The sequence below is a fragment of the Podarcis vaucheri genome (genome assembly GCF_965113315.1).
Source record: "Podarcis vaucheri genome assembly, chromosome: 9".
In the NCBI taxonomy this organism is placed as follows: Eukaryota; Metazoa; Chordata; class Lepidosauria; order Squamata; family Lacertidae; genus Podarcis; species Podarcis vaucheri.
Genome location: NC_138767.1, coordinates 12,571,534 through 12,859,891, shown reverse-complemented (window position 1 = coordinate 12,859,891; position 288,358 = coordinate 12,571,534). Strand labels below are relative to the sequence as shown.

The 288,358-nt window shown below is 44.6% G+C and overlaps 1 protein-coding gene and 1 long non-coding RNA gene across 2 annotated transcripts; both read left to right on the top strand.

The window, feature by feature from the left end:
• Positions 1 to 67,785: 67,785 nt before the first annotated feature.
• Positions 67,786 to 221,549, top strand: ANTXR2 (ANTXR cell adhesion molecule 2). The gene is made up of 17 exons (XM_082236513.1): positions 67,786 to 68,262; positions 77,061 to 77,132; positions 81,593 to 81,664; positions 87,238 to 87,319; positions 87,802 to 87,909; positions 88,885 to 88,953; positions 90,740 to 90,820; positions 110,993 to 111,050; positions 119,037 to 119,126; positions 123,494 to 123,563; positions 144,335 to 144,413; positions 147,115 to 147,210; positions 151,978 to 152,022; positions 156,377 to 156,472; positions 159,270 to 159,437; positions 163,358 to 163,438; positions 218,154 to 221,549. The coding sequence occupies exons 1-17, from the start codon at positions 68,072 to 68,074 to the stop codon at positions 218,190 to 218,192; spliced, it is 1,497 nt and encodes a 498-aa protein (XP_082092639.1). The 5' UTR covers positions 67,786 to 68,071; the 3' UTR covers positions 218,193 to 221,549.
• A 3,632-nt stretch (positions 221,550 to 225,181) lies between these two features.
• Positions 225,182 to 228,583, top strand: LOC309540198. Its single transcript, XR_014223123.1, has 3 exons — positions 225,182 to 225,289; positions 226,171 to 226,389; positions 228,469 to 228,583. It is a non-coding gene; the product is annotated as an uncharacterized lncRNA (long non-coding RNA).
• The last annotated feature ends 59,775 nt before the right edge of the window (positions 228,584 to 288,358 follow it).

Below are 288,358 nucleotides of genomic sequence, written 5' to 3'. Positions count from 1 at the left end.
ATGATTGGCCTGATCCAGGGCCGGATTTAGGTTTGATGGGGCCCTAAGCTACTGAAGGTAATGGGGCCCTTTTTATGTCCACCTGTCCTTTGTCAACAACAAATTGTCCCTGATTTTTTGTGTTGAATATATGCTATATGGTCATTTATGGTCCTCATAGGTATCTAGAGCCATTTGCACATAAGAAAATATGTATTTTATCAAAGTAATTGTGGAACTAAAATACAATTAAGAAGAAGTATATTAATAGTGAAATTGGGGGGGGGCAAGAGAGTGGCGCCCTACGCTATAGCTTGCTTAGTTTATACGTAAATCCGGCACCGGCCTTATCCAACAGGTTCTTCTGATGGTCAGATATGCTGGGAGAAGCTTCATCTGTTGAGCATGAGACCGTCTCTCTCTCTCCTAGCACCACAGGAAGCTGCCCTATACCGAGGCAGTACAGTGTGCCACGTGGGTCCCTATATGGCCCGTACAACCAACAATAGTACCCACAACTGTATGAATGTACTATATGCTGCAATAATGTTGGTTGGGCATGTTATATTGAGTCAGACCATTGGTCCAGCTAGTCCAGAATTGTCTAATGGACTAGTAATAGCTCTGCAGGGGTGTAGACAGGAGTCGCATCCCCACAGTTGGAGATTCTGGGGGTTGAACCTGAGATCTTCTGCATGGAAAGCAGTTGCTCTGTCACAGAGCTTTCCTTCAGACCTCCCCCTTCAAGGCTAGCGAGACTTTCCCGGTGGAAAGAAAGATGGGGCGGGAAGGACGGACTCCCTCCACCAGCAGGGACCTCCATCTCAACAGGGGCAGGCTGGAATCTCTGGCGTTAGACTGAGATGACGAAAGAGGGAGAGGGGATGGGAAGAAGAGATTCTGGAATCTAGATTCGAGTTCTGCAGCAGCAGAATGGATGAAAGCCGGAGGAGACTTCCCCAAGCAGCTAGTCTCTATACAGGCGACCCGCAAGCTGGCTGGCGGGGCTGCCATTGGCGCGTCCCTTCCCTGACGTTGACGCGGGAGGTGTAGTCTAAAACATCTGGAAGGCATTGGGGTTGGCCAAGCGGGCCTGCTGCAGCACAGATGGAGGGTGACCTTTGAGCAGGGGTGATGGGTGAAGGCCAGGACCTCGCCAGGATCCTTGGCAACAAACAGTTCTGCTTTACGCACGCATCCTTAAAAGGGGCGGTGACTCTCTGGGGTGGGGTGGGGTGTCACGAAGTTCTCAGGTGATTTCTGCACCCGACGCTTCACTTTCCCTTTTCTTCCATCGGAGGTCTTGGTGTATTCCCTGCAAGACAGCAAAGGGGCAAGCCTCGTGGAAGTTCTCTTGCGCAAGCCTCATTGAGGGTGGGGAACTTCCTGGAGGAATGTGCCTAAATGCTACTTGTTTAAAAAAAATATCAAAGCGATTTACAGCATTAAAACATACATTCCTAACCCCAGTTACTTGGAAGTAAGCCTCGTTGAATTTAGTAGGACTTACTTCAGAGTAGACATGGTTACGGTTGGGCTGTAAAATACTAGTGCTGTTTTAATTTAGTCTGCACTCAGGGAATTCTGGAAGGATTTCAAAAACCACTCATCTTTCCCTATAAATGCGATTCCCTCCCTGCATTAGGATTAAGGACCCCATAATATGCTATCAGCATTTATCTCATTAAATGCACAAAACCCATTGTCTTTTAATTTTGTTAAGAGAAAGGTATGTTCGTGTCTGTTTACACACACACGCGCGCTCCAAATAACTCCTGCCTTTATTTTCCTGGTATGTTTAATGATGCGAGATTTGTTACTCGCACCCAATGAATTCACATGGTGTGTAGTTACCTAGGTACAAATCCCCACTCACCCAGTTCACTGGATAACATTAGCACAGTCACTCTCCCTTAGCCTAAGCTCCCTCGGAGGGTTGTTGTGACTGTGAGAAAAGTCAGGAAAATAAATATTACGCACAGGCAAATCTTGCTGGAGGAGACCGATGTGGGAACTTCTCCATAGCAATTGCATCCGCCCAGATTTTAGACGCAACTGCTTTGGAGAGCGTTGGCACCCCAAATCCCTAAGCACCATTGTACTGCTGAGACTATTTCTATCCATTGCGTTTAGCCTCAGAAGTGGGCAGAAAAAAGACACATTTTTTTCTCTGGCTGCCTCGAGAGGCTAATCGTTTCATTTCTACAGGTGAGTGATTCAGTCAAAGTTTAGCACTGGCAAACCCTACGTAACTTTCAACGGGAGGATTAAGCAGGCGATTAAAAGCAGCAACAGGTCGGTAATAGACACGCTTAAGTGAGTCTTGCCTTTTAAGCAAAGCTGCAGATCAAGCTGACTCCCTCTTATTGAAATAAATGAACGGCAAGAAACCAGATTTTTTGGTGGGGACATAGATCTAGATCACCATGTACCAGAGAAAAAGTATCGTATACTGGATGGAGTGTCAGAGGACAAACGTGGAGTTCTGTGTTCAAATCTTCCATCAGCCAGGCTGCTGACTGGGTGAGCCAATCAGGAGCCCTGTCTCAGCCAGACCTACTTCAGAGGGTTGTTCTGAGGATGGGGGGGGGAGGGAGGTAGGAAAGGAAAACAACGCATATTGCCCTGATCTCCTTGCAAGAAGGGTGGGATAAAAATGGGATAGATGAGCACTAGAAACTTGGGCCCACCCAATTATATTAAATTGTTCTGAGATTTGGGGCTGACGCAAGGAAGTGCTTATTCACCAGTCACATAACTAACTCACATCACGGAATTCACTGTCAGGAGTTGTGGTCTTGGCTACTGGCTTAAGTGAAGTTTTAAAGTATTAGACAAACTTGGTTATTAGGCATGGTGTGTAACAGAACCTCCATGTGCAAGGGCAGTATATCTCAGGCTCGTAGGGACCAACAAAGGTGGAGTGTGGACTTCATATCCCACTTGTGAGCTTCTCAGAGGCACACATTTGGTTGCTGAGGGAAACAGGATGTTAGATGACTTATCCAGTCATCTGGGGATTTGGAGTTTATCACCATCAGATTCTTTCCTTCTGTGCCTTCTGCATCAGGTGAGGCTGTGGAAGTCTGAACTGGTGTCTTGGTTCAGTAATGGGCCAGTTCAGATGAGGGCCAATAAACTGATGATGAAGCCAAACAAGGTGGAGATGATGTGAGTAGTTGGTTGTTGATCCCAGAGAGACGGTCTTCAACCTATTTTGGATCGGGTTGCACTTCCCATCAGAGAACAGGCTCACTGCTTGGGGTGCCTGTAGATTCAGCATTGTTGCTAGAGGCCCATGGGGTGCTTTTTACCAGCTATCTCTAGTTCATCAGCTGTGGCCGCTTCTGGACGGAAATGCTCTTGTAACCTCCCCGTTAGATTGCTGCAATGTGCTATATGTGGGGCTACCCTCAATGCTATATTCAAAAGCTGATTGGGTGGGCATTTGAATCTTACTCCAACATTGGCAATGGGGTGATGTCATTGGCAGCAGGCTAGCTTAAGGGGCACAGGGCAGGCTGCATGGCACACACAGTTCTGTCCTCCAACACCACACAGCATGGCCACTCCTGAGTTTGCCACCTGAAGCAGCTTCTTCCCTCTGCCTAATGGTAGGGTTAGCCTTGAACTGGTCATAAGCCTCTGTTGGAACAGCCGTCTCAGAGTTGACCTTGAAGCACGTGGAGATTGAAAGGCACCAGTAAGGTTATGGAGGCAGGATGATGGAGAGCTCCTGTGTAGGCATGACAGGGGGTTGAGGTGTGCAGTGTGGGGAATAGCAGGAAAGGAGGCTGGGGTGAAAGAAGGCCAAATGAGCACTCAGCAGTACAGACAGCCAGGTGGGTTGAGGGAGGAGACGCTGAGATAAGAACATAAGAAGGCCCTGTTGGATCATAACCAAGTCCTATCTGGTCCAGCACCCTGTTCTCACAGTGGTCACCCAGATGCCTCAAGCAAGATCTGACCACACAAGCCCTCTCCCCTCCTCTGGTCTCCAGTTGTTGTTGTTGTTTAGTCGTTTAGTCGTGTCCGACTCTTCGTGACCCCATGGACCAGAGCACGCCAGGCACTCCTGTCTCCCACTGCCTCCCGCAGTTTGGTCAAACTCATGCTGGTAGCTTCGAACTGTTCTGGTATTTCCCCCTCATTCCCTCATAAAAGATAAGGCACGACACAGTCTTCTATAAAAGTATAAAAGAGTTTACTCACATTCTGTTCACAATCGGATCCCAGAAGGCAGACTTAGCTTAGAAAAGTAACATACATCTGGAAACTATCTCATAAGGAGACAGTCCCTCGGTCCTCTCTTGGCTGGAGGCCAAGAGAGCATCTTTGGCTAAGCAGATGTTGCTTCTCTGATGAAAGAGCCATAGAGAGAGAGATGGCTGTCTGCCCTGTGCTTTTGTCGTTACCTGCACAGGTGAGGCCACGCCCATCTCTAGTCACATGCAGAGGAAGTCTGTCCCAGCCCAGAAGGAAACAGGAAGTTTACCTGCTGGCTGGACAAACATTCCTCCCCATGTGTAAACATGTTCACTCTAGGAATGTTGTACTTGACTGCTCTTGTGTTTCACATCCCACATGCATGCACCTTGTCTTGCGGTTGATTATTCAGGGCAGGATTTACCTGGGCCTCCTCAATATTTTATTCAAGTTGGCACCCCTGCCCCTCTCCTATCCTCCATCCAGACAAGCAAAGAGCATCATCACAGTTCAAGGACATTTTCTTTGGGGTGCAAAGAAAGACCCATTTGGATCCAAACTACAAGAAAGAAGATTCCACCTAAACATTAGGAAGAACTTCCTGACAGTAAGAGCTGTTCGACAGTGGAATTTGCTGCCAAGGAGTGTGGTGGAGTCTCCTTCTTTGGAGGTCTTTAAGCAGAGGCTTGACAACCATATGTCAGGAGTGCTCTGATGGTGTTTCCTGCTTGGCAGGGGGTTGGACTCGATGGCCCTTGTGGTCTCTTCCAACTCTATGATTCTATGATTCTATGACTGTAGCCTGGGGAGAGCACTGATGATCAGACAGAGAGGCCTTTGGGCTGCATTTGTCTCCCAGGACCAGAGATTCCTGGCCCCTGCTGTAGGCCCATTCACTTTGGGAGAACCAGGCCCCCCTCCAATATTTTATTGGGGTGGCAAAAGGGACCTCACCTCCTAGGAGTTGGCTCCTATGGAGAGGGGTCAGTGTATGTAGAAATGAGCCCAGCTGAAATTGTACAGTTGTTGTTCAACCCTCTTCTGCCTTGGACCCCACTTGCACAGGGGGTGCCAAGAATGGAATGTGGCCCTAGGGGCTGAAAAGCATTCTCCAGCATTCTCTATAAGGAAAGCTGGTACCCAACTGGGAAAAGAGTTGCCATGATGGAATAACTTTTTTGTTTTGTTTTTTGAATAAGAAAATGGTTTATTGACTGACAATTATTAGCAGTAAGACATAACGATACTACAAAATAGAGTCTAATAAGCTCTACAACATACAGTGGTACCTCGGGTTACATACGCTTCAGGTTACATAGGCACAGACTCCGCTAACCTAGAAATAGTACCTCGTGTTAAGAACTTTGCTTCATGATGAGAACAGAAATCATGCTCCGGCAGTGCAGCAACAGCAGGAGGCCCCATTAGCTAAAGTGGTACTTCAGGTTAAGAACAGTTTCAGGTTAAGAACAGACCTCCGGAACCGAGGTACCATTGTAAAGACTTACAATAAGCAAAGACGTAACACTAAATAGCAGTTAAGATAAGCAAAAAAGGCACTAGAGGATATTTAGGGAGATAACTGCAAAAGGGAAGTTCATGGTTCATCTCATTTGCCTCCAGGAGCATCAGATCCTTCCCTCAGTTTCTTTTCTTTTTATTAATAAAGATTTTCTTGATTTACAAAAGTGTGTGCAATGTCTCTCTCTCGTATATTCCCCCCTCCCCCATGTAACATTTTATGAAGAGTAACTTATGAAAGGAGGTGGTGGACTCTCCTTCCTTGGAGGTTTTTAAGCAGGGGTTGGATGGCCACCTGTCATGGATGCTTTAGATGAGATTCCTGCATTGCAGGGGGTTGGAATAGATGATTCTAGGGGTCCCTTCCAGCTCTTTGTTGTTGTTTCGTCATTTAGTCGTGTCCGACTCTTCTACAATTCCATGGTTCTACAATGGAAGCATTCTTAAGGCTTTGTATGTAAAGGCCTTTGGCTACTTCTTCCCTGGATAAATGTTGTTTTTATATAGTTGCATAAAAGTTGTTTATAGTTAGGCAGGTTGGCGTGTGCCTAAAATCAGGTATTTGGTATGCAGCGCAGCGGTAGAAAAGTACCCTGCACATGCTCAGAGACACCACCACCTCCCTTGCTGCACATGGAAAGAGGGGTCTCTGAAAGCTGGCAGCCCCCAGCCCCTGATTCATTCAAACCCCTCTGCCACCGAGGCTGGCATGAATGCTGGCATTTCCGCCCCAGCAGCTGTTTGGCTAGGCGCCCATCCCTGCCCCCACCCTCGACCAGGGAGAGCCCAGAGCGAGGCGAATTCCTTAATGGGAACTTTGTTCCGGATTGTGGGAGAGGCGACGCTTCCCGGGGAAGCGCCATTAGCAACGCTTCGGAGGAGGGAGGGGCCGGATCCGGCTGGTCCTGGAGTTCAGCAGGAGAGGAGGGAAAGGAGGGTGCAGCCGGGAGCTGATCTCCATCCCTTGGGGGTGCTCTCTGCGCGCCCCTCTTTCTGCGTGGAGAAGAGCTGATTTGCTGGAGAGAGCAGAAAGGAAACGCAGCCCCGGGGGAGGGAGAGCGAGCCGGGGCCACGTGGATGGCCGGGGAGCTGCTGGAACCAGCACTGGCTCATTATGGCCGGAGCTAATTGCCCTGAGCATTTAATCCAACCTCTCGGCACGCGCTGGGAATGGGTGGGATGTGTGTGGCTGGCTGATGACGCGCGCACAGGCGCACCAGGACTGCCAGAACAAATACTTCTGTGGAGAGGGATAGAGGAATATAGGAAACATACCAAGACAGACTCTTGGCCTATCTAGATCAGGGTAGCCCACTATACTGACTGACAGAGGCTTCCTGGGATTGCAGAGAGAGAACTACTAAAGTGGTTCTCCGCACAGCACAAAGCTAGACTATGAAAGTCTCTGCCACCCGCTTGGATGGCTTCCAAGGAGGGTTGGAAAAATCCATGGCAGATGTGGTTATCAGTGGCTACTGGCTATGATGGCTATAGAATCACAGAACCGTAGAGTTGGGACACCAAGGGTCATCTAGTCCAACCCCCTGCAACGCAGGAATAATAATAATAAAAAGCTCTCTCTCCACTGCCGGAGGCAGTGATGCTGCTTCTGAATATCAGCTGCTGGAACTGCAGGAGGGGTCCTGCTTGCAGATTGGACAATGTAAGAACAGGTTGCTGGACTAGATGGCCTTATTAACGGGCCCAGACTTACCTGGAGATGCTGGGAGTTTGTTCTGATGTTTAAAGCCCTCAATGGCCTTGGCTCTGTATATCTGAAGGAGCGTCTCCACCCCCATTATTCAGCCCCGATGCTGAGGTCCAGCTCCGAGGGCCTTCTGGCGGTTCCTACACTGTGAGAAGTGAAGCTACAGGAAAGCAGGCAGAGGGTCTTGTGTTAGGAAGTTTTCAGTGCTTGATGTGTTTTTATATTGTGTTGGAAGCTGATCAGATTAACTGGGGCAACCCATCCAGATAGGCAGGGTAATAATAATAATAATAATAATAATAATAATAATAATAATAATAAAATTTATTTATACCCCGCCCTCCCCAGCCAAGACTGGGCTCAGAGCGGCTAACACCAAATATAAAGACAATTGATTGAAATACAGCTTAAAAAACAAGATTAAAACACAACATTAAAACATAAAAACGCAGCCTCATTTCAGTGGAAACTCAGTCAAAAACTTTTTTGGGGGATGAAAACGTCAAGTCTTCACCAAGGCTAGCTATCCAGACTGGTCCTACATGGGTCAGAAAAAGCCAGGGAAGTCCCCAAATAAGAGTTCCAACACAGAAGGAGAAAGGAAAAAGAAAGAGGGGGAGGGAATCAAATTGATTCCAAGCCAAAGGCCAGGCGGAACAACTCTGTCTTATAGGCCCTGTGAAAAGAAATCGGATCCTGCAGGGCCCTGGTCTCATGAGACAGAGCGTTCCACTAGGCTCGAAGCAGTGTTGAAAAAGCCCTGGCTCTGGTTGAGGCTAATCTGACTTTCTTAGGAGCATTCATCACACTGATACCTAAAGTGGAAACTGAAAAGACTCAACTTAAGAACTACCGCCCCATCTCACTCCTAAACGTGGATTACAAAATATTTGCAGATGTTTTGGCTAATAGATTTAAAAAAGTACTAAATGAAGTAATCCATAAGGACCAAGCAGGCTTTCTTCCAGGTAGACATTTGTTTGATAACACCAGGAATATCATCGACATTCTGGAACTTTTACAAACAAATATTAACACCAAAGCAGTGTTAATTTTTATTGATGCGGAGAAGGCCTTTGACAACATTTCTTGGAAATTTATGAAGAAAAACTTGGAAGGGATGGGAGTGGGAAGGGGGTTTGAGAATGGAATAGAGGCAATCTATTCAGAACAAAAAGCTAAGTTGATAGTGAACAATGTGGTGACAGAAGAACTTCATATTGAAAAAGGAACACGCCAGGGGTGCCCCCTATCCCCTCTGTTGTTTATTTCAGTCCTGGAGGTTTTGCTGAATATGATAAGGGAGGATCGGCAGGTACAAGGAATACGGGTCGGAGCGAAACAATATAAACTGAAAGCATTTGCAGATGACTTGGTTTTAACATTACAGGAGCCAGAACCTAGTACAAAAAGAGTTTTGGAATTGATTCAGAAATTTGGTCGGGTGGCGGGTTTTAAGCTGAATAAACAAAAAACTAAGGTGTTAGGGAAAAACTTGACGGCTACTGAAACAGAGGGGTTCCAGAAGGAAACAGAACTAAACATTGTTAAAAAAGTGAAATACCTGGGGGTCAATCTGTCTTCTAAGAATTTGAATCTATTTAAAGATAACTATGAAAAATGTTGGTCAGAAGTCAAAAAAGATCTAGAAATTTGGTCAAGATTGAAATTATCCTTGTTAGGCCGAATTGCAGCTATAAAAATGAACGTTTTGCCAAAAATGTTGTTTTTGTTTCAAGCCTTGCAGGTCGTGGACAGAGTGGAATGTTTTGGAAAGTGGCAGAGGGATATTTCTAGGTTTGTCTGGCAGGGCAAAAAGCCCCGAATAAAGTTTAAAATACTAACTGATGCAAAGGAGAGAGGGGGGTTTGCCCTGCCGGACTTAAGGTTATATTATGAAGCTGCGGCCTTCTGCTGGATGAAAGATTGGATCTTATTGGAAAACACTGATGTCCTAGATCTGGAAGGCTTCAACAATTCGTTAGGTTGGCATGCGTATTTGTGGTATGACAAGGGGAAAACACATGGAATGTTCAAAAATCATATTGTCAGAAAAGCAATTTTTATGGTCTGGAAAAAGTACAAAGACTTATTGGAAAGTAAAACTCCGAGGTGGATTTCACCAATAGAGGCCAAAGCTCGGAAAACATCCAATATGGAGGCATATTGGCCGAAATATTGGGAAATAATAGAAAACATTGGAGGTAATTGGAGGTTGCAGAGCTTTGAAAAATTAAAGGACAAGGTGCAAAATTGGCTACACTATGCCCAAATTAATGAGGTTTTTAAGCTAGATAAAAAAATAGGATTCCAGGTGGAAAAATCGAAACTTGAGACAGAGTTGTTAGAACCAAAGACCAAGGTATTATCGAGAATGTACAACTTGCTGCTTAAATGGAATACTCAGGATGAGACAGTTAAATCAGCCATGATAAAATGGGCTCAAGACATTGGTTACAATATTATGTCTGAGGACTGGGAAAGGTTATGGACCACCGGTATGAAATTTACGGCATGTAATGCCTTGAAAGAAAACATTATGAAAATGGTATACAGGTGGTACATGACCCCAGTCAAGCTCGCTAAGATATACCATTTGTCTGACAATAAATGTTGGAAATGCAAGGAGGCTGAAGGGACATTCTTTCACCTCTGGTGGACTTGTCCAAGATTGAAGGCCTTTTGGGAAATGATCTATAACGAGTTAAAAAAGGTGTTCAAGTACACCTTCCCCAAGAAACCAGAGGCCTTCCTTCTGGGCATTGTCGGCCAGAAGGTGTTAAAAAAGGATAGAACTTTTTTTATGTATGCTACAACAGCAGCAAGAATCCTTATCGCTAAGCATTGGAAGACCCAAGATTTGCCCACACTGGAGGATTGGCAGACGCAATTGATGAACTACATGGAACTGGCCGAGATGACTGCAAGGATCCGAGACTTGGGAGAAGAGGCAATGGAGGAGGACTGGAAAAAATTTAAAGACTATTTGCAAAAGTATTATAAGTTGTATGAAACATAAGACGCCGTATGATTTGGAACGTTAGCCCCAGCAATGAAATTTAATTATCTATGAAATTGATAACATTCATGAAAGAATCAAAGTTTAAATGGGTAAAAATGACATTATGTTATATCTTTAGAGTAAATGGAGAATAAGAGATTTAAACTTAAATTGCAACTGAAAATATAAAGAAACACATGAAATAAGGGTATAATTTGCTGATAACTTTATTATCAAGAATGCATTATGTGGGAGATGTGGGGAAGTCCAATGGAAACTTGAAATAAGTTGTTGAAATGGTGATTTTCTGTTCTTTTTTCTTTTTTTCTTTTATTCTGCTTTTCCTTTTGTTCTTTCTGTAATTTGGAAAAAATGTAATAAAAATTATTATAAAAAAAATAATAATCTGACTTTCTTAGGGCCCGGGACCTCTAGGGTATGAATAATAGATGATGGTGGTGATATTCAGTCCTTGGCATCTCCAGGAAGAGCTGGGAGTGAATCCTGCCTAGAGAGTCTCTGCTAGTCAGTGCAGACAGTATTGAACTAAATGGACCAATGAGCTTGCGGGATGTGAAACACATAGCAGTCAAGTACCACATTCCTAGAGTGGACATAAAGAGGGATGTTTGCACCAGCCAGTAGATAAACTTCCTGTTTCCTCCTGGGCTGGGACAAACTTCCTCTACAAGTGACCAGAGGTGGGTGTGACCTTACCTGCCCAGGTAACAAAAGGGCCAAGGCAGGCAGCACACCTCCCCTTCTCCATCTTGATTTCGTTGAAGAAGCAACAGCTCTTCAGCTAAGAGATGCCCTGTTAGCTATCAGCCAACAGGCGACAGAGGAACTATCTCCTTATGAGATAGATTCCACATGTATATACTTTTGTAACCTAATGCAGGTTTTGGTGTCTTCGGGTGTCTTCCCGTGTAAGAGTCGGGGTGTCTGTGCGACGTTTCGACGAGGTCTCACTCGTCATCTTCAGGCTGGTGCTTTCGGCTTTTGTAACCTAAGTCTGCCTTCAGGGATTCAATTGTGAACTGATGATACTGTGAGTAAACTTCTTTTTACTGACTTTAAATAAGATTGTCGTGTCTATTCTTTTTAAGAGGGACAAAAGGGAAATACCAGGAATCTTATATTGAAAGGCTAAAACTAGCTTGCAACAAGCAAACCGCTGCGCATTTAAGAGGGGGATGTTAAAACTCTGCTAAGTTATAGAACTTGCTAGCACAAGTTAGGAAGGATATTATTAAACAATATATCCTCTACTGCCTCCCTGAACATTCCCACAGAGCTGAATCAGGGTATAGTAGCTTCATAAGTTCTATAGGACATGTCTAACCTAGGTCTATTGATTTCTGCTTTGAATAACACTAAGTTGGTTGGACAAAGCCCCTTGTTTTGATTGTTGTGTCGTACTTATTGCATTTCTACTGTATATATTTAGGTTTTTACTGCTTGTACAGTGGTGCCTCACAAGACGAAAATAATTCGTTCCGTGAGTCTTTTCGTCTTGCGATGTTTTTTGTCTTGCGAAGCACGGTCCGTCGCAACTGCGCCTCTTCAAGCGGCTTTAAAAAAAAAGCGCAAGACGTTTTCGTCTTGCAAAGCAAGCCCATAGGGAAATTCGTCTAGCGAAGCAACGCAAAATCAAAAAACCCTTTCGTCTAGCGAGTTTTTCGTCTTGCAGGCATTCGTCTTGCGGGGCACCACTGTATTTAGTTTAATTTTTGTATACTCGGTTGGTAAGTTGCTTTGGGTAGCATTTGTGAGTGAAGCCATTCCTAAATCTTATCCATCATCACCAGCATATTTCTCTTGCAGTATATGCTATTCAATGCCTTGGAAGTTTTGGGCCCCCAAAAGTGGTATATAAATAAACTATAATGTACAAAAAAAAAAAACCCTATGCCATACTATCAGACCCTCCAGGGGTCCCCATTTCCCAGAGACAGTCCCAGATTTATAGAAGCTGTCCCAGTTTCTGATTTGATCCTGGAATGCCCCACGTTTCCTTAGGACATCCCAATTTCATCAGAGAAATGTTGGAGGGTTTGGAATTATGCAACTTCTGAGCCAAGGAGATAAGTAGCTATATAACTTTTAGAAGACATCTGAAGGCAACCCTGTATAGGGAAGGGTTTTTTATTTTCTAAAAAAAGTTTAATGTTTTATTATGTTTTTATATATCTTGGAAGCTTCCCTGAGTGGCTGGCTCAACCCATTCAGATGGGTAGAGTATAAATAATAAAATTACAGTGGTACCTCGGGTTAAGTACTTAATTCATTCTGGAGGTCCGTTCTTAACCTGAAACTGTTCTTAACTTGAGGTACCACTTTAGCTAATGGGGCCTCCTGCTGCCACCGTGCTGCCAGAGCACGATTTCTGTTCTCATCCTGAAGCGAAGTTCTTAACCCGAGGTACTATTTACGGTGCTGGAGGAGACTCTTGAGACTCCCACGGACTGCAAGGAGATCAAACCTATACATTCTGAAGGAAATCAGCCCTGAGTGCTCACTAGAAGGACAGATCGTGAAGCTGAGGTTCCAATACTTTGGCCACCTCATGAGAAGAGAAGACTCCCTGGAAAAGACCCTGATGTTGGGAAAGATGGAGGTCAGAAGGAGAAGGGGACGACAGAGGATGAGATGGGTGGACAGTGTTCTCGAAGCTACCAGCATGAGTTTGACCAAACTGCGGGAGGCAGTGGAAGACAGGAGTGCCTAGCGTGCTCTGGTCCAGGGGGTCACAAAGAGTCGGACATGACTAAATGACTAAACAACATCAACAACTATTTCTGGGTTAGCAGAGTCTGTAACCTGAAGCATGTGTAACCTGAAGCATATGTAACCCGAGGTGTATGTAACCCGAGGTACCACTGTACTGTTATTATGGAATAGGAACATGGGAGAAATGTTGGAGGGTATATACTACGCATCATTTTATAAACCACTTTCCTGCCTCCGTTTAGTCTTCTCCCCCCGTCCACTCCTCTAAACTCAACCCCCCAAATGCTGTAGTTTTTCCTTGCTTTTCACCACGACAGAGCAGCTTATGTTGCTGGCATGGCCTCTCCACAGCAGCCCGGAGGACCCAGACAGCTGCAAGTAGAGGAAGCTTGTTGGCAAGCCCTAAAAATGTCCAGACCTTTCCCTCCCCGTGTTAGAAAGAGAAGGGGAAGGTGGTGAAGGAAGGAGGAAAGGAGAGGAGGACAGAAGGAAGAGGATTTGAGATGTGGCCTTGCTAGGGAAAAGTGGAAGGCACTTGCTTGAAACTTCTTTTCCTTAAAAAAAGAGAAGGATTTATTTTCTCCAGTCGTAAATCTTGTCTCTTTGTTCCTCTGCCCAACGAAGCATGATAAAGTCCTTTTCCATAAAGTATTCAGTATTAAAGCCACAAAGCTCACCCAATCAGGAGCCATCTGCTTCTACCGTAACAGCAGCTCCCAAAGCAGGAGGGGGAAAGGAGCCCAGAGAGAAAGGACACTACTGTGTTTGGGGCTGGGAGGGGGGACACACACAAACGAGGAAGCTCTGAATAGCGGTGGAAGCCCTTTAGATTTCCTTGTAAATCTGTATCTATAGAGACAGAGGAAGAAAGGAAGCATTATATTGATACAACAATTGTAAAACAAAAAAAACAAAAAGGGCCGAGACATCGAAAGGGCAAGGGGAGCGCGCATCAGAGGTCCCCGCGTGAAAGGGGGGGCTAACAGATTTATAGAAACCTTTAATTGGTTTTCAATCGCAAGATAAAGAGGTTGAAGCAAAACAGAGGAGAGTGGCAAAATGTTTCACATTCGTCAGCCCAGTGCGAGCTCCATTCAAGCGGCAGCCAGTAATTTCTCTCCCTCCTTCCTTTTTTTTTTTGTGACTAAGTGCCACTTGTCTGGTTTGGAGTGGGGCTCCCATTCTCTCCACCCCAATCTCTCTCATCCAAAATTCACGCAAGTTCCAAGAGGATATGAAACAGAAGAAGAAAGAAACCAAGAGCCTGATGCTACCTGGGAGACTAATATATGTCTTGTGTGACAATGAAGTTCATCAGGCAATAGCCTACTTTGTGAGATGCACAAACTGGAATGCAAAGATCTCAAATGTATGTATGTATACATTAACGGCTGGACCCCTGCTTGCTCCACTTGCCATTCCCCTTACATTACACCCTCCCAGTAGTTCTCAAACTTTTTTTCATTGGGCCACACTTTCAGAATAATAATTTACATGTGCCACACCAGATTTTTTTTATGTACAGTGGATGCTTGGGTTGCGAATGTGATCCGTGCAGGAGGCATGTTCACAACCCGCCGCGGCACATCTGTGCATGCATGGGTTGTGATTCAGCACTTCTGCGCATGCGCAAAGTGCGATTTAGCACTTCTGCACATGTGTGATCACCGAAACCCAGAAGTAACCTGTTCCGGTACTTCCGGGTTTCAGCAGTCCGCAACCCGAAGAAACGCAACCTGAAGCAGCTGTAACCTGAGGTATGACTGTATAAGAAATATCTCAAGAGGGCAGACAACTCCTAGCAGTGCTTGATTTATAACACAGAACACAACTACTTTATAATATGATCACGAGACATCCAAGAAGTATAAAATGATGCAGCTACATAAGAACACGAATCATTCCCAGAATTGTTTTTGCTGGGTAATCTCATTTATGTTAGGTCTAATTTGACCCACAAAAGACATCTCATCTCCACATCAACACAAATATTAGCCTTTCTCTTTTCTGATCTTTCAGGTTTGTCAGAGTTGAAAATCCCTCTTCACAATAATGTCATGGAGAACTTTAGAAGAACAGCCAATGCTCTTGAAGAGAGGCATGGATACTGTTTCTGGTTGTATATCCACACTACACTGAAATGTTTAAATGTTTCCTTGATTGTTCTTAAACCTTCCCACCATAGTTGCCATGCTGTCCTGCCACACCAGTGAGGGGCATCACCCCCTTTGAGAACCACTGCCTTAGAGCTTTTGTACTGAAACCTCTCCCATTGTTCAAAACTGCCATTAAAAATGGACCATATAAATATGGCTGTGAGAATGTTGAGGGTGGCAGGAGAGGATATATTGTTTATTAATATCCTTCCTAACTTGCGCTAGCAAGTTTGTTCACTTAGCAGACTGCATTCCCCTTCTTAAACACAGCAGAAAGCTGGTTGCATGCTCGTTACAACCTCTTAAAGGTAAAGGGTAAAGGGAACCCTGACAGTTCAGTTGTGAATGACTCTGGGGTTGCGATGCTCATCTTGCTTTACAGGCCGAAGGAGCTGGCGCTTGTCCACTCCGCAGACAGTTTTTCCCGGGTCATGTGGCCAACATGACTAAGCCACTTCTGGCACAACAGAACACCGACACCAGAGCAGCGCACAGAAATGCTGTATACCTTCCCTCCGGAGCGGTACCTATTAATCTACTTGCACTTTTTGGAGTGCTTTTGAACTGCTAGGTTGGCAGGAGCAGGGACTGAGCAATGGGAGCTCACCCCGTAGCGGGGATTCAAACCACCAACCTTTTGATTGGCAAGCCCAAGGCTCAGTAGTTTAGACCACAGCGTCCCATTACTATTAGGCAATTCAATCTGCCTCATTACATTCCTGGTAAGTTCCCCTGAATCCCTCTTAAAAGAATAAAGACACCACAATCCTATTCATAGTCAACAAAAAGTAAGTTTATTCACATTCAGGCAGTACACAGTATCAATCCTGAAGGCAGGCTTAAAAACTTATAGTTACAAATATGGGGGACAATCCAAGTGCTACTGTTGGCTAAAAGCCAACAGAGCAGTCCTAGCTGGAAGCAGGCAAAAGGAGAAAGAGGAAAAAAGGGAGGGCGTGCTGTGTGACTCATCCTTTTGTTACCTGGGCAGGTAAGGTCACGCCCACCTGTGGTCACATGCAAGAGGAAGGATGCTCCAGGCCAGGAGGAACAGGAAGTTTTGACTGGCTGGACCACAGAGCTACAGTCAGGCAGTGCATGAGCAAGTTCAATTGAAGGGCTTTTTCATACCTCTTCAGACAAGCATTCTCCTGAACCTGAACTTTCTGATCTAATTGTTTTAGTTGTTCTTTTAGCTGTTTTCATTCTTATGCTTTTTAACAGGCTTGCTTCATCACGTTTCAACTGCGGATGTTTTTAATGTTGTGATGGAGTTGTTTCATTGAACACCTTTATGACATGTGGATATTTTAGACTTGATTTTATACTTGTAAACCACTTGGAAGCCAATTTTGTGCATGTAAGTGGTATATTTTTTAAATAACAATCATAACACTCAGTTCCCTCTATCTCCCAGGTTCTACCATTAGTTTAAACTACCACCTTTCTCCCTCCTCACTCCCAGGTCATGGTCACCCTTCTCTTTTGCTCCCCTATCCCACCCTGAGTCCATGTAAATCCAGCACTGTGATGCAGTACTAAAATCCTCCAATGGGGGCTGCACAGCGACAGCCTTACATTTTTATGTATATAGGAAGATAGAGAGAAAGCACATGGGAGGTGGAAGTCTGTTCTAAAAGGTGAGGTTAAAAGAAAGAGCAGGAAGGGATGCTCTACATCAAGGGTAGCCAGCATGGCACCCCACCATCCCTGGTCAACAAGATCTGGAGGTCATCACATTGGCTACCTATGGTCTAGGACAGCAATGTCCAACCGGTCGATCGTGATCTCCAGGTAGATCTCCAGGGTTCTCCAGGTCGATCATGGGAGTAAAGAAAGAGTTTGCCCGCTACTTCCTGAGTGATCTTGACATGCCCCAATGCTCTGCCCCATTTCCTCCGCTGGTGCTCCTGCATTTTTGCGTTTTCTCTCCCTACAAAACGTTTCTCCTCTTCCTAAAAAAGGCTCAACAACTCTGGTCTTTTCCCCTAAAAAAGGCGCAATAACTCTGGTCACTGCCCCCTAAAAAAAAGCTCAACAACTATGGGCAATGACAATGGGTAAATCACTGCCAGTTTGATTATACTGGGAGTAGATCACAGTCCGTATAGAGTTGGACATGCCTGCTCTACATGAATCAATCAGTTGAAGTTAACAAGAGGCAAGGGTTGAATGAGGGCTACCAGAGGGCTATTTGGAGATAGACGTATTCCCAGATCCCACCCCATCCTAGCTGGGACCCTGGGTATCTGCTGGGAAAGGACCAGTCTTGGAATGGAATGAGAGCTGCTGGGTTGGGAACAGATTCTCGGCCTGGAAGACTTCAACATGATGAGCAGGCTGCGCTTTCCTGCGCTTACACACCAGAACCAAAACTTGAACCACGTGAGATGGCATCCTGAAGATATCCTGTAGTCACTTGTGGATGCCATTTTGCTTGCTCCTAACCACAAAGTGATGAGCAGCTGGTGAAAGTACCGTTAACACTTCGTGTCAGATGCTCAGGCTAAAACAATATATAAAGATAATATATGCAGACCGGGGAGATCTGGTTTATTTTTAGGAGAGTTTGTGGATGGGCTTATTAGAATAATAGAGTTGGAAGAGACATTCTGGTTCATTGGATGCCCACGAGTTCCAGCGTTAATCATTTCTAATTAATAAGTAAACTATTACTAATCAATATTTGTTGTGTGCATTTGTATTTTCTCTTGTCCGTCCTGAGTTAGCCATGTGAGTTGGCTCGCTTGCATGAAGCCAACTTGGTGAAAATCTCTTGGGTGCACACTCAGTTTGTGTGCCCAGATCCCCTTGCAAAGAAGCCCAATGATTTCATATTCCTTCCTCTCCACCACTATTCAAAACCCAGAGGCCACCCTACTTTCACTCCAAAGCAGCCTCTGCCAATCTGGGTCCCTCCAAAAGTCCGTTGGACTACAACTCCCATCAGTTTGAGCCAAGACAAGTGTTGTCCGGCACCTCTTGAGGGCACCAGGCTGACAAAAACTTCCCATGACCACCATACCCAACAACCCAAGGCACACAAAGACACCCTCCCAAAGACAATGCAAGCCATACTCTCAATTTCGCTCTAGTGTAATTATACAGGATTAAGTGTTGAGCTATCCATTTCCATAAGAGGGAAAGGGGTTTTGGTAGAAAACACAGAGCATCAGATTATGTTAATGGTCCTCCTTTGCTTCCCCTCCCCCTTCTTATTTTGCATATGGGCATTTCCCTAACAACTGGGCAGACTTTAAAGACCTGCTAACATAAATGTAGTAGGTCAGAAAAAGGCATTTGCTCGTGTAAGGGATTAATGGAGGCATTGTATAATGCTGCTTTTCAGAATTACTCTTGAGATTAAGAAGCAGATATAGCAAAGGACATATTTTGTATTCACTATCCATTTTGATTAATGTTTACTGGAGGATTTGGGGGGTGGGGGATGAAAAACTAGTGAACTAGCTTCAGGAGCTCCATTTAGGGAAGATGGATGTGCGCTCTCTCTCTCTCTCTCTCTCTCTCTCTCTCTCTCACACACACACACTGGGAGACCATCTGCTTTGCATGCAGAATGGCCCAAGTTCAATCCCTGGCATCTCCTGCTGGGTTTCGGAGAGACACTTGCCTGAAATCCCGGAGAACTGCTGCCAGCCAGTGTAGACAATACTGAGCTAGATGGGCCAATAGTCTGACTCTGTATAAGGCAGCTTCCTATGTTTTAGACACTCATATAGGAACATAGGTAAAGGTAAAGGGACCCCTGACCATTAAGTCCAGTTGTGGCCGACTCTGGAGTTGCGGTGCTCATCTCGCTTTACTGGCTGAGGGAGCTGGCAAACAGCTTCCGGGTCATGTGGCCAGCATGACTAAGCCGCTTCTGGCGAACCAGAGCAGCGCACGGAAACGCTGTTTACCTTCCCGCTGGAGCGGTACCTATTTATCTACTTACACTTTGACATGCTTTCGAACTGCTAGGTTGGCAGGAGCAGGGACCGAGCAATGGGAGTTCACTCCGTCATGGGGATTCGAACTGCTGACCTTCTGATCGGCAAGTCCTAGGCTCTGTGGTTTAACCCACAGCGCCACCCGCGTCCCATATAGGAACATAGAGTCATTGAATTGTAGAGCTGGAAGGAACTACAAGGATCATCTGCTCCGACCCCCTGCAATGCGGGAGTTTTTACCCAATGTGGAACTTGAACCCATGACCCTGAGATTAAGAGTCTTGTGCTCTACTGGCTTAATCATCCCAGCTGGCCTTAGGAAGCAGACTTATTCTGAGCAAGATGAGGTTACCAGATGTCCCTGTTTCCTGGGGACAGTCCCCGGATTTACAAATCAGTCTCCATTGAAGTTGAAAAGTGTCTGGTAACCTTAGTTAAAGCTATGGTTTTCCCAGTCGTGATGTATGGAAGTGAGAGCTGGACCATAAAGAAGGCTGATCGCCGAAGAATTGATGCTTTTGAATTATGGTGCTGGAGGAGACTCTTGAGAGTCCTATAGATAGCAAGAAGATCAAACCTCTCCATTCTGAAGGAAATCAGCCCTGAGTGCTCACTGGAAGGACAGATCCTGAAGCTGAGGCTCCAGTACTTTGGCTACCTCATGAGAAGAGAAGACTCCCTGGAAAAGACCCTGATGTTGGGAAAGATGGAGGGCACAAGGAGAAGGGGACGACAGAGGACGAGATGGTTGGACAGTGTTCTCGAAGCTACCAGCATGAGTTTGACCAAACTGTGGGAGGCAGTGGAAGACAGGAGTGCCTGGCGTGCTCTAGTCCATGGGGTTACGAAGAGTCACACACGACTAAACGACTAAACAACAACAACAACCTTAGGACTACTGGCTCAATCTGTGAAGCTCAGTATTGTTCACACTCACTGACAGCAGCTGTCAAGATTTTCCAACAGCGTTCTCTCCTAACCCTACTTGGAGATGCTAAGAAGTGAACCTGGGACGAACAAAAACTGAGCTAAGGCCCTTCTCCAGTCTTTCAGGCTATACATCAAGAATAGCTGTATGTCTTGCCAGCCCAATGATTGATTCTACACACTGCCTGCACCCACATGCTACAGTAAGCCAAGGTTTGGTTGGGCTGCATTAGAATGTAGCTCATGTACGGTACAGTTTATTAAGCCAAGAACTTTGGCTTTCCATTGCATGTGGATGAGTGTTCTAATGAATCAAAAAGTCCCATTAGCAAAAGGGGGGAAAGTCCCATAGAGTTCAGTGAATCCTGTTCCCCGGTGAACAGATGTAGGATTGCAGGCTAAATTCTATGGTTGCCTCTGCGGTTGAGGTTGTTATTTTAAAAATACTTCCATGGTTTTAGTTATACTGAGTCAAGCCACACATCCTTCTTGTTGGAAGGTGCAGGACAGGCGAAAGAAAGTACTTGATCACCAAAGTTAAACTATGGAATTTGGTCCCACATTTCACAGAGGAGGAGGCTATCTATGGCCACTAGCCATAGTTATAGCTCTGCTCTGAATGGAGGCTCACAGGTTACGTACACTCAGAGAGCCACTGCTGTTCAGAGAAGTCAGAAATAACTGTAGGACCATAGATAGGAAGAGCCCAGTTGGGTAGAGCCAAAGACCCATCTGGTTCAACACCCTGTTCTCACAGTGGTCAACCAGAAACCCACAAGCTTTTCGCTGATCTGTAAAACTGTTCTGGATCATCAGGTCAAGGTTCTCAGGATTCTCTGTAAGCTCTGCATCTTCTCCAGGCCACACCTAACAAATGCCATGTTTTGCACTCTCCACGAGTCTTTTCACCTGGATGGAATGTGTCCTTGCATTGCGACAACTTCTCTTGCTTGCCTGGAGGAAAATAATGTAATTTTTCTTTTTTTAATGTCCAGTATCACCTTAGACACCAAATAAGTTTGTTCTGGCTACAGTGGTACCTCGGGTTAAGAACTTACCGTATTTTTCACCCTATAGGACGCACTTCCCCCCTCCAAAAATGAAGGGAAAATGTGTGTGCGTCCTATGGGGCGAATGCAGGCTTTTGCTGAAGCCTGGAGAGCGAGAGGCATCGGTGCGCACCAACCCCTCTCACTCTCCAGGCTTCAGGAAGCTCTCCGCAAGCCTTGGGAGCCCTGCGGGAGTGCCCGCCGGGCTCGCAAGGCTTGCGGATAGCAGCCTGTTCTGGGGGCTGGGGTCGGGGGAAGCTTGGGCTTCCCCCTCCCCAGCCCCGCTGCTGGGGGGAAAAATATTTATTTATTTATTTCCCCCCCCCAAAACCCCGAGGTGCGCCCTATGGGCCAGTGCACCCTATAGGGCGAAAAATACGGTAATTCGTTCCATAGGTCTGTACTTAGCCTGAAACTGTTCTTAACCTGAAGCACCATTTTAGCTAATGGGGCCTCCTGCTGCCACCGCTGCACAATTTCTGTTCTCATCCTGAAGCAAAGCTCTTAACCATACTATTTCTGGGTTAGCGGAGTCTGTAACCTGAAGCTTCTGTAACTTGAGGTACCACTGCATAAGCTTTCGTGTGCATGCACACTTCTTCAGATACACTGAAACAGAAGAAAAAGCATGGAATACAGGAAAAGGCATGGAATAGTATTCAGATAACCAAAAATAGCTTTAGCATATGCAATGAGACAAGAATTCAATATCTCTATTCAGACCAGGTCTCTCCATAGTTTTTAGTTTAATAATAAGTTGTGATTCAGCAACTTGCCTGAAGGAAGTATTCATGAGCGCACATCCATGCAAAACATCAAAAGGGGAAATATTCCTACTGGCAAGGAAGCTACTGGTAGGAGTTGCTCCAGAAGAGGCGGTGTGTTAGGCCAGTTTTGCAAGCGTGTTGCTATTCTACGTTTCTTGCTTTGTGGGGTTGGAGGGAGTCTATTGGTATGTGTGGTGGCGATGCTAATCTGATTTATGCAGAGCATGAAGTTATGGGTGGGAGGGTGCGAGAGCTATTGCTTTATTCCTGCTCCCCGTGCCTTTGCTCTGTACATCCCTTATCCCCATCCCACCTGCAATGAGTTTTGAGCTCCATTAAAACCGGGTGGAAGACTGCCATGCTTTCCTAGATCTGCCTGTTGTCCAGCTGTGCTCTAGTGTGTCAAAGATTTGGAATGTCAGATGGTGGCACATCTGCGAGGTGCAGAGAGTGTTCATTAGCCAGGGTTTTTTGACTCGCGAAGAAGCCAGAGTCCTGACAGCCATTGTCCCCGATGCCAATCACCCATTTTCTGCCAATCCAGAGGCTTCCATTCCATTTGGGGATGGCATCTTGCCACACCTTGGCTCAGGGCGCATCAGGATTAGCTGAGCATATTCTATGCTGGGCATTTCCCCTGTTTTAAGGTCCCGGCAGGGGGCAGAAATGGGTCCTGTGAAGGACAGTTTGTTGGACATTGTCATTCAAATAGTGTACATGCAGCACATCTGGTGATTGATCATGTGGGGCAGGGCTTACCTGACCCATCCAATATTTTATCCAAGTTGGCACACCTGCTCATCAGCATTTTGTGCTGAGATATGCACATATTTGTATGCAATTTTTGACTAATTTTTGTATGCAATTTTTGACTAATTTTTGCAAAGCAATTTCCCAAAATTTAACACACTTTTGTTTGTTCTCTCTCTCTCTCTCTCTCTCTCTCTCTCTCTCTATATATATATATATATATATATATATCTAACTGATTTTCAAGAACACTTCAGCCTAAAGTTTACAATCTTGTGCACTTTAGTTGGCTGGAGAATTGCATTACAAAATTTGGAGAAGTGTGAATTTTGAAGGATGGCTGTGTTTCGGACAGAGTTTGCCTATAAATGTGAGCGGAACCAAAATTCTCCCCCATTCCTAGAGTAATACATGGGTACTAATCAACTTTAGTACTCCTATTCATACCAATTTGGCACGCAAATTCCCTCCCATTCCCTCCCCTGTTCTCAACACTTGGTTACTGTATGTTTGATAACAGGCAGCTAAATATCTCAGCTAACTCCATTCAAAAGCCTGCAACAATGCAAGTCCTGTCCCTGTGGCATGATGCCTTGGTCACGAAGAGAGGAACATGCACTTATTTAACAGCTCCCAGACACTGAATATGGTGATGGAGAAATCCCAGGCATGGCTGTTGCCAGGAGTGCAAAGTGGGGGTTTTGGGGGGGAGCAGAGGTAATGCTGCAGGAAGGTTCTACAGAACAGGGGCAATACAGTGGTACCTTGGGTTAAGAACTTAATTCGTTCTGGAGGTCCGTTCTTAACCTGAAACTGTTCTTAACCTGAGGTACCACTTTAGCTGATGGGGCCTCCCGCTGCCACTGCCGCGTGATTTCTGTTCTCATCCTGAAGCAAAGTTCCTAACCCGTGGTACTATTTCTGGGTTAGCAGAGTCTGTAACCTGAAGTGTCTGTAACCTGAAGCGTCTGTAACCCAAGGAAGCACTGTACACAATGGCACATATTTAAACTATGGACTTTGAAATATACTCAGAGTCGAGTGTGGATTTCATGCTCTTTATTTAGCTCATAGTGGTGAGGAGGAATGGAAGTTCCCCCAGAATGTCTGCTTCATATACATTATTTACACAATGGGCCCCACGTGATTGGCTAATTCCGGGATTCTCCTGTAGGCCAATCAGGTTGCAGATTCACTTCCACCTGGAGTTGGATTGGGTGGCTCCTGCAGACCAATCAGACTGCTGCATTCTGGATCCTATTGTTCTAGGACCAATCAGACTGCTGCAGTTTGGATCCTCAGAACATAACAGACTTTCATTCACAGGATGCAGCGATGGCTTCCAAACTGGGTGGTGTTAAAAGAGAATTAGACAAATTTGTGGAGGTTAAGGCTAGCAATAGATACTGGCCATCATGGCTGTGTGCTCACTTCACTGTTGGAGGCAATGTGCATCTCAGTCCCAGTTGCTGGGAATCACAGGTGAGTCAAATGCTGTTGCGCTCGGGTCCTGCCTGCAGACTTCCTGTGGACAGGATGTTGAGCCTTTGACATGACCCAGCAGGTCTCTTCTCAGTGCTGGATTTATGTATAAGCTAAACAAGCTGTAGCTTAGGGCCCCACTCTCTTGGCCCCCCCAAAAAAAACATTTAAAGCGGGGCGGGAAACCGAGGTGTACATTTCCGAAATATAAGATAAAAAAACAAATAAAATAAAACCTACATACAGCAACAGTGTTTTGTGTTGTGTAGGCTCCTGTGATGTAAGTAATGGGCCCCGCCTGCTAGCCTGCTCCCTAAAATATCACTGGTTTGCTCATTTCTATATATAGGGTGCCTACATTCTGCATGGACTGGTTGCAGGGCAACATGCGCAAATGGCTTTAGATACCTATTAGGTCCATAAATTACCATATAGCATATATTCAAGGCAAAAAACAAGCAACAATTTGTTGTTGACAAAGGACAGGTGGACATACGAAGGGCCCCATTACCTTCAGTAGCTTAGGGCCTCATCAAACCTAAATCTGGCCCTGTCTCTTCTTATGTTCTTAAAAACTGAATTAGGCTGTGCTTCTCTACTCACTTACCTGGTAGTAACCCCCATTAAATGCAATGATTTTATTTATTTATTTATGGCCTTTTAAGCGGTATGCATGTGGGGTTATCAATTTTGTTTGTCCCTATGATATGTATTTTTGTGTTTTTATATTGTAAACCACCCTGTGATCCTCAGATGAATGTCTGTATAGAAATTTTCATCATCACCATGGCTTTTTTTCAGCTGAAACTTGCTGAAACTCCACTCTGGAACTTCTCAGGTGGGCGCCATTGCTATTACAGTGGACGCTCGGATTGCGAACATGATCCGTTTGGGATGCATGTTCGCAACCCGCAGCATTCGCAACCTGCGTCTGCGCATCTGCGCACGCGCAGGTTGCAATTCAGTGCTTCTGCGCATGCGTGACTGCTGAAATCCGGAAGTAACCCATTCCAGTATTTCTGGGTTTCGGCGGTCCGTAACCCCAAAAAATGCAACCTGAAGTGGCTGTAACCCAAGATATGACTGTATAAGAGAACAAGGGAGGCATTCATAGTGAGTTCCAGCATCTCTTTTTCTAGAAACAACAACAAACAACAACAACAACAACTTACTTCTGGGTAGATATGGATAGTGTTGTGCTCCAAATCATAGGAAATGAGCAAGCATTTGGCTGTGCAAGTAACAGCATTATTCTCCCCTTGACATACATATTAGGACAGAACACAGATCTGGAACCCCATGGGGGTAAAAGCAGCTCAGGGAGGGAGAGCTTCAGGGCAAGTGTATTAGCATGGAAGGGGTTAAGACCCCCCCCTTTCCCCTTTGCAGATCATCTCATTTGCAAAGGAGAGGGTGCTGTGTACCCAGCTGCAGTGTTATGAGTGGCCGGACTCCACAGCTGAGTTTCTGCAGGATTTTGAATGTATGTTCCCCTTGTTTCATTTTTGCATGTGGCATTTCTGATGCCAGGCAGAGAGCCATCTCGGCCATCTTTGCAATGGCAGTGATCTGTTCTGCTTAGCATGGAGCTCTTAGCATCTAACACGACGAATGTCACTCGTGCAACCTAATTCATATATCTAAAAAACACATCCTGCTTTTCCGATGCCTTCTGAGTATGCAGATAATACTTTGGCTCTTTTGCTGCCTGCTCAGGGATATTCTTTGTTCGGAAACGGCAAATGCAAATCTAAATAAAGACTGTGGCCTGCTGCAGCCCCCAGCAGCAGCAGCATTAGGCATCAGCTAACATTTTCCAGGGCATATGGTACTTCAGAAGCCATATGTAGAGCTGTTTAGCGATTCTGGCAGAGAGGCGTGGATTGGTGAAACCCAACTGCCAGAATTGCTGAAAACAAATATGTAAATGCTCCAGTGATTTTGTTATTCATAACATACCCTAACACAGCACATACAATATGCTGTCCATTCTGTAACCAGTGCAGCTACTAAGCCACATTCGCTTCAATTCTGGGATGTATGTGTGTGTGTTTTTTTTGGGGGGGCACACTTTCTTTTTATGAAGCTTTTGATAGTCGTTTGCATTTCCTTTCCACTCTTTCACAGGCAAATACTCTGAAATAAACAAGCTGGGAGGCGAGAGTGTTCTCATAGGGCCGAGCACCTGTTTTTATGTGCTGTAATCAGCAACAGCTCACCCAGAAACTAGTGGTTCGCAGATGTAGCCTGTGCTATTTAACAATCGGAGAGTGCTTTTGAGTATTCAGAGTGTTTCACGGATGCACCGTTTAGATCAGGAGTCAGCAATCTTCTTTAGACCCATAGGCCCTAAGTCGCTTCTCACACCTTCCCTCATCAGCCACCATGCCTCTCAGAGAGACCACACATGCTTTGCTCTTGCAAGAGATCTGTGTAAGAATCAGATCCAGTATAATTAATCTGAGCCTTGGAGAGCACAAAGAGCTGAAAGAGGAAGTGGGAAAGAGCGTCGCTTTTCCAACTTCCTCCATTCTACTTTTTACGGGAGAAAAGGGGTAACCACTCTTACCATCACATGACTGAAGGGCTGGGCTGGGACCTCAGAAGCTTTGTTGGTGCCAGGCGAAGACCTCAAAGGTGCCATCGTGCCCATGGGTTCCGCATTAGCGACCGATATAATAGTTTCAACAACCCTGTGAAGTTGTTACTGTTATTATCACCACCCTATTGTAGATGGAGGAATAAGGTTGAGAGAATGCAGCTTGTGTAAGGTCACCTGGTGGTCCCATGGCAGGCAATATCCAAGCCAGGGTCTTCTTGAGTCATACCAGTCATGAACAATAACATAGCACCTAGGTGTCCTGATTTAACCGGGACAATACCTGATTGACAGAAGCTGCCTAGGCTTTTGATCCCAGTGTCTCATTTTGGCTCCCGTGCACACTTCTCTGAAGTCTCTCAGCCTCACTCACCTCACAGAGTGTTTGTTGTGGGGGAGGAAGGGAAAGGAGATTGTTAGCTGCTTTGAGACTCCTTCGGGTAGTGATAAAGCTGGATATCAAATCCAAACTCCTCCATTTTGGGGGGTTCTGCTCTGTGGTGTGAGTCAGTTGGCTCACCCCAGAGCACAGGATCAAAAAAACAGAAGGGAAACTTACCTTGACCTGGTGCATTACCACTCCTCCTCCTCCTCCTCCTCCTCCTCCTCCTCCTCATCATCATCATCATCATCATTTAGTATTTATACCCCACCCAACTGGATGGGTTTCCCCAGCCACTGTGGGTGGCTCCCAACAGAATATTAAAAATGCAATAAAACATTAAACATTTAAAAACTTCCCTAAACAGGGCTGCCTTCAGATGTCTTCTAAAAGTCAGATAGTTGTTTATTTCCTTGACACCTGGTGGGAGGGCATTCCACAGGGTGGGCGCCACTACTGAGAAGGTCCTCTGCCTGGTTCCCAGAGCTTCACTTCTGGCAGGAGGGAACGGCCAGAAGGTCCTTGGAGCTGGACCTCAGTGTCCAGGCTGAACGATGGGGGTGGAGACGGTCCTTCAGGAATAGTGGGCCAAGGCTGAGGCACTTCTGGAAGTTCGTCTGCGGTGCTGGAGGAGGAGGAGGAGGTCTGATCCATACAGCATCTCCCAAGACTGGGGAGCAGGAGGTGGAAGGCAGCAAAGCAAGGAGAGGGGAGGGAGGGGAGATCGAGAGCGAGCAGGTTGCAGCGATAAGCAAGCAGGTGAGGAAGGGGTTGGTGGCAGGGAGGAGGAAAATGATGGGGTCAGCGGGATGGAGGGGTGGTGGTGGTGCCCCAAATTTTTGTCCCAAAATGTTCAGGGGTATGGGTCTTACTCCCTAGTAAATGTGTTCAGGATTGCACCCATTGCCACTATCCTACACCACCAGGGCCAGTGAGGGTTGTAGCCTGGGATGGCGTGTGGCTAGAGGGCTCCTGAGGGCTAGAGAGAGGGGTGCTTGTGTGGGAATGTTCGGGGATGCAGGAGAGGATATATTGTTTGATTATAGCCTTTCCAACTTGTGTTAACAAGTTCACAATTTTAGCAGAGTAACATCCCCCTTTTAAAACTCACAGCGGATGCGTTTGCTCAGGCTCGCTAAAGCCTCTATAATAACTGTCCTGGTATTTTCCCCTTATTCCCTCATAAAAGATAAGGCACGACACAGTCTTCTATAAAAGTATAAAAAGAGTTTACTCACATTCTGTTCACAATTGGATCCCAGAAGGCAGACTTAGCTTAGAAAAGTTACATACACCTGGAAACTATCCCATATAGAGACAGTCCCTTTGTCCTCTCTTGGCTGGAGGCCAAGAGAGCATCTTTGGCTAAGCAGATGTTGCTTCTTCGATGCATGTAGTCAAAGAGAGAGAGATGGCTGCCCTGCCCTGTGCTTTTGTCGTTATCTGCACAGGTGAGGCCATGCCCACCTCTAGTCACATGCAGAGGAAGTCTGTTCCAGCCCAGAAGGAAACAGGAAGTTTACCTGCTGGCTGGACAAACATTCCTCTCCATGTGTAAACCTGTTCACTCTAGGAATGTTGTACTTGACTGCTCTTGTGTTTCACATCCCACAGCCTGGAAGCTAGCATTCAAACCCGCAGGCCTGAGACTCCCTAGCCTGCTTTGGAATGGTCATGCAGCTGCTAAGTGCAAATGCTGCAAAGGATGTATCATGTTTAGATACTGAGTTTGGAGGTACCGGCTTGTCAATACCTGCTGTCAGGCAACTGACATCAGAGGGACGGGAGAAGGAGAGGGTCTCTGATTCTGCAGGAGAAGGTCCCAGCGCTAGAGGGAGACTCAGCTGGGAAGAAGGGGAAGAGAATGAGTGTAACACCAGGGATCCAGGAGAACAACGGGACAGGGAGGTGCAGGGGCTCCCGGACTCTTAGTTGGAAGTTAGTGAGGAGAGCCCAAGCACCCCGCTGCCCACGCCCACCCTGCGCAGGAGACTCCCGCGCAGTGAGAGGCGGAGACGATTGGGCGTCAAACAACTCTTATGTTGGCAGCGCTTTAAGAAACGCCCACAGACAGATTCTACGAGTGACTAAGGGCAGCCACGCTGAGATGGGCTGTGCAGTCCGGAGGGTTTAACCAGGCAATCTAATGCTCAAACGGAGCAGGATTACGCACGAGTAACTCCCAACCACTACACCTGCCTTCGGTGTTTTTCAAGAATTCAGGGAAGTGGGTACTCCCTTCTCCTCAGCTGGCCTCATTAAACCCATCTCTCAGACCCAATTTTGTTTTGACACAGAAGGAACAGATTTGCTATTCATTGTCAGCATCCAGATTCATTATCGCTGCAGCTGGAAAGACTTTAACAAGGGTAGATTTGGAGCTGCTGCATTATAAAGTGTGGCAAATGGCTTTATTAGAAAGGGTAACCCAGAAAGAAAAGGGACACTAGCCTGAGGACAAAAGAAACACAATGCTTTTGAATCCATTGGGTCTGATTTTAACCATGTGGATCATGGCCTCTCACTGCCTTCAGCGTTTGCTCACCTGTGGACCTGGTGATGATTTCTTGTTTTTATAGAAATAGTTTTACAGTCAGTATAACAAGGGAACAAGACAATATCAAGATAGTATATAATACAACAGCGTAACTCTGCCATACTTCCCAATTTCTCGATACGGATGTGCTCTGCTCTCTGGATTTATTTGTTTCTTTTTTAAAAAAGATATTTATTAAGGTTTCAGCATATTACAAAAATAAGAGAAAAAAGCAAGAGGGAAAAAAACAAAAGTGAAAATACAAAGTAAAAACAGTTAAAAACAAATCAGTCTTTCCATATCTTATCTTTCATTTACTTGTTTCCCTGACCTCCTCACACCTCCCTTTTTTGTATTCCAGTTCAATTAGTTAATTCAGCAAATCCTTTCCCTCTTTGATTTTACCTTAATCTTTTATCTTAATATATTATAACTTTAGGTTATTACCTGTTAACAATCCATTTTTACATATTCCTTTATAATATTGCTGCTAAAAACCACTTAACTTCAATCCAACATCATTCAAACATTCATTAATTTTGCAATATTTCTGTAGATAATCTTTAAATTTCTTCCAATCTGGATTTATTTGTTTCTAAGGCATCTGTTGTCATTACGGTTGATATGGTCACTGTTGTTTCTTCTGCATTTTATCTTGTGTTGTTCTTTGTATTTGTCTTTTTTCTGCTTCAGCCAATTCACCAACAGCTATGGCCCCTGTTGGATACGCCACTATAGTCTATGCGCTGGTAAGTTCCAGATTGGATCATTGCAATGCACTGTACATGGGGCTGCCCTTAAAGATGACATGGAAACTTTAACTGGTCCAAAATGCAGTGGCCAAGTTGCTGGCTGAGATTTCCTTCCCATCTCATCTAACCCCGCTGCACCAGTTGCCAGTTTGTTCTCAGGCCCAATGCAAAGTGCCCATGTTAGTGTTTAGGGCTAACTCAGACCCCAAAAACTTGACAGACCTCCTCCTTCCCTAAAAACCATCTTGGGTGCTAAGATTGGTGGAGGATGCCCTTTTGGTTGTTCCACCTCTCTCAGAAGCTCAGGGTGTTTGTGTAATGGCCAGGAACAGGGCCTTCTCTGTGGTAGCCCCCAAGTTGTTGAACTGCATTCCCACAGAGATGCACTTGGCACCTTCATTAGACTAATGTGGTGTTTTAATTGCCCTAGGACCTTAGGGTGAAGGGTGGGTGATAAATTGTAGTATTAATAATAATAACAACAATACATTTAAAACACTATATATACAGTGCTTTTTCTCTTTAAAAATGTTTAGGGGTACTCTCATTTTGACTCAAGAAAATACCACTTTATAGTTCAAATCGGGAAAAATTAATACAGTAAATGGACAAAAGGTCACCATTGAGGGTAGCAACGGAACGGACAATTCACCTTGTTAGAGAAGAAACTGATTTATTTTATTTTTTTAAAAAAAGTTTATTCTCCCGTTAGATTCACAAAACATTTAGGGGTATATATATATAATTTCCCTAATCTGTCTGGCACTGAAAAGGTTATCAAGAGTTGTGGTTACCTTAAAGCAGGATGTTGAAGTCAATGGGAGGGAAATTCTTTGCACCAGCTCCGAAGCTGCTGCTATAAAGCTGTGGATATATATTTTATTTAATTTATTTAATTTATTTTATTGTCCGTCATCCGATGATCACAAAGTGGTTTACAGTACGAAAACACAAAATACGTAACACAGCAACAAACGAAACAAAAGCTCAAAACAATATATCTAAACTCTTCCCCTTCCCAACCTGATGATATCAGACATTGAACCTTAGGCATTGAACCTAAGACATTCTAGAGGCAAAGTATGTCTTCTGCCCCACTAAGCCAAAGACCTTCAATTGACCTGTGGATCGTATTAATAACATTTGACTGGGGTTGGGTGTGATATATATTTATACTGCCTTCTACACAGATCCCCCCAAATTAGAAGAACTGGCCTCACTTCATTCATCTAGAAATTGTTCCATGCAGTGTGCACACACAAATGGCAGCAGACTTTCCACGCAGAAAAACAGAGAGATCCGGTCACACGACAGAATTGTCCTTTACATGCAATTCTCTATAAATAGCAGCAGGTGGAGTGAGATGAAAGTTTGAAAGCCAACTCCAAAACACCCGATTGGCTGAAAAATTGTTTCTGTCAGCTGCACGCTGGTATTTAAAAGATGTCTGAGTGCAGCAGGAACTTTTGCTGACACCTGGAGCCAGATGTGTGCGCAGATAGTGCTTGATTTTAAATGCTTTCCCTCGTAAAGTTGCATCCGCTATGCAGGCTACACTGTTGCACAATCTCAGCTTCATTGTCTTGCTTCTGCACCATTCTGGTGAGATACCCAGCAAAGCGAGGAGAGGTCAATAGAGTCCCTGTGGCAGCGGTGGCTCAGCTGTGCATTTGCACACAGCTGTTTATGTATCCTCTGCTTCCAAACTTACGGATACTCTTTGTCCATTTTGTACCCATGCAAATAGGTCTGAGAGGAAGCCTGGGATCTGATGAGATAGCAGCTGCTAGCAATAAGAGAGGTGGCAGAGAGTAGGAATTGGCAATGACAAACACATGGCAGCAAAAAGAGGGAGGCAAACCTCAAAATGGTACTGGAAGGGGTGGGGAAAGATGTAGAAATTTAATAATACGGTAAAATGTCCAATGTGTGGTGAAGCTTTCTTTGCTCCAGACTTAGGCTCCATCTGTACTATACATTGGGACATGGGTGGCACTGTGGTCTAAACCACTGAGCCTCTTGGGCTTGCCGAGCAGAAGGTTGGCGGTTCAAATCCACGCGACGGGGTGTGCTCCCAGCTCCTGTCCCAGCTCCTGCCAACCTAGTAGTTTGAAAGCACACCAGTGCAAGTAGATAAATAGGTACCACTGCAGCGGGAAGGTAAACGGCATTTCCGCTGGCTTCCGTCATGGTGTTCCATTGAGCCAGAAGCGGTTTAGTCATGCTGGCCACATGACCTGGAAAGCTGTTGGTGGACAAACACCGGCTCCCTCGGCTTGAAAGTAAGATGAGCACCGCATCCCATAGTCACCTTTGACTGTACTTAACCATCCAGAGGTCCTTTACCTTTTACATTTAAAGCAGTATCATACCACATTGGACAGTCATGCCTCCAAAGATTTCTGGGAATTGTAGTTTGTTAAGGGTTCTTGTTCAGAGCCCCAGTTTTCCCTCACAGAGCTGCAATTCTCAGAGTGGTTTAACAATCAATCCCTCTTGCCAGGGAACTCTGCAAGTTGTAGCTTGGGGAATACCCTGAGATCATCACCTGATCATCATCCTTGTGTGCTGCCTCCAGTGGAAGCCCACAGGATGCTGATAAGGAAATGGTCCCCATTTATGAAATGTTCCTCCAAGGAAGGCCTGTTTGGCACCAACCTTGCCATCATTTTGGTACCTCACAATACATTTTTGTTTTCCTGGGCAAATGCAGCACCAGTGTTATGCCTTTGTACTGTTGAATCTTCCTTAATACATAAATTTAAGAATACATACATACAATACATAAATGTAAGAAACCTAAGCCTAAATTGCAAGGCTGGATGCTTCATTCTTCCATTCCTGTCTGCAACTATTTGCTCTCATCCAGTATAAATCTTGCAAGAGTTTTACATGCAGGGAAGGTTCCTGTGCTCACGATCTGCATACCAGGAAGAAAGTCAATAGGTAAAGCATTCTGAATCTCCATTGTAGGGAAGCACTTCATCCATTGAATTCCTGCCTGCTGCTGATGAAAGCGCAGGACACCCGCTGCTCTCAAGGTGGCAAACACATTTCCATGCCTTAGTGAAGTCATCACAAGTTTGGCTAGAGTGGCTTGTTGTGTTTTGCTTTGCATTTTTGTGCAATTACACTAATAAGCAGATTTTTTGTGGCAAAGCAGCTTTGTGATTTAGAAGCAGCGTAATTAGTTCGCGCTCCTCGCAAACATCTGCTAACATCCTCTTTTCAAGATAATGTTTACAGATCAGATGCATTCATCATCGTTCAAGAGCTGCATCCTGTGAGATGCTGTATACATTTAAACGAGGAACTCAGAGAAAAGAGAAGATTTAAGAGATTAGGTAGGAGCTGCTGATGTTTGTTCCAGCCAGTCAAAAACTTCCTGTTTCCTCCTGGTCTGGAGCATACTTCCTCTTGCATGTGACTAGAGGTGGGCATGACCTTACCTGTGCAGGTAACGCAAAAGGACAAGGCATGCAGCCATCTCTCTCTTTTCTTTGACTTCCTCTCGTTGTTGGGGCAGTTTTTTTTAGCTAGAGATGCCCTGTTGGCTTTCAGCCAACAGAGGACAAAGAGACTATCTCCATATGGGGTAGACTCACATGTATATATCTGTAACTAAGTCTGCCTTCAGGGATCCAACTGTGAACTGTTGATGCTGTGAGTAAACTACTTTTATATCTTTAAATAAGATTGTTGTGTGTTCATTCTTTTAAGAGGGAAAATAAGGGATCTTACCAGGAATCTATATTGAGAAGCTTAAAGAAGCTTGCAACCAGCTACCCGCTGTGCATTTAAGGGGGAATGTTTAAAACTCTGCTAAGTTATAGAACTTGCTAGCGCAAGTTAGGAAGGATATTAATCACAATATATTCTCTCCTGCCTCCCTGAATATTCCCACATCTGGCATCATCCCGCCTCCGTGTCTGCACCGCAACAACCTCCTCACTGCCTCATCCTTCTTGGCAAGCACAACAACCCTGTTGGCGGGAGCTACAATTCCCATAGTGGTTTAAAACAATTAATCCCTCTTCTCAGGGAACTTTGGGAATTGTAGCTCTGGTGGGGAAGGGTCTCCTAACAAATCTCAGGATTCTTGGGGGGGCATGATGGTCCAGTGCCGGGGGCCTTCTGGCTGTTCCCTCGCTGCGAGAAGCCAAGTAACAGGGAACCAGGCAGAGGGCCTTCTCGGTAGTGGCGCCCACACTGTGGAATGCCCTCCTACCAGATGTCAAAGAGAAAAACAACTAACTGACATTTAGAAGACACCTGAAGGCAGCCCTGTTTAGGGAAGCTTTTAATGTTTAATAGGTTATTGTATTTTAGTGTTTTGTTTGAAGCCGCCCAGAGTGGCTGGGGAAACCCAGCCAGATGAGTGGGGTATAAATAATAAATTATTATTATTATTATTATTATTATTATTATGTGGTATAAAAGTGATTGAAATTTACAGTGTGGATGTGGGGTGTGTGTTACACAACTCCACATCCAGTTCAGCCAAAGGTCTGGGTGAATGATTGTGTTTTATCTGGTACTGAAGGCCCATCAGGACCAGTCAAATCTGTGAGGGAAGGACGTTCCACAACCATGCAGGTATTGAGAAAGCCCTCTCACACCTGCAAGTCCACCTTTCCCCATATATGCCAGCTTGACCACCTCCATCTGTGGAACTAGCAGCGCTAAAGGTGCCCCATGATCCCTGTCCTGTGCTTGTAATAAATAAATATTTTTGTGTGGTGGCATGTACACTTTGGAACGTATCTGCCTATTGACATCATGCAGGCATAATAATAATAATAATAATAATAATAATAATAATAATTTATTTGTACCCTGCCCATCTGGCTGGGTTTCCCCAGCCACTCTGGGCGGCTTCCACAGAAACCAAAAAACACTAAAATATTATACATTAAAAGCTTCCCTGAATAGGGCCACCTTAAGATGTCTTCTGAATGTCAGGTAGTTGTCCATCACCTTGACATCCGATGGGAGGGCATTCCACAGGGCGGGCGCCACCACCGAAAAGGCCCTCTGCCTGGTTCCCTGTAGCTTTGCTTCTCGCAATGAGGGAACCGCCAGAAGGCCCTCGGCGCTAGACCTCAGTGTCCGGGCAGAATGATGGGGGTGGAGACGCTCCTTCAGGTATACTGGGCCGAAGCCGTTTAGGGCTTTAAAGGTCAACACCAGCACTTTGAATTGTGCTCGGAAACGTACTGGGAGCCAATGTAGGTCTTTCAAGACCGGTGTTATGTGGTCGCGGCGGCTGCCCCCAGCCACCAGTCTAGCTGCCGCATTCTGGATTAGCTGTAGTTTCCGAGTCACCTTCACTCTGGCCAGACAGTCCGCGGGCAGGTAGGGTCTCAACCTGCGTACCAGGTGGAGTTGGTAGACAGCTGCCCTGGATACAGAATTGACCTGCGCCTCCATGGACAGCTGTGAGTCCAAAATGACTCCCAGGCTACGCACCTGGTCCTTCAGGGGCACAGTTACCCTATTCAGGACCAGGGAGTCCTCCACACCAGCCCGCCCCCTGTCACCTAAAAACAGTACTTCTGTCTTGTCAGGATTCAACTTCAATCCATTAGCCGCCATCCATCCTCCAACCACCTCCAGGCACTCACACAGGACCTTCACCGCCCTCACTGGTTCTGATTTGAAAGAGAGGTAGAGCTGGGTATCATCTGCATATTGATGGACACCCAGTCCAAACCCCCTGATGATCTCTCCCAGCGGCTTCATATAGATGTTAAAAAGCATGGGGGAGAGGACGGAACCCTGAGGCACCCCACAAGTGAGGGCCCAGGGGTCTGAACACTCATCCCCCACCACCACTTTCTGAACACGGCCCAGGAGGAAGGAGCGAAACCACTGTATAACAGTGCCCCCAGCTCCCAACCCCTCTAGACGGTCCAGAAGGATGTTATGGTCGATTGTATCAAAGGCCGCTGAGAGATCCAGCAGAACTTTTTGGTGCCTCCTAAAAACATTTTTGTTTTGCCAAGCCTACCCAGAGGCATGTTGTATATTTAATCTATTTTTAGTTTATTGCTGGGATTTTTTAAATGTGTTAAATAGTTGCTTTTAACTGTTTTTACTGATACTTTTATTTTCTTATTCTCCTTGTAAACAACGTTGAGAGTTTTTAAAATAAAAAAACAGCACTTCCGGAGGCGGCGCGAAACAAGTAATGGCGGTCCTCTTTGCGCTGCGAAGAGGGGCTCCGCAGGAAAGGGTCGTTCGCTGCGGCAAAGCGACGACCCATTAAGATAAACCACGAGCAGAGTGAGCTCGTGGCCGTGGGATCCGGCGGGCACCCAGAGCGACCCCCAAAACGAAGAAGGGACCCCGTAAGGGGCTCCGGAAGCGCGGAGGGGAAGCGGTGCTGTGGATTCATCGCTCTTTCTGCGGGAGTGAAGCCGCGCGGCTGTTGCTGATGAGCGCCGACCTTTCTTCCTTAAGTATTGGACTCTAAATCATCTACTCGTGAGTAAGAAGAGTATTAATTCGGGACTGTAAATTGAAAATTTGGCTGAAAGCGGGAGACGAGAAAAAGGAAGTCCGTCTCCCGGTAGTGCTTAGTGATCAAAGGCAAAGGAACTGACAAGCTGGAAGCAATAGGAAGGGATTTTAAAACGGGAAGTATCATGCGTCTGGTGGAGCTAGCAACTGAAGGGAAAGGCAAGCCTTCTTTTTTTTCTCTGCTATTGTGTTGATTTTACTTGGAGACCTTCTCCTTTTGTGGACTTTAAAAACTTTAAAAACCCCAGTCCCGGGCTTGCAGCGGGAAAAGGGCTGTTTTGCGGATACATATACAAAGTCGAAATGGATACATAGAGGCATCATTGGAGGATACAATTAAATAACTGTATCTTGCACCTTCAGATAGACTATTGTGGCAACATTGAAAGGGCTCTGCCAGTGGAAAAAAGTTTTCTTTAAGGACTATTGTTAATTTATTTAACTGCAGGAACTTTAATGGCGATTGAAACCTTGTTTCTTCTTTCCTGAACTGCAACAATACTCCCTCTAGTGGAGTTTGGGATTTACAAATTCCTGAGAACCAACTTTGTTTTGACTCTCTGTGGTTTGGTTATCTACTTTGAGGCCTGTCTTTCCCATGGAACATTTGACAGCCTGACCTTGAATCCAAGGACAGGTGTGGAATGAGTGGCCCACCAAAAACAAGAGCTGCGTCGAAAGCAGGGAAAGGCCAATTTGTACAAACAACTCTGATTTCTCAGGCTCGCAGATCTTCAGTCCCTGCCGTTTTACAGGGAGCTGTACCCTCAACAACAGCTCCATCTAAGGAAGCTGAACAGCCAACAACTGAGGATATGGCAGCAGGGGGATCTGGCACTCTTTTAGAGGAAATGCTACAACAATTTGCAATTTTGAATAAAAAGGTTGATGACCAAACAGCAAAAATTGACTTAGCCACATCTTCAATTACTAAACTTTCTGAACAGGTGGCTAAGCACTCACAAGACATTGGGAATTTAAAAGACGTTACATCTGAAAATCGGAAATTGGCCGAGGCTGCGAATGAAAAAGCAGGTCAAGCAATCCAGAAAGTGGATGAATTGAAAGGAGAGGTAAGGCCGCTACACAAACATATCAGCGACCAGCAGGCCTACCTGTCTATGGTGGAACTGAGAAACAGGGAAAACAATTTAAGATTACGCTCTATCCCAGAGATTGAGAAAGAGGATTTGACCGGCTTTTTGACAGCAGAATTCTCTAAATTCTGGGGTATAAAGGAAGATACAGATTTTAAAATAACAACTGCATTCAGACTGGGAAGAGTTGTCAGGAAAGACAGGCCTAGAGATTGCTTGATTATCTTAAGGACCAAGCAGGAGAGAGACAAACTACTTGACCTACATTTCAATAAAGCACTTGAGATCCAGGACAGAAGAGCACAAATCTACAAGGATATCCCTAAACAACTACTGGATCTCAGATCTAACTACACTGACCTAGCTGGACTTCTGAGAGGCAGCGGAATACCTTACAGGTGGGAGTTTCCACAAGGCCTATCATTCAACTACAAAGGAAAGAAGATTAAAATCAAAACGAAAGAGGATAGCCAGAAGTTTCTACACGATCACGGAGAAGACCTGCAGAAGGGAGTAGCAGCCCTTTGGCCTCCACCAGAGTCTGGAAAAGAGCCAGCACCCTCGGATTTGGATAAAAAAGAAGACGCCCCATAAAGAGCAACAACAGATTGATACAGGATGTCTCTACAGCTGTATAGTTGGAATATTAATGGCGCAAATTCCCCGGAAAAACGTAAAAGGATTTTTCATATTTTGAAGAAAGAACATTTGGACATAATCTGTCTGCAAGAAACTCATGTGACCAGGCTCCATAGGAAAGTGTTAATAAACAAAAGACTAGGCCAAGAATTTATTTCATCAGACAGAGTTAAAAAGAGAGGCGTGGTGATCTACGCAAAGGAGAATTTATCACCAAAATTTTTGTTTAAAGATGAACAAGGAAGAATCCTGGCAATTGAAATACAAATCCAAGGAGAAAAAGTTTTGATATTAGGAATCTACGCACCAAATGAGGGGAAATCAGAATTTTACAAGAAGCTACATGAGACATTACTGGACTATCTGGACTATTCTAATATTATTATGATGGGAGACATGAATGGGGTCGTCTCTACCTATATGGATAAGTCACACAACCAGAACCTGACCAAGGATGGAAGACTACCAAAAACTTTCTTCAAACTAACTGACAATATGGATTTGATTGATTTATGGAGGACGAGAAACCCCCTAGGCAAAGAAGGAACTTTCTTTTCTGAGGCCCACCTGTCATGGACAAGAATCGACCAAATTTGGACAACTAGAGGGCTGGCACCTAAGACTACAAGAGTAGAAATCTGCCCAAAGACTTGCTCCGACCACAACGCTCTGAAAATGGAAATGAGATTTACTACTGCCGATTCCTTCAGATGGAAAATGAATGACAACCTGCTAAGAGATCAAGAGATCGTAAAGAAGGCCCAAAAAGCTTTAAAGGACTATTTCGAAATTAATTTGAATACCTCGGTGGAAAAAAGAATAATCTGGGACGCAAGTAAAGCTGTTATGAGAGGGTTTCTGATACAACAGAATACGATTAAGAAAAAATTCTGGAATGGGAAAAAGGACAAGATATTAGAAAAGATAAGAGATGGAGAGAAAAAATTAAGACTGAATCCAAAATCAAAAGAGACTTTAAGAGAAATTAAATTCCACCAGTCACAATATACGAAATTGATCAACCAAGAAGTGGAATGGAAAATCAAACAAATGAAACAAAGATCTTTTGAATCTGTGAATAAATGTGGGAAACTGCTAGCTTGGCAGTTGAAAAAGAGACAAAAATTAAATTATGTTACCAATCTAGAAGTTGAAGGGAAAAATATTCAGAAACCGGGAGAAATTAGAAAGTGCTTCCAGAAATATTTTAAAAAATTGTATACACAAGGGTCCGAGGAAGAAACTGAGATAGAACAATTCTTGAAAGACAATGGCCTACCAGAACTATCTCAGGAGAAGAGATCAATCTTGAATTGTAAAATAACACAACAGGAAATCGAGGATGCCATTCAGAATATGCAGCTAGGCAAATCTCCAGGCCCTGATGGACTTACCTCCAAGTACTACAGGATGTTAAAAGACTACTTGACACAACCGTTAATGGAGGTTTGCAACCAGATTATGGGGGGAGGGAGGGCACCAGATACGTGGAAAGAAGCATTCATCACACTGATACCTAAAGTGGAAACTGAAAAGACTCAACTTAAGAACTACCGTCCCATCTCACTCCTAAACGTGGATTACAAAATATTTGCAGATATTTTGGCTAATAGATTTAAAAAAGTATTAAATGAAGTAATCCATAAGGACCAAGCTGGCTTTCTCCCAGGTAGACATTTGTTTGATAACACTAGGAATATTATCGATATTCTGGAACTCTTACAAACAAATATTAACACTAAAGCAGTGTTAATTTTTATTGATGCGGAGAAGGCCTTTGACAACATTTCTTGGAAATTTATGAAGAAAAACTTGGAAGGGATGGGAGTGGGAAGGGGGTTTGAGAATGGAATAGAAGCAATCTATTCAGAACAAAAAGCTAAGTTGATAGTGAACAATGTGGTGACAGAAGAACTTCATATTGAAAAAGGAACACGTCAGGGGTGCCCCCTTTCCCCTTTATTGTTTATTTCAGTCCTGGAGGTTTTGCTGAACATGATAAGGAAGGATCGGCAGGTACAAGGAATACGGGTCGGAGCGAAACAATATAAACTGAAAGCATTTGCAGATGACTTGGTTTTAACATTACAGGAGCCAGAATCTAGTACAAAAAGAGTTTTGGAATTGATTCAGAAATTTGGTCGGGTGGCGGGTTTTAAGCTGAACAAACAAAAAACTAAGGTGTTAGGGAAAAACTTGACAGCTACTGAAACAGAGGGGTTTCAGAAGGAAACAGAACTAAATATTGTTAAAAAAGTGAAATACCTGGGGGTCAATCTTTCTTCCAAGAATTTGAATTTATTTAAAGATAATTATGAGAAATGTTGGTCAGAAGTGAAAAAAGATCTAGAAATCTGGTCAAGATTGAAACTATCCTTGTTAGGCCGAATTGCAGCTATAAAAATGAACGTTTTGCCAAAAATGTTGTTTTTGTTTCAAGCCTTGCAGATTGTGGACAGAGTGGATTGTTTTGGAAAGTGGCAGAAGGACATCTCTAAATTTGTCTGGCAGGGCAAAAAGCCCCGAATAAAGTTTAAAATACTAACTGATGCAAAGGAGAGAGGGGGGTTTGCCCTGCCGGACTTAAGGTTATATTATGAAGCTGCGGCCTTCTGCTGGATGAAAGATTGGATTCTGTTAGAAAACACTGATGTCCTAGATCTGGAAGGTTTTAATAACTCGCTAGGTTGGCATGCGTATTTGTGGTATGACAAGGGAAAAACACATGGAATGTTTAAAAACCATATTGTCAGAAAAGCAATATTTATGGTCTGGAAAAAATACAAAGACTTATTGGAAAGCAAAACTCCGAGGTGGATATCACCAATAGAGGCCAAGGCTCGGAAAAAACCCAATATGGAGGCCTGCTGGCCGAAATATTGGGAAATAATAGAAAACATTGGAGGTAATTGGAGGTTGCAGAGCTTTGAAAAACTAAAAGGTAAGGTGCAAAATTGGTTACATTATGCCCAAATTAATGAGGTCTTTAAGCTAGACAAAAAAACAGGATTCCAGGTGGAAAAATCGAAACTTGAGACAGAGTTGTTAGAACCAAAGACCAAGTTATTATCGAGAATGTATAACTTGCTGCTTAAATGGAACACTCAGGATGAGACAGTTAAATCAGCTATGATAAAATGGGCTCAGGACATTGGTTATAATATCATGTCTGAAGACTGGGAGAGGTTATGGACCACCGGTATGAAGTTTACAGCATGCAATGCTTTGAAAGAAAATATTATGAAAATGGTATACAGGTGGTACATGACCCCGGTCAAGCTGGCTAAGATATACCATTTGTCCGATAATAAATGTTGGAAGTGTAAGGAAGCTGAGGGGACATTCTTTCACCTTTGGTGGACTTGTCCAAGATTGAAGGCCTTCTGGGAAATGATTTATAACGAGTTAAAAAAGGTGTTTAAATACACCTTCCCCAAGAAACCGGAGGCCTTCCTTCTGGGCATTGTCGGCCAGAAGGTGTTAAAGAAGGATAGAACTTTTTTCATGTATGCTACTACAGCAGCAAGAATTCTTATTGCTAAGCATTGGAAGACTCAAGATTTGCCCACACTGGAGGACTGGCAGATGCAATTGATGAACTACATGGAACTAGCCGAGATGACTGCAAGGATCCGAGATTTGGGAGAAGAAGCAATGGAGGAGGATTGGAAAAAATTTAAGGACTATTTGCAAAAGTATTATAAGTTATATGAATCTTAAGATGCCGTATGACTTGGAATGTTAGCCCCAGCAAGGAAAGTGGATTATATATGAAATTGGATAATATTTATGAAAAAATCAAGTTTAAATGGGTAAAAAAGACAATATGTTATATTTTTAGAGTAAATGGAAAACATGAGATTTAAACTTAAACTGCAATTGAAAGTACAAAGAAACACATGAAACAAGGTCATAATTTGCTGATAACTTTATTGTCAAGAATGCATTATGTGGGAGATGCGGGGAAGTCCGATAGAAATCTGAAATAAGTTGTTGAAATGGCTGTGATTTTCTGTTTTTTCCTTCTTTCTATTTTTTATGTTCTTTCTTTTTTCTGTTTTATCTGTAATTTGGAAAAAAATGCAATAAAAATTATTATAAAAAACAACAAAAAAAAACAACAGTCACACGGTATATAAATTTTATTGAAATAAATAAAACAAATACATAATGTCACACCCATCACATATATAGCACTGTTAAGAGGGTGCCCCTACTTGACTGTAAAGTCTGGGCAGGTGAATATGGAAACAGGCAATCCATGAAGAAGAAGAGGAGTTTGGATTTGATATCCCGCTTTATCACTACCTGAAGGCGTTTCAAAGCGGCTAACAATCTCCTTTCCCTTCCTCCCCCACAACAAACACTCTGTGAGGTGAGTGGGGCTGAGAGACTTCAGAGAAGTGTGACTGGCCCAAGGTCACCCAGCAGCTGCATGTGGAGGAGCGGAGACGCGAACCCGGTTCCCCAGATTACGAGACTACCGCTTTTAACCACTGCACCACGCTGGCTCTCATGGTTCTGTGGATGTTCTGGTGACATTGGTCCAAGTGGTGGAGCTTCTCCTTCTGTACTCAAGGAGACAAGTAAGGAGGAGGAGCCCTGTCAAGACATCTGGACCACTCCTACACGCTCATGCTCATAACACAAAGGAATACATGCTGCAGAATCAAAATGGATGGGAGGCTAGGACCGCAACAGGCTCTGCATCTAAGATTCGGGGGCAATCTATTTTTTGCAGGCCTTCTCCAGTCTCCCCCACCTCTCCTAAGCCTGCACATTTGCTGTGACTTTAGCACAACACACACTCCTAAACGCCCCCACGCCCCCACACTCCTGTCAGAGTTTCTCTGCTCAGATGGGTGTAGTGCCTGGAAGTGGGGAGTCCTAGGGTGCTGGGGAGAATTAATATGCACTGTCTCCACAAAATGGAAATGAAGGCATAACACGTTTATTTCCATGATATGTGAGACAGACGTTTCTCCATGTGTTAGGTTGTGCTTCTGCAGTATACCCTGGTTATCACTTGCAGAGTTTTCGTTGTTCCCCTTTGCCCCGCCCACTCTCATATCTGATGCCCATTCTCTTTTCTCTTGTCCGCAAGGAGTAGACTCTTGCTTTGTAAAATGAAAGCTGGGGGTCCAAGGAAGCTTAATTTTGCATCCTCTAACCACATCCTGTGCTGTTCTGCGCTTTCTTGGAATTGTGCCATTCACAGAGTTTACATATACCGCATTTGTGTTGAGCCACCTACTTGTTGCATTTATTCCTATATTAGAAGCACACTCTGGGCTTACGTCTCTTGGCTTATGGTGTGCCAACTGGGCCATCTTTGTTAAATATAGTAACTTAGTTCACTGAAATTGTAAATGCTTGTATGCATTGCTATGTGTTTAAATTGGAATGTTGGTAACTGAATTCTAGAGAGTTCTCTAGTGGTTCTCATGTGATTGGCTAATGTTGGTCACCTGGGAGGTGATCTAGTGAAGGAGAGACTCCATTTTATATGAAGCAAGTTGACTGTGTTTTAGAATCCACTCTGAACACCGCTAACTTGAACAGAGCGTTGGAGTGCTTCTTCTCTGCTTGAAAGAAGGAGAATGAAGCTGCAGAAGAAGGTAGAAGTGGAAATCTCCCACAGGAGATGCAAGGCATGGTCTAACTGAGATACAGACGGCTGCGTGCTGAGCTCTGCAAAGAGAGGAATTGATACAGTTGTTTGGAAGTTAGAAGAAGAGACTGTGAGCCCATGCTTGAACAAGCATGTGACTGTAAATATTATGTTTTAATTCACCTGTAGCTATAAATTTCTGCAAATAAAGTTTTTGAATGTTAAAGTCTGGACATTGGTTTAATTTCCAAAGAAGGGTGTCAACTCAAGGTTAGTGTCTACATTGCTTTGTCTACTCAAGAATTCCTATACATCACAGAGTAGTTTGTAGCACATTGTATGCCCAGGATGGCCTATGGTAGTGTGGCCAATGGTCAAGGGGGGTGGGAATTGTACTCCAGCCATGCCTGTGTAGACACACTGTAACTTTAAAGCACATTCAAAACACATTCTTTCCCTCGATTAATTCTGGGCATTGAAGTTTACCCCTTACAAAGTTACAATTTGCAGAAGCCTTTAAGAAACTACAGTGCCCAGAATTCTTTGAGGGAAAGAACGAGCATAAAATGTACTTTAAAGGTATAGTGTATAGTGAAGCCTAAATATGGAGGGCTGCAGAGAGCAATGGACAGTGGAGTGGAGTTATACAGTTCACCTCTGGCTGACTGAGTCATTGCTGCATACCAGAATGGAGAGGGGCTGCCGTTCTACTCTGGTGCTCCTTGTGACGTTAATATATGAGAGTGCTGGAGGTGAAATAGTTAAACAAGTCACCCAATCAGAGCCCGGGGGGTGGAGTCAGAGGGACTATAAAACCAGCTCTGGGAGGGGCGAAGGGAGGATTTTGTTGGGAGTTGGGTGGTTAGTTAGAGTGGGAGTGAATTGGGATAGAGTCTGTGGGCAGGTTGAGTTAGTGTAGAGAAATAAGCTGAGTCAGGAACAGTTAGGAGCTAGGAAGACAAGTCAATATCTGAGAGGTGGTTTAGTGAGGGAGAGCAGGTAGAGGAAGTTATAGGTCTGGATAGGCACCCCATGATTGTAATTGACTGATACATTTTATGAAACTACATGCTTGTTAAACTGCAATAAATAAACAGAAGTTTATATTCCAGTTTAACCCTGACTGGACTCAGTATTGTACCAGGTAGGGTCTGGGTGGTGGAAGCGAGAAATAAAGTGGTGGCACAGGGATCAATAGACTGTGAAATGTCCGGGGACCCTGTGTGATCGCTACACTTCTGCCTGTGTGTTTGCACCATGCTGACTTTGTCTTTCTCCCTCCATGTTCTGGTACAGAGCAGCAACTCAGCTGATGGGAGATCAGGTGAGTCAAGAAGCCCTTGTGGGATATTTACCATGCAGTCAAACCAACAATGCATGTTTGCTAGATAGGCACATGATAGGAGCTGAAGCTCACAGAGGTTTTTCCCCTGTAGTTTTCTAGAGAGAACTCTGAGAGCCATTCCCACTGTGCCCTGACAGGGGGAGGGCATAGCCATATATAATCCCCTCACCGGGCCATGCACTTCCTCTTTGCTCTTTGCTTTTCTGCTTCTTTTCACTCTTCTCCTCACCACCAAGCCAGAAATGTGAAAACAATAGGCTAAGCCTGAGCCACAGCTTAGGCTCCATCTTAAACTCGAGGTAAGCATGCCTTTGCAACTGAATTACCATATTCAGCTTGTCTGTACAAAGCTGCTGTATCTCTAACTCTTCAACAAATGTTACTTTGACCTTTTACAAGGCTGTTCGTGTGATTATTGTTTTAAGGAGAAGAAAAGGGGGAAATACCAGGAGAATCCAGCCTGCCTCAAAGCAATCCTGGATTACTTAAACCAGGGGTCAGCAACCTTTTTCAGCCGTGGGCCGGTCCGCCATCCCTCAGACCATGTGGTGGGCTGCACTATATTTTGAAAAAAATAATGAACAAATTCGTATGCCCCCCAAATAACCCAGAGATGCATTTTAAATAAAAGGACACATTCTACTCATGTAAAAACACGCTGATTCCTGGACCATCTGTGGGCTGGATTTAGAAGGCGATTGGGCCACATCTGGCTCGCGGGCCTTAGGTTGCCTACCCCTAACTTAAACTAAAAGGCTAAAACTAGCCTATCTAAGCTTCCTTTAAGCTGCAGAGGGATGCACTCTGCTGAACTCACAAATGTGAGGAAGGAAGGATAATATCTAATACTGTAAACATATCTTCTCCTAGCATTTATTGCTACACATCCCTACAGACAGACCTACCACGCTGTCAGCTACTGGTTGCATATTCCCCATCCTTTTCCTGCTGCACACAGTCATTCCACACAGAGCTCTAGCTGAGACTCATCGTTCAGCCTCATCGTTGCTGCATGTGAACAGGCGGTGCAACATTGGCACATGCCCAGCATTTCATGTGGCTGCACACTGCAGGGAAGGATCGGTAGTGTTGAGCTGTCTTCTGGGAAGCTTTTCTGACACTTTTCTGAGAAGCCCCCAATAAGTTTCTGAAGAAGCATGGAGGGTCTCCAAAACACAGTTGGAACCAACTGAGCTAAGGGATGACGTCATTGATAGGGCTCGACCTAGGAATGCAAGACTTCCTAGCTAACTGGGCCCTGTCTGCAGCAGCAATGGCCCAAAGTGGAATAAGGTGGGGAGTCACACCAGGAAAAGGACATTGCCACAGCTCTGCTGCAGTTAGGAAGCAGCATAATCAGATACAGGAAATTGGCACATCTGCTTTTCAGGCTGTTGCTCCAACTGTGTTGCTGAATGTGCACCCTGGCAAGACGATGCCACTCGATGTGCTCGGCAAAGATGTCTCTGCATAAATATTTACATAATTTTCTCCAGGCAGCAGCACTAGAAGCAGTTGTTTTTAACACTTCTCTTCCCATGTGCAATTTTCTCCCCCCTCCCCTGTTCCTGAGAAAGAGTAACTTACTTGACATTCCAATGTTTGCCTTCTCTCCTGTTCTCTCACTTTCACTTCTCTCTCTCACTCTCCCCTTCCCTGGAAGAATGCCCTCCCTGTTAATCTAACATTGGTTTATTCTTAACTGGGATACTTTCGGGCAAAACTCGAGGCAGTTCTGCACCGTACGCAGCAAACATGATTTCTGCACATACACCAGTACAGTGGTATCTTGGGTTACAGACACTTCAGGTTACAGACTCTGCTAACCCAGAAATAATACCTCAGGTTAAGAACTTTGCTTCAGGATGAGAACAAAAATCATGCTCCAGTGGCGCAGTGGCAGCAGGAAGCTAAAGTGGTACTTCAGGTTAAGAACAGTTTCAGGTTAAGAACAGACCTCCAGAACGAATTCAGTTCTTAACCTGAGGTACCACTGTATACACTTCAGCAGCAGGGACGAAATTAGGGTTGCCAGAGCCCTGCCTCCTCCTTCCCAAAGCCAGACGCCTCCTTACCTGCCTTTAGGAAGGCAGTCCCAGGTCTGGGAGTAAGGTAAAGGTAAAGGTACCCCTAATCATTAGGTCCAGTCGCGGACAACTCGGGGTTGCGGCACTCATCTCGCTCTATAGGCCGAGGGAGCCAGCGTTTGTCCACAGACAGTTTCTGGGTCATGTGGCCAGCATGACTAAGCCGCTTCTGGCAAACCAGAGCAGCACATGAAAATGCCATTTACCTTCCCGCCAGAGCGTTACCTATTTATCTACTTGCACTTTGACATGCTTTTGAACTGCTAGGTGGGCAGGAGCAGGGACCGAGCCACAGGAGCTCACCCCGTTGAGGGGATTCAAACCGCCGACCTTCTGATCGGCAAGTCCTAGGCTCTGTGGTTTAGACCACAGCCAAATTTTGGCCTCACACAGGGTGCCATAATACCCAAGTCCACCACTGTCAGCTGTGTGCATGACATGTTCCATACTGTTACAAAAGTTGGGGTGCCCCTCTCTCTGCCAAGCGGGAATAAGAATCCATGAGGGTTCCAGGCACTCATCCGAAGTCTGTATTCCTTTGGAGAATCAAAACACAGTGGAGACTGTCGTAGCTTTAATAAATAAGGTTTATTCACCTATTTATGCCTTCAGTCTGCATGGAGGGAGTCAAGATCTTACAGCACCAGATCTTACAGGGATGGGTGTGCAGGATTCCTGAATTTCAGCGGATTGGGCTTGATGACCCTCATCCAGATGACCCACGCAGTTCTATGATTCTATGATTATTTCAGCCTTCTCCATCCTGATGCCCTCTAGATGTTTCGGACAACATTTCCCATCAGGGCATGATAACTGAAGCTGATGGGAGTTGCAACCTCAAAACCTCTGGAGGCACCAGGTGTGGAACAGCTGGATAAGTATATAAGGCGTTGCCAGTATTCCAGGCCATCAGTTTGCACGATCTACAGAATGTTGCTGTCTCGCCCCCCGCAATCCATTTCTTCAAGCAGGCTTTAACATGTAGAGAACTTCCCCATCTACAATATCTGATGAATTAATGAAACGTTCTCTGCATAGATACATTTTTAATCATCCACATAAAGACTGCTTGGTGGGGAAGTTAAAAACTTGCATAAGCCCCACCTGATTTTTCTAGACAGATATTCATTACCTGCCATATTTCTGAAACTCCAGTATGACTTATCTTTCAGTCTCTTATAAGACAAACTCTTTTCATTGGGGCTTGCATTTCCTCTTGGGGGATACAAATATATTTTCTTCCTCTGTAAATTTATTTTCCAGACATTTTGGAATACTGTTTTTTAAAAATAGGTTCTTTTTGTTGTTGTTGGAAGATTGGTGTCTATCTAAAGATTTTAGGCAAAAATTAAAATAATAATAATAATCTAACAGCACAATCCCTAAGGGTGCGTACTCAAAAGTAAATTCTATTGAGATCAACAGGATTTCTCTACTTAGTCACTAGAAGGTGTATGACTACTGCTTTTGCGTAAGACCGCTTTAAGTTGTTTGGTTGCCCCAATAATAAAAAAAGTTTTAATCTGTCATATATTACTCAACTGCTCTGTCATATATTACTCAACATGTCTAACCCTGTTCCCTATCACCTCCAAACGGCAGGATATGCAGGACTGATACCAAAACATGCTGTTGTGGTCCATGACAGCCACGTGGTGGATTAGGGTTGCCAAGTTTTCAAACAGTACTCCGTAGAAATCCCCATATGAACCGACCCAGACCCTCTCCTCACCTGAGGCCTTTTTTCCTGAGAACGGGCCTTTTCTGCGGTGGCTCCCCGCTTGTGGAATGTTCTCCCCAGAGAGGCTCGCCTGGTGCTTTCGTTACATATATTTAGGCACCCGGCAAAAACATTCTTGTTCTCCTAGGCCTTTGGCTAATTAAACAATCTGTATAGCCTGTTAAACTGTGTGTGTAAAGGTAGTGTTTTGCTCATTATCATGGTATATATATATTGAGTGTGTTTATATTGTAAGCTGCCCTGTGATCCTTGGATGAAGTGCAGTATAGAAAATAATAATAATAATAATAATAATAATAATAATAATAATAATAATAATAATAATAATATATTTATACCCTGCCCATCTGGCTGGGTCACCCCAGCCAGTCGGCGTGGTTCCCAACAGAATATTAAAAACACAATGAAACATCAAACATTAAAAACTTCCCTATTCAGGGCTACCTTCAGATGTTGTTTATCTCTTTCACATCTGATGGGAAGGTGTTCCACAGGGCGGGTGCCACTACCAAGAAGGCCCTCTGCCTGGTTCCCTGTAACTCACTTATTGCAGGGAGGCAACTGCCAGAAGGCCCTTGGAGCTGGACCTCAGTGTCTGGGCAGAACGATGGGGGTGGAGACGCTCCTTCAGGTATACTGGGCCGAAGCCATTTAGGGCTTTAAAGGTCAGCACAACACTTTGAATTGTGCTCAGAAACGTACTGGGAGCCAATGTAGGTCTTTCAAGACCAGTGTTAGATGGTCTTGGTGGCCAGTAACTTCTGCTGCTGTATGAGGGCTAGTCTGGCTTGTGTTTTCTTTTCATGGTCAATTGACACCCCAACTGCTGGTGCAGTGTAATGGTTAGAGCAGGAATGGGGAGTCTGAGGCCTGGAGGCCAAATGCAGCTCACTAGGCCTCCAACTGGACCTCCAGATCTTCTTGTCCAAGACTATGTGACTCAATGGCACTGCTTGGCACCTTCCTTGAATGTTTTTGCCTGGCTAGGATATGTCCCCAGATGGTTTTCCAAGTTTTTGGAAGGTTTTCCAGATGTTCCCCATGTGAAGAGGGGTTGATAGTTGAACTATTCTAGGAACTGTAGCTCCAAGAGGGGAACAATGTCCAGCACCCCAGACAAACTGCAGCTCCCAGAATTCTTTGGAGGAAGCCATGAGTGTTCAAAGTGCTTTGGGGCTTCCAAGGTATGCTCTGAATGTGGCCTTATACTCTGGTGTGTACATGCATCTTCAGATGTTTCTAGCATTATAGCGTAGGCTTGCTAATCATTTATTGTCTGTTTTCCTGTAGGGAAATAAGAAAACACTGGTGCTTTTGAATTGCTGGGCACTTTCATGGAACTCATGTCTTTTTTCAGAAGGGCTCTGTTCTGTTCCACAAGAATGTGTCTTGCAGAAATGCAACAGGTGTATTCCCTCCAGCAGTGATGGAGACAGTGATGGAGATCCTTCTCCTTTTGAACTTCTGCCTTTATAAAAAATATTTATATACCACTATTCATAAAAAAACATCGGAGTGGTTTGCAAAAGTCACACATAAAGCCATACAGTAAAAACCATATAAAAATTTAAAATTAGAGGTCAGCTAACTACTGTATTGTTATAGCTCTGTGGTACCAGAGTCTGGGAATGTTGGTGAACGATAGAAATTAATGAATGTCAGCATTTAGCTAATACTTGGGGTATTGAAAATACAGGCTGCAGCAATTCTCCTGAGCTGTGCCAAACACTGGGGAAATTCCTGGATTTAGCTTATGCAAACTAGCTTGGCTGGGCTAGTTAAGTGCAAGCCATTATGAAACAATGGTCATTCAACAGCAAAGAAAGATCCTTAGATCTGTGCAAAACAGGGAATGTCAGGGTTAAGGGGCAGGGGCATGGGGTCATACAGGTAAAATGTGTCCCTTGTAAAACAGAAAGATTTGGAGAAGGGGAGGAGCCAATTAGCAAAGGTTCGAGATGTAATGTTGTGAACTCTCTTCCTCCATGAACTGCCCTTCTCTGCACACATGACAGCTTGTCAACATCCTTTTTAAATTGTGGTGCCCAGAACTGGACACAGTATTCCTGGTGTGGTCTGACCAAAGTAGAGTAGTACTATTACTTCCCTTGATCTGGACACTATGCTTCTGTTGATGCAGCCTAGAATGGCATTAGCTTTTTTGCTGCTGCATCACACACTTTGTAACAGTATTATGGAAAGATGTGTTCTTATTTGCCAGAGTGAATAAAAATATGGTTTCAGCAGGCACTTAAACATTGAAGCAGAAAGTGTTTGCTGACTTTCAATTGGTAGTGAATTCTAGAGAATTCAGCTGATGACACTAAAGTCTCAGTTTCTTGTTGCTGTCCAAAGGGCTTCGATAATTTGGGGTCCAACCAACGATGCTCCTGCAGTTAGGGGACAGGGGTGGCGCTGTGGACTGAACCGCTGAGCTTCTTGGGCTTGCTGATCGGAAGGTCGGCGGTTTGAATCCCCGTGATGGGGTGAGCGCCCGTTGCTCTGTCCCAGCTCCTGCCAACCCAGCAGTTCAAAAGTATGCCAATGCAAGTAGATAAATAGGTACCGTTGTGGCGGGAAGTAAACAGCATTTCCGTGCGCTCTGGTTTCTGTCACCGTGTTCCATTGCGCCAGAAGTGGTTTAGTCATGCTGGCCACATGACTCGGAAAGCTGTTTGTGGACAAACGCCGGCTCCTTTGGCCTGAAAGCGAGATGAGCGCTGCAACCCCATAGTCACCTTTGACTGGACTTAACCGCCCAGGGGTCCTTTACCTTTTACTGCTCCTGTAGATGATCTCAAGGATCTAGCTGGGATATGAGGGTTCAGGCATTCTGCTCTGGAAACCTTGAACCACAGTCGATTGCCAAATTCTCCTGCGCTGTATCTTGTTTCAGAGAACTGAACTGTATCAAAGGATAGGACACCCGCCACCCCCTTTAAAAGCAGTTTGCTAACAACCACACCGAAAACTTCAAACTTCCTGCCTTGTGAACCTCAGTCATCTCTGTAATATTTTTTTATGGTATTTCCTTTGCCTCCATATTTAACATATTAGCCACATGTGGTCAACTGAACCCAGATGTGGTATATCACATCCTTGAGAGCGAAACAAAAATTAAACAACTGTCAAACCTCCAACGTGGTCATGCAGTTTCGGTACTCATTCCTGTGCAGTTGCTGCCATAATGCAGTGACTATGAAAATGAGGTGTAAAAAGTCTCTGCCTCATGATGTGCTCACCTCAGCAAGGAGGCTCTTGGCAATTCATTGGGCTCCAGGCTGCCTGAACACCATACCTTTAAAGCACATTAAAAGGTAAAGGGGCCCCTGACCATTAGGTCCAGTCACGGACGACTCTGGGGTTGCGGCACTCATCTCGCTTTATTGGCCGAGGGAGCCGGCGTACAGCTTCCGGGTCATGTGGCCAGATTGACTAAGCCGCTTCTGGCGAACCAGAGCAGCGCACGGAAATGCTGTTTACCTTCCCGTCAGAGTGGTACCTATTGATCTACTTGCACTTTGACGTGCTTTCGAACTGCTAGGTTGGCAGGAGCAGGGACCGAGCAACGGGAGCTCACCCCGTTGCGGGGATTCGAACTGCCAACCTTCTGATCGGCAAGCCCTAGGCTCTGTGGTTTAACCCACAGCGCCACCCGCGTCTCTTTTAAAGCACATTACTTTCCGCCAAAGAATCATGGGAACTGCAATTTACCCCACACAGTGCTAAAATTGCCAGCACCCTTAACAAACTGCACTTCCCAGGATTCCTTGGGATGCGTGTATCATGCACTTTAAAAGTATGGTATGTATGCAGCCTCAACCCATCATATGGAGATAATAGCAAAGATTTACCTTACAGGTAGGAATGGGAGTATCATTTTGGATTTTCTGTTTCCCACTCCCCCCCCCCCCAAATCTTAGCTTCACATTTCAATATCAGTTTTCATTAAAACAAAAACTAAAACCAGTCCTGAGGGAAATTCACCAACATTTCAGTGTTAATTTAATCCCAATGTGCATATGTCTGCATGAAATTCTCCCCAATCTACACACCTTTTTGCAAAGCAATGCTCCCTGATGTAATGCATTTATGTATGCTATTTTCACTAAAAGATAAACACGAATTGACTGGAGAACTGCATTGCAAAATTTGAAGAAGTGCGAATTTTCGAAAGACGGCTGTGTTTTGGCTTGTTTATAGGCTTGTAATAGGAGTTATTGAGATAATATGCATGAAACACTTCCAGAGCTGCTGCCCTACTCATGGAACAGCTGGTTTGTTTGTTTGTTTCATATCCCACCTTTTCTCTGAGGAGTTCAAGGTGGTGTACAATCCTCACAAAGTGGTCCAATACCCACAACAACCCTGTGAGGTAGGTTAGGCTAAGAGGCAGAGACAGGCTCAAGGTCGCCTGGTCAATTTCATGGAGATATGAACCCTGGAGATTTGAACACCTGGAGATTTGAACCATAGTCCAACTTTCTACAGCACTGCACCACACTGGTGATCCAGCAAAAGCAAGCCCTAATGGAAGAGGAGGAGAAGCAAGATTCTCTGATTTCCCCTCCCCACTGCACCCCCATGCCACCCATGCCACCTTCCACACTGTCTTAACCCAATCCTAGGGTATAGAATTTCAGGGAGCGCAGAGGCACAGAGGACTGCAATGGAAAGGGGGACTGAAGGAAACTGTTTTTCCTCTTATGTTAGTGCATAGTCCTTTGACCTTGGGCCCCAAGATGCTGTTGGACCATAACTCTCTTCGTCCCTGGCCATTGGCTAATCTGGCTGTGGAAGATGGGTGTTGTAGTCTGGGCATCCAAAGTTGAGGTACTGTGTGCTAGCTGATGCCCCAGCTGGATCAAAAGCCATTCTGTGAATGGCACAGCAGGGCTGGATTTCACCCAGGGTATGTTTATTGTTGCCAAAAATTGAAACTAAGCTTGGGAAAAATAGCACCAAATCCTTTCTGACTGCTCACCTTCTCATTCTGTTGTCAGCCAGGAGAAATGGTTTTGAAGGGTCCAAAAGAGTGGAATTTAAAAAGGAGAGTGTTCAAATCAGTGTTACACCCAGAGAGTGCAATACAAAGATGGCCCATTTATATTTTGTTGTTGTTTAGTCATTTAGTCATGTCCGACTCTTCATGACCCCATGGACCAGAGCATGCCAGGCACTCCTGTCTTCCACTGCCTCCTGCAGTTTGGTCAAACTCATGCTGGTAGCTTCGAGAACACTGTCCAACCATCTCGTCCTCTGTCGTCCCCTTCTCCTTGTGCCCTCCATCTTTCCCAACATCAGGGTCTTTTCCAGGGAGTCTTCTCTTCTCATGAGGTGGCCAAAGTATTGGAGCCTCAGCTTCACGATCTGTCCTTCCAGTGATTTCCTTAAAAATGGATAGGTATATTACCGTATTTTTCGCCCCATAAGACACACCGGCCCATAAGACGCACCTAGATTTTTTGGGGGGAAATAAAGGAAAAAAAATTTATTTCCCCCCCAGGTGCGCTGCGCTACACCAGGAGCTTGGGGCGTGCGGAGCTCAGCGCGCCCCAAGCTTCTGCGTGCCGGCAAGCAGTCCGCTAGCCTTGGGAGAGCCGCGGGGCTCTCCGAGGGCTAGCGGATCGCTGCGCTACACCAGGAGCTTGGGGCGTGCTGAGCTCAGCGCGCCCCAAGCTTCTAGGTGTGCGCAAACAGTCCGCTGCCGCCCCAAGCCTCACGCACCCGGTGGGACCTCCTGCCGGGTGCGCGAGGCTTGCAGACACTCGCCCGAAGTAGGGGGAGCCCTCCCGAGGGCTCCCCGTGCTTCGGGCGACAGGCTGCCGCCCCAAGCCTCGTGCACCCGGTGGGACCTCCTGCCGGGCGCGCGAGGCTTGCAGGCATTCGCCCCATAAGACGCACCCCGATTTCCCCTTCATTTTTGGAGGGGAAAAAGTGCGTCTTATGGGGCGAAAAATACGGTATATATTATATATTATATATTATATATTATTCAAATTTCTATACCGCTTTATATTTTAAAGAAAAATCTCAAAGCGGTTTACAGCATATTAAATCAATAAAACATAGATAAAACAATCTGAAGAAAGTAGAGTACACAGTCAAAGCAACATAACAGAAAACTAAAATATTATCTTAAAGATTTTAAAATAAAACATTACAAAGGAGGTCAACTACAGAAGACATATTTACGTAACATAGTAGGGCTGGTGAGTGTGGGCCCTGCTCCCTAGGCCAGGTGGAAAGGGCCTTGCAGGGAGCGGCCTTCACGCCCCACAGCCGGACGATGTTCCTCCAGCCTCCATTTACCTGGACTGTGAATGCTGGCAAAGCAAGATAAAAACCTAGTGTTTCCAGTTGCTTGTTGTGTCTCTGAGATCAATAAGGAGCAGAGTCAAGGTGGCGTGCAAATTTGTGAGTGTGTCAGGAAATGGAGAGGCACTCATTCAACGGCTGCTCTCCCCTCCTTCCTGGAACTGATCTTCTTCACATCCTGGCTCAGTGCAGTTTCCTTTTCGAGTGAGGACTGGCAGAACAATCCCCACATTTTGCAGGTTCAGGGAAGAGCCAGCCAGCATTTTTGTTGTGTGGCCAGGAACGGGAGAGGATGATGCAAACATCACTTCCTCTAGGAGTTCACACTAGGGCGACAAGCTGCAGGGTTTGTGGGGAGCTAAAGATATAAGAAGATAAGAGCCGTGCTGGATCAGGCTAGTGGACCATCTAGGGCCACATCCTAACCTTATGGTGGCCAACCAGATTCCTGTGGGAAGCCCACAAGGTGGACATGAGTGCAATAGCATTCTGCTCAGCAGCTGGCATTCAGTGGAATGGTGGAGGCAGGGTTTCTACAAGACTAGACCGTATGGTGCCTTCTAGATGTTGGTTGACTACAACTCCCAACATCCCTGATTATTGCCCATGCCTGATGGGAGTTGGAGTCCAACAACATCACAGTAGCTACCCCCGGGTTGCTCCATTATGATGCTGTTTTAGGGATATTTTCTATCATTCATCAGATGAAAACAAGTGCAAGAGAAGCTTAAAGGTACCTTTTCATATGGCCAATGTACAGTGGTACCTCGGGTGTCATACGCTTCAGGTTACATACACTTCAGGTTACAGACTCCGCTAACCCAGAAATAGTACCTCGGGTTAAGAACCTTGCTTCAGGATGAGAACAGAAATCATACTCTGGCGGTGCGGCGGCATTAGGAGGCCCCATTAGCTAAAGTGGTGCTTCAGGTTAAGAACAGTTTCAGGTTAAGAACAGACCTCTGGAACGAATTAATTACTTAACCCGAGGTACCACTGTAGCCAGTTTGGTTTTATGGGTAGCATTAGTCTCTGGTCTCAAAAACCTGGGTTCAAACTATCCCCTATTTGTGTACCCATTGGATGGCTTTCATGAAGACACTATCTCCTAGTTTCAGAGCCTGTGAAAGACAGCAGTATTTTTTTTAAAAAAGATCTCAAACCTCAGCCGTTTTCATCAGGATAAACAAGGCAATGATCACTCAGGACATGAAAGCGGCAATAAAAGTGATGTATTGTAAATAACTATAAATGATAAATAAACTCTGACATACCAGATAACACCAGGGTGCAGTGGGGGCAAATGATACATGATGCTTGGCTCATCACTTAAGTTACAAAAACAATGTGCATAAAAGCAGATTTTGAAATCTGTAAAACACAGGAAATGAGTCACTGAGGCTAGTCCTCATGTAATCATTTGATGTACTCAGGCTACAGATAATTCCTTTCAATGTGTTCTGCTATATGGAAGTGGTTTTCAAACTCTATTCTCAAGAACCCTGAAAGTTCACAGAAGCTTTGATGGGTTCTCAGTTAATGGTGGTCAGATTGCAAACAATTTTTCTGCAATGCAAAGCCACATTTATATTCCTTGCATTTATAATTCAAGGTGGCAGACACAGTCCTCTGCACAATAACTATGTAGATAGGTTAGGCTGGGAGTAGATGACTGGCCCATGGCCACCCAAAATGCTCCATTGCTGAGTGGCGATTTGAACTTTGGGCTCCCCAGACTGGATCTGATGTTCTGACCACTACATCACATAGGCAGATGACATAGAATCATAGAATTGCAGATTTGACCTAAGTGAGAGGTAACCAACATGGTCTTCAAAACGACCTTGACAAATTAGAGAACTGGGCCAAAACAAACAAGATTAATTTTAATAGGGAGAAATGTAAAGTATTGCACTTGGGCAAAAAAAATGAGAGGCACAAATACAAGATGGGTGACACCTGGCTTGAGAGCAGTACATGTGAAAAGGATCTAGGAGTCTTGGTTGACCACAAACTTGACATGAGCCAACAGTGTGACGCGGCAGCTAAAAAAGCCAATGCAATTCTGGGCTGTATCAATAGGAGTATAGCATCTAGATCAAGGGAAGTAATAGTGCCACTGTATTCTGCTCTGGTCAGACCTCACCTGGAGTACTGTGTCCAGTTCTGGGCACCACAGTTCAAGAAGGACACTGACAAACTGGAACGTGTCCAGAGGAGGGCAACCAAAATGGTCAAAGGCCTGGAAACGATGCCTTATGAGGAATGGCTAAGAGCACTGGGCATGTTTAGCCTGGAGAAGAGGAGGTTAAGGGGTGATATGATAGCCATGTTCAAATATATAAAAGGATGTCACATAGAGTAGGGAGAAAGGTTGTTTTCTGCTGCTCCAGAGAAGCGGACACGGAGCAATGGATCCAAACTACAAGAAAGAAGATTCCACCTAAACATTAGGAAGAACTTCCTGACAGTAAGAGCTGTTTGACAGTGGAATTTGCTGCCAAGGAGTGTGGTGGAGTCTCCTTTTTTGGAGGTCTTTAAGCAGAGGCTTGACAACCATATGTCAGGAGTGCTCTGATGGTGTTTCCTGCTTGGCAGAGGGTTGGACTCGATGGCCCTTGTGGTCTCTTCCAACTCTATGATTCTATGATTCTCTAGATGTTATTTAACTACAGCTCCCATCATCCCTGACCATTGACCATGATGGCTGGGGCTGATGGGAATTGGAGTCTAACATCTCTAGGGCATCATGTTGACAACCCAATTTAAGTTCTGCTTGTGTGATGGCCTGGGATTCAGACTCGGAGGCTGAACCTGAGGGATCCCAGCCTGCAAAGGAGTCCCTGCTTCCAGAACCAGCTGAGCCGGGGCTGGGGCCTGAGCCTGAAGGGTCCTCACCTGTGCTGAGTCTTCAGGTGCAGGCACCAGCTGAGTCTGCTCTGGCTCCTGAGGTGATTGAGGACCCATTGCCGGCAGGTGCTCCACTCTCAGGCCCGCCAGAGGAAGCTGAGGTTGCCTCTGGGTCCGGTAACCCTCCAGCCTCTCCTGAGCTACAGAGGCTAAGGGCAGAGAGGCGGAGGGAACTAAGTTCTTGCAGGAGGAGTGCTCGCCTCCAGGCCAGGAGAGAAGAGTCACAAGAGGATCAGAGCCGCCCTATACCTCGGGCAGATAAAAGCTGGCTAGCCCCAGTCCCAAGTTGTGGGAGCAACATTGTTGGTTGCTGGTTCTTGCCTGAACCCTGTTCTGCTTACCTGCCTGAGCTCCTGATCTGCCCTGGCTCCCTGCTTGCATGCCTTTCCCTGACTTCACCTGACTCCCTGCCCTGCACCTGTTACGGAAAAGGAGCAATGCGGCAGCAAGCTGCAGCTGGCTGGAAAGCAAAACATGATGGGAATGTTGGGACTGTACCGTGGGAACAAAGGGACAGTCTATTCACAGTGCTGAGCACCGGATTTAGCTCAGAGTGTAATTTGACCTGTACAGGAAGTACAGGAGGTGGAGTTTGTCTCTCTGCTGTTGGAGTTTGAAGAGAGCAGACGCGTTTCTCTGTAACGCTGCAAGGACAGAAATAAAGACATGTAAATACATTTCTGTCTATCTCTTTCCCCTCCCTGGGGGGAGCAGGGAGCAGGGAAGAGTGGTGTGTCCTTCTCACGCTGAGGAGGATCGCCGATCGCGACCTAGCCTGTATCCTGCCGGGAAACGCAGACAGGGAGGTCAACAAGGAGATCAAGCCGGGTGCCTGGAGAGTGGCCAGATTCTCCTGATAAGGCGAGATTTCCTAACAGCACCCAGCTTCAGCCACTACGGACTGCCTTCACGTTGCACCTTTGACCACAGACTGGACTTGGACCTCACCTCTTGAGGAACCCACGCGACCAGCACAGCTTGCCTCCATACTAGGCTTCATTCTCAGCAGATTGCTATTGACTTCCTAAAGATGCGGGAGATCCTCCTACTTCCTCCCCATGTGACAGTGCCCTCAGGTGTGGATTTCCTTGGATGCCTTCTCCAATTTAGGACAGAAGAAGCTTCCCTTTACTGAGTCAGATCACTGGTCCATCTAGCCAAGTACAGTTGACCCTGACTGGTAGCAGGAGTTTAGAGTTTCAGGCTGGAGTCTATTTTAGTCCCACCTGAAGATACCAGGAATTGAGCCTCCTTATATCTTTGCTCTTTAGCATAGCAGATCTGGATGGGCAGACCTTAGCCACACATCAGCTGTTTAAAATCATTTTTTCTCCTAGGACCACCCAAAGAAAGTTTCTGGCAACCCAAACACTTGCTCCAAGCATTCTAAGGGCTCATGGCTCCATTGGAAACTGTATGTTTCTTGCTTAAATGGCTGCTTTTGCTCATAAGGCGACATCAGGGAAAACAGAAATGATGTGTTTGATCTCACAAGATTGGAATGGTGTTGCGATTGAATCTAACAAGCGCATTGTTTAATATTCTGTGTGAAGTCTTACGGTGTGCCTCCCCACTCCTTTTTCTTTTTTACTGTCAATTCAGTTTGGGGAAAGAATTTTGTTAGAAGTGTCAAGGAAATGACGGATGTTAAAGATATTGACTCTGCTAGCTTATCACCGGTGCAACTGCTGCTCAATTCTTCTTGTGTTTTATCATGTACAAACAAGAAAGATCTTAATTCAAAGAGCGGAGGAGGCTTAACAAGGGTAAAAAAAATAAAAAATGTAAAATTAAATTAAACAATTAATCCGTAAAGCAATATATTTGTCCAAAATAATCCATTGGTGACATTCATCTTAGACTGTCGGGATCTTCTTGAGTTATGTCTCAATGTTCGGACATCGAAGCAGATGAAATTCTGCTAAGAAGTCCCTGCCTTTTCATGGAAGCCAAGAAGCTTTGAAAGACGGATTTGCAAAACTTGCAAGAGTATCCTGTAAAAGATGGGCTTCCCTCCCCTTTGGAAATTGTTTTGGCATTCAGAGGCACTGGCTGTCATCCATTACCTTCAGAAAGGTACATTGCTCTTAAGAGACAGTACAGCTGGCCATTGTGGAGGCCTTAGGATATGTTACGGGTTGCAAGTCATTTTGTAGACCTCTGGCCGTTGACTCCATTTGAACAGGGGCCATATTTTCTCCCCCCTCTTCTTCTAAATGTATTTTATTAGTTTTTAGCAGTAACATCATAAACGCAACTGAGAAAACAAAACAAAACTTGGAGTACAGATTACTGGATTGTCAAGTGCTGAGCAAATGCTGGGATAGCTCAGTCAGTAGAGCACAGGACTCTTAATCTCAGGGTCATAGGTTGGAGCTTGGAGCCCCAAGTTGGGCAAAAGATATGCATTGCAGTGGATTGGACTAGATGACCCTCGGGGTCCCTTCCAACTCTACAACTCTTTGATTCTAAGAAGAGCCAACAGCATGTGCTTCACCTACTGATTTGCTCTTGAAAAAAATAGCCCCTCACCAGCCGTAAGGCCATTTATGCTTCTATCTCCCAACCTAACTGAACTCTTCCTTTATCCTTCTTCGTTTATCCTTCTATCTCCCAACCTAACTGGAACTCTTCCTTCTGGCTGCTCACTACTCTTCCTCTTCCTCTTCCTGGCTTGAGTACAGGAGCGAGCAGTTTGTTGTAGCTCGCTGGCAGGAGCCTCAACTTGCAGTTCACACTGGGTGGGAAGAGGTTAAAGAGCCCTTTGGCTGTGCTGCAACATACAAAAGAAATGGTTGAGATCAGGGCCAACCGAAGGCCTATTCCTGCTTGGGGTCAGCATAGTGGTGCAAACAGGGCAGTGTTGCTCTCCCAGATTCCCAGTGTCACTGCTGGTAACTGAGAGGGTGAAGGACAAAATGCAGGGAGCTCAGTGCAGTGTGGCCACGGTGTCAGATTGGTTCTGCTGCTACACTTGCACTGCACTGATCTCCCACTGCCTCCTCAAACCTTAACATTCTCTTTTGGGAAGCCATGATAGTTAAGGTGTTCACCTGATATATGTTGAGTAGGTATGCTGCATGAGATTAGTAGCTTGAGCCTGAATTTGGTGATTTGGAAGTATGTGCCATTCTGTCAAATAGGATTTGCTTCCTGGTAGGCATGCGGGACGCTTGAGATAGGCTTGAGGGACGCGGGTGGTGCTGTGGGTTAAACCACAGAGCCCAGCACTTGCTGGTTAGAAGGTCGGCGGTTCAAATCCCCGCGACGGGGTGAGCTCCCGTTGCTCGGTCCCTGCTCCTGCCAACCTAGCACTTTGAAAGCATGTCAAAGTGCAAGTAGATAAATAGGTACCACTCCGGCGGGAAGGTAAACGGCATTTCCGTGCACTGCTCTGGTTCACCAGAAGCGGCTTAGTTATGCTGGCCACATGACCTGGAAGCTGTACACTGGCTCCTTCGGCCAATAAAGCGAGATGAGCGCCGCAACCCCAGAGTTGGTCATGACTGGACCTAACAGTCAGGGGGCCCTTTACCTTTACCTTAGGCATACTGCAGCCTCAGATGAAGTTCTTGAGCTTGCTTACACAGAAGAAAGTCCCATCACAATCAGGATGTCTCATTATCAAGTTTTTTTTAAATTCAGACTGGGGTACCAAAGCAATAGCTGAATCCAATCGTGCTGAAATTTGACAGGTGGTGGAGGGAAAGGTGCAATAAACTATCACATTCAGCTGATTTTTTGCATCACAGAACATCTGCTGCACGCTCAAGTCACCAAGAGCCATCTAACATGAAGCAATGCCACATTTTTCTTCCATTCCAGAACAGCTGTATTTCTTGACATGACTTGTTGCTTGCCTACATATGCGCAGGGAATTTTAACCGAGGGCTGTTCTCTTAGTGGGCGCTGAATGGCTAAAACAAATGTGATAATAAGACTAACAACAGATGTTGGGGAGTGGAACTGAAGCGCTCAACAGTGGACCTTGGCTGCAATCTTACTCCTGGAAAAAGGATTAAAGAAGGCTGTCATCTTCCTCTACTTACGAGGGATACAGTGGTGGTGGGAGGCTGTATAATTGAGGAATTATGCCTCAGTGGTGCACGGTCACCCCTTTTTCCTCTTCATCAAAATAGTGGTTTGGATAACAATGAATCGGCAGCTACTAGAATGGCAACACTTTCTGTTTCTAACATGCAGCGGGTGATGTATGTCACATCCCCCAAAATGGAGGATGAAAGCAAGGACAAAAAACTCACCTTCTCCAAGTTAGAAGGATATGTATCTGTAATAATATTACAGTGGTACCTTAATCCGCTCCGGAAGTCCGTTCCAAAACCAAAGCGTTCTAAAACCAAGGTGCGCTTTCCCATAGAAAGTAATGCAAAATGGATTAATCCATTCCAGACTTTTAATAACAACCCCCCCAAACAGCAATTTAACATATTTTTTACTACCGAACGAGACCACTGATCCATAAAATGAAAGCAATAAACAATGTACTGCAGTCACACAATCAATCAGTAGCTGAACTGGGTTCCACACAGTCTGTCTCACACACACACAAAAAAGAAAAACACAAAATAAATAGCAAAATGGAAGTGTGGCACTCAAAATGGAAGCTTAACACTCAAAACGGAGCATGTTCAGCTTCCAAAAAAGTTCACAAACCGGAACACTTACTTTTGGGTTTGCAGTGTTTGGGTTCCACATTGTTTGAGAACCAAGGCGTTTGAGAACCAAGGTACCACTGCAGTAGTAGTAATAATAATAATAATAATAATACTTATATTATTTATACCCTGGGTGGCTTATAACACATATAAAAACAGTAAAACGCCAAACATTAAAAACTTCCTGATACAGGGCTGCCTTCAGATGTCTTCTAAAAGTTGTGTAGTTCTTTATCTCCTTGACATCTGATGGGAGGGCGTTCTACAGGGAGGGTGCCACTGCTGAGAAAGCCCTACTGAGATCCCCCCCCAAAAAAAAAGATAAAGAGGAAAAGGACTTTGACATTATGCACAGATGCAGAGGTCTATGTTGCGCACTCTTGAAAATAGCACTTAAAAAAGCAACCAAAAACCTGTCAATCTCATGAGTAAAATAAGATGGTGGGTAATTGTTATTATTTGGACTTATTGGCCACTTGTTAACTAAAAGTTCTCCAAGGTCCCAGACAGCATTTCCTTCAAATGCCACACCCACATGCTTGAGGTCAGAGGTCAAAAGTGGTGTAGGTGTGGCTCATGGGATTGTTGAGTTGGAATTGGGCCCCCAGGATGGTGGGGCGTCAAACAATTTCTGCTACATCAAAGCCATTCCCATCAATACTACATGGCAGGTTTACATGACACTACCAGAGGAAGTACAGTCATACCTCAGGTTACAGACGCTTGAGGTTGCGTTTTTTTCGGGTTATGGACCACCGAAACCCGGAAGTACTGGAACGGGTTACTTCTGGGTTTCGGTGGTAGCGCATGTGCAGAAGCGCCAAATCGCAACCCACGCGTGCGCAGATGCACCGCTGCAGGTTGCGAACTTGCATCTCGCACAGATCACGTTTGAAACCCAAGCGTCCACTGTACAGTGCAATAAGTAAAAAAATGTTGCCATAAATGGAGTCTGGAAAAATCCCCAGAATAAGGGGTCTGAAATTGCACAAGGATGTATGTGTGTGTGTGATGAGCACCACAAGCAACCACAGGGGTTGGTGTAGGAAATGCTTGTGTGCTTTTACACACTCTTAGCTTTTTACAGCAGCAGTGTGATGGGGACAAAATATGATGGCAAATATTAAAAGAGGGACTGTAATGCAACGGCAGAGCATTTGCTTGGCAAGTTCTCAGGACTTTCTATCCTAGGCACTTCTAATTACAGCGCCTCTGACATTTTTTGCTTGGAAATGAGCTGGAGTTGAATTGACAGTTTGTTGACAGTACTAGGCTATGGCTTACCACTGGTTCCCCCCCACTCCCTGCCTCAATATATGTGTTGAGGGGTCTATACTGGCTAGAAATTAGCTTCTGGGCCCAAGTCAAAGTTCTGGCTTCTAACTTTAGAGCCAGGAAAAAAAGAGAGAAGCAAGCCTTTGCTTACAACTCAGTTCAACAATCAATTGTACTTAGAGAATTGGACTAGGCCCAGCAAGACATAGGTTCAATCCCCAGTCTGCCACAAAACTGCCTGGGTGATCTTAGGCTGACACTCTCACCTCTGTCTAATGTGCCCCGCAGGGCTGTTTTGAGCATCAAAAGCTTGGAGGGAGAACCACATATGAGACCCTGAGCATTTTTATATATGATCGCTATTGTTTACAATCACGCTTTTGATACAAAGGTTTCACAAGAAACACAAAACCTGCATTGAAATAAATGCAGGCCTCTACTGATCCCCACTGTCTGGTATCTCATGGGTATATATGGTTGCTTTCCATGAAGATCTCCACCACTTGCCCACCCATAGCTGTGTGGCCTTCCTACCCACCCAAGTATCAGCTTTGGATAGTGTGAAAAGTGCCCAGCCCAGCCATGGTGCTGTGTCTGTCTCGTCTGCTAAATTAAATAGCATCTGTGTTTAGATTTGACTTTGCACAGATGTTTTAAATGAGCGGCATCCTTTGGGACCGAATGAGCTAGGGACGTATCAATAACAACAGCGCTTAACATTTGCGCAGAGCTTACAAGGGTTCAAGTATACATTCCCTCATATCCCTCTGGAGCCATCTCTCCCATTCTGTCTCTTAGGAACATGGGGCCCTTCCTTGGAGTAAGGCATTATGGGTGAGGTGGTGCTAGACTGGGCCTGTTGCTGTCACCAGAGTACAGTAGCAACTACTGTTTCAAGTTTCACAGCAGCAAGGCCAAGCTCTGAGAAAGGGCTGGGGTGGCCTTTCTGTTGCCTAGAGTCTTAGGCAACAACTGCCGGTCTTGTGGCTGGTCGACTGGCTGTGGCAACACGGCTAGCCAGTTGGTCAGCCAGCCAGGTGATGGCATGGTGTACAGTGGTACCTCGGGTTACATACGCTTCAGGTTACAGACTCCGCTAACCCAGAAATATTACTGGGGGTTAAGAACTTTGCTTCAGGATGAGAACAGAAATTGTGTTCCGGCGGTGTGGCGGCAGCAGGAGGCCCCATTAGCTAAAGTGGTGCTTCAGGTTAAGAACAGTTTCAGGTTAAGAACGGACCTCCGGAACGAATTAAGTACTTAACCTGAGGTAGCACTGTAGTTGTGTGAAGGCAGGACTCTGATCTGCTCTCCCTCCGGATCTGCCATCTGAGACAGTGGTCTCAGCTTGGCTAATGGATGGGCTGGTGACCACATCTCTGCAGAACTAGGTTGTGCTCTTGAAGCAATACCTCAGAAGCTGCTTCTCCCCAAATAAACATCCTGCAATCATCATCTGAGGCCCTTCTTCATGTGCCACTTCCACTAGAGGTCTGGTGGCAACACAGGAATGGGCCTTTTCTGCAGTGGCTCCCTATTTTTGTGGAATGCTCTCCCCAGGGAGGCTCACCTGACACTTTCATTATACCCATTTAGGCTCCAGGCCAAAATGTTCCTCTTTTCCCAGACCTTTGGCTGATGCACATTCTATGTTCTTTTAAATGTGTTTGAGGGTGGTGTGGCTTTGTTTTGTTATCATTATGTATTTTTTATTTTGTATTTTCATGTTGCCAACCCACCCTGAGATGTTTGATTGAAGGGTGGTATACAATTTTCATTCAACAAAAATGTTTGGCTCTTTGTTTGCTAACAGGCCTCAAATAACTATTTATTTCAGTCTTGTTTTAGTTCATAAGTCTGGACCATATTTCTAAATGTTTTTGTTCTCCATTCTAAATCATGTTCCAAAAGGAAGCAAGTTTGCATACTTCTCTTTCCCATGGGATCTGGGCAAATGCCAGGTTCAGCAGAATTACAGTGGTGCTTCGGGTTACATACGCTTCAGGTTACATACGCTTCAGGTTACACACTCCGCTAACCCAGAAATAGTACCTTGGGTTAAGAACTTTGCTTCAGGATGAGAACAGAAATCGTGCTCCGGCGGCACGGTGGCAGCGGGAGGCCCCATTAGCTAAAGTGGTGCTTCAGGTTAAGAACAGTTTCAGGTTTAGAACAGACCTCTGGAACGAATTAAGCGCTTAACCCGAGGTACCACTGTACTCTGAATCTTGAAAAGCACAGAGGTGAAGAACTAAGGGTGTGTGGGGGAAGAGTGTTACTCTTCAAACTTCCTGCTCAACTTTTGTATACTTTCCAGGGGCAAAAAAAGGAGGCACACTCCTCTCAGCTCCTCATGTCCCAGGGTCAGGGGAAGTGAGTGGGGCTCAGAGTCCTTGTGGGCACCAGGGCAAGACCCCAAGGTCGCCACTGTGCCCACGGGCAACCACAATGGCAACGCTGAAGAGGTGCGATTGGAGCCTTGAGGCCTTTTGCAGAAACGGATATAGTCGGGCTGGAGTAACCGATGTTTTTTCGCCACCCCTGTAAAAAAACAAAAGCGCGTCTGCTTTTGGGAAATCTGAACGCGCGCGGTGAAACCACACGCTCTGCTTGGTTCTGAAAAAAACGTCCTTTCCCGAAGCAAGACGAGGCGCAGGCAGGATCTGGCCACGCTGGCCAAACCTACTCTCGGCCTCTTGAAAGGGGGCTGAGGAAAAGACCCCGGAAAAGACGCTGGCTTCGGGGTGGGGAGAACCTCTTCTTCCCCTTCTCCTCCTCTGGCAATCATCAATCACAGAAAATTAGTCACAACAACATCTGCATCGCGCCATAAAAGGTCAAGGAAAGGGATTGCAAAAACACAGAGAGAGAGAGAGAGAGAAAAGAGAAGCAGCAGCAGAAGGGAGAGAGGGACGACAGAACCCAGAAAGGAAAGACGTCCAGGCGCGCGCGCGCAAAGTTTTCTCTCCGCGGATCTCCTCTCTCGGCCGCTTTCGGGTCGCCATTGGTAGTTCGGCGTGGCAATCTTTGTAGCGGGGAAGGAAGCAACAAGCGGAGGGGAGGCGCGCCTGCCCGGCACAGAGCGCACGGGGGCTCCTTTTGCGCTTCCTCCAGCCGCCTCTCTCTCTCTCTTTGCAGCCTCTATTGTTTGTCCAGCGGGACTTCAGGGTGGGAGATTTCTCCTCCTCTCGGGATTTGTGCAGAGTTTGCTGCAACTCCCCTTTGTCCTCGGCGCGCTCTCGGCTCTCGGCTCTCCGCCCCGTCCAGCCCTCTCTCCTCCAGGGCGCACTCTCTCTCCGCTTCTGCAAGCCAGGAAACTTCGGCAGTTTGCAAAGAGGGAGAAGAAGGAGGCATGGGGGGCCGGAGGAGGCTGAGCGAGGCCGGGCCGGGCTGCTGCAGGAGCTGGTCCTCGGATCCGTTGGGCCAGGCGGCGCCGGCTTGGCTTGCGCTGCTAGTGCCGTTGTTGCTGTTGCTGCTGGCGGCTCACGGCCAGGAGGAGCCTTCGTGCAAAGGAGCCTACGACCTGTACTTCGTCCTGGACAAGTGAGTAAAGGGGCAGGAGCTTACCTGATTGGGAGGAAGGGATGAGGGGGAGGAGGAGGAGAGGGATCCCCCCCAGTGGCGTTAGCGTGGGGGTGCAGGGGGGGCCGGCCGCACCGGGCGCAACATCTGGGGGTTAGGGTTAGGGGGCGCAAATCCACGGGTTAGGGGGCACAAATTACTTGCCTTGCCCCGGGTGCTGACAACCCACGCTACGCCACTGCCCCCCCTGCCGCCTGCTGACGCCCACCAAACTCCCCCAACCGCATCGCGAAACCTCCCTTAACTTTGTCCGCTGGGAGAGCCGCCCTTGGCAGTGTCGCCAACGGCACGTTGAAAAGAAAAGCCCACCACCGTCGCATCAGAGAGGTTCTGGGGCTCAAGCCGGTTTGGGATCCCACTGGCACCCCAAAGTCTACAGCTGGGCTTTACACTGCTCAGGAATGAAGGAAATGCCCTTTGTGTATGCTCAAAGGATCTCTTTTTTGGGGGGTGGGGAGGGTTGTTAAAAACCTGGGGTTGTCATCAGCTAAGGCCTACTCATAGTAGACTCATTGAAACAAACAAAAAAATTCTTTCCAGTAGCTCCTTAGAGACCAACTAAGTTTGTTATTGGTATGAGCTTTCGTGTGCATGCACACTTCTTCAGATACCCTGAATGCGCATGAAAGCTCATACCAATAACAAACTTAGTTGGTCTCTAAGGTGCTACAGGAAGGATTTTGTTTTGTTTTGTTTTGTTTCAACTACAGCAGACCAACAGGGCTACCTACCTGTAACTAGACTCATTGAAATTAGCGAACCTAAGTTAGTCATGTTTACTAACTGCATTGCTCTAAGTGGGGTAACATGAATATATAAAAATGGGGTTCCAGGGTGAAGCCCCATTGAGACTTCATGAAACCTAGAAAAGTTACCCTTGTTCCTTCCTAGTGCTTTTCCTCAGGAGGAATAAGCAACAGGCGAATAAACACGACTTATAATGGTGATTTTTAAAAAAGCGCTGATAACACAATAAGATATTCAATATATGTTAGTTAAAACTTTGATAGCCATACTTTTTTTTTGAAGCACACACGCACATATACACAGCGCAGAAAAAGATAGACTTAAAAAACACCCCACCCCCACTGAATTCACCTAAAAGATAGCGGAGTAGGAGGTAGCAAGTGAATATTTCTAGGGAGGGTAGTTTGCAGTAGAATCACCATTACAGAAAAGGCCCTGTTCCAATTTGCCACCTTTCTAACCTCTGAACATGGACGTCTTAAGAATGGAACAGGGAACGTATGACTCTCCAGATGTTGATCTCCCATCAGGACCAGTGATCTGGGATGATGGGAGGTGTAGACCAACATCATCAGGGATTCCCCAACCCTGACTTCAGGAATGGGCATGGTCATATCGGAGAAGATGAGTGTTTGGAAACCATGATACTAAGCTCTCCAGAGCTTTTTTTTATGTTGGAACCTGCATTTGAATTGCATTTGGAATGCTAAGAAGAAGCCAGTACAGATTTTTCTTTTTTCTTTTTAACACGGTCAAAAAAATCCACTCTGGCTAAACCAAACTAACCATCTGGCTGCTGAATGGAGTTCCTCAACATTCTTCAGAGATAGCTTCACCCAATGCATTGCAGAAGTCTAGCTTGGATGCCATCGGTGCATGGATAAACATGACAAGGTTATCTGTGTCTAAGGTGGGGTGCAGCTGGCACATCAGCAGAAGCTGATGAATAGTGTTTCATGCCACATGCTACCTCTTGAGGTTGCAACTTCAGGGTTGGAGTCTTATAAGGAGAGCGCAGTCTCTGAACCACAGTGGATGAACTGGAGTCCTTGGCCTTAGAGGGTGGAATTGATATAGTGAGCATAATGGAAACTTTGGGGTGGAAAGTGTCAGTGGGATACAGCTGTATCTAGCTATAAACTTTTATAGGAAGGACAGGGAAGGATATACTGGAGGTGTTGCTGCTCTGAGGGCATTAAGTCCAGCAAGCTAGAATGCCCCAAAGCAGTGTTCAAAATTAGCCAGGTGCCAGGTGCATTTTGCCCCTGGCTTTCGACCACTTGTGACCAAGTGAAGATGCCTTGGGACTAGGATGGTGCCTGACATCTCCACCATCGGGAGATGCATGCCTGGGGATCATTGAATTTGGACTGTTTTCATAAACTAATACCCCATCACGTAGAATTCTAAAACAGTGGTACATCGGTTTAAGAACAGTCCTGTTAACGAACTATTCGGTATACGAATTCTGCAAAACCAGAAGTAGTGTTCCGGTTTGCGAACGTTACCTTGGTCTATGAATGGAAGCCGAATGGTGGAAGGGTTCGCTTCAGGTTACAGACTCCGCTAACCCAGAAATATTACCTTGGGTTAATAACTTTGCTTCAGGATGAGAACAGAAATCGTGCTCTGGCGCCACAGCGGCAGCGGGAAGCCCCGTTAGCTAAAGTGGTGCTTCAGGTTAAGAACAGTTTCAGGTTAAGAACGGACCTCCGGAACGAATTAAGTACGTAACCAGAGGTACCACTGTATATATGTGGACTGTCCCTGAATCAGGGGACTTTTCTCCTTTAAGTTCTCAAAGCTCTTAACCTAGCTCAAGGTTGTCATCTGAACTAGCCAGATGTTTAACTGAGAATCATTCACAGTCAGTCCATCATTTGAAAAATAAGACTTTAGAGCTGTCTTGCCCCCAAATGGCAACTAGACGTTCCATTTTGGAGACTGCAACCTTGGTTTAATGAGCCATTTGGTGCCTAGCTGATATATCTGAGTTTCTAACACTGCCCCAAAGGGGCAGACTCCTTCAGAGAATCATTGTGCATGGTCATATTTAGTTCTGGAGACGTGCTATCATGCTCCCTGCTGAAGGAGATCTTGAGATGAAGAATGAAATTGAGGAAGTGTCCCAAAGAGGAAATGTTGTAATGGGTGACGTCAGCTACCATCACATATACTACGTTTGTATTCCAGTCATAACAAGGAAGTGGTGACTGACCAGGAACGAGACCATGGGGCTGTAGCAGATACCTCAGTGAAGATGTCAATCAAGTGTACAGTGGCTGTGGAAAGGCAAATTCCATGCTAGGGATCATTAGGAAAATAAATCAGCTGATAACATAATGTCTTATGGTGTGACCGCATTTGGAATACAGTTGTACCTTGGTTGTCAAATGCCTTGGTACTCGTACGTTTTGGCTCCCGAACAATTGAAACCTGGAAGTTAGTGTTCCAGTTTTCAAACTTTTTTTGGAAGCCAAACGTCCAGTGCAGCTTCTGCTATTGTTTCTGGTGCGCCTGCGTAATCGGAAGCCACGCCTCGGTTTCCGAACATTTCGGAAGTTGAATGGACTTCCAGAACACATTCTGTTCGAAAACCAAGGTATGACTGTACTGTGTCCCCTTCTGGTTGCTTCACCTCAGAAAGGATCTTGTAGAGTTGGGACAAGTGTGGAAAAGGCAACCAAAATGACCAAGGGGATAGAGTGACTCTTCTTTGAGGAAAGGCTACAACACTTGGGATATTTTAGTTTACAGAAAGGGCAAGTGAGAGGTGATATGGCATATGTTAGGGATAGCTTGGAGAAAACGGACGGAGAAAAGCTTTTCTCCCTCTCTTGTAACACTGGAGCTGATGGAGATCCAGTGAAGCTGGATCATCAACACCCTACCCCACCCTGGCTAATCTGAGGAAAACTCCCTTTGTATAGTTGGACAGTTTCTCCCATTGTGAATCGTTGGAAAGGAGTGTGCCACATTTTGATCGGGAGCCAAGATGGGAGGCAAAGGGTTAAGCTCCCTGCTTTGTTGTCCCGTGGGCGTCCCTTGGTCTGTTTGCCAAAGAAAGCGCAACTGTGTGACCAGCAGCATGTCTTCTTTGGTCCTTAGAGGCCTAATTCATTCAGATTTCTGTATTTAGTAGAGATCCTTTATTGGAGGACAGTCTCCTGCATTCACCTGAGATGTACCTTCTTCTCCCTAACTTGATCAGCAGCAGTGTCCCTTGAAGATATGCTATGGTAGTGCAGCTGATCTGCATGAGCCCAGAAGCGCATGGATCAAGCAGTTCAAATAACTGAGCATGAGGGACTCTCACCATCCAGCTCCCCTAGCGGCCTATCTGACAGGCAGTGGCGTAGCGTGGGGGGTGCAAGGGGGGCCGGCCGCACCGGGCGCAACATCTGGGGGGGGCGCGCTCGCTGCCTCTGGAGTCGCCAAAGAGCCTCGGGCGCAGGCTGTAGCAGAGCCGCATGTCTCGTGGAACCGACGAGCTGTGCGTGCGCCCAGGCTGAAGGCGTCCGGCAGGCAGCGGCTCTCAGCGCTCGCCGCGGTCCCCGCGCCTCAGGGCTGCGGAGGACGCGCCAGGCAGCCCCTCCTCACAGCCCCGCCTCCGCCGCTGCTGCTGCAGCTGCCCTGCCATGTTGCATTTTCCTCGCCTCTCTGCCCCCTCCTCCTCCGGGCAAGCGGCGTCGTTTGGGCGGCAGCGCCAGCGGCAACTGGCCTCAGATCGGCAGGTTAGGGGTTGGGGGGGGGCGCAAATTACTTGCCTTGCCCCGGGTGCTGACAACTCACGCTACGCCGCTGCCGACAGGCCCATCTGCAGTGGTACCTCAGGTTAAGTACTTAATTTGTTCCGGAGGTCTGTACTTAACCTGAAATTGTTCTTAACCTGAAGCACCATTTTAGCTAATGGGGCCTCCCACTGGTGCTGCATCGCCGGAGCACAATTTCTGTTCTCATCCTGAAGCAAAGTTCTTAACCTGAAGCACTATTTCTGGGGTAGCAGAGTCTGTAACCTGAAGCGTATGTAACCTGAAGCGTATGTAACCCGAGGTACCACTGTACTTGCTCTGAGTGGAGAAGCAGCAGCAAGCACTAAACAAACAAGTCACCCTACCCATTGTATTGTAACTTTTGTTGCTGTTGTTGTAATAATGTTAGATAAACCACTTTGTGAGGTCTGCTTAGAAAGCAGTATATAAATATTGTAAAATACAACTACCGGCACAACAAACAATAAATTGAAATTGAAATGCTTTCTTGTCACTTGTACAACTTGAATACAGTGAGATTACATGAGCACCCCCCACTCAGCTCTCTTAGTCTTAATTCCCCTCGTTTACTGACGCACACCCACCAAACCCGAAAGTCAGTTGCCCTGTTGTTATCTTTTCATTCAGCAGCCTAACAGCTCTTGGATAGAAGCTGTTCTTTACCCTGTTGGTGCAACTAATCATGCTTCTATATCTTCTGCCTGAGGGCAGGAGATCAAGAAAGTGCCGGCCAGGGTGTGAATCATCCCTGAGAATTCTCCTCACTCTCCTGAGGCAACGTTCTTCTGCGATGTCATCCAGCGGATTCACGGGACAGCCCATAACATCTTGTGCTGTATTCACCACCCTCTGTAGGCACTTCCTATCAGTTGATGTCAAACCAGCGTACCACACCGTGATGCAGTATGAAAGGACACTTTCTATTGTGGACCAGTAGAAGGAGATCATCAAATGTTGATTGACATCGTTCCTTCGCAATACTCTGAGGAGATGGAGTCTCTGTTGGGCTTTCTTAACCACCTGGGTTGTACTGATTTTCCAAGTAAGGTCTTCACTGAGATAAACTCCTAAGAATTTAAAGGAAGAGACTCTCTCCACACAGCCCTCCCTGATGTACAGCGGGGCTAGTTCTCCTCTCTGTTCAGAGTTGCAGCCTGAATATTACCACTGAGTGCCAGACCTGAAGGGCTGTAGCTCAATCTGTTTTGCATGCAGAAGGCCCAGTCCCGGGTTCAATTCCCAGCATCTCCAAGGAGGGTTGGGAGAGACCCCTGCTTGAAATTCTGGAGAGTAGCTGGCAGTCAGTGTTGGCAGTACTGAGCTGCATGGACCGGTGGTTTAGCTCTGTACAGTGGTACTTTGGTTTACGAACTTAATCCGTTCCGGAAATCCAAAAGCGTTCTTAAACCAAGGCGTGTTTTCCCATAGCAGCGGGGGACTCAATTTACAAATGGAACACACTCAACAGGAAGCGGAACATGTTCTGCTTCCAAGGTAAAGTTCACAAACCAAAACACCTACTTCCGGGTTTGCAGTGTTCTTAAACTAAGCTGTTCTTAAACCAAGGTCCCACTGTGTAAGATCCTGTGTACTTATGAATGGACTGTTAGTTGTGTCAGTTTTGGAAGACAAAGGAGTTTTGGGTGGTACAGTGCTTTCCACACTGGTGTTTCTGCTGTCCAAGTGATGTGTGTTGTGGAAGGGGCATGTTCTGGTGTGCAATCTGTTTACACAAGTGCTGGGAAGGCCTCCTGAGCTCCATGGTGGCTGTGCATGAGTTGAACATGCACCTTGGAAGAAACACAGCCGACTCCTGCCGCTGTACATGGCAGACGACCATTGGTAGTTTTAGGAAGCTTGTTCGTTGGAGAAGCACCATTAATGAGCATCTGTGTGGTACCATAATAGGTTTGTGGAGAATGGGATGCGAGGTTAGTCCATCCTTCGTTGTTGAAGCAGAAAGACGCTTTTGAGGTTGTTGGTCGTGGCAGTTCTTTTGACCTTGGTGTTTGGCGGTACGTGGTAAATAAACAGAGGAAGAAGGGTTTTGTGGATTGCCCTTAGAGAAGGGGGTTCTGTTCCCACAAGTCAGGAGTGCTCTGATGGTGTTTCCTGCTTGGCAGGGGGTTGGACTCGATGGCCCTTGTGGTCTCTTCCAACTCTATGATTCTATGATTCTAGGTCAAATGAGGAAGTTGCTGTGGGGGATGTACCATGACTTGTGACTGTGTCACACAAATGGGGCAATTTCTTGAGATGCTCTCTAAAGAAAAGCACTAGTTCTCTGAGTTGGGAAGCTATTCTAAAGCAAGGAACGGTCTGTTTCAGGCACTGCATTTTCCTGAAATGGGAATATATCTGCTGTGTAAGTCCCTCCTCACAGAGATGTATTTGACACCTCCATTATGTAGTTTTCATTACATGCTGAGAGATGCAACTTTTTACCCTGGCTGAGGCATATATTTTAGGACCCACTCTGGTCTCTTGACTGTAATTTGTTTTGACTGATTTCAATACAGTGGTACCTCAGGTTAAGAACTTAATTCGTTCTGGAGGTCCGTTCTTAACCTGAAACTGTTCTTAACCTGAAGCACCACTTTAGCTAATGGGGCCTCCTGCTGCTTCCGTGCGATTTCTGTTCTCATCCTGAAGCAAAGTTCTTCACCCGAGGTACTATTTCTGGGTTAGCGGAGTCTGTAACCTGAAGCGTCTGTAACCCAAGGTACCACTGTATTGTATTTTTAAAGTTGTGGCAACACACTGTAGAACTGCATGGGGAAGGGGAGTTTAAGAAATCTAAGCATTAATATTATCAGCAGCAGCAGCAGCAACAACAACAACAACAATAATAATAGGAAATACTATATCCCTGTTGTCAGAAAGCTATGTCAGTGTCAAAAATATATCCCCTTAGGATATGTGACACAGAAACATAGGAAGCATACATTAAGGTAGGCTAGAAGTTTTCAAAATTATGCATAGCATGGAGAAAGTGGATAGAGAAAAGTTGTTCTCCCTCCCTCATTACACTGGAACTTGTGGGCATCCAATGAAGCTGAATGTTAGAAAGTACTTTTTCGTGCAACACGTAGTTAATCTGTGGCACTCACCCCGGCAGGAGGCAATTGTAGCCACCCACTAGGATGGCCTTAAAAGAGGATTCGACAAGTTTATGGAAGATAAGACTATCAATGGCTACTATATAAGGTGAACCTACCTAATTCACACTGTCCAAAACAGCATGCAAACCTTTATACAGTGGTAAAGGTAAAGGTACCCCTGCCCGTACGGGCCAGTCTTGACAGACTCTAGGGTTGTGCACTCATCTCACTCTAGAGGCCGGGAGCCAGCGCTGTCAGCAGACACTTCTGGGTCACGTGGCCAGCGTGACATCGCTGCTCTGGCGAACCGGCACCAGAGCAGCACACGGAAACGCCGTTTACCTTCCTGGTATCAAGTGGTACCTATTTATCTACTTGCACTTAAGAGTGCTTTCGAACTGCTAGGTGAGCAGGAGCTGGGACCGAAAGACGGGAGCTCACCCCGCCGCGGGGATTCGAACCGCCGACCATGAGACCGGCAAGTCCTAGGCGCTGAGGTTTTACCCACAGCGCCACCCGCGTCCCTATACAGTGGTACCTTGGGTTAAGTACTTAATTCGTTCCGGAGGTCCGTACTTAACCTGAAACTGTTCTTAACCTGAAGCACCACTTTAGCTAATGGGGCCTCCTGCTGCTGCCGCGCCGCTGGAGCACGATTTCTGTTCTTATCCTGAAGCAAAGTTCTTAACCTGAAGCACTATTTCTGGGTTAGCAGAGTCTGTAACCTGAAGCGTATTTAACCCGAGGTACTTCAAAATTTGCACTTCTCTAAATTTTGCAATGCAGTTCCCCAGCCAACTAATGTGTACAAAAACCACACATACTAATGCAGCGTGTGCATATAAGTGCATATATTCATGAAAGAGCATAGAAAAATGCATTATATTTGGGAAAACTGCTTGCAGAAATTTGTGTAGTCAGAGAAATTCGCACAAAAATGCTGATGGGTTTTCATGAGGACTTTTGTTGTTGTTGTTGTACTGGTATGGAAATAAAGAGAGGAATAATGAGAAACGGAGAGGATCAAAAATTGACAGATTTGCCCATCCCTAGATTTCATGCAATTATTTAAAGCCAGGTGGGTTATTTACTTTGACCCCCTTCATGATTTCCTGTTCATTTTCTTTCTTCTTTACAGGTCACACAGCGTCAAGAACCACTGGTCGGAAATTGTTAACTTCGTGAGGCTGCTGACGGATAGATTTGTGAGGTGGGCTGCTCTCCTTATGGTTTCTAGGTTTAGTTTTGACACGAAAGATTGCAAAACAAATGCTTTGATGCGTAATCTTCGGTTGGAAACCATTCTCAAAAGAATTAGGCACAGACATGCTTTTCGTTCACATAAGGCGCCTTATGACAACATCACATTCCCTCAATATATTCGGAATGCAGTGCAGTGCTGATAAAAAGACATCGTGAAGAGTTCTGAAATTCCTACTTGTTTTTGTTTCGTATGGTTTTTGAATCACATAAAACTCGGGTGCAGAATCTTTTTAAGCCTGAAGCGCACATTCCCTTGTGGGCAGTCTTCCAGTGTTGGAAAGTAGAAAGTCTTGTTTATGTATGGTAGGCTATGTTAAAGCAGAAATTTCTACAAGCACGGCTTTCCATTCATGCAAGCAAGAAGAATGATCACAGTTCAAGGATGTATTCCGGCCAGGGAAACACGCTCAAGCATGGAATGGAACAGGGTCAGCGAGCAGAGTGGCATGAGAAACGGGGTGGCCTGTTGTTGGCTTGTGGAAGTTCATCACACCTCAACCTGTGGGATCTATCAGCAGAGGATTCAGAGCCCCAGCAGAGTTTTCAGAGATTTCCAGCTTCTTCCAGAGTCCCCAGTTAAGGGGAAAACTCCTCTCCCACACAGTTCAAAGTAACAAAGTGTGTGTTAATGATAGAGTGGTGCCCCGCAAGACGAATGCCTCTCAAGACGGAAAACTCGCTAGACGAAAGGGTTTTTTGAGCTGCTTCGCAAGACGATTTTCCCTATGGGCTTGCTTCGCAAGACAGAAATGTCTTGCAAGTTTTTTCCTTTTTCTTAACACCGTTAATACAGTTGCGACTTGACTTCGAGGAGCAACTCATAGAACGCGGTGTGGTAGCCTTTTTTGAGGTTTTTAAAGACTTCGGTGATTTTTGAAGCTTTTCCAAAACTTTCCCGACACCGTGCTTCGCAAGACGGAAAAAATCGCAAGACGACAAAACTCGCGGAACGAATTAATTTCGTCTTGCGAGACACCACTGTATTGAGACAATGTGGACACTGGAGTCAAAGTTATAGAAAGATTCCCCCCATGCTAGATATGGTTTTGGTACCTTTTATTCCACGGTTGCAGTTTCCAGCATGTCTGATTGTACACTGAAGGCAAGGCTGCATGTATTTTATGCACCTCCAGTTGCACTCTGAGCCCCAAAACCCATCCCTCATGGAAATAAAGACACAGTGGAGACAGAATTTAGTTTAAAGGTTAATGGGCAAATTTTGGCCACAACTTTATTGAATACACAAATGTGACTGGTGTTGGCTTAGGCACTGGTATCAAAACTATATCTGGCTTCTGCCGGAAGCCTGGAAGGGTAAAAAACCAGCAGGGGGATCTCTGTCAGTGTATATTGACTGGTGCTCACCCCTGGGGTTCCCGGGGGTCCTGGCATGGCCCTAGCCCCTCTCTGGGCTTCGGATGAGATCCAGACCCCCGAATTCCTTTAACGGAATACCATAATCATTGGAGGGGCAGGTGATGGCCGCACCTCCCCTCTCCACATTCCCCTAAACCAATGCCTAACCGCCAAACCTTGCAAAGCTGTGACGATTGCTAAGAGGTAGGCAAAAACCAAGTGGCCACAGCCAATCTGCCACATTGGGAAAAATTCCTACCCGGGCCCCGTTCCAAAACAGGCAACCAACCAAAGTCCAAAGCAAGGCCAAACACGACCTAATTAATGGGTTGGTGTTGGGCAGCGCAAAGCAAAAGGAGGTCCCTACGTCAGGCTGCCAAATAGATACCCCCAATGCCCAACCCCCAACCTTTGCCACGATGCCGATTGGCTAAATGCCAGTGGCATAACTGTGGCACCACTAGTTTGGAGTGGGGCAAGCCCTGCCCACAAGCCGGTTGGGGAAGAGTTTCAGGGGCTGAGCACAACATGGACCCTCTGTTAGGAGGATCCAACTTGCATTGCATGAGGAGAGAATTTAGTGTCCGACACAGAATTTTGCAACTTTTCTTCTTTTGCTTTCGCAGAACAAAAACACTGCGTTTCTCAACCAGGATAGCTAACATGGTGCCTGCCAGATATTTTTGGATTACAGTTCCCATCATCCCTGACCAGTGACCATGCTGTCTTGGGGCTGTTGGGAGTTTGAGTCCTGCGACATCTCAAGGGTACCGTTTTGGCTGTGCCTGTTCTGGGCTTTGCGTCTGGGGATATGGCTTTGTGAATATGCAGGCGGTGAATATGCAGCTGGAGCTTCTGTCGTTCTTTGTGGCACCTTGTTTTTCTCCATGGCTAGCAGAGGCAGGATCAATTGTGCAATCTAAGCAAATGAATGCAAAATCTGCCTGTTCTACTAATTCTGCTCTTCCTAATACTTTGTGCTGCCTAGAAATAAGAGGCTGATATTAAGAATAAAATATAGACTATTTCCAGTCCTGGTTAGGCATGTCCTGGTTAGGCACTGGGAGCGTGGGAAGTAGCTGCTCAGACCTTGTTGCAGTTAATTGTTTCCTATGGAAAATGCGATACAGAAGGCGATTGTCAGCTGGACCAGCTGGCGAAAAGTCATGTGAACTAGGCAGGCCTTAATTGCATATTGCTAGCATCTATCTTCCTAAAGTCAAAAAATGAGTTTTCGGTAGAACAAGGAACGGAATGCAGTTGAAACACACACACACACACGGTAAGTTAATAAAAAGGATCTAATTGGTTGTTCCAAAGAAGCCATGTGGCTCAGGCTTTCAGTTACTGGCAAAAGAGATGTTTATCTTTTCCAAAAATGATCTGATTGGCCATTCCAAAGCCTTTTGGTCATCCTTTATTCCAGCCAAGAGGCCTCACCCTTCCACTTTGTTTGTTTGTTGCTGAATTGGCTGAAATAGAAGTGATTTGGCTGAATCCTTTGATGAACAGTTCTTAACAGCTTAATAAGATTTCTCCCCTCCCCTCCCCCCCCTTTAAAAGAGAAATGGGACTACTTAATGGTTGATAAATGCTGCTCAGCACAGCATATGGCAAAAACACGGAGCAGGTTTCATTATAAGAATTAGATCATTCCGGTATGAGTTGTACATCTGTTTCCCATTTTGCTGGGCTTGAGAGATGTAGGTCTGCAGTAGCAGCACAACACACGTTTTCTATCTTTTTAAGAGCCTCGAAATTACAGTGAGAATGTTTATTTTTTTAAAGTATTCCTATGCTTCCTATCATGGCAGAACTTCTGGATAGTGGAATTTAAAAATGCAGAAGAAAGAAAAGTATTTGGTAATGAAATTGCGTATCATTTTTGTTAAGCCAAACCCACTGAAGGAGCTACTTAAGACGATGCCTTAAATTTGACAAACGAAAACAAAACCAGTCCCTTACTATTATTCTTAGAGATCAAGGATGAGAGTTGTAGTCCAAAATGTTTGCAGAGAACCACCTTGGCTGCGACAATTATAGACACTTCTAACACCAGATCCTATAACTACCTGTTTATGTATGGAGACAAATTCAGTAGAACCTAGGAGAGGGACTGAGGCTGAGCTGCAACAGAGAACATCATTTGCACAAAGAAGGTCCCAGTTCTGGCCCCAGCATTTGCAGGGAAAGAGCTCTATTGAGTGATGGTTCCAGTCGTTTTGAGCTTAGGGTGGGGTAAGAGAAGACAGAAGGGGGCAAAGTTAGATGGCTTATTACAGCCAACAAGGTGCAGTATCTCCTAGTTGTTCAGACCAAAGAGCAGTCCTGACCTGGGAGTCTTTATAGGGGCCAGAGTGACTGTGTTCAGATGTCACACTAAACCATGGTTTGGTGCAATATGCCTAAGCAGGGACAAGCTGCAGGGAGCCTTGGGCTCACTTTCTCCCTTCCCCTCTGAAGTCAGGAGAAGAAATTCAGAAGCTTTCACTTCCACCGCAGCTGGTTATATTGTCCAGGCGTTCTAAACACAGTGGGGCGTCCCAGAACACAGTTCAACCACTAGCAGGATCCAATTCCATATTAAATTCTCATTTTAACAGAAAAACCATTCTTATAAACTACAGATATGTATAAGATAAGGTTGGCCCTTTGGCAGGACCTCAGAGGCAGTGCCACTCCGGACAGCAGCTGCTGGGACCCATCGGCGGAGAAAACCCTGTTCAGATCCTGCTTTGGGGTTTCCAAAAAGCATCTTGCTGGCCGCCTTGAGAACAGGGCGCTGGTATAGATGAGCTTTTGGTCTGATCCGGCACAGCTCTTAGGATTATGCAGTATGTCAGCTGAAATACAGAACTGCTGAGCAAGGAGGGAGAGATTAGATGTTAGCTATTTCCTGTGTGGGCTTTGTGTTTACTCGGATTCTGTCATAAAGGTTAAGATGGAGAGATCCTCAGAGTCCTGTCTTGACACAGATCCCATTGAAACGCACGTGGGCGCAGCCGTTTGATTTATGTCTCTGAGATGGATGTTTTTCTTTGTCTTTAAAAGCAACCAGATGAGGGTCTCCTTCATCGTGTTTTCCATGCAAGCAACGGTCATTCTTCCATTAACACAAGACAGGTAAGCAAATTGCAACATTCTTTCCCCACCATCCACCCCTAGCTTTTGATGCTAATAAATACTATTTTAAGTGACACTGAATTAAGTTGGCCCTGAATCAGGCCTAAGGCAATTTCCCCACCAGTAATAAAATTGCGGTTCCTTTTTAATCACCTGAAGTGTTTCTTAAATAGTACAGTTTTACCATTGGTGAGGAATTCGCTTTAGGCCCAATTCAGTGCCAGTAGTGGCTCCATGTTATAAGTAATAAGGACACCTTTCAAAGACCCATAGAAGTTTAGAGTTGGAAGAGACTCATACAGTGGTACCTCGGGTTAAGTACTTAATTCATTCCAGAGGTCTGTTCTTAACCTGAAACTGTTCTTAACCTGAAGCACCACTTTAGCTAATGGGGCCTCCTGCTGCTGCTGCGCCGCCGGAGCACAATTTCTGTTCTCATCCTGAAGCAAAGTTCTTAACCCGAGGTACTATTTCTGGGTTAGCAGAGTCTGTAACCTGAAGCGTATGTAACCTGAAGCGTATGTGACCCGAGGTACCACTGTATAGACCAACTGCCTGCAATGCAGGAATCACAAGCAGCCATGATGGGCGGTTGCTTTCAGAATGCAGGATTATTTATTTCCTGTTATTACATCTATACATCCCTTTTCCTCCAAGCTCAGGGTGGTGTAGATGGTTCATCCCATCACATTTTATCCTCACAACAGGTAAGGTTGGCTGAGAGGCAGCACCTGACCCAAGGTCAACTATTGAGCTTGATGACCGAATGGAGATTTGAACCTGGATCTCTCTACATCCCAGTCCAGCACTCTAACCATTGCACCCCGCTGCTCTCAATGCAGCCTTCAAGTATTACAGGCCACTCCATTCTACTGCAGGTGATGCTTCCTACCTTGCAGTGTTAGAATCACAGAGTTGAAAGAGACCCTGAGGATCGTCTAGTCCTGGCTTTCCCAAACTCGGGTTTCCAGCTGTTCTTGGACTACACTTCCCATCATCCCTGACTTCTGGTCCTGCTAGCTAGGGATGATGGGAGTTGTAGTCCAAAAACAGCTGGAGGAGACCCAAGTTGGGGAAACTTATCTAATCCAACCTCCTGCAATGCACGAATATCCAGCTGTCCCTTACGGGGATCGAACCTGCAACCTTGGCATTATCTCAGCTATGTTGCAAGGATTTCCAGGACAAGGTACGTGAGCACTGCAGACACTCTAAAGTGCAGTCTAAATCTGCGTTAGCTGGAGATGGCGGTGGATTAATTGGGACGAAGCCATCTTCTTCCTTGTTCTCGGTTTCAAGTTTGAAAGACTTGTTGAAGCAATTGTTAGGAGGGGTGAGGAACGAAGGGAGCAGGCAGGGTAACTGTTGGGGATATAAATGTGCCTTTTCTGAAAGGCAGAGGTGTGAGATTCATGCACATATGTTGCATTGAGAGGAGACGTTCTATTTGTAACCATTCATCACATGCAGAGCAGCCTCCAAGTTGCCGTCAATGTGATTGTCCTTTCCTTCTTTTGTCTTGAATCTGTAAGACGAGTCTCACAGAACGGGTCTGTTATTGCAAGGTGTCCATCTCTTAGGAATTGGCGTCGTTGGTCTTTTTGTTTTTTTTGTTTCGCCTTTGTTTCAGCAAAGCGTCCCCTATACAATTGTGTAAATCTCAGCTTTTGTTGTTGAAATATGTTTGGGGTGTAGGGCAGTTGGTCCCAGGGACTGAGATGGAATTCAGAATGTGGTTCTTTATATATATATATTTCTGGAAGAAAATCCAGAGTCGGGGGAAAATCATAGAATCATAGAATCATAGAGTTGGAAGAGACCACAAGGGCCATCGAGTCCAACCCCCTGCCAAGCTGGAAACACCATCAGAGCACTCCTGACATATGGTTGTCAAGCCTCTGCTTAAAGACCTCCAAAGGAGGAGACTCCACCACACTCCTTGGCAGCAAATTCCACTGTCGAACAGCTCTTACTGTCAGGAAGTTCTTCCTAATGTTTAGGTGGAATCTTCTTTCTTGTAGTTTGGCTCCATTGCTCCGTGTCCGCTTCTCTGGAGCAGCAGAAAACAACCTTTCTCCCTCCTCTATGTGACATCCTTTTATATATTTGAACATGGCTATCATATCACCCCTTAACCTCCTCTTCTCCAGGCCAAACATGCCCAGCTCCCTTAGCCGTTCCTCATAAGGCATCGTTTCCAGGCCTTTGACCATTTTGGTTGCCCTCCTCTGGACACGTTCCAGTTTGTCAGTGTCCTTCTTGAACTCTGGTGCCCAGAACTGGACACAGTACTCCAGGTGAGGTCTGACCAGAGCAGAATACAGTGGCACTATTACTTCCCTTGATCTAGAATGTGCCTCTGGTTATCAAATGTGCCTCTGGTTATCAGTTTCTGGGAATTGCAGGTGGAGAGACTACAACTGGGATCACAGCCTACTTATGGGCTACTCAGTGGCATCTGTTGGCCACTGTGAGGCTAGGAAGCTGGACTAAATGGACTTTTCTTTGATCCAGCAGGCTATTCTTACGTTCTGTTCCAGAATATTAGTGGACAGATGGCAACCTGCTCCCCCCTCTCTTTCTTGCAGAATCTTATTCTTTCTTAGATTTTCTTTTAAAAACAATATATATATGTTCATTGGGCCCCAGAGCTGAAATAGGTCTGGAGGTGTCAGATTGCTGGGAGGTCTTGGTTGTATGCTGGATAAATAAAACTGAACTGATTGTACGAGAGCTATTTTTTGCGTTGCGAAATCTGTTTCAGAAAGACTGGAACTTGATTTGTCGTTTGTTTCTTGGCAGCAGAAGCGCTGCGGGGCCTGTGGACATGCTGCCACTCATTTCTGGCAAGCACAAAGTGTCTGCTTTGTAATCTGCATTCGTACATAATCATTTTCAAGTTGTTTTCAATAGACACCAAGTGTAAAATATTTTGGATTAAACAGATTGCATTAACTTTTACGTAACTTGCTCAGCTGCCATCTATAGTGCACAGCATGTCTTCCGCCGAAACCAGGACTGCCAGTACGGATATAAATTGCTTTGTGCAAGTTTTCCCTATCTTACCTTTCAGATTTTGGCTTAAGGCTTTTTATGGGCGAGGAGTAGGGAAGGGATCAATGGTGCCTCAAAAATATTGGCTTTTGCAAATGTGGGTGTTCAGTCCCAAGGGTTCAGCATATACAGAGGTACCTCGGGTTAAGTACTTAATTTCTTCTGGAGGTCTGTTCTTAACCTGAAACTGTTCTTAACCTTAAGCACCCCTTTAGCTAATGGGGCCTCCAGCTGCCGCCGCGCCACAGCCGCACGATTTCTGTTCTCATCCTGAAGCAAAGTTCTTAACCCGAGGTACTATTTATGGGTTAGCAGAGTTGTAAACTGAAGCGTATGTAACCTGAAGCATATGTAACCCGAGGTACCACTGTACATGAAAACCCATATACTCAAACTCTTGGAACCATCCTTGCCTGAGCATCCCAGATCATCTTGGAGCTGGTGGGTTGAGCATGCCTTGCCTGGTAAGCAAGACAGAGAGCTTGAAAGCTCTTTTTGCACCAGGAAAACCTTGCATGCATTTACCGTATTTTTTGCACCATAACACTCACTTTTTTCCTCCTAGAAAGTAAGGGGAAACGTCTGTGCGTGTTATGGAGCGAATGCCTACAGATGGCAGGGGGATCTGCTGCAGTCGTGAGCAAAAGATCCATGGTTCCCCTTCCTTCCCTCCTCCGTGGCTCGCTTTGAAACAGCAAAGAGGGAGAAGAGCCGCTGAGTGGGGAGGAGAGAGAGACAGAGAGCCCGCTTGCTTTAAAGGAGCAAAGTGGGAGAGGAGAGGAGTGTAAGCGGCTCCTGTCCGGTTGGCTCCTTTAAAGCAAGCAGGCTCTCTGTCCCTCTCTCCTCCCCACTCAGCTGGCTAAATAGCAGCAAAGTTTTTCAGCGAGCCGGGGAGGAGGAACAGAAGCAGAGCCTGCTTGCTTCTCCTCTTATACCCCTCTTCTGCATTATTAACAGCATCCTTCTCCACCCACCCCACGCGTGTTCCTTGGCCCTTGAGTGCTTTTCCTTCCCTCCCCACTTAAAACGTGGTTACAAAGCATGGATCCACATGGATCCTCAGGATTTTTGCATTGGGCTACCTCAAACTCACCGTCAGATCACATGTCTGTGGCCACAGCATGAACCACAAAAATCATACATCCACTGTTTCGTTTAGAATATTTTTTTTCTTGTTTTCCTCCTCTAAAAACTATGTGCGTGTTATGGTTGGGTGCGTGTTATAGAGCGAAAAATATGGTACCTTGCACAATTTCAACCGTCCGGCTTTCAACCATGCAAGGCTGAAATCGCACAAATTAAATGCACATAAGATTCAATCGAACTGTGTAGAAAAAGAGGCAGTTGTGAATGCCTGCTATCAGGTATTTTTCCAGCGTTGCCTTTTTATGGGCAATATATTTCTGCTTACAAAATTTGGATTTGGGGGTCCACTTTACGCTAGGGCTGGGCGATGCCTGGTTTTCAACATTGTGAGAGACTGATACAGTGGTACCTCAGGTTACAGACGCTTCAGGTTACATACGCTTCAGGTTACAGACTCCGCTAACCCAGAAATAGTACCTCAGGTTAAGAACTTTGCTTCAGGATGAGAACAGAAATCGTGCTCCGGCGGCGCGGCAGCAGCAGGAGGCCCCATCAGCTAAAATGGTGCTTCAGGTTAAGAACAGTTTCGGGTTAAGAACGGACCTCTGGAATGAATTAAGTACTTAACCCGAGGTACCACTGTATATCATGATGTCTGAAATAAGGGTGGAACTATGTAGGGGCATTGGCTGGTTTTACAGTTTTCCCCACATTGTGATTTTTGCATAACACACACACACAAACACCATGATTTGGGATATATTACCATGTCAAAAATTATGAAACCGATATCACAATATGGACTTCAAGTCAGTTTTAGACAAGATATCAATATGTCACCCAGCCCTACTTTATGCAGGTGTTTTCAGTGTCCAGTGGTACCTCGGTTTATGAACTTAATCTGTCCTGGAGGTCTGTTCTTAAACCGAAACCGTTCTTAAACTGAGGCGCGCTTTCCCTAATATAGCCACCTGCCGCTGGTGCCCTTCCACCATTTGGTTTCCGTTCTTAGACCGAGGTAAAGTTCTGGTTTTGCCAAAGTTCATAACCCGAATCGTTGGTAAGCAGGGCTGTTCTTAAACCGAGGTACCACTGTATCTCATTGAATTGATGGTAGCCATTATGGCTGGTACCAAAGGTTGACCTTATGTTGCATCTCCACCATTGGAGACAGTAAGTCTCTGAATACAAGTTTTTGGGAATCACAAGTGTCGGGAGGGTTGTTGCACCCAGGTTCTGCTTGCAAGCTTTGTATCTTGGTTGGTCACTACTGTGAGAACAGAATGATGGACTAAGTGGGCCTTTGGATTGATCTAGCAAAACTCTTCTTCTCTTCTTAAGATATTTCCAGATGGGATCAGGGATGCTTGAAGGATTCAGCAATATTTTCAGTACAATGTTTAATAATCTTTTGCTTTCTTCTTCATTTTCAGGAACGAAATTCAGAGAGGCCTTGAAGAGCTGAGTAATGTTAAGCCAGGAGGTGAAACGTACATACATGAAGGAATAAAAGAAGTAAGTTTTCCTTCCCCTCTCTGTTAAATGATATAGTGGCTCATGGCTTAGTGGGTAGAGTATGAGGGCAAATGAATCCTGCATTGCATTCCAACGCTGCAAACTATAATTCTATGTTTTGTTGCTGTTCAATGTATCTTGCCCTTCTTGGGTCAATTGTGATATGGAATTAGTTACATATTTAGTTCTTGTGTGGCTGTTTCTTTTAAAGCAGGAGGGTGGATTAGATCAGGATCATAGCAGGGGCAATGGGGCAAAGCTCCCCCCCCATGGGTTGTGGGTTCAAGCCCCATGTTCAACAAAAGATTCCTGAATTGACTTTGTCTAACTTGGCCTCAGCTTAATGGGCCCTTAGCTCATTAGTTATTATAACTGTTAATAATTTCAACAGCCCACATCTCCTCATCTGAAATGGCTATATTCCTCTTGTGCCAGTTCTCAGACCCCCAATGACAGTGATAAGCTCACTTTTTTTTTCCCAGGCAAATAAGCAGATCAAGGAGGTTGGAGCCTTGAAGTCAAACAGCATCATCATCGCTCTGACGGATGGACAGTTGCAAGGGTATATACCGCAATATGCAGAAAAAGAGGTGAGTGTTGAATTGAAACTGTGCCTCCTCCTTAGTTCAGTGCTTCCCTTTGTGTTGTTGTTGTTATTTATTAAATTTGTAAAGGAAAAGTTAAAGGACCCTTGGACGGTTAAGTCCAGTCAAAGGCGACTATGGGGTTGTGGCGCTCATCTTGCTTCAGGCTGAGAGAGCCGGCATTTGCCCACAGACAATTTTCTGGGTCATGTGGCCAGCATGACTAAACCGGTACTAGCGCACGGAACACTGTGACAAGTGCCAGAGTGCACAGAAACACCATTTACCTTCCCGCCAGAGCAGTACCTATTTATCTACTTGCACTGGCATGCTTTCAAATTGCTAGGTTGGCAGGAGCCGGGACAGAGCAACAGGAGCTCACCCCCGTCGTGGGGATTTGAACTGCTGATCTTCTGATCTTCTGTGGTTTAGACCACATCGCCTCCCACGTCCCTATACCCTATACCCACAGATCTCAGGGTGGTTCACACGACAAAATCACAAGATAAAAATCACAAAAGACATAATTGAAATGGAAAGAAAAGCAACCCAATAACCCCCCTCCCCAACACATTTTAAAAGGGCATTGGATCAATCAAAGGCCTCGTCAAAGAGGAACGATTTTGTCTGGTGCCTAAAGGTGTATAATGAAGGTGACAGGCAAGCCTCTCTGGGAAGAGCATTCCACAGATGGGGAGCGACTGCAGAAAAGGCCTGTTCTTGTGTTGCCAGCCTCTGGACCTCCTGTGGAGCAGGCACATGAAGAAGGGCCTCAGAAGATGATCCTGGGGTCCTGATAGGTTCATATGGGGAGAGGTGGTCCTTGAGGTATTGCAGCTCTGAGCTGTTTAAGGCTTTATAGGTCAAAACCAGCACTTTGAACTGGGCCCAGAAACTTATTGGTAGCCAGTGCCGTCAGACCAGGACCTTGTTATATTCTACCAAATGCATAAAACTTTTATTGATTTATTTCCATTCAAGGCAGAGCTTGCCAGGGATATGGGAGCAAGAGTCTACTGCGTCGGAGTCCTTGATTTTGACCAAGACCAGGTAGGGGCTATATTACAGGACACCGTGTTGAGATGATAAACAAGTTGCTGGCAATGTTAGAAGGTTTACTCGCTTCCTTGGTACAGTGGTGCCCCGCAAGACGAATGCCTCGCAAGACGGAAAACTCGCTAGATGAAAGAGTTTTCCGTTTTGGAGGTGCTTCGCAAAACGAATTTCCTATGGGCTCGCTTCGCAAGACTACAATGTCTTGCGAGTTCCTGCTGGTTTTTTCCCCTCCCCCCTTTTTCTAAGCCGCTAAGCTGCTTATCAGCTGATCCGATCAGCAGATAAGCCGCTAAAAGCTGCTAATAGCGCTAATCCGCTAATCCGTCAATGGGCTTGCTTCGCAAGACGAAAAAACCGCTAGACGAAGAGAATCACAGAACGGATTCTTTTCATCTTGCGAGGCACCACTGTATTGGATACACCTTCTAGGAGACCTGCCCTGTATATATGCAGCAGAATGAAGGCGCAAAATCCTTAGGTTGTCAGTAGGACATACCTATTTTGAATTGTCCCTCCACTTCCCACCATGTTAAGACACAGAAAAACCTTCCTATTCCATCCAGGCCTATGTAGGCAATTACAAAATGCATCCTTCCACAATGTCTGTTTTTAACTTGTGTAGATGGATTTTATTGTATGGTGTTATGCTTTATTGCTGTAGGGAGAGCATGAAGCTCTTAATCTCAGAGTTGTGGGTTCAAGCCCCACAATGGGCAAAAGATTCCTGCATCGCGGGGGGTTGGACTAGATGACCCTTGTGGTCCTTTCCAACTCTATGATTCTATGAGGAGCAGCAACAGAAAAGGCCTGTTCTCCTGTTGCTGCCCAGGGACCTCCATTGGAGGCAGGGCACAACTCTACAATTCTGCGGTCGATACAGCTACAGCTACAGCTACAGATGTAGATGTAGATGTAGATGTAGATGTAGATGTAGATGTAGATGTATATATGACAAAGCAGTTTGTGTTTGCAGTGAATCTTGCATGTAGGAAAGCATTCAAAACCGTGATCCCCCTCCTGCAGGTTGGTACGGCCCATTCTGTCACCTCCTCATTCTGCTGCATGTAGAGGCCAAGTCTGAAGCTATCATCTGCTGCAGGGATGGGGAACTTGTGGCCATCTAAAGGATGGTGATGGACTACAGCCCCCAGAGTCTGAGCCAGCCTGGTTGATGGCCAGGGATGGTGAGAATCATAGTCCAGCAACAGCTGGAGGGCCCCAGGTTATCCACCCCTGTTACACTGAGCCAGGCCATTGGCCAGTCTAACCCAGTGTTGTCTATTCTCATTGGCGGTTGCTATCTGATGCCTTGGGCAAAGCTCCTCATAGGAAAGAGGAGGCACAGATCTGACTTTTTAAAATAAAAATTAAAAAAGTTGTTGGACCAGGACCCAAGGAACAGATATACAGACAGGAGGAAGAGTTGTACACATGGCCAAAGCTTTGCTGTTTTTCTAGGCAGCTGTTACCCCAGCTAAAAATACAAGTTGCTTTCAAGCAACATCTTTCTTTGACTGAGAACAGCTACAAAGAGCAAAAACAGCCCCATCTTCTTGTGTGGTTCTCCTTCATGCATCCTTCAGTTTGTGACTAGCCATAAGGGCTATGTTCTCCCTCCACTATTGCAGGCAGAAGGCCTCTGAATATCAGTTGCTGTGAACATCTGGTTGGTCACTGTGAAACCAGGATACTGGTCCGTGATGGTTGTTTTTCAAAGGCTGGTTTAGCTGTTCGTATTATTTATTTCTTTTTGCCAATGCATTTGTCCTTACTTCCTTAGCTTGAAAGGATAGCTGGTTTTAAGGAGCAAGTCTTCCCAGTCAAGGAAGGATTCCAAGCCCTCCGGGGGATAATTAATTCGGTAAGTATGCTGGAAAGCACATATTGCCTTAATTTTTCATGTACTAAGGTGGTGAAATCTTGTTTAGTTTTGTGGCATCGTCTTTCATGCGAAATATTAAGCTGCCTGAGCTTTCTCTAGCCTGAGTGCTTCATTGCAGATTGATGTGGCTTCCACAGATCTGATCTCTCAGGCAGGGATGGCTTCCAGATGTTTTTGGACTAACACTCCCCATCGTCCCTAAACATGGACCACAGCGGCTGGGGCAGCCTGGGATTTGAAGTCCAGCAATACACGTCATCTATCCCTGATCTAGGAGCTGCTAGGTACTACATAAGGCCCCAGACTGAATAGAGAGGAGTATTTCTCTCTGGATGGATTGCTCAGCTATGGCTCCAGAGTCCAGTGTGAGAATTTCATCCTGCCCAAGTTGGGAGGGAGGAAAAAAAGGATTGCCATTCCACTGAAACTTGCTGCTTCTGTCTGTTCCATAATCCACTTTGACTATGAGAGATCTCCTCCTTTTTATCTTACACAGGCAGCAATAAAACTGCTGGTGTCAGATGCAACCAGGCAGGACTCCGACCTGTCTTCTACAGGTTATATTGTGCAAACTATTTACAGTGCAGATACACAAGGTTCATGTCTGTCTTAGTCACTTGCAGAATCCAGGAGTGGCCCCTTCCGGTCCCCCCCCAACATAAGAACTTAGACACCCCAAACTTCTACCTCCCCTCCTTGCGTTTCACCCCTCTGCGCAAACTGGGCGACGGAAGTCGTGTGTATGCCTCCTGGCCAACCGGGCTAGGTGAGACGCTTGGGCTCTCAGCAGCATCTTCGAGCCCTCTCCTCACTTGACGGCCCCTTCCCTCTCTTCTCCACTGGAGGTGTGGCTTTTCCCACCACTGGACGAGGAACTGCTCCTCAGAAGTTTCTGCGGCTCCCTGTATCCCAATGGCATCCCTGCCTCCCTCCCCTGTTCCGATGGCAGTCCCCTGACAGCTAGCAGCTTTGCAAAGCTAAGCAGGATCTGGTCTGGTCTCAAACTGGATGGGGTGCTGAGATTCCCGCATTGCATGGGGTAGGACTAGGTCCCTTCCAACTCTGCAATTACACCAATGCTGTGGGATGCACCATAGAAGCACTGGAATAGAGACCCAACTGGTGGCAACCACAAACTATTGCTTGGTAGTCGGGATGCAAGAAGGCTTTTTCATTCCGTTCCGTATCCGTCTTATGCAGCACTGTTTCCACTGTTACAGATAGGTAGCCGTGTTGGTCTGCCATAGTCAAAATAAAAAAAATAAAAATAAAAAAATTCCTTCCAGTAGCACCTTAAAGCCCAACTAAGCTAGTTCTTGGTATGAGCTTTCGTGTGCATGCACACTTCTTCAGATACACTGTGTTTCCACTGTGTTATGCCTTCCATCAAGAACTACATTATTTGTCTTGCTGTTTGCTGTGGTGAAATGATGTAACTTACAAAATTCATGGTGTAAATTACGTTGCCAATATGTTACTCCACTCCATTCATTTCAGTGCAAAGGAAATGCAATGCATTTTAAAGCTGAGGCCATTGTTCTTCAGTGTCTGAGAGCTAGGGTTCTGTAACCAGGGCTTGATTGTCTGTGCAACTTCATGGAATCTACAAGGAAGGTAGAAACTGGCCTGAGAATTTCAGCTTTTGGTGGAAAAGCTTCTGCAACGAATGTAAGGTCATCCAAAGTACAGTCATACCTTGGTTCTCGAACACCTTGGTACTTGTACATTTTGGCTCCTAAATACCGACAACCCAGAAGTGAATGTTCCGGTTTCCAAATGTTTTTTGGAAGCCAAACGTCCAGCGCTGCTTCCACTTGAGTGCGGAAGCTGCTGCAGCCAATCAGAAGCCACACCTTGGTTTTTGAACAGTTTTGGGAGCCGAATGGACATCTGGAATGGATTGCATAAGCAATAATGACTGTATAAGCAACCTTTGCATATGTTTACTCAGTAGATTGTATTTGGCTTCCGCTAGTCATTGGGGGTTGAAGAGATCTGAAGCTGAAGGTGAAGTGGTCTGGGAGCTCACGTTTGACCAGTCAGTCGATACATGAAAACAAATCCATTCCCACCCAAATATGAGCCAATAGTTGGAACTGGTGCTGTTCTCTGCCTCTGCTTTGGAGACAGTATGCCTCTGAATACCCATTGTCATAAATTGCAAGTGAGGAGAGCCTTCTTGTATGGAGGTCTTTCTTCTGGGCTCCCGGCAGGCCACTGGGAGAACAGGGTGTCAGGATTCACAGAATGCTATGTGAGATAGTAAGTCTGCAGGCTTGAGTTTGCTAGCTGATGCAATCAGCCAGCAATACTTTCTATGGAAGTGCTGAGTCAGAAAGACTCAGCAGTAATGTGCTGTCAGTTGATTGGCTGTCCTCGGTTTAAAAGGGAAACCTTTTTTTTTAATAAGATATTTATTGAGATTTTCAAAGTATTGAAAAATAAAAATAAAAAAATAAGAAAATACAAAATAAAAATGGTTAAAAACAACTCATTCTTTCCATTACTTATTTTTCATTAGCTTGTTTCCCGGACCTCCTCACGCCTCCCTTTTTTGTATTCCAGTTCAGGTTGTTGGTTCAGCAAATCCTTACCCTCTTTATTTATCCTAGTCTTTAATCTTAAAATATTGTAACATTAAATTTTTACCTATTAATAATCCATTTTTCATATTCCCTTATAGTATTACAGCTGAAAACCACTTAATTTCTATCCAACATCATTCTAACATTCATTAATTTGGTTTAAAAGGGAAACTTGTCCAGCAGTAAGTGTGGTGGGGTAGAAGAGTGTGGTCAGAGAGAGAGAGAGAGAGAAAGGTTTTCCTATTTGCCTTAAGGTGAAGCCAGGTACTCTGTTTGACTGTATGAACTGCTCGTGTATTATAGCCTGTAGATATGTGTATATATAAAGTACAGGGACCCCTGACCATTAGGTCCAGTCGTGGCCGACCCTGGGGTTGCGGTGCTCATCTCGCTTTATTGGCCGAGGGAGCCGGCGTGCAGCTTCTGGGTCATGTGGCTAGCATGACTAAGCTGCTTCTGGCGAACCAGAGCAGTGCATGGAAATGCCATTTACCTTCCCGCTGGAGTGGTACCTATTTATCTACTTGCACTTTGACGTGCTTTCGAACTGCTAGCTTGGCAGGAGCAGGGACCGAGCAATGGAAGCTTACTCCGTTGTGGGGATTCGAACTGCTGACCTTCTGATCGGCAAGTCCTAGGCTCTGTGGTTTAACCCACAGCGCCACCCGCATCCCTACTGGCCGTAGTAGTGGCATACATAAAGAACCTTTTTTGACACTTGGGAATTTCAGGCTGAATTCTCCCCAACTAGTTTTTCTGGGGAAAGTACTTTTAAACATTTTTCTCAATTCGTTATGGATCATTTCCCAATACTCTTTTACCCTTTTACAAGTCCCCCGCATATGCAACCTCTTTGCATCTCCAGCACTTACCTGATTCAGTCTTATTGCTTTTCTTTTCTTCTTATGACTTACTTCTGAGATGATATGCATGGGATTTGGCTTGCAAATAAAAAAAGAACTGGGACAAAGTTTTAGTGGGTTCCCCCCCTCCCATAATCACACTATATGTGTTAATTAGCATATAGACGCTAGAATTTCTGTGTTATCACTAACTACCGTGGCTGCTGTTCTGCGTATTCTCTGCTTCATTTCCCCCCTGACCTCACTGTTTGCAATCCCCCATTCCCCTCAAGCCATGCACATATAAACGAGTAACTGAGGATAACACTTTATGCGCCAGAGGAAGCGGGGCTGCGCTCTGCAAAAGCTTATGCCATCATGCATTTGTTAGCCTTTTAAAGTGTCGCAAGCCTCTTGTTTGTTTCGGCTGCGACAGCCTAGCAGGGCTGCTCCTCTGGGAATTGTGTAAAGTTAAACAACGTACGAGATCTGTGTGCAATCCTCTTCCGCTATAAGCCTGCCAGTGAACTTTTGCAAGCTTTTCTGGCGCTGTTAACGTCTCCCAACTTTGCAAAGCATCTAAATGAACGAAAGGCTTGTCAGAATCCATCAATCCGAGAGGGAAGTCTAGTGGCTTAAGAAGAAACGCTGAAGGCAACTTAGTTATCCGATCAGTAATGGTTTACTGATCTAGTTTGGCTGATAATTATCTGGAAGTATGGCTTCCTGAGCAAGTGGAATAAATGCTCTGGCAATGTGAAAATTCAGGGCTCACGAGTGTATGAGTTTCCCTTGCTCTTCTGCAGAGCCATCTTTCATTGCAGATACTATGCCCTTCTAAAAAATGTTCTTTGGAAGCAACCTGCTTAGCCTGAAAGAGGAGTGTAGGAATTGCATGTATATCAGATGCATATCATGAGCATGAATTGCGGGAGGCTGCAATCTATTCTCATTTTTGGGATGCATAAGAAGGGGAACAGCCAGTGTGGCATCCTGGGCAGAATGCTGGGCTTTGACTCAGCTGATTTGGGTTCAAATCCCTGTTTGGCCACAAATCTTGTTAGGCAGAAAGATAATAACTGTCCTGCCTGAGAAAAAGGGGTGGTGGAGGAGAAACGATGTGTAGACCTTGTGAGCTGCTCGGAGGAAGAATGCAATTCAAAGCCTTTTTTTGGCATGGCTTTTTCATGAATAGAGGCAAAGGCCAAACAGTAGTGGTTGGGCGTTTTGTGTGTGTTTTGCAATACGTTTGTTTTGAGAGAAGACTCTCCTTCAAGCATGAAATGTGAGTTGGATTTCTAGCTGGGTGGTGGAAGAGCAGGGCTTGCGGCCCTGGGTATTTCTTAGCTCCCGGGACTAGGGAAAGCCAAATAAGCTATGCAAAACATGTGGCATGATCTGCCCTATCCTGTAGGGTGCTACTCTGTGCACATGCAGGTGAAGTATCTCCATAGGGAATACCGTATTTTTCGGCCTATAGGACGCACTTTTCCCCCTCCAAAAATGAAGGGGATAGCAGCCTACCGCCTGGCGCGCAGGGTGCCCTGAAGCAGAGCGCCCCTCGTGCCGGGCAGACATCGGCCAGCCCCACAAGCTCGGGGGACAGCGGGGAGGTGCAGCGCCGCCAGCCTGCTGTTCCTCGACCTGATTTGGAGGCTGGCGCTGGGGAGAAGCATGCTTCTTCCCAGCGCCAGCCCCACAAGCTCAGGGGACAGCGGGGAGGCGGAGCGCTGCCATACCACTGTTCCCTGACATGTTTTTTTTTGGGGGGGAAAATAAAGGAAATTCCCCCCCTTTATTTCCCCCCAAAAAACTAGGTGCGTCCTATGGGATGGAGCATCCTATGGGACGAAAAATACAGTATATATGTATATATGTATACCTTTTATTAGCTTATTATTACAACACAAACACACACAATGAACAGACCTTTTCCCCTCATTTTTCCATATCAGTTTGTGATTTCTCCCCCCCAAAAAAAAAATTCTGCTGAAAATTCAACTGCATTTTAGTGAGAATTTCTCCTCCTGTATACATCTTTATATGCAATTCTACTAGTTACAAGTTTTAAATAGGCTTGTGTGTGTGTGGTTTTAGATAGTGAGTAGTTTTTTGTTTTTTTTAAGGGACGCGGGTGGCGCTGTGGGTTAAACCACAGAGCCTAGGACTTGCTGATCAGAAGGTCGCGGTTCGAATCCCCGCGACGGGGTGAGCTTCTGTTGCTCGGTCCCAGCTCCTGCCCAACTAACAGTTCGAAAGCACGTCAAAGTGCAAGTAGATAAATAGGTATCGCTCAGGCAGGAAGGTAAACGGCGTTTCCGTGTGCTGCTCTGTTTTGCCAGAAGTGGCTTAGTCATGCTGGCCACATGACCCAGAAGCTGTACGCCGGCTCCCTCGGCCAGTAAAGCGAGATGAGTACTGCAACCCCAAAGTCGGTCATGACTGGACCTAATGGTTAGGGGTCCCTTTACCTTTTAGGTGTTTTTTTTTTAAAAAAGTTTATGTCAATTGTATTATCTGTTTTAAATTTTGTTATATTGTCTGGTGTTGCTGTGGTCTAAGGACTAAGGCAAAGAAAGTCGAGTCTGGTCTATGTGCTCAGCTCCATCCAGATCTTGCTTCGTTGTGGGAGAGCATCATGGGGAAAGTGGCTACAGCATGGTGTGTGTGTGTGTGTGTGTGTGTGTGTGTGTGTGGTTTGAAGCAGTTCAGCTCTCTACACCTGTGGTATCTGCACACATCCTGTTACTAGGTAGGAGAGCAATCACAGGAAGTGGCCTTGATGTGGGTTGGTGTGTTTGTCATTTCGATGCTTCTTCCTCTCTCATCATATACCAGAACCTGGGACCATCCAAAGAGGCTGAATATTGGACAATTCGGGACAGGCAGAAGAAAGCACTTGTTCACACAGTGCACAGTTAAAACTATGGAATTTCCTCTCACAAGAGGTTGTGATAGCCACCAACTTGGACGCAGTGTTAGAAACTCAGATATCTAAGTTGGGCACCAAATGGGTCCTTGAACCAGGGTTACAGTCGCCCAAAACAGAATGCCTAGTTGCCATTTCGGGGCCAGATGTCTCAAAAGTAAGATTATTCAACTTTTGGGTTCCTGAAATTTGTTTGGATTGTGCAGATAAAATACAGTGGTACCTCTGGTTGTGGATGGGATCCATTCCATTCACAACATTAAAAGAGCACAACCTGAAGTGCCGTATCTGCGCAGGTGCGTGATTTGGTGCTTGTGCGCAAGTGCGATTTAGCACTTCTGCGCATGCGCAAGCGGTGAAACCCTTTCCGGTACTTCCGGGTCACCACGGGACATAACCTGAAAGAACGTAACATGAAGCAAACGTAACATGAGGTAGGACTGTATCACAGTCAGAATTCTACAGGATGTGTGTGAAAACAGCAAAGGTCCGAGGATCCCCAGGCATGCACCTCCAAATGGTGGAGACATCAGGCGCTATCCTGGCACCTGGGAAACTTCACTCGGTCCCAAGTGGCTGATTGTTGTTGTTGTTTAGTCATTTAGTCGTGTCCAACTCTTCGTGACGCCCTGGACCAGAGCACGCCAGGCACTCCTGTCTTCCACTGCCTCCCGCAGTTCGGTCAGACTCATGCTGGTAGCTTCGAGAAGACTGTCCAACCATCTTGTCCTCTGTCGTCCCCTTCTCCTTGTGCCCTCCATCTTCCTCAACATCAGGGTGTTTTCCAGGGAGTCTTCTCTTCTCATGAGGTGGCCAAAGTCTTGGAGCCTCAGCTTCAGGATCTGTCCTTCCAGTGAGCACTCAGGGCTGATTTCCTTCAGAATGGAGAGGTTTGATCTTCTTGCAGTCCATGGGACTCTCAAGAGTCTCCTTCAGCACCATAATTCAAAAGCATCAATTCTTCGGCGATCAGCCTTCTTTATGGTCCAGCTCTAGTGCAAAATGCGCCTGGCCAATTTTGAACACTGCTTGGATTCCTTTAAAAGAGAATTATACAAAGGAAAAAGGCTGCTATGAACTATTAGCCATGACGGCTATGTTCGCCTCCACTTTCAAAGACAGTATGCCTCTGAATACCAGTTGTTGAGAGTCACGGCTGGGGAAGAGTGCTCTCGCACTCAGGTCCATCTCGTGGGCTTCCCATTGACCGCTATGAGACCAGGAGCCTTGACTAGATTGGCCTTTGTTCTTATGTTCCCATGTTGAGTGTGGAGAGATGCTTGGAGAAGTCAAAGCTCTTGTTGCAGTGCAACCTTTGCTGTTTCAAGAGCGATAGAGGTGAACAGCCAGCAGGAGGTTTGCTCCACATTGCTCCCCATGCTGTGTCAAAACTTTCCTGCCCTGCTGTTTTGTACAATCACCTGCTCTCGGTGCAACTAAGCAGAAAACACAGAGGGGTTTTTTCCGTTTCCTTTGCAAGAGGCTAGAAAAGAGAAGTGCCAGCCAGCCGCCGTGTATCTGAAGCCTGGCCCCGTGCGCCACTTTTTTTTCTTTGCAAGAACAGAATCCATTTACAGGGAGCATCTGATTACCAATTACGAGCCTCCTTAATAGGAACATTTCCTGCAAGAGGAAGAAATATGCTTGGCTTTGTGTGCTGGGGCAGCCAGGAAGCAAGTCATTAAACGCTTAAGTGGAAGAAGAAGAAGAAGAAGTTTGGAGGAGAAGGAAGGGAGGCATGAAGTGAGCACGGAGGAAAATTATTCCGATTATATCACTCTCTCCTCTAATCCACACGGATAGCCCAGCGCTGGAGCCGCACTTGCTGTGAGATTTAGAACAAACATGTTAAGAGGTTTCTGCTCATGCAGCTGAAATGCGAGAGGAGCAGAGAGCTACTGGGGAGGTGAGGGGGTGAATGGCTGTGTGGAGTTGTTAAAGGGGCTCAATGGCCCGGAAGGGGAATATTTCTCTGTCCTCCTACCCTTCACTACAGCACAGGGCTTAATTTGACATCCCCTGACATATTACAAATCGTATAATGTCCTGGTGCACAGAGGGCTGCTTCCTAAGCCGCAACTTAACTGATAAGGTCCCAGGTTCTCTCCCTCCCCACCCCTTCCTCTGCTTTCCTCTGCACGGTTTGCCTTATGATTTCGATTTGACTCGTCAGATACCACTAAACTGCTATTGGTTGCATTACATAACTGATACGGTAAACGCTCTTAACAAACTACAAACTCCAGAACATCGCTTCCAGCCTCCGTTCCCCGCTCTTTTTTTAAATTTTTTTCCCACAATTAAACATTATCATCACATAAGTATAAAACGAATAAACCACAACAAATAAAAAATAGAAAATAAAACATTTTCGCACAATATTAAATCCACGTTTTAGGATTACGCAGATCCCTTGACTTCCCTCCATCCCCTCGCCTGTTATCTTAATTTATACATGTCAATAGTTTCCTTATCTTTATCTCCAAATTTAAACAGTCTCCTTAATATTACAAGTGGTTTCTTAAAAAAGCCTGCCACTGTATTAACTTCCTTACAATGCTTTTGTAGATACGCAATAAACATTTCCCACTCTGTTCCACACTCCTTATCCCAGTCTCGTCTGCTTCCACTTCACCAAGATTCTTTCAAGCTTCATAGAGGATCGTAGAATTGGAAAGGACCCGAGGGTCATTGAGTCCAGCTCCCTGCAATCCAGGAATCTTAGCTAAAGCCTGTGCTGGGCCCAGGGGTTAACCCGAGCTACGCGGTCCAGGTCCGGTCCTGAATCCAAGGATTCCATGAGGAGTCAGTCCAACAGGGCCAAGGCAGGAAACCAGGCAAGGACAGCTACAGGATCTAGCATGCAGCAATGTTGCTCCCGCAACCTGGGCTGGGATCCAACAGCCTTTTCTCTCTGTCGGGGTAACGGCCGGTCCTGATCCCCCGGTGACTCACTTCTCTGAGAGCCAGTGTAGTGGTTAAGAGCGGTAGTCTCGTAATCTGGGGAACCGGGTTCGCGTCTCCGCTCCTCCACATGCAGCTGCTGGGTGACCTTGGGCCAGTCACACTTCTTTGAAGTCTCTCACAGACTGTTTGTTGTGGGGGAGGAAGGGAAAGGAGAATGTTAGCCTCTTTAAGACTCCTGAAGGGGAGTGAAAGGCGGGATATCAAATCCAAACTCCTCCTCCTCCTCCTCCTCTTCTTCTTCTTCTTCTTCTGTCTCGCCCGAAGGTGAGCACTCCTCCTGCGAGTACTCAGGTCTCTCCTTCTCTCAGACCTGAGTCTTTGCAGCTCAGGAGATGTCAGTGGGTTACTAGACCCAGAGGCCACCTCAGCCTCCCCTGACCCAACTGGTAGTGGAACAGCTGTAAGTGGTGGCCCAGCTGAAGGCAACGAGGTAATCCCCCCATCTGGAGCCAGGGCAGGCTCAGGCCCCTGACTCAGCACAGCTGGTGTTTGTTGCAGGGGAACCTGTGCAGACTGGGACTCTTCAGGATCAGGCCCCAGACTTGGTTCAGATGCCGCCTGAGGCAGAGGATCCGATGCGGACCGAGACTCCTTCAGTTCCAAGTCCGAGCCCGAATCCCAGGCCATCACACAAAGCCAGGGCTTCCCAAGGTTTGGCTCTGCCATTCCTTCCTCTTCAATATTAAACAAATACAGTGGTGCCTTGGTTCTTAAACTTAATCCATTCTGGAAGTCCGTTCCAAAACCAAAGCGTTCATAAACCAAGGCACGCTTTCCCTTAGAAAGTAATGCAAAGCGGATTGATCTGTTTCAGACTTTTAAAAACAACCCCTAAAACATGAATTTTGCTATCTTACGAGACCATTGATCCATAAAATGAAAGCAATAAACAATGTACTGTACTATAAAATAAATAAAACAGCATTGTAGATGATGAAAATTAAAATTATTTTTTTCCCCTTACCTGCACTGATAGTCATTGTTTGGATGGGGGGGGGGTTATCCATTTCTGCAGTCACACAATCAATCAATCAATCAATCAATAGCTGAACTGGGATCCACACAATCACAAAAACAAATTAACTGAAAAAGCCTCAAAACAAAAACCACAAAATAAATAGAAAAACAAAAGCACCAAATATAAGCTCCAAATATCACCTCAGAACACTGCAATTGGAAACGGAAGGCTTCAATTACAATGGGAGGACGCAAATTAGCAGTGCAACAGGAAACACAGGGGGATGAAAAATGGAGCATGTTCTGCTTCCAAAAAAACATTTGAAAACCGAAACATCTGGTTTTGCAGTGTTCGGGTTCCAAGTTGTTCATGAACTAAGCTGTTCAAAAACTGAGGTACCACTGTACAACCATCCAGGCTTTAACCCAGGGGTGGGAAATCTGTGACGACTCTTCATTCTGTTGGACCACAGCTACCGTTCTCTCTAACATTGGCTATGATAGCTGGAGCTGATGGGAGTTTGAGTCCAACAATATATGGGGAGTCAAATGTTCCCCACCTTGCTTTAGCTCCTGTGTCGGTGCCCCTCCCCTCTAGCATTTCAGCAGTTAAGCACTGGGTTGCAGCCTTTCCTTGTTTATCCTCCAGGCAAGCCTCTGTCTTAGCTGTGTTCCATAGAGCTTTTCTCTAGACTTATTGATCCAGAGTCAATCCTGCTTGGACTCAGTCCTGCCTGGACCGCATTTCAGCCTGCAAGGAAACCTGCTAACTCTCCTGTCTGTCTTCAGAGTCTTGCCAAAACACACACACACACACACACACACACACACACACACACAAACAGCTCTAAAATTGAGGAATGAAGCTTGCAATCTGATCGGATTGTCATTCTGTACTTTCATATCATGGATTTATCAAGGCAGTGTACAATGTTAAAACATAAAACACCCTTAAAAACCTAAAAAGTGACTGGCAAATTGAAAATGAAACAGCTGCAAAGGCCTGCTAGCCTGTTGGGGGCTGATCCTTAGACCTTTTGCAGATAAAAGCATTCAGTTTACCGCTAGGCTGCAGTTCCATATTCCGCTTAGAAACGTCTTTTTGCAAAAGCTGGCACAGGAAAGTAGCGCCGTAAAGTTATTTTTATTGTTTTTAGTTTGTAAAATCTATATACTGCTTTTTAAAAAATCAAAGTTGTTTACAAAATGAATAAAACAGTAACATTGTCAATGAAAAAAAATGGCTATTTGAAATGTTCAAAATATAAAATTAGCGAGAAGCTAAAACCAGATTAAAGCATGCCAGCATTCTACATATCTGGATTGGCTTGCCCTAAAAAAAAAAAGTATTTAGAAGGCACCAAAAAGAATACAGTGCCAGCTGTCAAGTGGCGGGGAGTTCCAAAGTGCAGATGCTGCCGCACTAAACAATTGATTTTGTACAAATGTGGAACGAGTGGCACCTGTAACAGTTCTAGCTCTGCACCGTCACATATTTTTGCAAAACAGCTCTTTATCAGTTCCTCTTTCCCCCTCCCTTTAAAGCACACTTCTCTTTTAAATTGTTATTTTTTGTGGTTTCCTAAACCGGGTTCTATTGGCCTGCTTTGCACGACATGGTAAGTGAAACCATGTGCAAAATGGCAGGCTCTCAGAGGGGAGCTCACAGACTCTTTGCTCCTTCTTCCCCGGTCAATTTTTGTTGTTTCCCCTTGTGCTGAGTTTTAGATTGTAAGCTCCTCGGAACGGGGACCTCTCCGAAGCACCGTTCTCACGGGATGCATGCTGAATAAACAGCAATAGCGAAAAAAGTTGCTGTGGTTCAAATGTGCGTTGCCGCAACCCCTGAAAAACTAGCCAGGGAGAGTGGAGGGCAGAGAGAGAGAGAGAGAGGGAGGGAGGGAGGGAGAAATAGCTCTCTTTTTAAAATTCTGGCTTCACCAGCAGAAATTCTAGCACCCACCCAGCAGGCGAAAACAACTGCTGGGAGAGTGAGCGCACCAGCCAGCTGGCAAACCCAATAGTGTGATGTTTCTGCTGTTCCTTGTGGTTTGCTTTTTCGTGTGGGCCTTGAGTGACTCCTGGATTGCTTCCTTGTTAAGTGAATAATTGGGTGGGACTTTGTCTTCCTCTCGCCCTCTCTTTTGTTCCACTTCATTAGTGTGCTATTATTGACGTAACCTCAGGAAGCAACTCTGATGGTATTGGCCCCCTCTGAGGCTACAGATGTTTTGGAGGAGGTCAAAGAAGACCCTGAGGGTTATCCTGATCTTGGCTGCTTTCATTTATCGGCCATATTTGCAATCCATTTTCTCCTCGGTGCCGCTGATGCCCCGTTGGAGACTTTGAACGGTGGCCCATTGCCATTATTTTTTTTGGGGGGACAAGCCTTTAGAACCACCTTACCCCAAAATGGCAACTACACGTTCCATTTTGATGATAACCTTGGTTTAAGGAGGCATTTTGCGTCTAGCTTGTACAGTGGTACCTCGGGTTAAGAACTTAATTCGTTCCAGAGGTCCGTTCTTAACTTGAAACTGTTTTTAACCTGAAGACCACTTTAGCTAATGGGGCCTCCCGCTGCCGCCGTGCCGCCATCTTGAAGCAAAATTCTTAACCCAAGGTAATACAGAGTCTGTAACCTGAAGCGTCTGTAACCTGAAGCATCTGTAACCCGAGGTACCACTGTATATATCTGAGTTTCTAACACTGTTTTGGGAGCCCTGAGGTTTGCAAAAGTACCAAAACCAAAGCCCTAGTGGAAGCCCCACCATCCCTGTCCTGTCCCCCACAAACAGCCCAGTGAGAACTGATTATGATCAATATCTGCAGAAAATTGTCAGATAGAAAAGAAAAATGTAAGTGGGAAGGGATGGAATGAGCTAACCTGGAAATACTGTTAGGAGGTGCTACAACATTTTGTTGCATGCCCACCTTGTTTTAAACTGTTCTTTCTCTGAGAACCTCAGAGCAGCTTATATTCTCCCAGGAGGGCTCCCATCCAAGCAATTTCCAGGGTCAAACCTGCTTCGCTTCGTAGAAGTAGAACGGCGTCCCTGATGCATTTGCTCCTGTCACGATCCGCTCTGACCTTCTGAGAAACCTCAAGGCTGTTTCTGTCAATATATAAAGAAAAATGAATGATATAAAGTCTGAATCATCGGCTGTTTCTTGTACTGGTTTCTATCCCATTAATACCCAATGGAATTTTGCATAATGGTGTTCATAGTAACAAATGGGGGGGGGGGGAATAACCACATCTGCATATTATTGGCCTCACACTCCCTTGAAGACATTGCCAGTCCTTGAATCATAGTGTGGAGCGAGAAAACCGTTAATGCAATTTGTGTGTGTGGTTTTGTTTTGCTCTTTTATTGACTCAGGGTTCTGCAAGGTAAATTTTGCAGCCAGTGTGCACAAATTTGGCAAGCATCACAAGAGAAGGCCAAACACTGGGTTTGCTAAGTCTTGTGCGTGGATCGCTGCACTAGAATATAATGGCAAACGGCTTTAATTTTGTTTTAACAACTAACGGCATATACATTTGATTTTATAAATAAAAATAAAGAAACTATTTGTTTTGAGGAATCTTTTACATTTGCTATCCTGTGCACTGTCATGCTTTGGCAGGATTTAAGCAGCCTAGCTGTCAGGAAGGTTGCAGTTAGAAAGAGAGAGAGAACAATACTTTTTCTGGCACCGTGGGAATACTCGATGAAATAATGTCTTTAACTGTAACTCCTTTTAGATGCATCTAACTGTAATTGCTTTTAGAATGCTTTGGCTTTTATAAAATTAAAATAGTTACTGACACGCTTGCAACCCTGGGCTCCTTCAGAAAGAAAGGGTAGGATGTAAATTCTGTTAATTAATCATCATCATCATCATCATCATCCACAGCAAAGAGCAGTGAATGGTGTACATTTAGGAAATGTAAGTGAAATCTTCCTATTGCTTTTAAAGCTGTGACATTCTGTGTATTCCACATGCGCGCTGGATATCGATAGAGAGCTTTTAATCTGGGAATAACTCCAATGCTGCCCTTTCTTTTTACACAAGTAAGCAATTGCCTTGTTGCGTTCATGGTTTCCCTTGGATCGAAATGATCTGAAATCTGACCCTTGAACTTGTTTTTTCTTCCTTTCTGGGGGCGGGGGAGGAGAGATCCAGCTGTTCTGAAGGCCTGCCCAGAATCCTGAACTCTGTTTGCCATTTCACGGGAGGAACAGATGCCAGGAGAGTGATGATTTATGGTAGCAGCGGCTGCCAAAATCCTTTGAACTGTGTGCTAGGGCTAAGCGAAATCAAAGGATGCTGTGAAACGAATTGACGCTTAGCATATTTTGCTAATTGTCAATGTATAGAGTGTGCTGATCAAAAAAATAAATTTAAAAATCCATCCTGGATATGTTCATTTATACCTGGGTCTCCCACGCTTGGTTATGACACTTCAGGTTACAGACTCCGCTAGCCCAGAAATAGTAAAAGGTAAAGGTACCCCTGCCCGAACGGGCCAGTCTTGACAGACTCTGGGGTTTGTGCGCCCATCTCACATCTATAGGCCGGGGGCCAGCGCTGTCCGAAGACACTTCCGGGTCACGTGGCCAGCGTGACAACGCTGCTCTGGCGAGCCAGCGCAGCACACGGAACGCCGTTTACCTTCCCGCTGGTAAGCGGTACCTATTTATCTACTTGCCCCCGGGGGTGCTTTCGAACTGCTAGGTGGGCAGGCGCTGGGACCGAGCAGTGGGAGCGCACCCCGCCGCGGGGATTCGAACTGCCGACCTTTCGATCGGCAAGCCCTAGGCGCTGAGGCTTTAACCCACAGCGCCACCCGCGTCCCTAGCCCAGAAATAGTACCTCGGGTTAAAAACTTTGCTTCAGGATGAGAACAGAAATCGCACAGTGGCAGCGCGGTGGCAGCAGGAGGCCCCACTAGTTAAAGTGGTACCTCAGGTTAAGAACAGTTTCAGGTTAAGAATGGACCTCCGGAACGAATTAAGTTCTTAACCCGAGGTACCACTATACAGTGGATCCTTGGTTCTCAAACTTAATGTGTTTTGGAAGTCTGTTCAACTCCCGAAACGTTCGAAAACCAAGGCGTGGCTTCCGATTGGCGCCGGTGCCCCAGAAATAATAGACAACAGCCGCACTGGATGTTGGATCCTGAGGGTCCTTTTTCAGCCCTACTGAAAGGTTATATTTTCTGAGAATCCTCTGGAAAAATAATCTCTCAAAGGACCTGTTGATGGCATTTTACCATTGTACTGTTGAGAGTGTATTAACTTACGGTCTGTGTGTGTGGTTTGGGAGCTGCACGGTCAGGGGAAAAACAATGCTGTGCAGGGTTGTAAAGACTGCAGAGAGAATAACTGGGTGCACTCTTCCCACCTTGGATCAAATCTACGCTTCCAGGTGCTGTAAGAAAGCTGCAGAGATAGCACAGGATAGTGCGCACCCCGGAAATGATCTCTTTCAGCTTCTGCCTTCTGGAAGAAGGTACAGGGTTATAAAGACTAGGACTAGCCGCCTGAGAAACAGTTTCTATTCAAATGCAATTTGGGTTTTAAATGCAGAATAAGATAGTCTCTATGGGAGTATATTGTATTTAATTATGGGGTATCAGATTTTTTTTAGGGGGCTAACCATGCTGGGATAGCTGGGATAGCAGGCTTGTTGGTTTCTGAATGTCTGGTGTAGATTTTCAGTTTTGTTGTTCTGTATGGGACAATGACAATAAAGATTATTGTATTGTATCTACAATTCTATGATTCCCCAGTGTCAGAAGCGATCCCATATTAGGATCACAGAGTATTGGAAGCTGCCTCATACAGAGTCAGATCAAAGGTCCATTTACTCTGACTGGCAGAAGCTCTCTAGAATTTCTGGCAGGGGTCATTGAGTCTGAGGCCTTCTGCATGCAAGGCAGATGTTCTCCGACTGAGCTACAGCCCTTTCCGATTGCTCACCCCCAGCACCTATCTTGTCCTCCATTTCCACCCCTTCCTATAGTTATGGGAACAGGTGCTTCCTTCTCCTGATGGTCAGAGGACTGGGCTTCACACTGACCTGAGGCCTCTGAAGGGACAATCTTTGGGAGAACATACAAAAAATATCTACATACTGCCCAGGGAACAACTTGCACCTTAATATCAGCAAGACAAAGGAGATGGTGTTGGACTTTCGGAGGAAGAGAGGAGAACTAGCCACACTGTACATCGGGGAGGGCTGTGTGGAGAGAGTCTCTTCCTTTAAATTCCTAGGAGTTTATCTCAGTGAAGACCTTACTTGGAAAATCAATACAACCCAGGTGGTTAAGAAAGCCCAACAGAGACTCCATCTCCTCAGAGTATTGCGAAAGAACGATGTCAATCAACATTTGATGATCTCCTTCTACCAGGCAAGAATAGAAAGTGTCCTTTCATACTGCATCACGGTGTGGTAGGTTGGTTTGACATCAACTGATAGGAAGTGCCTACAGAGGGTGGTCAATACAGCCCAAGATATTATGGGCTGTCCCATGAATCCACTGGATGACATTGTGGAAGAAGGTTGCCTCAGGAGAGTGAGGAGAATTCTCAGGGATGATTCACACCCTGGCCGGCACTTTCTTGATCTCCTGCCCTCAGGCAGAAGATATAGAAGCATGATTAGTGGTACCAACAGGGTAAAGAACAGCTTCTATCCATGGGCTGTTAGGCTGCTGAATGAAAAGATAACAACAGGGCAACTGACTTTCGGGTTTGGTGGGTGTGCATCAGTAAACGAGGGGAATTAAGACTAAGAGAGCTGAGTGGGGGGTGTTAATGTAATCTCACTGTATTCAAGTTGTATAAGTGACAAGAAAGTATTTCAATTTCAATTCAATTCAATTCAAAGAGGTGCTCTCTGGCTAACTGGAACTAACAATGCAAATCCTGTTGCCAATGTAAAAATGACAGACAAAAGGATGTGGTTTCGATCTTTGGTGGCGTGGGAGAAGAACTGTACTTGAAAATTGCAAGAACGGATATGTTTGAGTGAGATAAAACCTTGTCAAACAAATCTGGTTGCCATAGTTGCTAAGCCTTCTTCTAGATGTGCTAAGCTATAATTGGCTTGTGAACTTCGCTTGCTGTCCAAGGTCCTTGAAGTAACCCAACAGTTTTCTGAGTGCAGCCTGCTATAAGTTTTGCAAAGCTGGAGGGGGGAAATGGGTTTTAAGGCCATAATGAAATGTTATAAATCAGAGGTTGAGTGGGGAATTTGAACTCGGATATTCAAGGTTTGCACCCAGGATTCCAGTCCTCCATGCTGGTTCTTGATTTCAAAGCTCCATTCAGTTTTGTCCTTTAGCTTTTTTAAAAAATAAAATAAAAAAGGCTTTTCTTGGGTATCATTTATCGTTGGCAGTCCAGAAACTCTTGGAAAGGGGTGGTGGTGGTCAGCTCTCTGCAAAGACAAAGCAGATCCTATATTTGGTGCAAAACACAGGAAATAAAAAAAAGATGACATCAGTTATTTTGCTCTCTCTACGTTGTTCTGTCAAGGAAGTTAACAACCGTGCTTAGAGTCACAATTCTATGTAAGAGGGTGTTGCTGTCTGGTGGTGGTCTCATCCAGCAATTGTTTTATCATGGCTTCTGGCACCTTATTTTATTTTAACATTGCTTGTGCATTTTTGTTGCTATCTGGCAAGTGTTGGGGATGAAAATTTAGTGGGTATCCACATTGTGCATACAATAAATGTAACGTCTGTTGTTCTGAAACACACTTTCCACTCAGCAACTCAGATAGGCAGAGGAGGTTCACATTGCTTAATCTGCCCCTTTCTTCCAACTACCCCCCCCTACAGAATATCCTGTCCCCCGTGGCTCCTATCTTCCCCACAACTCGTTTTCCAATCCCTGCCCCCACATGATTCCTACTTGCATAGGGCCTGTGTGAGATTTTTGTCCTCGGTAGCTTGCCACAATCCTTTCTCGCAGAAGAAGCATTGCGTTGACATTTTGTTGCTGAGAGTTTTGTTCCCTGAGCTGTTGAGATATTTGTGGACATTCCATAGAACTACAGCCTGTTTTAGAAGCAGGAGGATATAGTTAGCCATTCTAATAAGCAGAATGTATATTCTGCATATACTGCATATACTGGAGTGGGTTTTAAAAACGCATGGAGCTCAATTCCATCCCTTGCTCCTTGATCCTGACAGAAGCACAATTTTATTTTGATGGGATCATGTTATCTCTGGGACACTGTCATTTACTGGATAGTGAAAAGGGGCTGAGAATAGCCTATACTCAGACTAAGACCATTGTGAGTACATTAAAACAAAACCAAACCAAACAAAACAAAACAAAACAGGAAAACCTCAGCAACTTGATATATTTTGCACTGTTGCATGTGTCTGTTAAGCGTTTGCATAGGAAATTGAAATGCAGAAACCTAGAGAGATGGTGTAATTTTGATATGCACCCAGCTTCCTATTGCCGCAACAGGAATTACTGGCAAGCAGAGTGAAGTAAAAGTTTAAAGTGCTTATATTCTGTAACTTTGCTCGTGGGAACTCTGTGTCTGATTCTGGCTTGAAGATCACAGGGCAGTTTGCAACATAACAATACAAAATGAGGACGTGAAATGCATAATAAAACAAAAACAAACGAATAACCCTCTAGCCCACAAACACATTGGGAAAGCCATAGAATTTTTTTTTAAAAAAATGTATTAAAGATTTCTTGGCTTACAAAAGTATGTGCGGTGTCTCTTTTTTCAAGTTACATTTTCTGCAGATCAGTTTCATTTGTTGAGATGTTAGTGCAGGCATAGGCAAATTCTGGCCCTCCAGATGTTTGAGACTACAATTCCCATCATCCCTAGCTAACAGGACCAGTGGTCAGGGATGATGGGAATTGCAGTCCAAAACGTCTGGAGGGGTGGAGTTTGCCTGTGCCTGCATTAGTGTTACATTAGGAAGAAAAGGGGGAAAGAGGTGGAGGGAGGAATGGTGAGTGGGGGTGGGGGTCGGGTGGCGATGTTTCTATTTTGCTTAACGTATGCGTGGAGTTTAATCAACGAGGCCTGGTTACAGAGAAGCATTTTTGCCTGGAGCCTAAAGATATGTAGAGAAGGCACTAGGTGAGACTCCCTTAGGAGAGCGTTCCTCAAACAGGGAGCCAACACAGAAAAGGCCTCTAGACCACACACAAAGAAGGGCCTCAGATGATGAGATTTACACCCATAGAGTTTCCCACTGAGGGCCTGTGGGGTGGGTGTGCTGCAGAGTCCGTCTCTGCCCCATCCTAAACTCTCTCAACGGATTTCCAGTGGGAATTAAAGGTAAAGGGACCCCTAACCGTTAGGTCCTGTCGTGGTCAACTCTGGGGTTGCGGCGCTCATCTCGCTTTATTGGCCGAGGGAGCCGGCGTACAGCTTCAGGGTCATGTGGCCAGCATGACTGAGCCGCTTCTGGCGAAACCAGAGCAGCACACGGAAACGGCGTTTACCTTTCCGCTGGAGCGGTACCTATTTATCTACTTGCACTTTGACATGCTTTCGAACTGCTAGGTTGGCAGGAGCAGGGACCGAGCAACGGGAGCTCACCCCGTCGCAGGGATTCGAACCACTGACCTTCTGACTGGCAAATCCTAGGCTCTGTGGTTTAACCCACAGCGCCACCCACGTCCCCTTGCTCTGAAAGTGATGCAGTTTGGGCATTCCCTCCATTCTGCGTCGTGGGAAATGAACAAGAGGAGTCCATTCAAGGCATAGGCACATCTGAAATCTGCCTTGACGTTTGGATCGGATGACTATAAAGCTCTTGTCTAGGCAAAGTTAGTTACAGTTGCTCCATTTTGCTTTGACAAATCTTATAAGGCTCTCTCACTTTCCCAAACAGATATTGAAGCAGTCGTGCCCAGATATAGATCTGCAGCCATCAAGTGTTTGCGTGGGAGGTGAGTTTGCTACGGCCGGAAAACAGCGTGCAAATATTGACAATCCTGCTGTTTCTTCCTTGGGCAAAATGTGTAACTCGGCGCACCATATGCTTGAGTAGGAAGATGCGAATTAAAGGTGCTTCCCTTCCTTCTCCAGTTTGCCAGTGACGGCATTGCAGATTTAAATTTGTCCCGGTTTCCTTCCAAAAGCACCTCGGGGTGTGTGTGTGTGTGTGTGTAGTGTGTAGACTTGTAACGAGGTTAACTTGATGTCATCCCAAATCATTTCCCCCAGCTACTCTGTGAGATAGATAAGGCCAGAATTAGGCTACATGGTGAACCTGATGGCAGGTGTAGTCCATTAACATCTGGGGCCCCCAGATGTTAATGGACTACACCTGCCATCAGGGAAGCCATCTCACAGTCAGGATTTTGGGTGTCTTCCACCATAAGGCTGACGTGCGACATCACGCACACATGCCTGTATGTAGCACATGTGTAATAATAATAATAATAATAATAATAATAATAATAATAATAGTAATAATATTCCACCAATCTTCCAAGCCAAGTCAATTGTATAGCCTAAGTCCATTAGATTTTTATATCGTAATGTGTGAAATACAAATTTGGTATGATTGCTTATGGAAAGTATTTCTTTTTTCTTTCTTTTCTTTTTTCCTTTTTCTTCTTCTTCTGAAGTCTTTATTTGGTAAATATGTAGATAACTGTGTTTATATTGATATGTATGGAATTTGTTTAGATTTTTTCTTTTTTATTACTATTCTTGTAATATTCAATAAAATTATATATATATATATATATATATATATATATATATATATATATATATATATATATATGCAGGTTTTGGTGTCTTCGGGTGTCTTCCCGTGTAAGAGTCGGGGTGTCTGTGCGACGTTTCGACGAGGTCTCACTCGTCATCTTCAGGCTGGTGCTTTCGGCTTCTTGTTACTGGAACAGAGCTCTGAACACCAGCCTGAAGATGACGAGTGAGACCTCGTCGAAACGTCGCACAGACACCCCGACTCTTACACGGGAAGACACCCGAAGACACCAAAACCTGCATTCCTGTACCCGTGAAAATCTACGAAAGCATATATATATATATATATGCAGGTTTTGGTGTCTTCGGGTGTCTTCCCGTGTAAGAGTCGGGGTGTCTGTGCGACGTTTCGACGAGGTCTCACTCGTCATCTTCAGGCTGGTGTTATCTTCTTGTTACTGGAACAGAGCAGAATCTGGTGTTTGAGTTCCTATAAATACTGTTGAGGGGTGTGGTGTATAGCCTCCAACGTTCTGGGCAGAGAGGAAGTTCCTAGATTAGTGTGCCTCTTCTTCTTTTGTTCCTTAATTACTTGAGGGATATCTTGAGTGATTTCATGAGTGATATTCTGAATACCACTGGGTGGGTCATTAAGTGTAGATTAGTTGCTAAAGCTTTTGTGTCTTGACCTCTTGAGCTTGTGAAGAGTTTTTCTGAGAAGATGGCTGTGCTGCATTTAGTTGTGCTCTGGCTTGGCTTCGTGTATAGGGGCGAGCTGTGGTTTTGTGCCTTGTGCCAGCCAGATCTGTGTAGGGATTGCAGGGGGGTGCAGCATCCGGAGGTGCCACTATAGTTTGGCTACTGGATGGAGTCTGTAATATGTCTGTGGAGAGGGTCTGGGTTTGGGTCTGGTGTGGTTGATTGGTGACGGCGTTCTGTGTGCCTCTGGTTCTGGTGTCGGTTTTTGTGGGGAGGGCTAATTTCCAGATGTCTGGCAGGCGGGACGTGTCGTCACGCTTGTTCATGTTGTGAGGGTGTTTCTCTATCTCGATGGCTTCCATGATTATTCTCTTGTGGTGATGTTCCATGTTAAAGAGCAATTTGGAATCTGCAAAATTAATTTCGTGTCCTGTTTCTTTCATGTGTTGGAAAAGAGAGGAAGTTTTTTCTTCTTTTTTGACGGCATTCTTGTGTTCTGCGATACGTGCATTTATTCGTCTGTTTGTTTGTCCAATGTACGTGGCTGGGCAGACTTTGCAGGGTATTTCATAGACCCCTTGGTTTTCCAGCTGGATTTTGTCTTTTGGGTTTCTGAGGATATTGGCTATTTTTTGGTTGGTGCAGAAGGCTGTTTTGATATTGTGTTTATGGAGGATTTTGCTGATTTTGTCTGTAGTGCCCTTGATATAAGGAAGGAGGGCCATGCCATTGTTTTCTTCTGTGTCTTGGTTTTTGGGGGGTGTTTCTTTTTGGATTAGCTTCGTAACCCTGTTTTTCTGGTATCCATTGGCGATTAACACATTTGAGAGATTCTGTAACTCAGTTGTCAAGTGGTCTTTGTCAGCCAGGCGTTTGGTTCTGGAGATGAGAGTCTTGGCTACGGAGTTTATTTGTGCAGGGTGGTGGTGTGATTGTGCATGTAAGTAGCGGTTGGTGTGTGTTTTTTTCTGGTAGATAGTGTGTCCTAGGGAGCCATCAGGTTTTTTGTAGATTAGGACGTCAAGAAAGGGGAGTTGGTTGTTGTCTTCTATTTCCATAGTGAATTGTATTTTGGGGTGTAGGCTGTTGAGATGTGTGAGGAAGCTATCTAGTTTTTCTTTCCCGTGTGGCCAAATTACAAAGGTGTCGTCAACATATCTGAGCCAAAGTTTGGGTTTGTGTTCTGACTTGTCTAAAGCATTGGTTTCAAAGTGTTGTATCTCTCTTCACTCAAGTGCCCATTAATGAAGCCTTGACAGCCATTCAAAACAAATACAACCCCCCCAAATACATCCTGGACCTGACCAACCACTGCCTAACCAACACGTACTTCATCCACAATGGACAAAGATACAAACAGATAGAAGGAGCACCTATGGGATCACCCCTCTCACCGGTCATCGCAAATTTGTACATGGAACACTTTGAAACCAATGCTTTAGACAAGTCCTCACACATCTCAACAGCCTACACCCCAAAATACAATTCACTATGGAAATAGAAGACAACAACCAACTCCCCTTTCTTGACGTCCTAATCTACAAAAAACCTGATGGCTCCCTAGGACACACTATCTACCAGAAAAAAACACACACCAACCGCTACTTACATGCACAATCACACCACCACCCTGCACAAATAAACTCCGTAGCCAAGACTCTCATCTCCAGAACCAAACGCCTGGCTGACAAAGACCACTTGACAACTGAGTTACAGAATCTCTCAAATGTGTTAATCGCCAATGGATACCAGAAAAACAGGGTTACGAAGCTAATCCAAAAAGAAACACCCCCCAAAAACCAAGACACAGAAGAAAACAATGGCATGGCCCTCCTTCCTTATATCAAGGGCACTACAGACAAAATCAGCAAAATCCTCCATAAACACAATATCAAAACAGCCTTCTGCACCAACCAAAAAATAGCCAATATCCTCAGAAACCCAAAAGACAAAATCCAGCTGGAAAACCAAGGGGTCTATGAAATACCCTGCAAAGTCTGCCCAGCCACGTACATTGGACAAACAAACAGACGAATAAATGCACGTATCGCAGAACACAAGAATGCCGTCAAAAAAGAAGAAAAAACTTCCTCTCTTTTCCAACACATGAAAGAAACAGGACACGAAATTAATTTTGCAGATTCCAAATTGCTCTTTAACATGGAACATCACCACAAGAGAATAATCATGGAAGCCATCGAGATAGAGAAACACCCTCACAACATGAACAAGCGTGACGACACGTCCCGCCTGCCAGACATCTGGAAATTAGCCCTCCCCACAAAAACCGACACCAGAACCAGAGGCACACAGAACGCCGTCACCAATCAACCACACCAGACCCAAACCCAGACCCTCTCCACAGACATATTACAGACTCCATCCAGTAGCCAAACTATAGTGGCACCTCCGGATGCTGCACCCCCCTGCAATCCCTACACAGATCTGGCTGGCACAAGGCACAAAACCACAGCTCGCCCCTATACACGAAGCCAAGCCAGAGCACAACTAAATGCAGCACAGCCATCTTCTCAGAAAAACTCTTCACAAGCTCAAGAGGTCAAGACACAAAAGCTTTAGCAACTAATCTACACTTAATGACCCACCCAGTGGTATTCAGAATATCACTCATGAAATCACTCAAGATATCCCTCAAGTAATTAAGGAACAAAAGAAGAAGAGGCACACTAATCTAGGAACTTCCTCTCTGCCCAGAACGTTGGAGGCTATACACCACACCCCTCAACAGTATTTATAGGAACTCAAACACCAGATTCTGCTCTGTTCCAGTAACAAGAAGCCGAAAGCACCAGCCTGAAGATGACGAGTGAGACCTCGTCGAAACGTCGCACAGACACCCCGACTCTTACACGGGAAGACACCCGAAGACACCAAAACCTGCATTCCTGTACCCGTGAAAATCTACGAAAGCATATATATATATATATATATATATATATATATATATATATATAACAACAACAACAACAACAACAAAATTTTTTTTCTTTATATCCCGCCCTCCCTGGCCAAAGGCAGGCTCAGAGCAGTTAACATCATACAAGTAAGACAATGCATAAAAACAAGCCATTGATAAATTGAGATACACCCCACAATTAATTAAAACAAATTAAAATTAAAATTAAAACTGGACAAGTGGCAATCTTCAGGTTAAAATTGAAGGCGGTTACCAACAGTTTCCACTGACATCACACACACTATGCGCAGGCGTGTGCCTGTGACATCCCACATCTGTGTTGTGGCGGCGGCAGTGGCTTCTCTTCCCCCTCCTCTTCACAGCCAGCAAGGCTCCCTTTTCTGTGGGAAGGGGCTCGGAATTAGAGGCAGAGAGACATTGCCTCCGCATCTGAGTCCCCACCCCCACCCCTGGAAATGGGTGCCACACTCGCTGGCTGCAGAGGGCAGAGCTGAACTTCTGACTCAGAGGCAGCGCCGCTGGCGCTGGCTGACTTTGCTCATTTACGTTGTGGGTGCCCGGCCCCCACAATTACATTATTTTGGGTGTCCAAGCACTCATGGTCCCTTGGAGTTGGCTCCTATGCCTGCCATTATCCCTGTCTCTTGGCCGTGTTGTTATGGACATAAAACATGAATGCTTAGATCTGCCATCAAATGTGCAAGCTCCTAATGAAGCCTTTCCTGCCAGGGGAATTAACACATTCAGTTTTAGAGATGGAAAGCTCATGTCTGTCTCTCTGGTGTCCCTGCTTTCATATATACATATGAATATATATATATATGTGTGTGTATATGTGTGTGTGTGTGTGTGTGTGTGTGTGTGTGTATGTGTGTGTGTATATATATGTGTGTGTGTGTGTGTACACACACACACACACACACACACACACGTGTACACACACACACACACACACACACACACACACTTATACAATGTTTTGGACTTCCATCAATGACATCTGAAGATTTTTCAGTCTTTATCACTTAATCTACATTTCATTAATTTTCTTATTACTTTTAAGAATCCTTAACTAATAAGTCTCTTCTTAATCTTCCCTGCAACATTTCACGTAATCCTCCTTACAAAACTTCTTGCAATCCTACTAGCGTAATCTGTTTATTACAATTGCTTATCAGATAGTTCAAATATTTACTCCAGTCCTCTGAGAAAATCTGGTCCCGCAGGTTTCGAATCCTTCCTGTCATCTTATCTAATTCTGCATAGTCCATTAATTTCGTCTGCCATTTTTCTTTCGTCGGTAATTCTTCTTGTTTCCATTTCTGTACTAATAATACTCTTGCTGCCGTTGTTGCATAGAAAAACAATTTGCTATCCTGTCTGTTAATATCCTCCCCTACAATGCCAAGTAAAAATGCTTCTGTTTTTTTTAATAAATGTATATTTCAACATCTTTTTTTAATAAATTTTTATTAGGTTTTCACAATTTATATAAACACACACAATACAGACATACAAACACAGAAATAAACACGTATAGTTTCAAATCCTTAATTTCTTAACCACTTTCCCTGACTACCCCACACCTCCCCTTCTTGCATCCCAATTCCATAATTAACTCAGCAAGTTCTTATCTCCTACTTTTGCCTTATTAATATTTTACTTAGTTTTTCTTAGTTAACCAAATTTAACTTATAAACCTCAATTAAACAACAATACCCATCGTTTACCTCCTTTTCTAAGGTCGACCCAAGTTCCCTTCCAAAAATTTCCCAATTTTTATATTAATTATAAAACAAAATAACAAAAAAACAACATATAATTATACACCCTTTGGATTCCAAAACTCTCACCCCCCCTTTCCTGGTTTCGATCCCCAAAGAATATCCATCAGTCTATCAGTTCTCAGCCCGGATCCCTCATGTCTGAGGCTCTTAAATCTCTTTCAATCCCTCTCTGCCGGTTTTGTTGGTAGTCCTTTATGGTAAACATCAAATCTCGGAGAAGCTCTGTCCCAATGGGGTCTACATTTCTTCCAACCAGACCTCCGTGTTCAAAAGTGAAGCCCAAATCAAATTTCTTCTTCCTTTTAAGTCCAAATGTCCCAAATGTCCCAAAAGCTCCAACTTCCACCTTGATCAAATTTGTAATCCATAGATCTTCCAATCTCCCCATAGGGGGATCTCTCCAATCATTCTCAAATTCCTGCCAAATTTTCACCATCCAGATCTTGTTTCCTTTGTAATCCATTTTTTCAGGCCTCTGGTTGTCTTCTTTCACCTGCAACGTTTCAGCTTCTCCTTCCCACTCCTCTGGGTCTATCCATATCTCTTCTCGTTCGGCTGCAAGATTTTGTTGAGTAAAGTCCTTGGCACCATCAACAAGATTATTTACTTCAGAATTCAAGGCCATAACATCTGTGGCCAGAGCTTCACTCTGATCTTGTAATTTTCCCAAGAGAAAGAACATTCTATCCAGCTCAGCCTGTAATTTTCCATCTGCAGCCAATGTAATGTCTCAGAACCCCCTCTAGAGGGGTTCTGGTTACTTAGTATTCTTTCTCCAACAGTCTGATTACTTTGTTTTTATTTTTTCTTTATTTTCAAGCGACTAAAGTCAAATGTATCGAAAATAACCAACAGAAGTAACAAAAAGCAAATTTTTCTAACTTTGACAGCTCATTTGACAGCTATCAAAGTCTTTGTATCTCCTCAGCAGGCTCTCTCACGGATCGCTCCCGGCTCCCGGGGGGTTGCACATCAGCTCCTTAAAATCAAATTTTACCCTCCAGCAAAATACTTATAGTGCCAAATCTTGGAATAAAAAAACTGGTCTCACAAAGAGAGAGATGGTCTTTCGACCTTAGTTATCCGATTCTTGCTTTAAATTGTCTACAAGACGGGGGGCGGACTTCCTTTTAACGCATCCCCCGGTCGTGCCGAATTTAAAAATAATGTTTTTAAGTCCAATTTCCATACTACTCACGGGTTGTTACTTTTGCAGTCCAAATGTTCAAAGGAAGAAGTCAGCGCTCTCCGGCCATGGCTCGCGGCTTCACTCCGTAGAAGAAGCGGTCTACTCACAGCCCCACGCCACTCTCCGTCACCCACTCCGAAGCCTTTAAAAAGGCTTCTTCGTGGGTCGGGGAGGGCGCAAATGGTGCCCACTGAGTCACCAAGTCGGTTTCTGAGGGTCCCCGCGTCGCCGTGGCGGCAGGACCCGTCTTCCAAGAAGCCGATTCCCTCCGGAGCTCGGAGGGAATCCGCCATTAGCCGATCGCGCAAACCCGGAAGTCTCATATATTTCAACACCTTTTTCATCTCATCATATATCATTTCCCAGAAGCCTTCCACTTTCTTACATTCCCACCACATGTGATAAAAAGATCCTTCTTTTTCTTTACATTTCCAATGTTTATTACTTGTTTTATACATTTTGGCTAATTTCACTGGTGTAATATACCATCTGTACATAATTTTCATCACATTTTCTTTCAGAGCATTGCATGCTGTCAATTTTAATCCCTCTTCCCACAGTTTTCCCAATCTTTTAATTGTCTCTCTGGTGTCCCTGCTTTCAGAGGAGTTCCAGGTCGTTCTGCGAGGATTCATGTTGGGAAGGAATGTGAACAACGTCTTCTGCTCCTACGAGGTCTATGGCATGAAAATTGGTAAGTATCCCCGAAAAGTGCAAAACAGTGTTACACAAATTGAAACTCTTGTGTCTGCCCCCCAGTTCTCAGGGAAGCTGGTGTAAGCCAGCAGTAATGCGTTTTGAAACTGGTGGGGAAAAATTTGGAACAGAGATAAAGCTGTGAAGCTCTAACTCTCCCACCACTCACATTTCATTGCTCTGAATTTTCTAGCAAGTTTTTGCTCTTGCAAAGCTGGTTTTCACTTAAAGAAATATTTGAGGCTGAAGGCAAAGCGCAGCAAGATGTTTATCCTGTTTTCCTCTACCCCCTACAACGAGTTACCTATTTTTTTTTATTATTAAATAAAGCATGTCAGAGTAAATCATATGATAAACATCTCATCTAGTTTGTCTCCTAGCTATATGTGTTTTCATGTAGTGCATAGTTTTGATATGGGTCGTATCCACACCATGTATTTAAAGTACAGTCGTACCTTGGATCCCTAAAGCCTTACGAGTTGAATGTTTTGGCTCCCGAACGCAGCAAACCCAGAAGGGAGTGTTCCAATTTGCAAACGTTCTTTGGAACCCAAAAGTCCAATGGGCTTCCGCGGCTTCCGATTGGCTGTTTTATTATTCACTGAACTGGTTTCTCCCCACGTTTTTCGCCAAATGTGAACAGCAAACTCAGGGTATATGTGCATGCTCAGAAGGCTAGAGTTGTAGTTTAGCAGTAGGGCACGTGCTTTGCCTTCAGAATGTCCTGGGTTCAATCCCAGCCATAAAAACATCAAGCAGACGCTGACACTCAGGCAATACATACTGGTCTTGATGGGTAATTGGACTGATCAACTATAAGACAGTTTCCAATACCCCTAAGCTTGGCCAAACCTAAGTGGCACCTTATTCCACCCTTCTCTTGCACCTCATATCCCCACGAGGGTTGTCTTATCACATTTTGCGAGATCTGTGTCTTGTTGTTGTTGTTTAGTCATTTAGTCGTGACCGACTCTTTGTGACCCCATGGACCAGAGCACGCCAGGCACTCCTGTCTTCCACTGCCTCCCACAGTTTAGTCAAACTCATGGTGGTAGCTTCAAGAACACTGTCCAACCATCTCGTCCTCCGTCCTCCCCTTCTCCTTGTGCCCTCCATCTTTCCCAACATCAGGGTCTTTTCCAGGGAGTCTTCCCTTCTCATGAGGTGGCCAAAGTACTGGAGCCTCAGCTTCAGGATCTGTCCTTCGAGTGAGCGCTCAGGGCTGATTTCCTTAAGAATGGAAAGGTTTGATCTTCTTGCAGTCCATGGGGCTCTCAGGAGTCTCCTCCAGCACCATAATTCAAAAGCATAAATTCTTCGGCGATCAGCCTTCTTTATGGTCCAGCTCTCACTTCCATATATCACTACTGGGAAAACCATAGCTTTAACTATTCGGACCTTTGTTGGCAAGGTGATGTCTCTGCTTTTTAAGATGCTGTCTAGGTTTGTCATTGCTTTTCTCCCTAGAAGCAGGCGTCTTTTAATTTTGTGACTGCTGTCACCATCTGCAGTGTTCCAATACCCCTAAGCTTGGCCAAACCTAAGTGGCACCTTATTCCACCCTGTTTTTGTGCCTCATATCCCCACAAGAGTTGTCTTATCACATTTTGCGAGATCTGTGTCTAAAGCACAGTAAATTGCACATCATTGAAGGACGACAAAGAATTTTGCCAGGCGGACATACTTTGGTCTGAGAGTAATAATAATAATAATAATAATAATAATAATAATAATAATAATAATAATTTATTATTTATACCCTGCCCATCTGGCTGGGTTTCCCCAGCCACTCTGGGCGGCTTCCAAAAGAATATTAAAATACTGTGATACATCAAACATTAAAAGCTTCCCTAAACAGGGCTGCCTTCAGATGTCTTCTAAAAGTCCGGTAGTTGTTGTTCTCTTTGACATCTGGTGGGAGGGCGTTCCACAGGGAGGGCGCCACTACCAAGAAGGCCCTCTGCCTGGTTCCCTGTAACTTGGCTTCTCGCAGTGAGGGAACCGCCAGAAGGCCCTCGGCGCTGGACCTCAGTGTCCAGGTAGAACGATGGAGGTGGAGACGCTCCTTCAGGTATACTGGACCGAGGCCGTTTAGGGCTTTAAAGGTCAGCACCAACACTTTGAATTGTGCTCGGAAACGTACTGGGAGCCAATGTAGGTCTTTCAAGACCGGTGTTATGTGGTCTCGGCGGCCGCTCCCAGTCACCAGTCTGGCTGCTGCATTCTGGATTAGTTTTAGTTTCCGGGTCACCTTCAAAGGTAGCCCCACTTAGTGGTCCAAGCGGGAGATAACCAGAGCATGCACCACTCTGGCTAAACGTTTGAGAGGTTAAACGTTTGCTCAGTCTGCTGCAGGTTGTAGATTTGTGTGCATGTCTGTGTTTAAAATTTGGCCGGGTTTTCCACGCCTTCTCATTTTTTTTGGGGGGGGGGAGAATTGCCAAATGGTGTAAAGGAACCTTGCCAAAGAGAACAGAAGAAGACCAACCTTCTCTCCCTCAGTACTCTCTGATATGAGGGCATTTAAGACAAAAGCATATGGACATATGCTAACCCACTCTGTTTGTGCTAGTATCCGATCTGGAATTAACTGCTAGTGCAAAATGTTCTGTTCACAAGAAGAAATGCTTCATGAGCCCCTTCTAACACATTCGTAAAGTAGTAATAGTAATAATAATAATAATAATAAAGGAATATTTGTTGCCTTTATTAGTAACTTACTACATAAAATGTCTCAAAGAGATGTAAAAACAACAACCTTGAATAGCACAAAAATACATTAAAAATACATCAAAAAGACTGAAAAACGTTATAGACTAAAAGTGGACATTCTGCCACACACACACAAAGGACAAATGGTACCCAAGCCCTACTTAAAAGCTGAAAACCAAAACAGGCTGGGACATTATCATAGCATAGGACTCCAAATGAGAGCCAAATACTTGAGTGAGCAGGAACGTCTTTGCCTAGCACCTAGAAGCTGACAGTGATGGTGCCGGGTGCATCTTTTTGGGGAAAGCCTTCCACAATCGAGGAGCCACTGAAGATGTGTTCTGCAAATGGAGGAGGCAAAAAAAGAAGGGTCTTAAATGCTGAATATAGGGTCTGGATAGGTTCATGCATGGAGAGGTGGTCCCTAAAGTATTGGGGTTCTAAGCCACATAAGGCATCAGCTGCAAGGTTCCATAAAGCAGGGAAATGGCTGATTTTTTTTGACTTCGTATTTAAGATGTCTGTGATATCTTGTGGGCCGGTGGGTAGAGAGCTGGGTTATCAGGAATTTGTATCTCCTTCCTCCCAGCCCAGGATGGGCGGCAAAGGGAGATCAGCTGGGTGGGTCCCAGCTGGATTTAAATAGCTTCTAAATGGTCCCGTGTTAGACTGACTTGAGACATCTTCAACCAAGCCTTATGAGGATGGGTTGAGGGAGCTGGGTATGTCTGGCCTGGAGAACAGAAGATGGAGAGGTGACAGAATAGCCATCTTCAAATATCTGAAGGGCTGCCACATGGAAGACGGAGCAAGTTTGTTTTCTGCTGCTCTGGAGGGTAGGACTCAAACCAATGGATTCAAATTACAGTGGTACCTCGGGTTAAGAACTTAATTCATTCTGGAGGTCTGTTCTTAACCTGAAACTGTTCTTAACCTGAGGTACCACTTTAGCTATTGGGGGCCTCCTGCCGCCACCACTCAATTTCTGTTCTCATCCTGAAGCAAAGTTCTTAACCCGAGGTGCTATTACTGGGTTAGCGGAGTCCGTAACCTGAAGCATCTGTAACCTGAAGCATCTGTAACCCGAGGTGCCACTGTACATGGAAGGAGATTTTAATTAATCATTAGGAAGAACTTTCTGACAGTAAGAGCTGTTGGACAGTGGAAGGGAGGTGGTGGGTTCACTGGAGGTTTATAAGCAGAGGTTGGAAGGTCATCTGCCATGATTCTTTAGCAGTGATTCCTGCATTGCAGGGGTTGTGTGAATACAGTGGTACCTTGGGTTACATACGCTTCAGGTTACAGACTCCGCTAACCCAGAAATAGTACCTCGGGTTCAGAACTTTGCTTCAGGATGAGAACAGAAATCGTACGGTGGCAGCGGGAGGCCCCATTAGCTAAAGTGGTGCTTCAGGTTAAGAACAGTTTCAGGTTAAGAATTGACCTCCAGAACGAATTAAATACGTAACCAGAAGTATCACTGTATTTGATTCCATGATTCTTGAACAGATATCTCTGCATACTGCTTCTACGTTTAGCTTAGAGCAGAGGAACCTGTGGATCTTTGATTATTGTTGGACCTCAGCTTTTTATCCTGTGAAATTAAGGTTATGTGACACACATAAGGTTATTGTTTTTGTTTTCTCCTCACAGATGAAAAGCCCATAGAGGTGGGAACTGACTATATCCTCTGCCCAGCACCTATTCTCAACGAAACTGGCCAGTAAGTAGTTCACGCTTGTGTGCCATGAGTAATTCATTTAATAGAGAGAAGCTCCAGAGAGGCCAAAGCACCCATATGACAAGGAGGTTGCTCATGTTGTCTCTGTATGAGTGATGGTTGTGGCCATGCCTCTCTTCTATCAGGTCCCACTGAGGGCAGGCAATTTTTCTTTAATTTCTGAAACAAATGTAATTGGATCATTCAGTCACTCCCAGTTTGCTGGTGGTGGGGTGTGTGTGTGTGTGTTAGTGTTAGAGTGACTCTGCATGAGTCATTGTTCATTCAGGAAATGTAGATTATAGGAATATGGAAAAGGGCATCTCTGAGGATGAGTAATTCATCCTCTAAAGTCTCTAAAGTTTGGGAGACATAGACTTGGCTGTAGCTTTGATCTGTGTTTTAGAAAAGAACTGTGTTTTACAAAAGCTGGTTTCCCCCTCTCTCTTTCACTGATCCTTTCCTGTGCGCTAATTCACTAGGGAGATTCACCAGATCTGAAATGAGTTTTAGATAGCTTGCGACCAAACAGATTTGGAGAAGATTGTAAAAATGAACCCACAGCCAGTTCATTTAACTCTGAAAAGGTCTGGCTTGTCAAAAGTTGTGTGCATGCTAGCTCCCTTTAAAAAATAAAATAAAATAGGGCATGTAATATGCTTTCTTCCGGACGATCTTTGGTCTCATGGTTAAACGGCTTACATTACCACTGACACTTACAAGCTATTATTAAAATTGCGCGTCAAGATGTGTAGCAGCACTCAACGTGCGATGATAAAACAAGGCACTAATTTAACATCCACAGCAGAATCTTCAGAGCATTATGGCTGAAACATTGTCCAGGTCTTATTCTAAGTGTCACTGGCCTTGCCTGAAGATCCTGTATGTAGCCTTTAAAGCTAATTCTTCCTTCCATATTCAGATATGCCTTGGGCTTCCGAGATCACATTTGTTTAGGTTTAATTGCTTACATACTTAGGGAAGCTTTTCCTCAGTGCTACCCAAGCTAGTCAGAAAGCAGAACATAATATAGCAATGGGAGCATGCACCCAGGAACTTGCTTTGTAGCTGGAGAAGAACTTCACTGCCATCTGTCCACTGGAGGCACAAAGTAAAGAGTCCATTAAGATGGTCCGTGTAGCATGTAACTATGGGTTTGCCTCTTAGCGTTTTCTTTTTCTGAAGATATTCTGCAAGGCAGCAGAGCATCCCTCTACTCCACTGTTTTTCTATGTGGATTATCCCTTCGGAAAGAAGAGGACTACAATGGTACCTTGGTTCTCAAACTCAATCCGTTCCGGAAATCTGTTCCAAAACCAAAGCGTTCCAAAACCAAAGCGTGCTTTCCCATAGAAAGTAATGCAAAACAGATTAATCCATTCCAAACTTTTAAAAACAACCCCATAAACAGCAATTTAACATGAATTTTACTATCTAACGAGACCATTGATCCATAAAATGAAAGCAATAATCAATGTACTGTACTATAAAAGAAATAAGACAGTATCGCAGATGATAAAAATTAAAATTATTATTTTTTCTTACCTGCACTGATGATAGTCATTGTTTGGATGGCGGGCTTTTATCCATTTCCACAGTCACACAATCAATCAATCAATCAGTAGCTGAACTGGGTTCCACACAGTCACAGGAGGTCCCAGGTTCAAATCCTGCCATCTCCAGGTGAGGCTAGGACAGAACCCGGCCCAAAATATTGGAGAGACGCTGTCAGTCATTGTAGCTGGTACTTAGTCAGATGGACTCAGTATATCTGCATAGGCAAGAATAAGGCCCCAAAATATAAAAGTGCTCTATATTGTATTCAAAGAATAAATGTACAAATGAATGAACAATGCAAATAGGAAAATAAGCGCAGTATTACATATAAAAGAAGATGGAAAACTGCTTGCAATCTATTTTGAATCAGTCTTTTTAATCATGCCCAAATAATTTAGAGTCTTTGGGAAGAATTTTAACAACAAACTTCATTGCTCACCAATAGAAAATACTTTGCCCGATCAGCTGCTTTGCTGACAATGGTTTTCCACTGTAAACTTAACTTAATGTTATCTATCCTGGACTTTTTCCATATAAATGAATAACATACAAATACTTTACTATCCAAAGATGCAAATGGGATATTTCACTCGAATTACAGTCTCTCACAATCCCCAGGGTTGAAACAGAATAAACATTACTTCCACGAAACATAATTTGTATTAGTTGTGAACATCCTTCTTTTAGGTGACTAATTGTTAGCAATCAGAAACTGGGACATTTGTTTATTCCACTGACACAATGCAAGGGAGCTTCCTGTGTGTCTCTGTTTGGACGCCATTCTGCTTGTGAAGGAACAAAGGTTTGAATGCTTCCCCACATAAGCTTTCCTCCACACATTCAAAACTAGCATGTCAGAGAGCTGGGTGGAGGGAGGTTTAGTGTGGTAAACTCGTCTTTATGTTTAGTTGCATGGGAGGAGCTTTAGAGCATCGCTCCATCTTCCCAATTGCCATCTGAAAGCAATTCAGCAACCTGCCAAATGAACGTTGAATGTGCTGGATTTTTTTTACTGCCGTGTGTCTTTTAAACCTTGGTGCAAATGATCAGAACATGTTGTATTTTTATTGTTCTGGGATGTGGCTGTCGGGCGGTAAAGTGTTTCTGCAGTCAGCAAAGCACCAAATTGCAGTGGCAATGCAGGCAAAGTACTTGGTAGCCCGGAGAGGTTCTTTTTGGGGCCGTCTTCATAAAACACTGCTTCTAGACTAGCCTGTTACGGTCAGGTGTAGATGTTACATAATGGTGTTGACTTGCTATTTTTCATCCTGGTATGTGTGTGATGGACTTCAATTTTTTTGCTGTTTTAAAGAAATCTGAAAGAGTTTGGCCTAGGCAGCGTGCGGCCAGTTAGTAAGCCGACAGCTCTGAAAGCAAATGTACATATTTGAACTTCTGACTTTCCATTGGCACAGCTTGTACTGTTGTTGGAGAGCTCCCAGTTATTCCCCTGGAGGGGAGCGAACTTTGGTTGCTAACTTAGCAGCAAGCAATCTGCAAAATGCTACGCTCCCACCTCCCCGCCCGAAAAACACACACAACACAATCCCCACGGGAAGCAGTGTAGATTAAGTTGCATTACCCCCCCTGCCAGTTTTTACAGCCTCCAGGAATTTCCTAAATATATGGAGGAGGCAGATAGGCACAACTACTCCTATTAAACTAAAGGCAGGCCGACAAGTAAAGAGGCCAAAAAACCTAAAATAAATTGGTATGGCTGGCAGGACAGTGGCTTAGCTTGGACTCCAGCCCCAATCTCGTATTTCTGTTGACAACACCGTGTGATCCAGATTGATAAAATGTCATCCAGGTCTTTCCACCCAATAGCAAAGGAATGCAGCCTGCTGTGCCATCAGCAAATCCCATGGGGTTGGATTTTGGTGTCCCAAATTTGAGGCAAGCAGGACAGTAAATTGGGAAGCCTGACCGTGCACATTTTGAGTTAGAATGAACATTCTGCAACCTGTATAAAACGAGATAAACACTTAATTTCTTTTATTTTCATAATCTGCTTTCTTCTGGTTGTGCTGGTTATACTGGAGGGAACTGTGGAGGACACAAAAATGCTCTGCTGCCAAACTATAGAAAATCTTATACATCCACTTTCTGAGATTTTAGCAGGTGTAGCTCATGTGGTTTAAAATGTCTCGCTTCCCTTTCCAGTCTGGCTGGAAGTGACTGCGGCTGGGGATGGGCGGGAGTTACCTTTAGGCATTGAAGCTCAGGGAGGTAAAGTGGTTTGTGCCTTGTTCCGTGTTTAAAAGTAAGCATTCACTAGGAAAGGAACTGAAAATAAAACTGCTGACATAATAATGCCAGTGACATCCAAGGCAACACGATGACCAAATACAATGATACCATATCAATATACACTCTTTATATAATATGAAATATATGAAATCACATAAACAGAAAACTTATGAATCTCTGAAAGTCACAAAATATGCGCTCTTAATGGATTCTCTTGAAAACATAAAACCAAATAAACATAAGTCTTATAAGTCTCTGAAAGTCTTTGAAGACTATGCAAGTCTCTGAAAGAAGACTTATAAGACTTTCAGTGACTTTCAGAGATTCATAAGTTTCTGTTTATGTGATTTCATATATTTCGTATTATATAAAGAATGTATATTGATATTGCATCATTGAATTTGGTCATTGTGTTGCCTTGGATATTACTGACTATTGTTTGCAACACAGGGCTTAAATTGTTTGACATAATAATGCCGTCATACAAATCTATGGCGTGACCACATTTGGCAATAGTTTGTTCAGTTCTGGTCACTTAAAAAAAGATATTGTAGAGTTGGAAAAGGTTCAGGGAAGAGCAACCAAGACGATCAAGGGGATGGAGCAATTTCCGTATGAGGAAAGCTTGCAGCATTTTGAAGTGCCACCTTGCCCCTCTCTATACTGTTAAGCATCAGTGATACCACTACTAGGAAGCTGACGTTGTAGCTGCAGACCACTTGTGCTTGCAAATAGTAAAGATTTCCCTGCATGAACTGCTTGGTAAATTGATAATCCATGTTTATCCTCTGGCTGGAGTAATAAAGGGAACCTCCTTGTTTCCCCCCCAGAAATTGGTGTCTTCTGTATTTACCATGTCCTCCAGCTTAGCAGGAGGTTGTACCTGGAGCTGGAATACCTGGCAGGCTGGGGGGAAGTTCTCCCGAATTGTGCGACTCCCTTTGGCTCGTTCATGGATGGAGGTGTTTTGGCTAAGTAAGGATAGACATCTGAAGAATGCATTTGCTCTTGGTGTATAACAGTGGTACTAGGGATGCGGATGGCTCTGTGGTCTAAACCACAGCCTCTTGGGCTTGCCGATCGGAAGGTCAGCGGTTCGAATCCCTATGACGGAGTGAGCTCCCATTGCTGTGCCCCTGCTCCTGCCAACCTAGCAGTTCAAAAGCACGCCAGTGCAAGTAGATAAATAGGTACCACTACAGCGGGAAGGTAAACGGCGTTTTCATGCGCTCTGGTTTCCGTCACCGTGTTCCTTTGTGCCAGAAGTGATTTAGTCCTGCTGGCCACATGACCTGGAAAACTGTGCATAGACAAATGCCAGCGCCCTCGGCCTGAAAGCGAGATGAGTGCCGCAACCCATTGTCGCCTTTGACTGGACATAACCGTCCAGGGGTCCTTTACCTTTACCTTTTTATCAGTGGTTCTTAGACTCTGGGCCACACTTTCAGAATAAAAATGTTGATTTTTATTTTATTTTATTATTGATAAGAAATACGTTGGAAAACAAAGAAACAACCCCTGACAGTGCTTGATTTATAACAGCATCACTTGATGCTCTTGCTCTCGTTTTGAAAAGATACTTATCCATATTCTGCAAATAATATATTTTTAAAAAATATGCTATACTATATTACACCGAAATGTTTAAGTGTTTCTTTGATTGTCCTTTACACCATGCTTGTAATCCTCTCCCGCCACACCCTATGAGAACCACTGGTGTATATGATTGAATCTATAATAAGGTCCTTGGTGTTGTGAGTGCTACTGAGATGCCTAAAACAGAGATGCCGGCTGCAGTTCAAAAATAACATGCTTACGATAAAATATTATAAGTGTTCTGTTAGCTTTTGGTGCAGTGGATATCTTAGGATGTTTGCAGGAACCTGGGTTCAAATCCTTGCTCTGTCTCGAAAGCTTGGTTGGCCAATGGACATGTCCTTTCTCTCTCACTCTACATAAGGTTGGTAAAGTGTGGAAAGCTAATTTTTTTCTGTCCTGAATCCCTTGGTGGGTGGGTGGGACCCAAATGTCATAACAAAATTTTAACACCCCCTGCTCAGTTCATTCTTTCTATTTGCCTCATGATTGCACCTGTAGTCTGCAAGGGTCTTGCTCCCCTCCCCCATAGGTTTACTTAAGGTGAGACATGGCTTGCAGCCCGTATCACATTGCACAATCCAGTATTTTATGGAACGAAACAAAAGTGGAAAACCCCAAAGCACTAAATTCTGCTTAGTGGCCTCAGAGGTCTCTGTTTCCCCAATCTGTGAGTTGTTTTTTTTATTATGGTGACTCTGTAACAACACACACATTCCTTTTCATGAGGCAATTTGGAGACTGAAGTGGGATCTGTGCTTTTACTACAGCAAAAAAGATTTTGAAATCTTAGCTTTTTTTAATCAGGGCAACAGCAGCATCTGGCCTCAGATGGGAGCGACGGGGGTCTGTTGAATGCACAAAACAGACACAGTTGAGACGTGCTTGGGGGAATGTGATATCATTTGAAGACAAAAATCTATCCTCATGTGAGGTCAGGTGAAACCACCCCCCTCATAAAAGGTTTGGCTGTTGTGCAGTGCTGCAGCGCTGTACACAATTTACTTGGAAGCGTGTCTGATCGAGTTCAATGGGACTGATGAAGTATGTATAGGGCTGGTCTCAGTGGTGCAGCGTTTTTTTTTAATAAAAAAATTGTTTATTTTTTTATTTTTTACCAACAACCAAAACACAAACAGTGAAACCCCCCAGGCGGCTGATACATTGGGTATACATAATCAATAATAACATATTCAAATCAACCATATGTACAGTTTTATATACGTTAACACTCCTCCATCCACAAGGTTTATTTAACTTTTAACATTTTAATTGCCCCAAAGTGTTCAAACCTACCCAAATAATTCATTATCTTCTCAAACCAATCCTCCTCTTTCTCACTGACCTTAAACCCTTTTCATTCTGTGTATAGTGGTTTAGCGATTACCGTATTTTTCGCTCTATAACACGCAGATTTTTTCTCCTAAAAAGGAAGGGGAAATGTCTGTGCGTGTTATGCAGCGAATGTGTGGTCCCTGGAGCCGAAAAATAAGGCAAAAATCAAACCGCGCTTCAGGGAGAAGGGAGCTCCGTGAGACAGGAAGTTGCTGCTTTCCTGCATTCTGCCTCAGGGTCTTACTGCCCGCCCTCTCTGTTTCGTTACTGTGTTTGCTCAAACGGAACAAAGAGCAGGGAAAGCCCCTCCCCTCCAGGCAAGCAGAGGGGAAAAGCAGACTGTCGCTCCTTCCTCTCTGTGCTCCGGTGCTGCTGAAAACATGCAGGTGGGAGAGAGAGAGAGAGAGAGAGAGAGCTGGCTGGCTTGGGTGGGTGCGTGGGGGAAACTTTTGCCTTCCTTTCCTCCCTCCCGTTATACCCCACTCCTGCATTCTTAGCCCTTCTGTGTTTTTCCTTCCCTCCCCACTTAAAATGTGGTTAAAAAGCATGGATCCACATGGATCCTAAGGATTTTTGCACTGGGTCACCCCAAATTCACCATCAGAGCACATAGCATGTCCATGGCTACAGCCTGCCCCCCCCCAAATCATGCACCCACTGTTGCCTGGGGCTGCAATGGTGCAAAAATGTGGTTAAAAAGCATGGATCCACATGGATCTTTGCATTGGGTCACCCCCAAATTCACCACCAGAGAACATAGCATGTCCATGGCTGCAGCCTGCCCCCCCAAATCATGCACCCACTGTTGCCTGGGGCTGCAACGGTGCAAAAATGTGGTTAAAAAGCATGGATCCTCAGGATCTTTGCATTGGGTCACCCCCAAATTCACCACCAGAGAACATAGCATGTCCATGGCTACAGCCTGCCCCCCCCCCCAAATCACGCACCCACTGTTGTCTGGGGCTGCAATGGTGCAAAAACGTGGTTACAAAGCATGGATCCACATGGATCCTCAGGATCTTTGCATTGGGTCAGCCCAAATTCACCATCAGATCACATGTCTGTGGCCACAGCATGAAGCACAAAAATGATACATCCACTGTTTCGTTCAGAATATTTTTTCCCTTGTTTTCCTCCTCTAAAAACGATGTGCGTGTTATGGTCAGGTGCGTGTTATAGAGCGAAAAATACGGTAAACTACTACTGTCCTTGCAAAGCTAAGCAGGATCTGGTATGGTTTCAAATTGGATGGGGGACGACTGTGTTGAGATTCTTGCGCTGGCAGGGGGTTGGACTAGATGACCCTTAGGTCCCTTCCAACTCTACGATTCTACAATTTTCATCTTTCCTTCTTCCTCTCTTTCTACTACCCCTATGATACAGTTTGCCCTTGTTGTCCTCGGCTCCCTGGTTTTTATTATGTCTCAACTCTCACCCAAGGGATTTCGGTTCAGATTGTGCTGTTCGTCTCCTTCGGCAAAAGCAACATAGAATCTTGTGACACCATGAAGCCGAACCTGTTTAGTCTGGCAGAAGCTTTTGTGGACTAGAGTCGTTTGTGGCAAAGTGGGCTGTGGTCCACTAAATCTATTTGTATTTAAGATGCTGCAGAAATGTGGTTTCATTTATTTCCCCTCCCCAAAGCATTTCTAGACCATATCATATCTTTTTTAAAAAATAAAAAAAATCCATAAGCGATAAACAAAAACAACATAAATTATAAAAACAGGAGCACGTAAACAGAAATCTAGAAATAACAGGGTCTGAGCAAATCTGTCAGGGGCAGCTTGGGCAAAAAAGACACCTCAAGCGATGAATAGATTATGCTTCATATATTTGCAGAGGGAGGAAATTTCCACAGTGCAAGGGCAATGGCAGAAAATGCCAATTTTTGGGTCAGCGCCCTGTGGCATTTTGTGGACTGCAGTGCCACAAATACAATCTCCCCATATGCCCTGAGTGATCTTACATGCCTGTACTGGGCAGGCTGTCTTTCAGATAACCCAGTCCCCAGATGTTCGGGGGTTAATACGTTATAAGAGGCTGGATGAGTCTCAGTAGCCGGATCGGCAGCCAGCGATTATTATTCAGGCAGAACTGACTCTTGAGAAGTTTGCATTCAGATATCACAAACAATGCAAGGAGCACATCTTTAAGCATCATGCAGTGAGGTGTGTGCACCTATTTCCCTGACCCCCTCGATCGTACCATTCCCTGAATCGTAGCCCCTGAATAATTTCTCTGAAACTTCAGTACTCCCCAGAATATTTAAAAAAAGAATTTAAAAGACCCTCACACTCCTCTTTTTTCTTTTTCAAAAGATATTTATTAAAGTTTTTTTTAAAATATAACAATGAAAAAATAAAAAGAAACAAAAAGAAACAAAATACAACATAAAAACAGTTAAAAAACAAATAATTTTCCATACCATATCTTCCTTACGCTTATTTCCCCAGACCTCCTCATACCTCCTTTCTTTGTATTCCACTTCAATTTGTTAGTTCAGCAAATCCTTACCATTAAGCTTTTACCCATTTATAAACCTTTTTTTCCCCGTATCTCCTAAAGCATTACAGCTGGAAACCCCTTAGTTTCTATCCAACATCCTTCTAGCATTCATTAATTTTACAATATTTCTGTAAATAGTCTTTAAATTTCTTCCATTCTTCTTCCACCAACTCTTCTCCCTGGTCTCGGATTCTGCTAGTCATTTCTGCCAATTCCATGTAGTCGATCACACTCCTCTTTTTTCTGGTTTGGGCTCAGGATGGAGAAATCTTCCAATTCCACTTCCTCATTTTTTCCAATCTTCCAATTTTCCACATCAGCTGAAGAATTTTTTTTTTTTTATCCTCATGAAAATTCACCAGCATTTTAGTGTGACTTTCTCCTAAAGTATGTAATCTTGCCTGATATACATGTTTCCATGCAGGTTCCCCCCATAATATGCATGCCAGTTTCACCAGTATCTACATCGCTATGGATGTTTTGCCCTAATATTGGTATTTTTGTACACGTTACATGGCAGGAGAACTGTTCTGCAAACTTTGGAGAAGTGCGTATTTCAAAGGATAGCCGTGTTTCGGTTTCTGTATTGTTTTGAAAAGTGTTAGCAAAGCTTGCCTTGAAATGAAAAATGGAAGCAAAATTCTCCCCTAACCCTGTTTAAAATATAGCTGCTGTATTTTTCTTCTTTAAAAATTCTGCATCTCTATGCTCCTGCCAGCATGTCTGTTGAAATTAGCTATAGCCTATTAACAATTTTTCTGGTTTTCGGGGCGCAATAGAACCCTCTGTTTTTGCTTCAAGGGGCAAATAATAATAATAATAATAATAATAATAATAATAATAATAATAATAATAAAAAAAAAATGTTCCTATCCCTCTGGAACTTGTGATAGCTAATGATCCTGTTGAGTTAAAAGACCAGAACTTGAGTTATTGACAGCCCAATTTCTCCTATCTCTCTATTTCTCTTATCATTATACAACCTTCTGTAGACCTCTGAAGGCAGTCCTTTATTGGGATGTTTTTAATGTATGATATTGTTGTTGTTGTTGTTGTTGTTGTTGTTGTTGTTGTTGTTGTTATGTTTCTGTATATTATGTTGGAAGCTGCCCAGAGTGGCTGGGGCAACGTAGTCAGATCAGTGGGGTGCAAACCCCCCCCAAATTGTTATTTTATTTGTTGATGTCGCTATCTGTCTCTGATAGATAAATGCACTGCAGCCGGGTGACTTCAGTTCCCCCAATTTGGTGTTTTCCAGTTGGTATGAGAAATTGTGCGTGAGAACTGATCAAAGTTTTGTTTTGTTATCCACCCCACAAAAAAAGGCAGGCAGGAAAAAGGGCTGCCATGCAAGGTGACGGATGTTCGGCGTGTTTGCCTAATTAACTTTTGGCTAAGGATTCGGAACCATTAAGGAGCTAGTTAGTGTACGTCCCAAATAAACACATCTGGTCCCGCGAACAGTGGCAGTCCTGCCTGGATGCGGGTAACAGATGTGACGATCGTTCCCTCTGCCCTCTCCTTTAAATAATTAACAGTGTGCTGGTGGACGAGCCCTCAAAGCCAGCTGTATAGTCTCTGAGCTGTTATCTGCGGACATGTGCCCCAATCCCCATTAGTCTGCTCCATCTAACGCAGTCTCTCCTCGCTTGCTGTCGCAACAATGGCATTCTTTGAAATAACTCCGGAGATCTCTGCTTTCCCCCCTCCCGGGTTTGAAAAGGCACTTGGATGGAGGGAGGAATATAGAGCAGACCACACATGTGGGAAAGATCGCCAAGTGCCCATTAGCTCAGGAGATTGATTCCTTCTCTCAAACAAAGGGCATTTCAGCTAGTCCCACCCAGATGTTTCATTATCTGTTGGTGCTGGGACGAGCCTGGAAACATCCCTCTTTTGAAAGCGGTGGCATCTTATCTTAAGACTTGTTTCTTCGGTTGATGTATGGCTGCCCAGCTTGGAACAGCTGGGAAATTGCTGTTAATGGGAGCAAGTTGGTGGTTTGGGAGGCGGGGGGCCGAAGGAGAGAAGAAGAACAACAAATCTCACGACAGAAAACCGGCAAAGGGGTTATCGCCTGCTCTATATCAGAGAGTTATTTTTCTCCTTTGGATGTTCTGTCCCGAAGGCTGGAGATAGAGCAATGTGAGATGGGAAATGTGGCTGGACAGTTTATTTAAGTCTTCGTTTGCACTTTTTTCTTTTTACAACAAAGCTCAAATTCATGCAACTCCCTCTGCCCTCAAAGGCCAAAAATATCTCCTTTTTTCCTTTCGAGGTTCTCAGAGCCCTGGTTGTTCCGTAGAATGTAATGACCAACAGAGGCAGCTGTCACTGACTTCTTCTGGTGAGCTGGGCTGTGCCTGCAAGCTCTTTCCCCCCTCTTTTCCATTTTGGTGAGATGGTCAACAATAGCGCAGCTGTCCTTCCGCCTAGTTGAGATCTCAAACCTGCAATTTGGCAAGAGGAACAGCACAAATTGGATAAATACCAGTAAGCGTATTGCGAAGGAAAGGAAAGCAGGACTGAAATGAACCCTACAACTTGTTTGATAGAAATGATTTAAGCAGGCATATGGTATAGCTAAGCGTGCTTGCAAAAACATTGGCCTGCTTCTTCCAGCAAGCTTTTATATTATTTTGTTGTGTTGTTTTTTAAAAAAGCTGATATAAAGAGAGAGAGAGAGCTAAGAGAACTCCCGAGTTACTTGAAAAGAAAAGAGAATTACTTTCAGAAGATAATAACACACAGTTAAATGGCATCCGCCCATCTCCTACACAAAGCATAATTAATACAGAACTCAGCCCACAGAGTTGTGAAATTGTTGGTTATTAGTATTGTTTTGATTTCTTACATGCCCATCACAATAAGGCCCATCACAATAAGGGGTTGGATTGCAGCAATTTAAAAACTCAAGATTAGAAACAGTTCAAAACAAAACAAAAAATATATCATAAGAATAGGGCAGGTCCTGAGAATACACATGTCCATCGTTCAGCCCGGACACTGAGACACATTCAGCCCGGACACTCCAGCTCCGAGGGCCTTCTGGTGGTTCCCTCACTGCGAGATGTGAAGTTACAGGGAACCAGGCAGAGGGCCTTCTCTGTGGTGGCGCCTGCCCTGTGGAATGCCCTCCCATTAGACGTCAAGGAGATAAAGAATGACACAAATTTTAGAAGACATCTGAAGGCAGCCCAGGAAGTTTTTAATGGTTGATATTTTATTGTGTTTTTAATATTTTGTAGGAAGCTGCCCAGAGTGGCTGGGGCAACCCAATGAGATAGACGGCTTCTTCTTCTTCTTCTTCTTCTTCTTCTTCTTCTTCTTCTTCTTCTTCTTCTTCTTCTTCCTCCTCCTCCTCCTCCTCCTCCTCCTCCTCCTCCTCTTCTTCTTCTTCTCATCATCATCTCAAGTGTCAAAGGCCAGGGTAAAGAGATGAATCTTCATCATACAGCGAATGATACAGTAAAGGTGCCCCGCACATCTGTGTTTGCATGGGGGGGGGGGGAATTCCCACAATTCTTTCAGTTCAGCCTTGTGCTTTTTGCCATCATGCTCTGATGAAGTAATGGGGAAGATATTGCTGTAAGTTAGAATGTCATACATAGTCTATTCCCCAGGCCTGGGGTAGGTAACCTTTTTCTTCTCACCTCCTTCCAGTGAGCACTCAGGGCTGATTTCCTTCAGAATGGAGAGGTTTGATCTTCTTGCAGTCCATGGGACTCTCAAGAGTCTCCTCCAGTACCATAATTCAAAAGCATCAATTCTTCGGCGATCAGTCTTCTTTAAGGTCCAGCTCTCACTTCCATACATCACTACTGGGAAAACCATAGCTTTCATTCCTTACGTTCCCATTTTTTAGCAAGGTCATTTAAGAAACACCCACCCTGCAGTGGAATTCTGGTAGTTTGAACAAGTTTTTATTTTCAAAATCTCGAATGCCCCAAGTCCTGAAAATGTGTTGCAGTCCTTTATTGACTTCTTTTTTTAAAAAAAAAAATAACTCTGGTACCTCAATTCCAAAAACCTCTTTACTTACCATCATTTTAATAACTTTTTGAGCAGTTGCCAGTTTAATCTTCAGTGCGTGGAAATTGGAAGTAAATTATTTATTGCTTCCAGCAAATGTCTTTCATGGTTTTTATTTAATTTTCCCCCCATCTTTTTTTAATGGATCATAAAATGGCAATCTTTTATTGGATGCTCATAAAGAAAGGAGCAAATGAATACTTTGCAAATAGGTTACAGTGGATTGAAATGTCAGTTGTAATTCAAGAGAAGGGGAAGACCTTCTCTAACCAAAGATGAGTAGACATGTGGCAGCGAGCCATCTTCCTCTCCTTCAATTTTTAAAATAGCCCAATCCAAACACAAAGAAAAGAGAGAATTGCGCTGGCCATTAAGGTTTATTTACAGTCATCGGCCCTCGAGCTAAACCCCAAAACTGGCTTCGCCACAGTTTGGTTCCAGAAACTGCCTTGTCAGCCCTGGGACAGTTGAGAAACAACCAGGTGGGTCTGTTTTGAGCATCCCTTTCCACCATAACTGGCCTTGTCCCAGGGAACTGTTTGAAAGCATGTGATGAAGTCACCTTGCTGAACCTAAGCAATCTGGCGCCTCGGTAAGGATGGGTGAGAAATGATTTGCATTTTAAAGCAAGCCTACTTGATTTGCATTTCATGAACCGAAGCACACTCCTCGCCCTTTTCCAAAGTTTGCAATATAGAACTGTATACAAAATTGCACATGTTGCAGAAACGTCATGAAAATGTGTGCACATTTTTTGTGGCGGCTTCCCCTTCCCCCTAAAAAAAAATCAAATGGATGCATAAATTGCGATGCAAAATTGTATACAAAATTGCGTGTGTTGGAAAAATGTCATGAAAATGTGTACACATTTTTTGTGGTGACTTTGCCACCCCCCCCCAAAAAAAGAAGCAAATGGCTGCATAAATTCGGTGAACTGAACTCATGATTGCATTGCTGAGAAATGGACAGAAACTGAAATTGTAGATCTGTTGTTCATCATTAGGTCTGGGACAGTTTCTTGAAGTGGAAGCCACATTTCATATTTTTTTGCAGTCCCTTCCACTGTGGGTAAACTTGGAACATATAATCTACCGCAGTTCCCCCCCCCCACGCTGGTCATTCAAAGCTTGCACTTCCACAAGCCTGCTAACAATATCTTGATCCGAGGTGCTTACTTAAATCGCACAAAACATGCCACAGATACATTTCAAAGAGATCAAAACAAATGAAAGGGTTGCTTGCAGCTCTCAAACATGACGTTTGCAAAGGTGACATGGTTTTTCTTAGGCCTTGAAACACTTCTCTGTGAAGATGATCTGTATGACTTGACTCCATAGCTCCTAAAACTTCCCTGTCAATCCGGTGTCCCTTAATCTTTGCTGCTGCATATCAAAAACTGGAGCTGATACTTGATGTGCTCAACGAGTCTGTTCCCTGAGATATTTGTCAGGCATTTTGGCAGCTGAAGGTTGAGAGGAGGAAAGAGATCCAGTCTGACAGCAGCATCTTTCAGAAACTGGCATCCTGGAGAAGTCAGAATAGTGCAGAAATCCAAGAGGAATTTTGCCGTGCGCTTCATTTGTATCTAACTTTTAAAACCAGGGTGCACCTACATTATGTCCCAAAGGCAGAATTCCTCTTAAATTTCTGTCCTTTGGGAATAATTCTGGTGCAAGTTAAGAGTGAAGTGAAGACCACTTCAAATGTGAGAGTGTTGTAAACAAAAATTGCCCTTTTCCCTTATGGGGTATCCAAGAGCCCATATAGAGTCCTTACATAGGTTCTCTTCTGGTAGGAGAAGACAACAGAGGCCAACCAGAGAATATTGAGAAGCAAAGCAGCTATTAAGCTTGATCTTTATTGATCTGTTGCAACAGGGTGCTCCCCTCACCCGCAGGAAAGGAGGAGGAACCCAGAACAATGGCGTGCAAGGGCTTATAAAGACTTTTGAAATTGCCACCCTGTAGATCAAGACCACCCCCAGAAACATCATATATACATCACAGAAGGGGTGTAACCTAAGACCACCCCTCAGATACATCATACCTACATCACAAAAAAGGCGGTCTAAAACAGAAAATTTGAATGTTGTTTTCTCCTGTCGTTGTTTATCTCCTGTCGGGCAGGTTACTTGATTGGATTTCCTGGCGAGCCTGGCTAGTCTTTTGTAATGATAAATACTTAGTTCCTGGGCCAGGTCACAGGCTCACACCCTATTCATATCTTAAATGTGCCCTTAAGACAGGATTTGTGAGGAAAGAGACAATGGGAGGTTTCCCACTTTGACCTTGCAGAGAAAACATTTGCTCAGTTTAGGAATCAGAATGGTTCCAGGTCGGTCTTCCTGCGCTGATCTATGTACGTGCTTGGTTGGTACGCTTATGAACATTACCATATATCTAAGACCTCAAAATTCCTATCACAGGAGTAAATAAAAGTGGAACTGGATACCAAGGCTAGAGGGCATAACACTAAGGACTGCCTTGTGTATTATCAGCCCCTTGCAGTTCAAAGTGAAGCATAAATGGAAACTCGCTGAATCTCCTGTCAAAGCCGGGGAAGTGGAGGACAGCTGATCTATAATCCTCGCCATGTGCTTGGGGTTTTCCAGGGTTATTTGAAGAAATGAAAAACCACTTTACTATTTATGTTTCTCCGATGCCTGCCTGCTCTTCACAGAAAGCCTCAACCAGCTATAATTAGTGGTTTTTATGCTGTATGTATGTTGTCAGAGTGGTAATTAGTGTGTTTATTGCCAATCTTGAAATTTTTATGTACATGAGTTAGTACTTCACACAGCTAAATGGTAGTTCTGCACATCCCTGGTCCTCACCATGGGACCAGAATCTTTAGACCACATGGTATCTCTCTCTGAGATGGGTAAATCATTTTCCATCGAATTCGTTGCCAGCATGACAAATATGTGTATTTTTAAAATCTCATATTTTCTAATTCAGGGACCTCATTTCGACTAGTTATTTTTGTCACTTTTATAGCTTCCAGGATAAAATGCTGGTTAGGTTCTGTGGTTATGGTTTTCTGTCGATAGTTTTGCACCACATGGCAAATCTGGATTTAACAGTCTTCACTTTGAGTCAAAATAAGTTGCGGACAAAGCAGAATCAGCTGTTCTTTGGCCTGCCCTTTTCTCCATTGATTCAACACTTTTTAAACTGCAAAGGACTTCACGGCTGTTTACTAGGTTCAGCCCTCACAATGGTCCAGTGTGGTTATTATTATTTATTTAAATTAACAAGCTATTATTATCTCTTAGCGTTTAATTGATTGATATAGCGCAAAATGCCCCAGATGGCTTCTAAGCGGTTTACAAAGCATGGAAAAACAATCGCACAAAGTTGTTAAAATATGAAATAATTTAAAGCACGCCATCAATGAAAAATGCAATAAAACAACCCCATTAAAATATTTATAACCCGCTCTCCGTTGTTCACACAAGAGAGAGAGAGAAGCAACATTAAAATGCGATAAAACAATACTTCATTTAAATAGTGCTTTTAAAAAAGGCAAAATACAACAACAGGAGCACATTGGCCAAGTGAGAGGCACCGTTGATTAATAGCTATGTTTTTACCTGGGTGCATTTACACGTGGAGAATATGGCATCACTTTTCCTGATTATAATGCTAGGACCTCTCACTTGTTTTCCTTTCATGCTGCTATACCTGTTGTGTTAGGGAACTGTGGCTTTCTGACTGATAGACTGGCGCATCATGCTGAAAAAAAATTCCTAGCAGTGGGTGTGAAGTGACAGGGCACTAAACATCGTCGAGCATCATTGCTATCCCCCCCCTTTCCACCTGTGTGTGCTTCTGTTACCTCATGATTCCTCCATGAAAACACAGCAGAACTTTGTGCTGGCATGCTGTCCAAATTTTGCCACTTTACTACCACAGTTTTGAGTTAAGGGGGCCTGCAAATGCTCCGCCTCCCCTGCCAAATCAAATACAGTAACCATGCAAACTTGTGTGCATTCAACTTGCAAGCATTCGGCTTTATGCTGATAACAAAATTTACATTTTTTAAAAAAGGGGGACCTGGATTCTGGGGAAAATGACTTTGGAAAATGACCGTATTGTTTGTAACACTGTATTGTTTTTAACATTCGATTGGGAACCGCCCAGAGTGGCTGGGGAAACTCAGCCAGATGGACGGGGTATTAATAATAATAATAATAATAATAATAATAATAATAATAATAATAATTATTATTAGGCAATCCCCCCACCATTGAACCCAATGAGTTTTGACTCTATGCAATTTTGGCTTTAGGCGCGATCCCCGGAACCTAACTGGCGGGTCTCCCTTAATACAGAAATAAATGCTGAACATGTGGTACATTCCATTAGTTTTCCCCAAGTGGCTTTTATATCATGTGAAAGCTGAAATATAATGCAGAAATTAACAGTTATGGAAATGCAAGGGAAATGGGATAAACTCGTGCGGAGGTGTCCCTGACCTCAACTCCCCATTGGTGTTCCTGCTCCTTGCAGCTGGCTGATCATCACAAATCTCTTGAGGGCCAAATGACATTTTCTGCTGAAAGCTTAACATACAACTACAGTGATACCTCGGGTTACATACGCTTCAGGTTGCATACTCCGCTAACCCAGAAATATAGTGCTTCAGGTTAAGAACTTTGCTTCAGGATGAGAACAGAAATCGTGCTCCGGTGGCACGGCAGCAGCGGGAGGCCCCATTAGCTAAAGTGGTGCTTCAGGTTAAGAACAGTTTCAGGTTAAGAACGGACCTCCAGAACGAATTAAGTACTTAACCCGAGGTACCACTGTAAATTAAGAACAGCTCTGTTTACGAACAATTCGGTTTATAGAACTCCTCAAAACCGAAAGCAGTGTCCCGGTTTGCGAATTTTACCTCGGGTCTAAGAACGGAAGCCGAACGGTGGAAGGACACCGGCAGCGGGAGGCCTCACTAGGAAAATTGTGCCTTGGTTTCGGTTTAAGAACAGACTTAAACGGTTTCGGTTTAAGAACAGACTTCTGGAACAAATTAAGTTCCCTAAACCAAGGTACCACTGTACTTTAATTAACTGCAGCATTAGGACTGAATCATACAGGAAGTGAGGTTTATCCCTTTCCCTTTGACCAGGCCAAAAATCCACACACACTCAGGCCACATGCAAGTCTCCTGCTGGCACTAAATGCGAACATTTTACCTAAATGTCATATCTGCACCGGGGGAGGGAGGATTTTTGCCTGGATAATTCCTCGAAGAAAGAGATGAACGTCCCCATCCCATGTACCTTTGCCTCAGTAACAATCCTCCATCCATTTCTATGATGACCTAAAGAAAAACTGGAGACATTTCTGTGCACTCGCATTTGGCATAAGGTGCAGTTTCATCGTGAGACTAAGATCTGGCAACTTGCGCCAGACCACACAGTAAATTCAGAGCAGAGGTAGGATACTCTGATCAAAGCACAGCTCTCCATCTGCCAGATATCACTGGCTGTGTGGCTCTTACTTAGCAATAGTACAGCGGTATCTCTGGTTACGTACTTAATTCGTTCCGGAGGTCCGTTCTTAACCTGAAACTGTTCTTAACTTGAAGCACCACTTTAGCTAATGGGGCCTCCTGCTGCCGCTGCGCCACCACTGTGCCACCACTGCACAATTTCTGTTCTCATCCTGAAGCAAAGTTCTTAACCTGAGGTAATATTTCTGGGTTAGTGGAATCTGTAACCTGAAGCGTCTGTAACCTGAAGTATCACTGTATGGGGTCCCAGGCACCTGGGGCTGTTACTCAGCTTGGATGACTGAATGCAAAATTCCCTGTGCGTAGAATGTTAGGTAAAGGTTAAGGACCCCTGGACGGTTAAGTCCAGTCAAAGATGACTATGGGGTTGCGGCGCTCATCTCGCTTTCAGGCCGAGGGAGCCGCCGTTTGTCCACAGACAGTTTTCTGGGTCATGTGGCCAGCATGACTAAACCGCTACTGGCATACAGAGGACCGTGACGAGTGTCAGTGTGCACAGAACTGCCATTTACCTATTTATCTACTTGCATTTCGTGCTTTCGAACTGCTAGGTTGGCAGGAGCTGGGACTGAGCAACAGGAGCTCACCCCTTCACAGGGATTCGAACCGCCAACCTTCTGATCAGCAAGCCCAAGAGCCTCAGTGGTTTAGAGCAGTGTTTCCCAAACGTTTTTGGGCAACGGCACACCTGTTTACCGAGAAAAAATCTCGCGGCACACCACCATTAAAGCCCCGCCCCGTGACGTCAGCGCGCAGCGTCACGCCGGGAGGGACGCACAAAAGTGAACGTTTTTTCCCTTCCCCTTGCCGGGGTGGGAGGAGGCAGCAGAGCGAGGGACTGAGGGACGGCGGCAGCTGAGGCGGCGGCGGCTGTTGTGGTGGTGGCGGCGATAGCGGGCAGAGGAGGAGCCGTCGCCGGGAGTTGCTGCTGCTGCTGTTGCTGCTGCTGCCCGGACATGCCGGCCTCCTCCTCCTCCGCTGTCTCGCGCTCCTCCCTTTTGCGCGCGCTGCCCCGCCGCTCGGCACCACCACCGCGGAGCCGCCCCCGGCTCGACGCGGATCCTCGCCGCCGCCGCCTCTCGCCGCCCGACTCGCCCGCCTCCCTCCCACGGCACACCAGCCGGTGTCTCACGGCACACTAGTGTGCCGCGGAACACCGGTTGGGAAACACTGGTTTAGAGGTTTAGCCCGACATGCTGACTTTTTATGTGCATAGATTTGGGAGGCTTCCATCCCTCCCCTGGGAAAATCTTCTTTTTTTGTGCATTCTTTTTTTAAATAACTTTTTTATTCATAATTAAAACAAAACATATTATCCAGAAACATATCATCCTTATTCCCCCCATTTTTCCTCCCTCCCCCCCCACAGAACCCACCCCCACCCCGACTTCCCTCAGTTCCAGTCTTTGATTTCTCTAAAAATGCTATTTCCTGCATGTTACACAGTTGTATAGATCCTCAAACTATTTAGCTGATTATTATCAATAAAAAGTTTGTGAATGTTTATTCAAAACCAGCTAAGGAGTCCAGTTCACTTTGTTGCGTCTTCAAATACTTTGTAAAGGGTTCCCATTCATCTTTAAAGTCACAGTTATCCTTGTCCCGTGGCTTGTTTTGTCAGTTCTGCATAGTCCATCAATTTTTCAATCCCCTGGGAAAATGCTCAACCATGCAGTGCCCTGTCCCCATTATGGTTTAGTCCTTGAACACTTTTACCACCTCTGCTGGTTCCATGACTGAGCAGTGATGTGAACTTCGTGCTAATTATTCCCACCCACTTCCACCCACCCATCTTTGCTTGGCCCCAAAGCTTTAGATCTGAGCCATTTAGCAAACTGGTAATTCCCGCAAGATCTGTCTCACTTGCTCCATTCCCTGTTATGTTTTCACTGAATCTGGCTGGACAACTGAGTCCTGTAACAAACATACTGAGTAAAAACATTTTTGGTGTGTTATTTCCCCCACCTCACTTCTCGTTTCAGAACGATGGAGGTTTCCGTCAGTTTTCACAGAGGACAGTCTCCCATCACCAGTTCTTTGACTATTACCGCAACGAGATGTGTAAGTACATAACCGGCAAGAGCCAGGAAATAGGAATACTTAGCTGTTGTTTTTAATTACAATAAAAAAATTCCTTCCAGTAGCACCTTAAAGACCAACTAAGTTAGTTCTTGGTATGAGCTTTTGTGTGCATGCACACTTCTTCAGATACACTGAAACAGAAGTTGCCAGATCCTTCTATATAGTGAGAAGGTGGGGAGGGGTATTACTCAGAAAGGTGGTGGGAATGGGAGATTGGCAGATAGCTGAGATGAGCCTGTTGACGACTCTTAACGACTGTAATAGGTCTTACAGGAAAAGGCAAGGGGTGAGAAGGTGAGAAATGGCTTAGTCATGTATAATGAAATAAGAATCCAATGTCTCTGTTCAGACCAGGTCTCTCCATGGTTTTAAGTTTGGTAATGAGTTGCAATTCAGCAGCTTCTCTTTCCAGTCTATTTCTGAAATTCCTTTGTAGTAAAACAGCTACTTTGAGATCTTGTATAGAATGTCCTGGGAGATTGAAGTGTTCTCCTACTGGTTTCTCTGTTTTGTGATTCTTGATGTCAGATTTATGTCCGTTTATTCTTTGGCGTAAGGTTTGGCCTGTTTGTTTTAAAACCATGGAGAGACCTGGTCTGAGAACTCCAAATCTCAACTATGGACAATCCTCCCCCCCAAAATGCTCAGGAACTCTGGGCAATCTCCCCCCATTTTCTTAATTCGGAGTCCCCCCAAATAGGGGACGTCTTATACACAGGGCCATCTTATACACAGAAAAATACGGTATATTTCTCCCATTCATATTCTCTCTCTCTCTCTCTCTCTCTCTCTCTCTCTCTCTCTCTCTGTGTCCTCTGTTCCAGTCAACCCACCCACCTGCTTGCCCATTTCCCCACTTTTTCATCCCTCAATATTCTGTGCTATCAAGTTATTATGGGAATGCCAGAGGAGTTGTTGATGTTTTTGCCTCTTTTGCTCTTGCCCCCACCTCGAACATTTCCTGGGCATCTGCAAACCTTAGTTTACCTTGAGTCTGCTGCTACCTCCTTTTTGTCTGTGGATGATGCAGCTTTGGTTACATCAGCGGAGACAGGGGAAGACTTGAAAAGTTCTTATATACACACGAGGCCCATTTGCTAGGGCTTCCAAAACCACTTCCTGTGGCAAGCCCCTTCGAGAAGCAGCTTTATCACTTAGCGCCCACCCAATGTCCTTGCCGTTGGAGAAGAATCCAGAGGTTAACAACAAGCAGAGTTCAGACAGCAGTTTTACCATTATAAAGAGGACTTCATGTTCTGTTCTGGAAAAAGCAAAAACAAAAACTCCTGCTAGTAGAGAATCCGGTGATTGTAGCAAGAATAAAACAGCAATAAATTTTGCAAATTGAATTTCTTTTATTTGTCTTCTGTACTGTGACCATTTGTTAGCAGAGATAGTAGGATCAACATTTTTTCCGGCAGACAGGGAGAAGTGGTAACGCTTCAAAAGACTTCAATGCTAGTATTGTTGTTTCAATTTTCTTTGTATTTTTTTCTTTGCATTGTGAAAAACTGTAAGCAAGAAGTGGGAAAATGGGGGGTGGGATTGGGCGGGGGGATTCTTATCTATTCAGATAAGGGTTTTTTTATCAGGGTTTTTTTTTAAAGATATAAAAGAGAGAGGAATAAAATCAGCAGCCTGATCTTTGGTGAAGCCAACTTACTCATTTGGCATCCTAGCCCTGTATGCTGTTTTCATAAACAGGAAACACATTTGCATATTTTCACTGCCAGAACAGGCAGCAGTTTCAGGAAAATACACTGTTGAAACAAGCAAGTCCTAAATATTGCAGCTGCAGAAGATTTCTTTCTTTCTTTCTTTCTTTCTTTCTTTCTTTCTTTCTTTCTTTCCTGTGCTGTTAAGATATTCTTTTACTTGCTAAGAGAAAAAAAAAACAATGTAAGGAGAGCAACTGAATTTAGGCTGTCCATAAATTCAGGTATGCTTTATAAACATTAGATAGAAATTTGGAAAATTGAATCTTCAGGGCCAGACAACAAATAAATGAAGAACCTCATTAAGTGTTTTTGTGTGTTTGTTTTTAGTTTAGTTTAGGGTTGTTGTTTTTCAAAACCACAACAACCCAATTTGGATACCTTAAGAGTGATGAATGATGAGAACTGTTTTAAAGGTTTGTGCATGTGATCAAATGTATTTCCACCACCTGAAAATGAATGGATTTGCAAATTCCTGTAAGTGCGCAGCAGAGATTATGAGCCAATCCAATGCAGTGGGTGACTTCACAGTAGAACAGAGATGGGATTTTGCCATTCTTATTGGTATTGTAGATCCTCTGATGTGCCTTGTGAACTGTTTATGTTTTCAGCATAGTGCAATGCACACACACAGAGAGAGGTGGAGATCACAAACATGTAACCTACGGATAGTAGGTGGGCACCTTCACTGTACTATTTTTCAGTGCCTGTGAAAACATTTTTGTGTAGACAAGCTGATCCAGATGTCTGGAATGCTGTCGTGTTTCTAGTTTGTTGCTGGTTTTAATTTTCTGAACGTTTTAATTGTTTTTACGAACCATATTACACTTTTTTTTCTTTTTGTAAACCACTTTGTGGGGTTTTTCAACAACAACCCAGCGGTATATACATTTTCTGAAATAAATAAATAGTAAATATAATTTCAGCAAATATAATTATGATCTTCCCTTCTCTCCCCCCCATAGGCAAATGGCATTATTGCACTGATAGTTATCCTGGTACTGCTACTGTTGCTGGCGCTTGCCCTCATGTGGTGGTTTTGGCCCCTGTGCTGCAAAATAGTGAGTGAAATAAATCTGCAACGTGACATTCTTATCTCTTCTGCCTATGTTATCTGGGTATCAAATGGCTGACTTCATTGTACCATACACAGTTAGACTATGGAACTTGCTCCCAGAAAAAGCAGAGACGGCTGTAAAGTGCCCTGTGATCCTTGGATGAAGGGTGGTATAGAAATCTAATTAATAAAAATAATAGATTAAATAATCCACTATTGCAGGCGGAATGCCTTGTGACTCCCAGTGAATGGTATTCACAGTGGAGAGAGGGTTGTTGCTTTCATGGGGCCTGTCTACAGGCTTCCCACAGACATTGGTTACCACTGTGAGATTACTATGCTGGATATAAGGGCCTTTAGTCTGATCTAGCAAGTCTCTCTTTTTCTGTAGCTGTTGCATTAGCCAGGAGGTCTTCCATTTTTGCTTCCTGTTTTGCCTGAACTATGGTTTAGTTCAGCTTCAAACCATGGCTTCATAATACCATGGTCTTCTTCGAAGTTGTAAGCCTACTGCTGTTATTACAGTCGTACCTCAGAAGTAGAACGCCTTGCAACTTGAACGTTTTGGCTCTCAAAAGTAATTGTTCCAGTTTGCGAACGTTCTTTGGAATCTGAACATCTGACACGGCTTTCGATTGGCTGCAGGGACTTCCTGCAGCCAATCGGAAGCTGCGCCTGGGTTTCCAAACGTTTTGGAAGTCGAACGGATTTCCGGAACGGATTCCGTTTGAGTTCTGAGGCACAACTGTATTATTATTATTGTTGTTATTTATTGAATTTATATACCGTCCTATACCCAGAGGTCACCGGGCAGCTCACAGAACAAAATAAAACCACAAAGTATATAATTAAAAATTCAACCTGAAGCGGACACAACATGAGGTGTGACTGTATGTGGATTGCAGGATTGTTGCAAAGAATGGGTGAGGCAGTTTGCTTGGAGCCCTTTGGACACTGAAAAAGTGCCATATAATAGTATTAACAGGTTTTTGTTTTTGTTTGGTTAAGACTGTCGGAAATTGCTTTCATAGCAAATCAGACCATACTGGCTGGTCGTGACTCTCATGGTTTGCAAACTAGGCAAAGATACTAAGGACTGAACCTGGGACTTATTGTATGCAAAGCAAGTGCTGTTCTACCGAGCGACCTTAAGCATCTTTCATTCCTCCTGTATTCTTTTTTTCATATTTGTGCCCCTTGATGAGCCTTGATGGCCGGTGGGAATAAGGCTCGTATTCCATTTCAGCAACTGAAACTGATTTGCTTAAGGCACCTATTTATTTATCCCATGTCTTCAGCCTTGCTGGTTAGCTCAGTTGGTTAGAGCATGGTGCTGAAAATGCCGAGGTCATGGGTTTGATCCCCGTATGGTTGCATATTCCTGCATTGTGGGGGGGTTGGACTAGATGACCCATGTATATTTACCGTATTTTTCGCTCTATAGGATGCACTTTTCCCCCTTCAAAAATTAAGGGGAAATGTGTGTGTGTCCTATGGAGCGAATGCAGGCTCCTTGGCTTCAGCAATAGCAACATGAAGCCTCCGAAGCCTGCGCTCCGGAGGCTTCGCGTTGCTTTCGCTGACCCCTCTCGCTCTCCAGGCTTCAGGGATAACTGCCTGAAGCCTTCGGAGTGCAGCGCGAGTTCCCGCTGCGCTCCGCAGGTTTCAGGTTCCTTTTGCTGAAGCCAGGAGAGCAAGACTCTCCTGGCTTCAGCCGAGAGGGAGAGCTGTACAGCGCCCCTTCAGCGAAGCGGGAGGAGAAATGGAAGGGGCTCCGTTTCTCCTGCTGCTTCGCTGAAGGGGCGCTGAGCAGAGAGGGGGAGAATTATTTTTCTTGTTCTCCCCCTCTAAAGCAAGGTGCCTCCTATGGTCGGGTTCGTCCTATAGAGCGAAAAATAAGGTAATTCTTTATCTAAAAAAAGAGAGCATAATATATTATATTCCTATGATTCTATCTTAAAAATAAAAAATACTGTAGGGCTAGAACAACAACAACAACAACAACAACAACAACAACAACAACAACAACAACAAAAGGACGTTAAAGGGGAAATATGCCGCCCCTCCTCTTCCCATTCAGCTTTCTTTTTGGCAGTCGCCAGTTGGCATCTAGCATGTCAGATGAATTGGGCATGCTGTTTAATTTTTGGCAGGAGACAGTTGAAAGCCTCCCCCCGCCCCACTTGATCTACAGTCCATGCACACAACCAGGTTGTTGGTTTTTCATTAGTTTTTTTTACTTCTTTCTCTCCTTTCCCCCCATCCATCCCTCCCCTTTTTTTAAAAAAAGGAGTTTACTGTTGACAGTTCTTTCACTCTTCTCTGAATGTTAGAACATATGACTGCATCAAGCTGGCTCTGGGCTCTGGCGCTGACATTTCTTAATGCCCACCTCGTTCGAACATTTGAAAAGTGTTAATGAGCAGTTCAAAGGGACTGTTGCCTGAAGCAACTCGTTTTTAAATAAAAAAATAAAATACATTTATATTTTTTTTAATTAAGAGAGAGAGAGAGAGAGAGAGAGAAAGAAAGAAAGAAAGAAAGAAAGAAAGAAAGAAAAGAAGAAATCAGGTGCCCTCCAAAATAGTCGCCCTAATTTTTTTCTTTTTCTTTTCGCTGCTAAATAAAATACGAAGCAGGCCGTTCCTGACAACGATGATAATATAACCAAACTCAAATAAAATTGGAGAAGACTCAAAAGTCTGCATATGGTAAATAAACTGGAGATTGAGTCTCCTGGGCCCTTGGGATGGTATTTAAGAAATCTGAATTAAACAGAAATGCTGGCCATCTTGCCATATTATGTCTTTTAACATCTGCAAGTTCTCAGGCTGCAGAAGTTGCCTACGCCCCCCTTCCCCCATGATAAGGATGCTCATCTATATTTTGAAAGGAAAGATCAATCAAATTAATTTGTGGGCAGGATGCTTGTATTTGGACTTGTGACTGTGTGCAAAGTACGCAGGTTAGCTGAGTCCATTTGATGCAGGTCTGCTGACCCAGCTTAGAACGCTGCCTGCAGAGGAGATAGCAAAAGAACCAAGCACACTGAGCTGTGCTATATATAAAAGAAAAACTTGAGTACCATTTTTATTCATGCACTTATTAACAAATTTACAGAACTGATACTACTACTAATAATATATTATTTATACCCGGCCCATCTGGCTGGGCTTCCCCAGCCACTCTGGGCGGCTTCCAAAAAAAAATATTAAAATACTGTAATACATCAAACATTAAAAGCTTCCCTAAACAGGGCTGCCTTCAGATGTCTTCTAAAAGTCTGGTAGTTGTTGTTCTCTTTGACATCTGGTGGGAGGGCGTTCCACAGGGAGGGCGCCACTACCGAGAAGGCCCCCTGCCTGGTTCCCTGTAATTTGGCTTCTTGCAGTGAGGGAACCGCCAGAAGGCCCTCGGCGCTGGACCTCAGTGTCCAGGTAGAACGATGGAGGTGGAGACGCTCCTTCAGGTATACTGGACCGAGGCCGTTTAGGGCTTTAAAGGTCAGCATGAACACTTTGATACGCTCTCTTTCTTCCACTATTGGCCTCCAAGGTGGTGTGGTCTGACCAAGGCAGAATTGATACGGATGCTATACTTCTGTTGAACACCATTAGCTTTTTTTGTGTGTGCTTCTTCACACTGCTGACTCATGTTTACCTTGTAGTCCACTAAGACCCCCAGGGACTTTTAACATGTGCTGCTAGTAAGTCAGTTGTCCCCCGCTCCCATCTTATTTTTGTGCGTCTCGTTCTTCCTGCCTAACTGCAGAACCTGACATTTGTCCCTATTGAAATTATTTTTGTTCGTTTGGGCCCAGGTCTCCAATCTGTTACGGTCATTCTGAATTCCGATTCTGCCTTTTGCGGCATTAGCAACCCCTCCCGGATTGGTGTCATCTGCAGAATTGATGAGCATCCCCTCAATTCCTTCATCCAAGTCGTTTATGAAGATGTTAAACAATAGCGGGCCCAGGACAGAATCCTGCAGCGCCCCACTTTCCACTTTCCCCCCAGGATAACAAGGAACCATGAATGAGTACTCTTTGGGTTTGGTCTGGCTACAAATCCACCTAACAGTTGCCGACATTTTACCAGCTTCTTCATAAGAATGTAATACCATTACATGTCTTTAGGCGCTAGGTGAAAACCTTCCTCTTTACCCAGGCCTTCAGCCATTGAATTATCTATCGGCTGTTAAAGGTGGGGAGGGGGAAGGAATAATAGTTACGGTTATTTTTATTATTATGCTGTCTATTACTGTGCTTTGTTTTATGTTTTTATTATTATGCTCCATAAAAATACATTTTAATGTTATACACTGCCCTGAGATCTTTTCATAAAATACACTTTGTGTATGTATGTATCTATATCTATCTATAGCTATATCTATACACATATTATACAGTCAAACCTCTGTTGTCGAACGACTCTGTTTTCGAATGTTTTGGCTCCCAAACGCCAAAAACCCAGACGTAAACGCTTTGGTTTCCAAACTTTTTTGGAACTCAAATGTCCAATGCAGCTTCCATTTTGAGTTTCCCAGTTGAATTGAGGCTTCCGCTTTGGGGTTTCGAAAGTTTTGGAAGTCAAATGGTCTTCCGGAACAGATTGTAATCGAAAACCGAGGTTCCACTGTATATATGATTGTGTGTGTATAAAAATCTCTGTAGCAGAGAATTTGAAGCCAGGTTATCCTGTTACTATGGAAGTCTCAATGATCTTTGCCTTTTGTCTTTTATCCTCTATTCCACTCCCCCTCCCCAAATTAGGTCATTAAGGACCCTCCTCCACCACCACCACCAGCTCCAGTAGAGGTAAGTTGTGAAACTGCTTCAGAGGTTGGTTACTGCAAACACATTTTTCTATCTTGGAGCCAGTTGACTCAGCCTTGTAAATAAGCAAGGCTGGAGATACTTGCCCATCCCTTATCCCATGTGGTACCTTTTCCTGCTCTCTTCCAGAACCAGCTGGTTATGTAGATAGGAACTGAGGTGAGGGGTGGGGTACAGAAACATGGAACATGATGACATCATGAGTTGGGTAGGTGGTCCTACACATTATGAAAGGAAGGCAGATAATTCAGGGATGCCATTTCCAATGAAAGCTCTGTTTTGAGTCTAATGTATATATCTGCCTTAGGAGGGTATCATTTATTGTACAGTGGTACCTCGGGTGACAAACACCTTGGATTACAAACACTTAGGGTTACAGACTCCGCTAACCTGAAAGTAGTTCCTCGGGTTAAGAACTTTAGCTCAGGATGAGAACAGAAATCGTGCAGCGGTGGCAGCAGGAGGCCCCATTAGCTAAAGTGCTACTTCAGGTTAAGAACAGTTTCAGGTTAAGAACGGACCTCCGGAATGAATTAAGTTCGTAACCAGAGGCACCACTGTATTGGGTTATTACCTTCATGAAGGAGAATCCCGTGATGAGGGCTTTGAGCTAGACAGAATGCTGCTTTTTTCATTTATTTCATTTCTTAAATTTATATAAAACGATAAGTTCTAAATAAACAACGAATTGCAAATGATAACGGAAAGTGGTTTATGACATGTAATGCAAATGTCACTACGTAACGTGATATATGTATAGCATCAAAATCAAAAGAATGATAGAAATGTAGTTATGTAATAAAATACGGTTTCTCTTAATGGCATGAAAAATAAGGTTGGGGAGGAGGAAATCAGAAACAGGATGTCTAAAATACAGAAACCGTGCTCAGGTACACAATATTCTCCCAAAGGTAGCTCTTAATACTGGCCACTCACAGAAAATGACAGGCCCTCCCAGCTCACACCCTTTCCTCTCCCAGTCTTTCACTTTGAGTGAACTTCAGTTCCCTGAATCTCACTCAGGGCCCGTACAGTTTCTGTTATACAGTTTCATGTGGTTTCAGCCCTTGGCTCCCAATGGTGCCCCAGAACTGGAGGCAACAGGGGGGTAATTCCCTCTAGTATCTGTCCCCTCAAGGTGACTCCCACTAGCAAGTCACCTGGCAGACTGCTTAGCCATTTTTCTCTTCCCCACCCTGAAAAAAATCCCCAAACATTTTGCCTGAAGAAGCTTGATTCTACCTTTTTTTGTAGCCTGATAGTGGTTATGGCGACCCCTGATGTTATTTGGCGTATTTTAGAAACATGTTTAATCATATATCCCCCCAATTTAAGTCCTGGTAGTCAAACGAGTAGCAATAAACAAAGCAAATATTGGCAGTGGAGTGTAGGGCGACATTCCTGTATATGCGGCGTACTCCATTAGACAGATTGGTTCCCCAGAAGTACATAGGTAAAGGGCCTGTGTTGCTCAAACGGGAATTGGGGTGTAATAGGCACTTCAAAATGCGTTGCGCTGCAAATTGATTTTCCTTGCACATAACCAGAATCTCAGCTTTATGCGTTCTGCGGATGAAGTCACCGGGAAGGAGGGAGGGGGGAAATTGCTTTCTGATTCAGAGAAGATCTTATTCACGCTTTTCCCTGCTCCCCCAGAAGCAGAGCTTTAAACGTGGGAGCATCTTCTGATCATATCAAATATCTCAGACATATATATACAGTGGTGCCCCGCAAGATGAATGCCTCGCAAGATGGAAAACCCGCTAGACGAAAGGGTTTTCCGTTTTTGAGCTGCTTCGCAAGACGATTTTCCCTATGGGCTTGCTTTGCAAGAGGAAAACGTCTTGCAAGTGTTCCGATTTTTTTTCGCTTCCCCCCCTTTTTCTAAGCCGCTAATAGCCTTTTAGTCGCTAATCCGCTAATCCTTTAATAGCCGCTAAGCCTTTAATAGCCGCTAAACCGCTAATAGCGCTAATCCGCTAAGCCACTAATAGGGTTGCTTTGCAAGACGGAAAAACCGCTAGACGAAGAGACTCGCGGAACGGATTAATTTCGTCTTGCGAGGCATCACTGTATATATTTACTTAAGTGTTCTCTTCAATAAAAGCTTATTTCCAGGTTGCACTGTGTACATCAGTTATGCATCCACCCATATTTTAAGATGCTCTAAAACAGAAAGGATAGTACATACTTCTGGGGCAATCCTAACCAAGTCTACTTGGACAGGCTTCCTCAACCTCGGCCCTCCAGATGTTTTTGGCCTACAACTCCCATGATCCCTAGCTAGCAGGACCAGTGGTCAGGGATGATGGGAACTGTAGTCTGAAAACATCTGGAGGGCCGAGGCTGAGGAAGCCTGTACTTGGAACTAAGTCCTATTGAATTCAGTAGGACTTACAAGCAGGGTTATTGTTGCAACCTTAAATTAGTTTAAGGTAATAGCATTTATTTCTTTATTTCGTAAAATCCAGATACAGTGGTACCTCGGGTTACATACGCTTCAGGTTACATACGCTTCAGGTTACACACTCCGCTAACCCAGAAATAGTGCTTCAGGTTAAGAACTTTGCTTCAGGATAAGAACAGAAATTGGGCTCCAGCGGTGCGGCAGCAGCGGGAGGCCCCATTAGCTAAAGTTGTGCTTAGGTTAAGAACAGTTTCAGGTTAAGAATGGACGAATTAAGTACTTAACCTGAGGTACCGCTGTACCACTTGATAGCAAAACAAAAGAAACCCTCAAAAGCCGTTTACAAAGAGAATAAAACAATAACATTATCCGTTGAAACAACTATTAAGAACATTTTTTAAAAATGAAATAAACTAAAAAGAGATTAAAGCATATATACATTGACCTCCTGCAGGTCTGGGTAGGCTTCTCTAACCAAAAATGTTTTTCGAAAGTGCTGTAAAGAGTATGGTGAAGGTGCTTGCCTGATTTCAATAGGCAGGGAGTTCCATAGTGCAGGTGTTATGACCCGAAAATATAGATTTTTTTACAAATGTGAAACAGGTATTATGTGTCACTTGTAACAGTGTCAGTTATGCAGATCAAAGTGGTTGACCTTGAGGGTAAGGCCATCTCTCAAATAAATTAGTCCCAAACTGCCAAGGTCTTTATGTCATGCTGCATAGAAGAAAAAACTTTAAACACTGATGGTGCTCTGATCGTGTTTCCACACTGATGATGCTCTGATGGTGTTTCCTGTTTGGCAGGGGGTTGGACTCAATGGCCCTTGTGGTCTCTGCCAACTCTATGATTCTATGATTCTACGTAGCAGAGTTCCCAAAAAATAGACCAGAGGCAATTGTATTTCATCCAGCAGAGCTTTACTGCTAAGGAAGGCAAATGAGCATAATGGTCACAAATCCAATACATTCAGGATTGGCACAGTCCATAAGAAATCCAGTTGCAGCAGACTTAACTTAAACTTGACAAGAACTTATAATAAGACTAAACCTTAACACTATAGCATACGGAACACCACACTAGAACAAAGAGATAGGAAGTGAAAGTGAGTGAAAACCAGGCTCCTCCTGGCTTGACTATTATAGTCACCATGACCTTGATAGAAAATAACAGAACCAGTTTAAACCAGTTGTACAGTCATACTTTGGGTTACAGACCCTTCAGGTTGTGTTTTTTCGGGTTGCGGACTGCCGAAACCCGGAAGTACCAGAACGGGTTACTTCCGGGTTTTGGCACTCGTGCATGTGACAAAGTGCTAAATTGCACTTTGCGCATGCACAGAAGCGCCGAATCGCAACCAGCACATGCGCAGATGTGTGTTGCGAACACTATGGGTTGCGAACGTGCATCCCACACGGATCACATTCGCAACCCGAGCATCCACTGTACTCAGCTTCCCAGAAGGAATAACCCAAACATCAGAAACCTTCTGCCTGTTTCTTTCACACAGAAAGACACTTTCCAGAACACTCTTGAATTAATCAGAATAGGAAAGAGCTCTACACATCAGATCAATACTTTCTGTGCTAAGAAATGCAAACTGACACTTTACATACTAATAGTAACACCCGATTCCCTCTCCCCTCGGAACATAGTTTAGGGTTCAGGCATAATACTAAACTGTGGTTAATTGAAATCAGAAAGTTCTGAGCTCATCCTTGCAAGCATGCTGGGTGAAGGAAGGGGGAGAGAAAGGCTGGGTTTGGTCAAGCCAAAGGAGACAATCCGCCGTCTCCTATTTTCATTAGATCCCTTTCTTCAGAAAAGGCCAATAGCAAGTTGGTTGGAAAAGACCTCTAACCTAAGAGCAATTTGTTTCCCTTTTAAACAAACACCTTCCCATAAAATGTCTTTTGGGTTCTTCCCCAGGAAGAAGAAGAAGACCCTTTGCCTAACAAGAAATGGCCAACCGTGGATGCTTCTTACTATGGCGGGCGAGGAGTTGGAGGAATTAAAAGAATGGAGGTTTGTTTTGTCGAGCCTTGAGTCGCTGCCACTCGAGATGCAAAGCTGTGAGACGCTAGTGCTGTCTCTCGGCTTTGCGTCCAGAGCTGGCAACTGTGCGCCGTGTCACGTGTTACCATGATAAGCCAGGAAAATGGAAGTGCTGCTCTGCTCCTGTAGTTCTCCAACAAAGGGGGAAATGTGTAGGAGAGAGGGGCTAGAGGAGGAGAGAGGGGCAGGAGGAGAGAGGGGCTAGAGCTCTCTTAGTGGAGCCACTCAGAGTAGTCAATACTGATCTCAATGGACACAGTATGATGGAGACTCCTGTGTTCCTGTGCAACTGACCCTCCTTGCTGCTCTTCTTTGTGGCCTCCTACTTGGGACCAGGAGAGACACCACCTTGCCAACAAAGGTCCGTATAGTTAAAACTATGGTTTTCCCAGTAGTGATGTATGGAAGTGAGAGCTGGACCATAACGAAGGCTGATCACCGAAGAATTGATGCTTTTGAATTATGGTGCTGGAGGAGACTCTTCAGAGTCCCATGGATTGCAAGAAGATGAAACCGATCCATTCTGAAGGAAATCAGCCCTGAGTGCTCACTGGAAGGACAGATCGTGAAGCTGAGGGTCCAATACTTTGGCCGCCTCATGAGAAGAGAAGACTCCCTGGAAAAGACCCTGATGTTGAGGAAGATGGAGGGCACAAGGAGAAGGGGACGACAGAGGACGATATGGTTGGACAGTGTCATAGAAGCTACCAGCATGAGTTTGACCAAACTGCGGGAGGCAGTGGAAGAAAGGAGTGCCTGGTGTGCTCTGGTCCATGGGGTCACGAAGAGACGGACATGACTAAACAACAACAACTTGGGACTGGGACAGGACAGGGATAGGGAACCTGGGCTCCGCACCAGGGGTCGTTGGGTGACGGCTCTCCTCACGGTTGGCCATGGTGACTGTTGGCCATGGTGACTGATAGGAGGTGGAGTCCTATAACATAATGCAGGTGTCGGGAGCCAGCCAGCAGTAAATCACACGGAGTAAGTGAATTCTTTATTAGAAAAACAGGATCTGCCAGGGGTGCCAGGCCTAACGTGCACAGCAACTCTTTTTCAGCAGCCCCACTATTGCTGCCGCTCTGTTCCAGTCACACCCATGTAAGCTGCAGTAATGGCAGGGGTCAGGAGAGTGGCTCTGCCCTACCCTATTGGATGCTACTGGAGGGCACTAGATTGGCAAAGGCTGGACCAGATGGATCTTGCGTTGGTTCCAGCAAGGGTCTTCTTGCAGCTCAAGGAGATCTTACATGTTATTTTTTGAGGTCTGTAGATCATGGTTGCTTTGACCTCACTCATGCGATCTGGTATGTGATTTGATGTCAAGTTGGATTTTTAAAGTTAAAATGGGCTTCTTTTTAATATTTTTAATTTTTTAAAAAACGTCCCTCAGTTGACTAATTTTTAATTGTAGCCAGATTGACTTACTTCCCCTGATGTCAGACTTCTTGGAATTTCCCCCTTTAAATTTATTCATAGGGCAGTTTTAGGCATCTCTCCACAGAATTAGGGAAGAACTGATTTCATCGGTTTCATTTCTTCAGGGCTTTGAAAAAGAGAGAGGGAGGCTTGTTTCTATAGCTGAATGCAAAAAGGAAGAAGAGAACAAGTCTTTTCAAGACATGTTACAATCCTTTTGGAAAAAATTACAGTGTGGCATCAGTATTCTCATCTGTGGGCCATGTGTATCAGAAGCTCCTATTGTTCCACAGCTGGTGCAGTGTAGTGGTTAAAAGCATGATCTGCAAATCCCATGAACTCCTGGGAGGTGGTGGTCTGGCTTAGGCAAGGCACTGTCTCTCAGCCCCAGGCCCAAATCTATTTTATGTGGTTGATCATGTTGGCTGATGGTCCAGTGCTGCAGCATCTGGAATGCAATGGGATTCACTTCTGAGTAGATATACTTGGGGTTGCTCTGTAACTTAGGGGTTAATAGAGAATTATACTTGAATCAGTACATTTGCTTTTGCAACTGTAAGGTTCCAATTTGCATGTGGCTTAGCATGAATGGGGACACCACAGAGCCTAGGACTTGCCGATCAGAAGGTCGGCGGTTCAAATCCCCCCAACGGGGTGAGCTCCCATTGCTCGGTCCCTGCTCCTGCCAACCTAGCAGGTCGAAAGCACATCAAAGTGCAAGCAGATAAATAGGTACCGCTCCGGCGGGAAGGTAAACGGCGTTTCCGTGTGCTGCTCTGGTTCACCAGAAGCGGCTTAGTCATGCTGGCCACATGACCCGGAAGCTGTACGCCGGCTCCCACGGCCAGTAAAGCGAGATGAGCACCGCAAGCCCAGAGTCGGCCACAACTGGACCTAATGGTCAGGGGTCCCTTTACCCTTTACCTTTACCTCAGCATGAATGAGCAAACATGCAGGTTCCTGGACTGAAGATTGCCATAGTGTTCCTTCCTTGGTTCTGCTGCTGCTGCTCCATCAAGGGTGAAGCCATAGTTTGGCTTAAGGGTATGTTTGAACCCAGGTGTGTGTAACCAAGGTTTGTTCTTGCTTTACCACTTGGGAGAGACAAACCCTAAGCCCAGGTTTGGATGTGATTCTAAGCCAAAGCATGGCTTAGCCCTGGCAGTTCTGCAGGACCAGGGGAGCGGTCCATGATCTTTGGTCTGGAAGTCCACCTGCGTGCTGCTTTGCTTGGAGCCAAGCCTTGGCTTAGAGCTACATGCAAACTGGGCCACCTTGACCACTGGCTTGAGCACCGCGTGTCCCTACACAAGGCCACTTTGAGAACGGGTCTTGCTTTCTGCAGGTTCGCTGGGGCGATAAAGGGTCGACCGAAGAAGGCGCCCGACTAGAGAAAGCCAAAAACGCCGTGGTGACAATCCCTGAAGAAACGGAGGAGCCATTTCAGCCTAGACCTCCGAGACCCAAGCCTACCTCACTGCCTGCTCAGGAAAAGTGGTACACGCCTATTAAGGTACACACTAGATCTTTTGTCGTTGAAAGCAGTGTTTGCTTTGCAGTTGTATGATGAGGCAAATCAGGGCTGAACAGCTGGGAAGCCTGGGGAAACCAAGCCCCCGTTTATTCTAATTTAAGACCACTGGGGGAAACAGCATTGGCAGTGGCTTGCTGGGAGGGTAGTGGAAGCCCCAACCTGTGATGGCACTGCAGTGTGCGCACAAAGGGAACATCTGGAGGTATTAGGAGCCTTGATTCTTGAACCAGGCCTCCTTCAGATTAGCCCTGCTCATATCAAGGGATAGGGCATGATCCTATCAAGGTGCATGGAGCCAACTAGTTATCTCATGGGAGGGGGACTTTTATTTATTTATTTATTTATTTATTTATTTATTTATTTATTTATTTTTACCAACATCAAATTCAAAATCCATATTCATTTTCTAACGTAAGTCCATTACATAGATTACCTAAATTAAAATATATCTAATGGCTCTAGGCTTCCCTTTGCTGTATGTAAATACAACACAATTAACAAATTATATTATAAATGATATTATAGGTTCCCATATACCCCCCACTCCCTTCACTCATGTGTGATCTCAATATTTTACTTCTTCCATCTTGTTGTGTTGTTATAATTTAATAATTATTCAATTGATTCTGTTATTATTTTCTTGCTTACCCCTGCACGTTTTACACATTCTCTATTAATATTTCAATTCCGGAACCATATTTTTTCATATATTCCTTCACTCCATTCCCACTCTCTAATTATTCTCTGATTTGAGTGGCCTCTAATAATTGCTGTCAATTTTGCCATTTCTATGAACTGGCAGAGTTTGTTTTGCCATTCTAATAGTGATGGGATTTTCTATGGGAGAGGGATGGGCGACTTGTGGCCCTCTGAATGTTCTTGGACTCCGAACTCCCATCGTGGTCAGGGATGATGGGTGTTGTAGTCCAACAACACCTGGAGGGCAACACATTCTCCCTCCCCGTGGATGTTAAAGGCATCAGCGCATTAAGGAAAGAGCAGCAATTGGAAGGGGTACAGTCGGGAAAGAATGGGAGTGTGCAGTGGTGGAACTGAAAGGAGAAGGTGCAAGTTGCACCCACCCCAAGGCTGGCTGGAGAGGAAAGTATTATTATTATTATTATTATTATTATTATTATTATTATTATACCACCCTATACCCAGAGGTATCAGGGCGGTTCACATAAAAAGATCACAGTACAGTGGTACCTCTGGTTGCGAACGGGATCTGTTCCGGAGGCTCGTTTGCAAGCAGAAAAGAACACAACCCACGCCTGTGTGCCTGCGCCTGCGCGGGTTGCGATTTGGCACTTCTGCGCATGCGCGTGATGTCATTTTGCACATCTGTGCATGCGTGAGCGGTGAAACCCGGAAGTAATCCTTTCTGGTACTTCCGGGTCACCGTGGGATGCAACCTGAAAACGTGCAACCTGAAGCAAACGTAACATGAGGTATGACTGTATATAAAATAAAAATAAAAGCAACAACCCAATAATACACCCCCCCCAAAAAAAAGAGCCACATGTTAAAAGGGTATGTGGGATGTTGATCATGTCAACCAAAGGTCTGGTTTAAAAGAAATGTTTTTGACTGGAGCCTAAAGGTGTATAGTTATTATTAATAATAATAATAATTTCATTTCTATACTGCTTTATATTTTAAAGAAAGAATCTCACAAAGTGGTTTAAAACACATTAAGCCATGACAGATGGCCACCCAACCTGTCTTTAAACACCCCCCCCCATGAAAGAGAGTCTACAACTCCCAAGGGAGACAGTTCCATTTGCTCATTCTAGTTGCAGCAGCCCAGGATCCATAAATTTCCTCAAGGCTCCAGTGTGTGCTGCCTCTTATAAAGACCGATATGAGGTAGTCTTGTAGATAATAATAATAATAATTTTTTATTTATACCCTGCCCTTCCCAGTTCAGAAAACCGGGCTCAGGGCGGCTAACAACAAATTTAAAACACTTAATTGATGCAACAAACAAAAGCATAAAATACAGTATAAAATGTGAAGAACAATAAATTCAGAATTCAAAAATCAATTTAGGGGGAAAATCCATCCAATAAGCATTAGATGATCATCAGGGCTAGCTGGCTAAATTAGTGCTATTTGGGCCAGCAAGGAGACCAGGGGAGAATTAGCTGTGGGATCCCCGAGTGGGTAATCTTCATAAAAAGGGAAGGGAAGGGAGGGGAATAAAAGATCAGGCTAAGTTCAAATTGAAAGCCAGGCGGAATAGCTCTGTCTTACAGGCCCTGTGGAAGGACGTTACATCCTGGGACAGAGCATTCCACCAGGTTGGAGCCATCACTGAGAAGGCCCTGGCGCTGGTGGAGGATAATCTGACTTTATTAGGGCCTGGAACCTCTAAACTATGGTTGTGCATGGACCTTAAGGTCCTCTGCAGGGCATACCAAGAGAGGCAGTCCCGTAAATACGAGGGCCCTAACCCACAAAATTGAAGGGGTACATGCAGGAGGTGTTTTGCCGAGACAAGGAGGGAAGGCATAACGCCCTCAAATACTGGAAATGCATAGCTAAACTTTGGAACCATCTTCCATAGGAGGCAGTGATAGCCATCAATGTGGATTGGACACATTCATGGAGACGAAAGGCTGTCAATGGCTACTAGCTATAGTATGCTCTGCTTCTAAAGTCAGATGCAGCAATTCTTGTGAATAGTGGTTGCTGGAAACCACAGGAGGGGAGAGTTATCTTATGCTTGAATCCTGCTTGCAAGTTTTGTGGGAATGTTCAGGGATGCAGGAGAGGATATATTGTCTGACTATATCCTTTTCCAACTTGTGTTAACAAGTTCACAGTTTAGCAGAGTACCATTCCCCTTTTGTTTAAACTCAGTGGATGCATTTGCTCAGGCTCGCTAAAGCCACTGTAATAACTGTTCTGGTATTTTCCCCTTGTTTCCTCATAAAAGATAAGACACAACTCAGTCTTCTATAAAAGTATAAAAAGGTTTACTCACACAACATTCTGTTCACAATAGGATCCCCGAAGGCAGACTTAGCTTAGAAAAGTAACATATACCAAGAAACTATCTCATAAGAAGACAGTCCCTTTGTCCTCTCTTGGTTGGAAGCCAAAAGAGCATCTTTGGCTAAGCAGATGTTGCTTCTCTGATGAAAGAGCCATAGAGAGAGAGATGGCTGTCTGCCCTGTGCTTTTGTCGTTACCTGCACAGGTGAGGCCACGCCCATCTCTAGTCACATGCAGAGGAAGTCTGTCCCAGCCCAGAAGGAAACGGGAAGTTTTCATGCTGGCTGGACAAACATTCCTCCCCATGTGTAAACATGTTCACTCTAGGAATGTTGTACTTGACTGCCCTTGTGTTTCACATCCCACAGGTTTCCCACAGGCATCTGGGTGGCCAGTGTGAGGATAGGGTGGTAGACTAGATGGGCTGTGGACGTGATCCAGCTGGATCTTTTTATAGACTTAGGTTTTTTAAAAGTACTAGAAGTAAGCACCTGCTTTGACTAGACTAATTTCATTTAAACAAAGGAGGGTTTGGAAAAGTATTTCGACTAACAAGGTGCTTAATCTTTACTTGGTTTTCATATGTGCATGCAGGGTTTTTTGTGTTATTTTTTAAAGTCCCTCAAAGTTAAAATAGTAAAAGACCTGAACTTAGAATTTCCCACTCATTTAACACATTGTTAAGAACCACTTACTTAATCACACATCGCTGGCTCAATGTGTTCCCATTAAGCGAAATTTATGCCTTAATAGCATCCCATTTAAGGAGCTCTCATTGTCCTACAGTGTCATTTGGCGGGAGATGCTCCCCGAGACATATCCAAGGACGGCTAATGATTCTGAGAACGGCCGCCGTGTACGCCTGCTAATCAAACGTCCTCTTGGTCTCCTCTTTGCAGGGTCGTCTCGATGCGCTGTGGGCTTTGCTGAGGCGGCAGTATGACAGAGTATCTTTGATGCGACCGCAGCAGGGAGATGAGGTGCGTGTTCCGTGTTTGTGCGTCTTTGTTCACCGCTCTCCACAGGGCTCTTCCCTTTTGTGTATGGAAAGATGGCCTACATAATTTCAGGTCCAGGGTTTCAGTCAAGGTTTTCCCCCCAAAACCTTCCTGGAGATGCTTGAAGACCAGACCAGACCAGATCAGAAGAATCTTCGTTTGCATCAGCCACTAGCCATAGCAGTAAAATAAAGCACAGTACTGAACATAGAGGTAAAGGCTTAACTATACAAAACACTCTACTTTTCCGTCTATAAGACGCCCCCATGTATAAGACACCCCATATTTTTGGGGACTCAGATTTTATAAAATGGGGGAAGATAGCACAGAGTTATTGAGCTTTTTTTGGGAGAGGGGATTACCCAGGGTTGTTAAGCATTTTTAAGGGGGATTGCTGAAAATCACTCACCCACACATGTCCTAAAATCCGCCTCTCATCTGTTCCCTCAATGGCAGAAGCTGCAAATCACCCACCCATTTGCCACAGCGTCAGCCAATCAACACCAACCATTGCCGCAGCAACCAATAACACACCCACCCTATGCACTATCCATGTATAAGACGCCCCCCCCCCACTTTTTAGCATAATTTTTAAAGAAAAAAACCTAGTCCTATACACAGAAAAGTATGGTACATTCCAAAGCTTTATATCAACAATCAAGTAATAGATCTTATTCTAATTGCCCCTGCTATTCATTTATTTTTTTAAGTTTCTGCTGTCACCTGGTTATCTTGATCTGCTAGACATAGTAGCAATGGTTGAGTGACCTGGCATGGATATTAGTAGAGGCGTAATAACACCACTCCTCAAATCTTTATAAAGTAGTGCAAGCTAGCAACACGCAAGCTGCTGATATCGAAGAACAGATGCTGTATACCACTAGTCTCTGATCTTCCCTTACAATCTTCCAAAATGGCAGAGAATGGCTGAAATTCAAATCGCTCCCTGTGTGACTTATGGTGGTCTGCAAAGGGAGGCTTTTGCCAGACCTAAAAGTGGACATTAAGCTTAGGACTGAGGCCCTGCCTTTTCCCCAGACCAAAGCCTATAAGGGAGAGTGCATTGAAGTCCCATTAAATGGAGGGCTGTAGTAAATAACATTTTATATTTGCATGCAGTTAATATAAATCAGAGGGCTGTGACTAATTAGCACCATCTTTACTTACTGGGACTTTATAAAACCACAAGAGCAAGGGACACCTGGTGGATTTGTTTTGCTTTTTTTATTAGCTTTATATCCAAGACTTGTTGATCCCAAATAGTAATGCAAAATTCTGGCAAGGTTTTGAGTTACTGGGAAACTGACAAACAGGAAATGTGTGTGTTGGAGGGGGGGGCAGAGATATTTACAGAATTTATTTGGCTGTCAGTGCTAAATTTGATTATAGCATTTGACTCGCAGAGAAGATGTGAGAGAGACTGATGAAGAGGAAGCCAGCTTGTTTGGGTCTTTGTTAAATTCCTCAGCCACCTCCTATCCAAAATTCTTTATCTTTAATAGAGCACGCATCAAGCTTCAGTGTTTAGTTCATTCATCTTACCCATTCAATACATTTTGATCAGTTACAACAAGGCAGCAGACTCTTGAATTTATTTTTACTTGTGCCTAAACCCTTTTTGTGACTGGTTCACTTCTGGATCAAGCAAGGGGTTTGGGTGCTTGCCAGTAGAACAGCTTAAATATTGACCGCCTTTTATTTGACTTACATACTTGCAAGAATGAGGTGGTTTCTATAAGTTACTTACACGGCAGGGAGGAAAAAATGGACTCTCATTTCTTAAGGCCTCCAGGAGAGAAGACTCTCGTTACCTCTAAAACAAACAGCAGCCAGCGTTTGATTTCTGTGGAAAAAATCAGAGCGAGAGAGCGAGAGCGAGAGAGTTGAAAACAGAGTCTATAATTTGGCTGCTGAACACAGCGCTAAAGACAGTTATCATCTTTTGGGTGTGACTTGTGGTGTTGCAAGAACACAGCTTCTGCCTGGGTTGTGGGGGGGAAGCACGTTTTAATCCCCTGAAGGAAAATTTGCTCGTTTATTCCTCAGTTCAGATCAGTACCTCACGCGAGTGTGAATCAGTAAACAAAACCACAGTAAGCAAATACAACTGTCACGCTGAACAGCGAGCGAAACGAAAGGGGCGCCTGTCATCTCGTTCCACTTTGCCAAAGAAGCCCCATTTGAATGCGAGTTTCTGATGAAATAATTGAAGCTGAAGCATCAAGAACCAGAAAGGAGAAGGCCCTCTCTCCCGCCTCTCCTTTCTGCAGTTCTTCCAGACACTTAAGAGCGATGCTGGCCCAGTTTGAGGGCCACCCGCCGCTGATCGGAAAAGCTTTGATTGTGGACGGAACTCCTCGGAGTCATGAATTTTTCAGCCCGCAACCGGCGAGGTAAGGGAGGCTTGTACAGGTGTGAGCTAGCAGGTTGTTGTCGACATCTGTTCGGAGCAGAGGCCCAACTCCAGCGCCAGCCTGCAGCGAGGCTTCTGGGTTGGCAGCAGATGTAGTTAAGCATGGAAAAACAGTGCTTTTTGGTCTCAGATTTCCTGCCCGGGGGGGGGGGGGAGAGGGGGAGCCCTGAAATACGAAAGGTAGAGTGGGGGGCGGCTGGCACAGCTGCGCTCCCAAACATGCCCGAGGCACAAATAGAAGAGATCTAATGTAGTTTGACTCTGTTGTGGTGGGGAGATGGGGAGAGAGAGCCACTTCAGAGACAACTTAACGTGCCAACATCTGCCACCAAGTTTCTAGGGACTGACAGGGGACAGCAGGTATGGATCCAAGTCCCCACATAGACAGCCTGCATTAAGCCGTGAATTCTTTTGAAGGCTTTCCATCAAACGTGCCGGAGTCCTCAGCAGGAGCTGGGCTTGTTTTTGTTTTTTCCCCGTTTTTCAAAGCGGTGTTTTGGGGCGGGTGTAGATTTTGTGTGTGTGTGTGTGTGTGTGTGTGTGTGTGTGTGTGTGCCAACAAGGTAATTTATAAATGATGCATCGCCACACACCCTCACCGTTTAAAGTCGAGAGAGAGAAAGAGGGGAGAAGAAGAAAGGGAGATCAGCAATACTTTTGGGGTTGTTCTGTAAAACAGCCAATTAATTCTCAGAAGTGCTTCTTGGATTTAATTGAGGTTACGTTCACCTTCAGACCACATCGCTACAACCGAGGCAGCCGCCTGAGTGTTGAAACGCTGTCGCAGCGGCACCTTGTCGCGCTGTTGCAGGAGATGGTGTTGGCCCCCCGCCCCTTTCAGTGCTTGTTGTTCAAGGGGTTTCGGGCAGCAATAGACAGAAAACTGGCACAGCTTTCAACATGCGCATTATGCTCCTTTGCCTCTTATCTAAGCCGGCTCATGCATTTTGATTTATGAGTCCAAGACTGGCACACAGACTCATACACCACTCAAGGTTTTTTTATTTTGTGTATATAGGGCATTATTATTATTTCTCCCCGCTTCCTCTTAGGTTTTGCTGGCTGTTGAAACTTACTGACACTGAAACTTACCGTTGAAAAGATGCAAGCATGCTGTACTTCACAGTTCTTATGAACTCAAAACAGATTTTTCACTACCCCTTGCTCAGTGCCAATTTGCTGGGGTCTAGCAGAATTTGGTTCAGGATCAGGGCTTTGAGTTGGCTCTAGAATTAAAATAGGAAATGGATCCTGGTGGTTGCAGGTTGTGTTCTGAACGCAGCGGTGGAGTTTTGAGAACCTTTTGTTACCAAACAGGCTTCAAGAGCCAACTCCCTCCTGCCTCTTGCAAAGCATTCTGGAATGCCAGGGCCAGTTGCAACACAGCACAGCAGAAAGATAAAGTGGATGTGTTAAAGAATCAGATTGCGTTTCTTGATCTGTTTCTTTACACAGTCAAGCTGCAGAGATTGCTATATTGAGCTTGCCCCCTGCCTACGCTTTACCAGGAAACCCTAGGCTGGTTTCTTTTGCTAAACAACAACAAACCTCTGGTTACGTGAAACATATTCAGTAAACACACAAGACGTAACCGGCTGTACTTTTGAATAGATAAGGTGTACTATTCATTGTATCAAATTGTAAATTTCAACAGAAGTCTCATAAAGTTCAACGAAAGAAGCAGAAGACACAGTAGATCAGTTCACTCTATAGTCAGTTCATGCATAAGGTCCATACATATATAAGTGTCTATTCCACCTGTCTGTTCACAGAATCTGAGGCAAGGATTTCCGGAATATTAGCCTTGCAACCAATACTATGCTATAAGACCCACTATCCTGTAACATTACATATGAGTAGATAAATAGGTACTGCTCCGGCGGGAAGGTAAATGGTGTTTCCGTGCACTGCTCTGGTTCGTCAAAAGCGGCTTAGTCATGCTGGCCACATGACCCGGAAGCTGTTTGCCGGCTCCCTCGGCCATTAAAGCGAGATGAGCGCCGCAACCCCAGAGTTGGTCACAACTGGACCTAATGGTCAGGGGTCCCTTTACCTTTTTAAGATGACTGCTGAGGAAAGTGGGAGACAAAATTGTTTCTTCCAAAGGTGGAGGGTACAAATATTGGCAGCCAGTCGCAAGGCAGCAAATTGACTGTGATGAATACCTGGGATGTGCTGTGCTGTACATCCTGCTGCGTAGAAGCATGCAGGTGGGATCCTGTCTGCTCAGGAAGGTGAAGCCCCCTTCCTTTCTCTTCCTGTGTGCATTGCACATTTCCCTCTCCCCATTGCAGCTGTCAAATAGCAACTTGGCTACGTTGCAAAGCATTAGAGGGCTGGGATTGTTTCGCGGTTTACCTTGGCCCTCTCTGTTGCAGCGCATTGCCAATATTTGATATAGCCATTTTTCTCCCTTTTTTGCATTCCACCAGGATGCCCCGCTACGAGGTAGATGGGAACAAAAGCAGTTGCGTTTTAATCGGAACGAGGCTGCCAGGAATGAGACCCCTTCCATATCTATATATAACTATGCTCCATCATAAAAACGCAAGCTCCCTGATTCCAGCACAGCCATTATGACCTGTTGGGAACTGACGTGGTTTATGTTAATGCTGCGTATCTCATTAGTCTAGTTTACAGAAGGGCTTGCTACCCTCCCAGAAACAGCAAGCAGAAAGCTGACAGTTTAATTCAGTTGCTCCTCTCCAGAGGAAACGTGACAGCTTTAACTGTCTTGTGCACCCAGATTTATGAACTAGTCCCGCGCTCTTAACCAGATTAGTTCCTTTTCCATTAACTGTAGAAAATAGGGCAGCTGTCCGAGCGGCTGGTTGTAAATTCGATAATGTCTGCTGTGTTAATCTGTAGGCTTTTCAGATGGAGAAGGCAACAGATAACAGGATTAAAGTTTCACGACCCAAGGTTTTCACAGCCTATGAAGGGGGCACCGGAAGGAGGGGCAAGAAAGAGAAGGGGGGAGACACAAACAGAGAATGGAGAATGATGTCTGTCATTAATCTTAATTGATTGCCAAGAGGTTTTAATCTGGGTTATTAATTAGGGAAGTCCTTAACACACTGTCCACATAGGAACATCAGATGCTCTTTTGTGAAATATGATGCGCTTGTATAGACACAGGATTTATTGACTGACAATATATTTTAAAAGTCCATATTGCACTGCGTTTTTTGTTGATATATATGCATGTGTGTCTGTATACACATACACAGAGACATAGTGAAAGTTACAATGTGGTGATTGTTGACAGTCACACGTGAACACTGACAATCTCAGATGAATTTTATGAATGACTGAAAATAGATATGTTTACCCGCTTTTTGGACATGTTCCAAGTAAACGCTGACAATCATATCTGGGTGATTGTTAAAACTTAACACTGACTGCACGCTGATAGTGCTGTGTAGATAATGATAAATAGTTTGGGATTTGGGGATTCACTGGATTACAGATTTTCACAGTGAAATAGATGCACCTATGCTCTCATGCACCCCATGTACAAGTGATGTAGCCACAGCTGAATGGAAGTTGTAGTAAAATGATTCCTTAAAGGGTGCTGTATGTATTACTTACCATTTTAAAGGAAGGCGTCTTCCACTTTTTTCATTTCTCCCCCCTTCTCTCTTCGCACCTCCAAAATACATGCACACATTTTTCTATTATATAACTTTTTTCCTATGTCTGTATGGAGGTGAGCACATGTGTTTGCAGAGCTGTCACTAGCCCACGTCCAATATAACTATTTGCATAAATCTCTGTATTTAATTCTCTCTGTCAGTAGCTCCTGGTAACATAACTTGGTGCAGCTACTAGCATTCAGGACGTCGCATGTTGCTTAGCATCTTAACTTTTAGATTGGGCGCATCAGTGTTAATAATCTGGACCACACTGTTGTAAAGTCTTGGCCTGCTGATTTTGATCTAGAACCACGCCCATCTCAGGGCAAGCTGGATATTACCTTTTGCTGAAGCAAAAACACCTCTTCCACCATTACCTTGAGAGAACTGTGCGGGTTCATCAGCTATTTCATTTCTTTCCCATGTAACAACAACAACAACAACAATTTATTATTAATACCCCACCCATCTGACTGGGCTTCCCCAGCCACTGTGGACGGCTTCCAACAACATATTAAAATACAGTAATCCATCAAACATTAAAAGCTTCCCTAAACAGGGCTGCCTTCAGATGTCTTCTAAAAGTCAAGTAGTTGTTTATTTCCTTGACATCTGATGGGAGGGCATTCCACAGAGCGGGCGCCACTACGGAGAAGGCCCTCTGCCTGGTTCCCTGTAACTTGGCTTCTCGCAGTGAGGGAACCGCCAGAAGGCCCTTGGCGCTGGACCTCAGTGTCTGGGTAGAACGATAGGGGTGGAGACGCTCCTTCAGATATACTGGACCGGAGCCAGGCATAGATGGTGACTAAGGTAACGCTTCGCTAGCAGAACTGAAGCATGTTTATTTATTGCAGAACATGGAGATTTGCAGAAAAACATTGGTTTTGACCAAATGCTCCCCAGCCTCAAAAATCCAGCCACACAATGAAAGCTGGAGCTAAACGCAAATGGTAGCCTTTGAAATCTCAGCAGCTGTTGTCTGCAGGAGCTGTGGATTTGCTGGAAAAGGGAGCAAGCAGCAGAACTCTCCAAGTGTCCCTGTTTTCCAGGGACAGTCCCAGATTTACAGAAGCCATCCTGATGTCTGATTTGATCTCGGAATGTCCCGCTTTTCCTTAGGACATCCCTATTTTCATTGGAGAAATGTTGGAGCAGGCATAGGTAAACTCGGCCCTCCAGATGTTTTGGGACTACAACTCCCATCATCCCTAGCTAACAGGGCCAGTGGTCAGGGATGATGGGAGTTGTAGTCCCAAGACATCTGGAGGGATGAGTTTGCCTATGCCTGTGTTGGAGGGCATAAAGTTGTGCAGTCCCTGAGCCAAGGAGATAAGTAACTATACAGCCTTTAGAAGACACCTCAAGATAGCCCTGTATAGGGAAGTTTTTAAATGCTTGCTGTTTTATTATGTTTTTATATATGTTGGAAGCCACCCAGAGTGGCTGGAGGAACCTAGTCAGATGGGCGGGATATAATTATAATTTTAATTATTATGGAATAGGGCATCCCTGTTTTCATGGAAGAAATGTTGGAGGGTATGAAGTAGCGCTATAATAAATTTGAACCGTGTGTGTGTGTGTGTGTGTGTGTGTGTGTGTGTGTGCGCGCACACACACACACACACACCTTGGTTTACAGCCCTGCTAAGACAAAGACAATTTGCATCACTGTTTTTTAAAAAATGCTATTTATACAGAACCCTTAAACTTGATTATTTGGAAGCTTAAAGATAGAAACATAACCCAGAAAGAGGAAGGCTTTGCAAGTGAGCCAAATGGGAAGTATCTAGTTTCAGGTGGGCACTTTTAAAAGAAGAAGAAGATCTCATTTTACCTCTTCCCATCCCTTCCTTTTATTGTACTCCTATAACTCTCGGTGATTTTATTATTTTCACAATTAATTTTTGCATGCTCATAGCCTGTATTAATGAAGTACAGTTTCATTAAGATATTAAAAAAGTAGGAGGGGGAGGGAGAAATATGAAAGAGTTGAGTTATTAACGTTTCAAAGTGCGCACACCAAGTAAGATCTGTGCCATCTTAACTTCTCGAGGCGTCGCTGTTGGGGGTGTTGTGCATCTTCCATGAAAGGTGGTTTCTTTTTGTGTATCATTAAAAGAAACGCGGTCATGAGTACCAACTTGTTGTCTGCGTTTTAAACCCGTGGGAAGCAATCCAGTGTAGGCGATCATGCAAAAAAGCTGAATGTTGTGAGATTCAGGACAAAAGAAAGCACCTCACCAGCGTAGCACATAGATAAACTATAGAACTTGCTCCCACAGGAGGCAGTGATGGTCACCAACTTGGATGGTCTTTAAAAAAGGATTGCATAGATTCCTGGAGGATAAGGCTACCAAGCTAAGCAGTTGGCTCCTTACCTCTCTCACCCTGGCCTAGCTAATGTGATCCACGCAACGGTCATCTCCAGACTTGATTATTGTAACTCACTCTACGTGGGGCTGCCCTTGAGACTGACCCAGGAACTCCAGTGGGTGCAGAATGCCGCAGCAAGACTCCTTACAGTGTCCTCACCGCGGAATCACATTCACCCAGTGCTTTACCAGTTGCACTGGCTCCGGTGGAGTACAGGATCAGGTTTACGGTGCTTGTTTTACCCTTTAAAGCCCTATGCGGCCTGGGACCGCCATACTTACAGGACCGCGTTTCCTGGTATGTCCCACAGAGGACCTTACGGTCTTCAAACAAAAACATCTTGGAGGTCCCGGGCCACAGGGCTGGCCTCAACCAGAGCCAGGGCTTTTTCGGCCGTGGCATCGATCTGGTGGAACACACTGTGTCACAAGAGACTAGGGCCCTGCAGGACTTGACATCTTTCCGCAGGGACTGCAAGACAGAGCTGTTCCACCAGGCCTTTGGCCAAGGCACAGTCTGACCCCCTCCTTTGGTAATCCTCATAGAATGCTAGCCCAATGGTTGTCATTAATTTGATCCTGAACTGATTTTAGGATGAATTGATTTTAGAATGTATTTCAATTAATTGATTGTGATTTTATGTAAACTGTGTTACTTTTATTGTTGTTAGCCGCTCTGAGCCCGGCTGGGGAGGGCGGGATATAAATAAAAATTTATTATTATTATTATTATTATTATTATTATTATTATTATTATTACCAATGGCTACTAATCACGACAGCTATGCTCTACCTCCACACTTGGTCAGCAATATGCCCCTGAATCCTAGTCACCAGGAACCCCAAGTGGGGAGAATGTTGTTGCATTCAAGTTCTTCTCTCAGGGCTTCCTATGGGCATCTGCTTGGCCACTGCGAGAACAAGACCCTGGACTGGGTGGGCATTTGGGCTGATCCACAGGGTTGTGTTGTATTCTTATACTGAGAATATGGGAGAGGCTAGGATAAGTCGAGGAGGGTGTCACAGTGCCACCTAGGCTGCCACAAGAGCGACGGAGGTGAGCAGCTAGCAGGAAATTTGGCCCACTTAGCTCTTCATGCTGGACCGATGGATGGCCATCTGTCACAGATGCTTTAGCTGAGATTCCTGCATTGCAGGAGGTTGGACTAGATGATTCTTCCAACTCTACGATTCCATGACTAAATGGACTCTTGGTCTGATCTGGTAGGAAATTTACAATTTCAATCTGGGATGGAATATTCCAGGAGAGGTGGACACTGATGTTCTGAGTCTGGGAGCCCTAAAGTAATTGATGAGGGTCTACTGAGTTTGTATCAAGCCAGCAGCCGCTAGGGGGTTTCTGTAATTGTGAACTGTAGTTGGTCTTTCTGGGGTTTTCTGTAGAGGCTTGCTAGTTAAGAGAAAGCTCCATTCTCTAACTAGATAATACAGTGGTACTTTGGTTCTCAAACGCCTTGGTACTCAAACAACTTGGAACCCAAACACTGCAAACCCAGAAGCAAGTGTTCCAGTTTGTGAACTTTTTTCGGAAGCCAGACATGCTCGTTTTGAGTGCCACACTTCCGTTTTGAGTGTTACACTGAGGTCTGTCTTTTTTTTTGTTATTTATTTTCATTTTTGCTTTTGCGGCTTTTTTGTTTTGTTTTTGTGACTGTGTGGAACCCAGTTCAGCTACTGATTGATGGATTGTGTGACTGCAGTACATTGGTTATTGCTTTCGTTTTATGGGTCAGTGGTCTTGTTAGATAGTAAAATTCATGTTAAGTTGCTGTTTTAGGGGTTGTTTTTAAAAGTCTGGAATGGATTGATCCGTTTTGCATTACTTTCTGTGGGAAGTGCGCTTTCCCATAGAAAGTAATGCCCCAGCCACTCTGGGCAGCACCCAACAAAAAACAGTAAAAACCCAATACAACCCTAAACACTTCCCCGAACAGATGTCTTTTAAACACCACAGAGCTGTTTTCTATTTGACTTCTGCTGGAAGGGCTTTCCACAGTTCCAGAAAACAAAGCAGTTAATTTGCATCTTACCAAAGTCTCATTCTGCAAGTGCCTTTTATAGATATCGATCACGGAAGTGCAGAACAACTTAGGGTTTGATAAGCAAAGGGCTACAGTCCAGCGTCATAAAGAAAGGACTAGCCTTTAATACAGGGGTCAGCATACTTTTTCAGCAGGGGGCTGGTCCACTGTCCCTCAGACCTTGTGGGGGCCCGGACTATATTTTGAAAAAATAAAATAAAAAAAATGAACAAATTCCTATGCCCCACAAATAACCCAGAGATGCATTTTGAATAAAAGGACACATTCTACTCATGTAAAAACATGCTGATTCACGGACCATTCGCGGGCCGGATTTAGAAGGTGATTGGGCTAGATCCAGCTGAGGGCCTTAGTTTGACTAAATGTAAAGGTAAAGGGGCCCCTTACCATTAGATCCAGTCGTGACCGACTCTGGGGTTGCGGCGCTCATCTCGCTTTATTGGCCGAGGGAGCCGGCGTACAGCTTCCAGGTCATGTGGCCAGAATGACTAAGCCGCTTCTGGCGAACCAGAGCAGCACACGGAAACGCCATTTACCTTCCTGCCGGAGTGGTACCTATTTATCTACTTGCATTTTGATGTGCTTTCAAACTGCTAGGTTGGTAGGAGCAGGGACCGAGCAATGGGAGCTCACCACCGACCTTCTGATCGGCAAGCCCTAGGCTCTGTGGTTTAACCCACAGCATAGTTTGCCTACCCATACTTTAATACCTTATTTCTCATCCCCTGTTACAATAACGTGCCGGAAGTGAAATCAACAACGAACGCACCCTGAATTCACAGCCTCGCTGATTTAAAATTTACCCTCCGCAATTAAAATTAGCCCCCACTGATTAATGAACTGAAACTTTACTTGATTGATCTACCAATTAAAGGCTTGCGGGTTAGTTTTATGCCCGTGGGAGTACGTCAGGAGAGATGGAATCAGACACAAGCCTTTCCCATTCCCCCCCGCCTTGTACACCCAACATCCGCCCCCCCCTCCCCGAAATCAACCTCGGCACGGGCAGCAAAAATGGGCCTTCATGAAGGATGGGGTGTGACAGATCTTGCTGCCCATCTTTTTATTTCCATTTAACTGTGTCACTGTTCTTAGCATTTTAATGCTAACAAATGCTCCTACTTGACAGTTTGCGTCGCAACCTGAATGCAGCTGAAATATAAAGGTATGCTTTTTCTTTCTTTCTTTTTTTTACTTAAGCAAAACACAGAGAGGGTGTATTAATTCAATTACAGGTAGCGCAGCCTTAGTGCTGCTGCCTTCTGTCACTAACTATAGATATAGATACATATGACTTGCCTCGTGGTGGGTCACCCTGAAATGGATTTTTTGGCAGTGGTGGACAAATGCTAAATGAAAATCAATCGCTTCCATTTAAATGGGCTAGCCATGCTGCCTTTATTAAATAGTCTCTGGCAGGCAGCTAACCTAATGATAAGGAGCAGCTTAACCTTTGACCCCTGAATGCTGTTTAACATAACCCTCTGAGGACAGTGACCTCATTACTCTTATTTATCTCTTTGACATGGCATCCGTTCTCTTCTAGCTAATACTAAGGGATGACTTTCAATAGAAAAGTTAGATTTTATTTTTTTGCCTGCATTTACCTACACACATTTTTTTTTTATGTTAAGAGGGTGTTAATAGTTGAACTTCTAAGAGTGAGGGGATCACAGCGGAGAATCCATAATATATGCTTTTGACACTTCATGAAAGGGGGTATTGGCCTTTTATCTTTTATCAGAAAATAGAGCTGTTTGTCTGCTGAGAAGTCCCATTGAACTCAGTTGTGCTTAGTTCCAGGCAAGTGACATTAGGATTGCAGTGTAAGCTGCAATTTCTTAGATACTTTTTTAACACACACACCCCTTACAAGTTTATCTAAGTTGCATTGCCCAAGACCACTCAGTGAGTTTCAAGACCATACCATTAAAATTAAAATTACAAATGCAGTCTACAAGCCAGAACTGCAGTCAGATCCATAGCTGTCTGGGAATGATGAGAGATTCAGTCCAAAACACCCAGAAGCTGCAGGTAAAGATGGATTCTTGATTGCATGTGTAAGCCTGGTGGAATAGGCAGACTATTTCGGAGGACTGGGCTGATGACACAAATAGCTCTATTTCATGTTGATGAGCCTCTCCAATTCATGGGACAATAGACGATCCTGTAGATGATCTGTGACTAAACTGGACTGGTTTAGGACAGAGTTTTCCAAACTTGTCATGTTGGCGACACACTTTTTAGACACACATTGTTTCTTGACACCGTTATTCAGTTTTATTAGCAAACCGAAGGTTAAACTGAACCCTTATAAGAGGTACGGACACATATCATGTGACACACCTACACGCTGCAAGCAGACACACTAACATGTTGTGACACACATTTTGGAAAGCTCTGCTTTAGGAAGTCCCTAAGGTACCCAGGACCTAAGTTGTTCAGGGTTTTGTAAATTAATACAAGCACCTTGAACTTAGCTTGGTAATGGCCAGTGTAGATGTTTTAACAATGGTGTCCCGTGTTTCTGACTTTACCACCTTAATACACCAAGTCCCTTTCTGCATTTCCCATGACATATTTATAGGAGGGTACAGTGCCCAGCAGTGGGAGGGGAAAATTCCACATCCAGGACCCAGAAGGTGAAATAGCGGTACCAGTCAGATTATTGGTCTTGTCAACAGTGCTGCCTACCTGTTTTTTAAGCGTAGCTTCCCATTTCCTTGGAAGTCTAGTGGAAGGCTCATAAACCAACCAGCATATTAAGCCAACTTTAAACCATGGCTGAATATCCTGGCTTGTATGTAAAACCATTAACCATAGTTTCTGGGTTCACACATTAACAGGAAACTGTGGTGAAGAGCTAGGTCTTGTCTTTTTTAGCTGCCCATTCGCTGGTTGGAGCAAAGCATCCAGGAAGGGGCTGGATGTAAATGCCTCTTTTCCATATCCTGGCTAGGATTGGATTGTGCAAATTCACTTGTTGTGTGATTTCAACTTGAGTCTTCCATGAACTAATTTATTTCCAAGTTTGACTTGCCATTTTAAACCTTACTAAACAGGAAATGGTTGCATGTTGCCTTGGTTGATTTGCATAGATCACGAGGACAGGGCTGTCATTTCTGTCTGGCCAACTTTGCATCAGAAGAATGCATGATGGGCGGGCGATCTTTCATTAGTGCCACCGTTTTCGCATTCCCGTTCAGGGGTCAGAGTTAACAGCATTGGGTCAACGTGTTAATAGACACCGGGTCCCATTCATAATGTGACATAAATACATCTGAGCGGATGGGGAGACATTACATGTGACCAATACACTGGGTGGAAACATTCCAAACAGCAGCCTCTAATATGGTTTGTGCTGCTGTCAATGCATGGACTGCACAGATCATTTTTTTAAAAATAAAACATGCCCATCTGTAATCAGACGAAGTATTGCAGAGGTTATAGTGCAGCCAGCGGTTCTGCATTTCTTTTCCCAGAACTGCTGAAGATTAATATTTTAATATTTCTAAAGTGCTTGAAGATCGAAGCACTGTATAATAAAAGGAAAAGGAATCCAAGACATATTCTGCCCGCAGGCTTACATTCTGCAAGACAGGGAAAAAATAAAGGGAAGGGGAAGAAGGGAGATAGGTGTGGAGTAACAAACAGAAGCTTGGGGGCACAGGAAAGGCTTTAAACAGTCTTCAAAAACAGACGGTGCTGCTTGGATATCCAGCGGCAGGTCATACCATAGATAGGTGGCTGCGATATACCAAGTCAGACCATGGTCTGCTTGCGACCAAGCAAAGTTGCCCGGGTGCCAAGATGGCACCCGACGTCTCCACAATCTGGAGGTACATGCCTGAGGATCCTTGAATCTTGACCGTTTTCACACACTAGCAACACATCCAGTATAATTATATCCATTATATTTTATCTGTACAATCAGAATGAATTTCAAGAACCAAGAAGTCATATTGAAAAATATGACTGTTGTCATATGGACCCCTGACCATTAGGTCCAGTCGTGGACAACTCTGGGGTTTCAGCGCTCATCTCGCTTTACCAGCCGAGGGAGCCGGCGTACATCTTCCGGGTCATGTGGCCAGCATGACTAAGCCGCTTCTGGCGAACCAGAGCAGCGCACGGAAACGCCGTTTACCTTCTCGCCGGAGCGGTACCTATTTATCTACTTGCACTTTGAGGTGCTTTCGAACTGCTAGTTTGGCAGGAGCAGAGACCGAGCAATGCGAGCTCACCCCGTCGGAGGGATTCGAACCGCCAACCTTCTGACTGCCAAGTCCTAGGCTCTGTGGTTTAACCCACACAATTCTATAATTCAGCCTCATAAATTCACTCCACTCACCATGTTGCAGTGGGCTCCTGATCTGTAGCTCTAGCTCTGATGGTGGTTGGTTGTGTGCACTGAGACTTAGCCAGAAATAAATGGTGGTAGTTCACAGATCAGCTTTTGCCCAGGAATGCAAATTGAAGGAAAGGCCTGTTACTCCATGTCTTTAAGTAAGAGATGGAAGCAATAATGGTTGTAGCCTTGAAACAAGGCTTTGGGAAGTTTTGCTTTTGGCGGGGGGGTGGGCATTGCATTCAACCTTTTCCCAGCATCTGGACCAAAGACACAGCTGTAGATTTGCAGGTTGACTCGATTCTAAGCCTCCCTTCCTGTCGAAGGAGCCTGCCTTGTCCTAAAGTGACAGCAGGAGCAATTAAGACACAAAAGGAAAAGGCAGCAGGTTTCTTAGGGTTGCATTGTCTGAATAAGAGGAAGTGATAAAGAATGAAGGCAGTGATGGCATCTGACGTTTTTGAAAAGATGATGCAAACACCAACTAATGAAGGTTAGAGAACCCAGAAGAGGATGGAAGGATGGAACAGAAGCCTATTAGTTCAGATAGGTATATTTAGATTTTCTTTTTTTAAAATAAGAGACAGAGAAAGCATGATGATATTGAGGCATCTTGGGACACATGAGATGTGTTATAAATGTACTTTTCCCCCCATTATGTTTTTTGTGGCTAAATCTTGATGAGAAGAAGGATAGTGGTAATGAGGCTTACAAAAAGGCATGTGCAAAACCCACAAGCAAATTACTTCCATTTTCTCGGCACCCACCAGCAGATTATGTTGGAAATCTGCCTGATTTTTAATTCTGGCAATTTATTGTACGTTGCCTGTCCTTCAGTATTCTCAGTTCATATGGGGTTTTAAAGATCCCGGATGTCTGAGCAGACGCACATAAAAAACAAAACAAACTTGAATCACACTGCATTATGGGCTTTGTAGTTTTGAGACGGCGAAAGCCATTTTTGGCTGTCATTTGTGTATGTGTGGTTCACGGTTCCTGCAGTAAAAAAATTACCATGAAAATGCAGAGATTGTAACCATATCCATTTTATTATTATTATTTCTTACTTAGCCTTTGTAGAGCCAGTGTGGTGTAGTGGTTAAGAGCGGTAGTCTCGTAATCTGGTGAACCGGGTTCACGTCTCCACTCCTCCACATGCAGCTGCTGGGTGACCTTGGGCCAGTCATACTTCTCTGAAGTCTCTCAGCCCCACTCACCTCACAGAGTGTTTGTTGTAGGGGAGGAAGGGAAAGGAGAATGTTAGCCGCTTTGAGACTCCTTAAAGGGAGTGAAAGGGAGGATATCAAATCCAAACTCCTCCTCCTCCTCCTCCTCTTCTTCTTCTTCTTCTTCTTCATCATCATCATGAAGTCCCAAGTCAGGTTACAGCAAATAAATACACTGTTTAATTGTCCCAACCTCTATGTAAAATATAAGACTGTACATTAAAATTACCGATAAAATCGGATGTTAAAAAAAGATGACCTAAAGCTTTTCCAAACTTTAGCAATCTGAAAAAGTATACTATTATAAAATAAAATTCCGTGTTAAAATACATGTCAGATTTACATTGGTGTAAGAAGCTTTGTCACCATGAGCCTCCTTAGGTGGTAGAGTCTACTTGTGAGTATGGAGGCATTGGGGAAGACTCAGCTTTGAATGGCCCAGCAGAAGAAGAGCAGCGCAGATATTGGACCACAACCACCTAATCATGGAGGTGCAATCATCATCATCATCATCTTCATCATTTTATTTGTATGCCACCTTTCCACAGTTAAAACAATGCTCAAGGCTGCTTACAACATGAAAATATTTACATAATTACAAACATAGCAAAGCAATCATAAAAATAAATAAAACATGAAAAACTGCACAACCAAACCAAACAATTTTCACATAAAAATAAAGATACAAAAAGTTAATATCGGTAACAACAGCAAAAACTCCTAAGTAAACTTTCCCCAAAATATCCCTTGCTGGGCACAGCTGCAACAAACAGACAAACATTATTATTGTGGCTAGTAGCCATTGATGGTCTTATCCCCCATGAATTGGACAGTCCCAATTGCCAGCTTCTCTCTTGTAAAGAGACAGTCCTACTGGCCCGTTACGATCTGGGGTCGGGGCAAGGGCTGGTGGAAAAGTGAGGGCATCCCATAATGCCTTAAATAGTAAAGCAGCTGGTAGCCGGAGACATGCTGTAACAGGCAAGCATATGCGCTGTAAAGGGAAGTTCAACATCCCAGAGAAGATTTGCAACAAACGAAGGGTTTTGCATTGTCCAAATGGCAATTAATAACCATGCAATGTCTTTCTTCCCGAGACTGAGCTCTGAGCTCTGCCCGGTTCGGCCTCAGTGGAGCTGGGATTACGGCAGGCAGGGTCAGCTCACCTGGGGGAGAGAGACAGCTGTTACGGCTGACTCCAGCCTTGTCAGCAATAATGGCCTGCTCTTGACACCTCATCCCAGCCATCCTTGTTTCACGTACGATCTATTGCTTTCAAATAATTACTACCTGTCATCCTCCATTTAACGGACATTCTCCTCTTAGTCGGCCCGGACACATAAGTGACATGAGATTGTAGCTAAAGCAATATCGGTTAACTTCGCTTTTCCGCCCTCCCTTCCAGCACTAAGCAAACCTGGTGCGGGCCGATAGGAATTTCCACTTGGCTGTTTCTCATAGTAGGAAGTCTTTACTCCTTCTGTTTTGTCATGTACAAAGCATTGGGGTTTTTTAAGGGTACGATTGTTGTAGGGTACGATTTTTTTCTTCCAGATAAGGAATGAAAGCCTAGAGATTATGCCTTGCCTGTGTCTAGCTTGAAAGTTTGACCTAGGTTGTTGTTGTTGTTTAGTGGTTTAGCTGTGTCCGACTCTTCGTGACCCAATGGACCAGAGCACGCCAGGCACTCCTGTCTCCCACTGCCTCCCGCAGTTCGGTCAGACTCATGCTGGTAGCTTCAAGAACACTGTCCAACCATCTCATCCTCTGTCGTCCCCTTCTCCTTGTGCCCTCAATCTTTCCCGACATCAGGGTCTTTTCCAGGGAGTCTTCTCTTCTCATGAGGTGGCCAAAGTATTGGAGCCTCAGCTTCACGATCTGTCCTTCCAGTGAGCACTCAGGGCTGATTTCCTTCAAAATGGAGAGGTTTGATCTTCTTGCAGTCCATGGGACTCTCAAGAGTCTCCTCCAGCACCATAATTCAAAAGCATCAATTCTTCGGTGATCAGCCTTCGTTATGGTCCAGCTCTCACTTGCATACATCACTACTGGGAAAACCATAGCTTTAACTATACGGACCTTTGTTGGCAAGGTGATGTCTCTGCTTTTTAAGATGCTGTCTAGGTTTGTCATTGCTTTTCTCCCAAGAAGTAGGCGTCTTTTAATTTTGTGACTGCTGTCACCATCTGCAGTGATCATGGAGCCCAAGAAAGTAAAATCTCTCACTGCCTCCATTTATTCCCCTTCTATTTGCCAGGAGGTGATGGGACCAATGGCCATGATCTTAGTTTTGGCAGGTGCAAATATCTGTTTCCAGCACACTGCAAGGCGTTGGTTGTAAGCTATGAAACATGAAATGTTCTAGGCCCAGCAAGACTAAGAAACCTGCTCTTTGATGTCCAATTTTATCTCTGATACTCACCAAGGTGGGACCCAATTAAGGACTCCATGTATGTGTCAGTTTCAGTTCTTTCAGTATAAAGAACATATCCCAATTACAGTTAAAACAAATAAGAGGTGAGCATGCCTCTTTTGGAGATAAATGTCCCTAGAAAGACGGGCCCAGTTCTCTGGTCATGAGTGTCATGGTGACTCTTGTACATCAGCCTTCTTCAACCTCGTACTCTCTGGGTTTTTCTGGACTACAGTCCCCATCGGCCCAAGTCAGAACACGCTCAATGGGGCTGATGGGAGTTGTAGTCCAAAAAATCTGGAGGGCACCAGATTGATGAAGACTGCTATAGATAAATGAAGCCATTCAAAGCACTTAAAAGATGGTTTGGGATGAAGTTACCAGCATATATTAATTATCAAAGATGCCTATATAGTCTGGCAAAGTTGCATAGCCCGTAGAAAGTGACCTTGTTGGAAAGAGGAAGAGAGAGACGTTTGGTGCCTCTTGAGATCAAGTGGAGTGATGCGTATCAGGAGAAGACACTAAAGATTTATTGTCTGTGGCAAAAGAAACACAGATCTCTGCTTGTGCAGTAAGTGTTTTTGACATCATACGCTGCAAAGGATGATTGGATGCTGTAGGTTATGAACTGTTTGGCTGAAGGAAAATAGCAGACATTTTCACACTGCCGTTTTTCTCAGCCTGGAATCATCTTTTGCTGTTTGGGGACCTGGATATTTTTTGATTTGCTTATTTGAAATATACACTGCCTTTCCATTCACATGGCTGTGTTGGGTGGGAATCTGGCCATGGCCAAAAGTGTGCCAACTCGTGTTACCTTAGGGATGTTATTGTTGTTTAGTTGTTTAGTCATGTCCAACTCTTCATGACCCCATGGGCCAGAGCACGCCAGGCACTCCTGTCTTCCACAGCCTCCCGCAGTTTGGTCAGACTCATGTTTGTAGCTTCGAGAACACTGTCCAGCCATCTCGTCCTCTGTCGTCCCCTTCTCCTTGTGCCCTCCATCTTTCCCAACATCAGGGTCTTTTCCAGGGAGTCTTCTCTTCTCATGAGGTGGCTAAAGTCTTGGAGCCTCAGCTTCAGGATCTGTCCTTCCAGTGAGCACTCAGGGCTGATTTCCTTAAGAATGGAGAGGTTGGATCTTCTTGCAGTCCATGGGACTCTCCAGAGTCTCCTCCAGCACCATAATTCAAAAGCATCAATTCTTCGGCGATCAGCCTTCTTTATGGTACAGCTCTCACTTCCATACATCACTACCGGGAAAACCATGTTACCTTAGGGAGACCCATCAATATCTATGTTAAGTGACTCTGAATTAAGAGGTGACTGTGCCACCAACAATGCCACAGTCCTTTCTAGTTGCATTTCCAAAGTTAAACCAAATCAGATAGTAATCCACATTCTGGTTAAACTGGAAGGTCTGAGATTTAAACTACGTATCAGTTTGATCCCAAGCATGTTTAAGTCAGAATGAAACCTCATGATGTTCAGTAGTGATTGTGCTTTCTGTGGCTGATGAGAGTTGTGGCTCAGCAACTTCTGGAGATCAAAGGGTTCTCCACACCTGATCACAGTTGTTCCAGCCATGTTTTCTATTTCTTTTTTTTAAAATGCTGAAGCCTGCAGATTAAAGCAAAACAACTTAATTTCAGTAAAGAAGCATATAAGTCTTTCCTTAGTTAACTGGATAATTTGAAACAAACCTTTACACAGCAAGAGAGCTTTAAAATGCATCCTTTAAAATAACTTAGCATGTGCGCTTCCGTTTACATATAGGCATACAATTAAGTAGTTAATTGTGCTGAAAATGGGATTGAACTAATCACATCCCAAAGCTCATGCCGTTGTTTATGACATCATGAAAGCACCCAGTACACCTTCACAAACACCCATCCACCCACCCCATTCTGCTGTAAAGGGCTATTTGTTAGAAATGTTGCATTACAGACGAATGAACTAGTAGGGAAAGTAAGATTCTTATGTCACCAGAATGATACCTTAACAGTGCACAAGAGGGAGGGAGGCGTGGATTCGGGTGGGTGCCCCAAGAACTACAGAAGTGTATTAAAAACTCTAGAAGAAAGCACAAGGGGAGAAATTTTCCCCACCCCATGCCACCACAAACAAAACAGCTCAATGAGAATGGAGTGTGTTCTCAGTAGGTGCAGAAATCTCACCAGCTCACTGCTTGTGACTGGGCAACAGTGACAGGAAAGGTTGTCCTGGAAGATACGAAGGTTGGCTAAAAGAAGCACTCAACACCACATTTCGTTGTAGGCCACTCTTGTATCCTCTGTTATCATAAGTACGTCAAGGACTTTGGATTATTTCTGCATATGCTGAGTGCAATTAAGCCTGTTCTCATTAGGCTACATCAGGGGTCAGCAAATGTTTTCAGCAGGGGCCCGGTCCACTGTCCCTCAAACCTTGTTTGGGACCAGACTATATGTTGCCATGATTATGACCCACATTTTTGGCAAAAACCCTTATTGGGACCAACCCCAACGTTGCCCAAATGTTATTTTTTTTTGGGGGGGGGGATGTTCCCTCATACACCCATGCTGTTTCCTTTGTGTTTTATGCATTGACAGTTATTATTTCTCTCGTAAGGCGGGGTGGGGGCTGAGGTAAATGCACCATTCCTGTCAGCACTGGAGGGCGTGTGCACTTGCGTGGGTGAAGGGAAAAGCTGTTGGCCACGCTAAGTCAGGAAATCCGAACTGTGGCTCCCATTCCCTCTTCCCCAACTCCCACCACGGAAGAAAATACTGCTGCGCACAAGTGATGAACGGAGAAAGGGCTTTCTTGAGCAGCTGACCACCTCACTTTTGACCCCCCCAAGCCTGGCTGAATCACAAAAACCATCGCTTGCACGCTATGCTGGCTGCCTAGATTCCCAGACCATCCACGGACCGGATCTAGAAGGCAATTGGGCCTGATCCGTGTCACGTATTCCACGCGGCGTTTTCAGCAAAGCACTAAGAGTTCCAGGTTTTTCAGTGCAGTCCTTTTTTAATGTGAGCTATATACAGGCATTTACAAAAGAAACAGTCCATACAGAGTACTTACAAACGAATACTCTCCACCACAGCACCACCACAGTACAGCACAACCACCACACACCCTGTTAAACAGGCTTTCCTTTTTAAAACAGGTGATAGCCAATTACACTAATCACACTCCTGCTGAGTCACTCTGACCCAGCAGAGTATTGCATCATCCTGTTGAAGCCTGCAGACTTATCCAGTATCCTGCGAATCCCAACAATCCGGCCCACGGACCTTAGTTTGCTGACCCATGGGCTACATCTCTTCTGCGTTAAGTGAAGGAGAAGAGGGCCATTTCATTGATGCATGTAGAGTTCACGAGAAGCAATCACAGTATCAGAGTGGAAATCAAAAGTACTAAATCGTGGGTTCCATATCCTGTGATTGTTCCTGCAGGTGGAAAAAGCATTAACATGCTAGAGTATTAAAGAACAAGTTTCCTTCCTCTGATGCTTAATTATCTGGTGCATTACTTTCTTTTTTAGTTTTTGCTTTGCATTGTAGCCATGAGCAGTTAACCCAGGTGTACTTCAGTTTTCTTCACCCACCATTTGTTTAAACCATTTCTTCCAGCGGGGAAGATCTTAGTTCTGTATTTTACAAAGTGCAGCTTGGGCAAGAAATCACTAGGAATATAAATCTCCATGTGCAGCTCAATGTTCGGCTGACATTGATGCCTCTTGGTTACTTTTGAGCATCAGGATGTGAACTTGTCATAAGTAAGCGTCGTGTCTCAATGGCTTGAAGGCCAAGCACTAAACCATATTTCTCCCAAAGCGGCAAACAGATTAATACAAAAGGGAAACAGGATAAAACTACAGTGAATACAATTACAAAAGTACAATAAATCACTAAAAGTAGAAAATAGCAACAGCCCTGGCGCACCATGAATCACACTATTGGCATTCAGGAGTTGCATTTGTGTGCCAACCACAAACACAGCTGCCACCCACAAGCAAGTGCCACCCAATAGGTTTATCCCCTGAAGCAGCTACAGCTGTGGCAGAGTCCCTGCAGTTGCTTTCCAGGGTGTGGCTAACTGATTCAGCCTTCTGGCTCCTCAACAGTCTGCAGTTCTCCTGGTGCAGCTGCAGGACAGAAGAGCTGGGGAGCCTATATTGGTGTTCACCTCCAAACCAGCAATAGTCCCATAACTGCTACCTGCCACCTAGAAAGATGCTTTGCACTGAGTCCATCTAGCTCAGTATTGTCTGGCAGCAGCTCTGTCCCCCAGCCCTACCTGGAGATATCAGGATTTGAACCTGGGGCCTTTTGCATGCAAGGCAGATGCTTTGCCATCAAATTATGGCCTTTCCACATCCAGCTTGATCAAGCGTTCTGGTGGACTCAAAACCTTTTACAATTTTACTGTCCTATTTTATGTTTCCATATTGTTGTAAACCGCTGTGATAAACTTTTATGATACAGCGGTATATAGGCACCGCATTTTTCCATCTACAAGATGCCCCCATGTATAAGACACCCCCTATTTTGGGGGACTCAGGTTTAAGAAAATGTGGGGAGACACTATCCGTGTGTAAGACGCCCCCTAATTTTTGATATTATTTTGTAGGGGAAAAACCTAGTCTTATACAGTGGTACCTCGGATTACAGGCGCTTCAGGTTACAGACGCTTCAGGTTACAGACTCCGCTAACCCAGAAATAGTACCTTGGGTTAAGAACTTTGCTTCAGGATGAGAACAGAAATCGTGCAGCGGTGGCACAGTGGCAGCAGGAGGAGTGGTACCTCAGGTTAAGAAAAGTTTCAGGTTAAGAACGGACCTCCAGAACGAATTAAGTTCTTAATCCAAGGTACCACTGTACACGGAAAAATACGGTATGTTGTTGGCATTCATCAGTTTTGAGAGACAATGTAGTGCACCTCCAGGGGTGAGTGCATTCACAGCACCAAAGCGCCCTCCCTGAGGTGCAAGCCTGGGCAGTGTTTATGAAGGTCTTGGGCTGCCCAGATGCCAGGACCCCCCCCCCCCCGCTCAGCCTCGCAGATGTGGTCCAAAGGAAAGCAGAGCAATGTGTTTGGGACCAGCTTGGCTGCAGGAGTTGCCGAAAGGAGGCATACAAGGCGCCATCCAACTGCCTTAGGGACTCTACTCCAGATGTGCGTAGGGTTTACTCCTGAGCCAGTGTGGTGTAGTGGTTAAGAGTGGTAGTCTCGTAATCTGGGGAACCGGGTTCGCGTCTCCGCTCCTCCACATGCAGCTGCTGGGTGACCTTGGGCCAGTCACACTTCTCTGAAGTCTCTCAGCCCCACTCACCTCACAGAGTGTTTGTTGTGGGGGAGGAAGGGAAAGGAGAATGTTAGCCGCTTTGAGACTCCTGAAGGGGAGTGAAAGGCGGGATATCAAATCCAAACTCCTCCTCCTCCTCTTCTTCTTCTTCTTCTTCTTCTTCTTCTTCTTCTTCTTCTTCTCCTGAAGGCAACCTGCAAGGCAGCAGAAATTTAGGGTCAGAGTTTTCCTTCTCCTAGATGGGCTACCATCCCAGGTGGATGTGCCACATTCGCCAAACCAAGTATATCATATCATACTAACTGGCAACCGCCATATCCAGTATGACCTTAAATTAGATTTTTAAAAGGAAAGGAAAAGGATGTAAGCAAGAAAGGGATCCGTTCTCCGTAGGAACTGAAATACCATGTGGTCATGCTCCACTGCGTGAATCTTTGCCCTGGAGTCTTCAAAGTCGGTGGGGGGGGGGGGACTCTGTTCTTGAAAGTAGCAAAATTGAAAGGCTGGGGTTGGGGGGTGGGCTTTTTCCAGAGCACTCGATATGCTTAATGTATTTAAGAGCTTAGCAGCCTATTGAAATTAAATTGCAAATGGATCCCATCGTCGTGGTTAAAAAGTCTTATCTACGCTTGGCAAAGTCATGAGAGCTGGCATTTCAAGCCCCTTTTATTCTCCTGTCTTCATGACGTTCCAAAAGAGTAGAAATGGTTCTAAATCTCCTAAACAACTGAGAGGGGGGGGGAAATAGTATTAAATTTGTCACCGGACTGAGTGAGCAAAAAGAATGGCAACTTTGCAGAATACTTAGTCTCATCAAGGGACTTCATTATTCCTTTGGAAGAGCCTCACGATGCAGTATTGTTTAAAATCTGAACTTTTTCTTATACTCCAGCATTATTTTAATGTTCATGAGATTTAATCATCTCTCTTTTTTTAATGACTGCAGTAGGAGTAATTATTCCTGAATGGTGCTAAATCTATCAAACATCCTCCTTTCCGTTCAAGCTTTCCTTGTGCAATAAATGCCTAGTGGCTTCTCGTTTGCTTTGCACAGCCCATTTTGACCCCAGCAGAATGCTTGTGTTTGCCTTTTTTCTCTTTTTTTGGTCTTCTTGTACGTATTCAAAAGCACAAAATTTTGTTTGGGGTCCCCCTTGATAGCCCATTCCCCATAATGCAAACGTAAGGCTGAAATAGTAGACTTTACACTTACCTAGTGAGTTTGTGGGCTCCATGATCACTGGGCTCCATGATCACTGCAGATGGTGACAGCAGCCACGAAATTAAAAGACGCCTCCTTCTTGGGAGAAAAGCAATGACAAACCTAGACAGCATCTTAAAAAGCAGAGACATCACCTTGCCAACAAAAGTTCGTATAGTTAAAGCTATGGTTTTCCCAGTAGTGAGGTATGGAAGTGAGAGCTGGACCATAAAGAAGGCTGATCGCCAAAGAATTGATGCTTTTGAATTATGGTGCTGGAGGAGACTCTTGAGAGTCCCATGGACTGCAAGAAGATCAAACCTCTCCATTCTGAAGGAAATCAGCCCTGAGTGCTCACTGGAAGGACAGATCGTGAAGCTGAGGCTCCAAGACTTTGGCCACCTCATGAGAAGAGAAGACTCCCTGGAAAAGACCCTGATGTTGGGAAAGATGGAGGGCACAAGGAGAAGGGGATGACAGAGGACGAGATGGTTGGACAGTGTTCTCGAAGCTACGAACATGTGTTTGACCAAACTGTGGGAGGCAGTGGAAACAGGAGTGCCTAGCGTGCACTGGTCCATGGGGTCATGAAGAGTCAGACACGACTAAACAACTAAACAACAACAACAAAGTGAGTTTATGGCAGTGAGGAAGTTGGGGTACTTCAGTTCTCATGCTTATAGTCACCACACCACATCAGGTCTGGAGATCTCCAATCCCCAAAGCTTCTTCAAGGTAGGAGCCATGACAAAAATAGATCAGATGGTAGAGCAAGAGATTCTTCATCTCAGGGTCATAGGTTTAAGCCCCATGTTGGGCAAAAAATTCCTGGACGAGATTACCCCTGTAATTGGTCCCTTTCAACTCTACAGTTCTGTGATTCCAAGTCCATTTTGCCCAACACTTGAAATTTATGGTATAGGTTGTTGTTGTTTAGTTGTGTTTGACTCTCCGTGACCCCATGAACCAGAGCATGCCTTGGAAACTCTCACTTTCTTCTCAAAGTTTCTCCTTTTCTTATGTCCATGGAGTTTTCTTGGCAAAATATTGGAGTGGTTTGCCAGTTCCTTCTCCAGGTGGATCACATTTAGTCTAAACTCTTGGCTATAACTTGAATCCATTGGTTTGAGTCACACCCTCCAGAACAGGAGAAAACAAACTTGCTCCATCTTTCATGTGACAACACTTCAGACACTTGAAGATGGCTATCGTATCTCCATTCAGTCTCCTCTTTCCCAGGTTAAACATATCCGGCTCCTTCAACTGTTCCTCATAAGGCTTGGTTTCCAGACTCTTGATCATCTTGGTTGCCCTCCTCTGCACATGTTTCAGCTTGTCAACATCCTTCTTAAATTGTGATGCACAGAACTGGACACAGTATTCTAGGTGTGGTCTAACCAAAACAGAATAGAACAATGCTATTACTTCTCTTGATCAGGACACAATTACTTCTGTTGATGCAGCCTAGAATAGCAATAGCGTTTTTCTGCTGCTGCATGACACTGTTGACTCACATTAAACTTGCGGCCTGCTTAGACCCCTAGATCCTTTTCACGTGTACTGCTAGTAAGCCAGGTGTCCCCCATCTTATATTTGTGCATCTGGTTCTTCCTAGAACCTTATGTTTGTCCCTGTTGAAATACATGGGATTAGTTAACTTTCTTAGCTAACCTCAGTCCTTGCCTTGCTTGGATATTAATTTGAGCTGAATAAGAATTTCCAGGGTTGTGAATCTTGCCCCATTTCGAGAATGCATCTCTTGAGGTCCATATTTCTGTCCCACCTCTATTCCTATCTCTGCTCCTTCAAATGCAGCCCCCCCCTTCCTTAAGCTGTGCCTTTCCGTTGTGAAAATACTTGTTTACTCCACGGCGGTGTTGGTGGAAGAATGAAAGATCCGTTGGCTGAAGCCAGAAGATCTGCTGTTTTGTACAAGTCCCCACTTTACTGCCCCAGCAGGACCCTCAAGGGGGCTGAGAATTCTGCACACCGTCCGCGCAGGAAGCTGCAAAACAACAAATAAAACAGCTGGGTGGGGGAAGAGCCTTTCTAAACAGCTTGTCTCTTGCAAGCATCATCAAAAACATTTCTTTCTACATTAACCTCATCATTTGAGTTTAATCTGTGCTGCCCTTTGGGGAGGGCAGGGGCTTCCTGGCACGTGGCTGTTTTAATGTCCAAATGGCAGGCTTTCAAGCAAGTGAGTCCATCCCTGTCCTGACAGCTTACTCCAATTAAGGCTGATGCTCCTGTCCTTTTAACTCATTCCCCCTGTGCTTAGGTATTGCAGCACATATGGCAGGCTGCGTCAGGCACTGATGTGAGACCATTTCCCTGTACCTGGACTCCAGAGAGGAGCTAAGTAAGGGCTGCAGGCTTTGCTTTAGTTTGGCTCGCTGCTCTGGTTTTTCACTCGTCGCGGCCTTGCAGCGGCTTCCATTTTATGGATGTTGCCAAATGTTGCCAGAATTGAAAACTTGGCAACTTGTTTTTCCCCCCCCTACTCTAGGGCTTTCTGAGTTTTCTTCTTTGTGGCTTCTGTAGTAGATCTTCTACATAGCTCTCTCAATTTTTGGATTATTAATATAAGATTTAGAACGGAGAATGGTTTGGTAGTGTTTTATATGCCACTTATGTGCTGCTTACTTTATACCTGTTTGCTATGAGAATTGTCAGAAATAGGTTCATTTTTTAGGAATTGAAAACTTGGCAACTTGGTGTGTTTTTTTCCTACTCTAGGGCTTTTTGTAATCCACCCTTCAGGCAAAGGTCCCAGGGCAGAGAATACATGCACGTTAAAGCAAAATCATAAGAATACACTAAAATGAAATGTTACAAAATAACCCATCGTAAAAATCACAACCTGTAAAGGTAGCAGCAGCAGAACAAACTTTTTAAGGATGGATTTTGCCTTCCTTTTCCTGGGATTTACCCCACTTGCTTATATGCTGTGAATTGCACCATTACACCTAAAACACTAGGAGTGTTTTATAAATATTACAGGGAAGAGCGTTTTGTATTGCTTGAAAATCACAAAGCTTGGTTTAGATGGGTTTACGCTGTCCCACTTTTCGGCTTGTGATACTCACCTGCAATCGGAGGTGAGGATTAGGAACCCAGAGTTTTTCTGTAGCCCAGGTTGCAATCTGAGCCAAAAAAAAACTACCCCCCATGCCTGTAGTTCACTCGTTTTTCACATTATCAAGTGTGCAATGGGGCTTGTGAATTTGGAACTGGGCTCGGAGATCAACTGAACTTAATTTCTGACTCTAAGGGAGCACAACAGCTCAGTTCAACAATTCCAAAATGAGCTCAAGGTTTGGGGGCGAGGCATTGCCCGTTGTGAATGAAATGCAGGAAACATCTTCCCTGGGACTGGCTCCCATGCCACAGTGATGCTATCTGGATGTTTTGCTCACATGGATAAACCCAGCTTATCGGGGCATTTTGCAAGCCACTTGCAGCCGTCAGACAGTGACTTCCGAAGCCTGCCATTCCAGAGTGGGTTGGGGTGCAGAAATTAGTAATTAACTATGGCTGCTATTGCTCGGTCCCTGCTCCTGCCAACCTAGGAGTTCGAAAGCACTTCAAAGTACAAGTAGATAAATAGGTACCGCTCCGGCGGGAAGGTAAACGGCGTTTCCATGCGCTGCTCTGGTTCTCCAGAAGCGGCTCAGTCATGCTGGCCACATGACCCAGAAGTTGTACGCTGTCTCCCTTGGCCAATAAAGTGAGATGAGCGCCACAACCCCAGAGTTGGCCACGACTGGACCTAATGGTCAGGGGTCCCTTTACCTTTCTGGCTGCTATGCTAGACTGCAAAGCTGTGATGCTTTCCGTATTTGGGTGAAAGCCCCACCGAAGGTGAACTTTCCTTCTGAGCAAATGTGTAGGATTGTGCTGCAAGTCTTTGGAACCTGCCTATCAAGTGCCTCAATACAAGTAGCCATCTGTTTAAGCTACAGTCCTAGGCACCTTTGCTGAGAGCTAAGGCCATCGGAAATCAATGATTTGCTTGGACTTCTCAGCATGCTAATGGTTAAGTCCACCCACAATTTGCAGATCCTCTCCTCTTGTCTGCTACTACTGCTCTGAGCATTTCCTACCTCACATCTAGAGCGGCCTTCACCAACCTGGGTGCTGCAAACGTTGGACTTCAGCTCCCCTGTATGCTTGCTGGAACTGGAACACGTGGAAGGCACCAGGTTGGGTAAATGGAGCCATCTGCTGCAGAGGGAACTTGACATGGGGTGCCTATTTCTTTTTAACACCTGGGTCCGCCCATAGAAGTTTCTCTTCAGGCAGGTTTGGAGGAAATGAGAGTATAACACACAGAAATGGATGATGCAAGTTTTTGGTTTCTCTCATATTTCCTACCTTAAGTTCAGTTCTTCGTGTTTCTACATCACGTTGCGATTTTTATTTTAAAAACGGTCTTGTTAAAACGAACCAGCCGTTTTGCGCCTATCCCTCCCCCTGTATACACTTGCATTGTACAATTTCTCCCGATATGCACATTTTTGTTAAGCAACGTTCCCCATTATAATGCTATTTTTTTAAAAAAAATGTGTTACTTTTATTAACGTATGCATCCTTCTGCTCACTTTACCTTAAAACATGCGAAGGCATACATTTTTGTATATGTTACTTGACTGGGGAGAAGGGCATTGCAAAATTCAGAGACGTGCAAATTTCGGAGGATGTCTTACGCTTTGGCTTGCAGATTGTTTTTGCAAGTGCAGATTAGGTATATTTGTCTTTAAACATGAGCTGATTCGAATGTCTCCCAGATCCAGAGTAACAAAGCCTTCATAATCCTTGTGAGATATCAGCATCATACAGTTTTTCTTTGCTCCTCTTCTACCTACATATGCCTGGAGAATATGGTATTAGGACCTGGATGGTTGATTGGGGAACAGTAAGCTCATGGCAACCTCGACGACTCTCACCTTGCCAGTCACGTTACGTGTTCCTGCAAATGCACCGCAGCTCTTTGGAACCTTTTCTGGGTTGGCGCTGGCATCTTTTTTGCTAGATTACATTTATGCATTAGTACCATCTGTGCCTCTTGCACCTTCTGTGACTCAGCCTGGGCCAAATGACTGGCATTTATCTGGAAGTGCATGTCGAATAAAAGGGGGGGGAATACCTAGAGTACTTGGAGCCCTTAAATAAAAATAAAAAATTGCTGGCTAACTGTTAGCACTTAATGGATCTCAGGGAGAGAGCATTCCGCCGTTGAGTGCAAAACATCTGCATCTGGTGTCCCACCTTCAGTTGGGCTTTGCCATCATGCGCCTGAATGCTCAGTAGATCCCAAGCTGTTTATTTTTTGATGGGATGCAAACGGCGCCTGCAAGCCTCGCGCTCTCACTCCTTGCATATTTTCTTGGATAACGCTGGCAAAGAGTTAAAGCCCTGTGTGCCTCTGGTAGCTTCTTGCGGTCTCCAAGACTATAGTGAAAGTAAGAGAGTAACAGGCTGAAGTGCTCAACCTTTCTCTGTTGCTCTGAATATGTGCCAAAGAGGCAAGCTTTGATTTGGTTCAGAATTGCCTCTTTGGCAATGTAAACAGCTGTAATAGGAACCGAAAATGAATTGGTCTCTTTTCGGTCTCCACCACCTTTCGATGCTTTCAGCCCTAAACCCATTCTTTCCCTTTCTTCTTTTATGTAAATGGCAGATGGGAAATCGGAAGTTCCTCTTTTGTATTTTTTTGCTAATGTCTATTTTCTTTTGTTTTCTTTATTTTCTCTTGCTCCTTCTCTCTCTTACTTTCTGCTGCCCCTTTCTTCTGTTTTTATCTTTCGTAGCCCTAATTTTACTGCATTAAGGAAAAACCTTAATAAAAAAATCTTACTATAAAAACTAAGCCCATTCTGCCCCATGTCCACAGTTTCATCTTCAACTTTTAATTTTTAAAAATCCATAACAAAATGTGCATGTAAATAGATATTTAAAAATGCATTTCTAAAGTACTTTCTCTGGAAAAACAGTGGTACCTCAACTTAAGAACTTAATTCGTTCTGGAGGTCTGTTCTTAATCTGAAACTGTTCTTAACCTGAGGTACCACTTTAGCTAATGGGGCCTCCCGCTGCTGCCGTGCTGCTGCTGCGCGATTTCTGTTCTCATCCTGAAGTAAAGTTCTTAACTCAAGGTACTATTTCTGGATTAGCGGAGTCTGTACCCTGAAGTGTCTGTAACCTGAAGCGTCTGTAACCCGAGGTACCACTGTACGCATTTTTTCAAGGCATTTTCTTCAAATGTTTTGACCCCAAACTTCCAAGTTCATAAGCAGCTGTGTGCATGCTTTGTAAGATTCCCAAATTAGGGACTCTAGCGGTGAGACCCAGGCACTTTCTTTGAGCCACCACAGTAGTTTGGCAGAGGAAGAAGCTGATGGTTTACTATGTGCTGTGCTACAGTGCCATCACTGGCCAGGGGGTAGTATTTCAGCTACCCACTCCCCTAGGATCAGGTGGTGCAAAGGAGCCAATAGGGATCTACATAGCCCTATAAAGCTGTCAACTCTGAATTGGTTCCTCAATGCCACAATAAGTGTCCATCTTTAAGCTTGGTCTGATGGCTCCAGGATTTGACAAGGCTATTTCTGTTTCCTTTCTCAAGAGTCATTATGTCTCTGAATACCAGTTGCTGGGAATTGCATATGGGCAGAGTGTGGTTGTGTTCATGTTTAGCTTGTAGGGTTCCCACAGGCCTCTGGGAGAAGAGAATAATAATAATAATAATAATAATAATAATAATAATAATAATAATAATAATTTTTTTATTTATACCCCGCCCTCCCCAGCCAAGACCGGGCTCAGGGCGGCTAACAAGCAATAATAAAAACAAGTTGAATGAATGCAACTTAAAAACAACATTAAAATACAACATTAAAATAATGAAACATTAAAATATTAAAATGTAGCCTCATCGTAGGAGGAGAAAGGAAAAGGAAAAAGAAAGAGGGGGAGGGAATAAAATTGGCTCCAAGTCAAAGGCCAGGCAGAACAACTCTGTCTTACAGACCCTGTGGAAAGAAATCAGATCCTGCAGGGCCCTGGTCTCATGAGGCAGAGCGTTCCACCAGGCCGGAGCCAGTGCTGAAAAGACCCTGGCTCTGGTTGAAGCTAATCTAACTTCCTTAGGGCCTGGGACCTCTAGGGTGTTGCTATTTATGGACCTTGAGGCTCTCCGTGGGGCATACCGGGAGAGGCGGTCCCGTAGGTACGAGGGTCCTAGGCCGTGAAGGATGATAGGCCTCTTCTTATGTTTTCAAGGCAGGCCCTGCCTCTTTGTCTTCCTTCTGAAATAAAGGCAACTGCACAAGTATGTCTTCTGGCAAAGAAAGGCGTTCTCTTGGAATTCTGTCAAAGTTGCAGTAATGAAGCCATCACCGTGCACACCATTCCCAGTGCTCTGACCTGGCAACCTTGCATTGGGGAGAAAAATAGCTCGTGATTTGTACAGCATGCCTGATCCCTAGACCTTTCCATCTCTGTCCCTGTGAGTGACATCTGCTCTTCAGGTGTTCGCATCTGTGTTTGCAAGCACTTCTCCTGCAGCGGTAACCGGCGCATTGCTCTGCAGGACACCTTGCGGGCATTCGCTCCTTGTCAGCGAATCTGCTCTCCGTAGCTTTGATTCCTGTGAAGTTTATTTTTGATGTTCCGTCGCTAATCTGCAAAGCTGTCTGGGGTTCACACAGCCACTGGAAGCCTCTCTCTCCTCTCCTGGTTTTCTCGAGCCTGTGGTGACGCTTCCGAGGGTGCAGTTCTTATTGCCACATGCCACCGCCACCACTTGGAACCGTTCGCGGCATGCCGGAAGGCAGAATGCGCCCCTGACTAAGGTGTTTGCCTCACCACAAAGACAATAGATTCTCGGATCATTTTAAAACAAACAGCCCAACTTTGAGCAGCCCAATTTCACTGGAGGTCTTCAGGGATGGGTCCTGGCTCAGTGGCAGAGCATCCGCGCTGCATGCCAAAGATCGCAGGTTCAATCCCCAGTATTTCCCAGTAGGACTGGGAAATACATCCTTTCTCTCTCTTTTTTTAAATGCTTTTTATTAAATTTTCCACAAACAACAAATATAACAATCTTTTACAATCAACGTTTTGTGTCATCTTTTTTACATTGCGTATCTTCACGCCGCGACTTCCTTCCTTCCCTGCATCGGTTTTCTTAAAACTTATCTTCTCTTGTAGATTCTTATTGACCTTCTATACACATCATAGGATTTATGTTAACCCTGCCGTAGTTTTTAAACTTCTACAGTTATTTCTTATATATACCACAAATTTACCCCACTCTTCTTCGAACTTTTTGGTCTTGAATTCTGTATGTCATTTTAGCTAATTCTGTTTACTGAAAAAGTTTGGCCTGCCATTCTATTATCGTTGGGGTCTCCTGTAATTTCCATTTTTTGGGCCACAAGTATTCTGGCTGCTGCAGTAGCATATTGAAATAATTTATGGTCTTCCTTTTTTACTTCCTTCCCTATTATCCCTAATAAAAAGATTTCTGTTTTTTCCGGAAATGTGTACTTAAAACGTTTTTTCAATTCATTATATATTAGGTCCCAAAACTTTTCCATCTTTTCGCAATCCCACCACATGTGGTAGAGATGGGAAATACATCCTTTCTCAGAGTTTGGAGAGGCACTGCCAGTCAGTAGATGGTACTGAGGATGCCTTCAGCCTTTGGGAATATTGCTGTAGTTTCCCGGATTATAATGCTAGTGCTTTTGTCCCTTTTCCTAACATTCCTTTCGCGCTGCAGGACCTATTGTGTTATGGAATGGTGGCTTTTTGACTGATATACTGGCATGTTATTTTATTCACTCCAATGGGTGTGATGTGACACAATGACGAACGTTATCGGATGACCCCCTCCGTTCCGGCACCTGTGTTCTTCTGTGTCCCCCTGTACCCAGTGAAAAATTGCATGGCGCACTGTCCCCTTGATTTTTTTCAGGTTAATGGGGCTGCAAATGAGAGCTGAACATGCACTATGTTCCATTACAGTGGTACTTTGGTTCTCAAACTTAATCCATTCCAGAAGTCCGTTCCAAAACCAAAACATTCCAAAACCAAGGTGCGCTTTCCCATAGAAAGTAATGCAAAACGGATTAATCCATTCCAGGCTGTTGAAAAACTACCCCTAAAACGCTTCTCCCCACCGCCCCAATCAGCACGCTCTTTCAAGATCTCTCTCTCTCTCTCTCTCTCTCTCTCTCTCTCTCTCTCTCTCTCCCTCCCTCTCCCTCTCCCTCTCCCTCTCCCTCTCCCTCTCCCTCTCCCTCTCTCACACACACACATGTGAAAGTGGCTGGGATGCAGAGCACTGATGGGACGCTTCTCCTCACCGGCCCAATCAGTGTGATCTCTCTAAAAACAGAAGCGCAACACTAAAAACAGAAGCTCAGGACTCAGGACATGTTCAACCTCCCCCCCAAAATTGAGAACCTTAATGCTCAATTCCGTGTTTGTGACGTTCGGGTTCTAAATTGTTTGTGAACTAAGCTGTTCAAGAGCCAAGGTACCATTGTAGTTTTCTGGAAGCCTCTTTTATGTCATGTGAAAACTCAATCATAATGCGGGAATTATCTGTTACGGACACATTGGGGAAGTAATAATAATAATAATAATAATAATAATAATAATAATAATAATATATTATTTATACCCTGCCCATCTGGCTGGGCTTCCCCAGCCACTCTGGGTGGCTCCCAACAGAATATTAAAAACACAATAAAACATCAAACATTAAAAACGTCCCTAAACAGGGCTGCCTTCAGATGTCTTCTAAAAGTCAGATAGTTGTTTATTTCCTTGACATCTGATGGGAGGGCGTTCCACAGGGTGGGTGCCACCACTGAGAAGGCCCTCTGCCTGGTTCCCTGTAAGCTCACTTCTCGTAGTGAGGGAGCCGCCAGGAGGCCCTTGGAGCTGGACCTCAGTGTCTGGGTTGAATGATGGGGGTGGAGAATCTCCTTCAGGTATACTGGAATAAATGGACACATGAATGTAGCCTGAGTTAGTCTGGCCCTGTATAAGGCAGGTGTCTATATTTTTATGCAGAGGACGGATTTCTCTGACTCCTTGATTTCCTGCATCTAGCAGAAGGTTGGATTTGAAAGCCCAAGAAGCCCAGTTTCAGTTCTGCGATCTCCCTTGTATTTAAAGCCCACAAATTCCTCCAAAGAACTGAGCCTTCACAGAGCTACAGACCGCAGAAATCTCGGGGGCAAGTCACGTCCTTGAAACATATGGAGCTGCTAGATGAGCCCCAAAGCCCATCTGCTTCAGCATCCATTATCTTACCCGTCACCAACCACGTACCCTTAGGAAGCCTAAAAACAGCAGGAGGCAGCATCTCACGGGTGCCTGGTATTCCGAGATATACTCTGCTGGCCATGGAGGTTCCACTTAACTTCCGTGGCTAATAGCTGCCTAATCTATTACACTGACAGTGTTTGCACAGTGGCAGCTAAGGCATGAATCATATTTTGCCTGGGAATCAAAACCTGCTTTTCCCTTTTCCCCATATGCTCTGTGTTAAACATATGCTATGCTGTATATTTAAAACTATCAGCACACCATAAAAAATAGCTATCAAAATATGTTTTCTTCATTATTGAAAGCTGCCATGTCTTCATTTAGAAGGGGGGTGGGGAGGGAGAGAAACCTGACAAGAATTTATGGATATAATCACCTCCCTCTTCCTCCCCCAATGAAAAACATCTTTTAATAGCTATAGAGCACGGGTGTCAAACACAAGGTCCGCGGGCCGAATCCGGCCCGCCAGACCTCCTCATGTGGCCCGTGTAGCCGCCAGCCCGGCCTGCCCGCTTCCCCCTGCGAGGCGGCGCTCTGTGGGCAGGGAGGGGGGGCTGGAAGGTGGGCGGTGGAGAAAGCGAAGGCGCTCCCTTCCCGCGCCGTTACACGACCGGCCTGAGAGAAAATTTCTGAGGTGGTGGCAGCCTTCATCCAGGCTCGGGGGGCTATGGCGGGACTTTGCCCTCCCGGCGGCCTGGAGCATCTGGAGCTGGGGCGGCTGCGAGACCCACCAGGCAGCAGCAGCATCGGCGTCGGTGCTTCTTCTCCTTCTCCTCCTTCATCTTGCTCGCCGCCGCCGCCGCTCTCGTCTTCCTCAAGGCAGGACTGGAGCCAGGACAACCCGGGCTTCGAGCCCGAGGAGGAGGCGGGCGAAGCGGCCAGGGCGGCTGGCGGGAGCGCGGCGGCGGGGCCCGTGCTGCAGATGGGCGTGGTGGAGTGGGGCCGAGGAGGGGCGCCTTCGCCCTTGGAGCCCGATGCCCGACGCCCGGGAAGGCCCGCTGAGAGCGGGAGGCAGCGGAGGCGCAGGCAGCGCGGTGAAAAGGAGGAATGTGGAGGGGAAGGCAAAGGCCAGTGGCCTTGCTCCGCCGGAGGTGCCTCGACGCCGACGCTGCATTTCCCTCATGAGGAGACGGGCGAGGAGGTCACCTCGCAGCCGCAGCCGCCGCCTCGCCACCTCGCTTGGGCCAAAGGGATGGCGCAGCGCCTGCGAGGTGAATCGCCGCCTGGCCAGGCCCTTCCGTCGCCCTTCCCGGCTCACATCTCTCCTGCTTCACCTTATTACTTTTATGTTACTCGCGAGTCTTCTGCTCTGAAGACAGATGCAAATAATCCGTTCAGCTCCTCTGCAATCTCCTTTCCCACCTTTAGCACACCTTTGATTCCCTTGTTGGCCAAAGGCTCTACCACAGACATGTCCAAAGTCTGTTTCGGGGGCCTAATCCAGCCCCTTCGGCAGTTTATGGGGTAAAATCCTCAAAAAAAAAAAAAAACCCTCAACAACTTCAACCCTAAAAAAAAAAAGCTCAACAATTTCAATCCTAAAAAAGGCGCAACAACTTTGGTTGGCCCTCACAGCCCTTCACTTCATCAAATCTGGCCCTCCTTGAAAAAAGTTTGGGCACCACTGCTATAGAGGAAATGAAATCTGTAGCAGAAATTCCAGCTCATTGGAATGACCTGTACACAACTGACGGTTAAAGCTCTATGTGTGTTGATAGAGGTGTCAGCTGACCAGGTAGAATGACCTGGCTTCTTATGCTTTTAGCAGGACGTTGACTTGCAGAAATCAGGGGTTTAAAGGCTAGCTCAGGGTTTCCCAATCTTGGGTCTCCAGCTGTTTTTGGACTACAACTCCCATCATCCCTAGCTATCAGGACCAGTGATCAGGAATGATGGGAACTGTAGTCCCCAAAACAGACCCAAGTTTGGGCTAGCTTTTCATGGCATAGATGTTCACGTTTGCCCACTAAGCTACTGATAAATGATCCCTCCAGATGTTTTGGCCTACAACTCCCATGATCCCTAGCTAGCAGGACCAGTGGTCAGGGATGATGGGAATTGTAGTCCAAAACATCTGGAGGGCTGAAGGTTGGGGTTCCTGATCTAGAGCTTGTCTCAGGAGTAGGCAGCCCCTCACGTGGGACATCTGGGACTGTGCCAATCACCATATTTCCACTTTTGGGAGTTATCCCAACTGAAACGAGTCAGAGGATGTGATAACCACTTGCATATTTCAGGCTACTCTTCTCCCTGAAAACTCAAGGCAACTCGAGGGGAGAGAAACCTGCAGCTCTTTAAATGCGGTTGGACTCCAACTCCCATCACCCCCCAGCCAGCAGGGGTCATGGTAGTTGTGGTCCCATGACATCTGTAGGGACACACAGATTCCCCCTTCCCTGCTAGGGAATTAAAATCTGCTTCCAGGAGATTCAGCTGTTCTGAGAATTTTCGATGCAAAGTCTTGGGGTGGCAGAGGGCAGGAAGTGTAAGGTCAAGCATGGAAGCCATGGGCAGATGTGCAGAAGGGCACATGGTCACTGTAGGAAGGGCAAAGAGCAAGGACAAAGGGCAGCTGTTAAGGCCTGCAATCCCTCCAACAGTCCTAAAGCCTCTGGTCAACTCATCCAGGAATGGCCATAGCCCAGTGGTAGAGAATATAATTTGCATGGAGAAGATACCAGGTTCAGTTCCTAACATTTTTCAGGTAGGGCTCGTGAAGGCCTTCTGCCTTAATCCCTCCAAAGTAGGCAGTACCACTCCATGGGGGTGGTGGGATTATCTGGAGTAGCGCTAAGAGGCAAGGGGACACAGGAGGCACTTCACATGTAAATGACTATCAGACTTTGAAAAACTGGTATCACTGGATCAGATGATACCAATGGTGCCATAGTCTAGTTGGGTGCAGAGTAGGTGGGAGGCACCAGCTGGGGAACCCCCCAAGGGAAGAAGACTCAGAGTCAGGGGAGTGGTAGTAGGACAACAACGATGAGTGGTTGGATGGAGAAGAGGGAGCAGACTAGGAAAAAGAGGCATTGGAAGCTGAAGAGGCAACAGGGTTTCTTGAGCAGGAAGAGGCTGTGACAGAGAGCAGTCCAGACTCAGAGGTAGAAGTGGAGGCTGGAGAGGAGGGGAGCCAAGAGGCAGAGGTCAGGCAGGCTGCTGAAGAAGCCTGGGAGTCTCCCCCTCCTGCTGCAACCAACTCCCCTCCCCTCAGTCTCCCAGAACCAGAAAAGGTGTGAAGAAGGCAGAGCAAAGACAGACAAGGCGGAGAAATCTCAGTTTGCTTAGGAAGGAGGAGACTTTGAGAGCTGTGGGGAGGTAGAGGCCTTCAGTCCTCACAACTGTCTCATTGGGGCAAGGCCTATGGGAAGAGTTGCTGTGCTCACTAGGCATGAGCTGTTTTGTTTCTTTGAATAAAGAGTTAAACTCACATATACCTTGGGGGTTATTGCTGACCCGCTCCTGTCACCCACCCTGACAAATCAATTTTGTTGAATGAATTAAGCCAGATAGTTTTAACTGGACTTTGAATAGATGTGCAATTAATTGTTACTGTTTTGAGTTTTATTGTGTTATTGTCTTCCTTAGTGGGTCATGCAAACTGCTGCATTGTAGAAGGCAGGGTAGTGGGAACTGAGGACGAGTTTATGGAGCCAAGATGGTGGTGGCCCAAAAATGTTTGGAAACCGCTGGTGTAGACAGTACTGAGTTAAACGGACCAGTGGTTTGATTCAGTATGGGGCAGCTTATTGTATGACCCAGTTAGACTCGGCGTGCAGCCGGAGGGCTCCCATTCCCAAACTGGCTTCTGGGACACCCTTGGAAGTGTGACTTCTAGTGCCTAAATTGAGCCTAGGCCAGCTGAAATTTGCAGCGGCATGCAGCTCCAACCCTTGACGACATCTGAATGCTGAAACATGAAGGTTGTTTGTCAAGGATGTCATCAGAAGGCGAGGAGAGCACATTTAACTGTCATGCCAGATCTGCTCTCCCGGCTGTCCACCCTGCTGAGATCACAGGGCTGGCGTTGATGGGTCAGCTCAGCCGTTCCTGTGGCATTGTGCTGTGTCCACAGTTGCAACTGACAAGGTGCTGAGATGGGTCTTTACCCCCCTCAAAAAAACGAGAAGTAGGGCATGCCAGGGGCTTGATGCAAAGAGAGATGCTGCCTATCTCTCACCTTTATTTACATCCTGCCTCAGGGAGAGGGAGCGAGATCCTGTGCTTGCCTTTGTTTGATCAGCCCTCGGCCTGCTCTCCTCTCTCACCAGGGACCGTTGTATTCTTTTCCATGGGAGCCCCATGGCTGTGGAACTCACTTTGATTTATTGATTTAGGAAATGCATCCTTTCTTTGCACATGTGTGCATGCACACACGCAGGCACTCAAAAATAATTTGAAGGAAACAAAGCAGTATACAGTGGTACCTTGGGTTAGTACTTAATTCGTCCCGGAGGTCTGTTCTTAACCTGAAACTGTTCTTAACCTGAAGCACCACTTTAGCTAATGCGGCCTCCAGCTGCCGCCGTGCCACCGGAGCCCGATTTCTGTTCTCATCCTGAAGCAAAGTTCTTAACCCGAGGTACTATTTCTGGGTTAGCGGAGTCTGTAACCTGAAGCGTATTTAACCTGAAGCGTATGTAACCCGAGGTGCCACTGTAGTGCGCTTGATGCAAATATTGCATCCCTGATTCTGTACCACTTACTCAGGAATTGCTTGAATCAGGACTTCGGCTGCCCTGCAGCTGTTTGTACTATAGATCTCACTCTCATGCTCTCTCTCTCTCTCTCTCTCTCTCTCACACACACACACACACACACACAAACACACACCAAACAAACAAATAAATTCTTAACACAAATCCCTCCAGGAGGAAGAGTTGAACCTTCTAGTTGTGTTCTCTGTAGCCAGAAAAAATAACATAAAGGAGCAAAAAACACCCACCTAGCCTCGAGGGAGGAAAGCTGCCCAGGCTTTTAGACTCTTTTTGGAGTGGTCTTAGCACTCATTGCGCTGAACAGTGCTTCAGAGGCTAGCTGTCCGGTAGCATAACAGCTGCTTTGGTTGGTGGAATGACAGCTGGATGACAGTGGCATCTAGAGGGCTGTTATATGCAGAATGTGTTTGGGGGTCTCTGTTGCTTTTGCCTCCTCTGTTTAAAGTCCTGGTTCAGCTCTTATGCCTCTGGATCTATCAATCACTGTCTTAATGAGGAATCTGCCTTCATTCCTTGAAGAGTTAAACCCCGATACTATTTTAATCCTTGTTCTTAACGACTGCAGCATTTAGCAATCTCATGTGCAGCGTGCCTTGTTTTAGAGTCCCGCCCTTCCTAGTTTATTATGTAGAAATAATGGCAATTATTTAAATTATCATTATTAATTTAAATAATCACCATGCTGCTTTGCAAGCATTTGGAACAGCAAGTTCCAGGGTTGCCTGTTGAGTGGAAAGAAAAAAAAAAAGATGTATAGTTCAAAAGGACGGGCAAATAATGGCTTAAATGAGGTATATCAAACAACTACTGTTACGATATTATTTGCTAATGAAATGGTATCAGTTAGACAACTTGATAGTCATTTTGCTTCACAACAATAGGGTCTAACAAAAGGAAACGGTGCTGTCATTTATATTATTTGCTAGTACTAAGCATTTATACAGGCCTTTTCCCGAGAGTTCAAAGCTTATTTGCATTATTTCTGTAGGCCTTAAAATTGGAAGGGTGTGGATGGGTTAAGAAAGATCTCCCCAGCTGTAACTACCACCCATCTGGTTTAATTTGCCAGTCCCCACAATATAGAATCACAGCAGATGGAAGTGGACATTTGCTGGTGGAGAGATGTGTCTGATACGATCCACATATTACAAGAGCTGAGCAGGCCCACCCCTTCCACATCCAGGAAGCATCTTGGCTTCTTTCAGGTGCTGGTGCTGGTTATAATACTCACTTGCAGTCGATATGTAAAAAGGTAAAGGACCCTTGACAGTCCAGTCCAGTCCAGTCGTGAACGACTCTGGGGTTGCGGCACTCATTTCACTTTACTGGCTGAGGGAGCCGGTGTTTGTCCGCAGACAGTTTTTCCAGGTCATGTGGTCAGCATGACTAAGCCGCTTCTGGCAACACCAGATCAGCGCACGGAAATGCCATTTACCTTCCCGCTGGAGCGGTACCTATTTATCTACTTGCACTTTGAGGTGCTTTCGAACTGCTAGGTTGGCAGGAGCTGGGACCGAACAACGGGAGCTCACCCCGTTGCGGGGATTCGAACCACCGACCTTCCAATTGGCAAGCCCAAGAGGCTCAGTGGTTTGGACCACAGTGCCACCCCCGTCCCGGCAGTCGAGATGAGTATCCCTAAAACTCATACTTCTGAGCCCAGAAGAACAAGTTCTGTGACATCACTTCATGTTTCCATTACAGATATTGGTACTGCAGTTATCACAGCAGCTACTACTAGTAGTATATTTATACTTCAGGCTTGAATAGCAGTGCCAGTGCAATGACTATTACCAGTATTCATTTACAGATAGGTAGCCGTGTTGGTCTGCCATAGTCAAAATAAAAAAATTCCTTCCAGTAGCACCTTAAAGACCAACTAAGTTAGTTCTTGGTATGAGCTTTCGTGTGCATGCACACTTCTTCAGATACACTGAAACAGAAGTTGCCAGATCCTTCTATATAGTGAGAAGGTGGGGAGAACTAACTTAGTTGGTCTTTAAGGTGCTACTGGAAGGAATTTTTTTATTTTGACTATGGCAGACCAACACGGCTACCTATCTGTAACTGGAACCATGGAAGGCACCACATTGAGCCGCATGAAATGGAAGTCCATCAACCTCACCAAGAAACTTGCACAGGTACAGACTGATCTGCCAATCTCCTATTCGCACCACCCTTCTGAGTAATACCCCTCCCCACCTTCTCACTATATAGAAGGATCTGGCAACTTCTGTTTCAGTGTATCTGAAGAAGTGTGCATGCACACGAAAGCTCATACCAAGAACTAACTTAGTTGGTCTTTAAGGTGCTACTGGAAGGAATTTTTTTATTTTGACCAGTATTCATGTTATTGTTTAGTCGTTTAGTCGTGTCCGACTCTTCGTGACCCCATATACCAGAGCATGCCAGGCACTCCTGTCTTCCACTGCCTCCTGCAGTTTGGTCAAACTCATGCTGGTAGCTTCGAGAACACTGTCCAACCATCTCGTCCTCTGTCGTCCCCTTCTTCTTGTGCCCTCCATCTTTCCCAATATCAGGGTCTTTTCCAGGGAGTCTTCTCTTCTCATGAGGTGGCCAAAGTATTGGAGCCTCAGCTTCAGGACCTGTCCTTCCAGTGAGCACTCAGGGCTGATTTCCTTCAGAAACCAGTATTCATACTTTATTTATATTTTATTACTGCAGTTATCCATACTGTGGCTGCTACTTGTGCTACAGTTACTATTACAGTTACTAGGGCTGTATTCCTGTTCTTACTTCTGCCACCACTCAGTGAACATTTAGTGAACGTTATGGGCCTGGAAATGAAATTGGTTGCGTGCAGAGAGTTGGCAGGCTACATTAAGAGAATAGAAACAAAAGAAATATACAGTATAGGCAATGCATTGGTCTCTGAAACTCAATAAAATACAGTCGTACCTCTACTTACATATTCCTCTGGATATGGAATCTTCGGGTTATGGCCACGGCAAACCCAGAAGTGTATACATCCGGGTTTCACTGTGCGCATGCACAGAAGCACTCGATAGCACTGTGTGCGTGCACAGAAGCGCTCCCCTGTTTACATAATTTTCGGGGTGCAAACAGACCCCTGGAATGAATTCAGTTTATATCTGGAGGGTCCACTGTATACAGTTTCACCACTAATGGTTAATCGGTCCTAGATTTACATGTAAAATCAGTTGGTTTATGAACATTTTCTGTTACAGTATTATTACTATTAATTAAATTTGTGTACCACCCTACATCCGAAGATCCCAGGTCAGTTCACCAACGGAGGAAACTTCATTGCTTCTCTTACCTGACCACCCAATAACTCATAAAGCCCACCACTGAAAATAACCTTGATTTGTTTGTTTCTTTGCTCTTCTAGTGGTGACAGAGCTGTTAACATGGGTGAATCAGTATGAACTGCCTGTGTTGCCTCTGCAGGCCCAGCGCTCACCAGGTTAAATGACTGACAACTGCGTACATGAGGGGTTTATGCTCTGTGGCTGCACGGTTGTTAGGTCTATATGCCCAGTTACAAAATAAGCACTATTAGCAGGGATAAAAGAGCTGCCCTTAATAGCATTTTCTAAAAGCAGCCTGTGAACTAAAAAAACACCATGGGCCATAAGAGTCTGTTGACTCTCTTGGGACCCTTGTCCCTTTCTCCAGCAGAACACAGCACTTGTTTCATTACCCAGGTTGTAGGATCCTCTGCAGGGCACTTGGGTTCCTGGGACATATACCCTTGTGTAAATTAATTGAAACAAACAATACAGTTTATCATACAGAACTCACATATACATGTACAAAACTCACATATACATACATTAGTAACGGATATGACCTCCGCCATTTTTAAGCAGCATTTGAACACGGTTCAGCATGGAGTCTACTAGTTTCAAACAGTCACTGTTGATTTTCGGATCCCTGTACCACACTTGAATCAGCGCCTGAATGAGCTTCTCCATAGTCGTACAGTCTACAGCACAGAGGCGACTTTGCATATAGCCCACAAATTCTCAATGGGATTTATGTCCTGGGAATTCCCTGGCCAATCAAGTACCTGTATTTGCTGCTCTGTCATGAATTTCTTCACCACTTTCAATGTGGGGTCCTGCTGCAATATCCCAGTACCGTCAGGATACCTCTTTTCCAGCTCTGGAATAACACTCTTTCATAGAACTTCAATATATTGTGGCGAGCGCATCATTCCTTCTCTTGGCTGCAGGCTTCCGGCACCATAATGATCAACGGACTTTTCGTGTTTGTGTTGAGTACAGGATTACGAGTAAGATAGAAAACATGTTTTGTATCAATTAATTAGCACAAGGGTGTAGATCTTGCACTCCAAAATTTCTCTCAGCTTTTAAAGTCAAAATCTTGGCACCAGCTAAACCTCCTCTTCTACCCCCACCCCTCCCCACACCAAATGTTTGTATCTTCAAACTTTACTGTGCTAGGAAGCTATCCACCTGGAGATGAAATTGGAATTGTTTGCTTTTAGCCCATTCCGTTTTATTTACTTCCAGTTAATTGTGACGAGGGATGCGTTTTACATTCACTGGCTCTGATTTCATATGCATGACATCACTTCCGTGTTTCTTTCACACAAACATTTGTGCATATGTAGAAACACGCTTGTGCCTGTGTTCTGCGTAACATGTGAGCAAGCCTGTTCAGCCTCCCCATCAAGGTGTTTAAAACCTCACCAATGTCGTTCACCAGGTATAAATGCTGAATAGGGAATTGGGATTCCCCATACAACTCAGTACCCTTAGCAAACTACATTTCCCAGGATTCTTTGGGAGAAGCCATGGCTGTTAATAATGCTTGGAACGTATGGTGTTTCCTGCTTGGCAGGGGGTTGGACTCGATGGCCCTTGTGGTCTCTTCCAACTCTATGATTCTATGATTCTATGATTCTATGATATGGGCAGAGAGACCTAGTGAATTTGACCCACCCATTTCCAACTCCCAGGCCTGTCTTGTGCCTGTGAATCCCACCAATCCAGAAGTATAGAAATCTGGGAGACGTGTGTCTCACCCTGGCATAGTTTGGAACATCACCCAGTTAAGTAACAAGGAGGATTTTAGCATTCATTTTATTTCATTTATTAAATTTGTTAGTTGCTTGCCGCCCAAAGGTCTCCAAGCAACTTAACAGCCACAAAAGGAAGATATACAACACATAATCCCTTAGGAAATAATCTGGTAATAATCTGGGTGGAGTAATAATCTAGAGTCAGAATGCCTTTGAAAAGGACGTTCTGGGGTTTTTTAATTACATTTTTTAAAGACTCACTTTCCGTGAATATTGCATGTATCTGGCTGTTTGAAAGTATGTGCTGAAATGACTGAGTTAGCCTCAAAAGGACACAATCTGACTGCCTTAGTCTTTGTTCTTGAAGGACTTTTTGTCAGCCAAAGACTCTGCACGAGGAAGTGCCTCTTTCAAACTTTGGCCACATTTCAAAGCCGCCTAGAGCGTTGGCGTTTACTAATCCCTTTCCAAAGTAAATATATCAATCCACTCCCTGTGTTTAAATATATATACAGTATTTAAACTAAACTGCAGGTGTCCATGGATATTTATGAGGTGAGCCCAATATTCCAGCAGTTATAGCAGTGAAATACATCCTGTGCGGGGAGCCAGAGGAGGCACAGGGGAATGTTAACGCCGCTAGAATGTTAACACCTCCCAGACTGGAAAACATGACACTTAAGTTCAGCAGTGGGCTGGTGATGTCAGCTCCTAAATGCTAAATGTAACAGGGTTAGAGGGAAATGCTTGCAACTAAATACCTTGGGATTTATTTATTTTTTACTAGTTCTGCACTGTTGTGCTATCAGCGCCTTGTGCTTTATCGCTCATTTGTCCAAAAGCATAAGGTCTTGCCATCTTAGAGGTCCTGGAGGAAACGGTTGCATGCAATCTTGCTTCAGGATATTTGCAGTGTGCGCATGATCTATTTTACCTCTCAGCAGTGCAGTCAGGTGGGTGTGTTAAGGGAGGGTTTGTACTGATAAAAGTATGCCTGTGCTGCAAAGTTATGTCAGTTGTGTGTGTGTGTGTGTGTGTGTGTGTGATATATAGATATCTCACAGTTGTTCGGCGAGTTGCGTAGAGCTAGAGAGCCCCTACCTTCATTCACATGAAGAGAGAGAATGGAAGAAGAAGAAGAAGAAGAAGAAGAAGAAGAAGAAGAAGAAGACGACGACAGTGGTACCTCGGGTTACAGATGCTTCAGGTTACAGACGTTTCAGGTTACAGACTCTGCTAAACCAGTAATAGTATCTCGGGTTAAGAACTTTGCTTCAGGATGAGAAGAGAAATCGGACAACAGCAGCGCGGTGGCAGCAGGAGGCGACATTGGCTAAAGTGGTGCTTCAGGTTAAGAACAGTTTCAGGTTAAGAACGGACCTCCAGAATGAATTAAGTTCCGAGGTACCACTGTAATAATAATAATTTATTACTTATACCCCACCCATCTGGCCGTGCCTCCCCAGCCACCCTGGGCAGCTCCCAACCGAATATTAAAAACACGATAAAACATCAAAAATTAAAAACTTCCCTAAACAGGGCTGCTTTCACATGTCTTCTAAAAGTCAGATAATTGTTTATTTCCTTGACATCTGTTGGGAGGGCGTTCCACAGGGTGGGTGCCGCTACTGAGAAGGCCCTCTGCCTGGTTCCCTGTAACCTCACTTCTTGCTGGGAGGGAACCGCCAGAAGGCCCTCGGTGCTGGACCTCAGTGTCCTGGCTGAATGATAGGGGTGGAGACACTCCTTCAGGTATACTGGACCAAGGCCGTCTAGGGCTTTAAAGGTCAGCACCAACACTTTGAATTGTGCTTGGAAACGTACTGGGAGTCACTGAAGGTCTTTCAGGGCTGGTGTTATATGGTCTCGGCGGCCGCTCCCAGTCACCAGTCCAGCTGGAAGAAGACAGGAAGCTGCCCTATACTGAGGCAGGGCATTCAGTCATCTAGTTCAGTGCTTTTTACACTGACTGGCAGCAGCTGTCCAGAGTTTCATGCTGGATATAAAGTTGAACATAAAGTATAGCGGTAAACAGGAAACTAAAGATTTCAAAACAAAACATTGCAAAGGAGGTCAGCTACAGAATGCACATTTAATGCAGCCAAGGTACAAAAAAATATATATATTGAACATTTCAAAACAAAACATTACTAAAGGAAGTCAAATATAAAATACACAATAAAAACAGCATGATTAGCAAAAGAGTGAAAGTATTATCTTAAGCATAGATCTTAAGATAGATCTGGTGGTTCCCTCCCAGCGAGAAGTGAGGTTACAGGGAACCAGGCAAAGGACCTTCTTGGTAGTGGCGCCCACCCTGTGGAACATCCTCCCATCAGATGTCAAGGAAATAAGCATAGATCTATTGCTGCCAGTCCTGCCAGTGGTGGTTGATGGCCAAGTAATGGCTATGGAAGCTCAGGCTCGATAACTCGGGTCTGCACCAAGAGACAGCCAAGATGGTCCTTTTTCGGTGGAAACATCAGAGTAACATTGAGAGAAGTTAATATTGACTTTTGACAAGACAAGCAACTCGTTGCATTTCTTTCTTTTGGGCGATCACAACTGATTCGGTGCCTCCTGAAGCTGGCACCTTTTCACAAGATAACGGGCACCCCCAAAATAATTTAAAGTGAAGTTCACGGGAATTGTCACTCAAACTAGAAATGGCTGGTGTTTGCCTTACACGCTGCACTAATCATATTCACAGCAGGAGATGTGAAGTCATACGCAGGGCAAACCCATTGAAATTAATGGACTTAAGTCCAGTGATTTTGGTGGGCATGACTTAGTTTGGATGTCACCCAATGGCTTTAATACTGCCTTTTTATTTATTATTGGAGGAGTGATCCTACAAGTGTCTTGCAAAAGTTCCTCTGAGTTTTTCTTCTTCTCTTTAAACGTTATGCTGCTGGTCTCTTGTAGAGGATTCCAAACACCTGGCTTTATCGAGATAGTAAGGGGGAAAGTTCAAGGTTGATAAAGGCATCGAATATGTGTGCTGCTTTAAAATCTCTTTTAGGATTCCAAAACAGGTCCCGTTCCTTAAACCTGCATCCTTAAGCATATTGGCCCACCCAAGCTACGCTGATCACTCATGAGACAATCATGGGATGCCTGCATAACTCATGTTTTAATTAGTGTAGCCCTAAGACACTAATTTAGTTCAATTTTATACCGACTGCATGTTGGTATTGTTAAGGTTTATGACCCAATGATTTACAAGGCATGATACATCTGAATTCAAATTGGATGTATTGATTGTTTAATTGAGTAAGAGGTCATGAATGTAACATTAAGCCACCGCAATGACTGTGGCAGTGGGGATGAGAAGGTGGTTCCGCTCCCTCGCGTTTTTCTGTGCTGGAGGAGAGAAATCCCGATCAGTGAATTCCATCCCATATCTAACACTAGTTTATTTAAAATAGTTCATTAGTCGTACTTCAGCCAAGGCCTCCCAAGCTAAAACATAGAAGAAAATAAAAACTGTACAGAAAACCCATGCCGTGATCACAACAGGCAACAAAATCTAACCCAGGCATCCCTAACCTGCGGCCCTCCAGATGTTTTGGACTACAATTCCCATCATCCCTGACCACTGGTCCTGTTAGCTAGGGATCATGGGAGTTGTAGGTGAAAACATCTAGAGGGCCGCAGGTTGGGGGTGCCTGATCTGACCTGAGAGAGAGAGAGAGAGAGAGACAGAGAGAGAGAGAGAACCCCCAAAAGCAATTAAACTGAAATCTGGGGATGATTAAATTGAAAGAGAGGGATGTCACAAGAAGAAAGACCCTAAAAACAGGAGCAAGGTTTTTATATACAGTGGTACCTCGGGTTACATACACTTCAGGTTACACACGCTTCAGGTTATAGACACCGCTAACCCAGAAATATTGCTTCAGGTTAAGAACTTTGCTTCAGGATGAGAACAGAACTTGTGCTCTGGTGGCGCAGCAGCAGCAGGAAGCCCTATTAGCTAAAGTGGTGCTTCAGGTTAAGAACAGTTTCAGGTTAAGTATGGACCTCCGGAACGAATTAAGTACTTAACCCGAGGTACCACTGTACAGCTTTATAATGCAATAGCATTCCCTCCCCCCTCCCAAGCTCAGTGGTGGGGGTCGATCTTTATATAGCCAAAATGGCACCGTTCACATGCAAAAGGGATGTATGAACATTTACCTTGATCAAATGTGTTGGAGCTCTTCTTATTTATTTATTTTTAAAAGTCTTATGCACTAAATTTCAAATTCCACTCCTCAGGTTTCAAATGTGCGTGGAACTGGAATTGGGAGCAATGGGTTCTGGGTAGGATTTGGGACAACAAATTAATTTCAACGCCAGGAAGTTGCTCCGGCTTTCTGTGGCAACTTTTAATGTGCCCTCTGCATGCATGCATTACAAAGCAGCGCAAACCTTGTCACATTCCATTACCTACACGTGCAACTTGTTCTTTTCTGCCCTGGCATGGAATCTTTGCTGTTACATCCATGGCGATACAACACCCCGACCTTCAAAGTTAATTAGCACTTTCTGTGTGTTTTCCAACATCCTGCCTTCGGATAAAGCAGGCTTGCAGCTCACAAAAAGATTCCCCCTTCTATGTACGGTTTTGATTTAATGCCTCTCATCTGCAAGCCCATCAATATGGAGGGGGGAGATAAAATTGAGAATGCATCAAGAGAAAATGCTCCGTTGACATGGATGAATATCTCATAACCCTCTGTTCGCTTGGTAGCTGGATAGTGGCGGGTGGTAAGAACCATGGGGAGATAGAAAGGCCTTTGTATGTACTGTACAAGGTCTCAGATTCATTTTCCAGTATCTCCAGCAACAAGTTTCTCGAGTTACTGTTGTGAGCCAGACTGGACAGTAGTGAGATCAGTGGTGTGACATCTTCCCACACAGAAATAAGCTATTTGGGGAGGTTTCTAATTAGTTTCATAGTCAAACACTGGTCATTTGCAATTTGCAAGCCAGTAGTAATAAAGATGGACTCAACAACTGCATTCAGATTAACTGCAAACCATGGTTTGTCATTACAAGCGCAAGCCGCTTTAAGCTCCCATTCTTTCTCCTCTGTGAATGAGAGTTTAGAAGCTTTTGTTCTGGGTTCTCAGCAAAACATAGTTTACTTTGCATTTTAGTTTCTTGTTTATATATACACAGTGAAAACTATGGTTTGTCACAATGCCTGACTGCATCCAACAATTTTGGAGGCAATATATGTGAGCCACTTTAAATATTTGAACACATTCCATAAATGTCAAGTTGTATTATTATGATTATGATTATTATTATTATTATTATTATTATTATTATTATTATTACTGCTGTGGATTATGCATAAATGTTTGGTGTTGGTGACTATTTACAATTGCATTTGGAGCGCTGACAATCTTGGATAGATTTTGTGGATTCCTGAAAAGAGATACATGTATGTGTGCCCCTACGTTTGTGACATACACAAGAGAATGCTGACAATCACATTTAGATGACTGTCAACATCTACTGTGGTGTCTCTTGATTTCTTTAGACCTTGACAGAGTTCTGAGATTGTCAACATTCCCATGTAAATGTCAACCATCAACCATTTTCAAACATTCACCATAACATATGTACATCAGAGTCCACGGAAGTCAGAGGGAGTTTTCCCGCAGTCTTTGTCTACTTCACTTCATTCACATGCTATTCAAAATTCAAACTTCAGATTAGATTAGGTTGCTTGACTTCCAGTAAATATGAACCTAGCATATGTGTGTTCTTATCTGAATATTCATAATATATTTCATTTGCTAATTTGGAAAGCCCGACTTGTTTCCGCTCAGGGTTACAGATCCCCAGTCAACGTGTGAAAATGGGTCAGGGCATTACCATCAGAACACTAGAGTTGTTGGCTATGGCAATCTAGGCACACAGCGAATATTCTGTGAGACAAATAAGAAAGCTCAGGGAACTGGACGCATCTTGCTAGTCTTAATATTCTGGTGTAGTCTCTGGTGGTTGTGCCTGCCTCCTCAAACTGTGGTGCCCTCCAGATGTTTTGGACTGTGATTCCCAACAGTCCCAGCCAGCATGGCCAATGGTGAGCAATGGTTAGAGTTGTTGTTCAAAACATTGGTTGGGGAAGGCTGGTCTATATCTATGACTTATGCAGCTGTGATTTACACAGTACAGTGGTACCTCGGGTTAAGAACTTAATTCATTCGAACTTAATTCATACCACTTGAGCTAATGGGGCCTCCTGCTGCTGCCGTGCGATTTCTGTTCTCATCCTGAAGCAAAGTTCTTAACCCGAGGTACTATTTCTGGGTTAGCGGAGTCTGTAGCCCGAGGTACCACTGTACTGAGATGACAAAGTTCTCAATCCGTAATAGGAACCCACTCCACTGAGATTGTACATACAACACTCTCTTTTCCAGTCCCTTGACTGGACTGCACTGTGCTTTTTTGGCACCGCCTTTTAATCCGATGCGATTTTTAGTTATTTTAGTGATTTATTAGACTTATATACCACCCCTCATCATAAGATCTCAAGGCGGATCACAAGATAAGAATACAGTGGTACCTCGGGTTGCAGACGCTTCAGGTTACAGGCTCCACTAACCTAGAAATAGTAACTCGGGTTAAGAGCTTTGCTTCAGGATGAGAACAGAAATTGCACGGTGGCGGCAGCAGGAGGCCCCATTAGCTAAAGTGGTACCTCAGGTTAAGAACAGTTTCAGGTTAAGAACGGACCTCCAGAACGAATTAAGTTCTTAACCCAAGGTACCACTGTACAAGGTAAAAGCACAAATAAATAGTTAAAACGAAAACAACAAGAAACAACCACAGTTAAAAGGCTGTACATAGAATATTAATCGATCAAAGGCCTGGTCGAAGAGGAATGTTTTTGCCTGGTGCCTAAAGGGGTATATTGAAGGTGCCAAACGCACCTCCCTGTGGAGGGCATTCGACAAACGGGGAGCCACCACAGAACAAGGGACCTTGACATCACCTAATGGTTGTGCCAGATCCTGGCCTGGGATGGGACATTTCAACCTCAGGATAAGCACACCACCACCACAACCCCATTTGCAGAAAGATTACTCCTTTGCTGTGGACACATATGTTTAGGGTTGCTGTATTTATTTTGTGGTACTGTTCTATGAATGGTTTGGGTGGGGTGGGGGGCACGTAATTTGTATTTAACATACGTTTACCCAGAGCAGGCCCATTGAAATGAATGCACATGGCTAACTCAGGTCCATTGATTTCAGTGGGTCTACTGAGTGAAAGTTAGTTGAATACTTTTTGTAACTGATTCGTTAAAAAAAAAAGTGTGTAGATTTTACTTAAAAAAGAAGAAGCAGAGTGGATTTAAAAGCAGTGGGCCTGATCCAGATATGCACCCCAAAATTGCTTGATGGGCACACACAAAACCTGTGCATCAGAGGTGCAGGACACAGAGACATATATCCTATTTGCATTTGTCTGCAGAAGTGGGGCGTGTGTTGTTTTTTACATCTGAGCACAGATGTGTGTTGGGATCAGATGTAGGCAATTATTCCGAGTTGCACAAGTTCAATATCTTCTGCCGTCAGAAGTGGAATCTGCCTTCCCCATCCACATGGGCTATTCTGGGCTTCCAAGTGCAAGAAGATCCTCCATCCTCTCTCTCTCAGTTTGGGTGTTTCCCTTCCTCTTCTGTGAATTGAAATTCTGGGTATTTTTTGCATTCACTAGGACTTCGCTAGATCATTTTTATTTTCAAAAAAGAAAAAAAAAGCAGGGAAAGGGAAAAAATCAATTAAGTATATTATATTAGTTAATATTGCCTTACAGTATGTTAATTAGTTCAAAAGCAACCTAAACATTTCAAAACAGTTTCTGATTTAGATCGTGAAGAGCAGCAATTTCGCCAACTGTAGGCTGACACTAGTCATGGTCCTGAATGTGTTGCGCAAATTATGTTAATTGCATGCAACTAATATATGTAAATCTACATTCCTTCAGAGCATGATGCATACCCGGTGTGGCCCTGTTTGCTGAGCAAGCTGCTCATGCTCTTGATTTTAATCAAGGCCTTCTGCTGGGTGATGATGCAAATCATGATTACATTAATCTATCCACCGTGGACAATGTGTTTAAAGAGAGTTATGCTCTTAGTTTACTATGGTAAATTTTTTTATTAGAGATATCGGGTATATGGTACTTAAATGATCCAGAAAAATATCTGTATTCAGTCAGTTGTAGCAAAACCTCCAACGATTTTTGTAGAACTGACCTCTTTATCTTAGCATAAGCTTTTGTTGGCCAACACCTAATTCATCTGATGGTGAAGCCACATGGCTGTAGAATCAGTTGCAGTACTCTATGAGAAAGAGGCCGTGAGAAATTACACAGTGTATTTTACCATGCTGATTTAAACAGTGATTTAATTGATCCACGGAAAGCTTATCACCTGACCGACTTCATTTTTATTCTTTCGAGCCAAAATCAGAGGAGCATGTCAGACATGAGTTCTTTACATAAGCCAAAGCAAATACATCAGGCCCCTCCAAGTTAGAACTTGGACAGTGTCCCATTGTTAATCCTTTGGTTCATACACAATAAGATATCCAACCTTGAAGACAAGTAGTGTCATTTGCTTGTCATTAGCAACCTTATTTGCAGATTAGTCTTCAGCAAAGCCAGAGGATAGACCAAACCATGGAGTCTCCCACTGAATAGCGATATATGCATTGTTTAAATGTTCAGAGACAGTAATATATGGGAAACCATTAATGACAGATCTTTTGACAATTTTCCCCCCAGATGGATGGATGAGCCAGTGTGGTGTAGTGGTTAAGAGCGGTAGTCACGTAATCTGGGGAACCGGGTTCGCGTCTCCGCTCCTCCACATGCAGCTGCTGGGTGACCTTGGGCCAGTCACACTTCTTTGAAGTCTCTCAGCCCCACTCACCTCACAGAGTGTTTGTTGTGGGGGAGGAAGGGAAAGGAGAATGTTAGCCGCTTTGAGACTCCTGAAGGGGAGTGAAAGGCGGGATATCAAATCCAAACTCTTCTTCTTCTTCTTCTTCTTCTTCTTCTTCTTCTTCTTCTTCTTCTGTGTTAATCGGTTGCCCAGGTGGGCAGGAAGTAGATCAGGATCTAGTGGCACATCTCTTGGTGATCTGCATTAGATCAGCAGGGATTTCTTACTCATGGTACTTTGACCATAGCAACAACAACATGCTGAAATGAAAAGAAAGATTATTGTAACATCTTAAAGACTAACAATGGTTTTTTTATAGCACAAATACTTGTGGAATACGACCTATGTCACCAGATGCATGAAGTATTGTCCTGAATTATGCTTCAAAATTTGATGAAGTGGACTGTAGGCCACAAAAGCTAATGAATTTGTTAATCTTTAAGGTGCCATGAGCCTCTCTGTTGCTTTCTCTCTTTCATGTTATGGGTTTCTGTAGGATTCCAGTTATCTGAAAGACTGAATAGCTATTGCCAACAATAGCATAGCATGGTCCTTCTCAGGGATTATATCCCAAAGGATGATATCCATTATCCAACCATTCTGTCTTTGTTTTTAAAATGTCGTTATTACTGCCGTTCACACTAACACCTTCATTGTGTTTTCTCTCTCTTTTTAGGGCCGTTGCATGAACTTCACCCGAGTTCAGTCTCAGTAAAGGAAGGCAAAGAGCCACCACTTCTGCGATGCAACCAAAGAACGCCAACAAAGCACTTAAACAAAATCCTCAGAACAACTTCAGCCTCTCAGCCTGGAAGTTTTGCTGCATTTGATTCCACCGTGAGCCACCTACTGCCGCACTAAGCTCTGATGCCCGCCATTTTCTTCTCAGCTTGTTACCTCATGCAGTATTCATTACCGTATTATATTATTTAGGAACATAGGAAGCTGCCGTATGCCAAGCCAAACCATTGGTCCGGTGCATTGTCTACATTGACTGGCAGAATTCCAGATGGGCATCTCTCCCATCCTACCTGGAGAGATGTTGGGGACCGAACCTGGAATCTTCTTCATGCAAAGCAGATAATTCTGCCATTAAGCTATGGCCTAAAGGTGATGTTATAAAGTGTGCGCGTCTAGGTTTTCAACGAAAGATCCATTCCAGGAATCACAACCGAATGACCAATGACATTGGCTTTTGTTGTTATTGTAGCTGAACAATATGCACTCGAGCCTTCATGTGCCCCTAGTGGGAACTGCCTTGTTTCTTGGATGCGACGACAGTGCTTGCTACTCAACTAGGAAACTCTTCGCCACAGGCAGGAGACTCAGATTCCCACCAGGCTTGGGAAAACGCAAGAGTTCATTGCCTCTCAGCGATGTCATGTCACGAAAGCCTTCCAAGTCCCATCCCAGCCCCCTCCACTGCCGCCCATCGGAGTGTGCCTTACGGGAACCTTCTGACTGAAAATCTTGTCACTTTAACACTGAGCAGTGCACATGCATGACAAAATCGTAGACATGGTGCCTCAAGGTATTGGTGGCAAGCGAGACTTTGCCCTTTAGTTTCTGAAGACACCTTTCTTTCATTATGTACCCAGGACAGGAAGGAAAATTAATAGAGCGTTATTCTACAGGAAGACAGCCTGTAACCAGGGATCTCAAGCAGAGATTGAGGGACTGACGCTACCCCAGGCTTTGGCATTGTGGCCGATATTTTTCCCTCTCTAACTTCCCCCTTTTTTGCACTCGGCACTCAGTAGCACATGAAAACATTCGCCTCTGTAAACATACCTAGCCATTCTAGGCTTATGCGTTGTTGTTATTGTTGTTGTTGTTATAAGATTGGGAAAAAGCCATTGCCACAACGCTGGCATCTCAGGGTCCTTTTCTCTCTCCTCTCCAACCCCCAACCCCCACCCCACAAATCTCCAAGGGCTCTTCAGCGTCACAAGCCAGCAACTCTCTGTGCATGAGAATTTCAAAGTTTAATTAATATAATTAAAGGCAACAGCAAGCAGCAGCCTGTGAAGGTTTTGCTCATCTTTTTTATGCCTTTTGACATTGAATGACCTATTACTGTATGTGCATTACTCAGTTTTTTGAGGGGGTACCATGCTTTGGTGGAAATTCAACACTGGGGCCAAGAAAGGAGAGAGGGAGATGGGAGACGAGGCGTCTCCTTTCCTCAGTTTATAAATTAAATGTGCTGGAGTGCCGGCCATTGGTAAAACGTTGACAAACTATGTATTATTATTTTTTTTAATGGAAAAACCAGTGTTGTGTCACGTCGGCGGTGCCAAATTATGTTAGCGTGAGTGGAAGCACTGTGGGGGAGGAAGGAGGCAGCAGCTGAAGAAAAAGGCTCAAATGATCCAGTCACTTTCGATACTGTACTTCAGATGCAAAATGGATATTCGAGTCGAAACCTGACAAAGTGCGCGTACTTTGATGGGAACCGGTATAGACAATGACCAGTGGCTGGGTCAGTGGGATGTCTCTCTGCGCGCAGGGAGGCTTATCAAATGACACTAAAAATAAGTTCAACAACCATCACGTCTGAGGGGAAAAGGCGAACATTTCACGTTTGGTGGGCATGCCTGCGCGGAAGACGGGAAAGAGCGAAAGGGATGCGTGCTGGTCTAATTATCCCCTTTGTTGCTTTTCATTGAAATCCCATGGGGCGTGGAATAATTCCCCTTGGTTGATGGCCAAATTTGCGGCTCTTCCCAAAGCAAGACTCCCGCCACACAATGTAGCCTCTTGCTTAACAGCTATTTTGGGCTGGAGATTGTTGACATCGCCGGTAGCGTTGCCAACACCCCGTGTGAGCTCGCACGGATGAAATCCTTTACCTGAGGTGCTACTACAAGTCATTCCACTCTTTTTATTTAAGCCCTTCTCTCCAGAGCCAGTGCCTTCTTTTTGCTGGGGGGGTTACCATCCTCCTTGGCTTCTGGCTTCGACCAGGAGACCCACCTTCCGATGTCATCACATGAGTTTCAAGAAGGCATGTCACAGGCTAACTCAGGGGATTTACGCTGGCTGTACAATTATTTAAATTTGTCAGATGCTACAGCATGGGCGATGCGCAGTGTTAGCAATGTAAATAAGACAGAAAAATGTGCCGCCGCCATCACTTTCGGCAGACTCTAGTGGGGATGGAATTGAAGCTAAGATCAGATCTGCAGACCCTTTTGACGGGGTCAGAGAACGACGACGCTGTCCATTTTATATCCAAAATATGTAACACTTGCAGTTCCTTCACAAGCAGATATTTATAGTTTACTGCAAAACCTTGGTTATGTCTGTGTAAATTCTGACTTCCTCTGCTTACGGCGAAAACCAAACCATGTACATTTTCTGATTTGCTGCTCTGCACATACCTGGGGAAATGGTGCTATAGATTTGGGTCAAGATATTGAACTACCGAGTGTGAAATTTGCAATCAATTCAGACATTGAACATGAAATTTTGCCTTTGAAGTGAAATGTTTAGGAAAGCAAATAACCTTGACACACCCATGGCTACCTGTAAAATAGCATATTTAAAGCAATTTCTTTATTTTCTTTCTAAAATGATTGCTCTGTGTTGCAGAAAACTAAAACCAAAACGAATATTTAAAAGAAAGACATGGGTAATATATTTGTGGTGCTCCAAAGGGCCATATTTAATGTTGATCATATAGTTCCATCTTTATGAGTTTCTATTTCCAAGAAATAAAACACTGAAATGTGGTTATTTATCATAATAGTCCTTCATGCAGAACAACAAAGGTTTCTCAGGGTTTAACATTGCATGGCGTTCGTTATTTTATGAAACCTTTTTTGTTACTCATGTAAAAATACTTACAATATTTAAATATATGTAGTAGCTGAAATGCATATTTTTAAATATTGATGGAAATAGGGACATAGTTTAATGCCTACTTTTTTAAAAGCCCCTGGTTTAATAATAATCACGGGTGTGTTTACCAACTTCATGTGCAGTGAGCTTCAATGCAAATGTACCAAAGCATTATTAATTTAACAGAGTTTATTAAATGTATTAAAGCTATATGTTTATAAAATTATAAGAGTCATCTCTAATAATCGCTGAATGAGGTTTCATGGCATTCATGATGGAGTCATAACACTTTGGTAAGATGCAGGTGTCGATATCACCAGCACAATTTGGGGAAATAAAGACATACTTTTCTTACAGTATATTTCTAAGGTACAGAAGAGGACTCGGGGGGTTACAGGACTCCCAGGAACATCATGAAGGGCCTGTGTGTATTTGTGTGTGCACACGCATGAGGGCTTGTGAAAAATAGGTGAATGCAATGGATTACAGTAATACATTCTATGGTGAAATTTTAAAACAAACATAGTAATCCCAATTACATATGTAAATATACAAGTCATAATGGAGCCCAAGTTTTATTTTTCTTACCAAAATACCATTACAATGAAAATATATTGGCTTGTGCATCGGTTAGGGATGGCTGAATTTACTTGGCCAACCCCAATTGATTCACAAGCCAATGTATTTTATTTTCTCATTTTTCACTCAGGTTCCATAGCCCATATTCCCACATCAGTTTGTGTGTGTGTGTGTGTGTGTTTTAAAAAAAAGTCCTCATGAAAATTCATCAGCATTTTAGTGCGAATTGCTCACAATATACACGTTTTGCATGCATTTTTGCACATTATAAACATGTTTGCAATTTCCCCATATAGAATGCATTATCGTGTGTTATTTTCACATTCTGTGACCTGTTGAATGTGGTTGTGGAAGGCAAGGGGATTGTTGGTTTGTTTTTATTCTTCTATGTTGTATTTTGTGTTTTTATGCCGTGAACCACCCTGTGACCTTCAGATGAAGGGCAGTATACAAATTTAATTTATAATTATAATACATGCACTCATATGCACACTAGTATTTCCAGTGATGTATTAGTCCTTTTCTAAGCTACCATCTCAAGGTGATTGACACATGAATAAAAAACTGAAAACACAAAAAAGCTGAAAACACAAAAACAGCAAGCATGTTTAAAAAAGACTAAAACCCTAACAAGGAGGCGCTTGTGGTAAAAAAAAAAAACATTTAACCACCTGGGGAAAACCTGTCAGAATAAAATTGTTTTCTACTGTTTCCAGAAAGTGTAAATTGGGCAACTGTTGGATCTTGACGGGAATGCTATTCCACAGAATAGGGGCAGTCACACCAAAAGCCGTGCTCCAAGTTACTTTGCATTTTTTTACATCATAATTATATTAGCAAAGTGCAAATTTCAAAAGATGATTGCGTTTTCGTTTGCATCTTGTTTCAAAAGTGCTGATTTAGTAGATGCACCTTTAAATGTGAACTGAATCAAATTTTTCCCATCCCTAGGAACAATATACCAAGTGTTCTGTTGGACTCAGATACCTAGATAGGGAAATGGAATCTATTAAAAGCTGCCTCGCTTCCCCGCAAATATTTTACTTCTCCTTTTTCTCCCAAATCATAGCAACACATATACAAACACATCACAAGTTCTTCAAAGTATTGCAGTTGTCTCTTGCGCTTAGATTCACCAGGTTATTTCTGGTTAATATTTTGAGAAGAGCAAATTTTAATACCATTTCATCAGCCAGACACAGCCTTGTACGCATAACTGTATTTCTGCCTTAATCTTCATTGTATGAGGAAGCAATTATTTTATTGTTGGTCACATACAAATAATGCATGGATATGAATTGCTTACAATTGCCTTGTGAGGAAAGCAGATCGTTGAGTGCTTCTAAAAAGGAACAATATCGTGCTGAACTGGTATTCTGTCAATAGTTGAAATGTTTCACAAACGAGAGAAAAAGCTGGTGTTGACCAAAGATTAAAATTCATTTATTTCAATGAGCCTTATGGAACTCTGCTAGTGTGCATTAGTGAGTTATTGCAAGAGGCTTAGAATGCATACAGCGGGCATGATCATTCAACAAACCACTGCGATCAAGAGATGTATAAATACCTCAAATAAATAAACACTGAAATTTCCCTTGATTTAAACACATCAGGTTAAAGGACACAATTTCATTTGCCCATTGATAGCTGTGGAGCTTAAAGCTGCCTAATTGTACCCATAACTGATAAATCAATGCACAGTCCTATAGATTGTGCCCATTTGAACACAGTTCTTTTGCTGGAAAAAATGTGTGGCATTCTTGGGGCACCCTAAATGAATACCTCTGGCCCTGCTCCCAGCATGAAATTTAGGAGAAATCTTGTGGTAGTTCTTTGCCAATGCGTAGCTGTGCTGGCACCGGAAGCTTTGGAATTAGTGTTAGGGTGAAAGTGTCTAATTGTGGTACCATCACCTCCTTGTTTCAAAGAAATCTTTGCCTGCACCAAATAAGGGTTTTCCTTTATACCTTAGAGTTTTCTTGTACTACCGTATTGCTGGTGGCTTGCTGAGACTGACCACTAGAAAAGGCCATGGGAATCTGGGCAGCCAAATTTAAGGAGGATATTGACAAGCTGGAATGTGTGCAGAAGAGGGCAACCAAGATGATCAAGGGTCTGGCAACCAGGCCTTATGAGGAACGGTTGAAGGAGCTGAGTATGTTTAGCCTGGAAAAGAGGAGACTGAGATGAGATGTGATCAAGGTAAAGGTAAAGGGACCCCTGACCATTAGCTCCAGTCATGGCCAACTCTGGGGTTGCGGCGCTCATCTCGCTTTATTGGCCAAGGGAGCCGACGTACAGCTTCCGGGTCATGTGGCCAGCATGACTATGCCGCTTCTGGTGAACCAGAGCAGCACACAGAAACGCCGTTTACCTTCCCACCAGAGCAGTACCTATTTATCTACTTGCACTTTGGCATGCTTTCGAACTGCTAGGTTGGCAGGAGCAGGGACCGAGCAATGGGAGCTCACCCCGTCACGGGGATTTGAACCGCTGACCTTTTGATCAGCAAGCCCTAGGCTCTGTGGTTTAACCCACAGCACCACCTTCAAATATCTCAAGGGCTGTCACGAGGAAGAGGGAACAAGCTTGTTTTCTCTTGTTCTGGAGGGTAGGAGTCAAACCAATGGCTTCAAGTTACAAGAAGGAGATTCCAACTCAACATCAGGAAGAACTTTCCGAAAGAGCTCCTTGGTCTGCCTTGGGAGATGGTGGACTCTCCTTCCTTGGAGGTTTTAAATCAGAGGCTGAGTGGCCATCTGTCATGGATACTTTAGCTGAGATTCATGCATTGAAGGGGGTTGGATTAGATGACCCTCGGGCTCCCTTCCAACTCTACAATTCTGTGATTCTATGAATCTCTCATAGTTGAACCTCGGGTTAAGAACTTAATTCATTCTGGAGGTCCGTTTTTAACCTAAAACTGTTCTTAACCTGAAGCACCACTTTAGCTAATGGGGCCTCCCACTGCCACCACATGATTTCTTTCTCATCCTGAAGCAAAGTTCTTAACCCAAGGTACTATTTCTGGGTTAGCGGAGTCTGTAACCTGAAGCGTCTGTAACCCGAGGTACCACTGTATTTGTGCAGGCAACCCTGGGCTTGATTTTATGCCCTGCATTTGAGAGCACAGATTTGGGGTGTAAATATTCCGCTTTTTCTTCAAAGCAAAAAATAAAAAATGACATGACACAACAACAACAACAACAACAAGTCATGTGTGAGGAAGAGGTGGAGGTTCCAGAACACTACTATGTTTTTTGAAAGAAAGAAAGAAAGAAAGAAAGAAAGAAAGAAAGAATAACAAACTCATCAGTGGGAAAAAGGCAACCCTAGGATGATTTATCAGCAAAGAATAACCAATGGTGACAACAGTGTTGGCAGAAAAGGGTCCGTTTCAAGAATCTTTGCCGCATCAAGTTTGTATTTACTCATTCTGGTAATATGATGATTTAATTAGTTGGTGCCTATCTGAGGTTAAATGAATCGTTATTTTGTAAGCATTCTGTTTCACCTGGTATTTAATTTAACCAGAAAGTGGTGTGGGTTTTCACTGAACATTCATCTCCCAGATTTAAACAAAGGAGACAGTTCAGGCTAGTTATTAAAGGAGAAAGAATGAGAAAATGCCATAAACAGCTTTGTTCTGGGGAGAGGCTGAGTGGGGGAAAGAAAAAGCCCAAGGCTGGAAATGGCTAGCATATAACTATAATATATTTTCTGCTGCTTGATTTCCACCTTATATATTTTTTTTCCATGCCATCCATTCTTAAATGCTTATGTAATTGTTTGCATAACACTGGCTCATTAAATAAAAAGAGAAATTCTGGAGAAATTTGCCCTACTCTTCAGATAGACAATTTGGCACATACACACTGATTTGGCCCTACAAAATAGTCTGAGTTTATGGGACTGCTGCATTGATGAAGGTCTGTTCATGCTGATTGACATTCAGCTTCATTATAAACGTACTAAATTCTGGGACGTTCCAGTGAAGCTGATTGTTGGAAGGTTTTGCCGAAATAGGCAAAAGGAAATACGTACTTCTTCATGAAGCGCACAGTTGAAATGTAATGTAACCACACAAGGTGTAAACTTCTGAGGATGGTAGAACTACCAAGAGACTGCTCCACACCCTGCTGATCTCAACATGTAAGAGGGTCTTTCAGCTATTCAGGGCCATTTCGGTCTTTAAACACTAACGTAAACTCTCTGGTAATAATGTGGGAACAAAGAGCATACCCCAGCTATGAACATGCTCCTTCCAGCAGGGTAGGAGTACAACCCCATCCAGAAGAGACCAGCTCCTCATTTCATGTGCCCAGGAACCTGGAACACATAATGCCTCTGTCTTTGAAGGGTTCAGCTTCAATTTATTGGCTCACATCCAGCTTATCACCGCTTCCAAGTGCAGGTCTAACACCTGAAGACCTCTTCTGATTCCGATGGAACAGAGAGACGTAGCTGGGCATCCTCCATGGAATCTGCAGGTGTTCAGTTAATATAAAATGGGAGTTGGGTGGGTGGTATGTGTTTGCGGAGGGAAGAAGAAGAAGAGTTTGAATTTGATATCATGCTTTATCACTACCCGAAGGAGTCTCAAAGTGGCTAACAATCTCCTTTCCCTTCCTCCCACACAACAAACACTCTGTGAGGTGAGTGGGGCTGAGAGACTTCAAAGGAGTGTGACTAGCCCAAGGTCACCCAGCAGCTGCATGTGGAAGAGCAGGGAATCAAACCCAGTTCACCAGATTACGAGTCTACCGCTCTTAACCACTACACCACACTGGCTTGAATGACTTCTGTTGTAGTCAAAGTAGGAGCATTCCCTGTAGGGCAGGGGTCGGCAAGGTTTATCTCGTCTGGGCCAGTTCATCAGCGGAGATCCCTCCATGGGTCAGATTGCACGAGCACACAAGCGCCCGCAATTTCCGGTGTCTGTGCATGCACAGAAGAGATTTCTGGCACCACAGAAGTGAGTGCCACACTGCGCTGGTTTAGTGCAGTGAGCGGGGACTTGCCAAGTGGGTGGCTCGGTTCGGGGCGGCTCGGGGGCCAGTTAAACGACCCCTGTGGGCTGCTTGTAGCCCATGGGCCTTAGGTTGCCTACCCCTGCTGTAGGGAGATATGCAGTGGCGTAGCGTGGGTTGTCAGCACCCGGGGCAAAGCAAGTAATTTGCGCCCCCTAACCCTAAGCCCCAGATGTTGCGCCCGGTGCGGCCGGCCTCCCCGCACCCCCCACGCTACGCCACTGGAGATATGTGGGCTGTAATGAACCAATGCATTAACAATAAGCTGCTTTGAGAACATCCTAGGGCAAACGAGTGGGGGGTGGGATAGAAAAGATTAAAGAAAACAATGTTTTACACTAGAGATGCTGCACATGCACAAGTCACCAAGATTACACATGAATCACTAGTGTTTCCTCTTGCCTTCACGTGTTTCAGATCCAAATCAAGCTGTAAATCTCTTGGCAAGCCAGTGAAGAAGACTTGCAGGCTAGCATTGCACCTCCAATAGCTCAGAGACTAGATTCCTGTGCAAATCTTATCTTTTCAAAAAAGTTTTTTTATTGAATTTTACAATTTAATCAGCTTAATCCATCAACATAAATCACATAAGAAAGTATGCATACATCCCCTTTCCTCCCCTCCCCCTCGCCCCACCCATAGACTTCCCTCAACTTCCCCCTTCCGGTTCTTTCTAATATTTTCTCATTCCGCATATTCTAATCTAATCTTAAAATCATTCCTCTTTACCTAAAAACTCTATTTTCTTCCAAAATCTTTTATCTCAAACTGTTTAAATCCCATATTCTACTTGTTTATTTCCACATCATTTTTCAACATCTACCACATTCTATTTTGTTAATTGTAAGTGTTTGCTCAAAACCTGCTAGTGAGTCTAGTTCTTTACAATATTTCTGTATATATATATATAAAATAACTACATTCCAAACTTTTTAAAAAGTCTTTGTTGTCCTGTTTTAATCTTGCCGTAAGTTCTGCCATCTCTGCATATTCCATCAATTTGAGTTGCCAGTGTTCTTTCGTTGGCATCTTGTCATCCTTCCATCTTTGGGCTAAAAGGATCCTAGCAGCCGCTGTAGCATACATAAATATATTCTTGAGTGCAAATCTTATCAACCCCACCATAAGTGCAGATGAGCTGGGGATCAGCAAGGGTTAACCTTCTATGGAGACTGGATGTGCTGTCTGCATCTAAAGGAGCCTTATTTATACAGGTGCATCTCAAAGTCACAAAAGTACTGTCCATGCTTACCAGATGTGGTATATTCCCACTGAGATCTGCTGTGTGCATCTCTGCTTTGGGCATTATACAGAAAACAGAAAAACGGGAAGAGCTTCTCATATCACAGAATGCTCCTGTAGCTTCCAAAGCTGCCAAGGCAAAGCTATTCCTCATGGGCAGCTTCAGATAGCGTGTTTGTTTCTTTAAGAGGTTTTCCTCAAGAGTTGGGCCAGCAACCTCCCTTCCTCTTCCTGTAAATGGAGATTTGATTGTCATGGCAGAACCAAGCTCCACTCTCCCTGCTCTACTTGTTTCAGAGGAACGAGAAGGCTCAAGCTTGGAATAACAGAAATTTGAGAATGATATGATCAAGGTGACATCGAATGTCAAAATGGAGCACAAAGTAAAACGGTATCAACCAAAGGGAATTAAATCAGGTAGAAAGGTATGTATCAAAAATTATGAGCTTACATCAAGCCTGTTAATGCTACATTTGCTAATGAACATCTCCTTAATATCTATTGTGCAGTTATAGAATTTGTCATCATTTCCAACAAGATACTTATTAGACCTGGCATGTCCCATTTTATTTTGCAAATCTGTTTTGAATTGGCTCAATTAAAATTGTTATATATTTTTGATCCTCCGGAGGTGCCATCTGTTTCGTGGTACTAGGGGGTCCTGAAAAAACTGTTGTCAATTTTGTTCTGCAATAATTATTCAATTGTAATGAAAGGTTTTGGGTGCAATCCAAAGAAAATTAGGTGGACCTAATCAATGGGACTTATTCTATTTATTCATTTGAAATATTCATTAAACGTCCTTCATCAAAGATTCCAGATGCTTCACTGCGTCCTTAAGTCCTTAAGTTGTGTGGATTTCGGCAGAGGTACCCAAGGTCACCCAATCAAGCTGAATGGTGGGACATTCAAGCAGACAGAAGAACGTACTATTTCACACACCACGTAGTTAAAATATGGGATGGAGTTAGTAAGGTTAGGCCAGGCTTAGACAATCTGTACATTGCTTTCCATTAAAAAAAAGTCAGAAAATGATTCACAACCAAACTTTGAAAATGCAATTAAAAAAACTCAGAATACCATTGTAAACAGAGATGAATAGGACAATATCACAACCCAAATGGCTGGCAAAGCACAAACATTTTTGCCTGGCACTGAAATGATGACACGGTTGGCATCAGGCGATGCTTCCACAAGAGGCAGTAAGGCCACGAAGGTGGAATGCCTATTTAAAAGGGACTGAGAAATGTCATACAGAATGACAATATCCACGGCTATTTAGGCATGATGGTTATCTTCTTCTTCTTCTTTGGTAATTCCTTGTAGCCGAATAAGATTGTCTTCCATGAACATGGTTTTAACAGTGAGTCTGTCAGTGACTGTGGAGGCCAATTCTGGATCCACACGTCCTTACACAGTGGAGATATAGATTTCTGGGAGGAGGTTGATCAGGGTGATGGCCAAGCGTGCCTTCCTCTTAGTGTGTTTCTCCCTTATGTCCTGAGTTCAAGTGTCTTCAAAGCCCATGACACCTTTGGTAAAGGCTGTTCTCCAACTGGAGCTCTCGCAGGCCAGTGTTTCCCAGTTGTTAGTGTTTAGACTACTTTTTTTTTTTTAAGATTTGCCCTGAGAGAGTCGTTAAACCTCTTTTGTTGACCACCAACATTACGCTTTCCATTTTTAAGTTCAGAATAGAGTAGTTATACATTACCTCCAACACCGGTGGCAAGATGCCTCTGAAAGCCAGTTGCTGGGGTCATAAGCATTTATTGTGCTCCTGCCCTGTTTGTGGGCTTCTATAAGTATCTTGTTGGCCACTGTGGGAACAGAATTCTGGACTTGATAGGCCTTTAGTCTATCAGGGTTCTTGTGTTTTCATGCAATGCAATGTCTTGAAGAACTTTAGTTTCCACTTTGCACTGAGTACCATTTTCAAATTTCAAGAGACCTTGTTTTTGCATGAAATGCAAGTTATGCTACTGGTTTTTGTTTCTTTTAAAGTCCTGCATACACACACAGCCACTTGTAAGAGCGTTTTTGGAACCATGAAGGACCATTTTTAAGGTTCCAGGGAGTTCTTCTGTCTATGAGCTCATTGAGCCAACTTCAGGAAAGCTCTTAACGAAACAAGGTGGACCCTGGTAACATTCCTGTCCCATTATTCAACCCACATAGACTGGGGTAGTGCAGTATGTGTGTGTGTAATACCCTACAACATCCCACTGATCAGAACTGGGACACTTGTTTGTTAGTCTCTGGTGGGAGCCAACTGACTTGGCCGAGAGCAAAAAATTAGTGTCCTTTGGTCCAGCACTCTATGTAGCTTTCCTGTTCTGAAGACCTGGCCGAGATGTAGCCCCAATGTGGCCTGTGGGGCCTGGTTGACATTCCAGGTCCTGCTCTATAAATTTCCAGCTCTCGCTTCTAAAAGCCAACAGGAGGCTCCCCACTTCAGGCAGCTGTCCTCCTCAAATTCGTGGAGAGGAACGAGAGGGATGAATGGAGAGCAGAGCAAACCTGTAGCCTCTCTCCCCATGTTTACACCTGATGTGAATGTCTGAAAAGGCCACAGTAACATTGCAAGCCTTATTTATTCCACAATCACAAAAAGCCACAGTTTATATAAATAAGTACAGTAATAAAAACTTCATACAGTCAAACATGGATTTTCAAATGCAATCCATTCTGGAAGCCCGTTCAGCTTCTGAAATGTTCGAAAACCGAGGCACAGCTTCCGATTGGCTGCAGGAGCTTCCTGTACTCAAGTGGAAGCTGCGTTGGACATTCGGCTTCTGAAAAACGTTCAAAAACCGAAACACTTACTTCCAGGTTTTCGGCATTCGGGAGCCGAAATGTTCAAAAATGGGAACCGAGGTTTGACTGTACAGTGTATCAGCTCAAATCAGCTCTTTATCTTTCCCTCTATTTAGACCATCAAATCTAAATCAGTCAAGTCATGTATCCATACAAATCCTCTTACAAAGTCAAAGCAAATAACAATAATCTATGTAAGTAGCACTTACATAGTAAGTACACATGGTCATCTGTAATTGTTTGAAGTCCACACCAAGCTGCTCAAGAAAACAGGTCTGTACTATGTAGTTCTCAATTCAAGGAGGATAAACTAGATGAGTTTAAGACTGTCATCTATGAACAAGGAAGAAAGTTTCATTGTGCTCAGTAGAATTTACTTCCAAGTAAACATGTATTGTACTTCATGTCTATTAAAATCTGTAGGTTTAAGGCAGGAATGAGAGAGATAGACAGACAGATAGTTTTTCTATCTATCCATCTCTTAATGAGAAAGTACTTAATTTGCACTTTTCAGACCAGTTCACAAACAAAAATGCAATTATCATTCCCGATTCTCCGAATTTTGTGATAACCAATGTGTACAAAAATGAGTCCATTAGTGTGCATAAAAATGCATGTAACAGTGAAAGCATTTAAAAAAAAAAAAGACAGGAAAGTTGGGAACTAGGAAATTAGGGATCTGGGCTGCAAAAATGTGTGTGTTAATCAAACCTCAAACTGTAATGCATATGTCTGGAGAAATTTGCACTGTAAGTAAGTAGTTTTATTGCGGTCAATCGGAAATTTGCACTGAAATGGTGATGAATTTTCATGAGGAACTTCCGTTAAAAAGGCAAACTGATGTGGAAATGTGGAACTTTGAATTTAGGATTGGAAAAATTAGAAACTAGAAAAATTAGAATTAAAAAATGACAGGTTCATCCACCCTTAGTTTAAGCATGTCATGCTTCTGGATTTAACACAATGTTAAATTCTGTTTTTTTCTGCAGACAATTTAGACTTGCCAAGCATTCTGGCAGTTTAAGCATATACAGCACACAGCTACATGGCCTCCACTCGGGCATGAGTCCAGGAATAAGTGTGAGAATCCAATGACAGGTACAGCAGCAGTGAGAACGGTCTCAGCGCAAGTTATTTTTGTATGGGGACAAAATTATTCTGTTTGCGACGGCATCACAGCTTCCTCTCACTTTCCTTATTTAGGAGGCAGGGACCAAAGAAGCACACCACGAGCTGGCTCACATTCCGGCGTGCAGAAAATTAATTTTCCTTCCAGTGAAATGCAACAACGGGATGAGAAGGTCATGAACGTTTGCTATTTAAGCTCAGGGTAGCAGCTGCAGCAGCTACTCTGTGGTGCTAAAGGCAGATGACTGGAGAAGCCGGGAATTAAGGGGAAAGATCCTTAGGCACGCTTCTTTCCGACGGATTGTGGGTGGACGTTTAAACAATAAATAAATTTGCTGCTGACTCAGAATTTGGCAATTCTTGCAAAATGCAAGCATTTGGCCAGGAGTCACAGATGTAAAATACTGATCCTTCCTTCCTTCCTTCCTTCCTTCCTTCCTTCCTTCCTTCCTTCCTCCCTCCCTCCCTCCCTCCCTCCCTCCCTCCCTCCCTCCCGTGGTGGTTGTTGCCAACTGAGACTGGGAGCTGGATGAAACAACAGGTTAAGACGGAGCCAATGACAGATGGAAACATCTTTCCCCACATTCGGTTCTGCAGAGTCAACACTGAGAGCAATGTGGAGGAAGCTGACAGACTGGACTAGTTGGAAGTAAGAAGGGTGGTGGGTGGCGGGTGAGTGAGGTCAGACGGAGGATGCTTGGATAGGATGTCATGCAACTTAATGGAGCAGCCTTTCTTATGGTATATGTATATAACTATGCACACAGAGAGGGACGCGGGTGGCGCTGTGGGTTAAACCACAGAGCCTAGGACTTGCTGATCAGAAGGTTGGTGGTTCGAATCCCCGCGATGGGATGATCTCCCGTTGCTCGGTCCCTGCTCCTGCCAACCTAGCAGTTTGAAAGCACACCAAAGTGCAAGTAGATAAATAGGTACCACTCCAGCGGGAAGGTAAACGGCGTTTCCGTGCGCTGCTTTTGGTTCTCCAGAAGCGGCTTAGTCATGCTGGCCACATGACCCGGAAGCTGTACACCGGCTCCCTCGGCCAATAAAGCAAGATGAGCGCCACAACCCCAGAGTCGGCCACGACTGGACCTAATGGTCAGGGGTCCCTTTACCTTTACCTTTATGCACACTGAGAGAGCAGAGGAGGGAGGGAGATATATTTCTGAATCCCCGCCCCCACCCAATCCATTTAAAACCATTCACATCTCAGGCCTCATTTATCAATAATGTGGTAAAGCTCTGTCTAGACTGTACCACTTCAGGCTGTAGGTGAAATGCTTCACTCATACAAAAAAGGGGAGTGAGCTTTTCACACAGAAAGCTAGCAGGTTGGGGAGAATGCTGGATTAAAACTTTATCTCTGATATGCCCATTTTCTATCTGCAAGGATTCCCATGCATACTCTGAAATGGTCCAATCAGGACACTGGTTAACCACCTCAATGAGAATTACGGTAATACTTGGATGCAAGTAGAGCATGGAGTTGCCCATTCAAAATTCAGTTTGATAAGTTATTGAAGCATGCACACGTTTCTCTGGTTTATGGTGGCCCCATTATGCTGGTGCACATCAACCAGAGGTGAGCTATCTAAAAGTTTGAGCAGGTAACCAAAAGGCCAGGCCTTCTACAGTGTGGCATCGAAATTCAAAGAGGAATGATAAATTATTGAGAATTGTGCCTTTGTTGGTTTTAGAATTTCAAACTTTTCAAGAGGAACCATCCTTGTCAAGGAGAAAGGGTCTGTGATGGACCTTAAGTACATAAGAACAGCATCCTGTCAGGGGTCCCATCTAGTTTACCATCCTGTAGCCACAGAGGCCAACAAGATGTCTTTGGAGAAACCAGCAAGCAAGACAAGAAGGTAAAGACATCAGCACTTTACCCTCCTGTATCTTCCAGAAACTGGTTTTCAGATGCACACCGCTTCCAACAGTAGGTAAGGAACTTGTCCAGCCCTCTTCTAAAGCTGTCCAGTTTTGATGGCTGTCACTGCCTCTTTTGGGAACTAATTTCATAGCTCCCAAGAAGCAGCACTTTATTTTGTCTATCCTGAATCTCTCAACATTCTGCTTCATTAGGCGTTCTAGTGCAGAGCTTCCCAAACTTGGGTCTCCAGCTGTTGATGGACTACAACTCCCATCATCCCTAGCTAGCAGGACCGGTGGTCAGGGATGATGGGAATTGTAGTCCAATGACAGCAGGAGACCCAAGTTTGGGAAACCCTCTTCTAGTGCTACAAGAGAGGAAGAAAAGCTTTTCTTTGTCCACTTCCACAATACCATGTACAATTCCACCACTGTCTTTAAGATAATTTGAGAGCACACTTTTGACCATAGTGGTGGGCTGTGGTGAAACTGAAGCCATGGAAATCAAAGGCATTTCGCACAGAATTTCTGGACCCACTGATTTATTAGTAGGAGAGAGTCTTACTGATCAAATTAAGTACAACACAACTGCATAAGGAGAATGAACTGAATTGCAGTGCTAAGGGGCTTTCCGGTTTCCGTGTTAGAATGGAGAGGCTGGGCTCTGCTAATGTAATGGTTGATCTGATTTTATTTGATTAGGCAAATTATGAAACAACTGTGTGAAATTCATTATTGTACTAATGTGATCTCGGAAATTGGAGTCTTATTACAGCTTTGGCCTTGATGCGTTTTATCGTTACCCTGAGCTTTGGAGCAATTTTTCAGAAAACAAATATGGGGGAACTCTAGTAAATACATAGTGTTACATAGCCCCAGTTCCCCAAGCGCTGAGAAGTTCCAAGGCCAGAGCGACAGGGTCCCGTTTCCTTTTCAATTAGAGTTCACCGGAGACAAATGCTGCTTTTGTGTACACACAGAGAATGGCAGCCGGGGAAGCACCAGCTATTCAGATTAACTGGATGCCCACGTGATATCCAGGAAAATGATCTATGTATTCTGACTTACATCTGAATTGGATTTGGGAGTTGTTGCATTCATCTTGCTGCTAAGACTTTGGTCTGGTGGCGTGGCAAACTTGCATTTGGGCTGCACCACTTCAGACTGCAGGTCAGGGGCTCACAGGATAGAAGGCTCCCCCATGCTCCGAAACACAGTGTACATTTAATAAAGAAACAGAGGGTTAGGCTTGCCACCTTTGTTCTGGCAAAATACAGGGCCAAGTAGGACCAATTCAACCAGCTAGCCCTGAGGATCATCTAATTGATTTTTGATTTTATTCAAAATAAAAAAATTCCTTCCAGTAGCACCTTAAAGACCAACTAAGTTAGTTCTTGGTATGAGCTTTCGTGTGCATGCACACTTCTTCAGATACACTGGATTTTATTTTATTGTTATTCATGTTTTTATACCGTATTTTATGCTGCTTTTATAATTAAGTGTTTTAAATTTGTTGTTAGCTACCCTGAGCCTGGTTTTTGAACAGGGAAGGGCGGGGTAGAAATAAATTATTATTATTATTATTATTATTATTATTATTATTATTATTATTAGTATGTGGGGCAGGGTGGTTGTCAGACGATTATTATTATTTTTTCATCTGGTGCTGAAGTGACTTCAAAGCAATCCATTACAATCAATTTCAGCATTCACAAGCAAATACACACAAATTTGTAAATTTCTCTTTGCTTGGCTACCCACAGCTTACGGGTCAGCAAATTTTTTCAGCAGGGGGCTGGTGCACTGTCCCTCAGGCCTTGTGGGGGGGGACCGGACTATATTTTGGAAAAACAATAATGAACAAATTCCTATGCCCCACAAATAACCCAGAGATGCATTTTAAATAAAAGGACAGATTCTACTCATGTAAAAACACGCTGATTCCTGGACCGTCCACGGGCCGGATTTAGAAGGCGATTGGGCCGGATCTGGCCCCCGGGCCTTAGTTTGCCTACCCATGGCTTAAATGCATGCTTTTTCACTCACCCTTTCAAACACATGCATTTGGAGAGGACCCCTTACTTGGCAGAGGGAGACAGAGAGAGACACAACTTGAAATTCAGGACAAAACTGTATCAATACAAGACGTAGCAATTCACATTGAAATGCGGGACAATTCTGTATTGGGTCAGAGGAATGTGCCACAGCGTAGGCACCGGCAGATATTCCTGTCGACCTCCCTGCGTCTCCACTCTGCTGATAAGCAGGCGAGGTCCCGGCGATTCATCTCAGATGTGTGAGAGGAACACACCGTTCATCCTCTCTCCCCTTTGGTGTCCCCCAGGAGGGGAAAGAAGCAGACAGAAAACTATTTACATCTTTTATTTCTGCCTCTCATATCAGTACAGAGAAACATGTCTGCACTCGACAACAGCAAGAAGAAACTCCTCCCATGTACTTCCAGTACGGGTCATATGACACACACACTGAGCTAACATCCGGTGCTCAGTACAGAATGGACTGCCCCTTTGTTTCCATGGCAACAGCCACAAACATCCTGTCTGGCTTTCCAGCCACAAGCAGCTGACTGAGCTGCTGGAGCCTTTGCTTGCTGCAGCATTGGTGCTTTATGGTAACATACTCCCCCTAAAGTATCAATGCGTGCTGCGAGCAAAGCGTCATCCAGAGAAGAAAACAAACAGTTGTTATACTTATAACATTCCCCTGTTGTTTCAGTTCCACCCTTGGAACTACCCGCCACTGGTTTAACCAATGTACCTCTCTGGTTGTGTGACTTCACATTACCTTGGTTAACAACTCTCTGTTGTGCCTTTGTCTCTGACTCAGACACAGCTTCAATCTGTCCTTGGTCGTTTACAACAGCAACATATGCAAGGTTAGCAAACTCCTTTGAATACCTCTTGGGTGGTACACCCTTCGTTGCTCTCTCAGACCTTCTTAAGAGCTGCTGCTCTTCTCTGCTTTCTGGTTCAGCCTCTGAACTCTCTGGAGAACCAGTACTAAGCTTAATCTGTGGTTTATCCTCCTTTTCTGAGGGTTTAGTCATTATTTGAGATTTCCTCTCAATGACTGTGACAACTGAGCTGTCTGAGCTATCAGTGTCATCATCATCAGTACCACTGAACTCAATAAGATCAAACTCATCATCATCATCATCAGAATCATCTGTGGAAAAAGTTTGAACAATCACTCTCTTTCCTGTTCAGGAGCACTCTCTAGAAATTTTGTGAGAATCACCTGACCAGATTCAGACAAAATTACTCTGTAGAGACCTTTTTCATAACCTACAAAGATGCCTCTGGCATTCTTTACCCCACTTGGAGTTTCTGTTCTCACATGAGACCCGAAAACCTTGAAGTAGGCAACAGAAGGTTTTCTATTAAACAGCTTCTCAAAAGGAGAACATCCCAACTCTGTTGAGACTTTTCTCAACCACACATGAAGATAGGACGCTAAAGATTCGGCCCAATATTCATGTGGTAAATGTGAACTTAGCAATTGCGCATGCATCCCCTTTTGCAATTCTTTGTTCACCCTAACACAGACACATTTCTTCCATGCTTCTTCGGAACTAGCAAGTTTGTGTCTTATCCCTTTCTCATCCAGGAACCTCTGGAAATCCTGTAAAAGAAAAACTGGCTTGTCATCTGTGAAAAGACAATCAATGTTAGCATCATGCATACTTTTAACCTTGTCACAAAACTCCTGAAACTTTTCTAAAGTTTCCTGCGGTTTCTTCATCAAGTAAACCCAAGAATAATTAGTGTAACAATCAACACACACAAGGTAATATTTTGCTCCGCCTCTAGATGGTTCTAAAGGACCAATCACATCAGCATACACCCGCTGAAAAGCTCTGTGGACCTTCGTAGCCACCTTCTTGGTGTTCACACTGGTCACACCTGCAAGAGAAATTTCGTTAGAATCAGAAGTATTACATTTCATGTAATCACTTTGATCAAAAGTCAACAAATACAGTCCATCTTTCTCTTTAGCAGTAAGAAACAGTTCTCCATCTTTGTAGATCTTGCATCTTTTAGCATCATAGGACAGTTTTAGTCCCTTCTTTGCAATCTGCGACACACTCAGCAAATTAAATCTCAGTTCTGGAACCAGGTAAACATCGCTTATAGTCAAGTTCAGACTCTCAAGATACACAGTTCCAATTCCGGTCGCTTCTAGTTCTTGACCGTTGGCTTGTTTCACAGTGAAGCTTTGCTTCTTCAACGTCAAAAACAGTTCTCTGTGTGGGCAGAGATGCTTCGTGGCGCCGGTATCGATTATGAATGCGTTCCCAACATCTGGCGTGGTTCCTTTCGCCATCATAGCCTTTGCAGGTTTCACCTGGCACTTGGTACGGCTTTTGCTTGACGCCTCAGGCTTTGTAGAGCTGTTCTTGGCTCCTTTTGACTGTCGCGGCTTCTTACAGTTCCGCTGTAGATGCCCAGTCTGTCCACAATTGTAGCATCGGACGGCACTCAATGCTACAGCATCACCAGCAGTGGGAAGATTTGAACTCTGTTCTTGCCTCCCTCTGTCTTTCACTTCCAGTGCAGCAAGTCTGTCATGTTCGTTCAGGACGACGGCAGACACCCTCTCCGCGGTTAGATCCTGAGCAGGTAGCGAACCAAGCTGACTGGCAACAACCTTGTAGGTGCGATTAAGGCTGTTTATCATCATGAAGCAAAACACTTCCTCCTGTAGACGGAAATTGCGTTCCACCATCTGTTGACGCAGGTACTTCATCTCTGTCAGGTGCGCTTGAACATCTCCATCAGGCGCTAATCTCAGATTGGTCAACTTCTCAAAATACAGCAACGCTGAAGAACCAGCATCTCTCTGATGCGTTGTACGCAGCGCGTTCCAAACCTCTTGCGCAAATTCCAAATGCTGTATATGCACAAGCTGTGAGTCTGACACACACAGAATTATAGCAGTCCTAGCCTTCACATTCTGTGACTCCCAAGCACGCGTTGGTGCTGCTGGGATGGGATTCTCAATCACCCCAAACAGTCTCTGATTCTGCAGCAGGGCCTTCATCTTTACAGACCAAGATGAATAATTGTCATTGGTCAGGAGGGGTGGAGAAGGCAAGCCTCCCCCCTTCTTAGCATCCATTTTGAGTCCTTGCATTGACTCTGAAACAAACACAAGCCTCTAAAATCCAATAGCTGGCTTGTTTACTCTCTTTACACCTGGCAACTCTGACTCTGGCTGCGTTGGAAAGTCCCTTCCACCAGTTCGTGAGGACCTAGTCATAACAAAACTTTGCTTTCGCTTCTCTGAAGCACAAACTGACTTCCAGCCCTCTCGAGTAACTTTCCATTTCTCCTCTCTGAGGCACAGCCTTCTGAAGGACGTTGCCTAGCAACAGTGCATTCCTTTCCTCGGACAGGAAACCACAAAAATGCCTGGTATGCAGTCCTCTTCTAAGTTGGAGCTGCGTTCCCACACTTGCTTTCCGTGAAGCAGAGAATGAATCATTCTGCATTCACTCTTTTAAGCCCTTAAAAGTCTCATACCTTGAGTATCGGCTTGGCTGTCAGCTTCTTCTGGTCAGCTTCTGGCTGCAGAGAATCAGCCTCTCAAATCAGGCTTCCATGGAGCAGAGGAGGACAATTCACCAACCTCTCATACAGAGGTCGATGGATAGCAACCATCCGAAGGCTGCCACTTTTGGAATTCTGCCTGGGTCAGAGGAATGTGCCACAGCGTAGGCACCGGCAGATATTCCTGTCGACCTCCCTGCGTCTCCACTCTGCTGATAAGCAGGCGAGGTCCCGGCGATTCATCTCAGATGTGTGAGAGGAACACACCGTTCATCCTCTCTCCCCTTTGGTGTCCCCCAGGAGGGGAAAGAAGCAGACAGAAAACTATTTACATCTTTTATTTCTGCCTCTCATATCAGTACAGAGAAACATGTCTGCACTCGACAACAGCAAGAAGAAACTCCTCCCATGTACTTCCAGTACGGGTCATATGACACACACACTGAGCTAACATCCGGTGCTCAGTACAGAATGGACTGCCCCTTTGTTTCCATGGCAACAGCCACAAACATCCTGTCTGGCTTTCCAGCCACAAGCAGCTGACTGAGCTGCTGGAGCCTTTGCTTGCTGCAGCATTGGTGCTTTATGTTAACACAGGACAGGTGGCAACCCTAAAAGGGCTTGTGTGTGTTGATGTGCCCTCACCAGCAGTCTACCACCTTCCTAAGAACTGGGCCTTTGAGACAACAACTTGTAGCCCATGCACTGTGAACCTCACAACTTGGATTACTGCAATACACTCTTTGCAGGGCTGCCCCTGGACCCGGTCACAAAACTCCAGCTGGTGCAGAATGCAGCAGCTAGACATCTGATGGGGACAGAGGGAAGCCCTGCAAAGAGCGTATTGCAGTAATCCAAGTTGTGAGGTTCACAGTGCATGGACTACAAGTTGTTGTCTTAAAGGCCTTGCTGAAACATCTGCACTGGCTGCCCAGAAACTGACAGGCCAGGTTCAAGGCTCTTGCGTCGATGCACAAAGCCAGGGACAACTTGTGTCCAGGATGTCTTAAGGACCACAATCAGAAGTCGAGCATTTTAGCATTGCCAGAACTATGCTGCAGGAATTGTTTTTTTCCAGCCGCAATTCAGCAGGCATGCTCCCTTTGAACTTCCAGGCGTCTCTTGGAGACATCTCAATGCAGTTGTTTCAAATGTTCTTGAGTAGCAGGTCACTTTAATGATTGTTCTGTATTGCTCAAAAAGGTTTTTGATGTTCCTGTACACCAGGGGTGGCCAACTCCCAAGAGACTGTGATCTACTCACAGAGTTAAAAACTGGCAGTGATCTACCCCCTTTTGGGGGGTTCAGGTCAAAGTTGCTGAGCTTTTTTTTTAGGAAGGAGGTAAAATGTTGAGCTTTTTTTTAGGGGAGCCACAGTTGTTCAGCTTTTTGGGGGGAACCAGTGATCTATCAGTGATCTACCACAGACGTCCAGTGATCTACTGGTGGATTACGATCTACCTGTTGGACATGACTGCTGTACACCTGCTGTAGACTGAACGTGAGGGATAGCTGGAGGCGTGTGTGTGTGTGTGTGTGTGTGCACGCGCATCTCATCTTCTGGCTCACATCTGCTCTACGTTTAAAAGATCATAGCTGAGCCAACTGCACAGACATATCTAGGATCTCTCCTTTCTTCTACCCTTCAAAAAGTATTTTTTAAAAATCCTGTCGTCCCTTCAGGTTTGAAGAGGAAGATGAGAAAGGTGGGTTCGCAGGCCTTTCCGTCATAGTAAAAAGGAGGGAAGAAACTACAGGCAAGAAGCAATAAGAGGAACACAGGCAGGCTGTGGTCAGCTCCTCCTAAAATACTTCCTTGAAAGACTGATGTAAGTTAACGCCGACTGTGTGCGATTCCCTCGCTTAAAATATATTTTAATTTTGCTCCTATCAATCTCTATTTTCTTTCACCATATCCGTGAAATATAACGCGGAAGATGAAAGCAATAAAAATAATTCACCTGGGTTGTAAGTGAGTGAAAGTAAAATGACAAGAGTAATATATAAGCATTTTAATAAAGAGCAGGGTGACAAGAAAGGAAAGCATCCCTTCCCTGATTGATTTATATAACTACCTTCATTACAGGAAGCTAACGACAATGGCACACACACCTTCCCGCCAAGGAGCACCCTGGGAAGGTGGTGTATCTTTCAATGGGACTATAACAAATGAGCCAGGCTGCTTTGCTATAAAACTAATCTGTGCTCTCCGCATATGAGACACCTGCCTCTGCGCAAAATAAAAAAGCCAATGTTCGAGGAGGTCCATTTTCACACTTCACCTGCTTCTTACTTTTGGGTGGAGTTTTCTTACTTTGTTAGGGGGCTGCGGGTGAATCTCAAGGAAGCAAAAGGAGTCCCCTGGCCGTGATTTACCCTATAGAAGCTCAAACTGGCTGGGGATACAGATACCTGGAGGCCTGCCTGAATGAACCAATCAGTTGCACCCATCTTTGAGATGGAGTAACAAAGGCCTGTATAGTTAAAGCTATGAAGGAGCGTCTCCACCTCCATCGTTCTACCCGGACACTGAGGTCCAGCACCAAGGGCCTTCTGGCGGTTCCCTCACTGCGAGAAGCCAAGTTACAGGGAACCAGGCAGAGGGCCTTCTCGGTAGTGGCGCCCTCCCTGTGGAACGCCCTCCCACCAGATGTCAGAGAGAACAACAACTACCAGACTTTTAGAAGACATCTGAAGGCAGCCCTGTTTAGGGAAGCTTTTAATGTTTGATGTATCATAGTATTTTAATATTCTTTTGGAAGCCGCCCAGAGTGGCTGGGGAAACCCAGCCAGATGGGCGGGGTATAAATAATAAATTATTATTATTATTATTACTATGGTTTTCCTAGTAGTGATGTATGGAAGTGAGAGCTGGACCTTAAAGAAGGTTGATCACCCAAGAATTGATGCTTTTGAATTATGGTGCTGGAGGAGACTCTTGAGAGTCCCATGGACTGCAAGAAGATCAAACCTCTCCATTCTGAAGGAAATCAGCCCTGAGTGCTCACTGGAAGGACAGATTGTGAAGCTGAGGCTCCAATACTTTGGCCACCTCATGGGAAGAGAAGACTCCCTGGAAAAGACCCTGATGTTGGGAAAGATGGAGGGCACAAGGAGAAGGGGATGACAGAGGACGAGATGGTCAAAGCTACCAGCATGAGTTTGACCAAACTGCGGGAGGCAGTGGAAGACAGGAGTGCCTGGCGTGCTCTGGTCCATGGGGTCACAAAGAGTCGGACACGACTAAACGACTATACGACTAAACAACAACAACGGCTGCCAACTTGGATGTTTTTATCAAGGGAGGATGCAAATTCATGGAGGGTGCCTATTAGTTGCAACGACTGCGTCCTCTCTCCAGTATCAGAGCAGTATGGGAAATGCATCTGAAAATGTATTTCGAGGAGTTACTGGTCTCTGACACAGAGCCCTTCCTGCCTCTTCTTCCCCCTCCCTCGCTCGTTAAGTATTTTTGATGGTGTGAGAGCAGTCTTTAATGTTCTGAGAACGTTGGGAAGAGGTGAAGCCCCCGCCCCCCCACACGGCTGCCTTCATCAGTTTGGGAGGATAGTGCTGGGTACCTTCTTTCTGTCAGGAGCTCAGCCTACACTCGAGTAGGACCCTGGTAGAGACACATGCCCAATTGGCATGTTCTCTCCCTCCTGGTCGATCGTTCGGGAGCTTCAAAAGCTTTCTACAGCCCGAACATCACAGCGACCAATGCCAACCGACACTGACACACTTAGGGATCTGCAGAGTTTGCGCATCATGCGTAACAGACCTCAGCAACTCAGTATTTTGGCGAATCTACTTTATTTACATATAAACACACACAGAGCACTGCAACATGGCTCCCTCTCTTTCTAGCATCAGTCAGCAAAGAGAAAAAGAATAAAGGACAATAATCCCATGACTGCAACTTGTAACACTTTCATGTTGGACATTGTTTTGAGAAAGTGAGGCATTGGGAGGGGGTGGCTAATGGATGATCTGCACGTAGCCAGTCTGGCAAGCTGCACTGGTTATCTATAAAATTGGAGCATATTTTCATATCACCCAGCTGCAATGGAATTGCAATGTGGTGTGTTCTGCCGAAGCCTTAGACCATGGGCAGCCAATATGGTTGATGGACTCCAACTCCCATCAGCCCCATCCAGCACTGGCAATGTTCAGAGATGGTGGGAAGTGTAGTCACACAGGTTCCCCTTCCCTTTCCCCGCTAGAGGGTAACTTCTGTGTGGCAGTGCCTTTCCTAACAGTTTTGCTCGGAGGCTCGTGGAGGAGTTGAAAAGTTCAGCAGTTCCTTGCCAATCCCACCACGTCCGTCCACTGTTCTTATTTTAAGTGAGCGATGACAAGGTAATATTCACACCTCCTAATCTCTCCCTGGCTCGTTCCTCTGCTTCTTGGATGTCTCAGCAATGTAGGCATCTCAAATATCTCTTGGCTGTTCTCTCCCGGCTCGCCCTGCCCTCCAGAACTTGCCATTCCAACTTGTTTTGCTGGTCTCCAGCGTTGGAAGCCCGCCCGTTGGAAGGGCAGCACCTGGTGTGCTAATGAGAAAATGCAACACAGGACCCCCGATCAGGTTCCTGTTCACTTCCTCTTCTGCCACGGAGACACCTCCCCCCCATCATTTCCTCGAAATGCACGACCCACTCATAGCTGGCTGAGAGGAAAGCTTGTGATGGTGACAAGCATTTTAGAAAGGGTGGTGGTGGCATTTTCTTCCCCCAATGCTCAGCATAGCTGGAAAGGTCACCACTCGCCACTTCACACTTCCTGCTCTCAGGACGGAGAGAGAAGCTCAGCTGCCAGCTGGAACCGCCCAACTGTCCCATCACTGCAAATATTTAGAGCCAGGTTCTGGATTAGCAATGCTGAATCACCTTTCTTGTTCCTGCAGATGGAGTTACAAGAAGGATGAATCAAGGGAGCTTCCTGATTCTGTTTCCAAGCCTTTCCCCCCACTTTTCTTGCAGTACTTTATTTCCAATGTTCAGTGCCACTAGTTAGGTAACCAAATAAGGCAAAGTGCATGTACAAAAGGGAGGTATCGGCCTGGACGAATCCCACAAATTGCAGACACATAATAAAATCTTTGTGCGGGACCCTAATGGAGGGGGCCCCTGAAAGCACTAGATGAGGACTGAGCATGCTCAGTGGCTGTTGGGGGAAGAGAAATGGGAAACCAAAGAAGGAAGGGAGTATTTTGGAATTTTGAACAGCAACACCCCACAGATCTTAACACATACCACTTATTACTCCTATAATATCATACCCTCCAACATTCATCAGAAAATAGGGACATTCTAGAAGGCAGGGTGTAGCACAGGGAGAAAATGCAAATGAAAATGATTTTATTTTTTTATATACCCCATCCATCTGGCTGGGTTTCCCCAGCCACTCTGGGCAGCTCCTAACAGAATATTAAAAACTTCCCTAAACAGAGCTGCCTTCAGATGTCTTCTAAAAGTCAGATAGTTGTTTATTTCTTTGACATCTAATGGGAGGGCGTTCCACAGGGTGGGCACCACTACTGAGAAGGCCCTTTGCCTGGTTCCCTATAACTTGGCTTCTCACAGTGAGGGAACTGCCAGAAGGCCTTCGGTGCTGGACCTCAGTGTCCGGGCACAAACCCTGGAGAGGAAGGGACTTAGATGGCTGTGAGGAGGCAGGGACCTTCATTCTCAGCAACTGATCTATGTGGAGAAGACCTACCGGAGATGAGTAGCTGTGCTTATTTGGTCTGACATTCCCGTGTCGATCGTGTTTTTGCTGATAAAGGGTTAACTCCAACTTGCACAGTGTGATTTACTGCTGGCTCACTTCTAACAAAAATTTACATTTGTTGCTCTGTTCACTTTCACCTTTGGCCCCACCCACCATTGGTATGCGGCCCCTGAGCAGGTTGCCTGGAAGCTAATGTGGCCCTTGGTCTGAAAACAGTTCCCCACCCTTGAGCGATAGCCTTCACGAGTCCTTTTTAAAAGTTGCCCTTTTCATTCTTGACTCTACGCTGAGATTCTGAGACCACAAAAACAATTTACGGGACAACAGACAAAGAGCACACAATGGATTGCTCTGTGCCATCTGTAGTTGCCAGGATGCTGTTCGACTCAAATGCTGAAGAAGAGGGGGAATGGGAGAAATTCATTGGAATTCAGTCTGCTTTTAATATTGACTTCACCCTCTTCCGGTTTTGAAAGGGGGAAATCCCAGTTTATGCACAAAGGAACATTATTCATGGCTAAAGCATCAAGAAATGAAAAGCAGCTGGGCCGCAAGGAACTGCAGAAGGGCTGCCAGATGTCGACTTTGGCCCCATTTACACTCTATCAGGCTTCCTCAACCTCAGCCCTCCAGATGTTTTTGGCCTACAACTCCCATGATCCCTAGCTAGCAGGACCAGTGGTCAGGGATGCTGGGAATTGTAGTCTCAAAACATCTGGAGGGCCGAGGTTGAGGAAGCCTGCATTATATATTTAAAGTAGGACCATACCACTTTAAACAGCTGTCTCTCCCCCCGCTCTCTGCTGAGAGTTAGCAGATCCCTATTCCCCTCAGAACAACTGTTCCCAGAATTCCCTGAGAAGAGGGATTGATTGTTAAGCCACTGTGAGAACTGTAAGGGGAAGAGTATCTCCTAACAGCTCTCAGGACCCTCAACAAACTACAGTTCCCAGGATTCCTCGGGGGAAGCCGTGACTGTTTAAAGTGGTATGATGCTGCTGTGATAGTGCAATGGCAGTATAAGCAATAGAGTTCTGTTTAATGTTTTGACTTTATTTCTTATTTATTTACAGGACTTCTATACCACTTCATCATTAAAACCTCTAAGCGGTTTATATAAACTATACATTAACATTACCAATAAAACCAGATGTCAAAAACATGTTAGCCTAAACCTTTTCAACCAGCAGTTTCAATAATATGCATTATAAAATAAAATGACATATTGAAATATGTTTTCAACATACATGCCTGGGGAAACTGGTTAAACACTGAAAACGGTGCAGCAAAGGCTCCTGTCTAATATCAATGGACACGGAGTTTCAAAAGAAGAGGAGGAGGAGGAGGAGGAAGAAGAAGAAGAAGGAGGAGGAGGAGGAGGAGGAGGAGGAGGAGGAGAGGAGGAGGAGGAGGAAGAATTTTATTATTTATACCCCGCCCATCTGGCGCAGTTTCCCCAGCCACTCTGGGTGGCTCCTATCATCATCATCATCAGCAGCAGCAGCAGCAGCAGCAGCATCAAGCGATAACATTGATATTAAAAACTTCCCTAAATAGGGCTGCCTTCAGATGTCTTCTAAAAGTCAAATCGTTGTTGATTTCCTTGACATGGAAATAATGGGAGGGTGTTCCACAGGGCAGGCCCCACTATCAAGAAGGTCCTCTGCCTGGTTCCCTGTAACCTCACTTCTCGCAGTGAGGGAACTGCCAGAAGGCCCTCGGCGCTGGACCTCAGTGTCCGGGCAGAACGATGGGGGTGGAGACGCTCCTTCAAGTCAAAGTGCAGACACTGAAAGATTGATTTCTTACAAAGGCGGAACAAAAGTAATGCAGCACTTGTAAAAGAGCCAGTTCCACAGATTGTAGTAGTCAAATGGGCATGTACGAGGCAAAGAGGTAAAGTGGTCGTAATCTGTTAAGAGTTTTATATAGCAATGCGAACACCTTGAAATACTATTAATAATATTAGCAGGTTTTGTTCGAATGATATAGTTGTCCACAGATGGATTTTTAAACACGACATGTTGAAATGTAAACATTTTGGGCACACTCTTTTGTGCAAGCTACATAAAGCAAATGCTTGTGTGTGTGCGTGCGCGCACACACAATATTCTGTATTTGCAAAAGGATGACATCTCTCCCTGCCCTAAGAGTGTGCCAGATTACTCATAAACCTGGACCATATGCCACTGCAATTTGTTGATGGGCCCAAGCTGTTTTGGTAGCTATAAAATCCAAGGGGATTACAGAGGCTCGATCCATGCTGGAAATGGAACAATGGTGGTCAGGGCAGCTGTTTTCTCTCTCCCCTTCCTGCTTCTCAATTTAGGTCATCGTTCAACGAAGAGCCCAAACGCCGCGAACGAGAGCGACTGAAATACTTGCAACACACTGCGATATGGCACTCTGCTTCTCTTGACCCTTCACGTCATGGGTCACTTGCATGGCAAAGTGCCCAGGCTGGAATGGACGAAGGACAAACCGTACATGTAGAAACATCTGAACTTCTGTTTTTCTGCTGGATCTGAAGATCCTGAAGTTGCTGGATCCTTACTCCTTACAACAAACTCTTATTCCATTTGCCCTCTCTGCTTCGGTGCACCATTTTGCTTCTCACATGTTTCAGCTTGTTAGGAATTTGTTGATTTAAGCAGGGATGATTTTGCTGCAAGAAATAAAATCCCCACACCAGAAGCCACCTGTATAGGTCATCATTGGTAGTTTCTTCCTAACATACTCAAGTTCATCAGGGACCCTGGGACACAATGGCCCGGATGCAACTAAGTTGTCCCGCTCGTGGACGCCAGCACAAGGCCTGCTAGAATGGCACTGAATTCTACCCTATGCCTCCAATTTTTCCTGCCTCAATTGAGTGAAGTGAGAGACATTACAAACTCAATTTCCCAGGCTCCCCAGCAGTGATGGAGCCGTCTAAAAATTCAGGGAAACATAAAGGTAAAGGTAAAGGGACCCCTGACCATTAGGTCCAGTCGCGGGTGACCATGGGGTTGTGGTGCTCATCTCGCTTTATTGGCTAAGGGAGCCGGCGTACAGCTTCTGGGTCATGTGGCCAGCATGACTAAGCCGCTTCTGGTGAACCAGAACAGCACACGGAAACGCCATTTACCTTCCCACCGGAGCGGTACCTATTTATCTACTTGCACTTTGATGTGCTTTCAAACTGCTAGGTTGGCAGGAGCAGGGACCGAGCAATGGGAGCTGACCCCGTCGCGGGGATTCAAACCGCGACCTTCTGATCGGCAAGTCCTAGGCTCTGTGGTTTAACCCAAAGCGCCACCTGCGTCCCTCAGGAAAATTTAGGCATGGCCATAATCTAGGGTTGCCATATTTATTTCGAAAAGCTGGGCCAAAGTTGTTGAGCTTTGCTGTTGTTGTTTTTTTGAAAAATCTTAAAATAGAGGACATTTGTGAGATATTTTTAAGGAAATTTGCCAAAATGTAGACTTCCAACATTGATTCCATATATCTGGACATTTAAGTGATTTTTGCCCAGACACTGCTTCTGACTCTGGTATTCCGGATGTATGGCACCCCTACCAGAATATGGTGTCATATTCTAAATGGGGGGAATTCGGTTCCTGAACCTCTTTCCAAATATTGGCTCTGTCTTTAAAATCAACAGACAGATGTCTACATTTAATGCAACTGGGGATAAAGAATGAGAGGTTAAAACAGAAGAGCTGCTTTGGGAGATGGAGGGGACAGCTGTCACCTCTGAGTTTTGGATGGCATGGGACAATTCCTCTGGAGTGTCTATATCTCACTGGTTGTGTTTCTGATTCCATTTAGGTGACGGCCGTTACAAACAAGGAAGTGGGCCTGTGGACTTCTCCTCACAGGGGTGAGCATTTGGCTTCTGCAAATATTATTGGTTTGCTTATTGCGAAGCATACATTGAATGCATGTATCTCATACATTGTGCTTTCTTTTCAAGTTCAATTTTGCCCCTTCCACTGAATATTGCTCTGCTTTCCTCCCAGCCAGCCACCCACAAAAAATTCTCTTTGCGTTCCATTCTCTCTAACCTGAAATGGATTACATCTTTCCAACTGGACCATTTCTGATTCCGATTCTTTACTGTACCTTTCTGTTTCCATCTGTTCCAACTTGAACTCCTGATGGGGTTAGCAGATGTGCTATGAGGTCTGGATGATAATTGCTGTATTTAACCCTTATCATTCTACTTGCGCCCGCCTCCCAAATATCGCAATGTTGGAGGATAAATATTGGTGGTGGAGTTTAAAGGGGCATTTCACGGCTTTTTCTCACCCCCCCTTTCTTTCAAAAAAAGAGAGGAAATGATTTAATTGTGTGTGTTTTTGAGCTTAAGGCCGTGTTGCCTTCTTGGCAGTGTGTGTGTTAAATTATTTAAAGACATTGATAGTAGACAATAGATATATTTTTCCCCCATCTGTGTCTGTAGTGTCCTGGCTCCCAATTGCATTCAATTTCATTATTATAACAGCACCTCTTAAAAACAATTGGCTTGGCTCTGCAGGATAGTTTTATAATGAGAGGAGAAGGGTCTTTAATGGATACATGAGTCAGAAATGAACAGCTTCTCGGGGCTAACAAAGCAAGGGAGTGGTATGTCTCCAACAAAGCCCTCCCACATGTTTCATTGAAGGGTAAAATTTTCAAAACAGGGCACTCAAATTCCATGTCAAAATTCATTTTGTTTTAAAAAGAGAGAGACAGATAAACCCACTCATGTTATGCTTTGAACATTCACCAGATACAGCTTAGCTTGCCAGGAATGAAAATGTGGGGGGGTGGTGGTTTTGTGTGAGATATATATATATATATATATATATATATATATATATACACACACAGAAAGGATTAATTCCTTAAGTGAGATGGGTTAGGTACTCCCCCCACTCATTCTCTGTCTCCCCCACCCACCCTGCTCCCTGCCGAGATGTTCTTGATTACAAAGCAAAATACACGAACTGTGCCCAACTTTTAAAAATTGATTTTGGGATGGATGCCAGACCAGATGGTTGGGAAAAAAACCTAAATACCATTGATTTATCTTGCCCACTTTGCAAAGCAATATTAGAGACAATGGACCTTATCAGAAGGAATGAGAATAAACAACGGAATGCAGACTCAATACAGAGTTAACAACCAAAGCTTAGCAGATTTTTATTATGCTATGATTAATTCAGAATTTATGAACATGCTAACTAGCGGGCAAACACGGTTAGCTTTACCTAATGGAATTGGAGGCAGGATGTGCTTGGCCTTCTGTTAAGTCACCTCCAATTTGTAGGGAACTACAGCAGAGCTATGCATGTTCCAGAAATAAGGGAGCTAAGTGGGACGGAATCATAGAATCATGGAGAGAAATTCCCAAAGGCTCAACTGTGTATCAAAGGAGTGAGCTAGGGCTGCAAAATTTAATTCAGTTAATCAGCCAATTCATTGACTCAGCTTTCAGACCAGGGGTTCCCAAAGCGGGTGGGCCTGCCTCTTGGGGGGTGAGTTTACTTAGGGAGGTGCTAAGCAGCAAGGGGGTGCTGGAGACATAAATGAGTATCAGACTTTGAAAAGCTGGCACCATTGGTTTCAACTGGGTTTTGAATAAATGTGCAGTTAATTGTTACCGTTTTGAATTTTATTGTGCTATTATTTTCCTCAGTGGGTTGTTCAAACCACTGCAGTGGTACCTTGGTTCTCAAACTTAATCCGTTCCGGAGGTCCGTTCCAAAACCAAAGCGTTCCAAAACCAAGGCACGCTTTCCCATAGAAAGCAATGCAAAATGGATTAATCCGTTCCAGACTTTCAAAAAACCATAAACAGCAATTTAACATGAATTCTACTATCTAACAAGACATTGATCCCTAAAATTAAGGCAATAAACAATGTACTGCAGTCACGCAGTCAATCAGTCAGTAGCTGAACTGGGTTCCACACAGTCACACACAAAAACACGAAAGACCCGCAAAAACAAAAATGCAAAATAAATAGCAAAAACAGACAGACCTTGGCATAACACTCAAAACGGAAGGATGGATATATGAAATTGAAAATTAATAAAAATTATTTACAAAATGAAATAAAATATTGCACTACAGCAATGTGTGCTTTGGTTTGTCTGAGGTCTGACTACAATTCCCACACATTGTCTATTTCCTCTACAATGCTTTACTGATTTTTTAAAAATTCTTTTTGTTTTAACTTTGTATGATGTCATTGTTTGGTTTTGTGTTTTTATATTGCTGTTAACCACTGTGATATATATTTTTTATGATTGAGCGGCATATAAATAGTTTTATAAATAAATAAAGTAAGTGAAATCAGAACTGTGCTTAGCAGAGAGAGGATGCATGCTGGTAGCCAATTTATTCCAATTCTGCAAAGCTGGAAAACAGCAACTCCCAGATAGCTAGGGTACCATTTAAAGATACCAAGAAATTGCATATCAATCATCCCTAGGGGAGACCAGCCCTATGACATGGAAGAGGTCTCTGCAGTTGGAACAATGATAATGCCATAGAAATGAATAAGGCTCCCTTCTTGCATTTTCTGGGAGAGCGTAGCCAAACGCCTTGAACCACTCAGCCACCTAACATTACACAAACAATATTTAATTGCCTTACCTTTCCAAATGTTTGCAGAGGTACTAAATTACCCTCAGGTTCCAGCGTCTCAGCGGAGCGATCATTCATCTCTGGTTAACGGCTGTTAGCAATGCAAGGGAATAGATTTCTCTGATGGAAATGTTTAAGGCCTGTTATTTGTGAGATGCAGGCGAGAGGTTGTATGTAATGAATTTAGCCCTGCCTCACTTCATTTGCCATGGCTAACATATACAATAAAAAGAGGAGTTTATATTCCAGCGCCACCATGCATGAACATCTCATTATAATAGCGGAGTCTTTTATTTTTATTGGAAATTGTAACTACACCGTGGTGTGTTAATTTTCAACGCTATAACACACACATACACACAAAGTTGCAGATTCTTGCAGCAAAGAAACTTCATTAGCGCAACTTAAACAAAGAAAACTGGTAAAAACAAATGGTTGTGTTTTGATTGTATTGACTGATGCTCGGGAAAAGTTTGGTGTGTTTTTTAAAGTGCTTAAATATTTTGGAATCAAAAAGTTTGGAGAGATATTAAATAGTGCTTTTGCAGGACATCATTTTATTGCTCCAGAATGAACAGTTGCTATTCAGCTGTGGAAGATCCTCCCAACTTTTCACATCCGTTGCTCTGTCCCAGCTTCTGCCCACCTAGCAGTTCGAAAGCACATCAGTGCAAGTAGATAAATAGGTACCACTGCAGTGGGAAGCTAAATGGCATTTCTGTGTGTTCTGGTTTCCTTCACGGTGTCCCGTTGCGCCAGAAGCACTTTAGTCATGCTGGCCACATGGCTTGGAAAGCTGTCTGTGGACAAACGTCGGCTCCCTTGGCCTGAAAGAGAGATGAGTGCCGCAACCCCACAGTCACCTTTGACAAGACTTCACCGTCCAGGGGTCCTTTACCTTTACCTTTACCTATAGTATGACGGGGTGAGCCCCCGTTGCTCGGTCCCAGCTCCTGCCAACCTAGCAGTTCGAAAGCACGTCAAAGTGCAAGTAGATAAATAGGTACCGCTCTGGTGGGAAGGTAAACAGCGTTTCCGTGCGCTGCTCTGGTTCGCCAGAAGTGGCTTAGTCATGCTGGCCACATGACCTGGAAGCTGTCTGCGGACAAACGCCGGCTCCCTCCGCCCATAGAGCAAGATGAGCGCTGCAACCCCAGAGTCGGTCACGACTGGACCTAATGGTCAGGGGTCCCTTTACCTTTAGTAGTAGTAGTAGTAGCAGCAGTAGCAATAGCAGCAGCAGTAGCAGTAGCAGCTACAACAACAATAACAACAACACATAGATACATACCTGTATATTTTTCAGTTGCATTTATACCCCATATATTTTCACATGGGTGAATGAAATCTATCTAGGCATTCTGGAGCAAAAGAAACCCACCCTTATTGACCCAAAATGTTTTCCTCCATCCAATTTCCATCTGTAACCAAACTTCAATATCAGGAAAACATCAACACCACTATATGCTCTGCTGCCTTCCTGCCTAGCCCGGGAATCAGGTGCAAGTTTTATGTCAATCTATTTATTTTTATTTTTATATATTTTAAAAGGTAGGATCTTACAATTTTCATTTCTGCTCGCATGATTGGATCTTTAAACACCAAAAGCATTTCACCTCTGCTGGGAAGGATGTGGCTGAAGTAGGGTTTGGAACCAGCTGAATAATAACAGGAGCCAATGGCTTAATGGAGGCTTAGGAGCTCCCGGCTTAAGTGCTTAATGGATGACATCTAAAGACCTTTCCATGTAGCAAATGCAGACAGGTTGCATAATGTGTTTGTAAGGGGAGGTGACAGGCTCCCCAAGGCAGCCCTTCTCCAACCAATGCTCAGCAGGAAATGGTGTGTGAGCAGGCTTACTTGCATAGGCTTTGTAGGTTCAAGTGGGAAGCCTGCTTTTCAGGAAGCATAGTCTGCCAAAGAAGAGTACTTCAGTCTCCTTCAACCTGATGACCTTCAGATCCTCTTGAACTCCAACTCCCATCAGCCCCAGCCAGCATGACTGGTGGTCAGGGATGATGGGAGTTGGAGCCTAAAACATCTGGAGGGACCCAGACTGGGGGAAACTAGTCTACTTCACACAACACATAATTAAACAATGGGGCTCACTGCCACAGGAGGCCTGTGATGGCCAGCTACTAGGATGGATCAGACAAATCCATGGAGGATAAGTAAAAATAATAAAAAAAAAAATTCCTTCCAGTAGCACCTTAAAGACCAACTAAGTTAGTTCTTGGTATGAGCTTTCGTGTGCATGCACACTTCTTCAGATACACTGAAACAGAAGTTGCCAGATCCTTCTATATAGTGAGAAGGTGGGGAGGGGTATTACTCAGAAGGGTGGTGGGAATGGGAGATTGGCAGATAGCTGAGATGAGCCTGTTGACGACCCTTAACGACTGCAATGGGTCTACAGGAAAAGGCAAGGGGTGAGAAGGTGAAAGATGGCTTAGTCATGTATAATGAGATAAGAATCCAATGTCTTTGTTCAGACCATGGAGAGACCTGGCAACTTCTGTTTCAGTGTATCTGAAGAAGTGTGCATGCACACGAAAGCTCATACCAAGAACTAACTTAGTTGGTCTTTAAGGTGCTACTGGAAGGAATTTTTTTATTTTGACTATGGCAGACCAACACGGCTACCTATCTGTAAATGGAGGATAAGGTTAATAGCCCTGAGGTCTATGCAAGCCTGTTAAAAAGTGTAACAATTAAACCAGTTAGGAGAACAATGAAAGCAGTTAGATCAGAAAGTTCATGTTTAGGGGAATGCTTGTCATCATCACCATAATCATTTTATTTGTATGCCGCCTTTCCACAGTTAAAACAATGCTCAAGGCTGCTTACAACATGAAAAAAATTACATAATTACAAACACAGCAAAGTACAGTCATACCACGGGTTACAGACGCTTCGGGTTGCATTTTTTTCGGGCTGCGGACAGCCGAAACCCGGAAATACCGGAATGGGTTACTTCCGGGTTTGGGCAGCTGCGCATGCACAAAAGTGCTAAATTGCACTTTGTGCATGCGCAGAAGCGCCGAATCGCAACCCACGCATGAACAGACGCGCCGCTGCGGGTTGCGGGTGCTGCAGGTCGCGAACGTGCATCCCGCACCGATCACATTCACAACCCAAGCGTCCATTGTAGTTATAAAAATAAATATAACATTAAAAACTACACAACCAAACTGAACAATTTCCACATAAAAATAAAGATACAAATTAAGTTAATATCAGTAACAACAGCAAAAACTCCCAACAAAACGTCCTCCAAAATACCCCAGTCCTTGCTGGGCAGCAGCCACAGCCACAGTCCTTATGAGGCCTGTCAGGCCCTGTCCTGGGTCAGGTGGAGAGAGGCAGGAATGGGGCCCTCAGGCACCCAGCAGAGGAGTGTGTCTCCAAGGGCTGGTGGAATGCCAATACTGATTGGAGATTCTCGTATTTCAGTGGGGCAGGCATTCCACAACACCGGTACCACCAGTGAAGAAGCCTGCCTCCATATAATTCATATATTCTGACTGTGAGATCAGTGTACCATGTGCAGTGGTACCTCGGGTTAAGAACTCAATTCATTCTGGAGGTCCGTTCTTAACCTGAAACTCTTCTTAACCTGAGATACCACTTTAGCTAATGGGGCCTCCCGCTGCCACCCGATTTCTGTTCTCATCCTGAAGCAAAGTTCTTAACCCAAGGTACTATTTCTGGGTTAGCGGAGTCTGTAACCTGAAGCGTCTGTAACCTGAGGTACCACTGTATTGTGGTATGACCTAAGAGAGGAAGCTTTGGCTTAGGCATGGCACCCATCAATTTCTTAAAGCTGCGCAGGCTACAGGAGGCCATGCCGCGCTGTTCTTTCCCTTCTTTTCTACCTTTTCCAGCAGATGCCCAGCACTGCCACACCTGAAAAATATGTAAGTGGATAAAAATGATGTTTAGACAAAGCATTTGAGAAAATTACCCTCTAAAGAAGCGCAATAACCCAAGTGCCATGTGTTCATTGCTCACATAAAGGAGTCAATTAAATACACGGTGAAATTTGCGGCATGGAGCACACCTGCACCGCCACTATTCTTGGCTAATTATGGCCATCTTGTAAATGGGATGATTCATAATAGAATTGTAAGGGGTGTTGGACGGGCTGCTAGCAAGGCAATAACACAGCCATTAGACAGGAGGGCGCCTGAGCTCCTTGCTCATATACAGATGCGTGGAGAGAGGCTCTCCGAACTTGCTCAACAACTGTGAAATTGAACTGTACCAGGACTGAAGGCTGAAACTTCGGTCAGAGATGATGGGGGCTGAGCCAAATGTTTCCGAGTTTCAATTTTCATCTTTGAAATTTGCATGTGCAGTGAAGGTAGAATCTGTTGTCAGACACTGGAGCGAAACAACTTGGAGGCGTAAAATGTTTATTTGAGTTTTTTTGGTTGCTGCCCAGGTGCTGGACTCTAAATATAGTTTGAAGGAACTGTGCATGTCTAGCCTGGAGAACAAAACACGGAGAAACGGACAAATCAGTTTCTCTTGGTTTTTCATTTTACCAGTCTCAGGTTCCCCACATTTCTGCATCAGTTTTCAGCCTGATATCCACATTTTGCAAGCAATCCCCCCCCCCAGTCGTACCTCAGTTTAAGAACAACCCTGTTTACGAACTATTTGGTTTAAGAACTTCGCAAAACCAGAAGTAGTGTCCCGGTTTGCAAACTTTACCTCAGTCTAAGAACTGAAGCCGAACGGTGGAAGGGCACCGACGGCGGGAGGTCTCATTGGGGAAAGCGCGCCTCTGTTTAAGAACAGTTTCGGTTTAAGAACGGACTTCTGGAATGGATTAAGTTCGAAAACTGAGGTTCCACTGTATATGAAATATATCCATTTTTATGCATGCTTTCCCATAATGTACACATTATTTAGTGAGAGAACTGCACCACAAAATTCAGAGGTCTGCAGAGTTTTAAAAGATAGCTGTGTTTTGGTTTGCATCTTGTTTCAGAAAGTGTGAATTAGGGAAGGTCACATTATAATCTTGACCAAAACCAATTTCTCCCCCAGCTCTACTGAGGGTGTGCGAGACAGCACTTTTCAGATACCTGAAGTGCACTTGTTCTCTATTATCCCAGAGAGTAGGACTGGATTTAATGGACTACAGGAGAGTAATGCTTGGGCACCATTTCAATGGCAGATGAGAACTGTGAGCCATGCCCAAATATTTTGAAAATTTTTGAGGTTCATATATGAAGAGAGAGAGAGAGAGAGAGAGAGAGAGAGAGAGAGAGAGAGAGAGAGAGGAGGGTATGTGTCATTCATCAAATGTTACAGTGGTACCTCGGGTTACATACTGTCAGGGGTTCAGAGACAGAGGCACAGGTGAGGGAGGAGACGGAGAGCGACGAGGAAGAATCCCAGGACAGTGAGGAAGAGGATGACAATGACTTGAGATCTTCCATGAGTCTCTCAAGTGAATCGGAGGATTCTCAGGAGGGGGCGCCCCTAGTCAGGACAAGGGGGGTCACAGGGGGGACCTGCCAGGAGCAGGGAAGCAGCAGGGAAACCCCGAGCGGGAGTGGGAGATCGGGGCCGGCTTCCCAGCAGGAACGAAAGGAAGAGAGGGGGGTTCCCAGTGTGACACACGAAGCGGAGCAGGAAAGAGACAGGGGAAGGAGATCGGGGGAGAACGTCCTGCCGGAAGAGGCGGAGAGTAGTACAGGGAGTAGTGTAAATGTCAAAAGGAAAGTCAGGGGTAGCGAGCGCGCGCCAAGTTCAAATGTGGAGGTGCGCGGAAATGGAGAAAGCCCGGAGGAGGAGCCCAGCCCCAAAGCACGAAGGAGGGGGGAACAGGCATCTGAGGAATCCGCTTCAGGAGAGAGCAGGAGGGAAGGAACCCAGGGGGGCAGAAAGACCCTGCGGAAAAGGAAAGACAGGAAGAGGTGGTCTAGCACAAGCCTCTTAAGTTGGTGTAGAGGCGGGACCGATTCAGAGGGGACTTCAAATGTCTGACGTTAGAGACTAGGGGCTGCGCGCCTCGGTTGTGGAACCAATAATGAACTGCAATAAACATCCTTGTATATAAGAGCTTGGCGTTGGTCTTTTGTGAGCTGAGACCTGAGGCAGCCGCTGACACATACGCTTCAGGTTACAGACTCCGCTAACCCAGAAATAGTACCTCTGGTTAAGAACTTTGCTTCAGGGTGAGAACAGAAATTGTGCTCTGCCGGCGCGGCGGCAGTGGGAGGCCCCATTGGCTAAAGTGGTGCTTCAGGTTAAGGACAGTTTCAGGTTAAGTACGGATCTCTGGAATGAATTAAGTACTTAACCTGAGGTACTACTGTATTTGGAACCATGCTTTCTGTATCTTATATGAATGGACTCCATCATTCTTTTAGATGAGCAAGAGGACATGCAAAAATCAAATACAAATTAAGACAGAAAAGACTGCATTTGTAACAGCTTGTGGAAATGCAATCCAATGAAACTCTGCCCACAAGTGCTTAGAAAATAGAGGCAGGACTCTGTTGTTCCACGATACCAACATACATATTGTAAGAGAGAAAGCTATGAATAAATTCTCTTTTATGTGCCCACGTTAGCTTCCAAACAGCTCTCTCAAAATATGTTTACGGAGGTTCTCTGTAAATGTGTGGGCTTCCTGGGAAAAAAAGAGAGCCCACCACGCCAGCCATGTTTTAATTGTTAATTAATTTAGGTTTTAAAGTGATACACTTCAAAGAGGGAACAATAGGTGTTTGATCATAAAAGACTTGCTGGCAAAGAGCCTCACTTGTGTATTTAACTGTTTGCAGATATTAGAAAAAAGTGCTCAGATGCCTGTGTTCCAGGGAGTCAGGAGTGCTGGAGTCGTGCAGGTGATACTTTCAAGAGATCCAAACCTGTACTTCAGATCTGCGCAGGTGAGCTGCCCTGGAGATGAAGGTTGTTTACGATTCTCCAAACGGCTCTTAGTGGAAAAGTGACAAATTAGAGAACAAAAAGACATTATTATCCTCAAGTCCATGGTCTCACTTGACAAAAGGAAGGCGCCAATTGCTCCTCTGCCTTCTCTGAGTTCCTCAAGATGACCTGATTGTTGAGCATTCCTCCAGATTTGCTTGCGCAAAGTTGACAATCCCATAAAATACTTTCCTGAGATTAACAGAGTAACCCAAAGCCCGATTTATCACACTGGTATGGATGGAGCAGCACTGCTTGCCTTCAACCAGCTCTGTCCATCTCCCCCGGGCTCTGTGGTGGGGACTCTTCTGCCCAGAAGCTATTTCCAGTGTATGCCCCCCAAATGGGCATTTTGAGAGTGAAGCAGAGGTGAAGCTGGGCTGGCCAATTGTCTGCTGCATCTTAAGCAGGGTCAGATTTAGGTTTGACGAGGCCCCTAAGCTACTGAAGGTAATGGGGCCCTTTATATGTCCAGCTGTCCTTTGTCAACAACAAATTGTCGCTGTTTTTTGTGTGTTGAATATATGCTTTGCGGTAATTTATGGACCTAATAGGTATCTGAAGCCATAATGGAATCAAAATAAATCAATTATGTATTACATTAAATGCTGCCTGATCATCAGTCTTGACAAACCCTCACTGTCATCATACTCCTGCCCGGAAATCTATGTCCCCTCTGTGGAAGGACGTGTGGATCCAGAATTGGCCTCCACAGTCACTTACGGACTCACTGTTAAAACCGTGTTCATGGAAGACAATCTTATTCGGCTACAAGGGAAAGAAGAAGAAGAAGAAGAAGAAGAAGAAGAAGAAGAAGAAGAAGAAGAAGAAGAAGAAGAAGAAGAAGAAGAAGACCTAGCAGTGCTAGGTCCCAAGTTGTTAAGGGCTTTATTTACTAATAGTAACACCTTGCTGGTTCATGATCTGTCTCCTTCCATGAGTGCAAAGGCTACTTTCTCTTGGAAATGAAGAGACAGCATGCTGGGGCATTGAAGCAACTTCCTGCAATCCTGGTGGTGGTAGGATGTGCCGCCAAGTCCCCAGTGCATACCTTGAACCTGGCAGAGAGGAAGAATGAAAAAGCACTCTATATTGCCTCTTTTCCCAGTTAAGGTAGGAGCTATATAATGCCATTTCTCAATCCATTCCGAATGCAGGGTGGGCTTAACAGAGGATGCCCAATTTTTTAAATGCCTATTTCATTTTGTCTGAATATCAAACAAGAATAATATCTCGGAGAGGTCTCTACAATTTGCAGAGCAATATCTTTAACTCGGAAAATTGCAGAATTGCAGCCCCAATCCCCGCTTTCAACGGCAGCACAAAGAGAAAGGGTAAATCTTTCACGTAACAGTTTGAAACAACATTTAATCCTGGCAGAAACTTAACATAGCTTTCTGTCTCTTGCAATCACAGAGAACACTAGAAAATATGTTCTTTTGAATAAAATGCATTGGAAGCCTTGTCGGGGAAACGGGGAAATTGATATCTTACGCTCTTTCTTGGTTCCAGCATCTAAAGAATATTTATCTGTCGGTTTAATGGGTGGGCAACCACAATGCGCATTGGACAGTGTCTCTGCTTTTTATTTGTCCTGTTGGACTTGCAAGCGAAAGATCATTGTTATCCTACAAAACCCACTAAAGGCTTTTATTTTTTAAAAATACAGTATTGTCATGCACAGTTTTGCCAGCCATAACCACTGTGTATATTGTCCTAGACGTCGTGCTCTTCAAAAACGACTGTACAATAAATAATCTAAGATTAAAACCTTAAACCAAGAGAATTTAGGGGGCGAAATGTTTGAAAATTTTATCTCAGATTATAAAAATCCTGGGATGATTTACCTGTAGAGACAACTTCATTGCTGCCATGTGCAAAAACTAATGATCTCGCTTGGCCTGTGATTGGTGGGGTTGTGGCTTAGGAAGCAGGCTTATAGGGAAGCAATAAAGTCATCTTTTACCACAACTACCTGACTTGTCACCAGCATATCTTTTGCCATTTGTTACAAGAAAAATCACAGTCGATGTGTATATTTATATCAGGATGGTACTGGTGTGAGCAGAAATGCTTGCTCAAAGTTCCCAAGTTGTTTTAAGCTTCGACTGGCCGCAGTCAAATGTATCATCGCTTTTTGCCTGGACATCAAAAAACAACACACATGTTATTACTGTGAGGCTACTTCTTGATACTAAGAACCTCACAGAGAGCTGTTGTTATGATATTGTGTTGTTGTTGTTGTTGTTGTTGTTAAGGTTTCTTAGAGGCTGTTAACAAGACAGACCCTCCAAGTGTCCCTATTTTCATACCCTCCAACATTTTGCCAATGAAAATAGGGGTGTCCTATTCTATTACTACTACTACTACTACTACTACTACTACTACTACTATATTTGCACCCTGCCCGACTGAGTTGCCCCAGCCATTCTGGGCAGCTACCAACATATATAAAAACACAATAAAACATAAAACATTTAAAAACTTCCCTATACAAGGTTGCCTTTAGATGTATTCTAAAGGTTGTATAGTTAGTTATCTCCTTGGCTCGGGGGGGGGTCACATAACTCCATACCCTCCAACATTTCTCTGATGAAAATGGGGGCATCCTAAGGAAAAGTGGGGCATTCCGGGATCAAGTGTCTCTATTTTCCAGGGACAGTCCTGGATTTACAGAAGCCATACTGGTTTCTGATTTGATTCTGGAATGTTCTGCAAAAACTTGTTGTTGTTGTTGGTTAGTTGTTTAGTCCTGTCCGACTCTTCATGACCCCATGGATCAGAGCACGCCAGGCACTCCTGTCTTCCTGCAGTTTGGTCAAACTCATGCTGGTAGCTTCAAGAACACTGTCCAACCATCTCATCCTCCATCGTCCCCTTCTTCTAGTGCCCTCAATCATTCCCAACATCAGGGTCTTTTCCACGGAGACTTCTCTTCTCATGAGGTGGCCAAAGTATGGGAGCCTCAGCTTCAGGATCTGTCCTTCCAGTGAGCACTCAGGGCTGATTTTCTTCAGAATGGAGAGGTTTGATCTTCTTGCAATCCATGGGACTCTCAAGAGTCTCCTGGACATCCCTATTTTAATTGGAGAAATATTGGAGGGTATGGAGTTATGTGACCCCCCCCCCAAGCCAAGGAGATATATATCCTTTAGAAGACATCTGAAGGCAGCCCTGTATAGTTTTATTATGTTGGGGTGTTTTTTAATGTTGGAAGCTACTCAGAGAGCCTGGGGCAATCCAGTCAGATGGGTGGGGTATGAATGAAATGATGATGAATTATTATTATTATTATTATTATTATTATTATTATTATGGAATAAGACAACCCTGTTTTCATCAGAGAAATGTTGGAGGGTATGCGATAATAAACATCCAAAGTTTTGATCTTGATGGATCAGCATCTTCAGAAAGGGAGAACATTTCATCAAGCTGTTTTGATCTTCAGCGGGTGTTGAACTGGGCTGGGGTTTGCTGGATCCTGAGCCAGTCCCATAGCTGGGCCCATTGGGCCCAGTTTGCCTGCCCGCTCTCCCAATGGGTGCCCAGGTTGTCGCTGCACTAGTGGCTCTGTCACTCTGCAGAGCCTCAGTATTGCCAGCAAGGCTTGTTCTGTCAGGGAGTAAGTCCATGAGGGCTTAAAGGTAAAGGTAAAGGTACCCCTGCCCGCCAGGGCCAGTCATGACCGACTCTAGGGTTGCGCGCTCATCTCGCTCAAGAGGCCAGGAGCCGGCGCTGTCCGAAGACACTTCTGGGTCTCGTGGCCAGCGTGACAAAGCTGCATCTGGCGAGCCAGCACCAGCGCTGCACACGGAAACGCCGTTTACCTTCCCGCTAGAAAGCGGTCCCTTTTTATCTACTTGCACTTAGGAGTGCTTTCAAACTGCTAGGTGGGCAGGAGCTGGGACCCAACGACGGGAGCTCACCGCGCCGCGGGGATTCGAACTGCCGACCTTTCGATCAGCAGGTCCTAGGCTCTGTGGTTTAACCCACAGCGCCACCCGCGTCCCAACCAATAAGGGCTTACTTGTGTGTAAACATGCATAGGATTCTGTTGCATGTTGCAGACACCGAGCGTTGTTCGGAAACAACTGCACAGAAGCCTCAGTAGGCTTACTTCTTTCAGACTTATATTGGTTTTATACCAGTTTAACTATTCTGGTTTCCACCAAATAATTTTGGGTAGTGAATTTATTTAGAAGATCGCCAGCCCCTAGCTCGAAGGTGCCATTGAAGACTTAGAGGACACACTAGTGATGAATTAGACAAGAACTTTATTGTCAAATAAGAACCGATCAGCAGCAGGAAGCCCCTGATTCCACCCAGATACAACTTAATTCAATGCCACCTGGTGACTAAATGATATAATGACACTCTCAACCCATTAGGACCCCCTCTCAAATTCTGCCAGCCCTTGCCAGCTGCTTATATCCTTGAACCAGCCCAACATGAACACACACAGAGATGTATAGTCCCAGCAAGAGACTCCACCCACTGATTTTTAGTGGATTGGATTTTTGTTGTTGTTTAGTCATTTAGTCGTGTCCGACTCTTCGTGACCACATGGACCAGAGTATGCCAGGCACTCCTGTCTTCCACTGCCTCCTGCAGTTTGGTCAAACTCATGCTTGTAGCTTCAAGAACACGATCCAACCATCTCGTCCTCTGGTCCATAGAGTTTTCTTGGCCAGGATACTGGAGTGGCTTGCTGGTTCCTGCTCCAGGTGGATCACATTTGGTCAAAACTCTCCACTTTGACCTGTCCATCTTGGGTTCCCTGCTCAGCATAGTTCATAGCTTCTCTGAGTTATTCAAGCCCCTTTGCCATGGCAAGGCAGTACATTTAATCCAGTTGCCTTCTATCTATTATATTAAAAGTTGCTGGTATTACCAGCCCAACAAATGATAACTACAGCTAAGTCCCATGGAAAGCAACAGAAGACTAAGTTGCATTCATTTCCATGGGGAGAAAACTTTTCCTAGATGGGAAGCTACGGCAGAAAGCTCCCCTTCTCTCATTGTCACCCTCCAGACCTCCTTTGGAGCCCTTATTTTATCACAAGTTTAAATTAGAGTGCAGAAATATGGTCAGGAGGGTCACTGAGCAGGATCAGAACTTCCTGCCCACCAGCTCCCTCTGCCTTAAGCAAAAGTTTGTGAGCACATCAGGAGCTTTCCTCACCCCCCATCAGTGCCATGAACTACAATTCACGCAGAGGAGTTGCAGTGATGGTCAAATCTGTCAATTTTCAGGTCTCTACAGTTCTCATTTTTTTCCAGTCTTAAATTCATCTCTCCACATTTCTGCAGCAATTTGCTGCTGCCGTTGTTCCCATGAAAACCAATCAGCATTTAGGTGTGGATTTCGAAAGCATTTTTTGTATGCCGTTATGACTAATAGACACATTGTTGCAAGCACTTTCTCCAAATTTAATGCGTTTTTTGTATGTTGTTTTTACTAATATGTCCATTTATAGGCACACTTTACCCTAGTGTGTAAATACAGTGGTGCCGCGCAAGACGAATGCCTCGCAAGACGGAAAACCCGCTAGACGAAAGGGTTTTCTGTTTTTGAGCTGCTTCGCAAGACGATTTTCCCTATGGGCTTGCTTTGCAAGACGAAAACATCTTGCGAGTGTTCCGATTTTTCCCCCGCTCCCCCCTTTTTCTAAGCCGCTAAGCTGCTAATAGCCTTTTAGCCGCTAATCCGCTAAGCCTTTAATAGCCGCTAAACCGTTAATAGCGCTAAGCCACTAAGCCGCTAATAGGGTTGCTTCGCAAGACGAAAAAACCACTAGATGAAGAGACTCGCGGAATGGATTAATTTCGTCTTGCGAGGCACCACTGTATACCCGAGTGTGTAAAAAATGGGGAGATGCAAAATTCGGGGACGTGTGAATTTTCAAGGAAGGCTGTATTTGGGTTTGTGCATCTTGTTTCAGAAAATGCGAATTGGGTATGTCCACCTTTAAATGCTAACTGAATCAAGTTCCTCCTCTGTCCCTAATGCTGGTGGAGAATTTCCCATGCAATTCCAAAATTTGCTCCCTGATCTCTTCGCACACCTTGGTACCTATTTACCTTTGGCTACACTGGTTCCTTTATATCAGTTGCTTAGAATTCTGCATTCATTCCTGGGATTTGCCATCTTTTAGCCGAGGGATTTAAATGATCTAAACCCGCCTATGTCTGACTGAGCAGGGCTTTGATATTTACTGTTCTTCTGACTTTATTATCATGTGAAATTGTCACTATCATGCTTCCAGCCCTTCCCTCTTGGCTCGTGTTATATTTAACTGTCTGATCTAGAAGAGGAGGCTGGAAACTGCCAGCCACGGGGAAATCTTAATACTGTTTATGCCATTCTGGATAAGGGGGAAATATATATATATATGAAATTGGTGCGTTTTCACAGGGTCATTGTACAGGCTTGCCCCCTTCTTGTGTGTGCACATATCAGAAGCACATTGTGCAACAGACCTGGCCATCTGGATGCACTCCTATGCTTACTGAATTTCAGCTCTTTGTGTGAATTTCAGGAAAGAGGGCAGGATCTATAGGAGTGCTTTGATGGCTTTGATGGTGAATCCATTGCTGGCCTACTTTTTAGGGCCCACCCAAACTTACCTACAAAACTCAGATTTTACATAAACACTTTGCCCCTGGACGGTCCATACCAGGGTGGCTTCTGTTCAGATGTGATTTTAACTTGGTGTTTCCATGTCTCTTCTCCCCATTCCCCAATACAGTGGTACCTCGGGTTACAGATGCTTCAGGTTACAGACGCTTCAGGCTGTGGGTTTTCGGGTTGCACACCGCGCCAAACTCGGAAGTACCAGAACAGGTTACTTCCGGGTTTCAACGCTAACACATGCGTAGAAGCACTAAATCGTGCTTTGCGCATGCGCAGAAATGCCAAATTGTGACCCGTGTGTGCACAGACACGGTGCTGCGGGTTGCGAATGCTGCAGGTTGTGAACGTGCCTCCTGCACGGATCACGTTCACAACCCGAGCATCCACTGTATATGATAGCGTTGAAAAATGCATTATAATCATGCAAAATTGGTTTGCGAAATTATGTTCGTCAGCTGAAATTGCACACAAATCGGTATATTTGGAGAAATTTGCCCTAACTTGCTGTTGAATTTTCCTGAGGACTTCTTTAAAATTTTAAATAAAAAAATGCAAACCAATATGGGAATGAGGAAAACTGGAAGAGCGAGAGAAAGAAAGAAAGAAAGAAAGAGAGAGAAAGAAAGAAAGAAAGAAAGAAAGAAAGAAAGAAAGAAAGAAAGAAAGAAAGAAAGAAAGAAATGGAGAGAAACTGAAATTGAGATATTTGGCAACCCCCCACCCTACAGCCTCTAATTCCCTCGCAAGCACCTATTTCTCCATAATATATATATCTGAGTTGAGAGAACATCATTACAAACAAGGCAAAAGAAGCAGATTCTTTTTCCAGATGGATCCAACAGCATTACAGTTAAAGCAGCCAACCCTTTCAAGACCTATTTCCCCTCCTCGAATGCTCCCCCCAACTTCCATTTGCTGCAAAGACACAAAACTCAATTAGTTATTAATTGGTGCATGTTAAAATTCATTAACTCTGCATATGAAGCTTAAGCTATAATTAACTGTCTTCCTTGCCTTCTTCTTTTTTTAAAATTCAGGTACAAAATCTCCTTTGTTAATAGGAAAGAAAGGAAACGTAAGTCCCCAAGACATATAGCTGCCCAGTGGCGTCCCTGAGAGTCCCCTCCACAGTGCTGGCAACATGACAAGCCCAGAGGGATCTTCAGAGTCAACCCCCTCATTGCAGCGCCTAAGTATTTGTTCTCCAGGTAGGAGTCAAAAGTAGAAAGCAGAATAACCAAGCCCTACGAGGTTTTTTATTTAGCATCCCCGATGTTCTGATCTTGACAACATATGTGCATTCTCCCCCACTCCTCCGCCCTTTGCATTTATTCTGCATGGCTTCCCGCTTTAAACCTTACCCGAAAGGTAATACAAGATAGAGTCATAGCCCACATATGCAGCAGCGTGGGGGGAAACAGTGATTTTAAAGTAAAATGAGCAGTGAAATTAATTTACATGTCAGGTTCCCGGGCTAATGTCCCAGTGCCTTTCGATGGAATTTGCATATATTCGCATCTCCTCACTTGCTGGGGATGGGATTTGTGCAAGGCTGATGCGAAGCTCCTTCTGTTGTCGTTGTTGCTGCTGTTGTGGTCGTTGCCCTTGTTTTGTTTGCAAAATGCTTCCTAGGGAAAATAAGCTCAAAGTGATTTCACAAAATCACGGAAACATGTATAAAACAGTAGCAACTATTGTGCATGTAAAAGCCATTAGAAACAACTGCATATTTATTTTTTAAAAATAATCTTTATTAGTTTTTCAATTAGATACTCCACATACACATATTGTATTACATTTTACATATATACTTGCTCTTCAGAGCTGACTTCCCCCCTTCCTCCCCCCCCTTCCTTCCTTCTTCTGGTTTTTTATATCACATATAATTTTATCGCATTATTTTCTTCCATTTTATATATTGTTATTCATTTTCCATATTTTTCCATAGTGTATCCATAAACAAATAAGTCCTCATGTTTATACAATTCTTGTTGTCTGTCTGTATTCATTTATGACTACTGTTAGCTATATTGATTTCCTTATACATTTTGTTTCTTATTATTTTCATTATCTTAATCTTTCCCGTTATGAGGTTTGTTTCTGATTCTGCTGGTTTTACTATTTCATCTTATCATTCCTATATACAACATTTCCCCCCCCCCATTCTTTTTGAAATGATTCCTCGCCTTGTTATCGAATTTTCCCTGTAGGTTTGGCTATTTCTGCATATTCCATTACCTTCTGTCGCCATTCTTCTACTGTTGGTAATTGCTGCTGTTTCCAAACTTGGGCTAGCAGTACCCTCGCCACTGTTGAGAAACAACTACATATTTTCTTTTTAGGCAGCTTATTTATATGAGAAATTAAAAACAATTTAAATTTCGGTGCAAGACATCAGTTGGGATAAACACCTGCACTTACATTGCTGTATCAGTGTGATGGTTGATATTGCAAGTGCAAATGGTATTATCCCCATACCTTTTGAGAAGATGCTGGCATGAATAAATGTCTTATAATGAGGACTGTTGTGTTTTTTTTGCAGTTGAATTTTTATTAAAGCTTGAAAGAATAACCACCACACACACAGCCTCCAAAATAAGCATCAAAGATCAAACATTTTTTAAACATAAAAATTAAAAGAAAATAGATAGAGAAGAAAAAGGGAGAAAACTTCTGATTCGTTATCTAATAGCTTTAAAAAACTTAATGATTGGAAACCCCTTCTGGACTTTCTGCACAATAAGGAAAAATGAACTTGTGATATTGAGGTTTGAAGACGGGAAAAAGAAGAAGTTGACTTTTGAAAAGTAGAAGAGTTGATTGTTATGATGAAGTAAGAACCTTACAATGGGGATTTTGACCACATCAGAAAAGGCACATTTTCCCTACGCGTCAACCCTATAGGCTTTTCTTTTTTTTTGCTGGAAGAAATAACAACACAAGCCTATGTACGTCTATTTAGAAGTAAGTCCCCCCATATTCAGGGGGTGTTTTGTCCAGGTAAGTCTGTATAGAATCATAGCTTAGGATTCCCTGGACCATGTGCCAGAGATGGAGAAATTGTTTCCCTCCAGATGTTGGTGAGCTACAATTTCCATCATTCCTGGCCATTGGCCATGTTGGCTAGGGCTGAGGGGAATTGGAGCCTAACAATATCAAGATGGCCACAGGTTCCACTTGTATCCTTGCTTTAAGGGACAGGGCTTCCTTTGATTTTCACCACCAAACCTTTCTGTACCCATTTGTATGTATTAAATCTGGAGGTGGTGTCAAGGGTGTCGCTTCAAAATGGCTGCTGTGTACAAATGGCCAGCCACAAAATGGCTGCAGTGGGAGAATGGCCACTCACAAAATGACCAGCATTCCTCTTGACTTGAATTGTTTGGGTAGAGTTGATGGGTCTCTGGGCCTATTTAGGACTTGAACCAGGGTTTTTTGAACTTCTGAATTCATTGGCCTCTTGATGAGCTTACAGAGTTGTCACCAACCCCAACCCAAATTCTTAGGAATATAAATGGAATAAAGTCAATTTATATCTATAGATAATCAACATTGATGTAGCCAAAAGCATTTCTTATATTATACCTCCACTGCTGGAGCTAGTATGCCTTTGAATTCCAGTTGCATGGAATCGCAGGTGGGGAGACCACCATTGTCCTCGGTTTCTGCCGGCAGGTTTCGCACTGGGGACATTTGGTTGGCTACTGTGAGAACAGAGCCCTGAACCAGATGAGCCTTTGACCTGTACCAACATGGCTCTTCTTGTGTTCTTATCTTCTTATTGTTGAGGAAAAACTGGTTGAAGTAAGCACTCAGTTTCCAGGAATGTAGGGCAAACCTTCAGCGATCTTCCCTGCCTTCTGACATGTAGCTCTCTGGGGTGGTCTCCTGGAAATATGAGGACTGATTTCTAGAAATTCCAAGAGGAGATCGATATAGCATTTCCACTCAAGCAGAGAAGAATGACATGCACCTCTGTGCCCAGGAAACTAGGGGGCTCCAAATGAGTCACTTTTGTTGGTCTCGCTTGGATCTGAGCTCTAAAAATCCGTAAGTTATGTTTCAGCTCCCAGGCCTTCTGCTTTTTTTTTTTTGGACAGATCTGGCAAAATGCTCTCTTTCCATTTTTGTCTGTCAAGTGGAAGGAAGAAGTGGCAAGGGAAAATCAGCATGACTGCCAGAAAACTGGGGCAAACCAGTGGCCTAGTTTATTGCATTTGTTTATGGCAGTAGCAGAAAGAAGGCAGCAACAACAGAAGGGGTTTGGGAAGAAGTTGGGGCCAGAAGGAATCTGAATGCCTATTACCAACTACTCTTCTGCTCCCTGGTCAGGCAGAAGCTTCAGTGACGTGCAGGAGACAGATTGAGGGCTTGCCGAAACTTTGCCTCTTCCCGCCTGCCCTGCGGGTATCCATTCCATGTAGGATTTCTCCTTCATTTTCCACTGTCCCATCTCCAATAGAAATACTGCTAGCAATACTGGCTTGCAAAACTGCCTTCATGTCTGTGCTTGTGGTGGTTGAAAAGCGCTGCAGGGAAATCAAAGGAGGAACCCCGTTGAACAATGGACTGTAATGGATTTTCTGTTGAAAGTGCAACAGCAGGGATCCTTCAGTTTGTAACTTAAGGTTAATTCTGTCAGTAGCCTGCATAAAACCCAGCATCAACTAGCCTGCATAAAACACAGCATACAAATGTTTGCACATACTTTTTTTTAATGCAAACAGATGTAAAAATGGGGCAAAGAGAATGAAAAAAATTGAGAAACGGAGAACAAATATATTCACCTATTTCCTCAGTCAGACTCTGGTCCATTCCTGATGGCATCCATCGATGAATGACTAGATAGTATTCTGTTTCAGTAAAATATATCTGTGTAGTTGACACTTGAATCCTTCTCATGTTTACTGGGAAATTGGCCCAACTGATCTCCTCAGGAAGCTTTCTTTATGCTATGATGGAAATTGATTAGTTATTACCCGGCCTGAACCTTCAACTCAGGCTGAGCTACAAATTTAAATTAATAACATTTCACCAAAGAAAAACTCAACAATTCTTTACCATTTCTGCTGTGGAGTGTTTAGGTGGGTTTCAAAGGCCACCCACCCCCCTGCTATGAATTGCATTTGATCATAAACCATAAATCAGTTGGTTCCTTTGGGAGGAAAGGTGGCATATAAATTTGATAAGTAAAACCAAACAAAAAAACAAAACTAAACAAAACTAAAGTGTTGATAACAAGTGTGCTCAGGTTCCCGTTTGCTGTCCTGGGAACGATGCATGAAATTTGTTGGCAATGGGTGGATTTTTGACACAGTGTCTCTTGTAAACAAAGAGATTACCTTATCAAGGACTCGGGGCTTGCTGTATATCCAGGTGGTTTCATTATGCTATCAAAAACTTAACAGTGGCATTATAATAAGATCGGTGCTTGCTTTGCCAAGAGCAATGAATAATACAAACAACGCCTGCTAAAATCATTACTATTTCATTTCGATGGGAAGCTGAGAGCCACCCTCTGATTAAAATTAAAAGGAAACAAACATGGTGTGTGTGTGTGTGTGTGTGTGTGTGTGATGGTGATAGACACACAGCTGGAGAGAATGAACTCCAGGGTCTAGCTGACAGCAGGTATAACGCAAAGCATGAAGTGCCAACTTTCCTTTCTATAAGTAAATATCCTCTATTATTCAGATTTGCTCCCCTGCCATTGTTGATCATTGCCATTACTTCTTATATACCACTCTTCTTTCCAGGAGCTCTGAGCTGCTTACCTATGATTCCCAGGTGGTGTCCAGTTTAGGGAACTTCTAGAGCTATAGCCACTTAGCTTCCGCAGCATTGCATGCGTTTTATATTGTTCTCCGGGCCATATTCGCTTATGCAAAGAGAGTCAAAATTGCTTTGCTGGATGGAGTGAAATCCTATCTAACACAGTGTTCAGTTTCTCAGACTGGCCAGCCGAATACCTCTACGGGCTTGCAAGCAGGGCTTTGCTTTTCCTCAGTCACTTGTCTCCGCCATTAGAGGCATTCTGCACATAAGGTCACACAACACATTATACTTAATGCATAGTGTGCTGTTACCTCTCTTGTTTTTATTAAATTACCTGCCGTCATGGTGTGTGGTTGTGACTGGGACCACAATATGTGAGTTGAGGTGGGGGTTGTCCCTCACATCCCAAGGCATTGCTCACCCACGTCAAAATATCCCCCATGCACCTATGAGGCTAAAAAGGTAAAGGGACCCCTGACCATTAGGTCCAGTCATGGCCGACTCTGGGTTTGCAGCGCTCATCTCGCTTTATTGGTCGAGGGAGCCGGTGTACAGCTTCCGGGTCATGTAGCCAGCATGACTAAGCCGCTTCTGGAGAACCAGAGCAGCGCACGGAAACACCGTTTACCTTCCCGCCGGAGCAGCACCTTTTTATCTACTTGCACTTTGACGTGCTTTCGAACTGCTAGGTTGGCAGGAACAGGGACCAAACAATGGGAGCTCACCCCATTATGGGGATTCGAAGCAGCGACCTTCTGATCGGCAAGTCCTAGGCTCTGTGGTTTAACCCACAGTGCCACCCATGTCCTTACCTATGTGGCTAAGTATATATAAAAAATTATGATTGGCACCACTGAGAACTTCCATATCCACTCTGGGTGGCTTCCAACAATATAAAAACACAATAAAACATTAAACATAAAAAGCTTCCCTATACATGGCTAGCTTCAGGTGTCTCCTAAAAGTTGTATAGTTACTTATCTCCTTGGCTCTCCGGTGAAAATAGGGGCATCCTAAGGAAATGCGGGACATTCTAGGATCAGACCAGAAACTGGGATGGCTTCTGTAAATCTGGGACTGTCCCCGGAAAATAGGCACACTTGGAGGGTCTGAACCACAGGCCACAAACTTCATATCCAGTTAGAGGGAGCAGGATTGTGGTGGTGGGGAGTTGAAGCTAGGGATGAGCCTTCTGGACCCTGTGATTCCCAAACAACCCCAAACCTCCTTGCCGGTGAGTCATTGCTGCTAACTGTGTGGCGAGGAAGTAGAGGTGTGGTGCAAACAGCCTGGCAGGAACACTGGATTGGCTCCACTGGTGTGTTTGCACTGCACTGACCTCACCACTCCCAATAAGCAGCAATGACTCACCTGCCAGGAGGTCAGGTAAGTACCTTCACCCCACCATGCCATCCACTACTGCCAGAGATCTACCCAGGGCCATCTTTACCTGGGGGTGCAAGGGGTGCCGTCTTTACCTGGGGGGCACCAAATTATGGGGGGGGCACCAAATTGTGTACCTACTGTATACCAGTCCCTCTCGATCGGTGGCAGTGAAAAGTAATGGAACGAAAATTCCCACCCCCCTCCTCCGTTGCTCTGTTACTCCGTAGCATCAAATATTCCCAACGAGTCAGGAAACAAAAGCAGTTATTTCTGCTGTGTCATTGGGGAATTTCCTCCCCCCCCCCAAAGCTCAAAAACTTTGAGTCCCCCCAAAAAAAATTGGGGAGCGTCTAAACTAAATTTGGGGGCGCTGGGCGGATCTTTGCACCCCAGTGGCCCATATGCTAAATACAGCCCTGGATCTACCAATAGATGCCTCTGCACCAGAGTTTTTTGTTTTTTTAAAAAATAAGCTCAATATGTTTAAGACAGAGCTCTTCCTCAGGGGCATCCTTGAACAGCAACCAGTTTCAAGCTGGCATCTGCAACGCTTAAGTCGCGGAGTTGTGCAGGTTCCTTGGTTGTTCAAGGATGCTGCTGGGTCAAATGTGTTCGGGTCAGTTTAAAATAATAATAATACTATTCTGGACTTTCAGGCAGGTCTTCTTCCTTGAGAGAAAATGACACATCAAATCCTGGAAGAAGAAAACACCTGTTGAGTTTAGCCAATCAAACAGAACATGCAAATGTGAGTAGCAATTAATAACAGTAAACAACGGAGGGGCAGAGTCTTGGGAGGCGATAGCAGAGATTCCAGAAGCATTGTAAACCAATTATTTTAGCAGAAGGTGGGGGAAGGAGTAAAAGCAAGAGTGAGCACAAAAGAAAGCTAATCACGAAGCCTCTCCTTTGCATCCCAATGAGGCAATGCCCTTGCCCAGCTGCTAAAAATGAAGCGGGACTTCTAGGTAATAAATATTAGTTGTTCCAGATATGCAAGATGCCGATTCCGCTCGGTGCTTGGTTTCAAGCAGAAAGAAGTTTTCAGCTTCCTTCTTCTGGAAAGCAATGACCCCAAAACTCTACCATTAGTAACAATAATTAAAAGGGCCTCTCAAATGGAGTGTATGGATGATTGCTGCTAAAAGGAACGTTCTCATTAATTTATTGCAGATTTTTAACGTGGCTTCATTAGGACTTGTCTGCTGAAGGCCGCTTAGCACCCAAGGGACTCTCCAGCACACACTTTAGATTCCGTCCATCTTGCTCTAGAAGGGAGAAGAACTGGGGTTTGTTGCCCATTATGTGGCCTTGGAAAGCTCTTCTAGAACAATGGGCTTTATTGTTTATCAGTGGAATTGCTTTGCATTTGAAAGGTCCCGGGTTTAACCTGACAACTCCAGGTCAGGCTGGGAATGTCTGAAATCCCAGAGAGCTCCTTCCAGTCAGTGTAGACAATATTGAGCTAGATGGGGCAATGGGCTGGCTCAGTAGAAGGCCGTTCCCATGGGAAGTGGATTTACTGCAGCCAACCTGGAACTCCATTCACAAAAACCTTTCTTCGAATTCCAGGTGTTTGGGAGCAGGTTGTGGTTACTACATCGCTGTCAGAAGTTGAAGTGAATTCAACTGCCAGTTATCACATTTGCAGGGAACGTGTGCAGAGAATCACATATGAATCAGGCCTGAAACATTACGACTTGAGTGCGAGAAACCACTGATACATAGATTTTTCAGAACAAAGTGTGATCTGGCAAAAACAGAGCCACTAAGTCCTCACCACCATCCTGTCTGGTTGTTTTGCGTTACTTTTAGCAGCATTAGTCAAGGGTGAAGAACTTTATAATCAGGGGCTGAATGCATATCCTCCAACTGTTCCTCTTTGCCCGGGACATTCACGGAATTACAGAAGCCATCCTGGCTTCTAATTTGGTTCCAGAAGGTCCCGGGGACGAGCCGGTGTTGGTGCTTGCAGGTGACTTGCATGGCACCCAAAGATGCTCATCTTTTGGTGTGGCGCTCTTGTGTCAGTCAGTTGACTTGCGCGGCAGCGCCGCACCAAAGACACATGCCCTGATTTTTGTCAGACTAATGCTGGAGGGTATCTAAATGGTTGGGACGCGGGTGGCGCTGTGGGTTAAACCACAGAGCCTAGGACTTGCTGATCAGAAGGTCGGTGGTTCGAATCCCCGCAACGGGGTGAGCTCCCGTTGCTCGGTCCCTGCTCCTGCCAACCTAGCAGTTCGAAAGCACGTCAAAGTGCAAGTAGATAAATAGGTACCGCTCTGGCAGGAAGGTAAATGGCGTTTCCATGTGCTGCTCTGGTTTGCCAGAAGCGGCTTAGTCATGCTGGCCACATGACCCAGAAGCTGTCTGCGGACAAACGACGGCTCCCTCGGCCTATAGAGCAAGATGAGCGCTGCAACCCCAGAGTCGGTCATGACTGGACCTAATGGTCAGGGGTCCCTTTACCTTTAACTATCTAAATGGTATTCTGCCCTGGGCACGCCCACTTCCCAGGCCATATCACTCTCACAGGCCACACCTCTCTTGTGTGGGATGTAATCCATTGGCACAGTCAAATACAACATCCCTTATTTCCCTAGAGTGGGCACAGGCAGGTGGACATCCAGTCAGAGTAACTTCTTGTTCTACTGGTCTGGAGCCTCCTTCCCCTGCATGTGACCTGGGAGATGTGTGTGGCCCTGGCTGACTCTATAAAAGAGCCGAGTCACGCAGCCATTTTCTCACTCTCCAGTTCTTCTTGATGCTGCTGATCCCTTGTTGCTGCTATTTCGATGCCATGCTGCTCTCCGGCAGCCATTTTGTATTCTAAATGTAATTTTTCTGTCTGCTGGCTCTCAGCCAGCAGCGCATGAGCTCAGTCTCTGTATGAGATGAACTCACAGTTTATTGTGTTAACTGTTAAGAAAAGCCTGCCTTTCAGGGATCTAATTGTGAATTGAAATGTGAGTAAACTTTCTTGTTACTTTACTCAGAAAGACTCTCGTTTCTTTATTCTTTTGTTGTTGTTGTTGTTGTTGTTTAGTCATTTAGTTGTGTCTGACTCTTCGTGACTCCATGGACCAGAGCACGCCAGGCACTCCTGTCTTCCACTGCCTCCCGCAGTTTGGTCAAACTCATGCTGGTAGCTTCGAGAACACTGTCCAACCATCTCGTCCTCCATCGTCCCCTTCTCCTAGTGCCCTCCATCTTTCCCAACATCAGGGTCTTTTCCAGGGAGTCTTCTCTTCTCATGAGGTGGCCAAAGTATTGGAGCCTCAGCTTCAGGATCTGTCCTTTCAGTGAGCACTCAGGACTGATTTCCTTCAGAATGGAGAGATTTGATCTTCTTGCAGTCCATGGGACTCTCAAGAGTCTCCTCCAGCGCCATAATTCAAAAGCATCCATTCTTCTTTTAGGAGGGATAAAAGGGGGCACCAGAAAACAATCCTAACTAAGAGATTCAAAACAATCTGCAAACTAGCTTCCAGCTATATTAAGGGGAATTTGCTCAGCTACATCACTCACTAGCGTGAGAAAAGGAAGGATAATACTTATTCAATATATCCATTCCTACAAACCTTAATATTCCCACATCTTGGCCCTGATCTGCACCCTGATCAACTGCTTCTACTTGGCTAGAATGTGCCCTTGAACTGTGGTACTGCCAGGATGGAGGATGATCCATGTGGGTGTGCAGTAACCTCTGACTTTGAGGCAGAATGTAGCCTACTGTACAAGGTTCCACCTGCGCTCCACCCTCTTTCACCTCTGGCCCTACCTTCCATAGGCACGTGGCCCCTGGAAGGTTGTCTATGAAGGAATGTGGCCTTCTGCTTGAAAAAGGTTCCCCATTCCTGGTATCGGTGGACTCTTTTCTCTGGCCTTTCATTTCAGATTCCCTTTTGCTGTGTGGAATATATCATCCGTTTCCCCAGGACGCCTACTAATCCCTTTACTACCTCCCCTAGGAGTGATCCCAGTGTTTGTGCCTCCAGCTGTGGTTAGCAGGTGAGCATCTCCCTTCTGCACTAACACCCTCGCTGCTTAATAAACCTTCCTGCCAAGCCAGCTCTCTTACGGTTCCAGCTGGGATCCATAGTCCCAAGTGCTTGGCTGTTTCCTCCAGGGTTCCTGTATGGTACGCTCGATCATTGAGAATGCGCAAACTGCACATCCCATTCCCAAATGACACAAACCACTGTGATGTTTTTGTTTCTTTGTCATATTGGGGAAGTGAAGGTATTGTTTCTCTACCTCCATTTTGAGAAGAATGGGGTACATTGTTTGGGTAATAACTGCCTGCTTTCAAACTAGTCCCCTTCCGCATTTTTCTGCTGTCTGGTTTAAATTTCAGCCCCTATACAGTGGTACCTTGGTTCTCAAACTTAATCCGTTCCAGAAGTCCATTCCAAAAGCAAAGCGTTCCAAAACCAAGGCGCGCTTTCCCATAGAAAGTAATGCAAAGGGGATTAATCCGTTCCAGATTTTTAAAAACAACCCCTAAAACAGCAGTTTAACATGAATTTCACTATCTAACCAGACCACTGATCCATAAATTGAAAGCAATAATCAATGTACTGCAGTCACGCAATCAGGATGCTGTAATAGAGGGGCTTTTGACCTGATTCAGCAGGTCTCTTCTTGCGTTCTTTAACAAAAGAAGTTTTTTACCAGGCATTGGAAACAGTTGGATTAAGTCACCTGCCTAATATCAAGAGGCAGGGAGTTCCAGAGGCTGGGGGCTGCCGTGCTGAATGACTGATTTCTTGCAAGTGTGGAACAAATATTACATGGCATTTGTGAAAGTAACAGTTCCGCTAATCAGAGCGGTTGATTGGGCAATATGCAATAAGGCGATCCCTCAAGTAAACTGGTCCTAAGGCAGTTGAGGGCTTGATATACTAAGAATTGGATCTTACTTCAAAACTAGTGATTGGCATAGCTGTCAACTTTTCCCTTTTCTTGTGAGGAATCCCATTCAGAATAAGGGAATTTCCCTTTAAAAAAGGGAAACGTTGACAGCTATGGTGATCGGGGAGTATCCTCTACTGTACCTGAAGGATACTGGCTAGTTTAGGAGGGCCAGGGCATGAAAACATAACATAAAAATTTGCTCCAGTAACACATCGCTCCCTGCCGCCACCACTACCGCATGTGCCGTCCATTGTGTCTGCCTCACTCTTCCCAATGGTAGGGCAGGCCAGGCCTATAATTGACATCAGGCAGCAGGAGGCCTCTTTCCTGCCAATGGCAGCTTCACTCCCAATATATGTAGCAGCTGATCCCTCACCCCCTCCAGTGTGCTTGCTACACAATGAAGAACCATAGGACACCGAAAACCATGTGTTGTCCATGGAAGATGTAGTTTGGCCCATTGTGAAGGCTGCAAAGGCAGCCAGGGTGCTTTGCCCAGCAACAGCTACTGCCAGGGATGGGATCAGGCTGTCCAACTGATATTAAAATCACAGCGGTTGAGCAACAGCTCTCTGTGTGTGAGATCCTAGGTTCAACTCCTGACATCTGCTGTTAGAAAACACAACCTTAGGTAGCTAGGCTGGGAATGGTTTGCTCCTGAGGGCCGTTCACCCACCGGTGGAGACAGTGCTGGGCTGAATGGTCCAGCTCAGTATAAGGCAGGGCTGGTCCATTGAGGACTCCTTGCCATCTCTCTTTGTTCTTACTGCCTTGAGTAATTTGGTGCCGTCAAGTGCTACAAGGGCAAGAATAGGCTAATACCTTCAACAGTAGCAGGACGGCTGACCCCAGGACCAGGTAAAAATACTTGGATGTTTCAACTATTGAATAATAATAATAATAATAATAATAATAATAATAATAATAATAATAATAATTTTTTATTTATATCCCGCCCTCGGGCTCAGAGCAGCTAACAACAGTAAAATAATACAACATTCTAAAATCATTTCATTATAAAATCAGTTCAAATCAAATTGATGGCAACCACTGGGCTAGAGTTCTGTGAGGATTGCCAAAGGAGGGTGTCAGGTTGTGCCCTGGCCAAAGGCCTGGTGGAACAGCTCTGTCTTTCAGGCCCTGCGGAAAGATGTCAAGTCCCGCAGGGCCCTAGTCTCTTGTGACAGAGCATTCCACCAGATTGGAGCCACAGCCGAAAAAGCCCTGGCTCTGGTTGAGGCCAGCCTAACCTCTCTGTGGCCCGGAACCTCCAAGATGTTTTTGTCTGAAGACCGCAAGGTCCTCCATGGGACATACCAGGAGAGGGGGTCCCGTAGGTACGAGGGTTCTAGACCATATAGGGCTTTAAAGGTTAAAACCAGCACCTTAAACCTTATCCTGTACTCCACCGTGCAGTACAGCTGGTATAGCTCTGGGTGAATGTGATCCCGTGATGAGGACCCCGTAAGGAGTCTTGCTGCGGCATTCTGCACCCACTGGAGTTTCTGGGTCAGTCTCAAGGGCAGCCCCACGTAGAGTGAGTTACAATAATCCAGTCTGGAGGTGACCATTGCATGGATCACAGTGGCAAGGTCAGGGCGAGAGAGGTAAGGAGCCAACTGCTTAGCTTGGCGGAGATGAAAAAATGCCGCCTTTGTTATAGCTGCAATCTGCGCCTCCATGGAAAGGGAGGTGTCGAAAAAAAACAAATTCTGGAAATCCAACGTGTACTGACAGACTTGCTGCAATATATTAGCGCAGGCAAATCCAGCTTCAACAAGCTGAGTGAATGTCTTCCCAACGTACTGTGATCCCCATTGAATCAATTATTCTCTGCCATGTTGGGCAAAAATCCAAAATCCTTTATCCCTCCCCCACCAGTCTTCCTACTCCTTCTTTGCTCCCAAAACATTGTCTTCTGCAGACACCCATGGGTTTGTACGATGTACACTTGAAGTTTAGCAGACCCCCTCCATTGTTCTGTGCCTTTAAACAAGTTTGAAACTTTGCTCTTTTATCTCTGTTTTAATTGGTATCCATTAAAGTGGCAAGGCGAGATCCCAGATGATAAATACTGACAAGCACAAGTGAGAAATTTTCCAATTGGACAGTCCCCTGTACGCAGGGCCAACTAATAATTAACAAATCGAGCAGGTACTTAAAGACCCAGCCCTCGTCTAATGGAGCAGGAGACAGGGAAATATTAAAGGAGTGTGAACAGCTGGCTTGTTAATACTCCGAGAGCCAGTTTCTTACATAAGACACAAATGGGGAGGCCCAGTGGTAATTACAGTCTACTTTAAGATAAACAGGAGCAAAATACCTCATGAATCAATATCATAATCACACTCGGTGACTATTTATCTGCAAAACTCTTGGCGTCACTTGGAGTCCCAGTCCATGGCAGCTCAGACAGTGAACTCTAGAGGAATAACTCTATGACACTGATTCCCACCGAGGGCTCGAGAGTCTGATCTGATCTGATCTTGGGGTTGGTTTCTGTGCTTCAGGACTTTCATAGAATCATAGTGTTAGAGTTAGAAGGGATTCTGAGGGTCATCTAGTCCAACTGCCTGCAATGCAGGAATCCATGATGGATGGCCATCCATCCAACCTCTGCTTCAAAACCTCCAAGGAAGGAGAGTCCACCACCTCCTGAGGGAGTCTGTTTCACGGTCAAACAGCTCTTGCTATTTGAAAGTTCTTCCTGATGTTTAGTCAGAATCTCCTTCCTTGTAACTTGAATCCATTGGTTCGGCTCCTACCCTCCAGAACAGGAGAAAACATTTTCCATGTGACAGCCCTTGAGATATTTGAAGATGGCTATCATATCTCCTTTCAACCTCCTCTTTTCCAGACGAAACATACCCAGTTTGCTGGGCCCGGGGATAACCCGTGAAATGTGGTCCAGGACCTGTCCGGAATCTGAGGGTTCCGCCAGGAGTCAGTCCGCCAGGGCCAAGGCAGGACATGAGGCAGGAAACCAGGCAAGGACAGGTACAGGATCTAGCATACAGCAATGTTGCTCCCGCAAGCTGGGGTGGGGTCCAACAGCCTTCTATCTTTGTCAGGGTAGCGGCCGGTCCCAGGCGGCTCACCTCCCTGTCTCGCCTGAAGGTGAGCACTCCTGCGAGTACTCAGGTCTCTCCTTCTCTCAACCTTAGTCTCTGCAGCTCGGGAGACGTTGGTAGGTTACTAGACCCAGGGGCCGCCTCAGCCTCTCCTGACCAAACCGGTAGTGGAGCAGCTGTAAGTGATGGCCATTCTGAAGGCAACGAGGTAATCCCCGCATCTGGAGCCAGGGCAGGCTCAGGCCCCTGACTCGGCCAGCTGGTGTTTGTTGCAGGGGAAACTGTGCAGACTGGGACTCTTCAGGATCAGGCCCCAGACTTGGTTCAGATGATGCCTGAGGCAAAGGATCCGGTGCAGACTGAGAAGCCTCTGGTTCCAAGTCCGAGCCCAAGTCCCAGGCCATCACACCCAGCTCCTTCAACCGTTCCTCATGTGGCTTGGTTTCCAGACCCTTGATAATCTTTGTCACCCAGCTCTGCACATGTTCCAGCTTGTCAAGATCCTCCAGAATGCTGCAAGCGCATTGCCAGATTCAGATTGAGAATTCACAGTGTAGTTCTGTGTTGGTTCCTACATGGTTTTGGAAACTAGAGGTCCGGTAGTTTTGCCTTTAAATGTGAACTGTATGGAATATGTCCCTCATCCCTATGAGAGAAGGGTGGAAATTCTTTCTGCTCATTTCCTTCACACCATTTATAAGGTCAAGTCAGTCAGTCTTGGCCTCGGCGCATTATGAATGGTCCCACTGGCCATCAGGTTTGCTACGATGCTCTTAAGAGAGCCGGTTCACATAGGATTTTATTTCCCACTTGAGCAGTTCAGATCCAGACTACCCTTTTTATGAAGAAATTTTCTCACAGACAAATAGGATGATTACCTGTGAATGGCAGCAATATCTTGCGGTCACGTTGACTTTTTGGGGGGACCCAGTGCAGTTACGGGAATGGCTGCTGCTAGATGAATAACTGTTTGGTTAAGACATTGCCCTAGTCTTTAAGAACGTGGAGAGGGTCAGGGAACTACTTCAACATCGGGAAAGATTTGTGTGGGTTGGCCTATGCTATGGTGATTATGTGAACACTGGATTTGTAATATCATTCACCTCTAGCAGTTGGGCAAGCCTGTCTTCCAGTGCGACGGGTGAGGGAAAGGGAAAGAAATTTATGCTTTACGACTTGTATCTAAAACAAATTTTATAGGAAACTTTTATGTTTGTAGGTTTGAGCACTTTTTATCGTGAGGAGTTCTGAAAACTGCCATAAAATTTCGCCTTGGGGGTTATGATTGCATTTGTATCTTTCCCCACCTTAGATAAATAAAAAAAGACAGTTTTTACTGTAGATGCTTAAATGGTTAGAATGGTGTTTGGGTTGTGATGAGCCTTTTATAGGCATGGTGTTATAAGAATTTATTTTTAAAAAATAACAATAAAGAAATACAACTTAACATTTCTTGATAAAGAAATCCCAACACTTGGTGATATGTGCAGGACCTGGAAGAAACTCAGATTTTGTCACACTAAACTCTTTTATCGTAAAACGAGGACTTGAATATATTTACCGTTTTATTGTTTTTTTCAGAAGAAAAGTTTGACTTAACTTTAAGAAGCAAACAGGCAACAAAAGTAGCAATAAGCAGATTGGCACCCATAAGATGGCTTAACACAATTAGTATTTAATATGCATTTAATATATTGAGAATTGGTATGCTCGACATGTAATGTGAAATCCTCATTGTCAGTGGTAATATTAAAGTCCTTTACTCCAGTTTAAACAATTTCAAGCAGTTCATGAACTGGTTATGAAACAGTTTTTAAAAGGTTCTTTTTGGAGGGGGGTGAGAGAGCAGTAAAAAAAATGTATATATATAAAATTCTAGACTTTCTCATATAAAATATCAAGGTAAAGGGTAAAGGGACCCCTGACCATTAGGTCCAGTCGTGGCCGACTCTGGGGTTGTGGCGCTCATCTCGCTTTATTGGCCGAGGGAGCCGGCGTACAGCTTCCGGGTCATGTGGCCAGCATGGCTAAGCCACTTCTGGCGAACCAGAGCAGCACAAGGAAACACAGTTTACCTTCCCACTGGAGTGGTACCTATTTATCTACTTGCACTTTGACGTGCTTTCGAACTGCTAGGTTGGCAGGAGCAGGGACAGAGCAACGGGAGCTCACCCCTTCGCGGGGATTCAAACTGCCAACCTTCTGATTGGCAAGTCCTAGGCTCTGTTGTTTAACCCACAGTGGTATACAACAAAATGCACAAGTGAAATAATACACAAATTGTCATAAAAACAATACAAAATAATCATAATAATGACTGACTCATCTTTCAAATGGTTAAACAACTAACCAGCTTGATACCTGAAAAATAGGAGTAAGGATACCTGCCAAATTTCCACTGGAAGAGTACAGTGGTGCCCCGCAAGACGAATGCCTCGCAAGATGGAAAACCCGCTAGACGAAAGGGTTTCCGTTTTTGAGCTACTTCGCAAGACGAATTTCCCTATGGGCTTGCTTCGCAAGACGAAAACGTCTTGTGAGTGTTCCGATTTTTCCCCGCTCCCCCCCTTTTCAAACCGCTAAACCGCTAATAGCCTTTTAGCCGCTAAGCCGCTAAGCTTTTAATAGCCACTAATAGCCTTTTAGCCACTAATCCCCTAAGCCTTTAATAGCCGCTAATAGCCTTTTAGCCGCTAAGCCGCTAAGCCTTTAATAGCCGCTAATAGCCTTTTAGCCGCTAAGCCTTTAATAGCCGCTAATCCGCTAAGCTGCTAATAGTGCTAATCCGCTAATCCGCTAATAGGGTTGCTTCGCAAGACGAAAAAACCACTAGACGAAGAGCCTCGCGGAACGGATTATTTTCGTCTTGCGAGGCACCACTGTACTCTACATTCTGGGACCAGCAATGCTACATTTCTAACTTCTGGCAGAAGCCAGTTGAGCTTCTGGAACTAGCATTGGGTTATCAAGCTGCTTCACTTGTGCAGAAGCTGTTGGTGAATCTTTGATATCCAAAACCTGTTTTCCTTTGAACGGGGATTGAAAGGAAGCCAAATTCTGGAGTATGAGGTTCTTTTAAAGGAAGGAAGGTGAGTGAATGACAGAGTAACCTGTGTTTTTCTTAGTTATCCAGATAACAGATTGATCGCCGGAAGTGATTTTTGCTTAATAGAAAAAATGTGATTACACCTCATCACAGCTTGATCCCTCTAAATGCTGATAGAGAAAACATTTTCCAATCTATATCCGATACATGAATGCATGCAAGCTCTGTGTACATGACCAGGAAATCTTGATCAGGCCCCTGATCAAGCAGAGAAACCAACATGCATACATTGACTGTGTCTAGGTTGGGATGTGGAGCATATGCTGTGATCTTGCATATGTTCAGAAAACAGAGAAATTTGCCCTTGATTTAAGCCTTGATTTTTCAACATGCATGAGCTCACACACTATTCTGTGGTATGGCTGGGAACCTAGTGCCCTTTCAGATGTTGTCGAGTAACAACTCCCATCATTCCTGCCCATCGGCCATGCTTACTTGGGTTGACACCTGGAGGACTATTGGTTCTCCACCCCTGTTCTATGGGATGGCAAGCACGCTCATCAGCACGCCAGGATGGAAACTGCACACCAATGTGTACAGGGTAGCCAATGTGCTGCTGGAATCCTGTGCCCATAGGCCCCAGTCATCATGACAGATAGCTGGGCATGATGACAGCTGTAGTTCAACAATGTCTGCAGGGCACCATGTTGGGTACCCCTGTTGAATGCAGCCATACGCTGTGAATTCCCATCCATTTCAAATCGGACTGTCATGGCTTCCCCTAAAGAATGCCATAAATGTCTTCTTAAAAGCTCTCATTTTCTTAAAGCTACAGTTATCAGATGTCCCAAGTTGGGAGCAATGAGAGTTTAATAGGGTTTAGACTGACTTCAATTAGTGTAGCTGTTCGTCATCATTAGGAATGCAAAGGGTCTTTGGTTCTCTCAGTTTTTCATTTTTCCAATCTTAAATTGAGTTCACATTGCAGCAATTTTAGATGTGTGTCTGTCTTTCTGTCTGTCTGTCTATCTATCTATCTATCTCTATCTATCTATCTATCATCTATCTATCTATCTATCTATCTATCTATCTATCTATCATCTATCTATCTATCTATCTATCTATCTATCTATCTATCATCTAATCTATCTATCATCTATCATCTATCATCTATCATCTATCATCTATCTATCATCTATCTATCTATCATCTATCTATCTATCTATCTATCTATCTATCTATCTATCTATCTATCTATCATCTATCTATCTATCTATCTATCTATCTATCTATCTATCTATCTATCATCTAATCTATCTATCATCTATCATCTATCATCTATCTATCATCTATCTATCTATCTATCTATCTATCTATCTATCTATCTATCATCTATCTATCATCTATCTATCTATCATCTATCTCTATCTCTATCTCTATCTCTATCTCTATCATCTCTATCATCTCTATCTCTATCTATCATCTATCTATATATCCTCATGAAAATTCACCAGCATTTTACTGTGAATTACTCCTAAATACATTTTTTGGATGCAGTTTTAATTAAAGTACACTTCTTTTTCTGCAACCACTTGCCCCCAATATAATGCAGACTTCCCCTTAATAGATGTGTTTTTGCAAACATTGACTGATTGGAGAACTGCATTGCAAAGTTCAGATGAGAGTCTCCCATGTTTCAGAAACGGTGCATTCGATAGATCCGGCTATAAATGCAAGCTGAGTCTCAACTTCTCCCCTATTCTTAGTCACTGTGACCTTCCCTTTCACTCCGTGTGCCTACTCCTTTCAAGGCTATGGTAATCTCCGCAAAGAGTTCAACGCGTTGGGAATGAAAGCAGCAAAGGGGAGCACCGTTAGAATCCCTACAAAATGTCCTGCAGGCTACGATTAGAATCAGCTGGAGGACATCAGACAGATCGAGGACCATAGTTGTGAAAATGTTACCCAAAGGCTAAAATAATAGTTTCTGAGATTGTGGGCAAATAGCCAGGAGCCAGAGGCTAATACCAGTATATACTGTTTTCACCTGAGGCAGCTTTCACTATTTCTGCCACAAGGAACTATCATGCGTTTTGTGGGGGATGCAGACATTTTTTTATACTGGTTTTCTTTTCTCCACCCCAATCCCCGAGACTGTAACATACAATTGTAGAGTTGGAAAGGACCCCAGGATCATCTCTAGTTCACCCCTCTGCAATGCAAGAATCTCAACTCGACCATTGCACTGTAGTCTGAGTTATTTATTTATTTATTTAGTTTCACCTGCTTTTATACAGCTGGCTTTCTTTATCTTTATATGATAGCTTTGTGTTTGTTTGTTTGTTTGTTTGTTTGTTTCATACTTGATTCTTTAGGCAAAAGGGCTCTCACGAAAGCTTACATGCGAGCAGTTGGAATAAGGCAACCCCTGCCTGCAGGCTTGCAATCTGAAAGACACGACACAAAAGGAAAAAGGGGTAGGGAGGGAAGAGGGGTGAAGCAGACCCAGGAGCCATTTCTTAAGGTAAAATAGTGGTTCTGACGATGACCAGCTAGAATGGAAATAGCTGGGGGGGCAGATGGAACTGGCCTGTCTGTGAAGCTTATGGAAGGAGCTAATGGAAGGAGCCCCACTGCTCATCTCTCCCACGGAGGCAGCCTACTGGAATGACAGGTGACAGTTGAAGGAGAGCAGGCCTGATGGAGTTGGCTATAATACTTTAATACTCTAATTTACTGGGAACATTTAGGGAACTAGCCTTTTCCACTGACCACACACCACTGCTGAGGACCATAGTTTACCCATCACAGAGCTACTACTTCCAGCACCGTACACAAACTACAGTTCCCATGATTCTCTGTGAGTATGGTCTAAGTCTAGAATTTTACCAGAGAGTAAGCCCTTTTGAATACAGTGGAAATTACATAGGATTGTGATGTAAAGTCTTTAAGTCCTTTTGGGTTTCCTTCCAGAAGGAAATGGGTGGTAATGTAGAAGGAACAGTTTTGCTGCATTTATTCTTAATGAGAAGCAATGTTCCTGGTCCATTTCTGTCACTGTCCTGGTTTGCCCAGAAAGAAGACGGATGGTGTTTTAGTTAACCTTTCTTTTTCTGCCCCCTCATTAGATGGAGTAGCTGTCATATTGATTTGGGTTGGTAGAAAGCAGAACTGGTAAAAAAAAAAATGAAATTACCTATATGTGCTGCTTTTTAAAATGTCACAACTAATTAATACTGAAGTCTATAAACTATCCCAACAAATATGATAATGACTTGCATACCACTAAGCTATTTGCATAAAAGAGAACCCTAAAATGCTCCACCAAGCTCTGCTGGTCCAATGTTGCTCAGCTTAAATGCTGTGTAAAATCCAATTTAACGGTCCCGGGGCCAAGCGAATGGGCCTGATCCCAAGGTTGCGGGTTCAATCCCCCTATGGGAGAGTTGCATATTCCTGCATTTCAGGGGGCTGGACTAGATGTTCAGGGTCCCATCCAACTCTACAATTCTATGATTTTATTATTACCTACCCCCACAGTATACACTGCCCGTCTCCACTAAGGGAGAGCAGGAAAGCACATGCAAAAGGGGGGAATCAGGATGCAAATTTCAGTTTGACTATACTGGTCACAGGGACACTGGTGGCACTGTGGGTTAAACCACAGAGCCTAGGGCTTGCCGATCAGAAGGTTGGTGGTTCGAATCCCCACGATGGGGTGAGCTCCCATTGCTCGGTCCCTGCTCCTGCCAACCTAGCAGTTTGAAAGCACATCAAAGTGCAAGTAGATAAATAGGTACCACTCAAGCGGGAAGGTAAACAGTGTTTCCGTGTGCTCTGGTTCACCAGAAGCGGATTAGTCATGCTGGCCACATGACCCAGAAGCTGTACGCCGGCTCCCTCAGCCAATAAAGAGAGATGAGCGCTGCAACCCCAGAGTCAGCCACGACTGGACCTAATGGTCAGGGGTCCATTTAACATTTACACTGGTCACAAGGCAGCCACCCTCAACTGCACCAACTTTGGGTTTATTTCAACAGGATATTCTGCCCTTAGACTGAGATGTTAAAATCATTATCTTTCCCCACACCCCAGGGGGAACCATAGGCACATCCGTACAATGTCAAAAGAAAGAGGGATGAGGGAGGGGAGTATGCAATTTTTGAGAGAAAGGGTAGAGCATCTGTTTTGCATGCAGAAAATTCCAGGTTCAATCCCAGGCAGTTCTGGGTCGCGATGGAAGTGACCCCTGCCTGAAACCTCAGAGAGCCTCTGCCAAGTCAGTGTAGGCACTACTGAGCTCGGTGGATAAGTGGAAAACATGTTGCAGGACACTGAGGGATAATGTGCCTCATTGCTATGAAAACATCCTTTGCCAATTTCCCCTCTTCAGTCGCTTCAGTCCTTCTGCCCCAGGTGTAATGAAATCTTGATTAATGTGTCCCATCCTTGTCCTTTGGGCCTATTAGAATCAGAAAAGGACAGAGCCTTTAAAGGAATCCCTCTGAGGCATTCCCTAATGAAGGGGAAAGCGACGGAAAATTCTGCAGAATGGACAATTCTGACATACGCTTTTAAGCAGCCCATCTTTCAAAGGCATTGAGAGGCATTTAGCTTCCTATTATTTGAGGTTGTCACCGATGGTGCTGCTCCAATGATGTTAAGGCTG

Excerpts from the sequence above, each read along its gene's own strand:
- ANTXR2 (XM_082236513.1), top strand. The coding sequence starts at position 68,072 with ATGGGGGGCCGGAGGAGGCTGAGCGAGGCCGGGCCGGGCTGCTGCAGG. Across the intron at positions 123,564-144,334 it reads ATTCTCAACGAAACTGGCCA|AACGATGGAGGTTTCCGTCA; the intron begins GTAAGTAGTTCA and ends TTCTCGTTTCAG. Across the intron at positions 152,023-156,376 it reads CACCACCAGCTCCAGTAGAG|GAAGAAGAAGAAGACCCTTT; the intron begins GTAAGTTGTGAA and ends GTTCTTCCCCAG.